General features: G+C 37.2%; 1 protein-coding gene across 1 annotated transcript; it reads left to right on the forward strand.

Annotated features, from left to right (window-relative positions):
- The first annotated feature begins 72,534 nt into the window (after nt 1-72,534).
- Nucleotides 72,535-217,255, forward strand: PDZRN4 (PDZ domain containing ring finger 4). Its single transcript, XM_089920547.1, has 8 exons — nt 72,535-72,866; nt 148,334-148,590; nt 152,307-152,409; nt 197,669-197,767; nt 200,607-200,669; nt 207,450-207,551; nt 211,600-211,716; nt 215,273-217,255. Exons 1-8 carry the CDS (start codon nt 72,798-72,800, stop codon nt 216,791-216,793), a joined length of 2,331 nt encoding a protein of 776 aa, XP_089776673.1. The 5' UTR covers nt 72,535-72,797; the 3' UTR covers nt 216,794-217,255.
- Nucleotides 217,256-288,358: the final 71,103 nt, after the last annotated feature.

Raw genomic sequence — 288,358 nt, forward strand, 5'->3', positions numbered from 1 at the left:
AGTGAGAAAACACACTTTTTAATATGGGCTACAGAAAATTAAACTATTATCCTTCTTTGTTTGTGGAAATACACAAGTACATGCATGTTAGCGATCTTTTTAGGGGAAAAACTTGACTTAGAATCTTAGTGTGTGGAGGGGATTTTTATTTTTATTTCAAGGAGCAAGGTTTTTGTTTTTGCTTTTGTTTTTTTTTTTTTGTGGTATGCGGGCCTCTCACTGTTGTGGCCTCTCCCGTTGCGGAGCACAGGCTCCAGACGTGCAGGCTCAGCGGCCATAGCTCATGGGCCTAGCCGCTCCGCGGCATGTGGTATCTTCCCGGACCGGGGCACAAACCCGTGTCCCCCTGCATCAGCTGGCGGACTCTCAACCACTGCGCCACCAGGGAAGCCCAGAACAAGGTATTTTTAATGCTGAAACTAAAGCAAATTAGAAACTCATGGTGAAAACATAGACCAATTATTAGACTTATTATCAATTACTCATTAATCAATCATTTCATAGTGCTCTGATTAATAAATATTTGTTCAGGTTTAATAAAGAAGTTAAAATATTTGTATCAAGTCATGTAAAGATAGCAAGGATTTCTGGGAGCCTTATGGTATATAGATCTAAAAATAAATTTTAAAATATTATTGTAAAATTTAATTATTCAGTCCTAAAATACACAAATATTATAAGATAGTATAGATGTCTACTCATTATTAACACAGCCATTTTGTATGTGATTGCTTCATGCTAAAGCAGCTTCCGTGAGTTGGAATCTATACCACAGATCAAGGAAGCTGATTATATTATTCTGTTATAGTAGAACAGCAGGAAGAGTTCAATGAGGCTTTTTATCTTAAATTATATTTTCAACTTGACCTCATTAAATTTTTTTCCTTCTGTTTGTCATTGTTAGGCTTACTATTTTTCATATTTCCTCTTGGTCCCTTTTTAAATTGTCCTTTAGAAATATTTCTGCAATGGAGAGTTCATTATTTCTCTAGTGACAACATATTGAATGCCCTAATGCACTGATTTCATTGTGCCTCATGAACTACATTTAGAAAAATTCAGGTAGATTTCTTATTTGCTATTTCTTAGAAAATCATTAAATGTCAAAAGCTATTTTTCTGTTTATTCATGTCTATTTTCAAATTTATTTGTAAAGTGTCCTTAGGAGAGAAGTTGCTGTAGTCTAACAAGTGAAAAAATCTCTACTTTTTTGCATAGATTTTGTTTTTTAGAGTGGAAAAATAAATAGGAGATGGGGGAATTTTTTTCTCTAACAGATGACCTAAATTTCTGTTGCAGTGAAGCTGATCTGTTTTCTGTGAATTTTTGTAGTAATTAATCTATTTTTCAACTATTGTGTATATAACATGGGAGTAAATATATATTTTAAATATTTCACATAAGTATCAATACGGGTATAATTCTGATTTGAAAATAAAGTTAACCTAAATGAAGTGCAGTTTTCAAGCATCCTTAAAAAAGGAGGGAAAAAAAAAAAGAAATGTAATCAGATGAGCCAATGTTATTAGACACAATGACTGGAAAGACTAAAGCAACTCATAATGAATTTAAAAGAAAAGGGCCATTAAACTGGAGAATCCCAACAATCAAGTGGAGACATTTAGGCTCTTCAGGCATCACTGCTGGAATAAGTACGTTATCACACTAAGATTTTATGAAAGGCTGTTACATTTTTACAAACTTTAATCTGTTTCATTTTTGTGTTTAAAGGATGGGAGTTGCATTAAAATAAAAATTCCATTTGGGTTATTATCTCCCCAGCTGTCTGTACAGACCACGGGGCTGGCCAGAGAATATTCTCATTATGTGTGTGGAGAAGTTACCCAGTGATTGATGCTGCATTAATGCACAGTGCAGACGAGGTCCTTTTGTTACTGAATATTAGACAAATTAGTTCTTACAAATTCATGACCCACTGTCCCCCCCTGCCCCCGGTCGGTGTGTCTTCCTCCTCCTTCTCTCAGTTCCCTACACATCTCCCCTGCCTTGCTGCTGGGCACCTGACTTGACTGCCATGGAGAGTTAATATTGCTAGTAACCTTCAGTGGAAATGAACCGAGGCAGCAGGAGGTGGAGTTTGACAAAGGAAGGGGAAGAAAACAGACGTTGGTCCTTCCAGTCACACAATGTACAACAAGGTTCTAGTCATTTTCCAAGACACCTCAATGTAGTCATGACAAATGAGTGTTTTGCTGTCATATTCCCAAATTAGTTTTCCTTCCCCCACTTTATGTGAGGAACCATTTATCTTCTCAATTGCTTTAAATTTACTTTTGTCAGGATAGAGAGAGAGGGGTCAAAAAAAAATTTTTAGACAGTGTTTTTAACCATGAAACACAGTATGGGAATGGGTATAACTTCCTTCCTTTTGCCCAAAATGTTTGTATTGGAATTCTTCCTGGAATTGTTTTAAAAAGCAGTCCAGATATTAAAACTGAAAAGTAGATTTCTGGGCATGATCAATAGTTTCCCATTGGATTATGTGTCATATATATGTGTTTTGTTGTGAAAAGGTATGCCATTGATTATCAAATGTTTAGAGTTCTAAAAATATATCATTACATGTGTATTACTAGAAGAAAATATTTTGTGCTAAAGCTTACTGTTTTCACATTAAATCTTGAATATGGCAAATTTCCAGTTGTTCAGATGATGAATCAAGCACAGAAAAGTTAACTTAGCCAATGTTACCTAGTTAAAATAGATCTTGAACCTGTCTCCAGAAAAAGTGGTCTATAGACTATATTTGATTTATGAATGAAAATGAATTAAAATTTATTTTATTTTCAGTTCAACTGTTTAGCTATCTCCTTTGTTTATGCAGCTTCTTAATGTTCTAAATTTTAGTTTCTAACACAGTAAATACCGATATGTAAATATTGTTATATTTATTTGATAAACATTGATTATAGTCCACTAACAACAAGCTTGATGGGTCCTGCCTGAATAATTTTTTTAAGTATACAATTCAGTGGGTTTTGGTATATTTAAAGGATTGTGCAATAATCTTTGCAATCTAATTATAGAACACTTTTGTTTTCCTAAAGGAAACCCCACACTGTTAGCAGTCATTCCCCACTTCCCTCCAACATCCTCCTACTAACCTACATTCTGTCTCTATAGATTTGCTTATTCTGCACGTTTCATATCAATGGAATTACAAAACTCATATAGTATGTGGTCGTTTGTGTGCGGTTTCCTTCACTTAGTGTAATACTTTTAAGGTTTACCCATTTTCTTGCACATATTAGTACTTTATTTTTTAAATTGCCAAATAGCATTCCGTTGTTTGGATATATCACGTGTTGTTTATTCACTTATTGGTTGATGAACATTTGGGTTGTTCCTACTTTTTGGCTATTATGAATTATGCTACAGTGAATATATATGTACAAGGTTTTATATGGACCTTTGATTTCATTTTTCTTTGGTATATACCTAGGAGTAGAGTTTCTAGATCATATGGTATCTCTATATTTAACCTTTTGAGCAAATGCTAACCTGTTTTCCGTAGTAGCTGCACTATTTGACATTCACACCAACAGTGTGTGAGTATTTCAATTTCTCTATATCCTACCAATACTTGTTTTTGTGTGTCTTTCTGATTATAGCCATCCTAGTGAGTATGAACTTGTGTCTCATTGTAGTTTTGATTTGTATTTCCCCAATGATTAATGATGTTGAGCATTTCTTATGTGCCTATTTGCAATATGCATATCTTCTTTGGAGAAATGTCTATTCAAATCCTTGGCATATTTTTAAATTAGGTTATTTTTCTTTTTATTGTTGAGATGTAAACTTCTTTATATATTTTGGATATAAGTATCTTATCAGATATATACTTTGCAAATATTTTGTTTCATTCTATGGATCGTCTTTCATTTTCTTGATGGTATTATTTGCAGCACAAAAGTTTTAAATTTTGAGTAGCCCAATTATATTATCTTTTATCTTTTGCTGTTTGTGCTTTAAATGTTATTTCCAAGAAACTATTACCTAACTCAAGGTCACAAAGATATACTCCTGTTTTATTCTAAGTAGTTTTAGCTCTTAAATATATTGCTAAATTTTATTTGAAACCCTCTTTACAGGACACCTCGTGGTGTAGGCCTAATTCTTTTTGGCTTTTGGCTATTTTTTTTCTTTTGGCCATGCAGCGCGGCTTGTGGGATTTTAGTTCCCCCACCAAGGATTGAACCCAGGCTCCCAGCTGTGAGAGCATGGAATCTTAACCACTGGACCACCAAGGAATTCCCTAATTCTTTTTGGCTTTGCCAATTATATAAGTCAATTCAAAAAACAAATATATGTGAGTGACTCTTATGTATTCAAGGCATATAGTCAGAATTATTTCCTAGAATCTCATAAGTCTGTACTGAAGGTATTCTGCCTAACAAAGAGTAACAGACCTAACACAAATAACTAAAATTTAGGGTAAAATATGACAAGGACTACATGAAAGGGATTGAGTCCATATGTTGGGAATTCAAGGAAGATCATCTGTGGTTGTGGGAAGTGATATTGTTCATGTTTGACTTAAATTTTGAAATAAAAATTAAGATAAAGTTTTGGCAGATTTTTCCTGATTTAATAAAGATCAGGGACATTACTGATTAGTCTCACTGGCATGGGGTTTCCAGAGTGGACTGTCTTGAGATCTTACCTGCTCTGTGCCATAGAGCAGTAGTTCTAAAAGCATTGGCAGAGCACTGAGGGTCCCTGAGACCCTTGTAGGTGGCCTGCTAGGTCAAGACAATTTCCCTAATAATATTCAGACATTATTTGCCTTTTTCATTGTATTGACATCGTGCTGATTATGCAGAAGCAATGGTGGTTGCAACTGCTGTGCGTTAACAGGAATCAAGGCAGTGGCACCAAACTGTGCTAATAGTCAGTGTGTTCCTACTGCTACAGACTTGCAGTGAAAGCTAAAACAGTCAGTAAATAAATAAAATGCCAGTTTCACTTAAGAACATCCTTGATGAAGCATTAAAATTATTAATTTTATTAGATCTTGACCTTTGATTGCATGTCTTTTTAGCAGTTTGTGTGATGAGAGGGAAAACCCACGGAAAGCACCCTGCTGTATGCTTAGATCACCAGGTGTGCTCCAAATCTTACTGATGTAATTACTCTTAGTCGCTAATAGTATGGGCAACTGAAGCAATTCCAGAGTTTATTTTCAACAAACCTGCAATTGCTGTGATTTTGGTGCCTAGACAAGATGGCACAGAGAGTAAAAATTGTTCATAATTTATCTTGACTGGAAAACTAGATAGATAAGAAGTCTATAAGTGCTCAAAATAGATTAAATAAAGATACTCTCAAGGGTTCAAAATAACATTATTTATATAAACTTACAAATTTGATAAATTTAATTGGAATGCTACACAATGACAAAAATAATAGGATTCTGGAACAAATACATTTTAGTTTAATTTGAGCATAACTACCTGATTTTTTTACTTAATAAGTAGCCCCCAAAAGGAGATTTAGATAAAACATGGTTTTCTGGAAAGCATATAGGAAACAGTAATAACTTTTTTAAATGTAGTGTTAATAGCTTAGAACTTTGTATACATTTTTGGAATCTATTCCCCCAGTCAGGTTAGATATGTTGTTATTATATCTACTTTATGAATGTGGGAGCAGAAGAACTGAAGCCAGCCCCACACTGGGTCTGAGTTTGTTTGACCCAGAGCAGGCTAACTTCTCATCAGGGTGGAAACAGTGGTGCCACCTTCGTCCCTTCATCTGCACCATACCTGGGAGGGATCTATATGTATCACAACCATAATTTGGGGAGTGTCAAAGCTTTATTCTGATTCTGGTCAGGATTCAATATTTGACAAAAGTCCAATCTAAAGGAGGTGAAATAGGTGCATTTCTTCTGGAGTTTCAGGTCTTGGACAAGATTCTGGTTGTCAACGGGCATTAAGTTTTTAACCAGGAATCAGCTGAATATATGATTTGGGCTCTAGAGAGAAATCTGGGCTAGAGATGTAGACCTGAGTCATTACACTATAGGTGATAGTCACTGTAAGACATGGCATTGTATCAGAAATTCCAGAGAAGGGTTGTTATCAATTTAATTTTAACAAAACAAAACAAGTGAGGAGTGATATACATTAGGTAGCAGTAAGCCTTGTAGGTAAACTAGCTGGAAATGAGTGGGGGATTGAGATATATAAATAGATGGGAAAGTACAAGGGGAAAAGGTGAAGGACAATAATTTGGGAAACAGCCAATATTTGTATTCCATTGTTCCAGCTTTACTGAGATATAATTGGCATAGAGCATTTTTAAAGTTTAAAGTCTACAGTGTGTTTATTTGATACGCTTGTAAGATGAACAATTTGGGGAGACCTCATGGACATGATGGAGAACATCCACTATTAAACAGGTGGATTGAAGTAGGGGAGGTCTCTTAAAACTTTTTCAAGGAAGAGAGATGAAGAAAGAGAGCTGGGAAAGAAACAGTATGAAAGCTAAGGAGGAGACTTTTTTCAAAACAGTGGGAGTGGCCATTGGATCTGGTTACACCTAATGGTCATGTTAAGGGAAATTCTGAAAAAGGCGCACTGAGGTTAACAAATGAAAGCTACATGGTGAAGTCAGTGTTAGATTAACTGGAGTAGTGTTGCTAACTTGCACAGTTTTGAGGATACAAAGACAATGAGCACGGGCTCCATGTCTAAGAAGCAAGGCTATGAAAGGTAAGAGGATGAGGGAGAGCGTCATCCTGCAAAAGGGCAGACAGTCAAGAAAGTGCACTTGTTGATTTATACGGGACAGACTTAAGCATGTCAGAAGCTAACGGTAAGAGCCAGTGGCAAGCGAGTGATGGGTGATTTATCTGGGTGACTGGTAGCTCCTATTCTATTCGGGCTAAGAGACCTTGAGTTCTTTTTATTTAAATAACATGGCATTTCTGCCCTGGATAAACTTATTTTTCTCAGTTCTTTCCCTTTATGTCTTACAGAACTTTTGTTACATGGTTTAAAGTAAAAAATAAATTATATGAGAACAAAATAAATTATTCTAGAGGCTTATTATGATAATGCCTCGATTAACAAAGAATCAGTTAACTTATTAACCCATATTTTTTTCTACACTTTTCCTTTTATAGAATGGAAGTATGTGGAGGTGGGTGATTAAAATTTTAATTGAAAACCTACTTCAGCCGCAGACAGGCAATCAGTAAGCATTTATTATGTGCTTCTCTCCCCAAAATATGATGATGTGTTCCAGAGTTGCTGCAAAGTATTATAACACATGGTCTTATTGTCATGAAGGTTGCAACCTGTGGATATAAAACTACACACATGAACATATAGTGAACGGTGTGACAGCATGAATGATAAACACCAAAATGAATGATACAGATTAAATGCAGTAGGAATTTAGAAAAAGCAGCTAACACTGAGTTGAGTGTTCACAGATAACTCCTTGGACAAGATGGAATTTACATAAATCCTTAGGTTGGGTAGATGTGAAGATAGAGAAAAAGGCATTTTGGCTGGAATGGAAGTAGTACTTATTCATGAATTAGGAACTACTATTTTTTGGTGATATACTAGATGTTTTAATATGCAGAATCATAATTCATTCAATGATTTGTGAAGGTGAGTAGGAACAGGACTGAGCATACCATAGATTAGTGGGTTAATGGTTTGGTTAGGACATTAGTTAGCCAAAAAGTTCTCTTGTCCTCTCTCTCTTTAATTGTTTATTTTCTGTTCTCCTTGCCATCTGAGTTCCCGGTTGGGGAATTCCCCCCACATGGGCATTGGTAGCAAGCAGACTTACTTCTCACTCTATAACTTGGAAAGTCCAGATACTTGCACCTTACCCTTACACCAAAAGATTGGGCACAGACATAGGTTTGTCCAAGCAGAAGGTTCATCTGGGACTTGGGATCCGAAACAGGACACCTTTGTAATGAGGTATCCATTCTGGTAGTAGAAGTGGCCACATCCATTTTCTGTGGCAGCAATGGCAGTGTACCCAGTGTTGACATCAGCAGTGTTGGTGACGGGAGTGGCAAGCTATGGCATCTAGTGGTCAATGGTGGAAGCAGCAGTGTCCTCACCAGAATAGTTCAGTGGCATGATTTGGAGCTGGTTTGGGCTGCCTGGCCTCTCCTCTTCATTTCCGTTTTTTGAGCCAGGTTCTTAGGTCTCCTCAACTATTACATGAGCAACCCAATGAGTCTTCTAACAAATGCCTTTCTACTTTAAGTAGAGTAGTTTTTGTGATGCTTAAAACTAAGAATTATGACAAGTGGAAGAGTTTAGGGTAAAATTATGAGAGCTCTTAATGTCAGCCTAAGGAATTTAAACTTTATAGGAAATTCCCAGTGTTAAATGGTTTTGAGCAGTAGGATGGCATTACGTACTAAATGATTATGAAGATTAATGTCAGTGTTACGTAGGTTGAATAATTTGAGAGAGAGAGACTATAGCTGGAAAGGTAATATAGGAGAGATGGGTCATATTAACAAGGGAGCTGGTTTTCATGGGAAGAAGTTAAACAGGTTGAATTTGAGTAGATGCAACAAATACGTAATTAGGCAATAACAATATAGGACTGGGCATAGATTAGAAAAGTGAGTCAAAAGTTTAATAATATAATAATGTGTGTGTTACTGTTCTAAGTAAAGAGATTATTGCTCTGATAAAGAATTATAGAGATTATTGCTCTGATAAAGAATTATAGAGCTCTATAAAGAATTATAGAGCTCTAATTATAGAGCTCTGATAAAGAATTATAGGGCTTCTGTATAAGCTACTCTGACATGCCTGAGGGCTAACACATGGACCACACACAGGGACAGTGGTTCATTCTGACAGTGGTTCTCTGTTTTTGGCTTTGCCTCACTTGCAATATGTATTTGAATCTGGCGGCAGGAGACACGTGTCCATTAAGAAAGATGAGTAAATAAGCCCCTCCCCCTGCAGTCCCGTACACTACTCCAAATGAGTTTACGTAGGAGTCTCTTTTTTAGACAGTGAAAAAAAAAAAGACAGGAACAAATACTGACTATCCTTATGTTATGGGCTGATAGAAAGAAAATGAGTTCATAAAAAAAGAACAAGAATAATCATCCAAGAAGCATCAGGATTGCCAGAACGCTTGGCAGCCGAATTCCACCTGTTTTCATATCTAGAAGCCTACTCAGAAAGTGAGACAGGGTTTTATAAAGAGTATGAAATATCAGACTTAAAATGATTCATTTATTTTGCATCTAAAATCCTTGCACTACTGAATAGGAGCTTTAACCCCTTTCAGTTAGGATATTAAAGGATGATACTGCTTATAAAGTATACTCTTCCATAGCACTCTAGTTAAAAAAAAAATTCAAAAACACAACTTTCTGCCTCTTCCAGAACAAAGGGCAAGTGACCAGCATACCATTAAAAAGACTTCAAGATGTATTCCCCCATTACTGTAATATAGTAAATTGAAAACTAGATAAATTCCTTGTTAGTAGGTGCAAAGCACAGAGAGTGGTGGGAAAAAGCACCATACTATTTAGTCAAGAGTCTTGTTTTCTACCAGTTGTTTGCTCTGAAGATTCTCTTGCCTTTTCTCTGCCTCAGTTTTCTTCTCTCATAAGTGATGAGGTCACAGAGGACCTTTCGGGAAAAGATTGAGAAATTGAAAGAAAATAAAATTGGCTACAAGAGGGAATGAACAGATGATGCTGCAAGACGAAACTGCAGCCTTCAGAGCAGAAGTTGAGAACAGTTGCTACTTTGCTTAAAGGTCATTGCTCATATTCCAATAGGAATGTGTGGCGATGGCACATTGAGAACCTGTTGTCTTTGTCTAGGGTGGGCCCTACCCTTTTCTAGCAGTTATCTGTTTACCTTTTAATACAATTAGGCAGACCAGATTGGTATTTAGTCTTGTCCTGACAACAGCAAATTAGGCTTAACTCTTTGATTACAATGAGAAGGAAATCACCTTTCTGATATCCTTCAATTAGTTCAAGCAGCTGTTAAGTTATAATTAAAATTTCACATGGATCATTTGAGTTCTTGGAATGTTTCCATTTAATAACAAAACATTTGCATATATGCATTCAGTTTTCAACAACCTTTTCAAATCTGTCAATGGTAAACCAAGAACATTGATACAGTCTTAAACAAAATCTTTGTAGTCTTGTAAGCAGACAGCTGGGTCCTACAAAATGAAGAATGGAAATGGAAGAAGGTGATCAAAAAATATTAGTGCCTCCAAGTTTTCTGGAGCTTGTACAGGGAGTTAAACTTTTGCTCAATTCATAGTTATCCAAGAGGGGAGAAAAACGCTAACCAGGAGAGTGTGGTTATTTGGTGCTTAACAAATGAATTTGCATTACATGCATTCCATTATTCAGTACAACAGTCATCCCACGATGTCTTTACAACTGGATTCTTGCCTCTATGGACTTTCAAAAATATAAATGTGAGGGAGAAAATTACATGCAAAAATTCAAATATCTCTTTTGTTTTGTTTCTATTCTGAGAATTTAGTTCACTAAAATAATTACTCTCTTTGAGTTGCTCTGGCCAATATCTCTGATACAGCTATGGATTCAACTATGTATGTAAGAAGAAGATGGAAGAATAAACATATATTAAACATGCTTAAAATTTATATTTTAGATATCTTTGAAACACTAAATGCTGGATAAATTAAACTGAATCCAGTTGAAGCATCATAGGAATATTTTTTAAATTATGTTTAGAAATTTGAATTTATGACAATTGAATGGCAGAAAACTGATTAAAACAAGAGGACATAAAACTTTTCTCTATTTTTTTAGATATAATTTGTATTTTCTATTCTCTAACATTGGTAGGAGGAAGTGATAAAAAATTCTGTAGGCTAATAACAATGTTGGGCAGTGATAGATTTTAGAATCTATGGCCAAGGCCCAAAAGCTATTTTTAGTAAGCCAGGATTCTATTCATGCTTACTTATGAATAACCTATATCGACAAGTAGAATTCTATATTGGCTAAGGACCTAATGATGTCTTCCCAACCATCAGTCTGTAATGTATATGATTGAATTTCAACCACCAAGATAACTGTGTCCCTGGGAATTAAAGAATGCATGTAGAGAAAGCAAAGAGATGAAGGAGCAATGTCTGCTATCACAATTGCACTAGTGTGCACACTTTGGGGGCTACCAGCTGTTATCTGCACATTTTCCATCTGCCTTTACTAATTTTATTATGACCTTTTAGAACTGACTTCATCTGGTAGAGAGTTGGCTCTAACACCTTAACTTAGTCAATTTTACCCTTGAACAACTAAAGGGAAGAATGAGTAACAAGTGGGAGTCTATTCAGGAAAATGTTCCAAAGTAATATCTCATTATTCTTTTGTTAGGAAATAATGTTGTTGAGTGATTTTAAGATTCAGCTCAAATACTTAGGATTACCAATTGGCAAATCCACAGGTTACCTGAGGGAATCAGGGTGAGAGCTAAACTCTCAAGCAGTTTTCTGTTCAGGATTCTTTGGAAAATGTTTGTTAAAGGGTTTTTACATTTTATGCAGATGAAAAACAGAACCCTAAAAGGTAATTTCATTTATTCTGACTCCAAATCTAGAAAGATTTACATTAACTTTTCTCTCCCCAACTTCTCCCTCTCATACATACACACACACACACAGACACACACACACTCACACCCTCTAGACTAATATCAAGGTGTTTAGAGCACTTACTGTGTGCTCTAGTAAGTGCTCACTTTATTCATTCCAGCAACGCAACAAGCTAGTTTATATTACTGTACACATCATACATAAGAGAAAACCGAAGCCATAAAAGGTTGAATCTATGAACTTAAATCTACATGTGTTTTATTCTAAAGCCCATTCTCTGTTCTCCTAACCAGAATGGTATTATATTCATTTACTCATTATTTTGACAAGTTAGCATCTACTTGATCTCAAACTTTTCTAGAATCCAGGAATACAAAGGTGAGCGAAATGTACATGGACCCTGTCCTCAAGGTTTGACAATATGTGAATAGTGTTCTCCTTGTAAACTGATCATATGTTGATGAGTAATTTCTGCACATTCATAGGCTTTAGTCCTAAGCATATGCTGCATGTGGTGTTTAAGGATGATGCTGAGGCTGGCAACAATGCTGGGAACTTTCTGAATCCTGTAAGGCAATATGTAGAGTCCACTCTTTGGTGGCCGTTTTAGCCTTGGCTGGCTGTGTGGGTAGTAGCAATAGCCATGCAACCATAGAAATGTTTCAGGACCCAGCCATTAGACACAGGATCAGTTTCTGAGTTGCTCTTAGGATTTCCCTCAGTTGTCTAACAATCTGCATTCCACCTAGCCACCCTTTAAGGGAGGAATACCCTCTCTAGTTCCTGGTAAGCTACAGGCTGCATGAAACCCAAGAGGAAAGTTTTGATGTCTTTTGCTCCCACCAGGATAAAGGATGATTACTTTTACCCTGACCCAGGCCTTGGGGGCAATCAGGAGGAAGGGAAGATGTGAAATAGCAGGGATCCAGATCTGTAAAAGTTCTGTTCTGAACAATGTGAATTTGCTGATTTGTGGTAATGCCTCAGATGGAGGCATGGTAAGCTCAGAGGAGCTCAGTCGGTAGGATTTGATAATGAAGAGTCTGGGAAATAGCACAAAGAGACAAAAAGCACAGTCTCTGAATTATAGCTGTTTGCAACCATTTTTATTCCAGCTATCTGTTACCAGCTGCCACTTCCATCCAGTTATATATGCTGAATAGAAGAATTATATTTAGGATTGCCAGAACTCATATACAATTCTGTGACATAGGAAGAGAGTCTTCTGATTAAACACTATATTCCAGTGTGTAACCAATAACTTTCCTAATTATTCTTCTTATTAAAAACATCATTATTATTATTCTTTTATTGAGGTTTTAAAATGTGCCAGGTAGTATCCCGGGCAGTCCCCGTACACTCCATCCTCACACCCACTCACTTTTCTCCATTGTGTGGATGAGGAAACTCAAGCTGGGAGAGGTTGACTGACTTGCAAATCTCCCTCTCAGGAAGGCTGTCCTGCCCCAGCTGCTGTAGGTCACCCATATGTGGAAACTGCATGTTCTTATTTATGGATTTTCTTATGTTTTTGTTAAGTTATATTTCTATGTTATACGTTTCTTATGTTTTTCTTTGACTCTAAAGCACAGATCCATGGGTTAGCGTATTTTGTGTAGGTATTTTTATCTTCTAGTTGTATGAGGGATTTTAATGCTAGTTTACAGATTGTGAGCACATATCAAAGTGAGGTTATAATTTTGTCTTTTACAAATAGCCACTCAGTAGAGATATTTTTCTTCTGGGTTTCATTACTTAATAGTTCTCAAATAACTATGCCTTTAATTATTTAATTTATTTAAATTATTTAATTTAGTAATGGAGGCTCTGGAATTGATTTTTTTAAAAAAGTTTAGAGCATTGAACTAAATGGTGGTCCTTTAATGATACTACCTAAGACCTTTCTATCCCTCTCTAGTGGTTATTTATATTTTACTGATAACTAGGTGACATCACAAATCTGTCAATATCTCTGAGCTACATTTCTTATACAGAATAATGTTCCTGCTACTTTCTTCAAAGGCATTTTCAATCACCAAATCTCTAAAGTATTTTTTTAATTCTTTGAAGGAGGGACTGGTTAACTGTATTTTGGTGGAGAAGAGTTTGGAAATGAAATTGGAAGACTAGAAATCTATTAAATATCTACTTTAGGTTAGAAATGGGACACTTCCATATTCAAATTGCTACATTTATATCTAAAATAAATACACACACACACACACACACACACACACACACACACACACACACGTTCCTAATACCTTTTTAGTTCTGTCTTCAAAAAGGCAATCTGTTATAAGCAATTCTCATTTGGGGTTAATAAACCAAACCTTTGTCAAGCTAGGACCTATTGCAACTTAAGACTAACAGTTAAAATATAGTTGATAAGGTATTTTGCTTTGTGCGATAGGTTTCTCCCAGAAGTTTTGTGTGACAATTAAAAAAAAAAATCATTTCTAAGAAGCAGCAGTGGATTTTGCTCTCTGAAGGAATATTTGATAAAGATTTCCATGGGGAATAATCAACACATGCCTGCACACTGGTACTTTCTAGGTCCACTGCCTTTTGGCATTTATTGTAAGCATCATTCAATATGACAATTACTATATTTGGTTAATACTTAATATGGTGTATGTTTCCTACTGAGATGATTAACTCAATAAACATAAAAACTATGCCATACTTCTTTATATTACCATACAATATCTAGTATAGAGCTAAACATATCACAACATTATAATAAATATTTACAGGATTGTATAAATTTGTATTAGAAATGTGATGTATTTTGCTTAAAGCAAGAAATGTCTGTAAATAATACAGTTATTCTAATGGTGCTGTATATTTCATATAGCTGCTAAATAATACATTTAAAATACCTTTCAGGCAATGTTAGATACAGGCCTCCATCTTTTATGTTCATTAGCTATCATCTGGGAAACCTTATAGCGGAATCTTATGCAGAAGTCTGGGCCCCAGTCTCAGAGATTCAGTTCCAGCATACTGGGCGTAAGTCATAGGCATCTTTGCTTTTAAAAACACCACAAGTGATACTAAGGTACAGCCAAAGTCGAAAGCCACTAGTATAAGGTGACTACAAAGAATTCTACAGAACTTGTCCTAAGACAGCATAGTGAGTTATAAGCTTATTTGGTTAAAAAATTAATGAATAACTGACTTGCTTTTTATACATTTTTCATAAACTGAATAGACTAAAGGCATAATTGTCACATTAGTAGACTACTTGAAAGAGGCTTGCTTAAAAATTACTCTTATGCATATGATAGACCATCAAAGACATGGAAGGTATGCAAAAGGCGACATCTGAAATATCTCATGTCCATTGATGATTATCTCCCTTATGTTACACAAGGTCTTCTACCTAACTTCAGGGTCAGAAAATTAAAACAAAACAAAAAAAAAATTGTCGATTTTTCCAAAGAATTGTTTATATACCTAAATATGTATGTAACATATATCTACATATATGTAGATATATAATATGTACTAACACATATATTTATATGTTAAGGACTTTCAAGCATCTTACACAGGTTTTTCTTTGACTGTAAAGTATAGGGTATTTTGTTTGGTGTGGATACTTTCCTCTTTCAGCTGCATGAGAAATTTGCATGCTACTTTACAGGTTTGCATACTAGTGTACGGTTTATTAAGTTTTTAATAATTTATTTATTTATTATTTTATTTTATTTATTTTTGGCTGCGTTGGTTCTTCATTGCTGCACGTGGGCTTTCTCGTTGCGGTGGCTTCTCTTGTTGCTGAGCACGAGCTCTAGGCACATGGGCTTCAGTAGTTGTGACATGCAGGCTTCAGTAGCTGTGGATTGCAGGCTCCAGAGCGCAGGCTCAGTAATTGTGGCTCACAGGCTTAGTTGCTCCACAGCATGTGGGATCTTCCTGGACCAGGGCATGAACCCGTGTCCCCTGCATTGGCAGGCAGATTCTTAACCACTGCGACACCAGGGAAGCCCCGGTTTACTAATTTTGTCTTTTAAGAATAATCACTCAGGGCTTCCCTGGTGGCGCAGTGGTTGAGAGTCCGCCTGCCGATGCAGGGGACACGGGTTAGTGCCCCGGTCCGGGAAGATCCCACATGCCGCAGAGTGGTTGGGCCCGTGAATCATGGCCGCTGAGCCTGTGCGTCCGGAGCCTGTGCTCCAAAACGGGAAAGGCCACAACAGTGAGAGGCCTGCAAGCCGCAAAAAAAAAAAAAAAAAAAAAAAAGAATAATCACTCAGTAGGGAAAAAGGTACATAACAAAAGTGTATAAATAATGAACAAATTATAGAATTCACTTTAAGTAACCTCATTCTGAAATTTAGGTGTTATTCCATTTAATTTTTTTATTCCATTTAATTTTAATGGAAAGCCATTGGACATGCTAATGAAATATACTGGCAAGGTTTCCTTCTAATATAATAGAGCAAAATGGCAAAATTTCTGCATAAACTTCACTTTTCATTTTTACTGAAAACAGGCAAAAGAGGGGACTTGTCTGTGAATTGGTGTTGAGCTTGCTTTTTATGAGTTATGGATGTTTTAGCAATAAAATTTGGCTCTCTGGAACGAATGGATGTTCAAACCTGATTTTATTAGTGTGGTTGAACATTATGGAACTAAAACAAGGAAATTTCTGCATATTGCCACAATTTGAGGCCACATGGATCATAAACTTTTCTATTTATATTTCACTCATGGACGTAAATGGAATTTTCTCATCAGGAAAAGAAGGGAAGCAAGGAATACACAACTTTAGTTTAGAAACTGTACATCTTGTTGCTGAATGTCAGATAAAGGTGACACTTTTAAATCGGAGGCTCCTTGATTTAGTACCTTTAATGCGCAGAGGAAGAGATGTGCAGGGTGCATCATTAATGTGACAGGGTGAAGGGGCAACACGTTTCTTCTGTTGCTCTGGGAAGAGGATGGATCTGGCTCAACTCTGATGTCAGAACCTCCATCACCTTTCTCACGGATGATGTAGATTTTAATTGTATTCAGGGCTGACTCACATCGCACCAGCTCCTGTGTGACATTGAGATAGATGAAGCCATTTGTTGGCATTATCAGAGCCAGCTGTGTGCTTGGCTGCAGCTACAGTAGGCATTTTATCTCATGCATAATCCTCTCATTGAGAGGGGATCACAAGTATCTGAACCATATGGCAAATAATTTTATTATGATCAAAAAAGGACTCTTGAAGCTAGTTAAACAGAAGAGTCCTTGAAATTCAATCAGAAGTTTTATTTTCACGTCGTACCATCTTCCTAAATTAATTGTTAGTACTGCCACAATAAATAGAACCAAGACTCCCCCCAGCCCCTGCAAAGTGAGAATAAACTTAAAAATTACTTTATTTCACCTGCAATTTTTTTAGTCTTCTCAATCTTGGAGAATTTACTTGGATTTAGAGAATAGAATCTGGATTTCTAAAAGTGAAGGCAGCTTCTGATTTAAAATAATCATAAAAGTTGTAATGATAATGATAATAATAATACTAGCTCTTCAAATACGAGAACCTCATACCAAATGAGACAAGCTTGAATTCATATCCTCAGTGCTGTTATCCTAACAGCCACATAAGATGGAGTTTATTTTTTCTTTAGGGGAAGTAAAGTTTTAAAAGAAAGAAAATGTTCTTTCTCAGCGTTGCCTAATGATCCCGTAAGTTTAGCGTACATCTTCAAAGGAAAGAAGCAAACTTGTCTTTTCCACATGGTGGGATTTCCTGCACATTGTCAAGGAGATGCATGGGTCTCCATAGCGAAGGAGTGTCATCCACTGCCCTTCTGTCCAGGGAAGTGATGGGAAGCAGCTGTTACAGGACAGGCTGGGCTCTGCTTAGGGGGAATTGTGTGAGGCTGTGGGAAGCAGCTTAGCTGTTGCATCAAGAACGAGAACTGCTTCCAGCTGTCATATTCCTACGTTAATTGTGACTTTTATTAATCACAAAGGATGTTTCAGAACTCTAGTTCAAATGTTACAAAGCCATAAAACAGCTACTTGCCTAATCTTACCTTGTGTATGGTCTGTAGGTTCTGTTCTTTTATTATGGTCTTCCTTTCCAGAGGAAAGTGTGTAAGGTTTGGGCCTTAGGGCACCTGTTAGTGATGTAAACGTGTGATCAGCAGCTGCCACACCACAGTCTGAGAACATAAAGTATCACAAGGTCCAAATGGCAACAACTGCCTTATCTGGAGACTAGTCTTTTATCTGGTATTTTATTGACAAACAATAAAGCTAGTGATTGGGCTGGGAGTGGAATAGAGCCACCTAATTTACAGGAACCTTAATTTTCTACTACTACATGCCTGAAGCAGCTTTTTGTTCTTATCACCCCTTCATGACTAAATCAGAGTATCTGTCTGAACTGTTCAAGTGGTTTAAAATATGTCTTTTCCTCTTCATTGTTTAAGAGCATGTTTCAAAAAAATACAATTATTGTGAATTATGACAGTGATTCCTTAAAAAGACAAAAAACAAAAACACAAAAAAACAGCACCATGTGATCCTGATTGTAAAGCCAGGATACATTTGTCTGGGAAGCTTTCCCAAGTCCCTGTTCCCAACTAAGGGATGTGCACCGGAGCTGGTAGAAAAAGCCGGCAGAAAAGCAAGACTACTAGTTTCCAGTAACTGCCAGAGGCAGGCTTTCCACCCCAAGAAAGTGGTCAAGATGTATATCTCCTCATTCTTCCAACTTCTTTATCAACTTAGCAATTTAAAAAAAGAGCGGAAAAGAAAAAATGATTACATTGGGCCCTTAATCCACTTGCCAGCTATTGAAGTGATGTTATAAGCTCAGGCCTACATTTTCTGAGGTCTCCCCAGTCCCTGTCATGATACGAGGAAGATCATGGAGATTTGATTGCTCTACAGCAAAGAAAAGGCATTTGGGGCCTTATGGTTTCACCCAAATGAACTTTGTTACTATGGAACATCCACTGTATTCTCTGGCTAAATGAAATGTATGATTGTGTCTGGGATAATCCTGGTGCTTTTTAAACGTTTTGTTTTTTCCCCCTCAGAAACAATTTACACAGTGTTGAGAGATCATTATCCACTACATGCTTTCCAAAAGTTTTCGCTAAGTATGTAGCGAAAATACTACATACTTCACAGAGATTTCGCTAGCAATGAAGGCTGTGGATAAATAATGGATGAAGAGGGGTGACAGGGCCTGAGCACTGGGGACTTGACAGATTATCCTGTGATGTATTACAATTAGATATGCATCTGTGTCACTTCATTTATTCAACTAGGAAGAGTGCATAACTCTTTGAAGGTAGATTTATTAAAAGCTTTAGTCATGCCTTTTCAAAATTTAGAACTGATTTCTGAGCATCTCTAACAGCTTTCTAAATCACCTACCCTTTATGGTTTTTTTTAAGTTGGAATTTTTTGAAAATTTTTACTAACTAGGTCAAATTTTTGATTGTATATTTTATTTGTGCTCAAGGCAGTTGTTGATGACAGATCACCTTGTCACCAGCTGGTCAACAGACCGAATGGGCCTTTGGGAAGAAAGAGCATAGGATTGTTGTATGGGAACCATAGGTGCTGATCGATGGCAAAAAATAGACATCATAATAAAGAGCAGTTTTTTCCATTAGAAATTTTGTATGCATGCTTTCCAAGTAGGCATTGGCTTATTCTTTTTGCAAAAGAGATGCCAGCGGGGGGGAACAAATATAAATCCTGGATGTTAAGGGGCACTTTTAAATGGAACCCTCTTTCCAAATTATACAAATGAAGTTTTTCTAGCCCCCTAGGGTGAATTATGTAAATTAACAATGACCCACGTGCTTAGGCCCTGAAATTGTGAGGGCAGTTGAAACTGATCAGGATTTTAAATGTGTTACTTCTTGTCTCTGTTTCACATATTTTTTGCTTGAAAACTTAGATCTGTGCCAGATATTTCTGTTCTCTTAGAGCTCAGTGATATGAGAAATAGCAGAAGATATTGGGAATGGCTAACAAGAGAAAAATTGCTATTTTTAAATGTGAGTGAGGCCCATGCTGATTTACGGTTATGGACCCAAAGTTTCTAGCAAACCGTTTTTCTAGTTTATCCTAGATCATGTTAAATCAGGTCATTGAGAACTTAAGTATGCATAAGCACACATCATTTCTGCTACTACAGTGTATTTTTAAATTGCCTTTAAATAGATATTTCTAAAATAATATATGATTGCAAAAACTACCAACCTCTTTGGCCAGATTGAACCTCACCTTTGAGAAACTTAACTCTCAAATTCTTAACTTGATGAGGCCTTCTTGAATAATCTATCATTAAAAAATAAATTATGTGGATGCCCTCTGAATGTTTATTTTTTGGCAAAGTGTATTGTGTGACAGACAGTAAGTGGTTAGAAAAACAGAAGGAACCCAGAATTATCAAAACTTCCCCTTCCCCCTTTTAGCCCAAATCAGTCTCTCCAGGGGTCTGAATAAGCAAACATGCTTGTCACTGTAGGACAACTTTTTCATTCTTCAGATAAGGGCAGCTCAGTTTGTGGTCAAATTATACTAGTAGCAAAACTGATCAGAGCAAACAAGGTTTCTGAGGATTCACTCACTCTTGTAAAAGCTGATTATAATTGATGAACGACCAGCTTGCTAGACCCTGACAGGCTGGTTGCCTGGCCTTTGCTCTCTGCCAGTTCAAGCCTTACAAGTGTGAAATAGCCAATTACTGGAATACCTATTGAAAGTAATAGGCCAATGAGCAAATTGCTACTGTGGGACACCGTGGCAGTGTAGATGGAAGGAGGCCAAAATAAAGTTCTGCTCTGAGCAGCTGCTCCCAACACAGATTGCTAATACTATTGGATGACCAAGAGATGAGAGCAAGGTATTTTCCCATTCAAACTGCAAGTGTCCTGCCTTGTATTGACTTAAAGTTTATGATGCATGATACCATCTTGTTACCCAGGTCCAAATTTGCTGAAATAAATCCTCCTTTTAAAAGGTAGTTAAATAGGTAATAAGGATAGTCATGGCCATAGATTTTGTGCAAAAACATTAAATACAATTTTTGCAGGGAATGAAAAGTCATATCGTGTGCAGAGTGTTAATACTTGCCAGCCATTTGCTATTGACAGAACAATTTATCTTGATAAAGGACAGTGAAAAATTCCAATCTATTCACTGACATCACATTATCAGCAGTAATATATGACTGCATCTAAATATAAGGTTGAGATCTGATACAGTTGAGAAGTTCCTGGTAATTTTCCTGTAAATATATTGTGTACTGGACAATGAACAAATGACATATTTACCATGTAATTCGATAACCTATTTTTATGTGAAATTTTAAGTTTTTCTGTGTTTAATGGAATATACGATAGTATTTCCTTTTCAAGGTAACCTGTTTCCTTAGTAAGACTTTAGCAATAAAATGGGTATTACTGGGTTTGATAGAGAAGAAAGGATAGGCAACGAAAGGTTAATTCTAACCATCTGCACAAGTCAATAAGCCCTTTCAGTATTTACTACCATAAGAAAATTACCTTAATATTTATTATAATTTTTAATTACATTGCAATTATTACTATATATATGTATATCTTTTGTGATATTAGGAAATTATGAACTGTTTTTGAAATAAGTGTTTCTTTTCAAAATGCTCTAGCATAAGTCTGAATTATTTGAAATGTGCCTGAGTGGGTCAGAATGCAGTAAGGTCAAGGTGGGGTGACGTGGAGCGTGAATGGTGCTGGGAAAGGTGATTTAGACCTATGTGGAGCTATTTGAGCTCCATTTCTCCCTAGGTTAGAGGGCATGCAAATTCAGCTCAGCAAGATGAGAAGAGGCAGAAGCGTAGACACACACAAATCACCTCTATGTTCCTACGTACAACTTTGCCCCTACATCCCTGAGTACACATGAGTCTCAAATAAGGAAGACTCAAGTCCATCATTGCTTAAGATATGAATCTTGAATTTATTGGTAAGAAATGCTACACTTGCTCGCAAGCCTCTGTAAACTTCCACAGTGTCTCATCAGTGCCTTTTCCTCTTTCTATTTGTCTTTTAGGAACACTTTCACAAAATAAATGAAAATTTGCTGTTATTGACATAAAATAGCTTGGGTGTATGTAATATGGTGAATATGTGTCTTCCTTTCCTTATCACTGTGGGAAAATCCGAAGAGTTTAATATTTTTAATATATGTCTTGCCTGTTTTCAAGAGGATTTGAGGAACCTACAAACTATTGTGTTGGCCCAAAAGTTCATTCGGGTTTTTCCATAGGATGTTACAGAAAAACCCAAATGAACTTTTTGGCCAACCCAATAAATTAAATCATAATATAAAATCTCTTATTTGGGTATTGAAAACAAATAAAAACAAGAAAAAAAAATCCCAAAGCAAGTCCATGAGGCAGAAGGGATGAGTGATACCAAGCCATTGAGAGAAATGTTTCACCATAATTGGCAGTGAGTTTGTGCTTGCTAAGACAACAGAAGAAACCTGTACACACCATAGTGCAGGGAAAAAGTAAGGTGCCTTCTTTTTCTAATATTCTAATATAATATTCTAATAGTCACTGTAAGCACTTAAACTGCCTCCTGATCTAATAAACAAGACACTCAGTTTCCGACTTTCTCTCTCTCCTCTTGAGAAAAAAAAAATCAAAAAGCCCAATCCCACTTTTAAAAAGAAGGTGAGGGAGGAAGGGAGATCTGAAGAGTCAGATCCACACTCACCGTTTGTCTGCTTTTACTTCTGTCTGCCACAAGGTGTCACTGTTGAAAACAGGACCTGCACAGTTTGTTGTCTCCCTGTCCAGAGCTGTGGTTACATTCTTGTCGGTCCATATCCCTGTGCAGGACACAATGGCTTCCCTGGAAAAGATAGTCTCACTCCATCCAGCACTTTCCACTCTTGAGTTTATGCTTCTAACTCAACCATTTCCCCCCAAGCACACCAACAGTGCCCAGAGACAGGATAAGAAAGGGCTTCAGACTCAGGCTACATGAGACAGCTAGAATATCGTACCTTCCTCAATGAGTTGTACAAGGGTAAGTATTTGGTGAGGTCTAATGAGTTATATGCATACACATACACTCACACACTTAGAACAGAGGCTACTAGCTGTTATAATTATTATCCAAAGAACTCAGTGCAAGACCACCTTGAAGTTGAGCACAGGGCCTGGTCCAGCCTTCTTTCTTTCCTTACCTGCAAGTTTTCTTTAGAGGCTTTTGGCATCTTTCTTGTCTGCAGATTTCAGTTGTATTATCTCAATCCATTCAAAAGATTTTAATAATATTAGTCCTTAAAAAGGAAGGCGAGCTGTTTACCTTTTCCATCCAGGTGCTTCTGTATTTTCTCATCTTCTCTCCGGTAGATGGTAATATAATTGAGGGCAAGGGGCTGCTCTTGTCCAGAATGTAGAGCCCCCTTTTCCTGGGTGTTTTTCTGGGACATAGAAGCCAGATGGCATATATTTATATAACTGAGAGAGGTTACTCCAGATTGAATTACCAATCTCTCAGGTAACTTTCTATTTTGACTTTAAAGAAAGCCAGCTAACCGATTTCAAGTATCAGTGTCTCTTGCTAAAAAAATACTACCCATATTGTGTTCACTTCCTGTTATGAGAAAATTTTCTGCAAAGATAATTCTTTTCTTGTAGTTAGATAATTATTAACGTGTCATATAAAAAGGATATTGAGTAATCTAATGACTCTATCTTTATTATGGCCTATGATATGAAATTTGTAGAGAATGGAAAATAATGTTTCTAGATATTATAAACAAGACTTCATTTTATCTTCACAACCCTCAAGGGAAGTTGTATTATCTTGGTATTTCAGGTTAGGAATCCATGTTCAAAGAGTTTATGTTAAATGCTCAGAAATCACATTGACCAAAGTAGCTTGTACTTGTGGAAACCAGAACTTAAACACAGGTCACTGAATAATTTTCATAAATGGATTTTATATACAATGAATTTTGCTGAAATCTTTTAATAATCTGTGAATTTATAGATTCTTTTGGATTTTTCATTCATACAATTATACTGTCTGCAAATAATGAGATTTTTGTTTCTCCCTTTCCAATTATTCTCCCTCATATATTTTTCTTTTTTACTGCACTGGCTAAGGCTTCTAGTGCAGTGTTAAATACTTTACAATTACAAAAGTAATGACAAACATCCCTTTTTTATTCTTGATTTTAAAGAAAAACCTTTCAGCTTTCAACACTTTAATTCTAAAAATATGTGCTGTTTATTTTCACAGCTAAGGAACTTATATTTTTTCTTCTTTTTAAAAGATTTTTTAATACAAATGAACATTGATTTTTATTTAAAGAATTTTATTATCCATTGAAATTAGCATGTAGTTTTACAATATTAACTTGCTAATAGTGGATATTATGTTAAAAGATCATTCTAATGTTAAATCAATTTGCATTTCAAGGGTAGACACTACTTGTTCATAATCTATAACTTTTTATGCATGTCCAGGCTTGCTTTTTTTTCTTGAATTTTATTTTATTTATTATTTTTTATACAGCAGGCTCTTATTAGTTATCTATTTTATACGTATTAGTGTATATATGTCAATCCCAATGTCCAGGCTTGCTTTTGGTATCAGGTTGTACTAGACTATTTATCTATTTTCTGCACCAGTTTGTTAGAGATGGAGATTACCATCTTTGGTAAAAAAAAAAAAAAAAATAAAGCTCATGTAAAACTGGGGCTGGTGATGTTTGAGGGTTTTTTCCTACCTACTGATTCGATTTTCTCATCTTTATAGTCTTAGTTAACATTTCTACTTGCTGCTGTTAAGCCAATCTAAGTGATTCATAGTTTCATTTCTTCAAGAATATGTCCACTATTTACAATGTCTATACTGAACTGGTGTTTGTAAAATAACTACTCTATTAATTGCAAATAGGAATGTCCCCATCTTCCTTTCTACCATTCTCTCTGTATTTTTCTTTTTTTCTAGTCCAATATCATCAACAGTTTGTCTTCTTTGCTAGTCTCTTCATATTATTTTTATTGAATACTTGTAATCTTTCTTTGTTTCCTGTTTCAATAATTTCTACTCTTTATTTTCCGCTAATTCTGTTTCTTTCAGGTTTACTTAGTGGTGTTTTCCTTAATTCATAAGTTAAATACATATTCCGTATTAATTTTTCTTTCTTTTTCCCTGCTGTCTTTATATGCCTTTTAGACTATGTATTTCCTTTTATATACTGCATTACCTGCATACCACATGCTTTAATATACAGAATTGTCATTGCTATGACAAGCAAATATTTATAATTTTTTATAATTATTTCTTCATCATGAAGTTTTAAGAAGTATGCTTTTCATGTCTCAAACTTATGAATTGTGCCCTCACCCATTCAGATTTATCACATTTTTGTCAAAAAACATGTTGCATGCTCTGTTGATTCGTCTATATTTATTGATAGCTACTTAATCACGAACGTAATGTACTTATAATCATTTGTGATTTTTTTAGTAAGTTTTAAAAGAATGTTTCTATAGTTTGGGGGTACAAAGTTATTTCTTTTTCCTTCTCATTTGTGTACATGTGAGCGTAAATATGTGTGTATGTGTATATAATATACATGCATATTCATATATATACATGTGTACATTTACACATACACACTTACACATGCACTAATATGCACACACATATGGTAGCTGAAGCTTGTTAATTATGTAATTCTGCTTTGTATTATTCACCCTACTTCTCTGTCTGTTTTCAGTTTCTTAGAATGGTATGGTAAGGTCTTACAGTATGATTGTGGATTTATTAATTCTTCCTTGCAATTCCCTTAAAATTTTCCTTTATGCCTCGTGAGGAGATGTGGTTAAGTGCACATATGATCAATATGGTTACCTTTTACTCTTGCACTGTTCATTTAATTTATAAATCAAATTGCCCTTTTTTGTTAATGACCTTTTACTTTAAAGTCTATTTTGTACACAATCAATACTGTTGTATCAGTTCCCTTTCAGTTTTTATTTCACTCATATCTCTTTATTATTTCCTTTTCAGTCAAACTTCTTATATCATTGAGTCTTTAAGTGTGTATGTTCTAAACAATATATAGCTGGATTCTTATTTATTTTAAATCTAATTTCAGAATCCTGGTCTTTACTTTTTTATACTGTTTTAAAATTAAGTAAACCAAATGTCCAAAGCACAATTCTCAATGCTTTACATGTACTGACTCATTGAATATAACTATCTATCTTTTACAAATGATAAAATTTAAGACCTAGAGAAGTTAAGCAACTTGATTATCATCACACAGCTAGTTAGTGGTAGATGCTCCCTGCTCTAATCTCTTATGCATTGAACTAAAGAATGGCACAAGCAAATGGGCAACCGAGGTAAGGAATTGCAAATTCAGGGAAGAGAACCTCATTGAGTTTTGCTGAAACAGAAGGTTCTTTCATTCATTTGTCAAATATTTATTAAAGGCCAGTCCATATTCTCACCAAAATCTTGATTCTTCTTGGAGACCTACCTTGCAAATTAGGCTTAGTCCTTATACAGAAGAGAATAGTGAGACTTTAAATTACCTGGTAAAGTTCACATAGGGAGTATCAACAGTCTCTTTACTTTTCAAAAGTGTACTTTTTCTGTTGTATTATTTGGCAGGTTTTTGGAAGCCTGGCCCAAAAGATAGGGGAATTTAGGTGTAAATATACTGTGGGTTTTTTTTGTTTTTTTTTTTTAATACAAGCAATGTTTTTCTACAACTGGCCTTTTAATTCATATCTTCATTTATAGCTTTATGTCACAAAAGCATGTTAAAAAAAGGCGAACACTAAAGAATAATAAAAAGTACACAGTTCATTTGCTAACAAATGCATTTATCCTGACATTGAATGAAACTCTTCTTGTTCTATCGGTTGTCATTTTGTAAACAAACAAAAAAAAAGTGATTCATAAGCTTTTCTTCTCATCTTTCCTCATTGGAGTTTCCCCCCAGAAAGACAGTTAATGAGCACAATATATTCACTTAGGTCCAACCTAAGTGAATTCCATTTTAACGTTGTGACTTTATAACTCATTGAGTGTAATGCATTGAGCCTCAAATATGACCCCTCAGGCACCTGATTATGCCTTCAGACCCTCAGGTGTGTGAGGCCAATCTGTGCCCTTCTGCTCTTTACAGCACCAAATGAGGACTTTTGGCACCCAGCTTGGAAATTTGTAGCACACTATTTATTCAGCTTTTGCCGTGTGGATACTCCAGAAATTTTCCTCCCTTCTGCCTAGGAAATAACTCCAGCAAAGCTGTTCTGTGGGGGCACTCTAGGGGAAAAAGGCAGAAAAGTGGGCTCTGAAAATACACTGAGCATTTTAAAGTAGTTAGCTGATAGAAATAAACACTCTATATTTTATGATTAAAGCACCAACTGAAATATTTATGACCATTCAGAATGCATTCATAAGCACCAAGTCACAATGAGTTTTCATGATTAGCAAAGATACATATTCCAGAAAACTTTGGAGCCCAAAAGGATCTGGGAAAACTCCCTCTCTTCCTTCAAGATCAGCTCAAATAATCCCTGCTCTATAAAATTGTCTCTTTTCACATGGATTAACCATTCTTTTATCAGTGTTTGCTATTACTTTGTACATGTTTGTATTATAATATCTGTTGTGTTGTATTATAGGTAAATATCTCCTCATAGACTTTAATTTTGCCTAGAATATATTGAGCTGATTACTGCTAGCTCAGTTTTAAAAACGACTGATACATTCACCAAGATGTTACTTTATTTTCTGAAGGGTATTGGAGATGCATGGAAAAGTCTTTTTATGAAACGGGGTACTCAATTTCCGGTCATCAAAGTACCTCCTGGGAGGGTCCCTTAATAAACAGAGTGTTTCAAGTTGATGGAAGAATCAGAATTTTAAGTTATTAATATCAGTTTCAGCACGGGGACAGTTTTAAGGAATAGTTTTTCCAAGCTGTGGAAAGATATGGTAAGCATTTCCTGTGCCACTCACACCAGAATAAACAATTTTATTAACCCCAGAAGTAACCTTCTACTGACAGTGTTTTTCTCCCTTTAACAAGGCTGGATTTAACACTGCCAAAAACTTTCTTTTGGAGACTTCCTAGTTTTTGATTCAATATAGGTGAAATTAATACTGTCTTCAGAGAGAATTTAATAGTTCTGGATAATTTTAAGTTGTTAAATTTATTTTTCTAACTGTGTAAAATTAGTCCTGGAGGGGCACTTATGTCCTTGCTCTTGGAGTAAGCTACTTCTGAAGACAGCTCATCCTAGCTACTGTTTATTACAACAGTTGACCCTTATTTCTTGGCTTGAGGGGCTTTTCCTTAGTACCTAAAAGAGTTTATAGTAAAGGTAAAGAGAACAGGGACTGCTAAAGTGGATTAGAATCATACATCAAACTCAATTTTCTCACCTAAAAAAGGGAAATAGTAATACTAGAAGTAATAGCAACATTCAGCTCCAAAAGTTTCAGGAAGACTAAAGGTGATGTGATATATCTAAGCACCTAAAATCCTGCCTGGTAAGTGTTCTTGTCATGCAACATACACGTGATTGCTTTAGAGCATCATTATGCATCTTACATTGATTGATTGATTGATTCATTCATTCATTCAGTCAGTCAGTCAATAGTGCCTATTTGATGCCAGACAAGATTATAACATTGATCCTACAGAATTTAAGAAATAAAAAGTACATTCTGTCAAAGAATTGTGCCCTACACTCTCTAAGAAAAATAGATATTTTTGGCTGGTAACCTGGGGATTGTTAAGAATTTCTGAGCCAAAAAAGGAAAAGCTTTTTTCATATTTCCAAACTGATCATTCATGGGGCTCAAAACCACACACATCCTTATAATTGGGCTAAGTAACATGTCATTATCCCTTTGATACTTGGGATACTCTTATCTCCCAGTAAGTTGTTTGATAAGAATAATATAACAGTGGTCTACAGTCAGTGAAAATTTACAAGCTCCTGTGGTGTAAGCAATTTCAGAAGCCAGTAAAACCAAATAACTGACACGAACAGCTTGGCAATAGTATTTATTGTCATTTATTTTAAAACAAAAGAAGAAGATACCATGGACAGTCTTATTTTTTTCTAATGCTAAACATAAGTCACAGATGCAGAGAGGAAATATGATTCCATCATGAACAATAAAACAAACTTTGCAAGTTCTACACTGTAGTTACAATTATGGTTGTTCCCCACTATCAGCCCATAACTGGATGTACAATTTCAAATGTCCTAGGACTATTGCAACTTCCATCCCTTCAAAAATTCCAAAGACTTGGTTTCTTATTAAAATTCCATACTTATATGCTTCATATTTCTTATGACTTCACCTGTTATGTCACCCTCGCTCTTGATAGAAACTTATTTGGATAATGTCTGGAAGCAAAGCATTCCCCCGCTGAAAATGGTTAGGGATGGAGGCACTCTGTCAGTACCTGACAGGTGTAAATTTTTTAATGTATGAGCAGTATATGAAAATACAAATCACCACGGAGAGCCAGCCTAAAGCAGACTGAAAAGCTGTCATAAGCAATTTTCAAAAAGCATGACTTATTTGGTTCCCTTCCAGGGGGAACAACTCCACAGGCATAAATTTGTGAATGGTACTTGACAATCTTAACAAGTCCTCCTCTCTCCCAGCTTACTGTATGGCCAGTATGTGAGGTGGACGTTTTGCTCACCTGTATTCTGAGACCAAGGGAGAAGTGACACGATAACTGAGAAGGGCTTGAGCCACCTTACGTACTTGAGACACACGTCAGGGAACAGATTAAGTAACCTCACAATCTGGGACATTTTGAAGCAATTTATTTGCCTGCAGATTATTCGTGGACCCTCCTGATAACATCAATTCACTGAGTGTCATAACACTGGGAGGAATGGTAGCATCTGGGAAATGGACCCCTCCCCCAATCACTAGTTTATAAGCCCTAACATTGTAAGATTTTTTTTTTTTTTTTTTGGCCCTGGGTTCATTGAAAAATCTTTACTAACTGAATAGCTTTCTCCTTGGTGTGAAAAGGCTGACTTTAGCAAAGGAGTGCATGATGGGTGAGTCACTTCTAATTGAATGAGTGTCAAGGTCAAAAACCAACAAGTGATGAAGATGAGGAAGCCCTGGAGTGATGTTTGTTTCAAATCATATTATATCTTTTATAGTAGCACAGGGCTTTAGGGAAAATATGTAAAAATTGAAAAAATGGGAAAGTTATAGTATAGCTTTATGTTATAGATCTTATATCCACTAAAATAAAGAAACATGTATTTTGTGATTCTTAATAAAATTAGGCCATATAAAATGTACTGATATCAGAATTCTTGAGAATTTAATGCTTAGGGATGAATTAAATCATGAATATGTCCTGAAGGATTTGCTTTGATTAAAGAGTAGAATAAAAGCTTTGGTTCCGTAATTCCAGATCCCCCAGTAGCTTCTGCTGATGTTCTCCTAGGACAGTGGTTCTCAAACTACTTTGATCATGACCCAGAGAAGGAAACGATTATTCACTGGGACTCAGTATACACAGAGATATTATCATACACCCACAACTTAAATATTATTTTAAAAAGACCTACTCCTATTTTCTGTGATGCTCTTTGATACTTTATTCTATTTCAATATTTCATTTCAAAGACTGGTTATATCACCATAACTTGATGGCACAGCTTGCCAGTGGTTCACCAAAAGCTATTTGAAATGCATTGTACCTAAAGCCTCCTTATTCCCAAAATGTTCTCTGTGTGTTCCTCTCATTGGATCTATGTTCACACCATTATTCCTTCCAGAATGCCCTCCCTTTACGTAAATCCTAATCATCATGGAAGTTACCAAGAAAGAGAACTATCTATCACCTATTGAATAGTTGTAAGATTAATGGCGTATGGTCAGAAAATCCAGGAACACTGGAGCCTTATCCTTTACCGGCCATTTCTTTCAGCAAGATTCCTAATGGAGCTACAGGAATTGCAAAAGAACAGTTTACTATTAGCTGTGGCTTTAACACCAAACCACAAGATGAGGTAGCACGGATTGTGTAAAAAAATCCCTTTATCTAACTTTAGAGTTAGCCTGTAAACAAGAATCAAGGCAATACACTTAGTCACTGAATTCTACCAGCATGTGCTATATGCATTCATTCAAAATTCATTCAGATGTATTGAGTGCCTGCAGTGCCCTGGGCATCGTGTATTTACTGTGATAATACTAGGATAATGGTCTCCTTACCACCAGTAACTGTGGAATGAAAACACTCTCTATTCTACTAAATCCTTTCAGCTCCTCTCTGATTCCTTCACTGAGTGCTTATCTTAATTGATAGGATTTACCATATAGTAAGTAGCACTTTGCCCTCTTTTTAAATCATGTTAGATTCTTGTAGTTGTATACAACACCTAGCACAAGTAATGGTTATGTAACAATTATTTTCTTTTCAACACTATAATTGGTCTGAGGCTAATAATTGTTTGTTGGGTAAATGCATGAACATATTAGATTCATTTAAAAGCCTTACTTCGTTGTCATGGCTATTTGTAACTGTGGTGTAACCCAATTAGTTGTAGTAAGTATTGCATATTTGGAAAACTGAATAGTGGGATGCCTACTCCTAATTAAAAAAGAAAAGTGGGAGCTTCCCTGGTGGTGCAGTGGTTGAGAGTCTGCCTGCCGATGCAGGGGACACGGGTTCGTGCCCCGGTCTGGGAAGATCCCACATGCCGCGGAGTGGCTGGGCCCGTGAGCCATGGCCACTGAGCCTGCGCGTCCGGAGCCTGTGCTCCGCAACGGGAGAGGCCACAGCAGTGACAGGCCCGCATACCGCAAAAAAAAGAAAAAAGAAAAGTGGGCTTCCAAGGGTCTAGGAGCTCAGCAAAGTGTTTGGAGCTCTTCTGGTATGGAAATGGTGGCTTTTCTGATTATGTGTCGCTGTGTAACCGAATGCTTATCCTAGAATAGAAATGGTAACTATACAGGTAGTTATATAATAAGTCCTCCAAACTTAGTGGCTTACCACAGCAACCATTTTATTATATGTCATGATTTTGCTGGGCTAAGAATTCAGGCAAGGCCTGAAGAGTGAATGTTCTCTTTCTATTGGGTTAACTAAGATTATGTAGTGATATCTGGCTGGAAGGTGGGCTGATCTGGAGGACCTAAGACCACTTCACTCCCATGTCTGGTGCCTTAGCCGGAGTGGTCATGTGGCTGGGCTCAGCTAGGACTGATAAACAGGGACCTACATGTGGCATCTTTACAGTGACAGTTTTAGGGCAGCCACATTTCTTATGTAGCAGATCAGGAGACTCCCAAAGTGTTCCAAGAGTGAGTCTTCTGAGAGGAATAAGTGGAAGCTGTAAGACTTTATATAATCTTGACTTAGAAATCCCTGAATATGCTGTCTCTGCCTTCTAAGAGCAGTGTATTGTTTTATTGTTATTATTATTATTAAACAACAAATTTCTCCAAAAGGTAGCAGCTTAAAACTACAAGCATTATTTTCTCACTCTTTCTGTAGGTCAGGAATCTGGCAGCATTTTAGCTGCCTGATTCTGGTTTGGGGTCTCTTGAGATTGCAGCCAAGCTCTTGGCCAAAGCTGCAGTCTCACCTGAAGACTGAACTCGGGAGGTTTTGCTTCCAATGTCACTCACATGGTTGTTGGCAGGCCTTAGCTCCTCACTGACTGATGACCAAGCACTTCACTTCCTTACCAGTGGGCTTCACTACAGGTTGCCTGAGTGACTTCATGATGTGGCAGCTGACTTCCCCCAGAGCAAGTGATCTGAAAGAGAGAGAGAGAGATTGAGATGCACCCAAACCAGAAGCTATGGTCTTTTGTGACCTAATTCAAGAGTGGCATAGCATCAGTTCTGCCATATTCTACCCATTAGAAGTGAATTAGTAAATTCGGCCCACACCCAAGGGGAGGTATAATACACTCCACCTCTCGAAGGGAGGATTATCAAGAAATGTTTGTAACCACCACAGTCCACTTTCTGGATGTAAATTTATTCACATTGCGCCCACAAGCAAAATACACTCACTTCTCCCAAGGCCCCCCAAGTGCTTCAAAGCAACAGCTCTAAATTCAGAATCTCATCATCTAAATCAAGTCTTGGTATGGATGAATCTCCTCCACTATGGATCTTAAACAAAGCTTCTTGAATACAGTTCTTCTCAATATGTAGATCTATGAAACTAAAGAGGCAAGTTATCTGCTCCCCACACATCCAAAATACAATAGTATCACAGGTATCAGGTAACTGATATAGACATTCCTGTTCAAAAAATGGGGGAAATGGGCGACATAAAGGAGTCGCTGATCCATAGCAATTCCAAAGTTCCTTGATTAGGTCTCAAGGTCTGGGAATGAGTCTTCATAGCTCTCAGCTCCACTTTCAGGCTCTGAGTCATCCTTCATTTTTCATGCAAGTTAGTAGATGGCTGCAGCTGAGTAGCTTTCTTTACCTGATTCCAGCAAGCAGAACTTTGGAGGTCAAAAAGTCATATTCCATTTTGTGCTATCTCTCTGTCCGTTTCAGTCTAAGCTGACGATGTATCCAAATATATAATTATTTCAAAACTTTGTGAATCTTACTGGTGTCTACTCTGTTAGACAAAAGCTACACTCAAAATTATCTTTGAGATAAACCCTCCTCTACTTCGTGAACACTGAGGAACAACTACACCCTTATCTTGCTAGAAGTCTTGTTTAGTTGGAAGAGTGGGCACATCCCTGCTCTTTTTAGAGGCCTTTTGCTTGACTGAATAGTACATTGAGGCAATATCTCACAGGGATAGCCTTTGCTTCACCTTTGGACCAGGCTTTCTTGGCAGTACCCTGGATTTCATCTTTTCTCAGAAGTCTTCTCTTAATTTTAGTATCATGTGCCATATGAAAATGGTAAGAATTCTCAAAACTATCAATTCCCATCTCCTTTTAACAGTCCTTCCTTTAGTTCATCTTTATACTTTTGCAATTTACTCTAAGCGGGAATAAGAAACCAGAAAGCAACTTCAGCACTTTGCTTGGACATGCCTTTAACTAGACCACCCAGTTTATTAGATAATTCATTTATTTCCACGCTACTGAAGGTAACAGGGTTGCTACACTTTACTGCCACTACATAACAAGGATCTCCTTTTCTCCAATTTCCAGTAACATTTACTTTACTTTGCTGCAAATCCTCCCCTACAGTCCTATCAAACACCACGAGACAGTTTTTTTAAGGCACTTTAGGCTCTTACTACACCCTCCTAAAAGCTCACTGCATGGTCTCAGTGCTGCCTCCACATTTGAGTTTGCTTTTCATGGCAGCACTCCACCTCCAGGCACCAAAATCTGTATTAGTTTTCTATTGTTATGTAAAAAAATACCAAATCTAGGGACTTCCCTGGTGGCGCACAGTGGTTGAGAATTTGCCTGCCAATGCAGGGGACGAGGGTTCAAGCCCTGTGTCCGGGAAGATTCCACATGCCGCGGAGCAAGTAAGCCCGTGTGCCACAACTGCTGAAGCCCACGCACCACAACTACTGAAGCCCACATGCCTAGAGCCCTTGCTCCACAACAAGAGAAGCCACCGCAATGAGAAGCACGTGCACCACAACGAAGAGTAGCCCCCGCTCGCCTCAACTAGAGAAAGCTCACACGCAGCAATGAAGACCCAACACAGCCAAAGATAAATAAAATAAATGAATTTATTTTTAAAACCCCAGATCTTATCAGTTAAAAACAACAAACAAAAAATAAATAAATAAATTCTAAAGAGACCTAAAAGAAAAAACAGCAAACATTTATTATCTTACAGTCTTTGTGGGTCAAGAATTCAGAAGCAACATAGCTGGCTGTTTTCTGGCCCAAAGTCTCTTGTGAGGTTACAGTCATGGAGTTGGCAGGGCTGCAGTGTCATCAGAAAGCTGTCCTGGGGAAGATCTACTTCCCAGCTCGCCTTTGTAAGTAAATGAAAAAGTTCTTTATGTCCATGGCATTTTCCATTGTCTATTCATATGCTATCCTAGAGAATCTAGGACATATTTTAAAACAGTTACAAAATAGAGTGCTCAGTGAGAAAGTCAGGTAATTGAGAGTAAGTTTGAGGGTCAGTCTTACTAATGTTATTTTATGAAGCATACTAATTAGAAATCATTACAGTGTAATATCAATAAAAACTGCACAAATACAGTTTTTATGATAATTAGTTTTTACGCTTTTGCTCATGTGAGGCAGTTTTAAAGTGGCATGTGTAATTTGACAGGTATATACATTCTACTAGTAAGCAATAAATGCTTGTTTTAAAGTACCTTTTTTTGGGCAAGTTCTACTTTTAAACCACTCTCATATTTAATTTTGTTAATTGAATGACTTTGTGGTAAAATAACAAACTCGAGAAACATTTGAATCACTTTATTATCTTTCTTCTTCCTTCACCTTAGATAAGGTTGTGATTTCTAAGGGTGTGTTTAGCTTTGTACTCTACTGTATCTTCATCCTATTTTCAATCCCCAAATAGGCACAACAAAGGATTCTTTCTTTGTTCCATGCTTATAAATGACTGGCAAAATGAGTATATCTTCTGAAAGCAATTTCTACTATTATAACAAGCTGGAATCAAAATGGCCAATCAATAATAAGCCAACCCTTATTAACTTGCACTAAATTATTTTCATTTGGCAGATAAAATAACCACTTTTCTGCTCTTAATTAGACTTTGGTCTAATAGGATTGACAAGTCAAGCTGCAGGAAAAATGCTGTGTTTAATTATTTTAGAATTCAGTATTTTTTAACAGATTCAGTTTTGAGAAAGTGCCAGAGAAACTTGAAGAACCCGCATTTTGTTTTCCAGGTTACTGCCGCTCTTAAAAACCAAAACAACTCTAGCTGACGGACATTTTAAAATTTTGCTATTATATATTGATCTCTATGCCCTTACAGAATTTTGATTATTCTTTTTTTATATCTTTATTGGAGTATAATTTCTTTACAATGGTGTGTTAGTTCCTGCTTTATAACAAAGTGAATCAGTTATACATATACATATGTTCCCATATCTCTTCCCTCTTGCATCTCCCTCCCCCCCACCCTCCCTATCCCACCTCTCCAGGCAGTCACAAAGCACCAAGCTGGTCTCCCTGTGCTATGCGGCTAGCTATGTACCTTACGTTTGGTAGTGTATATATGTCCATGCCTCTCTCTCGCTTTGTCACAGCTTACCCTTCCCCCTCCCCATATCCTCAAGTCCACTCTCTAGTAGGTCTGTGTCTTTATTCGATTATTATTAAAAAGTGGTAGTTTATTTTATAAGCCACTTATATTCTCTTTCTACTCCTTTATTACATGAATATAAGTTATTCTGTCCCTTTGGACTGTATCTTATGGTTAAACGGTACACAAAATGGCCACTTAGAGAAAAGACGTATATGGTAAAAAAAAAAAAAAACACAAGCTTTAGAGCCATAAATACTCAAATTCAAATCCTAACTCAGCTGCCAACTAGCTGGGTGACCTTGGGCATGTTATTAACCATGTCTGTGCCTCAGAGATGATGTAAAGAGTGGAGGTATAAATATAATTCTTCTAGCAAAGTACCTGGTACATAAGATATGATCTGTGAATTTTGGGTTTTATTATCAACACTATTGCTCCTCTGTTCTTAATATGACACTGAATTTTAAAATATACCCATGTTGGCGAAACCCCTTTGCTTCCCAAAACAGGTCGCCCCAGGTCCCAAGTCTGGCTGGCATCAAGAAAGAGTGAGTTAAGCAGTCATGAGACTAGAGATTTAAATTAGGTCAGATAGAACTTTTTATAACAGAAGGTGACTGGGAAACTACAGGATTTGCTGAAGGTGTCATAAAGGGTGGGATAGTGGGACAAAGTATATGTGAAGTCAGTGATTGGAGAAAAATAACTATTTCAAATTTGGGAAGGAAGTAAAGGGAGAGAAATAGGAAGAACCTAGATCTGTTGTTCCTTTTCTAAGAAAATCTTAGACCACCATGTGAAGAAATGAACAGATCAAATCATAACAAAAAGATGCATGATGTCTTGAGCTGTTCTAATTTGAATCAAGAATTATAATGACTTACAAATGCCATAAGCTATAACTTTTGTATAACTTCCAGTTAGTAAACTTTTTGTGCTTTTGTCAAATATCAAATGTTATATACTAGTTTAATTTATATTGAAATTGAAGCCTAGTCAATTTCCCAGGGGGTTAGAAATTCAAAGACATAGAGTTTTCTCCCCATTTATTTCATACAAGTAAATTACAATATGAAAGTATTTATTCCAGAAATTACAACAGTGTCTGACGCATAAGGTACTCAGTAAGTATTTTTTGGTTGCATGAAAGTTGACTTAACTAGTTTGAGAATCTTCTTTTACTGTCCTAATTCTAAAGTAATTTTATTAGGTTAAACTCAAAGAGACTATTTTCATCTCATCTGCACCAATGTATCCATAAAACATTCTCAGCTATAAAACAAGCAGCTGCAAAGACAAGCTCTTTCAGTATTTTTCCTTATTTGCATGATGTTTAATGTTTTGAGTCATTAGGTCTTAGGAAAAAGTAGAAAACAAGAAAGGTGCAAAAATAAAGTGTTTATTATATGTACTAGTATATATAATATATCTACTATAATAGCATTATATATAGTATATATAATGTTATATAATATACATAATATATATCAGTATATACAAGAATACTGATATTTTATTTGATCTGTTAAAACTTATGAATTGTTTTTAGTACACAAATAATGCTGTTTGATTGTCAAAAATAAAACTGACCAAGGTATGTAAAAAGAAGAAAGAAAAAACTATCATCATTAAAAAAAAAAATTACTGTTAACAGATGTTATAATGTAAAAACGTAGGCTCACATAAGAATGATAAAAGAATATCAAAATTCAAATGGTAAATTGTGTCCCTTTATCCTGTTTCTTATTTCTTCTGCCTATTTTACTAAGTTTTGACAGTCATCTTCCTGGTTTTTTTCAATGCTATACACTTAAATTTTTACGGATCTGTAGGTTTTAAAATTATTCCAACCCATGGTGATATACGATATCAATATCAACAGAAGAGGAAAAAAGGCAATAATTTCCCCCTTGCATTCCTTTCTTAATTGTTCCGTGGGCCTTTCAGTTTTAGGGTAAAATCCATTTATTCCTGTTTGGGTAGATGCTTCAGTTCCCTCAGCCTAAAAATGCAGATTCTGTGCATCCTAAAAGGATCCGGCAAAGAGGAGGAGGTGAGGCAGGGCAGAGTAATAGAAGGTCCTGGCCCCCTGTGCCAGCTTCATATGTAAAATGGCACTCTCTTTTAAACTGGAACTATTGTGCAACTTCTCTAAAGGGATATTGGAGCAGCCTTCAGTTATGAAGTATTATCAGATAACTCAGGTTCTGGTTGCAAGACTCTGAGAGCAATACACAGATACATTCTCTTTGTTTCTATATCTACTGAATCTGCTGTTTTCTGGCAGCTATTTTTCCCCCTGCTGTGCATTTAACTTAAATCTGACAGAAACCATAGATGAATTTTGTAATAGACACTGTTGGTACCTAAGTCCCAGAAAGGCATTTTGGATAGGCTAATATCAGCAAAATTTTAGTGGGTAGTCAGGGAATGATATAGAAAACATGTAATTGGCCTTCATGTGAAATAGTTGACTAACACTCTTCTGATGAGCCTTCAGATTCATCTAAATCTGAATAATTGGTCTTAAGTGATTTGCAACACATTCGAGAAACTGTCAAGGGTGTGCTCTGGGCAGAAGGCATACTTTAGAAATTAAGACCTCATGGGTTTTTTGGGTTTTTTTTTTTCCCTTTGAAAACATATTATAATATGTTCTGTTTTGTTCTGGGACTGTCACACAGCCCTAAAATGTTTACAGCTTTCAACCAGAGGTAGAGATGGGGGGGTTGAGGGAGGGGTGTAGCCAGGGAGAGATAACTTCATAAAACTTCCCTAGTGCATCATTTTATCCTTTCTTACAGTGAAATCTAAACTAAACCTCACTGAAAAATAATTTCATTAAGACCTGTTCTATAAAAGTGTCTTTAGGAACAGATGTTCCTTTACAAGTAGTATAAAACGATTTTTTAATAAAACTGTCTGAGAAACTAAAATAGTTCTGAAGAAATATAGCTTCTTGGTTGAAACTATGCCTTCTTTGATTTACTTGCATCTATATCTTTTATGTTTTTGAGGTAGATCTAAACCTGACTGTAATTAGGCTTCTTTTTTATTGAATTTTTGAGATTCTGGATTCTATAGTAGAGTTGGCTTTCACATTTATTTAGGATATAAGCATTTAAAAAAAATTCTTCCTAAGGACTTAAATGTGTACGCTTGAAAAAGGTAGCTAGCCATAATGTGCTTTGGGTGTAGCAAAAACCCACTTACTGGCAATTCAGATTTTCTATGTAAATGATAAAAGTTTGTCCTTATAATTACTTGGATCTGCTTGCTAGATAAATTTAAAATGTCGATGAAGCCATAGATTGTCATCAACTTAACACTTTGCATGCTTATAGCCAAACAAATAAATATACAATTTCCCTTATTCAGGAAACATTTCATGAATGTCTACTGAGAACTAAGGGAAGCCGTTTGAAATGGAAAGCTTCTCTCCAGTAGCTCGTGGTAATAACATCAGTTTCTCTAACATCTGTAATAAACACGTTTCAGTTGTTTCTTTAACTTGCCCTTATATTGTGCCATGTGCTAAACTGATTAGTTTTATTATGAATGTGTAACTTACAAAATGCTTTCTTTACATGCATTCACTGTCCATTAGTCATCCCATCAGAAATCTCAGACTGTCCCTCAGCTTCTTTCTCCTTTGACTCAGCTTTCTTTACTGAGACAGATTGTTGCCTTCACAGGGCTTCTTAAATCCATCCCCTCTTTGCCACTCCCACTCCCCACTGTTAGGCAGGCTCTCCTCATACCTTATCTAGCTTGTTCTAATAGCCTCTTTATGGATTATGTCCTCCAGTCTCTTCAGTATGGCAAGAATTTCTCCTTGCCTGCATAAACCCAAGCATGCTACTTTCCTTAATACCGACTGCATTATCTGCAAGATGAAGTCCGAAGTCTATAGGCTATCACAAAATGACTCTGTCTCTGATTTTCATCTTAAATCTAATCTCCTAAATTTCTTCCCAAACTATGCTTCAGCCAGAAACAGTCCACCCTCTTCACTTTTTGAAACCTTAAATTCCTCAGGGCCCTTGCACATTTTGTGCCCTTCAACTATGGGGCTATTCCTCCTTTCTCTCTCATGTAAAAAATTCTCTGCATCCCTTGAGGTCAGTATATAAGTCTTATGCCAAGTGGATGGGCCCCTCCCTTATTACTACAGTCCTAACTTCTTCCCATTCCTCTCACCCTGGGGCATCAAAAGTATTTGAATTTATTTAGCACTAATACTCTCTCAAAAATCAGAATTGTTGATGATTTTGATCACCAGGGATTAATCAGAGATGAAAAGATTATTTTCTATTTTGTATAAGAAAAACATTAACAGAAAATACTAAGCCCTTTGAGGGCAGGGTCAGTATCTTATGTATTACTTATCTTTGCCCATTACAGCTTTATTCACAATAACCAAGGTATGGAAACAACCTAAGTGTCCGTCAGTGGATGAATGGATCAAGAAAATGTGAGATAGATTAGGTAGATAGATAGATAGACAGACAGATAGATATGTAGATAGACACACACAGGGATATTATTCAGCCTTTAAAAAGAAAGAAATCCTTTCATTTGCCACAATATGGATGAACCTGGAGGGCATTATGCTAACTGAAATAAGCCAGACAGAAAAAGATAAATAATGCATGGTATCACTTACACATGGAATCTAAAGACAAAATCCAGCTCATAGAAACAGAGAGTAGAAAAACAGTTGCCAGGGGATGGGGGAGTGAGGGAGATAGAAAGAATTTGGTAAAATAGTACAAACTTTAAGCTCTAAGATGAATAAGGTCTCAGGATCTAACGTATAACATGGTGACTATGGTTTGTAATATTTAATTGAAATTTGTTGAGAGTAAAACTTAAATGTTCTCACCAAAGAAGATTTTTAAACGGTAAATATGTGAGGTGATAGATGTGTTAATTAACTTGATGCGGGAAATCCTTTCATAATGTATACATATTTAAATCATCATGTACACTTTAAATATCTTACAATTTTATTTGTCAATTATATTTCAATAAAACTGAAAAATAGAAAGTGGTATCGGATCTGACCTTCCATGTGTTCTTCTATCTACCTATTATCTGCTGAGCACTCCTCATTCTGACCTGGTTTTCAGTTGACAGTTTAGGTGAGTCATCGTTCCTAATATCCTCATTCAATGTGATGGACCATTTCAGGTGTAGCTCTCTTTCATTTACTTCTCTGCTGCTCTTCAAAGAATTCACTTAAAATGCATTGTCTAGTTTATGATTTTTTCCCCCCTGTTTACTGTCTGTCACATCCCCAAGATTAAACTTTTGAAATTTAAATGGCAAGAATGTATTCTTTAATTTTTTTTTCAACTTCTTGACCTACTACTGTATCATTCCTTCCTAGAATAAAAAAAGGGAGTTCTCCACATTAACTGAAAGGTGGGGGTAACAAAGAAGTACAAGGGGTTGAGTATGCAAAGAACTCAAGAGTATTCAAACTCTTGAGTATGCAAAGAATATTTTGATATTTTAAAATATCCTACACCACAAAGAAAACAATACATGAAAAGACTTGGAGGCAAAAGAACTCATGTACTAATCAGGAACCTAAAAAATAGTTCAATTGGCCACTCATATGTCTACTTTGGAGAAATGTCTATTCCAGTCCTTTGCCCTTTTAAGTTGAGTTGTTTTATCCTTTTGTTGTTGAGTTGTAAGTGCCCTTTATATATTCTAGATACTAGACCTTGTCAAATATATGATTTTCCACACACACAAAAAAGTTCAATCTTACCAGAGCTTAGAGGAAATACATCCTGAAGTGACCAAGAATAAGACTGAAATGTTAGTGAAATTTGGATCGTGAATGGTCTTGCATGCTGTTTAAGATGATTAAACTGTGTATGCTTTATAAAGATTAATTTGGTTGCCTTATAGAGTCTGTATTGGACAGTGAGACTGAGTCTATCATGATCTACCATGATCTAGGAAAGATCATGAAGGCCTTGGACTAGGATAGAAGAATTGAGCAATATGAGAAATTTTAATCTGATGGTATGAATAGCACTTGGTAACTGATTGAATGTAGAGAGTGAGGCAAGGAGAGGTAACACAGATGACACCCCAGTTCTAGGATGGGCAGTTGGGTGAATGGTGTTACCTTTTTTTTAGGTTTAAAAAAGATGGGTTTTATTTCTTTCAAAGTACACATTTATGGCTAAAAAATTGAAATATATGACAAGGTTTGTAGTGAAAAAGAGGAGTCCCATTGTCTATCTCATCCCCACATCCCAGACCTCTACACATTTCTTCTGATATTTACCCCCATGTTCCTAAACACTTTGCTTATATTGCTGCACATTGGTTTTTCAATCTTGGTGGAAATCTATTGATTGCATACTGTGAAAGGCCAGGATTTAACTTCTTTGACGTATTCATGTACCAGCCCAAACCCCACCAGCTCTACACATAGAAAAACTTTGTTTTCTCCATCTTCTGAGAGTTATCACAATTTTCAGATAAACCAAAGCAAATAAAATGCAACAAAATACAATAGTCATCGTATTATAAACCTACCATTTTGTAGTATAGAAGACAGCTATTGGTATGGGGAAATGGTAAGGGCAAGGAAGAGAAATTCAATTAATTCAATGAGTTCAAGATGGAACATATTAAATTTGAAGTGTCTTTTTGGTCATCCCAGTAGAAATCCCAATAGAAACACCCAGTAGACCATTGGCTATTTTGGTTTGGAGCTCTGAGTAGAAATCTGTAGAGAGAGAGATTTGTTTGTTATCAGCATGTACAAATAAAAAATTGAATTTCCTGTGATTCAGGTTAATTGAAATTTGTAATAGCAAAGAGTTTGCCTAAATTGTGGTTTATTTAGACTTCTGTTTTATTTTAAATCTCTACTGTAGATTAATAAATTTGATTAAAACTAATTAGTACGAAATGATCAGAAATATGACATACTATCATTACTTGCTTAAGTTTCCTCCATATAAGAAAAAAATGTTGAATGTGGCATTTTTTCTTAGCTTAAGATGAATTAAAATTAGTTTTGTTTTGGATCTCTCTCCTTAAGATTATAAAATGTCATAAAACCAGTGTTGGGCATCTCTGGAGAATTTGGATAGGAACTTGAAGATGAGTTGCTACTACATGTGAAGAATGTTATCTTTGGTATCCATTCCTGTGGAATTTCACCTATAAAACATTGAATGGATGTAAAATTCAATCTAACTGCTGTTCCCTTTGAGTGATGATACATTCTTCAGAAAAACTAAAATACAAGTGTTAGATAAGTCTCACAGAGTATTCCTGAGTAAGAATACTAAAGCTCTGCATTTCCAGAATGTCTTTTCAGAGCAAAGTTATATTTAGCAAGAAGAAAAGAAAATGAGGAAATGAAGCAGTTGAAAAGAAAAAAATCAAAGTTTACTTGTGGCAGCAGGGTAGCTCCCTTCATCTTGACCAAGCTATTATGATGTCCTTAATTTGTTGTTTTGATATGAAATTATGGTTTTACACTCACCCCGGGTAACTCATCTTAAAAATACCAGCATGTAAACCTCTCATGGCCAAAATGCCGAGTGTGAAGCCAAAAGTTAAGAAGAGACACGTCAACTAGAAATATTACCTTTTAAAATATTTTCTTTAAAAAGACTATTTTCATTTGAAAATGTTATTTTATTTTCTGTATGTGTGACAACAAAAAAATAAAAGAGAAAAATGCAACTCCTACTCTGTCTTCACAGTGTGAATATTGCACTGACAAGAAATGCTACAACCTTTAGATGATGCAAAACTGCCTGATTTGTGAGCCTCGTTCCTCCTAATGAGTTGTGTGTTGTGATGCAGAACTTATATTCCCCATGGACCCTGTATTCTCAGAACCATTAATTTATCTTCTGTGAATTAACACTGCCTTTGTTAATGGTACAGTGTCCAGCCCTTGGCAAAGTCCTCATCCACTTGGGAAAAAAACTGGGCTAAAATATCTCTGCTTGGTTTTAGGTTAGTACTTTGGACCAGAGTAGACTCACCCAGCAAGAAAACCCTTCTTTTCTTTATATGAAAGCTTCTAAGTTCTGTGGTATAACAGGAGCCTGTAGTAAGCGGAGAGCTATTTGATGCTGAATTCTGAGCAAAGGGTTCTTTGTGGGAAGGTCTGTCAAATAGCAGAGTTACCATGGCAACCCTGGCTAGATAACCCATTTGGGAAAATACTTGTAGGACCTAACACTCTATCATCTGTCATTCAATAATTTCATGTTCATAATAACTAGGAAATCAATGGCTGTCCTCTGAGACAGTTTGTGGAAAGGGCAGGCATGCTATTGGCAGCGCACAGCTTACATCTGCGTCTACTTTGCGTCTACTTACATTTGTGATTCTCGTGCCAGGTTAGGAGTGTGAGAAAGAACTTGTTTGTTTGGCCTGGCACAAAGATTAAAGGCAGGCTCAGTTTTGCAATCTAATTACAACTGTACTGTTTAAATATACAAAAGAGAAAGAACCAATGACATATTAACAAAGCCTTTGCTAGACTATTAGGAAGTAAGGTTCACCTAATATTAACGTTTTACATTTTAAAATTCTGCAAGAAAAGATGAGTCCAAGTTATCACGTGACTGGCATGAACAAATTCGTTAATGTAAAAGGCGTTTTTCTTATCTTAGCTTTCTAATTAAACCGCTTATCATTGTAGAAGCTGTGTTACCTGGCTGTTAGGTACAGAATACAAAGTGATATAGAAAAGTAATTAAAATTCTTAAACATGCAACCCGTTGGCTTTACATACAATTAGTTTTTAGAGTGTGAGGTTTAATAATAAGGCCAGTTAGCTGAGTAAAGAAATATACAGTTAATAATTACCTTGACAATATTTATCAACTGGATAAAATGACAGGAATAATTTTAGTAAATGGATATCATAAACAAGAAAGCATGATGAACTGAGACCATGAAGTGAATAGAAGAGAAGAATTAAGCATTTTGTATTCTATGAAGAAAGGGATATTTCACATTCATGGAAACTTTTGGAAGATACTTATTTGCACATATGAAAAACTGAGTTTTTCATATGTTTTTCATACTGAAGCCTTCTAAGTTTTAGAAGAATTTTGAAATATAAAGATAAAGCTGTTTGTAAATTGCTTTCTTTTCAGCACAACAGGTTTTTATTTTAAGCCCTTTCCAGTGAAGTACTGCTATCATATGGGGAGCTGTGACTCTGTAAGTTTACAGATTCAAGTTTTGTCAAAGTGGAAGTATGGGAGCTGATTAAAACATCATCTTTTCAACATAAGAGATGAAGTCTTTGAAAGTGAACATGGTATTTTATCCAAAGAAGGAGTACTTCTCTAAAGAGCTGTGCTGAATATGAACACATAAAACGGAAAGATTATAAGACCCTTTTAATCGAAACCTGAGGTTTACTGAAGACTTTTTAAGTCAGAATTTTATACATTGTTCCCCATAAGCAATCTGGTATCTTTTGGAATTTTCAAAGATCTATTGAGCAAATTTACTGTTTGCTTATCTCTTTCTCTTCCTTCTTTCTCACTCTCGAGCTTTCTTCCCTTATTCTATCTCTCCATATTTTCTCTCATTATTACTTTTGAGACTGAAGAATATTCATTTTTTGAAATTGAAAATGAAAACTTAATTGAAAAATGAAAACTTATGGTAGCTTTACTCGAAAAAATTCAGCAAATAAATGTTCCAAGCTACTTGAGTACATGAATGGAACCCAAGTGGTATCAAAAACAAACTATTTATATTATGCAATAAATTTTGACTTCAAATAGTTTTCCATTTAAAAGGGAACGGACATGTGGACACAGCAGGGGAAAGGGAGAGTGGGACGAACTGGGAGATTAGGATTGACATATATACAATACCGTGTGTAAAATAGATAGCTAGTGGGAAGCTGCTGTATAGCACAGGGAGCTCAGCTTGCTGCTCTGTGATGACCTAGATGGGTGGGGGTGGGGGGAGAGGTCCAAGAGGGAGGGGATATACGTATACATATAGCTGATTCACTTCACTGTACAGCAGAAACTAACACAACGTTGTAAAGCAACTATACTCCAATTAGAAAAAAAGAAAAAAAAAAGAGAGGGTTGATTATATTTCTAAATGTAAGAATAGAGATAAGAAGTAGAAATGTACAAACAATAAATGCTGGAGAGGGTGTGGAGAAAAGGGAACACTCTTGCACTTTGGTGGGAATGTAAATTGATACAGCCACTATGGAGAACAGCATGGAGGTTCCTTAAAAAACTAAAAATAGAACTACCATATGACCCAGCAATCCCACTACTGGGCATATACCCTGAGAAAATCATAATTCAAAAGGAGTCATGTACCACAATGTTCATTGCAGCTCTATTTACAATAGCCAGGACATGGAAGCAACCTAAGTGTCCTTCGACAGATGAATGGATAAAGAAGATGTAGCACATATATACAATGGAATATTACTCAGCCATAAAAAGAAACAAAACTGAGTTATTTGTAGTGAGGAGGATAGACCTAGAGTCTGTCATACAGAGGGAAGTAAGTCAGAAAGAGAAAAACAAATACAGTATGTTAACACATATATATGGAATCTTGGAAAAAAAAAAAGGTTCTGATGAACCTAGGGGCAGGACAGGAATAAAGATGCAGATGTAGATAAGGACTTGAGGACACGGGGAGGGGGAAGGGTAAGCTGGGATGAAGTGAGAGAGTGGCATGGACATATATACACTACCAAATGTAAAATAGATAGCTAGTGGAAAGCAGCTGCATCACACAGGGAGATCAGCTTGGTGCTTTGTGACCACCTAGAGGGGTGGGATAGGGAGGGTGGGAGGGAGACGCAAAAGGGAGGGGATATAGGGATATATGTATAGGTATAGCTGATTCACTTTGTTGTACAGCAGAAACTAACACAACATTGTAAAGTAATTGTACTCCAATAAAGATGTTAAAATAAAAAGTGGTACATATATACAATGGAATATTACTCAGCCATAAAAAAGAACAAAATAATGCCATTTGCAGCAACATGGGTGGACCTAGAGATTGTCATACTGAGTGAAGTAAGTCAGACAAAGAAAGACAAATATCATATGATATTGCTTAAAAGTGGAATCTAAAAAAATGGTACAAGTGAACTTATTTACAAAACAGAAATAGAGTCACAGATGTAGAAAACAAATTTATGGTTACCAAGGAGGGGGGGAATAAATTGGGAGATTGGGACTGACATATACACACTACTATATATAAAATTGATAACTAACTAAGAACCTATTGTATAGCACAGGGAAATCTACTCAATACTCTGTAATGACCTATATGGGAAAAGAATCAAAAAAGAGTGGATATATGTATAACTCATTCACTTTGCTATATAGCAGAAACTAACACAACATTGTAAATTAACTATACTCCAATAAAAATTAATTTAAAAAAGAATTATAATAAAAGTTGAAATTAGTAATATTAAAAAGAATCATCTATAGCCTTTATATAAAGGGACTTACCATGCTTTTGTTTTAGGAAATACATTTTAAATACCTCTTATTTTTTAAAAGAATGTTAAAGTCTATGCTATTTTGTTATTTCTATATTCATTTGTTTAGTACATCTGTTGAGTACTAAACTCACGTCCCCAGGCACCTGGCTGAGTGCAGAAGTTACCAATAAACAAGACTTCTATCCTCAAGTACTTCTCAGTCCATTGGGGAAAAAGAGAAGTAGACAGGGATTCATAGGGTGCTATGGAGCACTGATGAAAAGTGTTCCTTCTATTATTCTTAGACACATTTATTGCCCTTACTGTAGAATTTATTTATATGATGTCATTTCTGACAATTTTTTTTTGGCGTTTCAATTATTTACCACCTTATAAATGAGGATTCAGAAATATCAACATGTGAAAAGTTCCTTGGTATTCCCAGTAAGATTCAGATATTTAAAAGGATATTTTTCAATATTCTCAATGAAACTCAGAGACAACCAGTATTAAATATGTATTAATTTTATAGGGCTGTCTTCACAAAATACTACCAATTGGGTGGTTTAAAACAACAGAAATTCTTTGCCTCCTAGTTTTGGAGGCCAAAAGTCTGAAGTCAGGGTGTCAGCTTAGCCATGTTCTTACTGAAGCCTCCGAGGAAGGAGCCTTCCTTGCCTCTTCTAGCTTTTGGTAGAGCCTCGTAATTCCTTAGCTTGTCACAGCATAACTCCAATCTCCACCTCCGTCTTCACATGCTTTCTCCCTGTGTCTTTACATGACTGTCTTCTCCTCAGGACACCAGTCGTATTGGATTAGGGACCCACTCTACCCGATCTTAACTGATTACATCTGCAATGACCCTATCTCCAAATAAGGTCACATTCTGAGGTACTGGGGGCTAGGACTTCAATATAGTTTGGGGGGGGACACAATTCAACCCATAACAGTGTAAAAACTTCCACTTCAACTTTCTACCTTCTTGAGAAAATTAAACACTGTAAAAATGTGAACAAGGACACATGTTTTCTTTCAGAAGAATTTCTAATACTCTTTTTTCATGTTTTGTTGGGCATGATAATGTACAGCCTTCTTTAGTGTTTTTGCTTGAAAACCATAAGCATAAGACTTCCTAAAAACCCTCTATTTTCTCATATCCTGGAAAATACATACACACACATAATTAAAAAGATAAAAATGGCTATTCTGAAACTTCTGCCTAATAACTCAGCCTTTAAATACAAGCCACTACTTGGAATTCTTTATCATAGGCAGATATAGTTAACATATCTAGTGTTACACCATTTTATTATTGAGTCTTCTGATGCGTTCTTGGCCTAGCCTGAAGTGAAATGCTAAAATGGTGTCATATTCGTAATTTAATTGATACAGACTTTTCTTTAGCATTTAGGAGGTCAGGAAGTGTATTCTCTTTGGTACCCTGTCTAGGAGGAAGAATGCTGCAGTGAGATGTAAAGGAAGATTGATTTAACTTGGAATCCTGTTTTGGCTTAATGGCTCTGACTGTTGAATCTCTCTTGGCCTTAATTTCCTCATCTTTAAAGATGAGAAGGCTGTTGTCAGGATTAAATGACATAACGTGAGAAAGTGCCTCTTTCACTGTTGCCCATAGAAGCTACCTGGGAAAGGGTTGGTCATATCCGGTTGGAAATGTCATGCAAGGGGAGCCTATGCTCTCCCAACTTAATGCCTAGAAAGTGAGAACAAACAAAACCAGTGTTACCCCTGATGTAAGTACAGCTATCCTATCTGCAGCACCAGTCTTCCTTTCTAGCCCCACTTCCTTCATCTTCCCATTTAAGACAGAAACGTGAAGATGAAGTAGAAAGGTGGCAGTCCCACATGCCACATTAGAGATATACTACCTCCCCTGGTGTTTCTCTATTTTTAGTCATGGGTCAGATTAGTAAAACTCACACCTGTGAATGAGAAATAGCATTGATCAGACTGACTTCTCTCACTGGCTGACAAAAAATCAATTGATTCCTCATTTATTGGGCACTCATCAACCAAAGCACAGACATTGCATCATGGTGTTGACTTTTTAGCATGTTAAAGAATTTGGAGGGTAAGCAAATTCTGGCTTATTTTATTCTATTGGTTTATTGCTTCACTGGATACTGCTTAATTGAAGCAGGAATGCTATTTCAAGTAAAAGACATCAAAAGACATTTATTTAAACCTAGTTAATTCTTCACAAGGCCCTATAGGTAAACAAAATAGAGTAGCTATGTCCTTCTAGTTTCACTTTCTTCCCCTATTAATTCCAGTTCTTAATGCGATCAGCAGCTTTTCTCCCAGGTTATAATAGATCAGAGGAACTCTGCTGGTTAACAGGAGACAAAGAAGTTGAGGAGAAAGGTTAGAAAAGAAGGCCAAGAGCCTAAGATCTCAAGCTACTCCAATATCTGCTATTCGTTTCTGTATGATCTTTGGTAAGACAAGTTATCTCTCTGGGGGAGTTTCTTTAGCTTTAAAATAAAGAGATTGCATTAGACCAACTTTAATCAATATCTCTAGGGTTATAGTTCCCTCACTGAAAATCTAATAATTCCTACAGATATTTCCCACCATATCTGGGTATAAAAAATACAATTTTATGTGTAATGTAGCAATCACAGCAGACCCCCTTGAACCACATATATGGGCATACCTGGCTTCCATTCCCAAGGTCCTGTTATGGTCCAAATGACTGCTTCATCTCCAGTCATCATGTTCACTTTATTTCTTCTGGAAAGACGGCAGGAAGGAGAAAGGGATGATGAAGAAAAATGAACAAAGGGTATGAGCCAGCAGTGATTTTAGGAAGGTTCCTGGGAATTGCCATGTGATATGTCACTTACATAGCATTGATCAGAAACGTGGCTGCCCTTGAGAAATGTCTTTTGGGTAATCATGTACCAAGTTAGAAGTTGGAAGTTCTTTTACTTTGGAAGAAGAGGTGTGTGATAGCAAATGACAACTAGCAGTCTCTGTTGTAGAGATAACATAGATACATACTGAGTAAACAAACAAAAAAGAGGAAAAACAAGACATTGTGTAAGAAAGGAAATGTAATCAGAACATTCCACATGGCTCGGCTGTGATATATATGTGAAGTAATGACTAAATATTGACTTAAATAAAGAATGTGATATAACAATTAATATCAGAGAGTTGGAAGGGGAGTAAAGAGTTAAATATTCATTGTTCGTTGTAAAATATCAAAACATAATATCTAAAACTTAAAAATCTAGAAGTAAGAGCTTAGTTAGGAAGATAAGTATTAATTAAATTTCCACAAAAGTAATTAAAACTATGATAACTTCCATGGTGGAAAAATACAGAATGCTACAGTGATGTCTAACTGACAATAATCTCATTTTGAGCCTAAGGAAGGGTGTCCCAGAAGACATTGTGAGACGAGTAGGTATTCATGAGACAAAGAAAAGGGGTTTTCATTCAGGACTGGCATAGTCAAAGTCCTGAGCTTGCGGGGAACAGGGCAGAGCACACTTGAAGACTTGAATGAAGGCTATGACTGAAGACAACAGCAAGAACTGAGAAGGGAAAAGCATAGAGCTAATCATGCTGGGCCTTGCAAAACACTGTTATGGATTTAGGTATTTAGCCTTAAGACATCAGGAATTTACTGAAGCCTTAAGGTAAGGATGTGGTCTGATCCAGTTTGTATTTTAAAATCTACCTGTATTATAGATGAACTATGGAAGCTGCGTGAGCTGTTGGAGGAGGCAGGGTGTATGCAATGGGGCCAGTTTTGCACAGTTCAGATGATGATAATTTCACCTTGGTTGGTTGCAGTAAAAAGTGTAGACATGACGTGTACCACAATGTTCATTGCAGCTCTATCTACAATAGCCAGGACATGGAAGCAACCTAAGTGTCCTTCAACAGATGAGTGGATAAAGAAGATGTGGCACATATATGCAATGGAATACTACTCAGCCATAAAAAGAAACAAAATTAAATTATTTGTAGTGAGGTGGATGGACCTAGAGTCTGTCATACAGAGTGAAGTAATTCAGAAAGAGAAAAACAAATACCGTATGCTAACACATATCTATAGAATCTTTAAAAAAATCAGAAAGAGAAAAACAAATACCGTATGCTAACACATATCTATAGAATCTTAAAAAAAATCAAAAGTTTATGAAGAATCTAGGGGCAGGACAGGAATAAAGACGCAGATGTAGAGAATGGACTTGAGGACACGGGGAGGGGGAACAGTAAGCTGGGATGAAGTGAGAGAGTGGCATGGATGTATACACACTACCAAATGTAAAATAGATAGCTAGTGGGAAGCAGCTGCATAGCACAGGGAGATCAGCTCGGTGCTTTGTGACCACCTAGAGGGGTGGGATAGGGAGGGTGGGAGGGAGACGCAAGAGGGAGGAGATATGGGGATATATGTATATGTATAGCTGATTCACTTTGTTATAAAGCAGAAACTAGCACACCATTATAAAGAAATTATACTCCAATAAGGATGTTAAAAAAAAAAAAAGAAAGAAAAATGACATGAGAGTAGAGCTGAGAGATATTCAGAAGGAAAAGTCAATGGGACTTTCTTCATATGTACATGAAGAAAACTGTAAAATTTAGTTACTGGTTTGGAACTTTGCCTTTTCTTCCTAGAGTCCAGCAGTATACACAGCCCACATACAAATAAAAGTTCAATGAATAAATATCTTAGCCTGTATATAGGAAAATATTGACAACCATCAAATTTGTAAAAGCTAACATCCTTTGTCGTAAAGCATCCAACATTTTTGGTGAAATTTCAACTTTGGGAAAGTATTGTTAAGTATAGATATGCTTTTCTTATGTATTTAAAGGAAGAAATTGGCTACCTAGTGGTAGATAAAACACAGTTATTTGGAAATGAGGAATTGTGTCCAGAAGACATGCTTTACCATAGCAACCTTAACACTGAGTTACAGTATGTCTTTCAGTTTTACAAAGGGTCATTTATCATGGGAGGAATTTGCTGAAAATGTCACATTTTACTATCTGCTTAGATAATCAAGATCTTGATTCTCGAAATAGAATTATTCTAAGTTTTGTCTATTTTCATGCTTGCAAGTATAATATGTGTATACTTTACATTCGTTTTAAATTTTAAGTAGATTGAAAGAGACTAAGTCTGGCTGGCAGACACGGGACCTAGAAGCAAAGCCATTATTTTAGTTTTCTGCTAAGACTTTACAACTGTATGACTGATGGAGACCCAAATATTTCCTCTGAGATTGACAAATATATTTTTCCTAAGCTAAGCCATTAAAATTTGAGAGTTTAAACATAGTATAAATTGGAAAAGAAGATTTGAATTAAAAATGCAAACAAATGTACTAAATTTATTTTCGTAGTTACTCCTGCTTCTTCCACATACTTATATATTCCTATAGTTTAAAGTTTGGTAACTAAGTTTTTATTTTAGAGACGCATTTTTCTTCTGTTGAAAATGAGAGAATCTTTTTCTTCTTTCTGAAGACCAAGAATGGCAAAAGAGGGACTTTCTTTCTGATTAAAAGCATTTTTTTGTTTTTTTTTAACCCTTCTCAACATGTATTTATATATATATATATATATATATATATATATATATATATACAACTAGAAATTTGGACAGATTTAGCAACTGGAGACAGTTACAATGCCTGGAATGAATTGTTTTTCTTCCCTGGGTAAATATTCTAACTGGTCTGAAGGTGTGTGTTGGATCAGGCCTTTTATATTGTAGCAGCTCTAGGAGTTGAGTCCAAATACGTGCAAACTTTTCCCAAAACACTACCATAATACCCTTACCTAAAAGCATCCTGTGCCTTGATGTTTAAACTTACTGATAAAAGCATCCTTCTTAGTCTGTTCTGGACTGCTGTAACAGAATACCATAGACTAAGTGGCTTAAAAACAACAGAAATTTATTTCTTACAGTGCTGGAGGCTGGGAAGTCCAAGATCAAGACACGGACAGATTTGGTGTCTGGTAAAGCCCACTTCCTGGTTCATAGATGCTGTCTTCTCCCTGTGTCCTTAAATGGTGGACTAGCTCTCTGGGATCTCTTTTACAAGGCACGGATCCCTCTCATGAGAGTTCCGCCCTCATGACCTAATCACCTCCCAAAGGCCCCCATCACCAAATTCCAACACTTTGCACTTAGATTTCAACATGTGAATTTGGGGTGTTGGTAGAAACATTCAGCATCTAAAGAATGTGTTCTAAAAGAAACTGGAATTTGACTTCCTGCCCTATAAACTTGTTTTGTCGTTTAATAAAAACAAGCGAGGATGCAACTTCTTTATCGCTTTCAGAGACAGAATATCAAGATGAATGCTATAGCCCAACCAAGGACGAGTTCCAAATATTCTTACTTGGAAAAGAAACTGCCATATTTCCTTAATTCTAAAGACACACAATTTTTAAATGTTTTAACGTTTTTAAAAATGGTAAACAGGCCTGTAATTCATACATGCCTTTAACGTTGTTGTATTTCCTTTCCTCCCCACACCAAAAATAAGCTGATGTTAAATTAGTGGTTATTTTATAGGCGATGCCATCTTTGACCACAGGCAAGTGCCATTGTCAACACAAACTGAATAACGTTGGCTACTTTCATGGAAAGCAATTGGCAAAACATTGACAAGGCTAATAGTTTAAGAGATTTATGTATGATGTTCTTGCCTAATTTGGCCACTATTTTAGTTTCACACACTTCATTCAATCATGCATTAGTACATATTGTGTATCTGTTACGTGCCAGACAGTATTCAAGATGCCAGAAAGGCGGAGACGGTGTTTGTCCTCCAAGATGTTACAACCCAGCAGGCAAGTAAGGAGGTAATGTTAGAATTCCTAGAATAGCGATAATTACAACATGGTATGGAGATACAGAGATAGAGGCACTGCGTTCAGCTTCAGAAAGAAGTAAAAAGCTCACAGAAGGGATAAAATTTGAATTCTCAGATGAGTAATTGTAATCAAGGTAGAGGAAATAACATCATCAAAAGTACACAGGGATGGGCTTCCCTGGTGGCGCAGTGGTTGAGAGTCCGCCTGCCGATGCAGGGGACACAGGTTCGTGCCCCGGTCCGGAAGGATCCCATATGCCGCGGAGCGGCTGGGCCTGTGAGCCATGGCCGCTGAGCCTGTGCATCCGGAGCCTGTGCTCCGCAATGGGAGAGGCCACAACAGTGAGAGGCCCACGTACAGCAAAAAAAAAAAAAAAAAAGTACACAGGGATAAAGGTGCAGGAGAATGTTGTAGAATGGCAAGACTGTACAGTATTTGTTGAGTAGGTAGAGGGGGGTTGAAGGTTAAAGCTGGATGGCACATGATGTGGGTCTTAAGATTTAGCCACACTTTCAGATAATGTGTATGTGTGTGTGTCTATATATATGTATGCGTGTGTGTGTGTGTATGTATATAAAAATAAATATACATATATGCATATACATATGTATATGTGTGTGTATATAGAAACATATATATATATAATGACAAGCTTAGTCCAACATGTTAACTACCTTGATAGTTATGTAACACAAAACTCTATTGTTTAATTTCCTAATTATTCATCCTTGCAACAGATAATAAGCAAACTTTATCTTATATATGTGACATATAACTTGTATAATTACAGGTTTGTGTATTTTTATTTAAAAACTAAACATTAAATGACAAAGTAGAATTTATACAGTTCTAATAAGGTTGTTTTTTCCCTGCTTCTAGGAGCATCCTTCTGCAGCAGATTATCAGTTATTTGAATTTATAACTGACATTGACAAACAACAAAAGTACATTGATGTTTGCATGTATGAAATTTTTAAAAATAGAAACATGCTTTAAAATCTAAATTTGAAAAACTTGGAAACATCGCTTTCATTCTATGGAACAGTAATGAAAGCGGAATGTCATTCTAAATGAAATGTCGGTATCATTTCTGCTGGTATATTATCAGGAAAGAGTAACTGGAAGAAAGATACTGTGGTATACACCTTCAAACACTAACAATTCTAGCTCGCATCAAAACAAGGAAGTAACTGTAGTTACTACATATGGATACCAACTTGAAAACTGCCCTTAAGGAATTTTATTCCTAGTAAAAAATGCTTGACTTTTAAAAAATTGTGTGATCATGGTTCATGCAGATCCAAAAGTAAGCTCTATAAATAGTCATGACTTTGTCCTATTTAAAATGGTTAAACCGAAGATTCTGTGAGATTCACTACATTTTGCCTGTGGTTACTTTTCTACCCTGAAATTTCAGAGTTGGCTGTTAGGTAAAACAAAGCAATTTCACTGCAGTCCACCTTGGAAGACAGCTCTGATATATGAAGGGAGCATTGATCTATTGCTGCTTCCCTGAGTGGATACAGCAGCAGCCAGAGGAAAAGGGCTTGGCTGGAGAACAATAGTCGTGTGACCAGTGTAAGACGTAGGTGTCATTGGCAGGGTGACTGCTGTCTCAGATCAACATCCAGCTGACAACCCACAGTCTGAGAACCAGTCAAATGTGACAAATCTCCCCTTGCAATTTGTTGGGATACCCTGCTTGGCTTCTTGTAGCCAGAAGAAAAGCAGATTTCAGATTAAGGCTATGGAACTCCATTCAGAGATAAAGCAGGGTTTTCCATGCTAATTTGTACTCTCTTCCATAGGAAATGAGAATAAAAGAGAAATCCTTTGTTAAATGGGCTTGAGCAATGACCCTGTCATAAGAGCCTTTCTTTTCTCCTTGTCTTCTTGTCCTGAATGCTGGTTTTATATCTGGTGTTTTGGTTTTACGCTTTTTTAAAAAGTAGGATGGCTTCTGTGAGAGGCGCCATAAAGCTGTCGTTGGAAGACAAAGTGCTCACTGCCAAACTAGTAGCTCCGTGTGCTGTAATCCTGGTAAGTACCTGTACAATCGTGGAACAGCTGGTGCAGGCTGTAGTCGGTGTGTTAGTGTGCTATGTTGGGACTTGGGATCCACACAGACGATGAGCCAGGTCAGCTTAGAACAGACCTAAGCACCCCTCAGACAGCTGGCCCAGTAACTATACACTAGCCAATCCTGGGAGAGAGACTCATGGAATAACATTAATTTTCTTCTCTAGCAGACGGTGAGGTAACTGAAGCCAGGTTGATTATGCTGCCTTGGGATTTTTACCTAATGATCTGCTGGAAAGCAGGTGCATTGGCAGGTATTTTAAGCTTCTGAAAACTCAACTAGTATTACAGAGTAAACCTTTGCTGCCATGGGGGTTTTATAGGAGCGGGGTGCATTAATGTGAGATCATTACGAAGCATTTTGCTGACTACTACAGAATTAATGGCACTTTTATGACTTGCGGTTAATGACTGTCAAGAAATAAGAGTTTATATCTGTTCAAATTGTAATTTTAAATCAAACTAGCCAGCCGTCAGATGCATCCAGCATATTAGGACCTCTTCTTGGTAATATTTGGTGTTTCTCTACATCCATCACAATTTTAGATCATTGCTTGGAACCTCAGTTGTTCTGCATATGCTTGATGTAAGTTTTATCATGACAAAAGCAAAGCAAGTTGTCACTTCTAAGAGGGCAGTTTCCATGTTCCTGTGGAAACTTAGTTTTCTTCAGCATTGAAGTATGTTAAATTATTGCTATTTGTTGAGTACCTCCTGATTTTGTAAGTTAAGCTTACTATTTTTTTATGTTAAGCTCAAGAAAACTGTAACCTCACTTCCTACATCACCGAATGCAAAGGCATCTGCTGTGAGCTTGTTCAACTCTTTTCCCTTCTCACACTTCTAAGTTATCTAATCTTTACTCATCTCTGTCTTCTGCCTGAGGAAAAAAAAAATCTTCCTCCAATCAATACCTATTGCTCTTACCATGCTCTCATCCTATTTACTCTGACTTCCTCTACTTTTGTGTTCCACCTCTCTTTAGCATCTTCAATCTCTTCTTTCTTCCATTCATCCCTATTTTAAAACAAACAAATCCTTTCTTGATCCTACCGTCTCCTACAATAACATTTTAGCTTCCTCTTCTTTCCATTACAAACTTCTTGAAAGAATAGTCTTCATCCACTATCAACACTGCATCACTTGCCCCATCCCTCATTCAACTCTGTGCAGATCTCTCTTCCTTCCTCTAATCAGCCTCTCAAGGATGACTGATGCATTCCAATCCACCACTCCCCGCACTGCACCCCTACCTGGAATCCTCAGCCATACTTGACCCTATTAATGAGCCCCTCATTTTTGAAACTGTATTTCTGTGGATTCTCGACTCCCTTGACTCTTGACTTTCTTCTCTGTGCCGTCCTTTTCTGATTTCTTTAGAGGTTCAGTTCTGGACCCTTTTTTTTTTCTATATCTTTTTCTTTGATATTTTTCCAACTCACTACCTTCAGATACATATTGGTGACCTTCACATCCGTATCAGTATCATTATCTTTGTCCTCTCTAATCAAAATTTCAACTCCATAGAGGACATCTTATTCTAAGAAGTACCTCAATATCATCATACCCAACTCCAAACTGTTTCCACAGTAACTCTTCCTCCTGAACTCCTTATCTCTATTAAAGACATAGCCTTGAAATCAAACACCCAATCTTACAAATGTATTCATTGTTGATTCCTTCCTATCCCTTGCCAATCACTTGGCAAAACAGCTTGGAACCTATGTCTGTAGCATTTCTCTCATTTACTCAGTATATCCCTTCTTTCCATTCCCATTTTTCATGACCATTCACATACTATTGTAAAAGGTTTATTTTTTTATTATTAATACTGTTATTAGATTCCTCTTTGTTTCTTCCAGTTTAAGACTCTTGAGAGATTGAAATAATGGCCTATTTGTTGGCACTCCTTACACAAAATCTTCAGTAGCTCTTCATTACCCACTGCAGAAAGAACAAACAGAGACCCTCAAGATTTTTCACCCAATAGTCAAGTTCATCTCTCCTGAGGAGATTCCAAACTTTACCCTGCAGACTAAATTATATGTCATTCCTTTAATGTTTCCATGCCTTCTTAAATATTCATCTTTTCACTGTTCCTTCCACTGACAATTTTTCTACAACTCCTCCCTCTCTCCTCGCTAAATATATCCTACCTTATGTTTTTCTGAGAAATACTCAAAAATTACCAACAATGAAATACATATACATGCATCATATATTTATAAGTAAATAATACATATAAAATAGATCACTCAACCAGCTAATATCCCACTGTGTTTAGTATACTATATCTCTACTGAGAATTCTGTTTTAATGATTTATTTATTTAATTATTTAAGGTTAACAGAGGACCCATGTGTGTCAATAAATACTTGTTGAATGAATAAATGAATTTAACTGATGGTTTTTAATTAGAATCTCTTGGCTCATTACCTTGGTATTTCTTGAGCCTGACAGAGCTATCAATTTGCTTTTATTTGTAGTTTTATTCTTACTGAATTATACACCATTTTATGTGCTACACCTATGAAAATAGTTAAATAGGTTTATCATTAAACCAAAAAAAAAGAATCAACACAAATATAACTAATTTTCATTTTACTAATTAATATTAGAAGAGAATATTGGGTATCTGCCATTACATGGCAAAAATTGTGAAATAAATTCTCAAAGGAGCTATGTCTCACAGATACCTAGCAGGTTGTCTGGCATTTCAATGAACTTTTATTGGTTATCATTATTGTAATAAATTTCCAATAATAAACTCCATTAGAAATCATTACTAGTGTCCAAAATTTTATGAATATATGCATACACACAAAATATGCATATACATCTCATTCTCCATCTCTGTGCATGTGTGCACACATAGTACAAGCGTAATGGGAATTTCATTTGTCAGTATGACATTTATTCAAGTCATGATTATCTAAGCTCCTATCCTCCAGTAGCTTCCCTCTTTTTATGTATGCTTATTCTGGTTTTCCTGAACTATTCCTCATTTCATTGTTCAACAACTCCTCTTTGTTCACTAAAAATTAGCAACATAGGCTCAACCCTGGGTTTTGTTTTTTTGTTTTGTTTTGTTTTTTGCACTGCTTGGCAGTGAGTTAAGTTAGATAAATCTTTAAGCTTCATTCTACTACAAAAATTTTCCCAAAATTTTACTGAATTTGTGTAGTCCTATACCTCTGATGTTTTGCACATAACACTGTATATTCTTAAGAGACGTACTGCCATGAAAATGTTGCCTAACTTCTAATATTAGTTTCATAACATTGAGTCTTTCCCCAAATCATAAGATTTTACTTTACCTTGCCATTAGACCCTCTCCACCCTCAGCAGTTAAAAAGTCGATATTTTAACATCCTTACCTGTTAAGATTTTGAACAAGTTAGCAATTGTAACTCATCCAAATCATTCAGAAAGCAGGAAGACCCTTAGGAGTTGTGATAGGAAAAGATGGTCTTATATGAGGAACAAGTTTTTCATGTAATATTATCAACAATGCCACAAGGCAAAAGCTGTTAACTCTGCTTCGCAAAGGGAAACTGAGACTCAGAAAGTCAAGCATGCTACTGCAGCTCAAATTGTAGGGCTAGGCCTTAAGCCAAGATTTTTTTGGTTTTGAAGCCCATGTTGTTTCATTACTCTCTGTTGAGAAGTTCATCATGCTCTGGAAATTCCTATTCCATACTAAAACCATTCCATCCTGTGTCTGGTTTCCTTCAGGTCCTACTCTCCTTTATTCGAAAATAATTCATCATTTGATTAGAAATGAGCTTAACTTACTTATGCTATGTTTGTTTGGTAATACAAAGTTGCTGTCTTAATGCAATTAAGATGCAAAGCCACTCTGAACATCAGTATTTCTAAAATGGGCAAGGTTTTTCTCCAAAGGGTAATTAGTGCTGTATGATCACACTGTGCATATATTTAGTCTGCTTATATAAGACTGTCCTTATGTTGGATTTATTCTCCCTTCCTTCCAAAAAAAATATAGCTTATCTTTATGGTTAAGCAAATGAGCTGATGAAAATCTGGATGGCTTATTGAGAAACCTGACAATTTTTATACTGATATGTCTGAATATTCATTCAATTGGGCTAGGTAATGTTGCTGTATTGCTTTACACAAAATTGCTTAAGAGGTCCCCAGAAGCCATCATGACTTGTTATTGACTCATGATGAGTTGAGCTTTTTCATGCTAACTGTATTTATTTAAATACATGAACTCAGACGTGCTGTCTCTGTGTCCTAGTCATACTAAGCTATTTTAAGGTAACAAACAGTTTTCAAATCTTTAGTGGTTTAATGAAGTAAAGATGCATCTCTCCTTCATACAAAGTTGGATGCAGGTCTGTAAGATCATCCGAATGTCTTTCTCCAAGTAGTGAGTCTGGGACCTAGGCTATATTCACCATGTGACTCCACTACACTGGTGAATTTTGCTTGCAGGCGTGTGGTGGATACACATGGTCCCTTCTCACTGGATTCAATCACTAGACTTGTGGGTCTACTTCAGGCTAGCTAAGAAGGAGGCTTACATATAGCTGGATTAAAAACAAAAACAATTTTAAGAATTCCAACCTGAAACCACAATTTCCAAGGTATACCCTTCATTATCCTCTGATACCATTAGCTTTATAACCTCAATAACCTTAAGTGTTTTGTCATCACTCTTTGAAAGAGATTTCAAATATGGAGCAACTAAGCTCCAGACAAGTTGAACTTGGTATCTAGAGATACTGAAAATCAAAGAAGACTCATATCTTTCAGAAGAGTATATGGATTCATACTTTTACTTAATCAATTATGGTGCATGATGGAAAATCATCTCATTAACATAGAATCCAATAAGCAGTCACTTAATTCCCTTTGCCTGGCTCCAATATCTCTAATTTGGGTCACTCACTGTCCCTCTAGCGGTTGGTAAGTTCTTCATGTTTAACCACATACCTGATTACCAGAAGCTAAAACCCAGCCTTGCCACAGGTCTGGTAAGAATTGCTCATAGGCATAGCCCATAGTTAGGACATGTCTGGTGAACTGCAAAAAGAGGCAATGACTGCTTCAAGCCTACTTCCCACAGCTCTTTGTTCACGGCACATTCATCAAAGACACTGTGCTATATGAAGTGGGCTCTATTGCCTTACTTCCTAAGGGAAGTGAAATCTCTTATTGGAAAAGACACAGTCTTAGAGTAAAGCCCATCTGGATTTAAATCTCAGCTTTGCCACTTACCAGCTGTGTGACTTTCATCAAATCACATAATATTCTGAGCCTGAGGTTTCTATGTTAAAAAATACCATATATATCTCATAAAATTTTTGTGAGACTTAGAGCACATTTGTCATAGTAGGTGCTTTGGAAATGTTAGTTACTTTTTAAAATTAGTAACAAAGACCCAAAGATCTTCATAATCACATGAGTAATCATAATAGAAATTCTCCTGATGGAGGCATTCAAGAGAGTGTCTGGTTTAACACCTTACTTCTAGGTTTTGAGGAGGGAAAGGGATGCACATATCTGAATTTTCTGTGGATTGTTTGAAAATGTGTATTTCTAGGTCTCATCCCAGATTTGCTGACTCGAAGCCCTGGGACTAGAGCTTGTGCATGTGTCACTTGAGAAAGTCTCACAAATGAGCCTACTTAAGTATAGCACATTCTAGAGGCCTGCACAGGGCATGGTAAAGAGGAAGCGCTCAGCAAATATTCGTGGAACTCAGAGGGTCCATGTCTTGGCCCAGGCCCTACCTCCCATAACCAGGTAGTTCTTTTCTGCTCCTTTCTGGCTGCCAGACACTATGATATCAACCATTGTTTAATCTTAGAGGAATCCAACTTTTCCCCAGTGAAAATTGATGTTTCAAAATATCCTTCCAGTCATAGGCAAAAACGGTAGACAAAACAAAAATATAACTGCCTCTTTTTTGGATGTCTTCACAATAACAGAATTTAGACACTTCAGCAAGACGATATTGTAAGCTCTAATAATGTTAGCCAATATTTATTGAGCAGCTACATGAAGCAGGCTGCAGGTAAAACACATGTTCACACAATCCCTTTGTGGTAGGCACTGTGAATATCCCTATTTCATAGTGAGGGCATCGAGGCATCTAAAGGGTATGTAACTCGGTCAAGTTTGTACCAGGAAGTTTTTTAGAGTGAGGTTGGAAGACATTTCTAGATAAGTTCAAACTCTTAAAAGAACTCAAGTACTCATTCTGATGATAGGTGTTCTGAGCCAGAATTGTTATACAATCAGACATTCTATATTATCAGTTTGACAGAAATTGATGTGGTATTAACATATGGATTTGTAATGCTAATGTTTTAAACAGCCATATTAAGGACGTTTTCATGACAGAAAAAAGTGGCAATGGGATGAAGTAGGTCTGAAAATACCAGGACTACAATAGATAATTGATTTCCTAGGGTCCTGAAGGTGGAGAAAACTTCACACCCTGAAAACCCTATTAAAAGAAACTCTCTCCTTACTTGCTATTCCCTTACCTGCCTTATTTTTCTTAATTTACATTTACTTGATTATATGTATGCATGTATGTCAGCAGGCAGGGAATAAAAGAGATATTCCAGACTCTAGAGTAGCCAAGAAGGATGACCCAATTACTCACCATCACATCACTCTGTGATAACCCCTTTACTTGCCTGGATATTTTATGTAATGATTATCTATTTATTTATTTACTGCTTCCTCTCACTATAAAGTTTACTCCATGAGATCCAGAAGTAAACTTTATATACCTTGAATATTATTATAATGACTGAATAGGTGAGCAGATTCCAAGGATGAGAGAGTATATATCACAGTACTAGATAGAAAAGTAGAGTCTATACTCTGTTAAAGTCAAAAAAGAGAGATACCAAGAAGACCTAAAGAGTGATGTTGACAGAACTGTACTCTCCACCCCTTGAGCAGCAATATTCTGTTTTACACTTTCTTTTGTGTATGTGTGTGCATGTTGGAGGGGGAGAGAGAGATAGGTAGGTTAGGGTCCAGGGAACTGGGGGTAGCTCAATATCAAAAAAAGAATCAAAAAATGGGCAGTAGATCTTAATAGACATTTCTCCAAAGAAGACATACAGATGGCCAAAAAGCACATGAAAAGATGCTCAACATCACTAATTATCAGAGAAATGCAAATCAAAACTACAATGAGGTATCACCTCACACCAGTCAGACTGGCCATCATCAAAAAGTCTACAAATAATAAATGCTGGAGAGGGTGTGGAGCAAAGGGAACCCTCTTGCACTGTTGGTGAGAATGTAAATTGGTACAGTCACTATGGAGAACAGTATGGAGGTTCCTTAAAAAACTAAAAATAGAGTTACCATATGATCCTGTAATCCCACTCCTGGGCATATATCCAAAGAAAACCATAATTCTAAAAGAGACATGCACCCCAATGTTCATTACTCAGCCATAAAAATGAATAAAATAACACCATTTGCAGCAACATGGATGGACCTAGAGATTAACATACTGAGAGAAGTAAGCCAGACAGAGAAAGACAAATATATGATATTGCTTATATGTGGAATGTAAAAAAATGATACAAATGAACTTATATACAAAACAGAAACAGACCCACAGACATAGCAAACAAACTTACGGTTACCAAAGGGGAAAGAGGGGAGGAGAGATAAATTAGGAGTTTGGGATCAACATCTACACACTACTATATATAGAGGAGATAACCAACGAGGACCTACTGTATAGCACGGTGAACTATATTCAGTGTTTTGTAATAACCTATAAGGGAAAAGAATCTGAAAAAAATATGTATGTATGTATAACTGAATCACTTTGCTGTACACCTGAAACTAACACAGCATTGTAAATCAGCTATACTTCATTTTTTAAAAAAATTAACTAAAAATGAAGGGCTTATAAATGTGTGTTTGCAGGCAGAGAGAAGCAAAAACCCATCAGGTCATTCTTTATATGATTCTAAACTCCAAATGCTCTTGAGTGAATGAAGGACCCAGCTGAGAAAAGGTAGTAGCCTGAACCTGGGAGAGTGGTCTGGGAAGGAAGGAAGAGAGATGTAGCAGTTAAAGTTGACAGTGCTTGGTCATTAGGTGTAGGGAGAGAGAAAAGCCAAGGCAGATGCTCAGACCTCAGACTTGAGCCCCTGGGGATGGTCAGGCCATTCTTTGATGCAGAGCACTTGTAAAGCAGCAGTTTTGGAGGGAGAGGATTATGGCTTAAGTTTTGATAAATTGAATTTAATGTGCTATGGACAACCCATATGTTAATGTATTAGTCAATGAATAAGGGGTTCTGAAGCTTAAGAGAGAAATTAAACCTGGAGATTCAAATTTGGGAGTCATCAGCAAATCTGTATACCTTCACTTTTCTCAAAACCTCCAAATTTACTTAAGCAACTGTTGATAATTTCTTAATATAGAGATATGACTGCCCTACTATTAGTGCATTTAATATTTATTAATATTTATTACAGAAGGAAAGATATTCTAATGTTGTTGGTACATATTCAGTGCAGCAATCCTCCATCACCAGTGGAGTGGAGTAAGGTTATGAAATTGCTTAGATTTATTCAATCTGTTTTATGCAGCCATGCTTGAGGATACAACTTGGAACCTGGGAGTTAATTTTAGACTACACTTCTGGTCCTTGGGGAAATTCTTCCATCTCAGTGTGCTACAAGCATCACCAGAATGCCTTGTTCTAACCATCTAGGAATTTGTCATAATGATGATTATCTCTGAGTGACAATCAGTATAAAATACTGATTAAGTAGTGGACCCAGACTGTTTGGGTTTGACTCCTAGCTCCCCCATTTACTACTAATGTGATCCATTTTCTACCCTTGTCAAGAGGAGATATTAATAGTACTCACCTATGAGGGTTGACATGAGGATTAAACCAAATGAATAACACGTAGTGTCAGAATGATGACTGGTATGTAAAAAATGCTAAATAAGTATTAGCTCTTATTTTCAAAAATGTGTAAGAATTATCACCATTCTCTACCCATCATGGTGTTCAAAAAATTCTGGTAAATGAAAGGATTTGCTGAGCATTTACTAGGTCACTTTTGTAGAACTAAAAACGGTGATGGTAGTGTGCTGGGAAACCCTACTTACTATCCATGACGTTGCTAAACAGTGTGACATTACCAAAACATGATACCCTGGAATGTACATAGCCAATTGGCCTATAGATGATCAAATCAAGAAAGCCAATATTATACTGGGCTAGATTAGTAGTCATTAAATTTCTCAAAGAACTATCTATTTCACAGTTGTATGAATCTTGCTTCAGATGTGATCATCAGTTTCTTGTACACTTATGTTCACATTATTTACACATTATGCATTAAAAGAAGTAAATATAACATCAGGGTTATTACTCTGAATGTATTACATTACATTCTTTACACAGAAAAAATTTTTATGCATTTACAAAATGCGCCACTATTTCTATTATACAAGGGGCTGGGAAACAGCCTTTCAGAAGTTGTTGAATGACCAACATGCAAGTGTACAATAGCAAACAAGGTAGACAGAAGTATGGCTATGATGTTTCCATGAAGTAAATTTGAAATAATGTAATAGAGATTCATTATGATAGAAAAATTAGAAATAGATAACCTGGAAATTGGAAACAGAGATCATTATTATCATTACCACACTACTTGTATGATTACTAGTAGCCAGTAGGGATGGGGGTACATCCTATGCGCCAGGTATACATGACACATTATCATCACAGTAACTTTAACCCCTGCAGTAATTGTTTGGTAGATGCTATTATTATCCTTGCTTTAGAGATGAGAAACAAAGAAACAGAGAAAGTTAAAAAATAACAACTTGCCCAACATCACATAGATAGAAATTAGGGGAGCTGGGACTTGACCCAGGGCAGACTGATTCTAGAACCCATGCCGAACTATTGCCCCAGTATGGACCAAATACTTCACGGTTAATGAATCCCTTCTCATGTATTTTATCTCATTCCATCTTCACAATCAGCCTGCAAGGTAAGTATTATTTCAGAGTATGTAAGTTGCACAAAGTGACACAGGTAATAGTAACAAAGCTCAAATGGAACCCTAGTCCTATTCCTTACAATCCACACCCTTCTTTCCATTGGAGTCTAGTCTAATAACTTGACATTCTTAGGAGTCCATAAGTTGGTAAAGCCCTCTTAGTTCTGCAAGCAATAATTGTAGATACAAAATGAAGATGGTCACCTAGTGATTTCAGTGTGAAAAGGATGCTCCATTACACACTGGTCCTTGGAGCTGTAACTAAGCAAATGGATGTCACGTGTGTACTATCAACAGAAGCATTTTTGTAAATTCATGATATTAGTTGATATTCATAGTATTCTGGAGAAAACACTGGTTTAGAGCCAAAAGACAAAGGCTCTAGGTCTCCTGGCATTGGGAATTTCAACATCTAATAATTTCTTCATTAATAAATAAGGGATAATATCTGACATGTTTACTTCAGAGAAATTGTAAGCATCAAATGAGATGATGTATAATTTCAAACACCTTGCATTATTATACCACCAGACATAAGTGCCCAATAAATATTTGGGGAATAAATAAATGAATATGTGACTAATATGTGGAACAAAGTATAACTTGAAATGTAGACATAGTATATATATATATATATATATATATATATATGAAATAACTGATAAAACTCATGTGATCATACTTTACTTATTTGTGTACCTGGTACAAAAAATTCTGTTTCATGGATTCTCGAATTTATGTATATAGAATTGAACCAGATTAAATCTATCTTAATGCTTATGATTCTTCAGTACTTTGACTTAATGTTCTTGAACCAGCCCTAATGGGGGAAAAATGCCACCTGGAAATTAGGTATAGAGTAGAAACACAAATATATGTCACTTTGCCAGAATCAGGTCTGTTCTCATATCCCAATAACAGTCATTCATTCACTATACCTCTATTGCAGACCTGCAGTGTGAAAGACACCAGGCTAGTATTTTGAGGAAGTCAAAGATCAATTGACCAACTCATCTCAGGTTGCCCAGGACTTATGTTACTGCTGTCCTCACATGTCTCATAGTCCAATAAGAGGGGTAAGGCATGTATGTAAAAATGATGTAAAGTAGAAGTGTTATGTGTCTTGAGATGGATACAGATAAAATGCACTGAGAATTCACAAGTTGAAGAGATCACTACTTCAACTCCAAGAGTCCAGAAAGGAGAGAGCATTTAAACTCAACCACAAGGGGCTTCCCTGGTGCTGCAGTGGTTGAGAGTCCGCCTGCCGATGCAGGGGACGCAGGTTCATGCCCCGGTCCGGGAAGATCCCACATGCCACGGAGCGGCTGGGCCCGTGAGCCATGGCCGCTGAGCCTGCGCGTCCGGAGCCAGTGCTCCGCAATGGGAGAGGCCACAACAGTGAGAGGCCCGTGTACCACAAAAAAGAAAAAAAAAAAAAAATTAAACTGAACCACAATAGCTTGATTTGTGTTTCTGAAGAATAAGCAGGATGAAGTAAAATCTGGGCCAACAGTAGGAAGAGATGGGGACTCTTATACAGCCGTTTGGCTTTGCTGGAGCCTAAAAAAAGAGGTGTGCATTCCAGGGACCAGTTTGCCGAGACTGTAGGCCTTCCAGGATAGGGAACTTTGAGCTAAAAGCCAGGGAAATCCCAGGCAAACCGGGATGAGTTGTCCTTTCTTCTACTTTCTACTGCGTACTTGGGGACCACATGCAATGAAGGCTGTGGAGGGGTTTTAGCCAACTGAAGTGATTTAGCTGTGACATATTAAAATTTTTTCAGTAGTTTGATAAAGTTTACATTTTTAACTACAAATCACTTTCATTATTTCAGGCTATATATATCTTTTTAAAGGTTTGTTCATTCTCTCTCTCTCTCTCTCTCTCTCTCTCTCACACTTCATTTCAGCACTTTGAAGGGATAGCCTTCATTTCCTGTCATCAGGATCATGTAAAGGCATATTGATGTAGCTCTAGCTTCCTGTACAAGAGAGATAGCTCAGCAAACTAGCTATCGAATTCAACCACAGAATTTGTAATTGGAGAACTGAGTTCAGATCTCTTTACTCAGTTTAACCTTGAGCAAGATCCTGTCTCTCTGAGCCTCAGTTCTTTGTGATTGAATATAAGATATTAACTTTAGAAAATGTTAGGCAGCTAAGTGGCTACTCAAAAGTGCCCAGATATATCCCTAAAATGAATGCAAGTTTGAGACTAGGGTGGAAATTTGTATACTAAGTGTCAAGATAGGTAGTCATAGCCTAGTTAGAAGATCCACACATGACTGTGGCAAGGATAGAGAGAGGGTCAGAGAGTGGAGTTACTTACCGAACGTCCACACCCACATAGGAGAAACAGCCCCAGTCATTGCAAAGGCAATAGAGAAAGAATCATATGCAACTGATGGCAGCTGTCACAGACTCAAGGGGATCGGTGGCTCAAAATAGGCACATTTGGACTGTCCATCTCTCTCTGGTAGGGCTTGCAACTGTGTACTGTATTGACCACCAGGGATGGAACACAGGTACACCCTCTTTGTTAATTAGTTTTTAAAATCTTTTCTTGTAAATGTAGGAAAAATATAGAAAACACATAAAACAAAGCTCAATTAAATGAATTATCACATGACCACCTAGTAAAACCACTACCCAGATCAGGAGTTAGAACTTTGTTAGCCACGCTGAAACTTTCTGGTGTCCCCTCCTAAACACAGCCCCCTCTCTACCCCTAAGGAGTAACCATCCTCTTGACTTTTTTGGTAATCATTTTCTTAGGTTTATTTATCATTTTATCACCCAAATGATTTGCATACCCAAACATATAGCTTAGTAATGTCTGTTTATAAAATGTCATTAAAGTCTCTTTCAATCTGTAGACTTCCTAGCCATCCTATCTCCCTCTCTCTAGCTCCCTTTCCCTCTTCCCTCACTCTTCCTCTCTCTCACTCGCTCCTTCTCTCTCAGAAACTGGAATGTGTATCTATCGATGTTGAGTTGCCCACAGTCTGAATTTGGCTGACTGCGTCTCCATGGCATAATTTAACATGTTCCTTGGTCCTCCACATTCCATGTAATTTGCTCAACTTTGGGAAAGACTCGTTTTTGGAAAGGTGTCATTTTCTTCTGTCAGGTGGTACACAATGTCCAGTTATCTCCTGTGTGTGTGTATGTGTGAGTGTGTCATGTCAGCAGCCATTAATTCTCGCTACTAGGTCCATTAAATAATTAAGGGATGCTGGCATGGGCATGCTCTATCATTCCTGTTTTTGGTTTGTTAGCTGGCATAATTCTACAAAGAGACACTTCCTCTCATCTACTATTTGTTTAGTCTAGTAGTACTGTTTATATAGGAAAAGCAAGGTAAATGCTGGATTCCTTTCTTTCATTTACTTCTCACTGAGCCCTCTTATATAGCACTCCAGATCTTGATGAACATCTCCTATTTTGAATGCCACTGAGTTTGAGGGGAGTAAACTAACATAAATTAAAAGCAATTAAAATAAACAACTATATCTTGAAATATGTACCCAACCCAACATATGTTTTTACACTTTGATGAATTTGTTCCTAAGGATATTTGGGAAGATAAACATCTATTCTCTGTTTATTTTTAACCCATACTCTTCCATATTGTTACTGTCCAAGACAGATAATATCTAATCTATTTGCATTGTTAAAACATTGTTCAGGTTAACTCATTTGTCTCTATTTGCTTCAAACTTTATATTCTAATACAAGATTTCACAGTTTAGTCATTGGAAAAATCCAAGCCTCATTCTCTATTGAAATTTAGAGAAATTTGGAATTATAGTTCTTTTTTTCAAATCACCTTTCAATTCTCCAGGATGAACCCATTAGGAGCAAAAGATGGAATCTTTCCAAGGTGCATGGGCCAAGGGCAGCATTTGATAAATGATTGGAGAAGCTGCCTTTGCTTCCTGAGATAGAAATTAGAGAATAGCAGAAATAGTAATGAGTAAAGAAAACAGTCAAAAAGCTATTGCTGAAAGAATAACTTTAATTTGAAATTTCTTACTTCACTGTTCGTTCTTTACATTTTTATGACTAAGAAAATATTTTAAAGCTGTGATTATTTAATTTTTCTTTACAAACCAACTGCAAAATATTATAAGAAAGCCCCAATAAGCAACCATAGCTTCAATAATTGTTTCCTACTTAGCTTTCAAAACCTGTTGCATAAAGACTTTTATCAGTGAGGGAAGCAAACACTTTCATTGATAGATGAGTGAACCATCCTTGCCTTACTGCATTCTAATTCCTTGATCTGACTTTTTAAAGCACAGAATTTAAACATCTGAGAGTCATTAATTCTATCACAGCTCAGCAATGTAGAATCCTTCAAAAAACAGTCAATGCTTGCTTTGAGGATGTGATCTCTAGCATAAGAACACTTCATGGGAAGTGGTGTAGAGACTCAAAGAAAATTAAAATTTTAAAAAGCATCAAACATATATATTTTACAACTGCACCTAAGGAGGTTGCATCCGTTTGTGGCCACAACTGACTTTCACAAAGGTCCCCTCAAATACTTCCTTGAAATATCCTTTTCATAAAGGAATCAAAATAATTAATATTTACTACAAGTGGTTTCTAATTTGCAGGAAGTCCTGGTAAACTTTGTTCACATCAGGTCCTCAATTATGATGCCGCTTTCATCTAGTTCTCTTAGCTTGGCTTTCATCCAGGCTGTTAGGTGAAATTAGGCCCAGAAAATCGGATTATTACATCCCAAGGGAAATGGCTGATAAGCAGCAGTTGATTGCTTATCTCCTGGCTCCTTGCTGGTGTTGAGGTGTTGCTAGTTGCAAAGCCAATTTGTTAACAATTAGTACTCATTAGAATCATTTCCTGTTATCGGTTCTAAACATTTGACAAAGCACTTTTAGGAAATTGGACCCCCAAAAGTAGCTATCCATAAGTGTTGAGCAATTAAAAATCTTCAGGATCCAACGTAATTCCTAAGCAGAGTCATCAGTTTCCAAGTAATTATTTTTGCTTTGGAACCCACCTGCTATCCTGTCCAGTTTAAAGATGTGCTGGTACAAGGACATACTTCTTAATTAGCAGAGGTTGTGGATAAGTCAGTACAGGAACAAAAGGAATTTTCTTTTATTATCTGCTTTAGCTGTTTGCAGCATATCTTTAAGGGACAAAAAATGCCAGCTTGCAATACAATATATATATTGCGAGAGTATGAAATTAAATTCATTACTTCTATTATCAAAACATTTAAGTTCAGTTTTTAAGTCTGTGTTCACCTTTGTATATTATGAACTCTAAGTATAGAATCATAAATGGAGTCAATGTGCATTACATTAGAATTTAAATATTACCAGTGTCAGCTTTCTGAAATATTATATATGACTTTAATAAAATTAGCATAAATACTATATGCATTTGAAATTTTTCTCAGAAAAGCCATTGTGTTTATCTAATTTTTAAATATAGGCCTGCATGTATTACAAGGCTGCAAATCTACATTCAATTGATATGCCCCATTATCTAATTAAAATATTTATTATCTGTACAAGTATATCTACTGATACTTGCTTAAATGTTCTTTATTTAGATTAAGAAAATATGCCTTATTTCCTCCCTAGTAAGTAATGATCTTTACCTATAAACTATTCAGTTATTTTTGTAGGATCAGGATTAAAACTCTGAATGACACCCCCCATCTTCTGTTCCTTTCCCACATCACTCCCCAAATTTTCCTTTGCCTCTGTGTTTATTTTATAAATTTAAATAATTGCTCCTATCCATCTTCCCCTAGACTTAATAATACTGAAAATATTTCTTCTAATTGTGACAAAACATGGAGATGTGAACTAAGTATAAATTTGTTTCTGAATTTCTTACTCCCATATTAAAAGCTTACATTAATGGAGAAATTAAGTGTATGTTCTTCTTTGAAATGCCCTATGCTCAACCTCTCTATCCTTAATAAACAGAGATGGTATTGACACAAGTGAATTTTGTTTAACCACACTACATTTGCTTCTTAATTAGTGAATATTCATCTGTCACCAGCAGCAGCTATGACACCCCTCCCTGCTAACATGTTCTGTCATAAATAATCAATGAGGTACTATTAATATTCATGAGCTGGAATCTGTGTAGTCATGTGCACTGATGCAGAGACAGGGGGAGTGTTGCCATGAACTGACTGGAAACTCTGTGTGTGTATCCGTGAGTGCAAGATACTTAGGGAAAGCGAAGAAGAGCATGCTGCTACACAGCACCCTGGCTTGTGCTTCCAGCTAACAGCGGTTTGTCTGTGTTTCTGGACTGAAGTGACTGATGAAAAACAGTAGTCAAGTCTGGAGGGTGATTCCCTTTCAGTTCACTTGCCTTTCAGTTCTGGGGAAATTAGAAGATTTGCTCTCTCTCTCTGCTTGTTAGAATGGGCTGCAATTTGTGCACTTTTCAGAAAAGAGAGGAACACTACAAACTGCTGTATGAAGTTTCCCAGGTGAGTGCAGGGTCTGTTACCAGCAACTAAATAGCCAGGCTTTGTGTTTGTCTGAAAAATGGTAAATGAACTGTGGCTAGCTTTATTTTTTCTTTCTGTAGATTTCAGAATGAAGGGCAGACTTGCTGGCTGGGGGCTTTTTATTTTGGTTTGGGGTGGCAGTTTTCAGCTTCCTTGCCACTCCCCCTTCAGATGACTTCCTGTGGGATTCTTTTTAACATTTTTTTGTATCTACTGCCAAGATGTCAGTTAAGTAAAAGGAGTAACACTGAGATCCATGTCTGTAATATTTTGAAGCCCCTCTTTCATTTTGGAATAGTGTTGACATTTGAAAATCAAATGTATCATTGTCTGCATAAATATTGGGATTTAATAGGTCTGTGAGCTCAGTTATTTGGAATAGACAGGAAAAGTTTCTTGCCAAATCTTGTTAGTCAGAGGAATTATTTGACTAATTAGGAATTTGTGCTTTGGTTTTAAGAGGAAGGCCTGGTATATTTGTATTTTATGAGAAAAAATACATGCTATGTCTCGGCTTGGATTAAAAAAGTAGATAAAGGAATTTTCTTATCATTTGTTCTTGGATCCTTTTTATAATTTCTTTGTTTAGCACTAGAAATTAATTTCAAGAGCTTATTACAATATTTGTATTGTAATGAAAAGGAAAAATGTGTGTAAATTTGGATGTCCCTTTAATGTATATCTGAGGGCTTTTCAGAATAAAAATAAGAAAGAAAATGATATTCCCAGCCTTCAGAGTTTTCATAGAATTCTATTAATTCACCATTTTATTTAGGCAGGTTTCCCTGGGGGTGTATGAAGTCCAAATTTCTTGTTTGGCAAAATAAAGTTTATTCCTCCCTTCTTCCGGTTTGTCCCAGATGTGACACACTACTACTTTTGATTTTAGATGATATTGCTGATGAAAGACAATGTTTGGGATGTTGGTGGTCTGTGGGCACAGCAGTCGCCAAGTGCCCACTGCCTACTGGTTCCCTCAGATTTCCCCCTGACGTGATTCATTTCACAGTGGGCTAATTACAAAGTGGATTTGCTACACATGAAACAGCCTCCTTAGTTGCAATGTTAATGCACATTTTCATGGTAATGTGATCAGAGGCTCATTAGCCACTTTCCAAAATGATCCTCTGCATTAATTAAATATAAAAATGACTCCTTTATCACCATAGAGAGGAAAAGGAAGATTAACATTGTTAATTACACCAGGGGCAATACCTTTTGCTTCTCTTTTTACTATAAACTTGCGAGCCTAGGTTAACATCATCTTCATTCCTAGATAAGCTCTCATCTGCTTGGACTCATGAAAACAGTCTCTAGGTGGAACACTTCCCTTTAGTTTGGTTTATAAGAGTTTGAGTTATACTATTGTTTTTCTTTGGGTGGTGGAGGAGCAGGGGAGTGGATTAATCAATCTAATTTTTCTCTGAATTACTAAATTGACATAAAAGTATAATATGGAGGAAGTAGTAGGTGGCATCTTCCCTGATTATGCCTCGGTTAAGCTGTTTATCTTCTGCTAAGAAATCAAGCCAGATTTCTGCATCCAGAAAGGACCACTGTGTTTGTTAAGGAGCCTTTGTTGTAGAATTTTAAAGTGCTTGTCTGTAGTTTTGCCTTTAAGTGCTTCCTAAATCTTGAGAAAATAGATAAGCCATACTCTTTATTGCTTCCACCTGTACTCCTTCATCTATTTACTTTATTTTCTCTACTCCTGAATTGTGGTGCTTACGATCTTTAATAAAGGGGGTGAAAATGAAGTATTAGCTTCCATTTAACTGGCTTTTATTCGATAAGTTAAAACCCAGCTTAAAGGTCTTGTGTGTGTTTTCCAAGGGGAGCCCTCCTACAGTTTGTCCTTAACTTTGCGCTCTATTTTATTGAGTTAATGGAATAGATAAGATATCAAAGGAAACCAGTGATAGGCTCATATCATACACTGGAGCCCCGTGTGGTGTTGCAGACTAGTTTCTATTTTTATTTGGAGGAGCAGCAGCTCAGAGCACACATGAAAGTGAGCATGTTCTTAGCCAGGTGTTCACGAGGGGCACATGGCTGCCCCCAGAAGAGAGGATACTATATACAAAAGTGACTTGGGATTGGAAGCCTGCGTATTTCTAGCTGGTAATATTAAAGCAAATTAGCTCACACAAACATCAACACCTGATGATCCAAATCATATGTATTTACTTATAGATGTAATTCTCAGGTCACCTGCCTTTTTGTTTCTTTTGTTATTATTTCTTACAAGCTAAGGCAAATTAAAGTTTATCAGGGGATGTGAAAATTTAAGACTAGCAGTGAATGCTACCTACATGACCAAGAGCAAAAAGATAATTTCTCTATAACAGAATCATTATGACATTGAACTTTTTAATATTTTCTTTCTATGTTTCTAGATTTTGCTCTCTGATAACATGGGCCAAGTAGAATACAGTTTCAGATTTGTAACAAAAGCGTATGTGCTCACTGAGGAGCCCAGTGAAACAATCAGAATAACGTACCTAGGTGTGAAATGAGGCCAAGTTTAAATTTGGTTGATATTTTTTGTTCCCTCAGAGGAGTTAAGGCTTTCAGTTGGCAGAAGAAAAAGAATGTTGTTTCAAGAAAATTATTTTCAGCTGGAGTTGGGCCAATCCGGCTCCAGTATGAACACAGTTGCAAGAATCTAGGGTTTGTGTAGATCCAGTAACCTTCATACCAAGCAATTTTCATGCATCTATTAACTCTTATATGTGCCAGGAACACAACTGTTATCTGCAGTGATTTATTTTATTCAAAGTAGGTTATTTATTAACCTCTTAAGAATTAATAAATGGGTAATTTGAACAAGGCCCTTCTATTGACACGAACTAAATTGCCTGTTTTGTACTAATCTGATTAAATAACCAGCTGGACCAAGAGAGCTGCAGTAGCTTGTTAGGCACTTCGGACTTAAAAACAGATTTATTTATGAGGGAGATTGTATGGTAATATCTAAATCTGTTGACTTCTAAGTTTGATTTTTCATACATAAATCGAATGTAACTTTTTGATTGATTACATGATGGAAATTTATCAATGGGGTGTTCATTGGTGTTGAACAACATGTTCCAAATGGGGGCAGATATTGACTGGTTTGGTGCAACTGGAAGGTCTCCCCACAACCTGCACCCATGAATTAGTATCAAAACTGAAATGGAACCTTCATGGACAGTGACAACAATTACAGTATTGACGGCAGCTACCGTGGAACTGCTCCCACCTTGGAATTCTCATAGCATTTTGCTTGCGCTTTTTGAGTTTCTTGTTTTTTACATTCATCTGTCTGGTATTACCGTCAAGTGTGTGTGACAGAATTGTGCACTCCTTGAAGGCAGGTCAGGTGCTTGACTGTCCTTTAACCCACACCCTGCCAGCAGACACTCACTGAGTCTCACCATGGTTCCTTGAAAGACCATAGCCTCTGCCTCATCCATAGCTTCTAGTGAAAGACCATGTCGCTCTGCCTGCCTCTCTGCCCCATACCTAAGAGCTGAGTAAACCAGGAGCAGTCACCTAGTACATGAAGTTGAGGGTGCAATTAGATGTTTTTCAGTCTCAGAAATATTTATTGGGAAACAGGCCATTACTAAGGGGATTAGAATGCAGAGGGAGAAAGAGAGAGATCGAGAGAGGGAGAAGGCTTTAAGTAGATTGGGAAGCTTGAGGGTCTGTGGTCCACCAGATCTACGAGGATAAAATATATTGAGAATCAGAGACACTTGAGAAAGTGTCTCTATGAGCACATGGGTCATGAGAAAGAGAAGCGTAAATAATAAATAGCAGGTCTTCAGAGAGGTCTCATTTCCCCAGTTCCAGTACGTTTCTATAATAAATTCTCCATTCATTTTAACTTTCTTGAATGAGGTTATCTATCCTTTATAATCAGAGGAAAAAATGAGGACACATCACAATAATGTCTTGCTTTTGTCAACCAATTAGCAGCTGCCTTAAACTCTAGCCATGCTGTTCAGTTCAATAAACTACTTTCAGTAAGCTTCGATTGTCCAATATGTGCCAAGTCCTCATTTTTTCCATGAGGGATGCAAAGACAGATGTGACAGTCCTTGCTTTTGAGAAGCACACTATGGCAGTAGAAGAAAGACACATAAGCAGAGAATTTTCATATAATGTGATAAGTGAAAATGTTGAATTAACAGAGATGTTGACAGACTTCAGGAAGAGTGCAAAGGGACTCGATGCGGGGGGGGGGCATTAGGGGGGATGAGAAGGGAGAGAGAATCAAAAAGATAGAAGGGTAAAGAAGTCCATGGAGGTGGCAAACAGGTGCTAGGTGTGAATGGACCTGGAGTAGGGGAACTACAAGCGACAAGTGTTACTAAAACCTCAAGTAGCAGGCAGGCTCTAGAACATGGCCTGAGAGGTGGTGGGCAACACCAGGCTTTGGAGAGTATCCCATGTCCCAGGATTGTGTCTGTTTGTTGGTTTGTTTGTTTTTAAAGAGGGAGAAATCACTCTGTTAGGAGTTAAGAGTGTAGACTTGGCTGTGGTGTGTGTCTGGGGACATTGGGCTTGGGTTGGGGATGGGGTAGGTACCACAGCAAAACTACAAGGGAGGCTAATTTGGAGGCTGTTGCAGAGTTAGTTAGTGATAGAAATCATGTAAAAGCGAGGACAGAATTGAGACCCTGAGGAGGTAAATTCATTAGGCTTCTGGCTTGTGAGACCAGGGAGGTATAGTGAAATTTACAGAGGAGAAATAAGAGAAGGGAAGTGAGTTCTGGAAAGAGGAGAGAAGGCCACTGAGTTCATCATGGGCTATCTGAGCAATGCTGGCAGACAGTGAATATTCAAAATGAAGACCTGGCATATATGTGTTTGGTGGATGAGATCACCCAGAAGGATGTAAAAAGTGAGGAGAAAAACTGAACAGTGAGGAGAGTTGTGAACCAAGGACACAATATTAAGAAACACAAAAAGGAGAAGAAAGAAAAGGAGAAAAAGTGAAACTGTTATAGAGTGAGAAGGAAGAGAAGAATAGTGGGAGAAGCCAAGCAGAGAAGGTGTTTAAAAAGGAGTGGCCAATGTGGTCAGACAGGATAAGAACTGCAGTGTCTTTGGATATGAAAATTTGTGGTATGCTGCCCCGGTGCCTCTTCAGGAAGGACTTGTTGCCCCAGCTGCTGAAAGCACTGTCAGCCCCTCAGGGACTGTCTTATCTGCAGAGAGCCCCTCACCCAAGGTTATTCCCCTCCCAGGAGGCTCAATCTCTCCAATGGCAGATGGATGCAAGTCTACATGGGCCTGGGCATCTCAGCCTGAATTGGGACCCTCTGAAAGGCAGCTCGAGCTCCAGAGCTCCCTGCAACTGTTGTTGGGCCTGCATCATAGTTCAGTTCTCCTTCTGCCCAGTACTGCTTCTTTTTCCTCCCTTCCACAGAGGGAATGCTTCTCAGCTCTTTACCACTAAATTCTGTCGCAGAATTGGCTTCCTGGAGAACCTAACCTGGAGCGAGATCAGTGGTGACAATTACAGAGCATCTAAATAGAGAAAGGTGGACAAAATCCAGAAAGTGGTGGATTCAAAGATGAGGTCGACTGCATTTTCAAGAAGTTTCTCTGGGATAAGGCAGATTATAAAAAATGGAGTTACTACTAACATTGGAGTACGAATTTTTTTAGCCTGGATTTTTTTAGAATGCAAAATTGCTTAAAATTGTGAATGTTAAAAATGAAAGTCATCTTTACTTCTGCTTTGAAAAGTAAGATAAATTGATTTCACATTTGAACTATGATGTGCGTAGGGTGGTGATAATATAGTGATTAAAAAATAAAACATGTACATTTAGTTAGACTTTACTTTATCCAAGCCTTTTGAAGAAAACCTTAAATGTTAGAGCAGTTTTTTTGTTTTTTAGTGTTTTTTTTTTTTTGCGGTACAGGGTCCTCTCACTGTTGTGGCCTCTCCCGTTGTGGAGCACAGGCTCCGGACACGCAGGCCCAGCGTCCGTGGCTCACGGGCCCAGCCGCTCCGTGGCATGTGGGATCTTCCCGGACCGGGGCACAAACCCGCGCCCCCTGCATCGGCAGGCGGACTCCCAACCACTGCGCCACCAGGGAAGCCCTGTTAGAGCATTTTTGATATGAATAAAAATAAATATCTTAATGATTTAGGTAGGTTTAATAAATGAAGTGCCTTTCTCTACTATAAGGATCAGAATATCACATTTTTTTTAATGTATACCTTTAATTTCTTCAAATTTTCACTACTTATTGAATTGTTCTAGACCCAGGAGATCAGCTACCTCTAGCTGCATATCTTTCTATTTAGAGGAAATACTGGAGGAAAACATTTTCACTGGTTCCATGTTACACACAAAGGAGACATGTTGCTGAAAACTTAGCTAATAGATATGCTGAGATATTTGACTCTTCAACTCACCTGAATTTGCTACTTAAGTGGGATAATCTGATTAGAAAGTTCTTTAATTTCAATATTTGTTGAAAATAGTTCTAAAATACATTATTTTATTTACATCATTACATAACATATGCACGTATTTATTCACTTCCAATCCTGTTAGATAGTAGCAAATGGGCTGCTTATCTTTAGCAAATTGTGATTTCAGAACTTTACAAGAGGAACTATTTATGAAGATTAACTGATAGTGAAAAATCTTTACACAACAGCCAATCACTGTTCAATAAATTCATTTTATGTGGGTATATTTTCATATATTGAATTTTTACAGGTCATTTACTAGGTATTCAATCAATCCTATTAAATAGTTAAGAAAGATACAAAAATTAAATCACTAGGTACTCAAGTAGAGGCCCTAGACTGTAGTTCTATGAAGGATTCTGCCCTTGAAAAGTTTACAATTTGTGAAATAAAGTTGAGCAGGTTGCCCAGAACAAGCTCTGCCTCAATCACTGTTTTCTCTCATAACCCTTTCTGTGGCATACACCATAAGAATTTTAGGTGTCATTCTTAATAAATGTCTTCTTCTTGTGACTAATAAGGATTTAGGTACCACTGGGTGGTAATGTTGTCTTCAGATTTAGAATTCTAGGTAATTCAAATACAACTGTGATTTTCATATCTTAATGCAACATTTCCAAAGTCATCCATATAACCTGCGCCGTCCATCTCCATCTCCCTTCCAGCTGTATTCATTCCTTCTCTCTTAATTCGTTCACTCCCAATGTGGAGTAACAGCTTTAAAGTTTATTATGAAGTGTTCTTTGTTTCTTTCAACAAAAAGCTTAAAAGGTAACAGCCCCATATTCTGTGTTCCAACATATAACATCTAATTGCTAATTTGTGCCATTTTGTAACAAGCTATAAATCTTGCTTAATGGTAGTTTGGGTCCTGGTGAAGAATATCCCCTCACTGCTGCTTTATGTAGCTTTTTAGAAATACTATAGGAAATTTTTAGAAACTTGCTCTCATCTCAGTGGAAATTAGATTTTTCCTGAGCTAACCTTTTACTTCTAAGGCTCTTAAGGGTCTGTCTCAGGTACCTTTACTTAAATAATAAAAAGTTAAAAAATTCTTTTCAAGAGTATATGAACAAAGAGAATTACTAAGTATGGTTTAAAAAATAATAAGCCCATAGATTAAAGACCACTATTGTAATCAGTGATAGTAATATTTTCCTATAATTGAATTAAGGTAGAATTCAGATATTAATGTTTTTTGATGTAAAGGAAAGTTTGGGAAACTTTGAATAACCACAAATAATTACTCTGTACCCGCTTTGTGCTCAGTACTGTGCTAGATAGCAACAGAGGTTGCAAAAGAAGCATAAGCTAAGAAGCCAGTCTTCAAAGTGTTTAATCACAAAGCAATTAGAATATAAATGTGGAAATGTACAACCCTAACATAGCAGACATTACAGAGAAAGGGCAGTTCTATATGGGTAAGGATAATCTAAGGGTCTTCATGGTTGTAGTCCTTATTTAGAGTGGCTTAGATTAGGAGCCAAGGTTTATTTTGAAATTCAGCATAATTATTGTATATCCAGCCAGCCATGTAGTATGTTTGGTGTCCAGGATTTATTGTAAAAGCAAGGTCATAGGATATGACTAATTGGACATATTTAGGGAAAATGGGACAAACGGCCTGACCAAAGCAGGATATGGGATGAGGATAGTTGAGTATCTTGATCTTCCTGCAAAAATGAATGGACTTGGTGCCAGGCATCACTGCAGGGCTCTATAAACCATAAGGATGCAATCAAATAGCGTCTCTGAAGTCAATTTAAATGATAGAATATGTGTAAATATTGTTTTCTTGGCACTTTATTTAAAAGAGCACAGCCATGCTAAGTTGATTTGCAATGGATAGATTTTGCCATTCACTCCTTAAGTGTGCTCTATATTTCCTTAGCGGCTCATATTTTTGTTTGTTTGTTTGTTTGAAGTTGGTTCTGCCTATGCAGCTGTGAACCTCACTTTTAAGACAACATGGAAAATAGAGCCCAAACACAATGTGATACATAGGAGAGGCACTGAGCACAGAAGAAAGAACAGAGCCTTTGTAATCAAGCAATAGCACCACTTATTTCCTCTCTGGCTGTGAATTAGTTACTTAACTTCATTGAACCTTTGTTTAATTGATTAATATCAACCTTGAAGGGTTTTATTGAGGATTAAATGAGATATATTTAAAGGGCATAACACATTATGGGGATGCCATAAATGGTAACTTTTGAGGTTATGATCTCATTTCAGTGACCCTGTGAGTTAGCTAATATTGTCCCCATTCTACAAATGAGAAGACCGAGGCACAAAGTAATCAAATGACAAATTCATATTGTCAGCAAGTAGAACACCTGAAATTCAAACTGGGATTTGCCGAATGCCAAAGTCCATGTTCATTTTATTATAAATATCAAATATTCTTCTCCCTTTGAGCTTTCCATACTTATTCACTAAACTGATCCACAAATACTGAGCTCCTGGCACATCATAGGTCCTCAATAAACATCTGATAAAGGAAGAAGGAAAAAGAAATGGGAGGGAGGGAGGAAAGGATGAAGAAAGGCGGTGAGATAATAGATGCTATTTATATTTCTCCTCAGAGGGTTCTACAGAGATGGCCTTTTCAGTATAACAAAGAGAAGCAGGTCCTCTCTACTACCACTTTCCCCATCTGTTTTAACAGCTTAAATCAAATTGTCTCACCTATGAGAGCCCGTCAGTATGGGAAAGTGACTTGACACTCCCACTTTTGAGAGCTTGAAAGCCTTTCCCCACTTTCCCATAAATCTATGCCTGGCATGAATGATCCTTCACAACCTGCTGTGTTTCCTCATACATTCCTAACAGCCCAAATTTTCACCAAACCAAACTATAATTTCTTATTTGAAAACAATGTGATTTTCCCCATCTCTTTGCTTTTCATTGAAATATCCTTTCTCCTAGTGTGTTTTTCATACCCCTATACATATATTGATAAAAACCCTAATCCTTTGTAACTCAATTCAAAGCTCACCCTCTGGGAAGTTCTCTCTGAACCCAAGACAGAGTAGGTTGTTCTTCCCAAAGCTCCTCCAGAATTTGAAATATAGTCAGATCCTTCTGTATTTATGTTTAGTTTTTCTGCATCTCTGCATTTCTACCATATCATACAGTGCCTGGTATTTAATACAAATCGGATCAAGGAATAGGAGTGGGGATATAGCTACAACTGCATTCACAAAAGAAAGCTTTTGTCCCCAGTATTCACTGAGTCCTCTTTGAAAACAAGATGATTTGAGAAACTACAAAATTATGTATTTTCTTGATTTTGAAGGTGTCATCTGTTTTACGGTATTGTTACTTGCAAGGCTCATCATCAAGTGTAAGGACAGCTGGGGGCATGCAGAGTTGACAAGCTACCACCTTTAATATCCGTATTGATTGCAAGCTGCATCCCCATTTCAGAAACAAGAAGATATTGGGGAGAACTCACATCTTAAAACTAAGGAAAAATTGTCATTGCTTTTCTAAACGAAACAAACAAACTAAAAACAAACAAGCTCTATCGGCCCTTCTTTCACCCCTACCGCACTCCTATTCCCTGACCTTTTCTACCAAACTGAGTATTTTATTACCCAGGTGGATTCAGCATATCAGGTCCTTTTCTCAAAATTGCCAGTCATGATGGATAATGATACAATTTTTATTCCTCAATTGTCAAACTGGTCAATATACCTTGCTGTTCTTTCTTCCTAGAATTTCCCATTGCCCTTTAGCTCACTAAGTTGTAGCCCTCCTCAAAGCTTGGGTCAGGTACCACCTTTTCCAGGAAATCTTCCTGGAGTCCCTGAACTTAAGAATACCCCCTCCTTTTTCCTTCCAAGGTAACCAGTGCTTACCTCTGTCATAACATATACCAAATGGTATCCTTTCTCAATTTACTTGTTTGTGATTTTCACTGGTCTCTGAATCTCTGGAGGGCAAAAACCCTGTTTTCAATCTAACTCAGTACCCACATAGATGTTTCTTGAGTAAACGATGAATGGCTAAATTCCAAGTGAATTCTGTGTACAGGGCAATTTGTTGAAGGTGATATAAAAGCAGAATAAGGTGAGATCCCTGCCCTCAAGGTGTTTACTGTTGCACAGTCTCCAGTAATACACACTTGTTCACAAATAACTATAATGCAAGGTATAATATTAGTTCTATGAAAGAGAGAGAGGAACAAGGTATCGTGAGATGTCATAGTGATAATGATTTACTATATTATAGATAAAAATAAAGTGTGTAAAATATAATATGTATATATCATATAAAGCAAAACAGTGTTTTGTGTGTGATGAGATGAATTGATTATTGATTTAGTAACTGTCATGTTTCTTCATTTGCTGCTTTCCATGCTGTAAAATTGAATTAGCATTGGGATTGACATATATACACTAATATGTATAAAACAGATAACTAATAAGAACCTGCTATATAAAAAAATAAATAAATAAAATAAATTCAAAAAACAAGAAAAAAATTGAATTAGCTATTTTGTGTAAAAATGGCTTAATACATACTTCTTTTTATTTATATCCATCACTGAAATAATAATAATAATAAAATATGGCTAAATTATTACAATATTCATTTTATCTCTGTCCCTCCTTACTATAAAAAGAATTCAAAGTGATCGTTATAAAATACACTGCAAACTGTCTGAATTCTTCCTGATGATGTTGCCTTTGGTTTCATAATTACTCTAGCACCAATCTGAGAATTTGTCCAAGTGCAACTATCCCAATAAAGGTCATATAAAGCAAAGAGTAGCCTAAGAAGACCATGAAAATCATTTTTAAAACTTTAAGCTTTAAGTAAAACCTAGTCCAATTCAATAATATACTAAAAATAGATTTTTTCAATAACTCAAAACCATATTTATTTTACTTATTAGACATTATTACTTGTAAAAGTAAGGATATTCTTTGAGCCATGAGGAATATAATGATAGTAAAGATAATGCCCCCCATATACCCAATATCAATGAAGCTTTTCAGGAAACTAACTCAGTGACCCCCAGATAACTTGAGATAGAAAACTCAGATAGGGTAGAAGTTAAGATTTTGAATTTGAAAAACTCAGGATTTTAATCAGGATTAATTTCCTATTGCCACAAAATTAGTTCTAAACTGTAACAGAAATGCCCGACCAGAGTCTTATCCAGATTCTAGGGTAATCTAAAGAGGGAGGCAAAGAAGAATTTACTGTCTTGTTTGTGGTGATCATTTTAAGAACTAAATATAAGGGTGGTGTCTCTACTTGAGGGTAAATTACTCTCAATTAACCTTCAAGAGTTTGTAAAAATAAAATAAAAATTAAAAATATTTTCAGAATTGCACTACATAATATTTAATGCAGTTGGTAGAACCTAGAGAAAGTAAGTCAATGACTGTACTCCATGCAATAGTCATATTTCACTGGATGTGAAATGTAGACTAAAAAGTGTTGGGAAGTATTTCCTCCTGAACTGGCATAGATTAGGTGGCTTAATTTAGTCTTTTCCATTCCACCTTCTGAAATAAAACATCACCAATAAAAACCAGTTATCTTAGCAGATGCATAAAAATCACAGATTCATTTCTATGATGCTCATCTGCACAGCAGATTATTCACAGATATATTTGAGAGGAGCCTGTGACTGTTAATTCTTTTTCAGATGTGTGGGATCCATTTAGATACTAAGTATTCTAAAAAGCTGTTAAAACGAAGTTAAACATTAATTTAGAAAGAAGTGGCCTTACGAATCTTTCATACTGTCATTTCAGTCTCTTGAAAGCAAGGTAGCTAGGTCCTAAATCTCAGGAAAATGAAACTGGTTTCATAACTGATTAAAAACAACAGTGATAAAAACATTTAAAGCAAATGCTATACATAAATAGGCTCCTCAGCAATTTCTATGTAAGGTCACATTCATCAGGTGACCTTCTTGATGGATTATCATTTTCTGGCTAATTGACACCTCGTCTGTGACTGATGAACTGACCATTGGCATCACTGAACTACCCAGTAACACTGTTATCAATGTGCTGATGACTGCTCCCCAGAGCTTCCCCATAAATACCCAGTTCCCCATAAATACCTTTATTTATTTATTTATTTATGCCCCATAAGTACCTGGTTCTCACTTTCCACAACAACCAGAAAATAATTTTAAAACTGGGCCCTTGCTTTGAAGTTTGCTTTGATGGCTTTGAAGTATTCACAGCTTTCCAGCTAGTATTATCTGTGTTTCATAGATCACAGAAAATCCTGAGAGAGGTAAAAAAAAAAAAAACACTATTAATTTGAGATGTAGAATCTTCCACTGATATTTTTCAAATAGATTTAGTTTGAATTTTAGATATCTTGTTATAAAGTGTTACTTTTAGACAGTGCATATGAGACAAATGTCTAACAGGACCTTAAAGAAATAGCTACATAAATTTTACTAAAAACATCATAGTATCCATAAGTGGGAACCAATGGGTGGTCATATATACGTTGCCTAGTGTTGTCTTGAATCCCTCAAAAAGGAAACTGTCAGGACCAGTAAATGGTACCTCAGCCCCTGAGTGTGTTTTAATACAATTTGATTAGTTCCTGGATTACATAAAGATACAGAGGCCCACAAGAATCAAATTGCATTTAAATTATTAAATATCATATGGTTCACATTTTTTATGTTATATAAAAAAACATCTTTTTGTCTGTGTAAATCCTAGCAAAGTAACAGTACATTATTTACCAATTGTGAATATGAACATCTGTGGTTATTTCACTCAGCCCAGTATTTAAATTACCTTAATTCTCCACAAAGAAAAAATGGCTCTTTGATTATATATACTGTCAGGTTACATGGCGTGGGAAACAGCCTCTGAGACAAAGATTTGTACATGAGATGCTTGAGAGCTTTCTCAGGAGCAACACCTGTGTGGGAGTGAAAGCAGTAGCATCAGGCAGAAGGAAAAGTAGACTGGAATGCAATCCCAACAGAGACCTCAGATAACGGCAAGGGTTGCTGTGAAGCTGGGATGACCCTTCAGAATTGTTCCCATAGCCTGGCTTTGCACTCTTGCATCATTTAATCTTTGGAGGTGGTGGCTCCTGGCGAGCGGGCATAGCTTTGCACAAGGCCGTTGATTCCCTTTGGCTGAGCGCAGCACCCAGAGCAGGACAAAACTCTGAGGCAGCAGCACCCAGCGCCCCCAGGGGCTGGGTAAGTGAGTGCCTCGGTCCTGAAGGTGGGATCTCAGCGCTCACAAGCATCCACCGCATATACCAATTCATCCTGTAATATAGGGGCATAATTTCTAGGCTATAATAAACCCCCCCTTCCAAAGGAATTCTAATCACTTATAAGACAAGGTCAGGTTCCTTAAGGTTAGATTGTGTTTCTTCTCTTTATCCACTTTTTTGCCAGATTAAATCATTTTCTGGAGTTAAGAGTGTCATTGGAGCATATTTTGAGAATGTGACTTTGAAAGTCTGACCTGTAGAAATGTGATAAATTGTGTTTGGAGATTGATTTTGTTGACTGCTAATACCAAATCATGGAGCACCGTAGTTTCACTTACTAAATATTGCCCAGGCTATATTGTTGCACTCTGGGCTGCCACGGTCACCTCATCAGGATATTTTCTGTCCTGTGACTAGTGGCTTCAAATATACTCATCCATCTTCTTGTCCTATTACATTTTGTGTGACTGATGTTCTGTACCCATTAAAATTGATGGGAAAGAACAAAGAGAAGAAAAATGTGCCCTTCAACTAATTACTTCTCTGAAGGAGCAAATGAGAATTCTCTAGTACCAACAAGAGATTTAGACTGGTGGGTTTTCCCCCATTTATTAAGTGCTTTAATTAGCTAGGTTTACTAAACAGAGTCCCCTATTTATAAGAGCACATTACTCAGTATGCTTTAAAATTCAACTTCCCTCTGAAATGTTTGATCTTTATAAGGCGAATTAATAGCTGTTACATTGTTTATAGTCAGGAGTCATTTTGGTGACTTCTCAGTACTAGAATCAATTAGATCAGATGCCTTCAATGTCAGATTTTTTCCCCTCTGATAAGCTATTGTAATGACTCCTTTTATATTCTGTGCTAGCTGATAATTAAATTTACTATTATTGTAAACTGAAGCCAAAACCACAGTGATTTTGGAAGGCCCAATCATCCTAGGTCTTTCTTGGATCTGTTGAATGTTATCTTTGTTCTCAACAAATTGCGGAATAGCAAGGTATTTCTGCAGTGCTCGCAAAACATTTGTTTAATTACAACATCTAATGTGTTAAGGGGAGGGAAACCTGCCCACTTGCAGTTACCAGGCTTTGGCCTCTACACCTCATTTCTCCTCGTGTTCCTGTGTTTGAGTTAAAGGAAACAGTGTGAACTTATTTCTTAAGTGACAGGAGAAATTCACACTTTTTAAAATAATTTGACCAAAGAAATTATTTTGGAATTACCTTAAGAGAATCCCACTGCCCAGGGATCAAAGGGGTTATTTGAATACTATAGATAATATTGTCCAAGGAAAGTCAGGAAAGTAAAAAACATTCTTCCATATTGACCTTGGTCACAAGGATGGCAGGAGCTATTCTGAGACTTTGACCATAGGAACATGTCTGTGAACAGCTGTCAAATTGGATGTGGCCTAGCTCGTTTACATTTTTAGCAATGTTAATGCTCATGTGCTATACAAATACTTGGACCAACTTTGGGGCAAATGGAACTAATCAGACTACAGTCAGCTCCTTTCACTTATGTAAAAAAATGGTCTCAATTAACACCATCCAAGAGAAATTTCTGTGTTGATGGGAGTATTCTACATCTGTGTTGTTGAGTAGTATGGTAGCCACTAACCCACTAACCATAGGTGCGTATCGATTGGTTAAAATGCGGCTAATGTAACTGAGGAACTGAATTTCTGATTTTATTCATTTTAGTTAGTTTAAATTTCAGTAGCCACATGTGGCTAACGACTACTGCATTGGATAATGCAGTGAGGCTGTTGCACTGGATATGATTAAGGAATTTTATACATTTTATAGCCTTAAGATTTTAAGCCTTAAGATTTTATAGCCTTAAAGTTTACAGTTCAATTTTTATTCTATCCTAGCATTTTACAGCAGTTTACAGCCTTAAAGTTCAATTTTTATTCTATCCTAGCATTTTTAAAAATCTGTTGATTTCGTTTGTGAGGTGGGTATTTTGTTAAAACATATACTGCTTCTTTAAAAACTGAAATAAAATATAAGCTCAGAAAACAAGCATTAAAAATAGGAATCTGGGCTTCCCTGGTGGTGAAGTGGTTGAGAGTCCACCTGCCGATGCAGGGGACACGGGTTCGTGCCCTGGTCCGGGAAGATCCCACATGCCGCGGAGCGGCTGGGCCCGTGAGCCATGGCCACTGAGCCTGCGCGTCTGGATCCTGTGCTCCACAACGGGAGAGGCCACAACAGTGAGAAGCCCGCATACCGCAAAAAAAAAAAAAAAAAAAAAAAAAATAGCAATCTTATGGAGTAGCCTACAAAGAGTTGTCTTAGAAACTAGAACACTGAAAGAACCTCCTCACAGAAAAGTGTTTAGTAAATATTTTGGTAGTAAAATTTCACACACACACACAAAAAGACCAGTCTTGCCATTTTATAACTTACAGATCTTGAAAGCCTGAAATCTGGGTCATTGTACATTAGTGGTGGGAATAAAGAATGAATTCATTTTAATCCAAATACAAAAGAGTTGTGTTTCTAGGCCTCAAAAAATTATCATCAGTTGGGGCATTCTGAAAAAAACAGTTCCCTTTCAACTGTAACAATAAAAATAAAATAATAAAATGACAAAATAAATAGCAGTATAATTAGAGAAGCAGTTTGTACTGAACCTCCTTTCACACTCTTCCCCAGTTGTAGGATTCCACCCATCAATCATATACATTGATCTGATAAATACTTGTGAAGTGCTGTTTCTTCCAAGGCCTCATTAGTTCATTTTGACTCTAATATTTTCTATCATGTGAGTATTATTTTACATATATTCAATATTTACTACAAGGTATGTGCAATTCAGACTCATCATTCAGTAGTAAACCAATCTCCTTTGAATATAAATGTACTCTTTTAACCTGGTAAGGGTATCACAAGCCATTCATTCACTTCAAACCCTAAGTTGTGAGTCATTGTCTACTCACCTGTGTCCCACATTCTCTTCTCCCTACCAACATATTCAAATTGTCAAGTTCTGTGATTCTTCCTCTATAATATTTTTCACCTCCACTTCTCCTTTCCTTTACTGCCAATCTTCTCGATTTATTGAATCCACACTTTTCTCCTCTCCTAACGTATATTGATCCTGGTCTCTGCTCTTCAAGTCATCTTCCACCAGCTGCCAGTACATTGTTCTTCAGGCTCCTTTGCTCAAAAGTCTTTCCTGACAGCTTTCCACTATCTGCAGGACACAGTCCTGTTATACCAGTTACACCTGGCTCGGAGAACCCTGAATCCTGAAAGCCTTCCACAATCACCTCAACTGGAACCAGTTTCTCTCTTCCCTATGTTAGTTGACTGTATTTCTTTTCAGAATAACTCCGAAATTCATAAGTTAATGGGATTAGTGGGGAATTATTATTTTAGACATTGCAAAGCATTTTCAATGCCCTACCTTATGTTTAAGTTTCCCTAGTAATTCTGAGATCTAAGTAGGACAGGCAGGATTATTTCCCCATTTCGTAACGAAGGAAACCAGCTGAGGTTAGGAAAGTGAGAGAATAATTCAAGATTACACAGCCGGTAAGAGATCCAATTTCTGGATTCTTTCCATATTAATAAAATAAATGTTTCAATAAAAAGAATACCTCCAGTGCCTAGAATAGTGCCTCGCATATAATAACTGTTAAAAAAATATGTGTTGATTGATTGAATGAATGAAGGCCATTGCTAAGGGCCTTTTGAACATCATGACTGGTATTTGAACTGGCTTATCTAGGCAATGAGCAGGTGATCCAGTGATCATTGAGCAGGAGAGGTGCAGGTAAATTTGAGAAAACAATTAGGAAGTGAGATAAAAACTTCATACAGTGAGACAGTGGGAACTGAGATAAACAGGGGAGAGTGAGAGACATTTTAAAGAATGAGTTAAGAATTATTGCTTCTTGACACTAATTGAACGTGAGGTCAAAGGGGAAGGCAGAGACAAACATTCAGCCATTGTGTTGCAAGAGTGGTACCCATTCCAGAGAGAGATAGGCCTGAAGGAGGAACTGTTTCCCTTGAATATAGATGAGCCTTTATCTGCTAAGCCCTTTGGCATCTGATTATACTATATATTGTCTCATAATCTTTATGGATCCACGTCTAATTATTCACATGTGAAAATGTTGTTTTCCTCTATCTTTTAGTACTTTATTGTTCCCGTGGCACCTAGGCCCCTGCTAGGCAAAAGGTAGACCCACCCTCCAAGAAGAATGGAGATTGATTAATTTGAATATGATATAAACACTACGTAATTGAATTATGCTGCATCCTTTATTACAATGTAACTTAGGCTCAAGTTGTACAATTGAAAGTATTGTTTTTCAGAAAATTAGCTCATCTGTAAAATTCCGGCTGCATTTTTCTCAAATGTGTTTTGCTACTGATGCCTTTTGAAGTGGAATAGAAGTACAATGAAACACACAAACTAACTTGTCCATACAGGAAAAGGTGCTTGGATTTTAAAGATTATTTTTTTTCAAGTTTTCTCCATGGAAAACTAAAATAAACATTTAAACTTCCTCAAGCTTTATAAGAAAGAAACGTTCAAGTCATGAAGCAATGAATAATCTCTTCCCATCCCCCTCTTTTTAGCTGTAGTAGAATAAAATGGCTGGATTATTGTAGCCCTTTGAGTCATGTGGTTATAACTACAGTTTCTAGGGAACCAAGACTTTTTCCATCAGTGCTTATATTTGTTGTACCAATGTCAGAAACATGGCATTTGTTTTAAATTAAATTAAAATAATTAAATTTATGCTTTTAAAATCTATCTCTTATAAATAAGTGCATTAGTGACTTTTTGGTGTTATGACTAGTAAATTAACCCAGTGGTTAATAGTGACTATCCAATTAAATGCAATATAGATTTTAAGTGCATTCTTGGTGCAAGGCTGCTAGCACAGTGGGGCCTCCACAGGTGAATAAGACAGGAAATGGACCCTCCAGCGGCTTCACAGCCTTAGGATAAGTCATTGTAGTGAGACAAAATGCAGCTGATGACAAGGAAAAGGAGGGGAATTGTAACTAAGGCAGCCACACACAGAAACCTCATGAAGAACATGTAATTCAAGCTGTTTCTGGAACATCAAACAGATGGGGGTCAGCATTCTGGCCATAAGGACAGTGAAAGTTAAGGATCAGAATTCGGGGAATCTAGACTGTGCTGGTGTGCTGTGGGGGGAACACAGGGGACTTTGGGAAAGGCAAGAAGAGGAAGTGACCAAAAAACAAGACAGGGGCAGGTGGTGGGAGATTCTGAGGGTCAAGCTGAGGAGGGTGAGTTTTCTTTTAGATGTAGTTAGAAACCTTCAAAAGATGTTGTTTCTTGAGAAAGCAGTGGCAAAATCAGACCTATGCTTGGCTAAAATTAGTGGAAGTTACTATTAGCAAGACAGGTGTAATTTTCGTACCAGTTTTTAGGAATCGAATCTTTTTGTTTGTTTGTTTTCCAAATGAAATAAGGAGCTTCAATATATAAAACGGAGTTGCCTGGCTGAGTCTGGGAAGTTCAGATGGATGGACTGAGGGCCGTGAGCCCCAGGGAACCCCCTGAGGCTCCTACAAGTGGGAATGGTGAGGAAAGCAAACAAAGGAGACGAGAGATTACAGAAAAATCAAGAGAACCGAGAGGAGGGACTGGGGCAGGCTTGGAAAGGGTGGCTGCGAGAGGGAGCCAGGCCAGAGCATCATGATTCGGTGACTGACTCCAGTGGAGGAGGTTAGGGAGAAAAAGGCAGCAGAGGAGTTTCTGATGTTTCACAATGGAGGAACTGGGAAGAGGGCAGTGGCACCAAGAGGAAATACAGGTCTTTAGGAATAAGTGAGGACGGGCACGGGACCTGCATTCAAAGAGTCTATAGGATAGTGTGTGTCAAAAATTCAGACAAATATTGGCAGCTTCACTCACTGATTTGAACATGTTTGAACATGAACATCCGACTGCCCAAAATCATGTCAGCACAGTCCAGGTTTAAACGAGGTGATTTGTTTGTATTTATTACTTTTTTTTTCTTTAGTGTATCCTAGAGCTTTGTTGTCCTGATCTTTCACGTTAACATTTCAAAACAACTTGAGAAATTACTAGAGGGAAGTCTTGACACCTGGCATATGATCCAGGCTGATGTAACAAATTTTAAAATGTCTTTTCATTGGTAAGTTAAAAATGTGCAGCTTAGACAGTCGTTGAAACTCCATATGCCTCTTTTGGCCAACACAGTAATGCAGCTTGTGGAAATAGAAATGAACATTCAGAAATTGGAAGCATGCCTTTGTCTAAAATCTGGGCAATGTTTAAGCCTTCTTACACACTGCAACCTTTCAATTAGCCATTACCAGACTTAAGTAAAGAAGCAAATAGCTGGTGCTGGATCCCTCATCCTGTCGGTAGCTGAATCAGATTCCCTGGCTAAAGAGATGCAATGTGTTTAATAGCCTTTATGAACAGATTTATGCACCCAAAGATTCTGTTATTTCAGGAAGCTGTTATGAACAACAAGGCTCTAAATCGTGAATGCTTATTAGGCACTATAAATCATCTTCCCTTGCAATAAACATCAATTAAATGCACTTCACGAGCAACAGTGCATGGAAAAGATTGATCCTGGAGACAGCACAGCCCTGCGTTACCTACAGTCAGGGATGTAGAAAAAGAATACCCATTAAATTAACATTAGCTTAAGAAAAATGAAAACTTCTGGAACAATTACAGTTTTACTGTTTCGACTGAGGGTGAAAAAATGACCTTGTTCCAAGAGATGTGACTTGAACAATGCTATTCTGCATGAAATTGAGAAATTGCCAACGTTCCCAACCTGACTGATCATGTGTGTGAGATCTTAGTTCCGCTTCATTAGGCTCTCGTGAATGAGTGGTAAATTTTCCCTATTTATACATTTTCTGTCAGGATATCATAAACATAGCCTGCCTAGCACATGTTTTTACTGCTACCTTTTTATTTATATATTAGTTGCAGCTTTGACAAAGAGTTAATTCCTGAATTGAATAAATATCCTCCTTTTCAAATATTTAGATAGGTATTAGGAATAGGTTAAAGTATATACACTTGCTACTTTTTATAACGTTACACATTAACTATGCAGTATTTCAAGATTTTAATTTTTCAATGAATGAAAATAAACATATTTAACTGGTTTCAAACTTTCTAATGCATAAATTTTAACACACTGGAAATGAAGCTTAATGGAGAGGCATTTCCTAAATGAAATTTTTTTCGTGTTCAATTTGAACAAGGCAAGTCTGGAGAAAGTGAATTGTTCACAGATGAATTCACTTGGATTTTATTTTGAGAGAAAAATTAAAGCAAGCTGTCTGTATGAATCTTCTTAGAGCCTATTTGAATACATTTTTGAAATATCCAAATATATCTTAGAAATTGTGCAGTGTTTTCCAAGTAACATGTTACTAATAATTGTATAAAAGTACTTAATGTTCACAAACCATATTTGTGTGCACGTGTATGTGTGTGTGTGTGTTTGTGTGTGGAGAAAGAGGGAGGGAGGGCGGGAGATAAGTGTTATCCTATAACTGCATTGTTACTCACTTTCATTCTGCTATGCTTTCTTGAGTGGGAAAGAAAAGAGTAGAGTTCCATCTTGCTGTAAAATGCACACATAACCCTAGATGAATGGGGTCGTGGAGATGTGTCTGTCTGTCATGAGCAGATACCACCTTCTTGTTGATGGACTGAGGAACAGCAAAGTGGATCTTTAGGGTTCATTGCAGTTTCAAATTGTTAGGTTGGATTCCTTCACCTACAGGGGGTCTCCTCAGGACAGCTGTATAGTGTCTCTTTACTCTGGAGGATGTTCTGCAGAGTTTCTTGTGTAATAAAGTGGGAACTTTCCTGGGCCTTGGCTTTGAAGAGACGCCAGTCATTTGACTAGGGCCGCAGGGAGACAGCCCATGTCAACCAAACAAATGCCGAGCACAAAAGCAACAGCAAAAGCGACCACTGAGCTCCATGGGCACAACTTCCCTAAAGAGATAAGAGAGGAGGCTCCCGACAAACCGCATCTCCAAGTCTTACTCCCAACTGATATCTACCTCTAAGAACATTTAACGTAGATATATATGAGCCAGATTTTACCTGTATAAAGGAATTGGGGGACAAGGCTGAAATGGTCCTTCCTTTACTTCCTTACCTTTAAAAATCCTATCTCACGTTCAAGACCCAATTTAAATGCCACCTGCTTCTTGATGTCTTCTCAGAGCTCTAAACAGAATCAATGGATTCTCCTCCCAAAATCCATAATATTGTCTGGGCCTTTCTTATGGAACTTTCACCAGGTGCTTTGTATTTTAATTGAGTGCATGCCTGTCTTTGTTCTCCAGGGCACCACCTATCTTTTTCATATTTGTTTCATTCCTGCACCCCACCCCAAACCCCACAGAAGACTGCTTTGCACACAGTAGGTGTTCATTAAAATGTCATTCATGTTCACGTTCAATGTTAACCTCACACTGTGCTCCCAAGGGTTAGATCTGGATAATGGCACTGATTATATTCAGTTCTATATGACTATACAATGTCTGTCTTTTCTGTCAACCAGTAGGCAGCCTTCTAAACTTGATTTTCCAATCTGTTTAGGATTAAAAACAAATAAATTAACTTCCATACTGAAAGGTCCTTGAGGGAACTTTCCACTTCATATATCATTTTTGTATCCCACCGAGTTGCTTAATACAGGACTTTTAACAAAATAGATACTCAGTCAGTGTTTGTGGAACTAAATTGTTAAGTCAGGAATACCTATAAAACTCACATGAGTCTCTTAACTGCTGAGCATGCATTTCTTATGTATATTTCTCATAGAAAGTTAATGTACCAGGAAGACTTCATTAAGTTTTCATTATGCTTAACTCTAAAAAGGTATTGACATGGTTTAGAAGTCATTGATCATTAGTCACAAGATGCTGCTAATCTCTCTACCTGAGTAAAACAGATGAAGCTATCCAGGTTTAAAAAAAAAAAGTGGTCATGGGGCTTCCCTGGTGGTGTAGTGGTTGAGAGTTCGCCTGACGATGCAGGGAGCACGGGTTCGTGCCCCGGTCCGGGGAGATGCCACATGCCGCGGAGCGTCTGGGCCCGTGAGCCATGGCCACTGAGCCTGCGCGTCCGGAGCCTGTGCTCCGCAACGTGAGAGGCCACAACAGTGAGAGGCCCGCGTACCGCAAAAAAAAAAAAAAAAAAAAAAAAATTGGTCATCACTTAAGTTATTCTTTCAGAAGATTTCTGGACTATATTTAAGGATATGTATACCTCTGCCTGAATTCCTAGCCAACCTGTGAGAAAAAGACACAGCTATTGATTGTCAAACTTTGCCAAATCAAGTAAAAAATAAGCGAATTTTTGAGGGGTTTCTTTGCAATAGAGAGAATAAATCACACACACAAAATGATGAACACAATTATGTGTCAGTAATTCTGTCATTTTTTTTTAGGAAACGGTCTTACAAAATAAGAAAATACAGGAATTACAGTAATTCAGCAGTGATATTAGCAAGAGCAATTGGCTGAGTTTGAAAGTACTTGAGTGTCTGTCCACTTCCAGATCCTGGGCTGGGCACCTCCCAGTTTCCTTGCAGCCAAGTTGGGGTCATGTACCCTGAGCTCACTTCTAACATTAGTTAAGTGCAGCCGGTGAGTCCTTGTCACCCCATTGCCAAATACATACTCTTAAAAAATATCTTACTGTATCATTCCCTTGCTCAAGAAAAGTTTAGTAGCTCTCACTTGCCTATAAAATTACAAAACCAGGTATGATTAACAAGTGTTTTAAGATTTCAGTGCTATGATCAAAACCACTTTTCTCTTAAGCCATATTTTCCAATTCTCCCTAATATACAGTGGCAAACTAGGCAGGTGGCTGACTTCTGACTTTATTTTGCACTTTGCCCATTCCTTGTTCTCTGCTGGACACATTTTTCCACCTCAGGAATGCCTCCCCAGCTCTGAAGTCTTTCTTGAGCTCCTCAACTATACTTTCCTAGTTAATAATGAAGTTCATCACACTCTGACCTGTATTAGAGTTATTCAGATTTGGGGGACACATCCTTATATTTCCTTGAAAGAGGGGCCCTATCATGGATTCTTCACTCCTTCCACAATACCTAGTACAACGCCTTATTCATTGTGGATATAATCTTTAAGTAAACAAATGAGAACCCACAGTACCTTGGAGGGCACAGTACACACAACAGGTGTATAGAACCATAGAATTATATAGAATATTATATGGTCAAGACCACATTTATATCCAACATATGACTCCCTTGATAAATCAGTGTAGGGTACACTGTCATATATTTAAATTTAAACAGAAATTGTAGGTTACTCGCACCCATTTGGCATTAAAGTAAATGTTTGTTTCCTATTCCTATAGAATTGACCATCAGAAAGCACCTGGACTTAGACACAGCCTCTGATAAGATGGAGGACCGTATACTTTCCCTCCAGTACTTAAAGATCTTGTGTCAGTAAGATACAGATTAGCCATTTCCATCTAACACAAGGCTCCAATCTTGCCAAACATAAGGGGGATTCTGGGAGCTCAGCTAACCTGGAAGAAGGCACCACGGCCCTGGGGCATGGAGACAACCCGGGCTTTCATGGCTTCCACAGTGAATCTATGGTGAAGGTTGCATTGGCATCTCCAGGGACATTATGGGAATAGAATTCAGTTACTTCCAGAAGTGGCTCCTTCGTCCTCCACACTCCATAACACCAGCCACATTCAACTAGCAGAGTTAAGCTAGCGCCGTCTTGAATGAACACAGGAGCAAAACTTGTTCAATGGATGATGCCCAGCTGAAAGCCAAGAGAATCAACCCAGTTCTGGGCTTCCACTGCACTAGCTTCCAGAAAAAATAGCACGTGGTTTTCATATGTTGGTCAATTCTATAAAACAGAAGAGCACAAGTGAAGTGAACAGAATGGCCACCTGTGCCTACTCACCATTCCCTTTATGATGCCATTCAGTGGAGCCACTTGCTCAGTCAACAGTGTCTGGGGAGGTGCCAGTCCAGACCTGGGATTAAAATACTTAGAAAATCATAAACACAATTAAGATGCATTCTGAAATATTTGTCATGGGCTTTTTCCTTAAGATTTTTTTGGGTATATATCGTTACTTTTTCTCTTCTGAATTAAAGACATATTTTGCTGTAGAATTTTGCTGTAGATAACTTGTAAATAAGAACAACAAAGTACTAACTTCCATATTTTTCTCTTTAACTAACTCACCTGGTGAATTCATTCATCCCTCTTAGAAAAAGGAAAGGCAGCATGTGATAATGAAGATATTACGTGGTAACTGTAGCCTGTGTAGAACCACTTGGGTTGAATTTCACTGTTAAATGAGTGAATGAATGTTATGGTGTCTCTGTTACTTCTTGTCTACTAAGATAGTGAGTGTGAATGGACAACTGTCATGCCCCCAAATTATACTTCTTTTTCTTTAAGGGCATGAGAGCGACCTATAAAAATCTCCCTACATGGTTTTCCTCTGTGTTGTGGGGTGAAGAGGGACCATGTACTGGATCAATGTAGCAGAGACAGATATGGTTAAATTAGGACACCCAAGCACATCAATGAACAACCACAGAGACTCCACTTATAACTCACTACACCTGATGACTACAGTTACTTTATTTTCTAAATTTTTTTCTAAACCAAGAAACTTAAGTAAATGTGCATGTTTCCAAAAGATTGGCCAGAGAAAAGCTATGAATAACTATTACGTTAACAAACTTAGAAATGGAAAGCTTCTGTGTTGAAAAAGATCACAAATATGCTTGTTTGCTTACTGTTAGATTAGTACGATAATAGCATCATTTAGAGACTCTTTCTGTGTTTTAGCACCTGATCCTCCTTAAATGGTCCCCGTCCTTCCCCTTTCTTTAGCCCACTGCCATAGTCAGGCTTTACATCTGGACAATTGTAGCGCTAACTGCTCTCTCCCTGCCTCTAGCTCATTGCGGCATTGGGGAGGAAGTAGAGGAGGACGTGAAAAGTATTAAGACGATCTCAATTTCCTGCCAACTGTTAATTTATAGAATCTCACCCAGTGACACTTAAATATAGCTGAAGTTATAATGCCACTGTGTTTTCACAAAGCATATGCACGGCCATTTTTGGTGTTCTTTTAAAAATAGCCTTGGTTTCAATGCCCTTATCAGTTCATTATCAGTGGATTGTTTGTTTCATTGTCCAGCACAACTGTCTGATAAAATCCTTAATTATTAAGTATCAGATACTACTATCCAAACTGCTTTAATTACAGCACACTTTGTGTCTTGTTTTATTACGTTTCATGCCAGAATGCCCTGGCCAGGATCTTTAATAAGGCCATATTAAATCTAGGCTAGAGGTGAAAACTCATGAGGCAGCCTTGATTCTCTGCCTATTGTGTAGAGAATCTCATCAGAAAAGCCCCAAACTTCATTAAAGACCGCTGGATGCGGGCCCTCCTATATTGCCATTTACTTTAAGGGCTATCACTCAGGGGCAATTATTGGTGTGCTCCTCATGAGCCCTGTTATATTAAGGCAATTTCTACACCTAGGTTAGGCATTAATACCGCCATTATCTCCAACACAAATCCCCTGACAGTTAGAAAAGCAGGAGAAATTACAGAAGGATTAATCTCTAGTGCCTGTCCAAAAAGAAAACCTTCCCCCCGAGGATAGAGACCGCCGTGTTGAACTCAGTTAAGCTGTGTTAGATGTAATGAGAAAGAGCCCCCCGTGCCTGTCTCTGTCGGAGACGTTAGATGACCCTTTCTCCACTTGTCAATATCCCTTTTGGGCTTTCCTTCTCTCCACTCCTCCTAGGCTTCTCTGAGTCTTAGGGAATCTTTAAATAATTATGTTTGTGCTTAAAAAATAAAAGAGAGAGAGAGAAAACAACTAAGCTTATCCATGTGGGAAGGCTGGACAAAGTAATCCATTTCATCCAAAAAGAAGTAAAAGATAAAAAAAGAGCCTGGTGTTTTCACAAATCCTTTCAATTTCCAGTGTGTTTTTCCAGATGTGTTTGTGGGGATTGCACCATGAACCATGCTGAGAAAAGCAGATCATAGAATAAGGACAAAGAATCCCACTATGCACAAAGGAGTCAGAAGACAGGAGGCTGCCGTGACTTGGCAGGTCATTCCCCAAGCACCCTGCCTCGCCTGATAAGAATACCTTTGACAGGGGCTGATGCTGTTCTTGGTGCACCTCTGTGCTTGCCACAGAATCGCTGGGGTTTGGGAAAGGAATGATAAGGAACACAATGAATAACTAACAAAGCTCCTTTGACGAATGCAGTCATTTGCATTACAGCACAAAATAGCTTTGCTCCTGATGGGAGAGTGGCATACCTAACCACAAATATTATTTGTGTCCTTCGCTGACATATAAGGGCAGTAGTAGACAGAGTGAGTGTTTGGTGGGTGGGAAGTTTTCATTCTTTACACCATAACTGTGCCAAAAATGTTGACCCAGCAAAGAATTTTTTAGATGTTATTGACCTCAAAAACGAATGAGGTGTTTTGGTTTAAGGGAAAATATTTTTAATAATAATATACTTTCAAAAACCATTATAGTTGAAATTAATATCTCATATGTCCTTTATATAACAGTGTTAAAGGATGAATCACAGTTGAACTGTCTGCCTCAGTGCTACAAAAATGCTATTTTAACTCATTTTTTTCCCCTATCCTATTCAATAGGACAAAACAGATGGAGGTTTTGAGTGTATGAGGTTGAACGTAAGGGAATTTCTGGGTTGTAAACTATTTCAGAGGAAGCAATTGGATATATTTGTCACTTTCAGGTGGTGTAGCCATTTGCCCAGAACACAGCAGAGATTATTGAATTTATCCACTCTTGGGTTACCACAAAATAGAAAATAGAAGATTGTGACCCAGAGCAGTTACCAGCCATATCTTCATCCCTTGTCTGGATCCGCTGCGTGGTGATGACTGGTGACTCCCAATTCATAATGCAGAATGCCCCAGGGACTCAGCACTTGCTGGCCAAGTAAAAGCTAATATAAAGTGAGAAATCACTTATTCCACAAATCACTCCTAATTCATCATATGCTCCCCTTTTTTGTTGGTAAATTAGTTGCTATTCTCACTGAAAGTTTCTTTGCTCCTTTAAATTGCTTAAGTAACATATACCTTCTGTAACCTTTGATATTCTAAGATTCACTCAACAAACATATAGTGAACATCTACTAAGTGCCAAGCATTACACTTCATCAACGGAAAAATACAAATTTCTCCTTTAATAGAGGAGGAAACAGTATATATATATATATATATATATATATATATATATATATATTTGCAATGGACCATACTTTGATACTCCATGTGCACCATGAGAGCACAGAGAAGAAAGGGACAATTTCAGAGAAATTGCAGCTCATCTCCAGAAATGTGAAAACCAAAAATGAGTCAGTGAATATTTAGAAAGACTTCCTAACTTAATCATCTATCCCTTGGACAGAGTGATTGAATCATATAAACTATTCAGAAAAATCATTCATGGAGACATGTGGACATTAGAAGGAAACTTTCTCACCCATAGGAAATGAGGGAACTTTTCTTTTTAAAATACTCCGGAGTATTGCTGCCCTGTGTGCACTAAGCCCCAAAACAGTTGCATATGAACTAATTCAACATCAAGGACAGACATTCTTGACTGAACTTTAACTAAAAGGGAAACTACCAGAAAAACTAAAATATCAATTTCCTCTGCTAAAAATATATCTTCTTTGCTCACTGCCATTTATCCACTGCAGATATATATTCTTAAATAATAGACACACTTTCCCAAGTAAATTCTTTTTCTGCTGCTTCCTTTTGAGTTGTAAGAACTATGATTAAATTTTAAACTTTCTGGGTCTTCCCCTCCACATACATAAATGTAACATATACTTAACAGAATGTAACCTTTGCATAAATGTATAGCATACAAACTGAATGTATAGCAGACAAACTAAATGTATTCCATAATCTCTTTCCCTCATCTACAGTGACTAATTAGAAGCAATCAGAATCAATTCTATCACAAACCATCTAGTAAACCTCTTTTTGCTCCCTTTTGGTTTTTGCCTTCAAGTTTTGTTACTTAAATCATTCAACCTTTCCCCTAGTCATAGCCATCCTTTTCTCAGTTACTTTGTGGTACTAGTTTCCCTGAACGTTACAGCAAAGGAATACTAGGTGAAGAAGTACTTCTCTTTAGAATTAGGGGCAGTGTTTAGAAAACTGACTTTTCTTCTAAGTATTTAACTAACATCGTTTTGCCTGAATAGCCAGATAAAGATTAATGTCTTTGAAATGTGAACTAAAAATGCCACCTGCCAAATCAGTAAACAAAGGATGCTGCAGCCATCAAGCCATCGCATTACAGCCAACCCGATGGTGAAGTCTGAGGGAACTCAGGATGGAGGCAGGATTTGCCCCCAGCTAGCAGCCAGCCACTGCAGTCACCCCCGGCAGTGCACCCTGAGGAGACTCAGGGTAAGAAGCACAGGATACTGGCCCCAGAGGGCTGAAGTGCAGATCAAAGAAATGATTTCAATGAGCCCAGACTTTGCATCTTCCCATACATAGAAAAGCGCTAAATTCCTCAACCTGAGATGGTTTTCTTTAACTGACAATAATCTTTTGATGTTCTGACTACCTGGTCTTTTGTGGCAGAAATTCCTGTATATACTGGTTCCCCCCAACCCTTGCTCTTTGGAGCAGTCTCTCAGAGTTATCTGAGATGCTGTGTACCAGGCTTAAGTCCTCAGTTTTGTCCACTAAATAAAATATAACTCTCAACTAACTTTTAGGTCATGCATTTTTTTCAGTCGACGGAAGAAAAGTATGCCTAGAATAGTTGAGAAATTACAAAAGGAATACTATAATTAGTGGAAAATCTATTAACCAAATGTATAAAATCAAAGAATATCAACTTACTTTGTTGATAGTTGGCTTAATTGATGTGCATCTTACTCTATATGTGCATAATTATTTTCTAAATTCCAACTTGGCTGTAAGTGAAAAATAAACAGAATTAAGTGATTTGTATCATTGTGTTCCCTTTACTAAGTAGACTCTGCAATTGTTTTTGAAAAATTGCTGCCTAAATTGAATTTTTTTCTTTTTCCTACACATTAATCAAATCAGATCCATTTTTTGCTGCTCTTAGAGTATCTGCCAATTCTTGTGTGCCACAGACTGAAAAATCAGATAAAAAGCCAAGCTATTTTCTAAAATAAGAGTAGACTCAGAATTAGATCTTAAAAATTCCCTTTTGCATTATTGCATCACTTGGTACTAGGAGGTTTTGACATTTGACTACTTGAAGGTCTTTATAGATTTATTTCTGGGTCTCTAGTGAGCTTTGTTTAGATGAATTTGCCAGAAAATTTCCAAATTCCTTTTAGATTTTTGGCCACAATTGAGATCTCTACCTACAACATTTCACCAAGGGACATAAATAAATCATCCTCACTCTTAATAAATTTGTGATAGTGGTGATAAGAAAGGTCAAAACTCTCCTTATAAAGAACCTCTGCAGGAGAGAAAGAAAATTAACTTGGCACTGGTCACTCTCTTGTATTTGCGGGACCTTTGTCTGTGGGATTCAGGGGCTCAGGCTCCTTCCATTCTGTGTCTCTGTCATCCCCTGTGGCTTCAGAATCCTCTACTTCCGGCCAGCAGAAAGGGAAAAGGCAGAGAGTAGAAAACCCCATCCACTTCTTAAAAAAAGTCCTGATGAGAAATGATATAGATCTCTTCTGCTCTTACCCTTTTGGCAAGAGCAAGCCATATGGCCACACCTGGACACCAGGGGAGAGTCAGGAAATACAGACTCTGGCTCAGCAGCAGCTGCAACCACAACCCCCCGCTGGGACAGCATGACTTTATGGTAGACAACCAGCCACCTCAGCTAGCAGCTGGGAAGAGGAGGGGAGATGCACAAATAGATAAGAATATGCATATACACAGATAAAATCATCTAGCTCCGCCAATGTGCAAATTACCTTCCTAACGACACTCCCGATTGAGTTAATCGTGTGCTCTGAATATTGTTTTCAGTGACAGCGGTGGTTTGAAATGCTCCCTCTCCTCCCCCAAAAGTTGCACATGCAGAACTACAGTGACAAAGAAACTGTCTTAGTGACAAAGTGTACCCCATGGCAGCCTGTATTAAACAACTCTAATGTTGTTAAAATATAAAAAATTGCCAAAGAATAAGAGTAATTTTTTATGCCATGTTCTTTTTCTTCTCACTTTTGCTGAAGTTATTTAAATATGTTTCATTGGTTTATTTGGTTCAGCTATTTACTGTCACATCTAACAAGTGATGTCAAGGAGAAATGTGAAACTCAGTTTCTACAGTATATTATTTCTGATGCTATATCTGTAGGGTAGCTTAATTTAGCTTTAAAAAAAAAGGATTTATTCTTTACTTTGGCAGAAAGGAGGATTTATCTTTTGGTTTGTCCTTTGAATCATTCCCCTTTAGATAATAGGTATTTAATAAATATTTGATGAATTTAAGTAGGCTCTAGAGGATGTTGATCATGATGATTATGATGACTTTTATATAGAAACTCAGAGATAGTTGTATGTACTAATGAATGCAGGTTGAAATTGTTTTAGCTCTTATGATGTTCTGTATCATAGTCATAATCTTTGTTATTATGATTGTTATAGAGTGATGATTATAAACATGTTATTGATAAGATATGCCAAGAGTATACTTCATTTATTAAAGAATGTTCTGCTTTTATAAAAATTTCTTTATAGAGGTCAATTTGCTTTTTTGAGAATATATTTTAATACTTAAGATTCCCCTTGAGCATAATTAATTGTATTTCTAATAAATGTTAATATAATTGATAAGTGACAAATGATATCATCAATATTTCAGTTCAAGTAATAAAATGTACATACATTTAACAACTATTATTCTGTAAAACTTATTAAAAATACCCAATTTTCTTTAAGATATCTCATATCACACAGCACTATTTGTTGAGCACCTGTGACAAAAGATGTTAGATACACTTTCCTGGATAGATATCTTTGCTAGGGCACATCTTACCTCCTCAGGAATATTAAAAAGTAATTCACTTTCTTCGAAATATTTTGAAAAGTATTCTAGGCTCATTGCCTCCCTTTTAAAAAAAAAATTTATTGAAATATAGTTGAATTACAATGTTGTGTTAGCTTCAAGTGTATAGCAAAGTGATTCAGTTATACATATATATATATACATATATTCTCTTTTGACATTCTCTTCCATTACAGGTTATTACAAGATATTGAGTATAGCTCCCTGTGCAATACAGTAGGTCCTTGCTGGTTATCTCTTTTATATATATTAGTGTGTATATTTTAATCCCAAACTCCTAATTTACCCCTCCTCCACTTCCCCTTTGGTAACCATAAGTTTCTTTTCTATGTCTGTGAGTCTATTTCTGTTTTGTAAATGAGTCCATTTGTATCATTTTTTTAGATTCCACATATAAGTGACATCATATGATGTTTGTCTTTGTCTGGTTTGCTTCACTTGGTATGATAATCTCTAGGTCTCCTTTTTACCATGATTTATGTTAAGATAACATTAGCTAAGATTTACTGAGTTTTTACTAAGTACCAAGTGTCATTCTAAGAGTTTGAAGCGTATCAGCTCACTTGGTCTTCCTGGTAGATGTATGAGATTGGTAGTAATATTATTTCCATTTTAACAGTGAGGAAGTTGAAGCATAGAATAGTTAAATAACTTGCCCATAGTCATAATACCACTAACTAGAGGAGTAGGATTTGAACTCACGAAGCTGAACAACAGAGAACTTGCTCTGAGCCACACTAAAGCTGCTTCTCTACTAACAACAACCAAAATATTGATTTTGCGGTACTTTTTACAGAATAGTTTTTGTAATGTATCTAAGTAAGCCTGATATCACTGAGCAGCCAATAATCGAATGGAATGCATATGTGGTTCATTACTACATTTAAAAGACAAATTATAGTAACCATTATTTCTCTTGATTTGAAAAATATTTTGATTTTAGAACATTCTCATAACAAGTAATAGTTGAGGAAAGGGAAAAAAGTTGAGTGTTATTTTAGTCTGCCTTATAAGTTAACTAAAATTACAGAGTTTTGGGTTTTTTTCAGTAAAGTAACCTGGAAAACACTAAAAATGTATTCAATTGAACCATATGAAATTGCCATTTTGAGGGTAAAGAAGGGTCACATATTGGCAATTCTATAAGATTCAAGCTATTGCCAACTGAATACCACAAGTATTTGTTAAAGAGTAGGTCAGAAATTATGATGGGGGGCTTCCCTAGTTGTGCAGTGGTTGAGAGTCCGCCTGCCGATGCAGGGGACATGGGTTCGTGCCCCGGTCCGGGAAGATCCCACATGCCGCGGGGCGGCTGGGCCCGTGAGCCATGGCCGCTGAGCCTGCGCGTCCGGAGCCTGTGCTCCGCAACGGGAGAGACCACAACAGTGAGGGCCCGCGTACCGCAAAAAAAAAAAAAAAAAAAAAAAAAAGAAATTATGATAGGGAGGTGAAAGGATTCAAAAGGAGTAAGACATGGTCCTCACGAGGGCTTATGATGCGAGTATAGGAAAAAGACACACACACCTGTAAATGTATGATGCCCCTCGGGGGATCTTACAGAGTGAAGTCGTGTCCAGATGCTAACTCAGAGAGTTTTCTCCGTAAAACCAATAGGTGCACAAGGGCAGGATTGAGCACCCAGGCTTTCAAAAAGGGCCCAGCGGCTTCACTGTACCTCCGACGGACACGTTGAATGCGCTTGCCTAACTTCAGTAACTTCTGCCTGTGGGCCCTGCAGGAACTGTACACACTCTGCTCTTTCATCCAGATTTAGGCTTTTGCACTCCAGCTAAAGCCTGTAGTTATATACTTACCTTCTCCAGGCCAGGTACCTGCACCCACCCCAATCCCCAGGCACTATGCCCGCCTCCAGCACCTGACTTTTGTCTCTATCATTTAGGGGAGTGAGCTTCCATGTCCATGCTGATACCCTGATAGGGCTCAACCTGCTCCGTGGCCAAGTTATTAATGTTACATAATAAAGTCCTTCAAAGTGACCAAAACAGGATTGTAATTTGAAGGAGAGACAGTCTTTGAGAATCAGGGTATCTAGAGAAAACTTCACTGACATGGGTAAGCCTTGAATGGAAATTTGAACAACAGAATTTGGATGAATGCAAAAGTAAAAGGCTATTCAGGCTGTGGAAACAGTGGAGTGAAAAGAACAACACAGAGGGCCCAAGGCTTGTGGAGGAGATAAGGGATCATCCAGTGAGGGTGAAGATTTCATGTAGTTAGAGATAAGAAAGATGAATTAAAACAGTTTGTGTCAAGTCCTCAGTGTTGGACTGAAGGCCTGGAGTCACAACCAGTAATAGCCACCATGTACTGAGCACCTACTATGTGCCAGGTACTGATACCTGCTATTTTAGCAAATTAGAGAAATCAAAGATCAACTAAACAGATTAGAAGCTGAGATCCAGAGAGGCAGTGTTATCAAAGGCTAAATTTTTAAATGACTTTTAATCACTCTTAAAGCAATTACTATTTAACAGTAATTAATTAACAAAAATTAATTCATTTAAACTGCACAGCAACCCAGTGAAGCTAGTACTATTATCATTATTCTCATCTTGTAACAGCATTAAATGAGGTGCCCAGGGGTTACCTAACTCGCTCAAGGTCTTACAGTTTATAAATGGTGGAGCCAGGGCTCAAACACAGGAAGCCTTGCTGATTCAGGATCTGTGCTCTTACATGCTCTTTTTTTAGGAAAAAAAAAGGAAGCGGGGAAGCAGCAGGGCACTAAAAGGTTTTAAGCAGGATAATTACATAGCAAGTAGCATGTAAGTATTCTTAGATACATAACTGGGAGGTCAGGTGGAAGATTATATCTACATTTTAAAAAATATATTTATTTATTGTTTATTTATTTTGGCTGCTCCGGGTCTTAGTTACGGTGCATGGGTTCTTCGTTGCAGCATGCGAGCTCTTAATTGCATGTGGGATCTAGTTCCCTGACCAGGGATCAAACCCAGGCCCCCTGCAATGGGAGCATGGAGTCTTAGCCACTGGACCACCAGGGAAGTCCCTATATCTATAATTTTAAACTGAGATAATTGAGGCCTGGATTAGGGCAGGGTTGTGTGGGCAGAAAGAGAAAAAATATGAGATATTATGCAGGCAGAATCAAGCAGATGTGGGAACTAATTAGATATGAAAGGTAAGTGTGAAGGAGTGAATTATGAGGATGTACACCTGACTAGCAAGAATTATGATACAATGATCTGAAAAAGGAAAAAGTTGCAAGAAATATTTTGAGACAGATTTTGTGTCTGGGCTGGAAAATACAAGAGGAAATATCCAGTAAATGTTTGCAGATAGATACCTGGAGTTCCCATTTTATATGGGATATACTCATGTCATATTCAATACCATGTTTCTGTATCTTTTTCTCCTGCCTAAAAGGAATTTCCAGGCCTCATGCCTTTGAATCCTCAATGCCAAGCACGGGACCTGGAAACATAGTAGATGCTCAAAAAAATATGATTGAATGAATAACAATTGCCCAGATAATAATAATAGCTGCAGTCTTGTGTCTCTAAAAAATTGTAACGAAATGAGAACCAGATGTCAATTTTATTTCTTCTGGAGATTATGGTTGCAGCTCTCTTTTCTTAATAGAATAAAAACTTGCAATCTGTGATAATGTAGAGTAAAATTTATTACCAGATGTTTAACAAAATATTACCTTAGAATTCTCTTAATGGTTTACTAGTTGGAATCAATACATGTTTATTACTTTTGTGTCTTTAATTATGTTTATCTAGAGTACTTGATTGCCAGACTGTAAGTGGTGTGGAGAAGCAAATTCTTTGCAGCTCTAAATGATATTGTAGTAAATTTTCATAAGAACATTCAGGTACTGAGAGTGACTTTTATTTTTTGATTATAAATAATAATGCATTTGACACTATGACCTTCTGAATCTAAAACCATCCTGAAAAGCAGACTGATGGCACAGTATTCGCAGTTCAGATTTTAGGGGGTTTTCTTCATACATAATATCATGAAAGGTATGATTCTTCTCCTATGCTTATAATGTTTGAGATGCATCAGGAACCTGGAGTTCTTGCCTGATGTCTTGAACTGAATACTTACAGAGTGCTTTCTCCTTATTCCCGTCTCTCTCTTCTCCCTCTGTTTTCTTCGTTTGGCCTCTAGGAATATATGTTGTCTATACCATTCATTTGCTGCATGCTACTTGGTATTTTAAGCTATACTTTCATGCATAGAGAATTTCAGTTCCTTGAGGATGTTGTGTTTCAAGCTTCCAAGGATTCCCCTTAGCACCTGCAACCCCCCATACACACCACAAGCCTGTGTGTGCAGAGCATGGCCAAATGCCGATTATGGCTGACAGCCTTTTGTGATCCCATATCTCAGAAATAGTCTTTTAGTATCTCCTATAAATCCAATATTTTTCTATAATTATTATGATCGTGAAAACATTATACGTGAAGAAGGAAATAAGATAGTGAAATAAAAATTACCTGTAGAAATGTGGTTGTAAAATGAAGCCAGTCTTTTTAGGGGTTGGTCCAACACAATTTCTATGCCTGATTTGTTTCTCTTTCCTAGGTTGACTTCAAATTTGTAATAGCTGTTGTTCTTTACAAAATTGATGGAAACCATTCATTTTCATAGTATATATGCATTGCTAAAGAACCATCATAGCAAACCAGGAATAGAATTACAATTAGAAATTAAAATTAGGAGGTTCGAATCTCATTTTTATTCCAAGTTTTTAGATGAGACCCCAAATGAACTAGTGGTTAAGTGTCATTCATTATAAAAACTTAATTAGGGGACCACTCAAATCTGAAACAGATGACCCTTTTACTTAATTATTGCCTCACCCACTTGGTCCTCTTCTATTGTTTGTTTTCCCCAGGCAGAAAGACCTATACTGCCTGCCCTTCAGACTACTGCTTCCCCAAGGACACCCAGAAACCTTTGGTGTACTCAAAGAGTTCTGTTTGTTTTATTTATAAAAAGCTCCTCTTATTCGGGTGTTTCACTCTTACAGGAAGGTGGCACCTTGTTGACCTCTCTGATAGCAAAGGGAAATTGACAAGCCTGAGCACCTAGTATCCTCAACTACCTGCTAATGGTTGTGGTACCCAGGCCTGCCTGGCAGCCTCCATCTCCAATTAAGCCTCTGTGGAAGCTAGGAAGCAGGCCTCTTAATTGGGAAGCTGAAGATACAAGGCAGGTTACAATTTCTGCCAAGACAGGTTTCAGACAGGCCAAGCTTCCTTCTTTCATCCTCATTCTTGCATTTGTATTTTGTTACCCTGCAGGCCCCCTGCCCAGCCCACACTGCAAGACATGGAGGTTATTTGGTGAACAATCTGAATACACAAAAGTCATTTTGCATGAGGAACTTTGAGCTCCATAAATAACCGCCCAGTGAACCAGGATCTGTGACGAATTTAGTCCTAATTGCACATTTTTCTCACCCTACCCCCCACCTCCCATTAAGATATATTGTCTAGGACACATGCAAGAGATCTGTTTGCAGCTATCTTTTACATAGAACTGATTGTTTAATTGCAGATTAAAGATTAATGCAAGTATAATGATTCCAGGAGGACACTTCAGACAAAAGCATCCTGCATCAGGCTGCTTGCCTCCATTTTTCAATTTGACCATAAATTTGGCGGGGAATTAAATAGTAAGTAGCCGTGATTGCAACTCTGGTCTCTGAAGGCACTCACGGGAATGAAAATAAATGAACAGGCTCTCACACAAAGCATGTTTCATTATGGTCATTAGTGGGCAGATTCTCAGCAGTACTGAAGGTGAAATTGTCTAGCAGAGATGTTGGCACATGTCTGTTAAGAATAGCTGAGTCTTTATCTTTATTCCTAGACGCAGACGTAGAGAATGGACTTGAAGACACGGGGAAGGGGAAGGGGAAGCTGAGACGAAGTGAGAGAGTGGCATGGACATATATACACTACCAAATGTAAAATAGGTAGCTAGTGGGAAGCAGCCGCATAGCACAGGGAGATCAGCTCAGTGCTTTGTGACCACCTAGAGGGGTGGGATAGGGAGGGTGGGAGGGAGATGCAAGAGGGAGGGGGTATGGTGGTATATGTATACATATAGCTGATTCATTTTGTTATATAGCAGAAACTAACATACCATTGTAAAGCAACTATACTGCAATAAAGATATTTTAAAAAAAAAGAATAGCTGAAAAGTATGGTAAAATGTATGGAAGTGGGCTTGGTTGGAGAGGCATTGCAGCATACGTTTTGAATTTTAATCCCTTTTTTTTATTATTATTGTTTAAAAAATTTTAGGCATCAGATATTTATGCTACAGTATCACATAAATGTAAACATATTTCATACAGGTTCAGAATTGGCATGGTGTAGAATATGAATATAAGTATAAATGAGGGTTAGTTGCTAAATATACCAACTCTGCATAAAACAGCCAAATAAAAAATATTAGTGATAAATGGGACGTCATGAAAAGCCCCCAGGGACTTTTACCATATTCGTGATAATGATTTTGATTGAGAAATGCTTATCTTTGAATTGCTCTTGTGTTTTTCAAGTAAGAGAGGGTTTTTCCTTAAACCTTTGGCTTTGTGACATGTTGGCCCTCCATTGTGAGAATGAGATTAAATTTATTTCATCATTTTATTCTCTTGCTTATCAGTGAGCAAATTAACCTACATGATTATAAATAAGAGGACAAATCAGGCTGCTCTGGTCTTTTTTTCTTTACCACTGGTTTTATGCCCCCAAATAAGATATTTCATCCACAGGTACCTTGAATGTTATTACACTAATAAATATGTTGATTTAAAGAGCCCTACACATACTCTAGCTTATTTAAGTTATGTTGTTATTTGGGAATCTGGTTTTTACTCTTTACAAAAAATAAAAGTCCAGAGGCTATTCCTATTATGATATATTAATGCATTTTCAAACATTCTCACCTGTTGATAATTTATATGAAAGACATAAACTAGTCTGACAAGACACACACTTTCCTTCATGTTCTCCACAGACTTATGGAAAACCTATGATTGAACAAATACAACTGTATTAACAATAATGACCCAATAATAATTGGGTCAAAAAATCTAAAATGTTGTATAACCAAAATGAGTTTGTTCTCTTATATAATAAACACACACACACACACACACACACACACACACACAGACACACACACACACAGAGTTTCTTACCATTGATGATATCTAGGGAGCTCTCCTGGGAAAAATTGATGGAGCTATGCTAAAGCTTGATAAACTTTTTGTTAAAACCATACAGCCTCAGAAACACAGTTCAGTGCCAAGGCTTAGTTATTAGTAGTGATGTTCCAAGTCAGAATCCTAAGGGAAGATACTAGTGTTTTTAGTTTCTAATGAGTTAAGAAATAAGGACCAAAGTAATACCTACCTCCCTTCCCAAAATAAAACCAAGCAGTTATAAAAAAAAGTTTTGTTTCTGTTATGAAATCCATTCAAATATTTAACATCACAATTGACATAAAGATTTCAGGATAAGAAATAATGACTTTTACCAATGGCATATTAATGAGATACAATGAGGACACTGGCAGATGAAAAGAATGTGATTACATCCTGACTTGAACATGGGTATATATTTTCAACTGATACACAGAAGGAAAATCTGACTTCCTCTTGAGACTGGGGCAGTATTGATTTCTCAGGAAACTAAAGTAGATGACAAAATATTTTTTCTTTTTTTTTTACAGTCTAATAGTTCAGTGAATATAGTTATGATAGTATTATGATAATATATAACTATCCACTTTGACTTGGTTCCATTATCATTTCAAAATTCTTATATGGCTGAGAGAATGATTGAGTAACTCCTCATGTGCATGAGATTATTTTATGAAAGAGGTTAACTAGCTGCTCACCATTTTCACTGAACAGTGAGCAGGAAGAAATAGTTTCAACTGAAGTAGCAGGTCCCTAAGTTGCGTGGGAATCATGATCATTGACATTATCCTATCATCTGTCCAGAGCCTCCCTACACATGAGTTCTTGCTGGACACAGAGAAGAATGCCTCCTCTCTGGAAAGGTGGTTAGATGCAACAAAGGCATGACAAAAGAAATTCTGGAACAGCCATTTGTATAGATCTCTTTAAAGAAACATAGATATAGATATGTCCCTTTGTTCAAGATATCAATAACAATTTTACATTTAAAAAAATGAGGGCTTCCCTGGTAGCGCAGTGGTTGAGAGTCCACCTACTGATGCAGGGGACACGGGTTTGTGCCCCGGGCCGGGAAGATCCCACATGCCGCAGAGCGGCTGGGCCCGTGAGCCATGGCTGCTGAGCCTGCGCGTCTGGAGCCTGTGCTCCGCAACGGGAGAGACCACAACAGTGAGAGGCCCGCGTACCGCAAAAAATAATAATAATAATAATTAAAAATATAAAATAAAATAAATGAGAAATTGTGAGAAACGTGGAAATCAACATATGCACATATTAAAATACTTTTTCTATCCTTAAAACCATTCATTTGATCCACCTGTTTATCTACTCTGAATAACTCTTCTATTATATGTGAGTGAACAACACTGGTCCATTACTTTGTAAAACTAGATCAAATGAATAATTTCCATGAACCAAAATGGTTTGTCTCTTGGGACCATGAAGTTCTTTGCATGTTTCAAGTCTGTATGTTTCATGCTTATGATATATTGGTACAGGAACTTTTCTTCTCTAAATTACCTATTGTGATTAGAAAGACAAGGGCATGGTTTTGAATATGTCAGCAGTTTCTTCTCTACTCACAACAGCCGTCTCCTTCACCAGCCACCTGTTGAGAGAGCAGCTGGCCTATTTATTGCCTCAGTGGCCTTGGTGTTCTTTCGAGGTGAGGCCAGTTTATCAACCCCATCCAAGTTTTGATACTGTTCACAAGACATGTGTGGCTGACATTAGCTCACTGCTAAGTCACCAGATGGCTGGGATATTTTCCACAGTCAAGTTAAGTTGGAACTGAGATTTGGAATTCTTGGTAAAGAATTCCTACCCCTTTGTTTTATGTATGCGTATTATACTAAGAATATAGATTTTCAATGGCTTAAGAGATCTTGCTGAGATTTTGATCTTTTTGAGACTTATTCTAGATTGAATATCAAAACATAACATGCTATGAAGATATAAAGTTGTTAGTAGTAGGTTTTACTTCTCATTCCAGAAATAACCAGAAACCTTCTGTGGGAAGGTTTCTACTGTGTTTGTACCTCTGCACAATGTAGCTTTAATGAAGGTAATAAACAAAAACAAACTTACAAAAACATCATTGCTATCTAAGTGTTTCCCAGTGTCAGGCTCAATTACCAAATAGAAGCTCTTATATAAATATTTTATAATTTCTTAACTCTTCCCCTAGAAGATATTCTTTTCAGATAGTCAGCACAGAGCAAGATAAAGGAGAAGAAATAGAAAGGGACAATCTGATCAACTCCAGTGAGAGCTCTATGTGGGCACTACTGATATTGTGTAGAATGGGGGACAGATAAAATTTCAACAGGGGGTAAAATGGAGAAGATAAGAGATTTCAAAACATGACTAAATAGTTATTGTATTTGATAGACTGAGAAGCCTCATGATGTCAGGCAAATAAAATATAAAAACAAGAACGAAATCTTAAATTACAGATAGTATTTTTCTAATAAGCCATATTTCAGAATTATCTCCATTTTGTTCCTCATTGTGTAAATGAAGGTGAGCTGCACATAAAGAAGTATGTGGTGGTGAAAGAATGCAGCCAAGCACATGTACCCCCAAAATATCTATTCCCACCACTTCCCATAATGCCTCATATTTCCACCATGGCAGTTGTTCTCCTGTGAGCTAAGTCATGATCTGTTAGTTCCTACCAATGTCACCCATCAAAGCACCTCTAGTCATCTGTTCATTTCTCCTCCACTCTAACCACCCATATTTAGACATTCAGCTCAACAGCTAGGTTCTCTAACCCTCAGATTCTCTTCCTGCCAAGGTAGCCTATAGAGTACTGCCAAGTTAAACTTCCTCAAGCGTGAAGAAAGTTACTCATTTTACTCAAAACCATATTACCTACACAACCAAGTCCAACTCATTAACTTGGTGTTTAAACCATCGCGATCTGCTGCTTGTGACCTCTCCCTATTCATCTACATGAAAACTTGAGTCTGGTAAATTGGCCTTATCATATCAAAAATCTTCCATCTTGTGTGCCATTGATCCAGCATCTTCCCTTAGCTTTTCCTTTATTTTCCATTTGAAAGCATTCTCCTTAAAGCCTCCTTTAAAACAAGCTCAAACCCAAGGCTTCCACAAACTTTTCCCTGGTCATCAGTAATCCTGAGACTTAAGTTCCATAGCACTGATCGTTTGCATCACTAATGTAGCACTTTTTTTATTTATCATTTTTATGTACACACCCTATCTCTCCAAGTAAATTAAGAGCCTCTCCAGGGCAGAAACCATTTTTATTCATTTTTTATTTTTTTAACATATTTCTTGAGTATAATTACTTTACAATGGTGTGTCAGTTTCTGCTTTATAACAAAGTGAATCAGCTATACATATACATATATCCCCATATCTTCTCCCTCTTGCATCTCCCTCCCACTCTCCCTATCCCACCCCTCTGGGTGGTCACAGAGCACCCAGCTGATCTCCCTGTGCTATGCAGCTGCTTACTACTAGCTACCTATTTTAATATGGTAGTATATATAGGTCCATGCCACTCTCTTACTTGGTCCCAGCTTACCCTTCCCCGTCCCTGTGTCCTCAAATCCATTCTCTACATCTGCATCTTTATTCCTGTCCTGCCCTTAGGTTTCTCAGAACCTTTTTTTTTTTTTTGATTCCATATAAATGTGTTAGCATATGGTATTTGTTTTTGTCTTTCTGACTTACTTCACTCAGTATGACACACTCTAGGTCCATCCACCTCACTACAAATAACTCAATTTCGTTTCTTTTAATGGCTGAATAATATTCCATTGTATATATGTGCCACATCTTCTTTATCCATTCATCTGTCGATGGACACTTAGGTTGCTTCCATGTCCTGGCTATTGTAAATAGTGCTGCAATGAACATTGTGGTACATGACTCTTTTTGAATTATGGTTTTCTCAGGGAATATGCCCAGTAGTGAGATTTCTGGATCGTACGGTAGTTCTACATTTAGGTTTTTTAAGGAACCTCCATACTGTTCTCCATAGTGGCTGTATCAATTTACATTCCCACCACCAGTGCAAGAGTGTTTCCTTTGCTCCACACCCTCTCCAGCATTTATTGTTTGTAGATTTTTTGATGATGGCCATTCTGACTGGTGTGAGGTGATACCTCATTGTAGTTTTGATTTGCATTTCTCTAATGATTGATGACGTTGAGCATCCTTTCATGTGTTTGTTGGCAATCTGTATATCTTCTTTGGAGAAATGTCTATTTAGGTCTTCTGCCCATTTTTGAATTGGGTTGTTTGTTTTTTTGATATTGAGCTGCCTGAGCTGCTTGTAAATTTTGGAGATTAATCCTTTGTAAGTTGCTTCATTTGCAAATATTTTCTCCCATTCTGAGGGTTGCCTTTTCATCTGGTTTATGGTATCCTTTGCTGTGCAAAAGCTTTTAAATTTCATTAGGTCCCATTTGTTTATTTTTGTTTTTATTTCCATTTCTCTATGGAGGCGGGTCAAAAAGGATCTTGCTGTGATTTATGTCATAAAATGTTCTGCCTATGTTTTCCTCTAAGAGTTTTATAGTATCTGGATTTACATTTCAGTCTTTAATCCATTTTGAGGTTTTTTTGTGTGTATAGTGTTAAGGAGTGTTCTAATTTCATTCTTTTACATGTGGCTGTCCAGCTTTCCCAGCACCACTTACTGACGAGTCTGTCTTTTCTCCATTGTATATTCTTGCCCCCTTTATCAAAAATAAGGTGACCACTTGTGCGTGGGCTTATCTCTGAGCTTTCTATCCTGTTTCATTGATCTATATTTCTGTTTTTGTGCCAGTACCATATTGTCTTGATTACTGTAGCTTTGTAGTGTAGTCTGAAGTCAGGGAGCCTGATTCCTCCAGCTCCGTTTTTCTTTCTCAAGATTGCTTTGCCTATTTGGGGTCTTTTGTGTTTCCACACAAATTGTGAAACTTTTTGTTCTAGTTCTGTGAAAAAGCCATTGGTAGTTTGATCAGGATTGCATTGAATCTGTAGATTGCTTTGGGTGGTATAGTCATTTTCACAATGTTGATTTTTCCAAGCCAAGAACATGGCATATCTCTGCATCTGTTTGTATCATCTCTGATTTCTTTCATCATTGTCTTATAGTTTTCTGCATACAGGTCTTTTGTCTCCTTAGGTAGGTTTATTCCTAGGTATTTTATTTTTGTTGCAGTGGTAAATGGGAGTGCTTCCTTAGTTTCTCTTTCAGATTTTTCATCATTATTGTATAGGAATGCAAGCGATTTCTGAGCATTAAGTTTTTTATCCTGCTACTTTACCAAATTCATTGATTAGCTCTAGTAGTTTTCTGGTAGCATCTTTAGCATTCTCTATGTATAGTATCATGTCATCTGCAAAGAGATGACATGATAATTCTTCGTTTTTTCCGGTTAGGAATCCTTTTATTTCTTTTTCTTCTCTGATTGCTGTGGCTAAAACTTCCAAAACTATATTGAATAATAGTGGTGAGAGTGGACAACCTTGTCTTTTTCCTGGTTCTAGAGGAAATGGTTTCAGTTTTTCACCATTGAGAACGATGTTGGCTGTGGATATGTCATATATGGCCTTTTTTATGTTGAGGCAAGTTCCCTCTATGCCTACTTTCTGGAGGGTTTTAATCATAAATGTGGGTTGAATTTTGTCAAAAGCTTTTTCTGCACCTATTGTGATGATCATATGGTTTTTCTCCTTCTGTTTGTTAATATGGTTTATCACATTGTTTGATTTTGCATGTATTGAAGAATCGTTGCATTCCTGTGTTAAACCCCACTTGATCATTGTGTATCATCCTTTTAATGTGCTTTTGGATTCTTTTTGTTAGTATTTTGTTGAGGATTCTTGCATCTATGTTCATCAGTGATATTGGCCTGTAGTTTTATTTCTTTGTGACTTCTTTGGTTTTGGTATCAGGGTGATGGTGGCCTCATAGAATGAGTTTGGGAGTGTTTCTCCCTCTAGTATATTTGGGAAGAGTTAGAGAAGGATAGGTGTTAGCTCTCCAAATGTTTGATAGAATTCACCTGTGAAGCCATCTGGTCCTGGGCTTTTGTTTGTTGGAAGAGTTTTTTTTTTTTTTTTTTTTTGCAGTACACAGGTCTCTCACTGTTGTGGCCTCTCCTGTTGCAGAGCACCATCTCCTGACGCACAGGCTGAGTGGCCATGGCTCACGGGCCCAGCCACTCCGCGGCATGTGGGATCTTCCCGGACCGGGGCACAAACCTGTGGCCCCTGCATCAGCAGGCGGACTCTCAACAACTGCGCTACCAGGGAAGCCCAGTTGGAAGATTTTTAATCACAGTTTCAATTTCAGTGCTTGTGATTGGTCTCTTTATATTTTCTATTTCTCCCTTGTTCAGTCTCAGAAGGTTGTGCTTTTCTAAGAATGTGTCCATTTCTTCCAGGTTGTCCATTTTATTGGCATAGAGTTGCTTGTAGTAATCTCTCATGATCCTTTGTATTTCTGCAGTGTCAGTTGTTACTTCTCCTTTTTTATTTCTAATTCTATTGATTTGAGTCTTCTCCCTTTTTTTCTTGATGAGTCTGGCTAAGGGTTTTTCAATTTTGTTTATCTTCTCAAAGAAGCAGCTTTTAGTTTTATTGATCTTTGCTATTGTTTCCTTCTTTTCTTTTTCATTTATCTCTGATCTGATCTTTATGATTTCTTTCTCTCTGCTAAATTTGGGGGTTTTTTGTTCTCCTTTCTCTAATTGCTTTAGGTGTAAGTTTAGGTTGTGTATTTGAGACATTGCTTGTTTCTTGAGGTAGGATTGTATTGCTATAAACTTCCCTCTTAGAACTGCTTTTGCTGCAACCCATAGGTTTTGGGTCATCATGTATTCATTGTCATTTGTTTCTAGGTATTTTTTGATTTCTTCAGTGATCTCTTGGTAATTAAGTAATGTATTGTTTAGCCTCCATGTGTTTGTATTTTTTACAGATCTTTTCCTGTAACTGATATCTAGTCTCATAGCATTGTGGTCAGAAAAGATACTTGATACAATTTCAATTTTCTTAAATTTACCAAGGCGTGCTTTGTGACCTAAGATATGATCTATCCTGGAGAATGCTCTATGAGCACTTGAGAAGAACGTATATTCTGTTGTTTTTGGATGGAATATCCTATAAATATCAATAAAGTCCAACTTGTTTAATGTATCATTTAAAACTTGTGTTTCCTTATTTATTTTCATTTTGGTTGATCTGTCCATTGGTGAAAGTTGTGTGTTGAAGTCCCCTACTATGATTGTGTTACTGTTGATTTTCCCTTTTATGGCTGTTAACATTTGCCTTATGTATTGATTTGCTCCTATGTTGGGTGCATAAATATTTACAATTTTTATGTCTTCTTCTTAGATTGACCCCTTGATCATTATGTAGTGTCCTTCTTTGTGTCTTATAATAGTCTTTATTTTAAAGTCTATTTTGTCTGATATGAGAATTGCTGATCCATCTTTCTTTTGATTTCCATTTGCATCGAATATCTTTATCCATAACCTCACTTTCAGTCAGTATGTATCCCTAGGTCTGAAATGGGTCTCTTGTAGACAGCATATATACAGGTCCTTTTTTTGTGTCCATTCAGCCAGTCTATGCCTTTTGGTTGCAGCATTTAATGCATTTACGTTTAAGGTAATTAGCGATATGTATGTTCCTATTACCATTTTCTTAATTGTTTGGGGTTTGTTATTGTAGGTCTTTTCCTTCTCTTGTGTTTCCTGCCTAGAGGAGTTCCTTTAGCATTTGTCATACAGCTGGTTTGGTGGTGCTGAATTCTCTTAACTTTTGCTTGTCTGTAAAGGTTTTAATTTCTCTGTCGAATCTGAATGAGATCCTTGCTGGGTAGAGCAATCTTAGTTATAGGTTTTTCCCTTTCATCACTTTAAATATGTCTTGCCACTCCCTTCTGGCTTGCAGAGTTTCTGCTGAAAGATCAGTTGTTAACCTTATGGGGATTTCCTTGTATATTATTTGTTGCTTTCTCCTTGCTGCTCTTAATATTTTTTCTTTGTATTTAATTTTTGATAGTTTGATTAATATGTGCCTTTTGTGTTTCTCCTTGAATTTATCCTGTATGGGACTCTCTACACTACCTGGACTTGATTGACTATTTCCTTTCCCATTTTAAGGAATTTTTCAACTATAATCTCTTCAAATATTTTCTCAGTCCTTTCTTTTTCTGTTATTCTTCTGGGATCCGTATAATTCGAATGTTGGTTTATTTAATGTTGCCCCAGAGGTCTCTAAGACTGTCCTCAATTCTTTTCATTCTCTTTTCTTTATTCTGCTCTGCAGTAGTTATTTCTACTCTTTTATCTTACAGGTCACTTTTCCGTTCTTCTGCCTCAGTTATTCTGCTATTGATTCCTTCTAGAGAATTTTTAATTTCATCTATTGTGTTGTTCATCATTGTTTCTTTGCTCTTTATTTCTTCTAGGTCCTTGTTAAACGTTCCTTGTATTTTCTCCATTCTATTTCCAAGATTTTGGATTTTCTTTACTGTCATTACTCTGAAATCTTTTTCAGATAGACTGCCTATTTCCTCTTTATTTTTTTGGTCTGGTGGGTTTTTACCTTGCTCCTTCATCTGCTGTGTGTTTCAATTTCTCATTTTGCTTAACTTACTGTGTTTGGGGTCTCCTTTTCACAGGCTGCAGGTTCATATTTCCCATTGTTTTTGGTGTCTGCCCCCAGTGGCTAAGTTTGGTTCAGTGGGTTGTGTAGGCTTCCTGGTGGAGGGGACTGTTGCCTGTGTTCTGGTGGATGAGGCTGGATTTTCTTGTGGGCAGGACTGCATCCAGTGGTGTGTTTGGGGTGTCTGTGAGCTTATTATGATTTTAGGCAGCCTCTCTGCTAATGGATGGGGTTATGTTCCTGTCTTGCTTGTTGTTTGGCATAGGGTGTCCAGCACTGTAGCTTGCTGGTCATTGAGTGGAGCTGGGTCTTAGCATTGAGATGGAGATCTCTGAGAGAGCTATCACTGTTTGATATTATGTGGAGCTGGGAGGTCTCTGGTGGACCAATATCCTAAACTCGACTCTCCCACCTCAGGGGCACAAGCCTGACATCTGGCTGGAGCACCAAGTCCCTGTCAGCCATGTGGCTCAAAAGAAAATGGAGAAAGAAAGAAAGAGAGAAAGAGAGAAAGGAAGAAAGGAAGGCAATAAAATAGTTATTAAAATAAAAAAAATTTTTAATTATTAAAAATTTAAAAAAATTTAAGTAATTAAAAAAGAATAAAAAAAAAGAAGAGAGCAACTGAACCAAAAAACAAATCCACCAATGATAACAAGCACTAAAAACTATACTTTAAAAAAAAAAGAATATACAGTACCCTAAGACAAATGCTAAAAGCAAAGCTATACAGACAAAATCACACAAAGAAGCATGCACATACACACTCCCAAAAAGAGAAAAAGGAAAAAAATATATTTTTTTTAAAAAAAAAGGAAGAAGAGAGTAAGCAAACCAATAAACAAATCTATCAATGATAATAAACTCTTAATACTGAACTAAGATAAACATAAAACCAGAAACAAATTAGATGCAGAAAGCAATCCCCAAGTCTACAGTTGCTCCCAAAGTCCACTGTTCAATTTTGGGATGATTTGTTGTCTATTCAGGTATTCCAGAGATGCAGGGTACATCAAGTTGATTGTGGAGATTTAATCCAATTCTCCTGAGGCTGCTGGGAGAAATTTCCCTTTCTCTTCTTTGTTCACACAGCTCCTGGGGTTCAGCTTTGGATTTGGCCCCACCTCTGCGTGTAGGTCGCCTGAGGGCATTTGTTCTTCATTCAGACAGGATGGGGTTAAAGTAGTAGCTGGTTAGGGGGCTCTGGCTGACTCAGGCCGGGGGGAGGGAGGGGTATGGAATGCAGGGTGAGCCTGTGGTGGCAGAGGACAGCATGATGTTGCAACAAACTGAGTTCTCCTGGGGAAGTTGTCCCTGGATCACAAGACCCTGGCCATGGTGGGCTGCACAGGCTTCCACGAGGGGAGGTGTGGATAGTGATGTGTGCTTGCACACAGGCTTCTTGGTGGCTGCAGCAGCAGCCTTAGCAGCTCATGCCCATCTCTGGTGTCCGCACTGATAGCCACAGCTCACACCCATCTCTGGAGCTTGTTTAGGCAGTGCTCTGAATCCCCTCTCCTGCACACCCGGAAACAATGGTCTCTTGCCTCTTAGGTAGTTCCGGACATTTTCCCAGACTCCCTCCTGGCTAGCTGTGGCACACTAGCCCCCTTCAGGCTGTGTTCACGCAGCCAACCCCTGTCCTCTCCCTGGGATCTGACCTCCGAAGCCCGAGCCTCAGCTCCCAGCTCCCACCTGCCCCAGCGGGTGAGCAGACAAGCCTCTTAGGCTGGTAAGTTCTGATCGGCACTGATCCTCTGTGCCGGAATCTCTCCGCTTTGCCCTCTGCACCCCTACTGCTGTGCTCTCCTCTGTGGCTCTGAAGCTTCCTTCCCTGCCACCTGTCGTCTCTACCAGTGAAGGGGCTTCCTAGAGTGTGGAATCTTTCCCTCCTGCACAGCTCCCTTCCAGAGGTGCAGATCCTGTCCCTATTCTTTTGTCTCTGTTTTTTCTTTTTGTTTTGCCCTACCCAGGTATGTGGGGAGTTTCTTGCCTTTTGCAAAGCCTGAGGTCTTCTGCTAGCGTTCAGTAGGTGTTCTGTAGGAGTTGTTCCATGTGTAGATGTATTTCTAATGTATTTGTGGGGAGGAAGGTGATATCCACGTCTTACTCCTCTGCCATCTTGAAGGTCTCCAGAAACCATATTTTAGACCTATGGTCTCACTAGTATCTATCACATTGCCCTACTCAGATTAGCCACTTACTTGGTGTTCATGGATGCTAAGGATCAATTTACCAGGTTAAGAAGAATGAATTGATTTTCATAATACTTTATATCTGTAGATATAAAACTAAAAAGTTTTATTAGTTTTTATGCTTTTTGGCTGCAAGTAACACAATACCTCACTAAAAGTGGGTTAAATATAGGAGTTCAACTTCATTTTGATCACATGAAAACATTTCAGGAATAATTTTTCCCAGCCTAGATCAGTGGGTCAATGAGGCCTAGGCCTTGAGTTGGCTTCCTGTCTTTATCTTAGCCTTCTCTTCATTGTCACAAATGTCTACTGTAGCTCCAAGCATCACATCCTCCCATGGCTAAACTTCAGCTGGGAAGGCTGATAAGGTGTTTTTCCTTGCCATCTTTCTCTTTTCTCAGGAAGAAAAATCCCAGAAATACTTCAGTAGACTTCCCCAGAAATAGTTTAGGCCAGTGAGTGATTATATGCCTGTCTCTTAGCTATTAAGAAAGCTGGAAAAGAAGTATCTGAAATATTTAGCTTCCATTATGGGAGCTGGGGTTCTACAAAAATGAAGAAGGGAATGACTTTTGGGCAGGCAATCAATCATATCTATAACCAGTAGTATTCAGAGTCAAGAAACAGTGGTTAAGTACCTACCATACTAGCTACTTTCACATATGTTGAGTTATTTATTTCTCAAAGCAGTTCTGTGAGACTGGTAGTATTTTCCATTTTACAGACGAAGAAACTGAAGCTCAGAGAGGTTACAGAATTATCGAAATTAACTAAGTAGGAGAGATGAATTTTTAAGTCCTTCTTATAAGGCCAAGGCCAGGGTGTTTTCTACTGTGTCTCTGAGTCTCAAAGCAAAAAATTTTGATGATAGATGGAGAAGAAAATATCTAACCAGAATAGGAAAGGGAGTGTACCTAGCATATAGTAAGAGGGGAACTAGAGACAGAACAAATAAATTGGCCTTCTAACAGTGAGGCTGCCTATAGGGGATGGGGGAAGTTTAGCCAAGGATCAACTCTATTTAAGAGTTTTAAGAACTTTTCAAAATTATACAATTATTTCTATAAATGGAAAAATATTTAACCTTTTGAGAAAATTCATCCTGACATTATGTATTATGTATGTAGTTGACCCTTGAACAATGCAGGTTTGACTGCAAGGGTCTGCTTATACACAGATATTTTTCAATAATAAGTACTGCAGTACTACACAACCCATGGTTGGTGAAATCCACGGATGCAGAGAAACCACAAATATGGAGGACCGACTATAAGTTATATGCAGATTAACCCCCATGGTTGTTCAAGGTTCAACTGAATAGCATTTGAGGAGCTGTCACAAAGTGGAATTTTTCAGAAGATACAATGTATGGAGAATCTAAAGGATAGCCTGTGTTTCAGCTGAGCTTTTAAATATTCTCAACATTTTGTATTTTATCCTCTTTGTCCAAGAGTAGATAGTAGGAGTCCTCCATAACCAAGGATTATGGTTTTTCTTTATTTTTAAATTTCATTGTTAAGGTTTTCCAAAAAGTGACAATTTATTTTCATTTTCTCAATAAGTTTACACAAGATTTCAAAGGGAAGAATCTCAAAAAGACTAAAAAACAATATATGTCTCTTTTGAGATTTCTTTAGATTTTTATGGTGTCTTAGGACTTCTGGAAAACAGCATCCTAAACACCTTTTTTCTGTTGTTGTTGAAGCAGTTGGGGAGGAGAAAGGAGAGGGTGGCTGGAGTTACCCCAGCCCCCATCTAGAGCTTCAGAGCAGTGTGTACAATTGATGTATGGTATGCTGTTCCTTTGTAAAAGCACCAAGAGTATTAAAATACTCCTATTATCTGTGCTTAGCCTCAAGCTTCTTCTAATGATCCTTCCAGATCCTGCAAGAACTCAGACTAAATCGACTCTACGAGTTCAACTGGGAGCATCACATTGACAATTAATGGTTTTCATCAGGATCCCTAAATTATGACATCTAGCTGCAAATCATTTATTTTTTCAAAGGCTCTTGGGCAGCTTATTGAAATAGCTAACCTTTGCTCTGACCTTCCCTCTCAAAGGAAAAAAATAAACAACCAATCAAGTAGAAATTCTTTGTGACTTATTCAGGATCCAGTAGTATGCACGTTACATTTATGCAAATGAAACCCTTTTCGTTTGTCATTTGAACTTGTATTATTTTCATCTAAATTTGTTGTGCTTATTTTTTTTCTTTTAAGTTTTATTCTGCATCCCACTCTGAAAAAAAATGCATTTTTTAAAGTAGCTAAATAGCTGAAAATATGTTAAGAGTTTATGGGTAAGATCCTGCTCTTCCTGTTAGGCCCATCAAAAAAGTTCAACAAGTTATTTGTAAAAGAAAGAGAAGAATGATCTGCATTATATAGATGACTTTTGAGTGTCCTATAGCAAAACTGAAGGAGTGCTATTCCTCACAACTGAGTTTTCTTGCTCTATCATAATGTGAAATTGAGAAGATATATTTGGAAATACATAATCCTAAAAGATCAAAGCAAATCCATGTGAACTCTTGAACCTGAACCTACCTTAATCAAAATTTCAGGACTGAAGAGGTCATTTATGTGCTGGCTTCTTCCCACTACAACCAATTGACTAACTTGATATTGTAAATGTCAGTGCCTTTTCTCATTTCAGTACAGTAATTAAGAATTTTTGTTCAAAACCTGACTCTTCATGAACTAGCTGTGTGACTTGAGATCAGCCACTTAAAATCACTCCATTTGTTTCTCACCCATTCAAATAGTATAATAGAGGGGTCATTCTACCACAATGAGTTTTTTTTTAATTTTTATTTTATGTGGGAATATAGTTGATTTACAATGTTGTGTTAGTTTCAGGTGTGCAGCAAAGTGATTCAGTTGAACATATGCATATATCTATTCTTTTTCAAATTCTTTCCCCATTTAAGTTATTACAGAATACTGAGCAGAATTCCCTGTGCTATACAGTAGGTCCTTGTTGGTCACCTAATTTAAATATAGTAATGTGTATATGTCAATCCCAAACTCCCAATTTATCCCTCCCTCCCCCCACCTTTCCCCTTTGGTAACCATAAGTTCATTCTCTAAGTCTGTGAGTCTGTTTCTGTTTTGTAAATAAGTTCATTTCTATCAAAATAAGTTCATTTGTATCATTTTTTAAAGATTCTGCATATGAGTGATATCATATGATATTTGTTTTTCTCTGTCTGACTTGCCTCACTTAGTATGATAATCTCCAGGTCCATCCAGGTTGCTGCAAATGGCATTATTTAATTCTTTTTAATGGCTGAGTAATATTCCACTATATAAATATATATATATATTTATATATATATATATATATGTATATATATACCACATCTTCTTTATCCATTCATCTGTTGATAGACATTTAGGTTGCTTCTATGTCCTGGCTATTGTAAATAGTACTGCAATGAACATTGGGGTGCATGTATCCTTTTGAACCATGGTTTTCTCTGGATATATGTCCAGGAATGGGATTGCAGGATCACATGGTAGGTCTATTTTTAGTTTTTTTAAGACCCTCCATACTGTTCTCCATAGTGGCTGTACCAATTTATATTTTTACCAACAGTGTAGGAGGGTTCCCTTTTCTCCACAACCTCTCCAGCATTTATTGTTTGTAGACTTTTTGATGATAGCCATTCTCACCTGTGTGAGGTGATATCTCATTGTAGTTTTGCTAGATTACATGCTGAATACATATGAGGAGAATATTTAACACTTGGTGACTAGTAAGTGCTAAATGAATGTGAGCTATTAAAATTATTATTTTCCCTATTTTCATCTCACCTAATATAACCCTGACCAAGCCACGGAGTCCAAAGACCAGAGAGATTTCAGTTCCCCAAATTTGCTACAAACTGTGACGTTGCACTACTCACTTAGCCCTTATGATTCTATTTCCTAACTCTTAAGGTGAAGTTTCGGGTCCAAATATTCTTTGAGAACACATTAGTATTTTACTCGCATGCAGTAGGTCAGGTGTGCCTACGCACCAGTCCACCCACTGACTTTTTGTGTTCATTCAAACCTCAACCTCCCTCTGGCCTCTATGACTGGTCCCTACCATGCTCCCCAGTCTGACTCCCTAATCATCCATATCAAGCTTCAAAAATTGCCCCCCTCTCCAACCCCAACCTCTTCCTAGAAAAATATACTTGCTCTGGACCCAGTTTTCTTAAAATCGTAACGTTGACACAAGTTGGCCTGATTAACTCATCTACAGTAAAGTGCAGTGAATGTTAATCTGTTACTATTCCCAGACAAAACATGTGTTGTTTTTATTTTTTAATTGGAGTTGGCGGCGGGGAGGATAAGGAGAAAGAGGAATGTCAGGCACCATGGCAGAAGAGGCTACAGGAGGAGCCGGAAGAAGCCTATCTCTGGTCAGGCAGCGCTTGTATTATCCTGTCCTTGGCACAAGCCAAATCAGACAGCCTGAACCCCTTACTTATCGTGAGATGACTAGATCCTTGAGATGGACTATTCCTGTGTGTTCATTCCAGTACGGAAATGACATGCCAGGAAATTCCCAGAATGCCAGGACTCACTGGAAGTGTTACTATTTTTACTGCCACCTGTTTCCTACATTACTATTTGTGTTTATTTTGAAATATAATTAGAGGCAAGGCAGCTTAACCATCTCTATGTCTGCCTTGGCTACAACTTAACCTCAAAAACAAAATTTAACCAGAATATGCCTAAAATATTTTTCAAATTTAACACTTAATGAGATAAACTAAGACGAAATACCATTTAGAAGAAAGAAGAGAAAACTAAAAGACAACGGGAACTTTTCAATATTAATATGTGAAAAATCACAGCCAATAGTTTCCAGTTTTATGTAAGGCAAAACAATGGAATAGCATGGACCTATGTTATAACATAGTGCTATTTTTAAAACATTTTGGTACTTTATTGCCAAAAGTTTTCCTATAGAGCCTAGATGACCACTTGGTATAGATGCTATAAAAGAGATTCAGATACTGAGGGGAGGTTAGACAGTATGACTTCCAAGGCCTCTTCTAACACTGAAAAATAAATATGATAAGACTCCTATTCTGTTAAATCCACTGTTTGAAATACTTATTGAATTGAGTTGGGGATAGAAAAGCCAGAAAAAACAGGATAAACATCTTAGAGTTGGAATCAACCCAACTGAGGTTCAAATCCTATTGCTTATGAATCTTTTTATGCAACATAAGCAGAAATATGTAACATTTAGTTGCAGTAATCTAAAAGAGTAATTGTAAAAATTGAATTAAACAAGATTGTGTCTAATGCATCATGCTGGACACAGAGTAAGAGATGAATGAATGAGGCCTCATTATTTGTGTGTACAGTCCACCGGGAGATGGCAAGAGAAATGGCAATAGGAGGAAAAGACAACAGCTGGGAGAATATGCATGATGACAGAGAATGAAGGCGGTAGACTGACTAAGATGGGAAAGTGGAGAATGAAAATAGGGTAAAGAAACCAAAGTAAGAAAAGTGGAGAAAGGTTTCCCGGATAGACAATCAAATAGTCAAAGCCACATCCATACAGTGGACTAGTATGTGTCCAGTTACTGTGAGTTCAGCCATCACTCCTCTCCCCACTCACTCTTCTCCAGCCTCCTTTCCTCTCTGCTGCCCACAGATGCACAGAACGCTTCCTCCTCTGGGCCTTTGGAATGGCTGTTTTTCTCCTCAAGTTCCTCCAGATAGACATATGAGCATTCCTTTTTCTTTTAATTAGGTCTCTGTTCAAACGTCAGCACCTTCTCAATGAGACCTACATGGACCACAAAAAGAAAAATTACAACTCCCCTCTCCCACTCTCAATTCTCCTCATGCTGCTCTATTTTCTGCTTAGCAAGTAACAGATAATTGTCTTTTCATAGCACTTAACAAATAGATGAAGTATTTATTATATTTATTGTATGCTTGTTTCATTAAAATGTCAACTCCATGAGGTCAGGGATTTTGTCTGACTTGTTCATTTATATTACCTCAGTGCCTAAAACTGTCTAGCACGTGGCAGGTGGTCAGTAATTTTTTTAATGTGAATTCATGAATGAAAATTGAAGGGAAAAAAAAGGAAGAGGAAACTAATCACAGACTCAGGAAAATTATTTTCTAATTTTTCATTTTAATTAGTATTCCCAGTGCTGTGACAGGAGCATAACGTTACACACTAGAAAGGTCTCAACATCTAATTATATTTTAAATTATAATTGTTAGCTTTGAGTTTTAATAACATCATTTGCCTTCTATTCTACTGTAACTGACTCTAAATAGGCCTAGAACTTGAAAGACTATAAGCAGGGAACGTCAACTATACGTATTAAAATGTTTAATATTGTAAACTCTAAAAATATGCTGGTCTCCAAAAATTAGCTAATTATGCAAAATATCTACTTACATGTTTGGTTATATACCAACAATATTCTTTAATTTATAAGGCTTGTCTCTTGATATCTAGTAGAAATATTTGAAGCTCTGATATCTAACAATTAAAATTATAGTGAAAGCAACTAGTGTAGACAGAGCACAGGTTTTGTCACACTTGATCACCCTTTTCTATATCATGCTCAACCACCCTAATGAGGTAAGATGGAAAATGTCTCCTAGCTGAGAGGTGAGAGTTTTCTCAAATTGGAGTTCTAAAGTTGAAAAAGTAGTTCCTTGTTGGGTAAACATAATAATTGACTTTTGTAGCCTTTTAGAAAATACATATGTATGCAGCCTTTTTAAATCTAAAAAGAAATGCATTATATATGAATGAATGAATAAGAAATGAGTCAGCTATGTTTCTTTTCATTAGCATCCAAAAAAACAGCACATAGTCATGTCAAGGGCTCCAAATAGTTAACTACTATTTCCATAGTAAATGTTACCAGGTATTATTGTTAATCTGGTGATGCTTCACAGCCTTTTAGTCCTGCAAAAGTACATTCTGTTATCCCTTTCACGTTTCTTTATCTAGCATCCTAAATCCTGTCCCAAGTCAGCAATGCCATGAAGTGTTCAGATAATCAATGTGGAGCAGAGCATTTCTAAAAAGAGTACATGGAATCTCAAACAATTGTTCAATTCATATTAACAATGCTTAAGCTATTATCTATTAGGGTGTGTATTACAAGCATATGTGGGCCTCACTACTTGGGGAGGATGTGGAAAACTTAAGTTTAGAGGAAATTATACATTGAATAAAATATATAAAATAAAATCTATAATGAAAAATTATTGAAACACAATATTTGTTGGAATAAATATTGCAGGTCACCTGGAATGCAGGGATCCTTGTCATCTTAATCCTTGTCATATGGCCATCATCAACAAAGAGTGGTCTTACCACTTTAATGATAACTCAAAGAATCCAACATATAGTAGCTGATGGACAAGTGACAACTTCTGGGTCTCTATACCAGGACAACACCATAATGAAAGAACCCTGACAATCACATTTAACTTTTCTTGACTGGTAGAAAAAAAAACAAACATAATGAGACCCTCCCTTTTTTGGGGGCTCCATGGCATGGCACGTGAAATATCCCTGACCAGAGATCATCAAACCCATGCCCCCTGCAGTGGAAAAACAGAGTCTAAACCACTGGAACACCAGGGAAGTCCCAGAGACCTTTTTATAAGTACTGTTGCTTGCTATTTTACTCAAGTATTTTCCAGGTCAATTTTTCCCCTTAAAATATGACTATATATAATTATAAAATTTTTAAAATCCATGAAATAGAGGATAATTTCTGCCCTTCAACTTCTATGTTAAGCAGTGTTTCAACATTCTTATAATAAACCCAGGTGTCTATTAGAGCCAGCATTCTTCAACCTTAATGGAATAAAGTGTCATTAAAACGAAGCTTACAACTGGGCATGATCTCAGCCTCTAGGAGACATTTTTGGTTGTCACAATTGATGGTGTGCATGTGGTGGTGGTGGGAGGGGTGAGGCTACTAGCATCTAGTAGGTAGAAGATGGGGATTCTGCTCATCATCTTTAAGGCACAAGAAAGCTTCCACAAGGAAGAATTCCCCAGTCTGAAATGCCAGCAGCACCACTGTTGAGAAAGCCCAGTCTAAAGGCGATTGTGCTATTCAGCAATCCAGTCACCTGGGAAATCATTTCCACCAGCTGCTCCTCTCATGCTTCCTGTATTAAAGTAATTGCAGGGGTAATGGAGCAGTAGATGTGAATGGAACTTACCTCCATGTAAATCTCATCAATTTACTCACTGTTTAAGCAACAAGAGGAAGTCAACTCGCCATTCTTTAAACTAAATTTGTTATTTTACTTTATTTTGAAAGACTTAGACTTCACAAACTTTGGATATTTTACAGAGATTTTTCTTCTAAACAGAACTCTTAACTTTCTGAAGCTGTCATTTGATAAGTTTAGGAAATTAGTAAAAATGTCATGGTGACATCAGTTGACCGTGATCCTTGGCTTTCTAAAAGTTATCAAATTGTACATTTCACAAGGGCCCAGTTCAGCCAATAGTTCTGTGCTCTGGTTTCTAGCTAACCCAGAAATACTTATCAGAACTAGGAAATCAATAATAGAATCTCTCTTCTTGTTTTCATTGCCTTATTTGATAAGCAGTTTTGCTAGGAATGTAATATTTGGATTTAAATTAACAACCATTTCCTATATGCTGTATAGGGATTAATTAACTAATCCAGGCAACAGGTTGAGAATGAAGGAGAGATGCCTCGTGGTGGCATAACAAGAATGCTGAGAGCCAGCCCAGGCTTTAATCCCAGCTTTACCACTTGTATGACCTTGGCAAAAATCAATTAAACCAATATTTACCTCCGATTTAAGATGCAGATCATCTTTAAATCTCCTGTGAGTAGGGAGATGAATATTGGTGAGGCAATTAACTTATAAATTGCTAAATAGATTGCAAATATCAGGCACTAACTTATCTGTACTGACTTCACATGTATTTGAAACTTATAATGAACTGAGGTTTTGAGGGTTTAAGTGACTTTCCAAGTGTACATTGGTAACAAATAGTCCAGAATAAGGATTCAGGTCTTCTGACCACTAATCCAATGCTCTCTCTCTGTATAACATTTTACTTCTTTAAATTTTTACCATCCAAAAATCTCTGGAGCATGCTTTCTCAACATATCTAAATGTGCCATAATTATCACTCTCTGATAAACATTGGATAGAGAACCCATTTGAATGCCATGCAGATAAGAAAATAATATAAATAATTTCCATATTTTGTTGAATTCCTACTCTTATCTCACATACTGGTTGTTTCATTTATTTTCTTATTACTTTGTCATAACTTTTAGAGATCAGCATTATTCTCCCCAGTTATATAGATGGGTAAACCAAAGTTTGCAAAAGTCATATGATCAACCTGAAGTGACACAGCTGCCAAGGGGCAAAGCTTGGAATCAAACTTAGGGCTGAACAGTCATACATTTTCCCTTTACTTTACTTTGCCTTTGTGCATTATAATGGCACATTGATGAATATCTTGTCATGTACTGTTTAAGCAACCTAAACCCTCAAAATAGTACTTTCTCTGGGTTACAGTTAGGGTTAGGGTTAGGGCTAGGGTTAGGGAAATAGTATTTTCCCTTCTTTACAAGGATGTCATGTGCAGCATTGGACGTAAAGAAAAGCTAAGTATGTAAGTATGGCTCAGGCCTCTCCCTCTCTCTCTCTTTCTCATTCTCTCTTGCTTTCACTCTTTCCTCCCTTTCTCTTCCCTTTCTCTCTTCTTATGACAAGAAGGTTTAAAGAAAAGTAAATAACTTATGACGAATACACATAAAATGAAGACTACTTTTAAATATGGCATCTTTATATAGTCTTAAAAAAAAAAGATGTTAAAGTCCTGCAGGAGCATCCTCTCATGAGTTCACCTGAGGACCCTGTCTTTAGGATTGTCTGTCCTCTAAGATCCTCTACTTTGAACTTCTGTTTTGCGAATTTCCCCACACATTTCAAGAAATTCCTACCATCTACCTCTTGGTGGAATTGCTTTTCTTCAGTTTCATCTTCTCAACCCTAATAGTACATAATCTCAGGTCTGAGTTATTAGAATAATCTTCTGAGGGTTCCAACAGGACAGAGCAGAGTAGACTTTTGTACTGTGAGGGGCACCGAGTATTCCAGGGTGAGTGTGGGCGTTGCCGGAATCTTTGAGGTTGCTCTCCAGATGGCGCAGCACATCTGCCACTTTACTTTTCTGAGTGTCCAGTGGATAACTCGTAACTCATACACACACACGCTCACTCACACACACATACGCACCACATGCCTAAGTTATCCCAGGGCCATATGAATCCCCAGAGAAAGCTGGTTCAATCAGTAAGGGAAAATTGAGGCAAATAAAGTAATAGTGAATAATGCTGCCTTTCACTGTCCAAGTGAACTATTTTCCCCTGTTGCTTCATGGATAATTTTAGTGGGACATTGGGAGAGCCTGTGTCATGAGTCGCCAGCTAGTCCTAATTCTAAAAGGAAAAGGCTACCTGTGCAGTTCTTTAAAATTGTCGTTAACACTTTTGTTCTCTTTAGAAATTGCATGTTATATTATGAACTGATTAGGCCCTGAAGACATCTTCATGTATTTAATAAGAGCTACTTTTGATCATATGATATTAATGGTGGCCTTCGGGCGACCGGCAAATTTTTACCTCTGCGCTTTATTCTCTTGGTCTGGTTCCTAGATGTTTATTAATGTCCACTATAGACTGAATAAAGATATTTTCACTTGATATAATTTTAATTATCTAATTCATATCTGTTTCATTCATACATATTTATATGAAAACCACATAACCCCCAGAAAAATGGAATGTATGCTATGAATTGATTAGTGTATCAAGCAATTGTATCAGTATTTGTGTGTTCTTCATGATGTTAAAAGATGCTTTTTAAGTTAAAGATTTATTTATTCAACCACCCATAACTCCTACATGCTACCATTAAAATCTTAAAAATATGAAACAATAATAGTTAATTTTCACATATTAAAGCATCTTAAAAGATAGGAAAAACCCATCATCTAAGATTAATTTTTTTTTTTTTTTTTTTTGCGGTATGCGGGCCTCTCACTGTTGTGGCCTCTCCTGTTGCAAAGCACAGGCTCCGGACGCGCAGGTCCAGCGGCCATGGCTCACAGGCCCAGCCGCTCCGCGGCATGTGGGATCCTCCCAGACCGGGGCACGAACCCATGTCCCCTGCATCGGCAGGCGGACTCCCAACCACTGCACCACCAGGGAAGCCCTAAGATTAATTTTTATGTTATCTCCTTACTTATGCAAAACTCTTGGAATTTATATCTCGCTTGCAAGATGAAAAGAAGAAAGAAATCTTAGATCATATGAAAAGCATGTGACTATTAGAGAGTTTCTCTCCCCCAAATTAATGAAAGGGTCATAAGAACAAAAATATACTATGCTTAGCAGGGAATCTTGAAGAGCAGAGAGGAGTGTGTGTGTTTGTGTGTGTGTCTGTGTGTGTGTGTGTGGCACTCAGAGTAAAATCTATCATAAGGAAAGGGTGTTTCAACTTGGCCCTGTGATTTGAGCATTTTACCGGGATGCAGGTGGTAGAAATCTCTGAGTCCCGCTCTGCCATTTAAAAGGAAACGAAGGGAAGGAACTGTTTAATGCTGTTTCACCATCCTAGCAGTCATATTAAAATGGAACTACTTCAAGTTCTCTCAAATATGAGATCTTTGTGGTGCAAGAAAAATCAGACTTCATTTAACATTCTACTAGTCACTCCTTTTGGATTATTCTTTACACCTTTGAAATGTCCAAGTCACTCTGGGATAGCTATTTGTAAGCTGCTACTGCAAGATGACATTTAAAACGAATGAAAGAGATAAAGACAGCATCCTCTCTAAATAAACAAAATCAAGCTCAGCTCGAAAGCTGGTGTGGAAATGCTTGTTTCTGTCCCACTCTTCTGTGCATATGGCATTCTGGAAATTATAAACTCTGTTTTTACAGAACTACAATATTTATTACCAGAGGAAAATAGATTATTAATTACAGCCAAAGGCTGCTTTGATTAAATATACAATTAGCTATGCTAAGCTCATCCATCCCAGAGCTCCTAATATTTTCAGCCCGATGATTCTTCTAGTACTTTTAATTAAAATTGTTTAAAAAATCCACAAGTTAGCTGCATGTGCACTTAGACTGAAGTTATCTCTTCAGTGTTTCACTGGTTTCCGTATGCCATGTAATTAATCTTTAGTGATTAAATGTACATAAAATCATTGGAGATGAAGTGTAATTTGTGCAGACATGGAACAATGGAGAGCTTTTTACCAGGCCTTGGCAGGATTGTTTTATCTGCTGAAAGTTATTTGAAAATCGTACATATGTTAATTGTTTGAAGGAACTAAAATTACAAAAATATGCCCGTCTCCCCCACTCTTCCAAACAGAGCAAAATAAAAATCAACACTGTTAGTACAGAAAAATGTTTGTGGCAGTTTAAATTTAAGAATATAATGACTCTATCTGCAATTACATTCGCTCTGGTCCTCAGTCTTATTCACTTCCTGAAGGAGAGATAAGGCCGTGTAAAACACAGTTTTCAAAAAATGCCCCCAAATACTGTTGTCTAATTTTACATGCATGCCGTTAGAGAGACCCAAAGCCTTGAGTTGGTTACAGTTTTTCATACAGTCCAGCTGCTGTTTTGGAGAAGTTCTTTCTGTTTGAACCACTTCTTGTGATATGTCCACTGAGGTAAAAACACAAGAGAACCCAGGTGGTCTTTTCTCTGGCAACTTTCTCATCACACCTCAGTGGGCCACTGAACTGCTGTGAGGGAGTAACAAAACTGTGTCACACCTGTGCGAGGCTGGGCCTTGAACTGGGCCTCTCAAGGTAAAAGTTCAATGGCAGATTGATGGGTCCTTGAGTCACCTTCATGTCTGAGCTTTACTTGATTCACTTATAGAAAACAAATGGCTGGGGGGTTCTTTTGAACAAAGTTTTAAATGACTTCAGTGTTGCATAAGAATAGTGCATATTCATGCTTATGTATACTTTTATAGATTTTCTTAGGACTGTGAAGGTCTTTGAATAGCATCTCGTCTAAACTATTTATTTTACAGAAACATTTTTTCACTGTTCAACTGGAGTTTTCTTGTCCTAGGGACAGATGTTGAGACAATTATCTACGCCCGTGACTGCCTACAGTTGATTACTTAATTGTAGTCTTATGAATTATTTACTAAAAGAAAATAGAAGAATAAACCCACCAATCCTCTTGTCCAGTTTTTAGAGCCTCTGTACTTCTATTGATGTGTAAAAAGAATTAATAGGAATTTTAAGAAAAATCTTGGGATTTTTTTCTCACTCAGGAACTATGTGATCTTGTGGAAATTGCTTAAGCTGTTAAAGTTTAGTTTCTTTATCTAGAGGATGAGTTTAATAATAATTCCTTCACCTCTAGGAGCAGGGAGTACTGAGTGGAGTATGTGGCACACAGTAAGCACTCAACAAATTTTTATTATTGTTATTATCTTTATTATCCATTTCAAGGTACACATAGAGACAATGAAGTTAATGAAATTACTGGGGCAAATTCCAGCTATTTTATATAAAATAGTATCCATTGGTATAAATGCATTTACTTCGTCTTTTGCCTCAGGCAGCTATCTATTTTTTTATAAATATAGAACAAAATATTACTTTTCAAAGTTCTTGAATTTGAGGAATTTGGAAGCATGGTGTTAGGAAGGTTATGGGCACAAATTCAGGTGGCTTTACTTGTGGATATAAAAGCTTGTGAATTTCCCTGGGGAAATTCCCTTTTTACCGTAGTTTCATGTCATCATTTGAGCTCAACAAGTGTCAGAATGAATTCAAATGGCAGAATTGATTGCTGAAAATGATTTAAACCTCCCGCTTCTAATAGGGTGATGGCTGTTTGTTCAGATTTTTGTCCTATCCTTTCAAACTGGTATGAAAAACCTTTCATCTTCCAAGCACTAGGTTAGAGATACTGGTAGTGAAGAGGCAGTTATATATCATGCAAGTTCTACTTTCTTGTGTTAATCCCCATGTTCTAAAACTCCTATATATCCACTTGAGTAAAATATCTTTCTAAGTTTATATCCCACACAAAGCTATAAATGATTCGGGTGGAGGACCGTAGAAAGTATAAAAGTGTTTGTATGTGTGTGAGTTTGTGAGTTTATATGAGTGTGTGTGTGAGAGAGAGAGAGAGAAAGAGAGTGCACGTGGTGTTCATAGTGAGAAAGTTACCCACTTTGCTAGGTGGGTACTAAGCAGAAAGGCAGTTTCAGAACATTGGAGGAGCCATTTTTGATTTCTACAATAATCACTGAAACTATAAGTCCATAGGAGATGAACAACATCTACTTAGAATGCCTTTATACCTTTAATACTTAAAAAATCAACTTCTACAGCTTGTATTTCTTTACAGGGTAGATTTAGTCAATTAGAGTAGAAAATCTGCCACTCTGATAGGTCCCATTGGAATATGCATGAATGAGAGTATCAGAGTACCATTTTACAGCCCTATCCATCCTCCTTCATTTGGACCATCCACACTGTCCTCATTTTGATTCAGGCACTGATCATTCTCTCCAAGTAACTTCCTAAACAGTTTTCTTGCTTTCATTTAGTTACTTCTCACCATAGACTTCAGAGTTACCATCCCCAAACCCAAATGAGACCATGCTACCTTTCAGATGAAAGGTGTTGTTTAAAACAAATACCTCGCCATGGCCCATTGAAGACACTGGGATCTTGTCAAAGCCTCCTTTCCAGCCTCTTTGTCCTGCACTTAGCCAAATGCCTCTGTACTCAGTCACACCAGATCTCTTACCGGTTCCCAGAGCACTTTCTCGTTTACACTTTTGCCCCGGGATTCCCTTCCTTACTCTCATCTTTGCAACTTATGAAACTCTGCATCTTTTAAGACCACCCCAAATGTCAAGTCCTGGAGTCAAATCACAATACTCCCAAGTATAGTTGGCCCTTGGAGCTTCCATAGCACTCTATTAGTACCTTTATGGCAGCTCTTTACAAGTTTGCTTACAATTACAGATGTGTATGTTGTTTTGTCCTAGCAGATTGTGAGAGCAGGTGCCTTTCCTTATACCTTCTGTTCTTCAGCTTCCACAGCTTTCAGCTGGGGATAAAGTTCTTACCTCACACAATTGTTCTTGGGTGTGAACAAGATAGTAAAGGCCAAGGACTTTGCTCAGCTCCTGGCATTTTGTGAGGAATGCTCAGTGCTAACCGGTAGTATTGTTATTATCGCTGCCAGGCCTTTAAGCACAGGTATTATCTTCTATCCCCAGAGAATCACCTGGTCTCTGTCACTCAAGAGTTACTCAGGAAGGAAGGGAGGGAAGGAAGGAAGCATGAATCAACATCATAGCATGTCAGCTGCCTTAGCTGTATTATTTATGTGATCCCATCCACCACTCTCTGAGTGGGTATTATCATCTCCTGTTCCAGATGAATTAACTGAGGCTCAGAGAGTTTACATAACTTACTCAAAGCCACACAACTGATATTGAGAACTATGTTCAGACCCCAGTCCTGAATGATTCCCACGTCCTTGTTCTTTTGTACTATAACACTGAATGGTGGGTGGGTCTCTTGAGCAGAGCAGTTGATGCCTTTCTTTGTCACTCAAATCCATTTTTACGGTAGATTTAAGTAAAAGGAATAATATGGATAACTGGGCTACAAAGTAGAACTGGGCAGTGAAAGGCATGTAGTTTGCACATAAACACAAGTAACTTTAATGACAAATCCAATCACATTTCTTTTAACATGAATCTTGATAGAGAAATATATGAAAATTTATTTAACACATATTTTGAGTGTCAAGTACGTGCCAAGCATGTTTGGGGCCCTTAAACTACAGTACTAGACAAAACGGTCAGCTTCTTGTCATTTAATGTTTGTTTCACAGAAGCATTTAAATAGCTAAGCAGTAGACCACTCTCACAGATAGGGGACAGCAAACCTCCAGTGAAGATGTCCTCAGCATCTTTGATGTTGTCATGACTGATGCCCTGTTACAAATAATTCACTATTTCATCCCTCATTAGTAACTATGTAGAGCACTAATATTCCTTTCATTTCACTGATAGTTATTTTTAGAACTTCTTTGGCACTGTGCTAGTGTGGCTGAGACCCAAAGTTATGTTCTTGATATCCGTATATGCTCTCATCACAAAAATGGGACCAAGAGATCTTGTCCAAGCACTAAGAGCGCATTTTCTCTTGTTCAGGGAACATGAAAGATGAAGAGCTCTGTTCAAATCCTCAGTTGCTGATGCTGTTTATAGTAATTTTTAAAGAAAATCTGGGTCATTTAATTACAATGAAGTTTCTACCCAATGAAACAATTTGAGTTCATTTTAACAGCCTTTGCCCTATATATGCCTTATGTCTTTACACCCTTAGGCCTGCTGCAGGAAATTTTATGTCTCCATCAGAATTTCTCATTAAGTTTAACATACTTGGATCTGATGTGTCAAAGCTCAATGGATAGGTTTATTAATAATCAACTACATCAGCTTAGTATTATCTTAGGAAGTAAAAGGTCAGTAAGTAGTTGTTATCCTACCATTTCATCAGTGGACTCTTCTCCAAAGACTTCAAGTCATTATTCACTGCTTATAGAGTCACTTGAGATATAAAGTCTTTTTATAGTAATGAAAGAACTCCTACAATTAGCCAGAAGGCAGTCATCTATCTTTTTAAATAGCTCAGCTTGGAGAAGAACAGGATTTCAGGTGATACTCAGTAGATGAATTGTTATGACAATGATAAAGTTGGTGATAGCAATCTGTGTTTTTCGCTGTAGGGGTGTGTGTGTGTCTGTGTGTGTGTGCCCAAGAAAAAAGACATTCAGTTCAGAGCAAGAATTTATTCCTCTTAAAGATATGCAAATACAGAAACAAACTGTAGGAAGCTAGGTATCCATCAGTTACTTATTTACTAACTCTGAATGATTATAGCATAAATCCATTTGTAGCTAATAACAATATTTTGAGACATTTTATTTTCACGTAACTTCAGTCTCATCAAAAAGTTATGAGTAGTACAAAGAATTCTCAAATACCATTCACCTAGAATTTTAACATTTTAAAATTTAACATTAACCTCTTACGTGTACTTTTTCTCTCTCCCTCCTCTCCTCCCCACCCCATCTCTTGCTCCCTCTCTCTGTCTCATCAAGTCATAAAGGTTAATATCCCCAATAATGTGGAATCTAAAAAAAGGGTACTAATGAACTTATCTACAAAACAGAAATAGAGTTACAGATGTAGAAAACAAACATGTTTACCAGGGGGTAAGGTTGAGGAGGAATAAACTGGAAGATTAGGATAGACATATATACACTAATATATAAATAATATATAACTAATAAGGACCTACTGTATAGCACAGGGAACTCCATACTTTGTAATGGCCTATATGAGAAAAGAATCTAAGAGTGGATACATGTATATGTATAACTGATTCACTTTGCTGTACACCTGAAACTAATACAACATTGTAAATCAACTGTACTCCAATAACAATGTTTTAAAAAAGGGAAAATCCATTGCTTCCCGATAGAATAGACAGAGAAAGACACTTCTGGGCCTTGCTGACAAAATATACAACATGCATCTAATCAAGAAGCAACACTAGACAAAGCCAAACTGAGGGATTGTCTACAAAATAACTGTATACATATAATATACGAATACTTTACATCTGCTATATGATCTCAATAAAAGTTACATTTTTAGTTCTCCCTTAAAAATGTGTGACTTTTTCTGAATCTGAGAAACTAGAAATTGTATTTTTCAATGCAACTCATTTTGATAGTAAAGTTAATTTGCAAAGGTGGTAAATTTTGCTTTTACCATATTTTTGTTGTTGTTATTGTTTAAATCAGAGGAGTTTCATGTCTAGTTAGTCAGAAGGAGAAAGAAGACACACTCAAAGGGTTTCATTGAAGAAGGCTGTATGAAGGAACACTTACAGAGATATGAGCAGAGCTAAGAGAACAAACACAGAGAGTAGCAATAGAAAGAGAACCCCTTACTACCTGCAGACATGAAGGTGGAATGTAAGCCAGGGTGCGAACCAAACCTGGCAAGAGCTGCCATCCTGAAAGCCAGGTGGGGAGAGGCTGGATAAAGACAGAACATTACCTCTCCTACTATTGGTCAAACCAAACAAAAGATGTAAAGTAAGGGAGCCTGGTGACGTGGAGTACGGTTATCAGCATCCCAGGGTATACAGAGCTGGGTAGAAAAGAGTAGACTGTGGATCTCAGGGACAAACCAAGAAACACCAGCTCATGTGCCAAAGAGGAGAAGCTTCCATTTCTTTCATTGAGGGGAGGGAAAATAAATTCATTTATAATGAGGTAAATAAAACTATGTTGTATATATTTTAATTTATTTCCCCCAGAATAATCAAAACTATCATAACCTGTTCCTTAAAAACAGGAATAATTTTTATAGAAAGACACTCTTCAGATTTGATTTGTTAAATCCCAAACGGGAAAGCTTGGAAGAGAAGTGTGGCAATGAGAATAAAGACAGAAACAAAATACAGAAGAAGGGATACAAAATTAAGACAGAGAAAAGATTATAGGGGGAAAAGCAATTATGAAAGAATGCATCCCCAAGATTTCCTATAACCAAATTATAAATTGGTTCAAGAACAGCTCTGACAAATTCACAAATAATGGTCTATAACATCTTAATAAGAAAAATTGAAGATGAGTCTTGCTTGCATTTGGGAACACCTCGCCATCAAAATGTACTATGAAGGGGACCAGGAAACAGCATACTGTCCTACCGTAGTGACCTCACAGTGTCACAATCAATTAACTAAACCTAATATTAGGCTTTTTAAATAGCTCATTGAAGTCTGCAATTCATTAATGTTACATATGGAAGCATTTTGAATAAATTCAATTCTTTAGGTTGTAAATGTGTATTATGTCACACAGGGTCCATAAGGGCAAATCCTACAATGTCACGAGTTATAGGTTAGGTTACAGTCTCTATTGGGGGAACATGCAAATCAGGAGTCAGCAGCACAGAGGGGACCTGAAACTGTTGGACATGCATTGGGTCTGTATTACAGTGGAGGGACGCCACCCCACTGTTGTTCTCTTATAGGCACACTGTCAGTAAGGAAACACAGAAGGTTCAGGCTGTCTGAGTTAGAAGTCAGTTACTTCCAGTTTTCTGGGAAAGCCAGCTACACAGCACTGAGGGCCTTTGGAGCTCAAGGGAAGCTGCAACACCCCACACACCAGGAAAATGAAGCTACCAACCCTGTAGTCCAGACAAGCCAGAAGGAGCCCCAGGATCACTTCTGAATAAGTCTGCTCACTAGATCCTGTGTGAGAATTACCATATTCTCTTCCCAAAATCTAGTAACAGCACTGTCAAAAGAACACTGAACTACACAGACTTTTTGGTTTAATAAAATCTAACATTTCTTATGTTCTCAACTTCTAAAATTATGTGATCATCACAAACCTACCAGTGATTGTTTTGTTCATTGATAATGTTTTTAAAATGGTCAAAATTAATTTTAGTCAATCTCTCACCAGGTTGTCTTCACAACATTTTGCACAATTCCTATTCTGTGAGTTCTTTTCACTATAAATATTTTTTATGCTGTGCTGTCCTCAATTTGCATAACAGATGTCCACCTAGAATCAAGCATACCAAGTTTAGAAAAAAGCAATATGCTTTAATTCCTTAAAATTGTTTTATAGTTTGTATATGACAAGTGTTTTCATGAATATAGAGTTCAGAGTATTTTAAATTCCTTTCATACCAAACATTTTAGTAGCAATTTAAATATTGCTTCTTCCTTATATAAACTGTTATTAGGCCATGTTTTTACAACACCTTTGTAATTTTCAAGTAGAGAATTTGATCAGCATTCACATAGGGACTCTAATCAAAATTAATTTCACAGTTATTCATGAGGGTGGGAGTTCTTGTAAACTGTCATGCCCAATCAAAATTACAATACTCAGGTCTGAGGATCTAATGTAAAACATGGGACTGTAGTTGATAACGCTGTATTATAGAATGGAAATTTGCTAAATGAGTAGAACATAAATGTTCTCACTTAAATAAAACTTAAGTAATTAATTGAAGTGATAGATGTGTTAATAACTAGTTGTTGGAATCCTTTCACAATATATACATATATCAAATCACCACCATGTACATGTTAAATATTGTAGAATTTTGTCATCTATACCTCCATAAAGCTGAAAATAAATGAATGAATGAAACAATAACATTTTATAAACATTAAAAAAACAATATTCAAGTGTTTTATGCTTGCTTATTCTCAACTTGAAATTGTACATAATCCTTGGTATTCTATACTTCTTCTATTGAGTATTCCCATATGTATTCTCCCATGAAAGGCAGAGATGCTTAAACACCCTTATTTTTTACAAGAGGCACAGAGGTTTGGAAACCCTAATCATCCCAAACAGCTGACTCTGGAAATGGACCCTCACCAGGGTGACTTGGTCATTTATGCACTTGTTTGCACTACAAAAGGAAAAGCGAAAAGCCTGTTTTCTTTCTGATACTCAAGAAAATTTTGCATGTGTGTGGATTTGGAGGACTAGTCCAAGTAGAGGAGTTCATATCCAAGCTGAGGCCACCAGTCACACTGGGGAGGTTGTTGACAAGTAGCCCAGATTTTGCAATTTATCCCAAAGGGTAAATTGATTGTTCATTAAACAGAAGCTTCAACAAATGATGCTATGATTTGGTTTACATATGAAAAGCTATATTCTTTACTTAACATTCACAAGTTGCTTATGGATTAATTAGCCCATCTGCCACAACAAATGTATTCATACTTTTTTTGCATTAATTGCTGAAAAGTTACTAGTTTTCTCCTATTCACTTCTCTCTATCAATAAAATGGAAAATAATTTTTTAGAAACAAGACACTTTTTTCATAGCAGTAAAAATGTGTATATTTTTCAACTTATCAACTAAGTTGATAAAGTAAGTGCAGGGGTGAGAGGAGGACCTTCTCTGGAAATGGCTTCCCATGATTAGTTCTTCTTTTAGTCACTTATCATCCGATTATTTGTTAGCTTATCTGAATATCTTAGAAGTGCTTCAAGTTTGGCATGATTAAGGCTACTCTTTCTACTTGCTTCCAATCCCAAATCCAGTTTTTATGAGGATAACCACGTCTCTATTTCTCCTCAACTTCTATCACTGGCATCTTCCTTTCCTCTTTTATGCTGTTACCAATTCTGATAACCTCTTTATCAATAATGTGCCTGATTTCTCAGTTACCTCAAATCGGGTAACTTAATCACCATTTCGGAGTCCAGTCACCCCACTCTGGGGCCACAAGCCTCTTATCAAACAGCAATCCCATGAGTCTTTTCGGTTATACTCTAGTTGCTAGGTGGCTTTAGAACCAAATCAGTTTTGGCCACAGTTCTCAAAAAGCCAGATGTTAGAGTAATAGAGGGAATTATCTCATATACTTCTCTTGTTTATTATGATGCTCTAACCTCTCACTCATTCCGTTTAACAACCACTTTAGAAAAAGGTCTTGTTCTCTACACTCTGCTTAAACCAAATCACCAGGCTTCTTGAAACCCTTCCACATGTACACTTCAAAGCACACCCCATAATACATTGGTATATCTTTTTTAATTTTCAAATTACCTTTCATTTCCTCCCATGGATTTTGCTCCCAACACTCTTCATCCAGTTTTTTTCTCCTGAAAATCAACTTCCAGCACTTCTGCTTCCTTCTGTTTACTAGGCACCTAGAACAGTTTGGATCGACACTCTTAACTACCTGTATTAACTGGAACACATTTAATAGACGGCTTCTCCTTCTCCAGTTTCATTTCACATGTGTTGTCCATACAAAACCAAGATTGAGACAGAGAGGAAGGAAGAGGGAAGGAGGAGTAAAGGGAGGGATGGAGAGAATATGATGGAAAATAAATAGAATGATAAGGATATGGCACCATGAAATACCAAATACCTTGTTGGTTTAGGATCTAACCATTTGGAAAAAAACACAAAGTTTTGCTATTCATTTATTTGTTAGTTTACTACAGAATTTTTCTATAGCTTTAAAACCTCAGGTATTCTTCCAACATTATTCTTCTCCCTAGCTGAAAACTGAGCAAAGCAACTGCCAGAAAATCCCAATTAAAGCTAATATTTTTTCTGTTGTGAAAGGCATAATTTATAAAAGGGTGACCTTTTGGTAGGCTAACAGTATGTTGATGAACTTCAAGTGAAGTGAAAAAAAAAGTGTTTTGTATCATCAGTGCTTACATTTTCTAAGGGATCACATGGGGCAGCAGAGCCTTTAAAGGTCATAGACTTCTTTACTTCGAGAGATATTAAATAGCTTATGAAAATAGAGGTCAGCTGCATGATAACTGGAAGAAAAGAGCGTTCCCAATGGGGACGTAAGATACTTCAGATTATATTGACTGTCCTTTTTTAAGACTGTATTTGATTATCTTAAAGGAAAAAAAAATAAATTTGCATATAAATGCCATGATTGTAAATGAATGAATGTACAGTTCTTAGAATCGATAGCTATTGATCTTGCTGTATGAAAGCTAACATCTGCATATACTAAGCATTGCAATAAGAACTAATAATTTCACAACCTAAAATACTCTCCAGCAATTTTTATGTTTCTGCAGAAATTTTTACACTTTTCTGAACTTTGCAAAAATAATCTTATTTACCTTATTGGAACATAAAATAAATAATCATTATCAGTAAGGAACTCACTTTTTAAAAATTATTCTTGCTTTGAAGATCACTAAAACAAATAAGAAACAAAGGAATATCAAGACTAGATTGTAGACAAGGTACTGAGCCACCTTGGGGAAGAAATAGAATAATGGCATTTGTCTGTTCGTTATTTAATGACACACAATTTATGCATTAGTAGGATTTAAATGTATGACTGGAAGAAACCATGGCCACAAATTATTTTCCCTTTACCCTCAGATATTGCTTGAAGATCCTTCAAAAAGGTCTCTGTCGGGCTCCCCTGGTGGCGCAGTGGTTGAGGGTCCGCCTGCCGATGCAGGGGACGTGGGTTCGTGCCCCGGTCCGGGAAGATCCCACATGCCGCGGAGCGTCTGGGCCCGTGAGCCACGGCCGCTGAGCCTGCGCGTCCGGAGCCTGTGCTCCACGACGGGAGAGGCCACAACAGTGAGAGGCCCGTGTAGCGCAAAAAAAAAAAAAAAAATAGGGCTCTGTCTTCTTTCATTCTGCCATTGTGAAAAGAGTTACTCCAGATGCAAGGTTTATAGGAAAAGGTAACATTATTGACATAATTCCAGTAGATTTTAAATAGTTGATAACAGATTGTGACCAGGAGTTCTTTTCAGAGAAGGAAGGGTATGAAATCTTGTACGAGTAAATATTCACTAAGTTGAAGGGACACCATGAAGCAGGAAACGTGTGGACAAAAGGGCAATTCTTCCCTAACACATAGATACTGACAGAGCAGTATTATCTACCACTGGATCATCTTCCATAACCCTGGAATTTATAAATACTGACCACAATATTGGACACAGAGGATGACGCTATTCATCATGAGAGGCCAGATTTTAGGTTGTGCTTTTCCATCCTGGAACTTCTCTTATCATTTGCTGACTGCAGGTCCTCAGGAGTGGTGGCCTCAGCCCAGAGTGCCTGTCATCCAACAGCAGCTCAAGGAGTGAATGCTGGTCAGTAGGTGTCCCGCGTTCACATCCTCCTGTATGCCCAAAGTCATCAAGCCATTCCAAGGTTGTGCCAGAGAAAACTCAGTGGGAATGTTTAAGTTTAGTTCATGGAAAAAAGAATGAGAGAGTAAATGCACAGATTAGTGAGTGTGCACATTGGTAGGTACACACCCAAATCTCAAACTGATGTTTCTTACTAGTTATTCGAGAACTGTACTGGGTCATATGGTGCTGGTGAGGAAACTTAATTGCTCAATTTCTGAAGGCACATTAACTCTTTCAGGGTCGATTGAGCAAATTAGCTCCTCCAGGTCATTAAGCCCATCTCTACATGACATGATGATTTCTACCTGGCATTGTATCATTTACCCCCAAATGCCGCACATTTGCTTTGAGCACGCACATATTCTTTGTCTACTCAGGGAGAGAAAATGTGCTCATTTGAATGTCAGCCAATCACTCTCTGGCTGCAACTCAGTGATTCCCTTTGATTCTTTTGAAGGCACCCAGGGATCTCTAAGGATTTACTGGAGCATAGCAGTTATCAGAGCCTCGTCAACAGGCGGGTAGTTTAGTTGTCTAGAAATGGTATAATTTCAGGGGTTTTGAGCACAGTACTGTACTCCCAAGTATGTCTTCCTATTTGCAAAAGCCAATATTATTGATTCATTGCAGGTGGGAGTTGTGAAGTTCTTTCAGGATTCTGTAGTCCTTTATGAAAACACAACTTCCACTAAGAGGCTGTGCTATCAGGACCCATTTTAGGGGAATAAATTGATGACAATTTGAGAGCAGTCTCTGTACTGTCTCTCAAGAGGGTGATCAGAAAAGAGTGTGGCTGTTTTGGGTGCCACAAATGTGGGGGAACATCAATGGCCCTACATAAGCAGGTGTGGGAGAGTATCATCACTAAAAGAATAATTTTTATCTCCCAAATGCCAATGGTTGGCCCAACTGAGAAGCAGTGATGGAGGGCAAAGACAAACATCACCTCTTCCTCTGTTATGTCCAGGGCTACACTGGAGAGTCATAAACTGGTATAAATGGAAACAGGCAAGGAGGCAAGGGACATGGTATGCTCACTCAGAGGTATTTTAGAGCAGTGCTACTTTCTCGTGCATATAAATCAGCTGGAATCTTGTTGAAATGCCAGTTCTCATTTAGTAGGTCTGGGATAGGGCCAGGGATTCCGCATTTCTAATCTCTTATGCTGCTGGCCTATGGACCACACCTTGAATAGCAAGGATTTAGGATAATATGCACATGAGCAATAATCTGGTCTTGGATTAAAATGATGAATATGAAAGAAATTTGACAATATCCCCCCAAATTAGATTTCAAGTCAGTAAGACTGATTAAATATTGAAAATACCACCAAGAGATTGATAGATCATTTTTTAAAAAGGATATACTTAACATTTCTACCTAGCTGAAGATTTTGAACATTTGCTGAAGTTTGTGTGCTGTTTAAGTTTTGAAATCTTTACTAATAATTCTGACGATGTGCTTGCTAAAGGTATAAGAAATAACTGTTTTCCTAGTCTCCTTCACTTTCTCCTGCTGATGAAAAGTTCAATAAATGTCAATGTCTGATTAAATATTCCTTTACAAAATTCTTAGCAGAGCTGGTTTAAGCCTCCCCTGCCCACCTTTTTTTAATCTATCGTGACAGCCTCTCTGTTCTTTCCTCTGAGATGAACAATGTCCTTTTATCTTGCAGGTCAATGGGAAGGATCTCTCAAAGGCCACCCATGAAGAGGCAGTGGAAGCTTTTCGAAATGCCAAGGAGCCCATTGTGGTCCAGGTGCTAAGGCGAACACCTCTCAGTAAACCAGCCTATGGGACGGCCCCAGAAGTGCGGCTCGTGAATGCCAGCACCCAGACGGACATCACCTTTGAACATATCATGGCCCTGGCCAAACTTAGGCCACCCACCCCTCCAGTGCCCGACATCTGTCCATTTCTGCTCTCAGACAGGTATTCTTCTGTCATTTCTCCCAAAGCCCTATTTGTTGTCATTCGTCATTGAAAGTAGGTGTTGGGAAGAAACAGTCACTGTAGCAAGTTGACAATTATGGAGACAAGCTCTCAGTTCTGTTTGGAAAGTGTCTGTAACTGTGTCTCCATCCAATTAGTTCTCAGCTGTCCTGCTTACTTTTCCTGATCTGCACGGTTGTTTCAGCTCAGGAATCATACTTGCTGAGATGCTGAGTGAAAAAGTCTGGCTCTGATTAGTTCATCTTCATATTTCCAGTCAACACAAGCCTCACACAGCTCATGAGAACTGATCAGGGAAATAGCTTTTCTCACCGAAGCTGCCAAGAACCTTGTTAAGACAGACCCAGAAGTGGCATGTTGGCACTATATTCTTCTCTGTGTGTCGCCTCTGTCTCTTTTTCTCTTTTGCTTTTCTCTTCTTTAAAGGAGAAGCTAAGAAATTTATTAAAGTGTAATTCTCCAAAGGAAGCAATTACCTGATATATTGAGACGTGAACCAAAGATCCTGGCTGTCCAAGAAGAAGTATAGAGCTACAAAATAAGGAATTATTAAAGGAATATTTCTTTTCAATTTTTACCTGAGTTAAAGGCAGTTAGAGATAGTTTATTCAAATAATGCTACCCTTGCAGCTTTGGAAGTTTGTTTTGCTCCACACACTTTGTTCTGTGAACTTTTAAGCAAATATTCAAACATTATTGAGAGCTTGATTTATAAGAGCAGTAGTCTCTTTAGCCTGCATTTTCATTGCCTACTGCAATCCATGCTCCATTTAGTAAAATGTACACTTGGTCCTGACACCCGCCTGCCCTTTAGTGGCTTCTGTTAAGTCCAACTCAGTGGTTCACACGTGTACATTAGAATCATCTGGGAACTTTGAAAAGCAGTATCAATGCAATGCCCAGATCAATCCCACCTCAGGCCAAAACCCAGGCATTAGGATTTTTCAGAAATTTCCCTAGGCAATTTTAATGTGCAGCCATGCTTTGGAAACCACTCTTTGAAACTTTAAGTTCCAGGAGGGCAGGGGCTCTGTTTGTCTGACCTACGATTCTAGTCATCTATCCCTTACTTATTAAATAGCCCCTTGTGTCAGGTACTGGAACTAGGTACTGGGCATAAAACTGGGAACAAAAGATAAAGCCACTGCCTCCTGGAGCTTATATTCTACAGGCGAGATGAAAAATATACAAGCAAACAAATATACAATATTCACTAGTAGAGTGTGACACAGAGTAGCCATCCAATACATACTTTCTTGAATGAATAACAGCTAACATTTATTAGCTAACTTAACATGTTTTAGGGAGTATTCCAAGTGTTTTACAATTATTAATTCATTTACTCCTCATAAAAACATTCTGAGGGAGTACATTATATTATTACCATCCCCATGTCACGGATGAGGAAGCAAATGTTAAGTAATCGGCAAGGTCATACAGCAAGGAAGCGATAGGGCCAGGCTCCTGAGCCCAGGAGGTCTGACTCCACTGCCCACTCCCTTAACCAGTACGCTGTGTCCTCTTCCCAAGTCCTGCAGATCATAGCTGAAAGGTAACCTCTTCTAGCAGACTTCTTAGGACTGTAGTAGGTACTCTCATAGTGTCTCTATTTTCTCCTTAATTATCTCACTCTATTAAAATTCCCACTTTGCTGCTCTACCCAATTAAAAAGACACCAACCGATTTCCAGCCATTGGCATAGGGCCTGGCATCTGGTAGATACTTGGTAAATGTTTACTGAATTAATAAGGTGTTCTTCACAGCAGGGCTTCCTACTTACTAAGTCAAAGACCAGAGAAACACATCAGATGCCCCAAACAGCAGGCTCTGATGTTTTACCAGCCCAAATGGGCTTCTCAACGGGGAACTCTGCTTATACTATGTAACAACCTAAATGGGAAAAGAATTTGAAAAAGAATAGATACATGTATATGTATAATTGAATCACTTTGCTGTACACCTGAAACTAACACAACATTGTTAATCAACTATACTCCAATATAAAATAAAAAGTTAAAAAAAAAAGCCAGTCCAGCTTTAAGCTAGGAGGGTTCACCTGTTAGACCGGCAAGCAAGATACTAACTGTACTGCTTTTGCTATTCGCGTGAAAATCAGAGAATATTAGAGTATAGTGAGAAGAGGCTGGTAGAATATTTGCACTGACTGTGTGAGGGCACCAGGATGAATCTCTGGCATTTCAGCTAGTAATGAGGGGACTAATTTATGCTACTAACTCCAGTTTGTTCATAATGTCCAAAATGGCTGGGCTTAGAGGTCTCACCTGAAACCAACTTGGTTAATTGCACTCAGGCCTTTTCACTGACTTGGAAATACTTATAGAGGACCTCATGCCCTTTGCTGTTCAACTGTGCTTAGCTTTCATATTGTATAATGTACAGTGTCTCTATCACTGCATATAACAATTTGAAAGGACTTCTATAAATTGTGAAAAACATTTCCCCAAAGTTAAATGATACATAGAAGTAATATACAATGCCTTGGGTCCTCTTCATTCCCTTCACTCCATCAGTTCTCTTTGTCCTGAGAAATTTTCTAAAGGGATTATGCAGATCTGTGGCTTATAGGAGTTTCCAGTGAGTTATCACCATGAACATTCTTTAATATTTGTGGACATGCCTTTTATCAAAGAGGGAAAGATGTGGGTTATGAGGGAGAAAGAGGAAGGAAATCTTAAGAAATGGGGGCAATGTGAGTACGATTTACAATCTGAAAAACACAGTGCCCACCCTACCTGCACATCCACGGGTTCCGCATCCAAGTATTCAACCAACCTCAGATTTGATTTTTTTTGGGGGGAGGGGGGTACAGATAACAACTTTATTTGTCCATGCCAGGATTAAGTTGCTTAACAGAGAGACAGAGGGTGGTGGGAGGTTGGCATACACAGCACCATTTACGTCGAGGAGGCAGAGCATCACTCCTACCACAGTACCACGGCCTTCATCCTCCTTCCTCCTGAAGTGCCCCTCGCAGTCAGCAGGCCCCTGCCCCACACTCACCAGCATCACGTGCTACCGCACTTCTTCCCCCCACTGTCCCAGTACAGAGCCCACCACAACTGGAAATGTCTGTCTTTACATTCATCTATCCACTGGGTCCTCTCATGGCTCCTGCAAGGTAGCTGGGATAGCCTCAAGGTTGGAAATAAAACTAAAGATTCGATTTTTTGATCCACGGTTGGTTGAATACTCGGATGCAGAACCCAAGGACACAGAGGGCCGACTGCGTGTTTAAAATCAGTCTTCAGAACCGGTTTGAGGCTGTAATTAGGAAATTGGAAGTACTTTGTTATAAAATACCCACCTTTGGGTAGACTTCAGTCTCAAATACCACACACGGATGCATGGATCAAGTCCATTTGCTGGAATGGAAGGAGGCCAGAGTATCGATATAGCACCACGGCGGGGGGAGGTCGCACATCTGCCCCTTCACAGAATGAAGCTTGACCCTGAGCCACTATCTTAGTATTCTCTTAGAAAATCAAATTGATGGACTTCATATAGGGGGAGAAAGAAAAGCAGTTGCTCTTTCTGCGGTGTAATTCGTTTAAAGGCTAGATCACTAAAGGTCTTATTGGCGAGCGGTGAAAACTAAAGTGAAATTCTAAAATTAGTTTTAATCTTGGGAACAACCCTTTTGATCAATTCCTATCATATTGCTACATTACCCATAGCTGCCATTCTCTTCATCCGATGGAGCATGAATTTTATGAGGACGATGAGTATCTTTCCAGCTTGCCTGCTGATGCAGACAGAACTGAGGACTTTGAATATGAGGTAAGATCATTTTCACAACACTTCACATTTCTTCATGAAGCTATGGTTGAGGCGTTTTGCATAACAAAGAAAAAATTAATTTATTACTGTGAGAACTATTTTGTCTATTATATATCTAAGGTAAGAGCTTTTAAATATTTGTTTCAGCTATTTGGCACTAGTATTTTAATTATATTGGAAAACATTTTTATAATACAAGCCTGAAAATAATTTGCTCACATTTTTGTTGCTTTATATAAATAATATTATGGTAGCTACATTTTTTTCTTCGTTTTGTAATATAAGAGAATTTCCAAGTAGAGTTTGGAAAAGAAATTATATTTAAAACCGAGACTGTATTTACTATTTTCATTCATTGTGTAGTACTTTTATTTTAACTGATAAACTAAATCTTATATTATTTTTATTCCCCTTCACAAATTCAATTTTTTTTTTTAATGACTCAAGTACTCTAAAGAGCAGTTTCCGTGACTTTCTAGATTGAGAGATGACCATGTTTAGCCTTCACACGGTACATGTCAGAGTATCTGTACTGTGTTATGAAACAACTCCAAAAGCCCATCTATTAATTACTTAAAAGCTTTCACAAAAGTTAAAGAATTTATCCTAATATTTCCTCTGCTTCTGCAGTCTATAAATCTTTGAAAGGTTTCAGACTACTCTGACATTTGGAAATAAAGTAGATTGAGGAGGTAAAGAAGCTCTGGTAAACAGCCAGAGAACCTGTGATTATCTGCCCTTTTAATGCTTTCGATGATGTCATACAAGTTCAGCAAAATGTTCTTTTCCATTTTACAACCAGGAAATCCTGAAATCTCTTCCCTTAGGGGGATCTGAAATCAAATAAGGCCGATTCAGTGAAGCTCACCTAAAGCAAATAGATGTTTATTTGAAATCTTGCCCCTGCAAAAGTCATTGCTGGGGATTACAGAAATCATTATTTCTTTTCAGCCAGAATTTGGAAGGGTGTGCGATGATACCTAGTATCTGAGTTGATGGTTTTGTTGCTGTTGTTCATGTTAATTTCTTATCCCCTCCTCTCCATTAATTTGATTGAAAATTTTATTTTATAAATCTGCTTAAGTACTGGTATACACTGAAATAGCCATTAAGTTTTGCCCATTCATGCAAAATAAATTACAAAGTTGAGTCACTTATCCAAATAATTCAAGATTAAATGATGTTTTTCTTTCAGTTAATTAATTGCTTTGGGTTTGGGGAATGGATTTATCTAGATCACTTCAGCTTTTTGTTTCGTTTGTGCCTTAAAGCTTTATTAAAATACATCTGTGTGCTAGGGGAGGACATGGGAGAAAGACTTGCTTAGGCTAAGCAGGTTCACAGTAAAAATTATTTTAATTAATTAGCATATCTTTGACTATTACAATACAGACAGATTCTATAGTGATTACTATTGCTGAACTGCATCCTCTTTTCTGACCAATGTCCGTCCCTAGGAGAGACCAGCATCAGTGTGATGACAGTGGTAAATGCTCAGACAGGCCTTCTGTAGCCTGCAGCCTCTACTAATCACACCACCATGGTCATTGCTTTGCTGTCAGCTGTGATTCTCTTGCCAAAGTCACCTTTCTGAGTTACTGAAATAAAGAATATTCCCATGAAATTTAAATAAGGAAGACGTTACTGTGACAGGCTTCGGTCTTGAGAAGGGATACATTTGAGAATATCTGCGTGGCTAAAAGTAGGGGTGGAAGCACTGGGGAATACCCCAAGGATAACTGACCAAGCTTAGGAGAGAATGGCTCTACCCAGTACACCTCAGTCTGTTATGCTAACGTGGCACAGTGCCACACGCCATCCCTCTTGTTTGCATCAGATGAGACTGTGAGCTCTAGTCAGTCCTCTGCTATCACCAGAACTGACTGTGGACAGGGAGATTTAGAAATGCTGCCTTTACACAGTATTACACTTAGAAGCAGGCTGGTCAAGTGTTTCTGTGACAGGCTCAGATGACCCCAGCTCCTCCAGGAACTCTGTTATAACCCAGTAGCTGTGGGGATGCAGTGGATGCAGTGGTCCTTCAGGAAGGACCTGTTTTGTGCCACTTAGAGAGCATTATGGAGAACAGAGGTCTAATGGCCAAACAGAGGACTTCATCTCAGAAAGAGGTACTCATTCCTCTTCAACCTAAACATGAAAACACATCAATAGGCAATCGGAAAAGTAGAGACAGGACTCCTTTCCATCTGCTTTCATTCAGTTGTACCATAAATATTTAATGAGCCGTTAAAAAAATATGCCAGGTTCTTATCCAAGTTTGGGATTGATGAAGCCTCTGCCCCAGTGGAGTTTAACCTTTAGGAGAAAGAGATGGACAAGAAACAAGTAAGTAAAGACATATTATATCAGATGGTGCTTAACTGCTAGTGGACAACAAACGGTGTGAGTAACAGAGGAAGGAAGTTCATGGTGTTGGGATGAGGTGTTGCTCTCTTATACAGGGTGGTCAGGGAGGGCCTCTCTCATAAGAGACCTAAAGAGAGTAAAAGAGCTAGCCGTGTGGATTCTGAGAGAGGAGCTTTCCAGACAGAGGGAAGGGCAAGTACAAAGGACCGGAAGCAGGACCACAGCTGGTGGGCTCCAGGAACAGCAGAGGCCGGTGTGCTCTGGGGGCAGAGGCAAGGGCGTCGGGCAGCGGTAGGAGGTGAACTCAGAATGAGTAGCTGGTGGAGAGCAGGGCCGGGTTCTGCAGCCTTCGTAAGATCCCTCTGCTGCTGAAATGAGCTTTAAGATGGGCAAGCAGAGCCTCCAGCAGAGCAGTCGGAGGAGGGTGGGAGGCTGGAAGCTGACCGGTGACAGAGGCAGGGGTAAGACATAGTCTGAAAGCACAGCATTCATCCTGGCCCGGAGGGCTTTGCCTGTGTGTCTGCACTTCCATTCCTCGCCTCGTAGTTTTAATATAGTTTGTGCTCGGGCGGGTTTTTTCTTCTGACTTTTCGAGGGCAAAATATCGTAGGCCAGAGTGAAACTCAGCTTCTGGCATCCACTGGAACTAGCATAATAAATCTACTCTTAAAAGACAAAAAGAGTACAGAACTGAATTTCTGAACTTGCTGAAAAACAAACTATGCAACTATATAGGCACCTTTTTAAAGGTCTATTGACTCAGTGAACCAAAGGTGATCTGTCTATCTTGTGAATATATATTTAGGGACTTTTAGTGTGTGGATTATTGACCCAATAGACCAAAACAGATCTGACTATCTTGTAAAGACATATTTAGGGACTCTTTAACGTGCAGATTATTGCATTGATAGATGGTAACAGCTCCCTTCAGAACCATGATAGACAGCAAATGCTTCTTTGGAGATATTATAGTCAATGTGTCAATGCTATGGTGACTCTGGTGTGTTAGGGACCACTGTGAAATTTTTATGACACCCATATCCCACCATGGCCTATCACCACTTTGCCTCAGAAAATTATTTGCCTGGGTTTTAAATTTCCCCCCAGTGCTTCAGAAAAGTCTCAGCAGACCAACCTGTATTAAAAGACTCACAGCTTGAAATTTGATCGTTTTAAAAAATGATGGCACTGTTTTCTAATTAAAAATGTAAAGGATTTTAATTTCATTTTTGAGGGAAAAAATAAAAATATCAAAATTTACACAATGCGGCCATCATAAGAGTCAGGGTGCCGACTCTTATTTCCACTGAAATACCGAGGATTAAGCACTCCTTTTTCTGTATTTTCAGCTTTGTTCTTTTTTTTTTTTTTTTTTTTCCTAGAGCCAGCTAAAGGTTGAAATAAATCATAAATAGCCTTTAGCAAGTCAGAGGCGGATCCCAAATCCGGCCTTTACCAGAAATAATTTAAAGGGAAAGCCTTTGAGAAAACAGAGCTCTTTTGTCCAACTCCTAATAAAGGTATGTTTACTACTGCCGGAATGCAAGGAAGACGTTGAATTTTCTGCACCATTTGCCGTCAACTCTCAAAACTCAGTGTTGATAGAGGACAGTCAGAAAATTAATAAGTACAACATTTGGATAGTATAAAACATCATGTTAGCCAAGACAAACAAGTAATTTAAGCCACATTTCTGAGCTTGGTGATTTTTATCATTTAGAAATGCTGCTTGAAGTTGTTTTTATTCCTTCCCCTAAGATTAAGTTGAAGAAACATATCCAATAGCCTGAGTTAAGTGCACATAGAGTTGCCCTTGTGTGTACATTGTCATCACTATGAATGAGGATTTAGAAGTTTGCTTGGAGAGGTATTAAAAGTAGAAAAGAGAGAAAGACAAGTATGTGTCAGAGTTCTATATAATGTTAACTGAAACCCAAACTTGGGCTAGTATCTACAAACAAGAAAGAGCATTTAGCATATTAATTAGCTTCCTCTTGGCAATTCTTATGCAAAGCGTAAGTAAACCCTTGTGCTATGCTGAGAAGTGTCATTTTGCAAAATTTATTTCCCAGAGCTGGATTCCTGTGAATACGTGCAGAATATTTGTGAGAATTTAAGTCTATAATCCCTCTTGTACATAGTTAAAGAAAAGAGAATTATGAATCAGGAAGATGTTCATTCAAAAAAGTAGTTAACAAGAGGATAAGCATTAGTGAGATTTTAATCATATCTTTTTGAGCAACTTCATGATTTGTGAGCCAACTTTCAGAAAAGTTTCCTTAGTGTGCACATATAGAGCTGTGTGGCTCCTTTCTAGGTTGTGAGGGCAGAGGCCTTACCTGTGTGTTCATCATTGCCTGATATCACCTGTCTCATAGTGGATGCTCAATATTTGATGCAGGAATATATGAGGATTCCCATTATTGTCTGTATGGACCAACCTTTGAGCAGCACAATCCCTTTCCACCTTTTGCACAAGGGAATTGGAAAGGAGCTTGAGACCACCATGCAGTTATAACAGATATCCTCTCCGTTTCTAGTAGCTATTTGTTCTTCTTTTCTTTTAAAGTTTGTACTGTTTTACTGACCTCTCCCTATTTACCTCACCCCCCTAGCCCCTGAAAACCATTTTTCTACTCACTGTTTCTAAGAGTTTGACTTTATTTTGTTTTCTTTATGTTCCACATGAGTGATACCATGCATATTTTTTTTCTCTATCTAGCTTATTTAACTTAGCATAATGCCCTCAAGGTCCATCCCTGTTGTCACAAATGACAGAATTTCCTTCTTTCTCATGGCTGAATAATATTCCACTGTATGTATATACATACACATACAATGGACTATTATATATTATATATATGTGTGTGTGTATATATATATATAATATATATATATAAATATAAAATATTCTATAAATATTTTTGTCGTGATTTCCTGGGTTATAGTTATTTATGTACTTATCTTTTTCTTCTAAATAGTTTTTATTTTTTAACAGAAGTGACCACTTCTAATTATCTTTGTATCACCTGGAAAGCCTAGCACATGCCCTAGTTCATGGGGGGCACTCAGCAGCATTTGCTTGATAAGTGAACAAAGTATTGACCATTGCTGCTACTGTTCTTATTTTATGAGTCCTGAAAACAAATACAAAGGGTTACATAAAGGGAAGGAAGAAGAGAACTGATGGAGAAGAGAAATTTGAAATAAAGTGTGAAAGTCTTTGGGTTTTTTCCCGATAATAATTCAGCTAACAGCCCTGTTGTTAAACAGTTAACATACACTTGTGCCAGATCATAAAAGAAGAAAATCTGGATGTTTTCGGTTGCCTTTCTAACAAAGAAGATGCACATGTTTTACCCCAAACTTATAAGCTGGAGGACCCTAGTAAATAAACATGCTAATTTACGTAGGTAAAAATGACTGGGGTTCAGTTTGTGTTAGGATAATCATATGCCCTGGTTTGCCCTAAACTGTCTCCATATACGAATACTGTTCAAATTTAACTATGAATAGCATCCTCTTCCATTTTCAAAAATGTCCTTTTGCACAATACCTTGTATGGTTGTCCTAGTTTTTATATCTGTTGAGCCTTAATGGAATCTGAGATTTTGTAATCCCATTTTATATAATCCTAATAGTACAAGCAGAGATGACTCAGAAGTTCCTAATTTGAATACCCATGTTTACTAAATTGAACAATTTTCCTAAGTCATGACTTTCTATTTTTAAAAAAAGGCCTTCTTAAGGAGTGGCTAGAGAGAAAATGCCACAAAGTTGGAAACAGTCATCAAAGTTATTGTAATTCTTTTAGATTCCTTACTGAAAGAAATGAGTTTAGTATGGCTGTTAATTTGGTCATGTAATTTCATAAAACAAATATGAGGCAAATCTGTCTTTTGCCTCACTGATTATGACAACACTAAACTTTATTTCCTAAGAAAACAATGGAAAGCAAATTGAACCTTCCAAGTTGGTGATTAAACAATGTAACCAAGGGCACATTTCTTTGACTAGGAATCTAGATATAAAATGAAGATTCCTTATGCTACGTATACGAATTTTATCAAAATGCTGACATTCAGTTTTTGTTTGAAGATACTCAGTGATACACATTCAGATGATTTCCTTGCATTACTGAAAGGTGTTCGGGAAAGGTTGGGTTTAAGGTGAACATTTGCATATGAAATCATATTTTCCCAATGACTTCTATTCTGCTTTCAAAGAACAGTTTTCATAGGTACAAAGAAAGAAGAGCTATCTGTTCCAATATAAAGCAAATCACAGATAAGCATTCCAATGTTCCTTTCAGAGGCAATGTAATCAAGTGAAAGGAATCCAAACTAGGAGTCTGGTCCCAGTTCTAGCTCTGTTTCTTGAAGGGACCACTTACCTCTTCAATCACAGCATCCTCACATGTGAGCTCTGTGAGGCCACTAGTGTTGGTTATGGAATGATTTGTCAGCATCTAGTTCTTCCATGTAATACAAAAGCAAAGTGACACAAATGCATAGTCAAATCCTTAAAAATTTTACAAATATTTTAACATTTCAAACATATCAACTGACACTTTATGGGTTTTTATAAAGAGAGCACACACACATGTAAGACTCCACATTGTGAGTAGTTGTTCTGGTCTGTACAGACTGTACAATAGTCTGGTCTGTTGTACCAATTGTAGCAAGCAACACGCCCTCTCGCCCTGGCTTTAGCTTTAGTGTTTAGAACAAGTTAACTCATATACATTTGCCAATTCAGAATGTCAGACACAGTCTGTAGGCACTAGAAACAGATGGTTTTATTTAAATACAGTGTTTAATTTTTAATTAGAAAAATACAGAAAATAATTCTAGTTTGGATTTTTTTCCATCAATTTATTATCTCTGAAAAAAATGTTGGAATCTTTAAAGAGCATGTGTTTTGTATTGGCATATCGTTCTACCTTTTCTCCCTTAAGACATAAGCTATTGATGATGCCCTAGTTCTCAGTTATGTGGTGAGCCCACCGGTATTCACTATGTATTAAATAATCTAATTTAATATAGGTAAAGGGGAAACTTGCATGTACAACACAGATGGGCCAAGAATTATGGTAAATCTGATCTATGTGTTTGAAGTCCAAAATAAAAAATTTAAATATCATTATCTGCAATTGTATTACCTGAGTTAACCACAGTCAACATTTAATGTGTTTCCCTCTTTATGTACATTGTTCTTTTTGTATAACTGAACATTTACCTTTTTGTTGGGTATTTATTTTTCCAGATTTTCTTGGCTATCATAAAAAGCTACAGTGAAGTGCTTTATACATAAATCTATCTGTATTTTTTCCAGCTTTATTGAAATATTGAGTTGGCCAAAAAGTTTGTTTGGATTTTTCTGTAAGAGATGGAAAATCCCAAATGAACTTTTTGGCCAGCCCAATATAACTGCTGTATAACATTGTATAAATTAAAGATATACCACATAATGATTGATACATGCATATGTTGCAAAATGATTACCACAATAAGGCTAGTTCATACATCCATCCCCTCACATGATCACCATTTTTATGTGTGTAATGAGAACATTTAAGATCTACTCTCTTAGCAACTTTCAAGTATATAACATAGTACTGTTAACGATAATCAAAACGCTGTGCATTAGATCCCCAGAACTTACTCACCTTATTGCTGGCCGTTTGTACCTTTGACCCACATCTCCTCAAACCCCCCAACCCCAGCCCCTGGCAACCACTATTCTACTCTCTGGTTTTGAGTTTGGCTTTTTTAGATTCCACATATAAGTGAGAACACAGTATAGCCTTTCTCTGTCTGGCTTATTTCACTTAACATAATGCCCTCAGGGTCCATCTATGTTGTGGCAAATGGCAGGATTTCCTTCTTTTTATGGCTGAATAATATTTCATTGTGTGTGTGCGTATCATGTGTATGTATGAGATATATATATATATATATATATACACACATATATATCACATTTTATGTATCCATTCGTGGATTGATGGACACTTAGGTAGTTTCCATATCTTAGCTATTGTGAATAATGGTGTAATGAACATGGGGGTGCTGATATCTCTTTGATATCTTGTTTTTGTTTCCTTCGGGATTGCTGGATCATTTGGTCAGCAATCTATCAGCAAATAGATCTATCAGCAAATAGATCATTGCTGATCTATTTTTAATTTTTGAGGAAACTCCATACTGGTTTTCATAGTGGCTGCACCAATTTACATTCCCACTATCAGTGCACTAGGTTCCCTTTTCTCGCCATTCTCACCAACACGTTATCTGTCATTTTGACGATAGCCATTCTAACAGGTATGAAGTGATTGATATTTCATTGTGGCTTTGATTTGCATTTCCCTGATGATTAGTGAAGTTGAGCACTTTTTCATGTACCTGTTGGCCACTGTATGTCTTCTTTATGAAAGTGTCTATTCAAGTCCTCTACCCCCATTTTTAATCAGATTATTTGTGGTTTTGTTGTTGTCTTTGCTGTTGAACTGTATGAGTTTCTTATGTATTTTGGATACTAACCCTTTATGTGATGTGTGATTTGCAAATATTTTCTCCCATTCTGTGCAATGCCTCTTTATTCTGTCGATTGTTTCTTATTTTGTGCAGAAAGTTTTTAGTTTGATGTAGTCCCACTTAATTATTTTTGCTTTTGTTGCTCGTGCTTTCAGTGTCATACCCAAAAAATAGTTGCCAAGACCAATGTCAAGGGGCTTTGTCCTCATATTTTCTTCTAAGAGTTTTATAGTTTCAGGTCTTATATTTAAGTATTTAATCTGTTTGAAGTTAATTTTGTGAGTGGTATAAGACAGGGACCCAATTTCATTCTTGTGCATGTGATACCCAGTTTTCCCAGTAGCACTTATCAAAGAGACTGTCTTTTCCCTATTGATTATTCTTGGCTCCCTTGTCAAATAATAGTTGACCATAAATGCTTGGGTTTATTTCTAGGCTCTTCACTCTGTTCCACTGGTCTATGTGTCTGTTTTTTATAGCAGCATCATACTATTTTGATCACTATAACTTTGTAATATGGTTTGAAATCAGGAAGTGTGATGCCTCCAGCTTTGTTCTTCTTTCTCAAGATTGATTTGGCTATTTGGGACCTTTCTGGATCCATACAGATTTTAAGTTCTTTTTCTATTTCTGTGAAAAATACCATTGGAATTTTGATAGTGATTGCATTAAATTTGTATATAGCTTTGGATAATATGGACATAACAATATTAGTTCTTCTGATCCATGAACATGAGATATTTTTCCACCTATTTGTGTCTTTTTCAATTTCTTTCACGGAAGTCTTACAGTTTTCAGTGTACAGATCTTTCATCCCCTTGGTTAAATTTACTCCTAAGAATTTTACTGTTTTTGATGTTATTGTGAATAGGATATTTTTTTTATTTCTTTTTCAGCTATTTCATTGTTAGTGTAGAGAAACAGAACTGATTACTCTATGTTGATTTTTTATCCAGCAATTTTACTGCATTCACTGATTAATTCTAATAGTTTTCAGTGGGATCTTTAGGATTTTCTCTATATAAGATCATATCTTCCACAAACAGAGACAACTTTACTTTTTCCTTACTGCTTTTTGTTTCTTTTTTTTGCCTAATTACTTGCGCTAGGATTTCCAGTGCTGTGTTGAGTAGGAGTGATGAGAGAGGGCACCCTTGTCATGTTCTTGATCTTAGAGGAAAAGCTTTCAACCCTTCACCATTGAATATGTTAGCTGTAGGCTAGTGATATTTGGTCTGTATTATGGTGAAGTACATTCCTTCTATACCCAATTTGTTGAGAGCTTTTAATCATGAAAGGATGTTGAATTTTGTCTAATGCTTTTTCTGCATCTATTGAGATGATCATATGATTTTTATCTTTAATTCTATTAATATGGTGTATACAGTTATTGATTTGAGTATGCTGAACCACTCTTGCATCTGAGGGATAAATCCCACTTGATCATGGTGTATGATTCTTTTAATGTACTGTTGAATTTGGTTTGCTAGTATTTTGTTGAGAATTCTTGTGCCTACATTCATCAGGGATATTGGCTTGTAGTTTTCTTATTTTGTAGTGACTTTATCTGATTTTGGTTTTAGGGTAATGCTGGCCTTATAAAATGAGTTTGGAAGTGTTCTTTCCTCTTCAATTTTTTGGAAGATTCTGAGAAGTACTGATATTAATTCTTCTTCAACTGTTTGGTAGAATTCACCAGAAGAACCATCTGGTCCTGGGCTTTTCTTTGTTGGGAAGTTTCTGATTACTGATTCAATCTCCTACTTATTATTGGTTTATTCAGATTTTCTATATTTTCGTGATTAAGTCTTGGTAGATTGCATGTTTCCAGGAGCTTATCCGTATTTTCAAGGTTATCCAATTTGTTGAGTGTAATTGTTCATAGTAGTCTCTTATGATCCTTTGTATTCCTGTGATTTCAATTATAATGTGTTCTCTTTCATTTCTGATTTTATTTATTTGATTTTTCCTTCTTTTTATTCTTAGTCTAGCTAAAAGTTTGTCCATTTTTTATCTTCTAAAAAAATCACCTCCTACTTTCACCAATAATTTCTTGTTTTCCTGGGCTCAATTTTATTTATTTCTGTTCTGATCTTTGTTATGTTCTTCCTTCTGCTAACTTCAGGCTTAGTTTGCTCTTCTTTTTCTAGTTTCTTGAAGTGTAAAATTAGGTGGGTTTTTTCTTTTTAGTTTTTTTTTCCCCTTAGTGTCAGCATTTATCACTAACTTTCCTCTTAGGACTGCTTTTGCTGCATCCTGTAAGTTTGGGCATGTTGTATTTCCATTTTCATTTGTTTCAAGAAATTTTTTGATTTCCTCTTTTATTTATTTTTTCATTATTGGTTGTTCGGCAGTATGTTCTTTAATTTCCATATATCTGTATATTTTCCAGCTTTCCTCCTATTTTTTCCTCCTATTATTGATTTCTACATTTATACAATTGTGGTCAGAAAAGATACTTGGTATGGTATCAGTCTTCTGAATTTGCCAAACTTGGTTTGTGATCTGACATATGATCTACTCTGGACAATGTTCTGTATGTGCTTGAGATGAAAGTGTGTTCTGCTGCAGCTGCCGGATTGAATGTTCTGTATATGTGCATTAGGTTCATTTGGTCTAAAGTATACAGTTCCCCCTTCAACATTGGGAGGGGGGGTAGGTACACCAACTGCCCCATGCAGTCAAATATATATAAAAGTGTGTAACTGTACAATCAGCCCTCCATATCCATGGTTCCACACCCACAGATTCAACCAACCATAGATTGTGTAGTATTGTAATACACATTAATTTTTTAAAAATACACATGTAAGTGGGCCCCTGTAGTTCAAAATTGTGTTGTTCAAAGGTCAATTGTATTTCAAGTTCAATGTTGCTTTATTGATTTTCAACATATCCTTACTGATTTTCAATGTTTCCTTATTGATTTCTTGTTGATGATCTGTCCATTGTTGAAAGTGGGGTATTGACCCCTCTATTATTATTGTATTGTTCTCTATTTTTCCTTTCAGGTCTTTTAGTATTTGCTTAATAAATGTAGTTGCTCTGCTGCTACATATGTATATTTTTACAATTGTTATATCCTCTTGACAAATCGACCCCATTATCGTTATATAATGAGCTGCTTTGTCTATTGTAATGGCTTTTGACTTACAGTCTATTGTCCCTTTTGGTTTCCACTTATAAGGAGCATCTTTGACATGGTGGAATTTGAACCATAGGAAGGCTGTAGAAGCACATCTGATTTACTTAACAGAGAAAACTAAAGCCCATGAAGGTTAAAGATTCACCTAGCACATTTACTTATTAGCAGAAGCTGGACAAAAATTTCCTCTTTTTCTTAAAAAAAAAAAGCAAAACATTTATTATAACAAAAATAATAGATATTCATTATTTTGTTTCCTTAATCATATTCCCCTTTGGCATATATTATACTCTTGAAAATTATACTCTCTAGAAAAGAACACATACTCAATAATTCACTTTTCTTTTATAAACAAACCCAAACCAACACATCCTGAAAAGTGATCACTTTTAATTTATCTTCTGAGAGAGGTCTAAAAGTCCTAAATAACCATTGAAAGGATAGTGTGTTTTGAGGGGATGTTTATGAGTAACTAGAGAATCCACAAACAGCTGTTGAACCTTTTTGCAGCCAGGGAGTTCATAATCCTTAAAGAATTTTTTCTTCCATTCACTTATATGCAAGTACCTGCCAAATAAAGGCAGTTGTGAATTCCCTTAAGCAAAAGTTTTAAATTCTTTTAATGTTTTAAAGTTCTTTAAGTTGTTTAAAAAAAAAAAAGAAAAAAAGAACATGAGAGAATTTAGTTGGGAAATTCATAAGAAAACTGTGATTTCCCTAAGTGAAGACACTACTGTTTGTAGTTAAGAATGATTTAATCACTTCCTGTCTGATAGGCACAGAAATTAATATAATCTCTTCCTCCAAAATGAAAGTGAAAGGGACTCAAACCTTTTTTCTCTCCTTCAGATATCCCAGATGATCATCAGAGTTCCCATTACTGACTTACTTCTGTGTTAACTTAAAGGTCCAAAAATTTCCAATGATATGCATTTATTCACCTTAAACAGTTTTTAGTAATGCAATAAAACCTGATGTAGGATAGGTAAACTATAGGACTCATAGTAATTCACAGAGGTGGCAGCACATGTGAATATTCAGTTAGTTTTACTCTCTGATTCTCAGAGGAGGAAATGCATTAACATTATCCCAACTCAAAACCAGACTCGCCATTCCATATGCAAGTTGTATTCTTTATGTCTGTCAAAAGAAGAGAAAGCCAGATATTCTCTCAGGGACTTCTCTCAGGTGTGGGGAAGTTATTTTTAGTGTCATTTCTTGTCACTTTTCTTATAGGTCTTGAACACGTGCATAACTATAGTAGCCATATAACAAAGTATAGACTTCTGTAATATAGTAATGAAGGTGATCAATGTCTTATAGATATCAGATCAATCACCTGAAAAAGATTCTAGAAGATTTTCTGACACCCAAATTATTTTGCTTATATTCCAACTGTATAAAATAAATTACCTTCATTAGGTCCTCATTTTTGTCCCTTATAATTAACTTATCCATTAATTTGGAAGAAAACCCTTAAAAATTGTATTACTCACAAACGAAGGCCTAATTATATCACTCTGATTGGAGGAAAAATTATATTTAGATATATTAGGAATCAGCCTGAAGTGGGCTCGAGTTAAACTCCACTGCTTAGTACTTGTGTGACCTCTTGCTGCCTAAGGTTCCTCATCTGCGTGAAGAAAATAATATTAACAATAAGTATTTCTTAAGATTAAATGACATAATATATGAGAACCTGTAGTACAGTGACTGGGATATATATTTATATTTTGAGTGTGCGTATTTATATGTATTTTCCATCATTTAACCATTGTAAGGCTCAATTTCATCACCTTGAGTGAAGAATATTTAAGAAGGAAGGAGAGAGAGTTGATGTCTCCTCACAACTAGGGCACCTACCAGATGCTGGTGAGGGACCTCGACACCCAAGGGTATGGGCGGAACCCCCGAGTGACTGGGTAGGACGTGGGGGGAGCGAGTGGGGAGGAGAAGTGGAGGCGGGATGGGACCAGCACCCCTGAGGGGTGGCTGGGGGAGGGGAGGGGTTCCCATGGCTGGAGAGTCCCACTCACCACAGGGGATCAACAGGGACAGGGAAAGACCCTCGGGGGTTCAGAGGATTGGAGGGGAATGGGGCTAGTGTTTTGCATACCCATTCAGGCCCCAGGGAGCGTGCTAGTGTCCCAGGCCTGGTCCTCTGCACTCCTGGGCCCTCTCTGGCAGTGTGGGTCCTGGGGGCAAGGGAGGGAGGAGGGGAAGAAGAGTAGAGGCGAATGGGGAGGAATCCTAGGGGATCAGAGGATGGGCGAGGAACATGGCTAGCATTTCCCCCACCCAGCTGGGCCCCAGTGAGCCTGCTGAGGTCCCAGGCCTGATCCTCCACACTCCGATGCCAAAGGCACTTCGGGGCCCCCTCCTGCCTCCCTGAGCTTAAGCCCCGCCCCCCACACCCCAGTGCCTTTTCCTGCCACATAAGTCCTGAGTCTAGACCCCACCCCTGCCTAAACCCCGCCCCCAACTAAGCCCCCCAGCCTAAGATCCACCCCCCACAGCCAAAGCTTTTTCCGGCCTTTATTTTTTTTTTTTTTGCTACTGCAGTTCTGTTTTACCTTCCAGTAGTTGTTTCACTTTTCTAGTATATATGCTAGTTTTCTAATCTTATTTTATTTTTTATTCTTTATTATTGTTCTGCTCCTTTTTTTTTTTTTTTGGCCACACTGTGTGGCTTGTGGGATCTTGGTTCACAGGCCAGGGGTCAGGCCTGAGCTCCTGTGGTGGGAGAACCGAAACTGAACCACTGGACTGACAGAGAACCTCAGCTCCCAGGGAGTATAAATTGGAGTGAGGTCTCCCAGAGGTCCTCATCTTGGCACCAAGACTCAGCTCTACCCAACTGCCTGCTAACTCCAGTGCTGGAAGCCTAAGGCCAAACAACCAGTAAGACAGGGACACAGTCCCACCCAACCAAATAAATGAGACAACAAAAAAATACAGATGAAGGAGCAAGGTAAAAACCTACAAAACCAAATAAGTGAAGAGGAAATAGGCAACCTACCTGAAAAAGAATTCAGAATAATGATACTAAAGATGATCCAAAATCTCAGAAATAGAATGGAGGCACAGACTGAGAAAATGCAAGAAATGTTTGACAAAGACCCAGACAGACAAAAAGTGTCTTAGGATGCTTTGTATTTCTGCAATGTCTGTTGTAACTTCCCCTTTTTCATTTCTAATTTTATTGATTTGAGTCCTCTCCGTCTTTTTCTTGATGAGTCTGGCTAACGGTTTATCAATTTTGTTTATCTTCTCAAAGAACCAGCTTTTAGTTTTATTGATCTTTGCTATTGTTTTCTTTGTTTCTATTTCAGCTCTGATCTTTATGATTTCTTTCCTTCTGCTAACTTTGGGTTTTGTTTGTTCTTTCTCTAGTTCCTTTAGGTGTAAGGTTAGATTGTTTGAGATTTTTCTTGTTTCTTGAGGTAGCCTTGTATAGCTATAAACTTCCCTCTTAGACCTGCTTTTGCCACATCTCATAGGTTTTGGATTGTCGTGTTTTCATAGTCATTTGTCTCTAGGTATTTTTTGATTTCCTCTTTGATTTCTTCAGTGATCTCTTGGTTATTTAGTAATGTATTGTTTAGCCTCCATGAGTTTGTGTTTTTTACGTTTTTTTCCCTGTAATTGATTTGTAATCTCAGAGTTGTGGTCAGAAAAGATGCTTGATATGATTTCAATTTTCTTAAATTTACTGAGGCTTGATTTGTGACCTAAGATATGATCTTTCCTGGGGAATGTTCTGTGTGCACTTGAGAAGAAAGTGTAATCTGCTGTTTTTGCATGGAATGTCCTATAAATATCAATGAAATCTATCTGGTCTATTGTGTCATATAAAGCTTCTGTTTCCTTACTAATTTTCTGTTTGGATGATCTGTCCATTGGTGTAAGTGAGGTGTTAAAGTCCCCCACTATTGTTGTGTTACTGTCGATTTCCTCTTTTATAGCTGATAGCAGTTGCTTTATGTATTGAGGTGATCCTGTGTTGGGTGCATATACATTTATAATCCTTTTTTTTTTTTTTTTTTTTTACGGTGTGCAGGCCTCTCACTGTTGTGGCCTCTCCCGTTGCAGAGCACAGGCTCCAGACGCACAGGCCCGGCTGCCATGCTGCACGGGCCAAGCCGCTCTGCGGCATGTGGGGTATTCCCGGATCGGGGCATGAACCCTTGTCCCCTGCATCGGCAGGCGGACTCTCAACCACTGCGCCACCAGGGAAGCCCCCATTTATAATTCTTATATCTTCTTCTTGGATTGATCCCTTGATCCTTATGTAGTGTTCTTTCCTGTCTCTTCTAACATTCTTTAAAGTCTATTTTATCTGTTATGAATATTGCTACTCCAGCTTTCTTTTGATTTCCATTTGCATGGAATATCTTTTCCATCCCTTCACTTTCAGTCTGTATGTGTCCCTAGGTCAGAAGTGGGTCTGTTGTAGACAGCATATATATGGGTCTTGTTTTTGTATCCATTTAGCAAGCCTGTGTCTTTTAGTTGGAGCATTCACGTTTAAGGTAATTATCGATATGTGTGTTCCTATTATCATCTTCTTAATTGTTTTGGGTTTGTTTTTGTAGGTCCTTTTCTTCTCTTGTGTTTCCCACTTACAGAAGTTCCTTTACCATTTGTTGTACAGCTTGTTTGGTGGTGCTGAATTCTCTTACCTTTTGCTTGTCTGTACAGCTTTTGATTTCTCCATCGAATCTGAACGATATCCTTGCTGGATAGAGTAATCTTGGTTGTAGGTTCTTCCCTTTCATCACTTTAAGTATATCATGTCACTCCCTTCTGGCTTGTAGAATTTCTGCTGAGAAATCAGCTATTAACCTTATGGGAGTTCCCTTGTATATTATTTGTCGTTTTTCCCTTGCTGCTTTCAATAATTTTTCTTTGTCTTTAATTTTTGCCAATACGATTACTATGTGTCTTGGCTTGTTTCTCCTTGGGTTTATCCTGTATGGGACTCTCAGCACTTCCTGGACTTGGGTTGCTATTTCCTTTCCCACGTTAGGGAAGTTTTTGACTATAATCTCTTCAAATATTTTCTCGGGTCCTTTCTCTCTCTCTTCTCCTTCTGGGACCCCTATCATGCAAATGTTGTTGCGTTTAATGTTGTCCCAGAGGTCTCTTAGGCTGTCTTCATTTCTTTTCATTCTGTTTTCTTTATTCTGTTCCGCAGCAGTGAATTCCACCATTCTGTCTTCCAGGTCACTTATCCGTTCTTCTGCCTCAGTTATACTGCTATTGATTCCTTCTAGTGTAATTTTCATTTCAGTTATTGTATTGTTCATCTCTGTTTGTTTGTTCTTTAATTCTTCTAGATATTTGTTGAACATTTCTTGCATGTTCTCGATCTTTGCCTCCATTCTTTTTCTGTGAACATTTCTTGCATCTTTTTTTTTTTTTTTTTTTGTGGTACACAGGCCTCTCACTGTTGTGGCCTCTCCCACTATGGAGCACAGGCTCTGGACGCTCAGGCTCAATGGCCATGGCTCACGGGCCCAGCTGCTCTGCGGCATGTGGGATCTTCCCGGACCGGGGCACGATCCCATGTCCCCTGCATCAGCAGGCAGACTCTCAACCACTGCACTACCAGGGAAGCCCTCTTGCGTCTTCTTGATCTTTGCCTCCATTCTTTTTCCTTGCTCTTGGATCACCTTCACTATCATTATTCTGAATTCTTTTTCTGCAAGTTTGCCCATCTCCACTTCATTTAGTTGTTCTTCTGGGGTTTTATCTTGTTCCTTCATCTGGTACATAGCCCTCTGCCTTTTCATCTTTTCTGTCTTTCTGTGAATGTGGTTTTTGTTCCACAGGCTGCAGGACTGTACTTCTTTCTTCTGCTGTCTGTCTTCTGGTGGATGAGGCTACCTAAGAGGCTTGTGGAAGTTGCAGGATACAAACTTAATGCACAGAAATCTCTTGCATTCCTATACACTAACAACAAAAGATCAGAATGAGAAATTAAGGAAGCAATCCCATTTACCACTGCAATAAAAGGAGTAGAATACCTAGGAATAAACCTACCTAAAGAGGCAAAAGACCTATACTCAGAAAACTATAAAACACTGATGAAAGAAATCAAAGATGACACAAACAGATGGAAAAATATACCATGTTCTTGGATTGGAAGAATCAATATTGTAAAAATGACTATACTACCCAAAGCAATCTACAGATTCAATGCAATCCCGATCAAATTACCAATGGCATTCTTCACAGAATTAGAACAAAAAATTTTACAGTTCACATGGAAACACAAAAGACCCTTAATAGCCAAAGTAATCTTGATAAAGAAAAACAGAGCTGGAGGAATCAGGGTCCCTGCCTGACTATAATACAAACTATAGTACAAAGTACAATACAAACTATAATACAAAGCTACAGTAATCAAGACAATATGGTACTGGCACAAAAACAGAAATATAGATCAATGGTACAGGATAGAAAGCCCAGAGATAAATCCATGCATCTATGGTCACCTATTCTATGACAAAGGTGGCAAGAATATACAATGGAGAAAAGACAGCCTCTTCAATAAGTGGTGCCGGGAAAACTGGACAGCTACATCTAAAAGAATGAAATTAGAACACTACCTAACATCATACACAAAAATAAACTAAAAATGGGTTAAAGACCTAAAAGTAAGACTGGACACTATAAAACTCTTAGATGAAAACAGGAAAAACACTCTTTGACATAAACCACAGCAAGATCTTTTTTGACCCACCTCCTAGAGTAATGAAAATAAAAACAAAAATAAACAAATGGAACCAAATGAAACTTAAAGGCTTTTGCACAGCAAAGGAAACCATAAACAAGCCAAAAAGACAACCCTCAGAATGGGAGGAAATATTTGCAAATGAAGCAACGGACAAAGGATTAATCTCCAATATGTACAAACAGCTCATACAGTTCAATATCAATAAAACAAACAACCCAATCAATAAATGGGCATCTTTCCAAAACAGAAATACAGATGGCCAAGAGGCACATGAAAAGATACTCAACATCACTAATTATTAGAGAAATGCAAATTAAAACTACAATGAGGTATCACCTCACACTGGTCAGAATGGCCATCATCAAAAAGTCTACAAACAATTAATGCTGGAGAGGGTGTGGAGAAAAGGGAACCCTCTTGCACTGTTGGTGGGAATGTAAATGGATACAGCCACTGTGGAGAACAGTATGGAGGTTCCTTAAAAAACTAAAAATTGAACTACCATATGACCTAGCAATCCCACTACTGGGCATATACCCTGGGAAAACCATCACTCAAAAGGACACATGTACCCCAATGTTCATTATAGCACTATTTACAGTAGCCAGGACATGGAAACAACATAAATGTCCAAGGACAGATGAATGGATAAAGAAAATGTGGTACATATATACAATGGAATTACTCAGCCATAAAAAAGAACGAAATTGGGTCATCTGTAGAGATGTGGATGGACCTAGAGTCCGTCATGCGGAATGAGGTAAGCCAGAAAGAGAAAAACAAATATTGTTTATTAACACATATATGTGGAATCTAGAAAATGTTACCAATGAGCCTATTTTTAGGGCACAAGTAAAGACAGGCATAGAGAACCAACATGTGGACATGGGGTAGGGAAGGGAGAGTGGGATGAATTGGGAGATTCAGACTGACATATATACACTACCATGTGTAAAATAGATAGCTAGCAGGAACCTGCTTTAAAGCACAGAGAGCTCAGCTCAGTGCTCTGTGATGACCTAGATGGGTGGAATAGGGGTGGTGGGAGGGAGGTCCAAAAGGGAGGGGTTATATGTATACATATAGCTGATTCACTTCATTGTACAGCAGAAACTAACACAACATTGTAAAGCTATTATACTCCAATAAAAAAATAAAAATAAAAAGAGAAGGAAGGAGAAAATGAACCTTCAGAAAAGAAACCCCACATCTTATGGATGATAGGGTCTGCAAGCCCTTGAAACATGAGTTATGAACTGCACACAAAGAGAGATACTCTGAGTGTCACAATGGACCCAAACACATTCAAAAGTCCTTTATGTAAAAGCAAAAAAAAACCAAAAAGACCTTTAATGAAGCCTGTTTGGATCTCTGACTTTCATCTTCTCTATTCTTTTTCTTCAACATGTTAAAAGAGGAGTTTGACTCTCTGCCACTTTTTAAAAATCTCATTTATTTCTCAGTCCATTAAAATGTGATATGAGTATGACAAGTAATAACAGAATGACCAAATCCAGTTATACCATCTACTTCCCTAACCTTTCAGCTGCATTTGGTGCTATTGCCCATGTGTATCATCTTGAAATGCTCTTCTTCCTTTGTCTCCATAATACCACACTGCCTTTCCTCCTAATCCCAGAACAGCTCTACCTGGGCTTAATTCAGTTTCCTATCTCTAAGTTTGGAGCTACTACAGGCTTACTTCTTAGAACTTTGGGGAGAGTTAAGCAAACTGCCCAGTGGCTCTTGGTGTTCCAAGCTGGCAGGGAGAATGGAGCTGGAGGAATCCTTAGTGTGCAGTGCACCACCACCCTCCTGTGTGTCTGGAGGCTCCCAGCCCAGAGGCTTGCTAGTTCACTGTTACTTTAGAATCGAACCCTTGGTGTTCATTCTCCCTTGTTGGAGCTTCAGGCTTTTATGTGATCCCTTCTGCTTTTCATCCTTCAGAGACTTCTCACAGTTTCTAATCCATCAAGTGTTTCCCTTCTTATTTTAAAGCATGATTATGATTCTTTTCAATATATACTTTTTTTTTATACATTCTGGGGTTTTGCAACAGGAAAGGAGATGCTAGTCTATGCCAGCATCAATGTATGGTAGTTTCTCCCATTCAACTTTTGGCCCTTTACTTCCAACTTTGCATGTCTCTCATAATTATTTATGTGTTGAATGTTTTTTTTGTGTGTGTATTTTAAAAGTAAGATGAAAAGTATAAGTTTTCTTTTCAGAATAGGGTAAGGACTACACTAGTAGTAGTAGTAGCAGTGGAAAATGAAAGTCAGGGATGGAAGCACATATATCAGAAGCAAATTTGAAGACTTGGTAATTATTAGAATGTAGCAGATTAAGGAAAGGCCTGGCACAATATTAGATGTTCTTATTAAACTTAAATTACAGCAAATTAAAGAAAAATTTGCCAGCATTTACTAAATTACTTAAGTGTTTCATTGCTTTTTAAGTTTCACAAAAACCCGACATCAGAAAATTATCCCAGTCCTTAGTTTTACAATTTCACGCACATGGTAGTCAGTGATTTTAAATCGCACCCTAATAACTGCCACATGATCGAGCAATTCCACTTTTGGGTATATATCCAAAGGAAATGAAATCATTATCTCAAAGGGATATCTACACCCCCATGTTCATTGCACCATTATTTACAATAGCCAAGACATGAAAATAACCTAAGTGTACATCAAGGGATAAATGGATAAAGGAAATGTGATGTATATATACAATGAAATATTTTTCAGCCATAAAAAGAAGAAAATTCTGCCATTTTCAAAACATGAATGGGCCTTGAGGATATTATGCTAAGTGAAATAAGTCAGACAGAGAAAGGCAAACACTGTGTTCTCACTTATATGTGTAATCTAAAAATGCCAAACTCAAATAAATAGAGTAGAATGGCAGCTGCCAGTGGCTGGGAGGTGGGGGAAATAGGGAGATGTTGGTCAAGGGGTGCAAACTTCCAGCTACAAGATGAATAAGTTCTGGGGGTCTAATGGTGATGATAATTAACAGCACCATATTATACAATTGAAAAGTGTTAAGAGAATAGATATTATATGTGCTCCCCACAAAAAAGGTAATTATGTGACAGAATGAAAGTGTTAAGGAACCTTATTGTGGTAATCATTTCACTATATATATATATATATATATATATATATATCAAATCATCACATTGTACACATTAAATTTATGCATATTATATGCCAATAATATCTCAACAAAGCTGGAAAAAAGTCAGAAAATAAAATAAAATTGCACTCTAAGGTCTCAGTCCTTCTGCATACAACACAGATCATGGTATTCCCATAATACATAATTAAGCATGCAGGTTTTTTATATTTTATTTTTCATATGCCATTAAATTTTGCTTTTAAACCCAAAGATGTTTTAATGACTCCCGCTTCTGTGATATAAAGATGTTTTCCTTTCAGCTTCTGGTAACCATGGTGACCCAGTTAAGTTCAGAAATAAATATTTTTGAGCAATGTGTGCAATCTCAGATTCTATGCTGAGTATTGATAAGCCAATAATAAATGAGATACTGTGTTCCATCAAGGAGCTCACAGTCTAGATGTAGAAATGTTACCGAATCAGGTCTGGCCGCTTGCTGCTCGAAAATCAATACACGAGGGCGAAACAAATGTTGGTAGAAAGGAAAGTTGCCCGTAATCAGAATGTTGGCAATCTGGGGAAATAATGGACTCCGGTGTCCCCCAAAAACCACCTCCGAAGATTCTGATTGGCCATGAAAGCTTTTAAAAGGAAAAAAGGAAGTAAGCTCAGTTAATCATTGAGATGGAGGTCAGAGTTGTTGCCATCTCCCACTGTGTGCAGGCTTGTCAACCTCTTGTGATCTTTCTTTAGATGCTATGTTGTCCACACAGTTTGTTCACACAGTTTGTTCACAGTTTGAGACTACTGAAGGGGAAGCTAGGGAGGAGATCTGGCCATCTGCTAATTACTTATTCTTCATTTCTACTTCTTTGATCTCCAGGAAGAACCAACAAGTTAGGCAAAGTACTGTGTGATCAAAAGATTTGAAAGGTGTGCTCCGGCTGGAGATAAGTAGAGCTTGGGGGTGCCTTGTTAAAGTTAGTGACAAGACAAAGGGGCCTCCTGCAGAGAGCTCTTTCCTGAAAAAGCTGCTTACAGAAATAGGAAGATATATATATAATTACACTACTCTGAGACATACACAATAATAAAATACAGAAGTGGTACAGAGAAACCAGTGACTAACTCTTTGGGAAATGGTCAGAGAGGAAATGGTACCTGAGGAGAATTTGGAGCAAGCCAATGTTTAAGGCAAGAGTAAGTCAAATGTGTGATGGCATCAACAAACACAGCAGGTTCATAGTAGTTCAGTCTAACTGGAGAGTGTTTTGGGAAGTGAAGAAAGACACAGGATAAGGCTGGACAGGGATGCAGGGGCCGGATAAGGAAACAACTTTTATGTAACAACTGGGAACTTGGACTTTATACTACAGGCAACTTTATACTACAAGCAATGGGAAGACACCTCCATGTTACAAGAGGCCTGAGGGAGTCAGATTGTTTCCCAGATCGACCCATTTTTGTAGGAGCGTGGAGGACAAATTTGAAGGAACAAAACCCAAATAAGAGACCCAAATTTTTATAGTCTATGTGTGAAATGAAAAGGCCTTGAAGTAAGATGGTGGGAATGGTAGAGTATAGATTCAAATAAATAAATAGTTGGCTTTTTAAAAATAAACAAAAATTATTTAGGTAGAGTATTCTCCTTCCCCTGCATGATAGATAGGTGGTCATGAGCCCTATTTTCTTTACAGTCAACTATTAACCAAAGTCATTCTGGCAAACTTGACATTCAGCACGATTTGTCCTCTTTGATAAATGTTCTGGGGAGTCAAGACAGTCACCTGTCAAAATTGATAAGTGAGACCACATTGGGGAATGCAGTTTTCTCCGTAACGGCACAGCTGCCAGCACTGGCAGCCTGTTTACCTCTAGACTGGTGTGTCTCGCTTCAAGACTTTTCTATTTCCACCCAGATAGCCCCCAAACACATCGAGGCTATGCCTACCTATGTGATATATTCATTCCAGAGTAGTCTGCGAGTGCAGGAGGAGGATAAAGAGGCCACTTTCATTAGGCTGTTTTCACAACTGAAGAGTTTCAACAGCTTTAAAAGGAAAAGGATGAACTTGACCAATTCTCTGTAGGCATGTAGCAAAATAAATAGTAAATTCTGTGAAATAGAAAAACCCAAGGGATTACTGTGAAGCATCCTTCTAAGATCCTAAAATGCTCCTTACCTCATGCATGGAAGGTATCTGAGGAATAAGAAGCCATTTTTTGATTAAAAGGACTTAGTTCTGAACAATAGAGTGGCTGGTATTTTTAAATTAAATACACAGGAAGACACTTAAACTTCATCTTCTGCTTTTGTGAAGGAAAGAAATGAAAGTCTCAGAGGAGCACCCCAGTGCTGATGAGAAGTCCGTTCTGTACCATAAATGTTTTCTTTCGCTCCTCTTTACAAATGGGATTGTGATTATCTATGTACATGAACACATTGCTCAAAAATCTAAGAAGGAAAAAGCCAAAATCTGAATAGAGTAACAGCGGACTGTGGTCTACCCATAGTATGGTATTAATAAAACTTGCATTCACAGTGGAAACAAAAAAAATTCTTAAAGTGAACTTTCTCTTTAAATGAGATGCTAGCAACAGTTAGTAAAACTCTAATTATGGTAGGTGTCCACTGCTTCTCTTTTACCAGACCATCCTGTCTCATACTGTTTACTTCAGGAAACCATATTTTGAAGATTAAACTGATTTTTTCCCTAGAAAGCAAGTAATGATTTTTTGAAACTACAATGCCTTTGTCTTCCCTGTACACAGCAACGAATTGCAAGGTTTTCTCTGTCACACATAAGTTTTCAACAATAGTTGTAACCCTGGTAATATTCTAAAGGTACTGCCTTTCCTCTGCTGCAGAAGTTTGCCCAATTGAAACAGTTGAAATCAAATTTTTCCTTGATATTTTTAAGTCCTTCCTATGCTACAGCCTTCATATCTCCTGCTGAGATTACCCCAAAGCCTAACAGACTCCATTATTAGAAAACATTTTATAGTACTTAAATTGGCTTTTCCTTTGTTGAGTTTCATCCAGTTTTTCCCCTCCATTGCCCATTATAGAAGTAATTTGCAGGATTTCTGCATTTTAGCCAGGAGCATTCAGAAGGCGCGACTACCTCGGGTGCTGGATGCCACTGGCATAGCCAAGCTGGAAAGGACAGAGCCTTTTAGGGCTGGTATATATTCCAGAGGGATGTGTTTGTGTGTGTGTGTATATCTGGATTTCCATCTGTACATAAATTACTATCTCTTTCTATTACACATTTCTTGTTCCCTTTATAGATTCATGGACATGCTTGCACAGGCCCCATCCCAAACCCACATACTTGTCCTAAATTAGCTATTGAGTTAAATTTGGATACACCTAATGGTATTAGGAGACTAATAGAATGGCACTTTTTTCTGCAAAAAAATCATGTGCCTTCTTTTGTTTTTAAAAATGATATCCCTAATATCTAGTATCAGATATACTTAAAAGTTGCTTTGGGCTTCCCTGGTGGCGCAGTGGTTGACAGTCCGCCTGCTGATGCAGGGGACACGGGTTCGTGCCCCAGTCTGGGAGGATCCCGCATGCTGCGGAGTGGCTGGGCCCGTGAGCCATGGCCCCTGGGCCTGCGCGTCCGGAGCCTGTGCTCCGCAGAGAGGCCCGCGTACAGCAAAAAAAAAAAAAGTTGCTTTATTAGGAGTTCTGATGGATTTTTGCATTCATTCATGATTTTTTTATATCATGTAAAATATTATTATGATAAAAATATATACAATCTCTGCCCTCAGCAAATCAATATCTATTATTCATTTTAAGTGCATAGATAAGAGTTACCCACTTTCCTCAGAAAATGCCTGTGTTTAGAAAAAAGCACAGGCAATAATAAAACAGTATTTTTCTGGCTATACCCTCTCCTCTAGTTTTTTGGGTTCTTCAAATCACCTGTCAAAATCCTTCCAGAAGCTTCTGGGAATCCTCATGGTATGGCACATATGTACTCTCAAACTGCCAAGTTGCTACCCCATAAAATCTGGCATTTTCCTTCTTTCTGACTTCAACTATGATGATCGTATCCCCTGCTGGACCTGACATTCTGGGGCCTGGTCTCTCTCCCTCTCTCCATTTCTTACTGGCCCAGGCAGACTGTTGGATCACTGTGTACCTGCCATGCCGTTTTCCAAGAGTTACCTCCAGGAGAAAAAGTAACCAGTGCCTATCTTTATGCTTTTGGTGTTACAAAGAGCTAAAATCTACCTTTCATTTTCACTTGTTCTCATTGCACTTTTAGGACAATGGCATAAAATTGTAATGTCAGTTCTAAAAATAGTCTGAGTATTACTATGCTACAGTGTCAACTTTCCTTCAAACGGAGATGCAATAAATAACTGTCTGCTCAGTACTCAGTTCTAGAAAAAGAACATTACCATGATATTGCATGCCCCCTCCCAATCCTGTCTCTGTACTTTCTCCCTCAGAAGTACCCACTGTCCTGAACGAAGGAGAGCTCAGAATTGAGACAATTCTAACTCCTGCCAACAGCCTGGCAGTGCTCCTGGGTGCATGGCAGATAAGAGGACAGACTCTAATCCCAGCTCTTCCATTTTCTAGTTGTTACCTTGAGAAAATCACTTAACATCTTTGTGTCTCAGTTTTCTCATATATAAAATGGGGATATTTCTATACCAAACCCTTAGGACTGTGAGGATTAAATGTATTCTAGGGCTTGCTGGTGGTGTGGTGGTTGAGAGTCTGCCTGCCGATGCGGGGGACACGGGTTCGGGCCCTGGTCTGGGAGGATCCCACGTGCCGCGGAGCAACTGGGCCCGCGAGCCACAATTGCTGAGCCTGCGCGTCTGGAGCCTGTGCTCCGCAACGGGAGAGGCCACGATGGTGAGAGGCCCGCGCACCATGGTGAAGGGTGGCCCCCGCTTGCCACAACTGGAGAGGGCCCTCGCGCAGAAACGGGGACCCAACACAGCCAAAAATAAATAAATAAATAAATAAAATAAAATGTATTCTAACGTGGTTAAAACACTGCTTAGCACAAATTGAATTTAATGTGTTTATTATTATTATGCTAAAGTGAACCTTTTCATAAAAGGTCAATTCATGCCTGAAAATAATATATATTCTGCATTTATTGGGAATTATATTCTATAGCTATACATTAGATCAAGCTTGTTAATCATACTGTTCGAATCTTCTTTATCCTTAAAATTACATTGGCTGATTTATCTATCAATTGCCATTACAGTGATAGATCTGTCAAATTCTATCTCTAATTCTATCATTTTTGTTTTCTACAATTTTAGATCATTTTAAAAAAATGTAGTGACATTTTTTGCGATTATCTTTGTTCTACAATACATTCTACTATACTAATAACATAGCTACACCAGCTTAGTCTTAGTATTTTGTGGCATAACTTTTGCCAACTTTTACTTTCACCTTTTCTGAATTGTTATGTTTTGCATGCCTTTTTGACAATGTCTTGTTGTGAGCCTTTCTTGTACACTTTTTATAGAGCTGGAATGTTGTTCTTTTATGCTAGCAGCAGTGGTGGTCTGTTTGCATTTATATTTTGTCATTTTTTTGTCTTTTAACTACATGATTTTGTCTGTTTACACTCATAATTATTTATAAATTTGGGCATAATTATATTTTCTTATACTGTGCTGTGTTTTCACTTTTCTGTTTCTTTTTCTATCCTTTCTTGTCTTTAATGTAAATTGATTGTCTTTCTCATTCCAATTTTTCCCCTCTGCTGGATTACAATATGGTAATATGAACTATTTCTGTTGCTTTAGTGCTTATCTTATAAAACTTAGTGTATTGATTTTTTTTTTTTTTGTAATTAACAATATCTTTACCCTCATCCTTAACAGGAATACTGTATAGAGACTCAAGAACACTTAAGCAAACCACACCCTTCCTGACTTATATGATACCTTTAGAAGCATTTTAATTTTTCCTGGCCTTCTTTTAACCCCTTAAGCCATTATATAGTATGAGTTGTTATATATACTTCATATTTCTTTAGATTTTCTTTATTCTTCATTTCTATTTGCACTTAAGTCCTTCCATCTGAGTTTTCCTTCTGAACTTAGCATACATCTTTTAGCTTTCTTTAGTGAGAGTCTGCTACTGGCAAAATAGTTTGGTTTTTCTGTTTATCTGAAAATATCTTTATTTTACTCTCGTAAAAAACATTTTCCCAAGTATAGAACTCTAGGTCAGCAGATGTTTTATCTCAGCACAACAAAAGTACCATTCCACTGTATCTTTACTGATACACAATACAGATACAGGTATGGTACACAATAAAGGCACTGATTCCTGATTTCAGTGGATTAGTGGTTTTCATCAGTTCTGGAGTATTTTCAGCCTTTATCTCCATATTTCTTAACTCCTGTTTCCTACTTTTCATTTCCTTGTCTCTTTGTGTGCATTCTAGATAATTTTGTCAAATCTATCTTCTAGTTCACTAATTTCTAGTTGAGCGATCCCTCAGGTCTGTCTAATCTGCTCTTAAATGCATCCTTTAAATTTTAACTCCAATTATTATAATTTTCATTTCTATAAGTTCTTATTCTTTTTTTGTTTGTTTGTTTTTGTTTTTGTTTTTGTGTTTTGTGGTATGCGGGCCTCTCACTGTTGTGGCCTCTCCCGTTGCGGAGAACAGGCTCCGGACGCGCAGGCTCAGCGGCCATGGCTCACGGGCCTGGCCGCTCCGCGGCATGTGGGATCTTCCCGGACCGGGGCACTAACCTGTGTCCCCTGCATTGGCAGGCGGACTCTCAACCACTGCGCCACCAGGGAAGCCCCGTTCTTATTCTTTTTTATTGGTTATTTTTATACTCATTACTCATATTTACCATCCTTGCTCCTATTTCTTTCATTATGTTAAATCTCTCTGTATATGTTTGCAATGTCTTTCCAGTTATGATTCCTATTTAATTTTTTTTTTCTCCTGCTGGATTTCACTCATGGTGCACTGTTTCTTTGTGTACTTTGTGAAATTTGACTCTAAGCACATTTTAATTCCAACTTTGTCCCTGGCACACTTTGAGGCCTGGGTTTCTCCAGCCAGAAAGCATGAGTTTGTTTCTGCTGGGCTCCTGGGGATATCACCCTCCCAGGACTACTTTAAACTTAATTATCAGCTTGAACTGTTGTAGATACCATCGTTACCCCTCCAGGCAGTCTGAATTGGAGGTGCAAACATCCATGAAGTTTGCGTAGGGGCCAGCTTGTTATTGCTTATTCTCAGGTGAGACTTTTCTCCCTTTCATTCAAGACCAAAATTCACGATAGACAGTTCTCTTTGCAATGCCCTGGGAGAGAGGTGTTGTATTTCTTTTTCACCATAACACTAAGTCAATAGCTCTTGGGCCTCCCAGCTTCCTTCCTGTGGTCTCCTGTTAGACTCTTTATCTTGAATAGGCTCTGGGCATTGTCTCCTATTCTTTGTGCTCTGTGAAACTGTGGACATTGAGGCCTAGCTTCACTTAAATCAGTAAATACTCTCAAGGATAAAATCTGATTCCTGATTATTCTTTTCCAAATTCTCACCTTCACTCATTTGTTTTGTCCTCTGAGTATTTACTGTTATTTTGTCATCCTAGTAATACTTTAAAAATAAATAAAAGAAGTAGGTCAGCCTCATTAGCTGTTTTCAGCAGGAAGGCTCTTCAAAGTACCTAGCACAACATAACTGTCAAACACAGAAGTCTTACTTTTTGAGTCCTATTCTTTGAGTCTTTGTATCCTTTTTCACAGGGAGATTCATAAGCTTTCTTACAAATAGTTCCTAGCGGTTCATCTCTACTAGTCTTCTAGACATGGCCAGATGCAGGGAAATCCTAACGCCTATAAACTGGGAATGTCCCTGTCTTCCATAATGACATGTAAGGCCGAGTATGATTTGTATTGAATTAGAGATGCAGAGACCACTGTGTACCCAGAGGGATGAAGAGTACTTCTGGGTGATAAAGAGACTGCGACACAGGTGTGGTTTGAAATGGATTCATTTATTTAGCAAACAGGCACAAGCATTTACTACTTGCAAGTTCCTACTATCAACACTGAGATACAAAGTTGAATACATTTCCTCCACCTTTCGGAAGTTCATAATTTATTAGATGTTAAATATAGGCAGAATTTTAATAGGGATAGCAAATGAAGCGCCATACATTTTGATAAGGAGGAAGAAAGTCTGACAGATCTGGGAAATGATTTCTACTCCAGTTTGGCCAGGTCATCAGATCTTTAAGCAGAAGAATAAGAGATGTTGTACAGATGTCGTTTGGGATCAGATTACAGAGAGTCTGGAGAGTCAGTCTGAGAACTTTTGACTTAATTCAGTAATCAGTGGGAACCATTAATGCTTTTGAGCATGAAATAATGTGTTAAAGACATATTAATAAGATTAATCAAGCAGTAATCTTCCAGATGATTCAAGGGGATTGAAAAGGTGGAGAAGAAAAATTACAAGACTGAACCAGAGCAACAGCAAAGGGAGTAGGAAGAAAAGGAGAAAGGAGAATCATTTTATAGGCAATGTTCATTATCTGTAAAGGCCACAGTTGGAGAATACAAGATAACAGTGAAGACCTAAATGGGGCTGACTGACACAATGGTAATGTCATTAAGCAAGTTGGGAAAGAAGATCAGAATTGTGGAGGGTCGATAAGTCTGACGTGTTCATGTAGATTTGGCCCTACTACGAGCACAAAGAACTTCAGGCCCTAGAGCTCCATAAATGAAAAGCTTGGCTAAATTTGGGGCATTAAAAAACAACCAAGGGGCTTCCCTGGTGGCGCAGTGGTTGGGAGTCTGCCTGCTGATGCAGGGGACACGGGTTCGTGCCCCGGTCCGGGAAGATCCTGTGCTCCGCAGCAGGAGAGGCCACAACAGTGAGAGGCCCACGTACCGCAAAAAAAAAATAAATAAAAATAAAAAAAATAAAAACAACCAAGGTTTAGTGTCTGTGTCTCCTTTAGATGAAGATAATGCCCATAGTACTGCCATTGAGCTTCTAACCCTCACACAGTGTTTCTTTGATGTTTATGTTTAGTTTCTTCTCACTTCACTGAATTGATCAACTTACTTTTTTTCCTTGCTTTTTAATTAGTATTTTCTAGTAAATAAGATGATTGTGTAGAAAGGAAGGAATAGAGATCTGCCAGCTACCATGATGTACAGAGCACCCATTTGTTTTCAATGATTAATATCTGTTTTTTTAAAATAATGCTTATTTTTCTGATTCTAGGTAAGTATATACTCACAGAAAATATGCTTGGAAATACAAGGGTATATTAAAAAGAAAGGACTCATGATCATAATAACAGCAACTAGAGCTAACTACTCATATTTTCTTCCAGGAATTTTTATTTGAATATAAAACTAAAAAAACACACAAAAGGGAGATGGTTATGGTATATAAATTTGTGTCCTGCTTTAGTATTTATAATGATCATTTCCCATGTTATGAAAGTCCTCCAGAGTGTTAATAATCGATCGTTCAGATATTCCCTTATTTATTTAAGAAGTCCCATATTGTGGACATTGAGGACATTTATGATACTTTGCTATTATAAATTATGTGGTAGTGAACAGATGCTGATATACTTCAGGTTAATTTTGATGATCCATGTTTTTGTATGTAGTTATCAAATCAAGCTGTAGAATACATAATGCAATGATGGAAATTTTCAAGTGGTCAAAATATTCAGACTGATCTCATTAACAACAAATAGAGAAACATGTCTACTCTTCAAAGACCCAAGGAAAAAGCAGTTCATAAAGCAGTTGGGCAAATAACCATAAAATAATTTAAATAAATAAATATGTAAAATAAATAAATAATTTAACCTGATCATTATTTATTTAATTGTTTATCCAATATAATAAATTACTACTACTTTAAATGCCACAAAATGGCATCATGGTTATACAAACATACAATTACACACCTATACACTAGTCACTGGGGAAATTATACCATCTAGAATAAAAATTGATACATATATGTGAGAATATGTGCATTCTTATGAAACTTTACAAGCTCTGAAAAATCCATATCATTACTTATTTTCCATTTTTAAAAAATAGATCATACGATAATATGTGATAAACATTACAGGTCATTGTTAATTATGAATCGTATAGGTACAGACAAGGAGCTATGACCAAACTTAGAAAATAGGTATACATGAAATTATACCTGTAAATAATTTTATGTACATTTTGTGAAAGCTGCTCCAATGTTTAAAATGCACATACCTCTCCCAAATGAACTTTCTCCCTTCTAAGAATGGTTGTATTTCAAATGCATACATTGCTTCTTTTTTGAAGAAACTACAATTATTTTTAGTTAAAAATGTGAAAGTGAAATATTATATTTATTGCATTTTTTTAACATCTTTATTGCAGTATAATTGCTTTACAATGTTGTGTTAGTTTCTGCTGTATAACAAAGTGAATCAGCTATACCTACACATATATCACCATATCCCCTCCCTCTTGCATCTCCCTCCCACACTCCCTATCCCACCCCTCTAGATGGACACAAAGCACCGAGCTGATCTCCCTGTGCTATGCAGCTGCTTCCCACTAGCTATCTATTTTACGTTTGGTAGTGTATATATGTCCATGCCACTCTCTCACTTTGTCCCAGCTTACATTTCCCCCTCCTCGTGTCCTCAAGTCCATGCTCTATGTCTGCGTCTTTATTCCTGTCCTGCCCCTAGGTTCATTAGAACCTTTTTTTTTTTTTTTGGATTCCATATATATGTGTTAGCATATGGTATTTGTTTTTCTCTTTCTGACTTAGTTCACTCTGTATAACAGACTCTAGGCCCATCCACCTCACAAGAAATAGTTCAATTTCGTTTCTTTTTATGGATTAGTAATATTCCATTGTGTATATATGTCACATCTTCTTTATCCATTCATCCGTCGATGGACACTTAGGTTGCTTCCATCTCCTGGCTATTGTAAATAAAGCTGCAATGAACATTGTAGTACATGACTCTTTTTGAATTATGGTTTTCTCAGGGTAGATGTCCAGTAGTGGGATTGCTGGGTCATATGGTAGTTCTATTTTTAGGTTGTCTTTTTTAATTTTTATTTATTTATTTATGGCTGTGTTGGGTCTTAGTTTCTGTGCGAGGGCTTTCTCTAGTTGCGGCAAGCGGGGGCCACTCTTCATCGCAGTGCACAGGCCTCTCACTATCGCTGCCTCTCTTGTTGCAGAGAACAGGCTCCAGATGCACAGGCTCAGTAATTGTGGCTCATGGGCCTAGTTGCTCCACGACATGTGGGATCTTCCCAGACCAGGGCTCAAACCCGTGTCCCCTGCATGGGCAGGCAGATTCTCAACCACTGTGCCACCAGGGAAGCCCCCTATTTTTAGTTTTTTAAGGAACCTCCATACTGTTCTCCACAGTGACTGTATCAATTTACATTCCCACCAACAGTGCAAGAGGGTTCCCTTTTCTCCGCACCCTCTCCAGCATTTATTGTTTGTAGATTTTTTGATGATGGCCATTCTGACTGGTGTGAGGTGATACCTCATTGTGGTTTTGATTTGCATTTCTCTAATGATTAGTGATGTTGAGTGTCCTTTCATGTGTTTGTTGGCAATCTGTATATCTTCTTTGGAGAAATGTCTATTTAGGTCTTCTGCCCATTTTTGATTGGGTTGTTTGTTTTTTTGATATTGAGCTGCATGAGCTGCTTGTATATTTTGGAGATTAATCCTTTGTTCGTTGCTTTATTCGCATTGCTTCTTGATTTAAGAAAAATAAATAACTCACCAACTATCTTGAGCTTTTGGAGAAAATGTAAAAATGTTGAATAAAATGCAAAGCTTTAACTTCCACACTTTTAACCTTTTGTTGTCTTTTGTAAGAGAAATGTTTTTAGGATTTGTTTTCCTTGGTTAGATCAGAAATATCTATGGCGGTAATGTGAACACATTTGATTATATGAAACTGCTACTTTACCAAACAAGAAAAAGAACAGGGAAAAATTAATTTGGGAATAATTATTATAACTTTTATGTGATCTTGACAGGTTTAAAAGTCTTGTACCTTTTCCTGTTATGATGACCACAGGAAAAGCTCCCTGGCCCCGACTCTAAAATGGCTTAGAAGAAAACTCGCCATCATGGCCCAGTGCCTCATTAGAAAAGCCTGTATTTCCTGCTCCAATAACCAGTTGATGGAAATAAAGTTCATTTTGTCAACAGATTTATTTATTTCCCCTCTTCTTCTGCTTTGTTAATCTTCCTTTTATGTTTCCTTAATAACATAATGCTGGAAAAGTTCCTAAATGCTTTTCAAATAAAGAGAAGTTCTGAAAAGGATTGACAAATTCTGTTGTGTCAACAGAGACACGGGCGTCTCCCAGTCTAGAATTCAATGTATAATATCTGAAATAGATAAATGTAGGCCCTCCTTTTCTCATTCATTAGATCAGGAGATATTCAGGTCTACTAATTGGTTTTAATGCATGTTATTAGAATTTTATTGCCAGTACAATAAAGATGCAGTGCATTTCATGTATCATAACAGACTGGCCTTAAAAAATAACTAGGAGAGCTGGCTCCATAAAGAAGGGATAGAAAAGGAAAAATCTAGAATCTGTGCTTTCAGATGAGTTCTTTGAACACTTTGGATAATGGCCAGTGGCAAAACATAGAACCAACCAAATATGAAATAATGAATGAATTCAGGATCAGCCTGTTACCTACAATTAATCACTATATATTTACAAAGAAATTTATTATTATTATTATACACTGTGGTACTAATCTGGAGTTGTGGGACACCAAACATCTTTTCATAGCGAATCTTGTGGAACAAGTTACTTACTGACCATGATAAGCTTGAATAAAATACCGTATTTTTGAATGATCATGGTAAGGCAGATGATATTTTGGATTTTTGTAGTTAGAAAAATAATTAATTCATTATTTGATCATATTTTCAACCAAGGTCTTAAATATTAGGTATAAAAATATAATAACACACACACAAAAAAATATAATAACATAAAAGACTTCTTCCTCTGATCCACTTCCAGGAACACAAATTTATTCTACGTAATGTTTTACAATGTAAAATCTTTGTAGTTTCTGTGTAAGTTTTACACCTAATTTCCCTACCTATGAAGAACACAGTGGCTTTGCACTATTTTTAGCAAAAAAATTTCCATTGCATATCAACGTATTGACCCAACATGGAGCATGATAAATGGAATATTATCTGATAAATTTAGATTACTATCTCCATTTAAGTTCAAAAAAGTAGTTTTTGCTATCATGCCCCAGATTCTTTCCTTTCTTTAACTTTGGTTCACAGTAAATCTACCATCTCTACTAAACTCTGGGCCCTTTGGAGCAGTCTTTTAGTCCTAGCCACCAAACATAAATATATTCCTTCTTGGGTTTATCTTAGACCACAGCCCTGTAGCTCTTCATTCTGCCTTCTTTGCCACTTTGTTCTTATCTATATATCCTACCTGTCAAGGGATAGGCAGTATATCAACTTCTGTGCCAAATATCTAACAGGGCTTCCAATATTCCAAAAGGTTAGCTTCCAAATGGCATTGTTTTCTCTTAGATAAAGCAGTGATAACTCTGTCACCCAGTGTTAATATTTATAACCTATTTCAGTCCTAGTTTACTCAATCCCCTTGTAGGTGCTCCTGAGGATCATTTTGCGAATGTGTAGATTTTACTTTTATTCCTCTACTATGCTCACTCTGCCACCCAGAGTAGCTATAGGTTGCCTTATATTTAAGTAAAAGATATTTTTCTTTCTCAAGTAAATGTCTGCTCTTCAAAATGATTTTTTTTTTTACTTTAAAACAGCACCCCAAATAATAAATGGTATCTCTTTAGCTGATCTCCTTTATGGAAAACATGGCCAAGCTCAAAAGCACTGAATCAAGGACTACCATGGCACAAAGGGTCGCCCTATCATTTTCGACTATTTACTCTTCAGAATGCACATGACCAATATCAAAGAAATGCTGTTAACATTTTCTTTTGAAAAAGCTAGTTTCCGTAATTCAAAGAGAAGAGAGCTTACAAATGGCAGGAGTAGAGATACAATAAAGACAGCAGGACCAGGTGAAATGCAGTACTATGAGAATGACAATAGGTGTTTGAGCCTCTCAGAGAATGGACAATACTTTTATATAAAAGTTTAGTGTGTTATTTCTTCTTTTTAAGTCTGCTATAGACACAAAGGGTTGAAAGAATAGTTAAAATAAGATGTCAACTCAAGCCCTTTTCTCCTTGAGTCCTGTGTCATCACCCTGATTCAGTTTGCCTTACAGCTAACATCACTTGCCAACCTTGTTCCTGCTTCCACACATTTCACCTAGGTAACCCACTTCCATCAGCTTCTCTCATTTCCTGCAGTGATTTTCCCATTCCCATCACACTCTCCTCCCTGCACACCCCAACTGATCATCCCAGGTGAGAATTACGTAAAGAATAATATAAGAACCAACGAGATAACAGTAAAAAAGAGCAATTGAATGAAAGTCAGGAGACTTGGCTTCTATCTTAGCTCTGCCACTAAATTACCAGGTAAATGTGGGAAAGTCATTTCTATTGATAAAAGTTGGAGGACAAGTTAAATTGTGTCTAAAATTTCCTTACAAGTAATCCTATGAAGTAACTTATGATTATATTAATTTTCTTAAAATTTAATCAATATTAAAAATAAAATAGAAGAAATTTATGCTTCTGCCTCAGTTGAATACCAGAAAATCAAGTCCTTGCTTTCTCTCAGAAGTCCTAGTTTCATAACTCTTTGTAGTTTATAGAAGCTGGAATGCCCCAAATTTTGCATATTGATCTCCCTCTCCCTTTTCTGCCAGGACTCTGGTTATGAGATCTTTTAGACTTTGGTCCTAACTCACCTCTCTAGCATCATCTCTTAATACTCCCCTCAGCAACCCTTTGCTATAGCTGCAATGAACTTCTCACCCACTGCGTGAAAGTAGCTTCTCTCTGGAGCTTTCCCTCTTTTGGTTCATCCCTTGACTCATCTATTTTCTACCATGTAGCCCATTGAACTTTTCTGAGTTCTTTAAGTGTTTAAGCCTCAGTCTAATAATGAGCTCTTAAATCATCGTTGGACTAGAAGAGCGTATAGAGTGAAAAAACAAGCTTTGGAGTAAAAGGAAAAAAAAAAACAAACCTATATTCAATTTCTGACTCAGACAAATAGTTGCTAAGTAACTTTAGGTAAATTACTTAATGCTGGTCCTGAATTGTTTTATCTATAAAATGAAATTTATACTATCTACCAAAATTTGGGACTCTGATCCAAAAAACAGAAGACACAAAACAAATACTTATGGAGAAAAGGAAGATGTATTGACTCTCTGAATTGAAAATTCCAGAAGTTTACTATTTCAGGTATAACTTGATGCAGGGGCTCAAACGATGCCACTAAATTTTAGTCTTTCTCCATCTTTTGGCTTTTATCTCCTCTTTGTTGCATTTACCCCCAGGCTCTATATAGTGTGAGAAGATGAAGATTTGAGCTGCTCCTATAGTCTTGCAGGTTCAAGTACAACAGGGAAGGCAAGTGTTCTTTTCCCAATAGTTTCAACAAAACTCTCAGGCCTGATATTTATGGGCTTGAACCATATCAAATATCCATCCTTGAAATGATCACTACAGCTAAGGAAATAAAATACACTCATTGGCTGATATCTAGGTCACATGACTGCCCCTAAAGCTGAAATCAGTGTTGAACAGACATATAGACAAGGAAAGAAGAAGGTGTGATTCTGCGCAAGAAATTTAGGGTCATGCTTTCAAAAAGAGAGAGAATGAACGCTGGTTAGACCGTAAATAACCGTGATACACTATATTAGTCTGTCATATTTTTATAAAACTAAATGTGACAGTATTCCCAAAACATTTATCACAACGGTTGGTACCTAAAAGTTTCCAGTGCTAAATGAGGGCCTTGGCACATAGCAGGTGCTAAGAAAGTGTCAGGTGAATAAAGTGAATAAAAACTAAACGTGCTAGAAGAATTCTTAGAATGAGTATTTTATAGTTAATTTTGCTTGATTTTTCTAGTTCACTGTGATTAATTATCTTGTTGGCAGAAATTATAAGAGAGTCAGTCACATTTATTGTTTGAACAGCTTTCTGAATCTATTCTACTTAATCTAATACGATTATACTGAGGTACAAACATAGCCAAAGCAATTATAGCCTAAATCCAACTTCACTATAGTAGTTAACTCATCCCGCAGATGCCTGGGGGGCTTCTCATAAATCCCCAGACTCTGCTGGTATTAGGAATGTAAAGAAGATGGCATGGCACTGTCCTCAAGAGCTGAGTTTCCTTCTTTCATATCTAAGGCTTGCGGGATATAATAAACATAACAGAAAATATCCACTTAAAGAATAGTAAAGGAAACCAACAATAAAAATAAGCAACTTAATAAAATACAAATTTGCTAATAAAAAAGAATAAATAATCATAGTTGTCAAGAAGTTACTAAGCATTGGTGAAATTTCTGTAGAAAATTTTGGAGACCCTGCTTCAGAAAGAGTGATGGAGAGGGATACTATCCAGGATATTATTTAAGCTGAAAACTGAAAAATCAGAAAGAGCTGTAACTGGAACCAGAGCAAGGAGCTGTTGAGAATTCAGGATGAGTCCTTTAGTTAGGCCTTGAATTGCAGCTCTGCTTCTGACTTGCTGTGTGACTCTGGGCAAGTTACTTATCTCTATGCCTCATTTTCTTCATCAATAAAGTAGAAATAATAGTAACGTTGTTTAAGGACTTATATGACACGGTTTACATTCAAGCTCCTACCTTCTCTTGCATGAACTGGTAACATTCCCAACTTGTCTCTCCATCTCTTAACCCCTCCAACTCATCCACCATGCTACTGCTGAAGCCATTTTCCAAACTGCAAATCAGACTATGTTATTTCCCTTTCGGTGAGTCTTCTTTACTTTTTTACAGAGTCCAAATTATTCAGTATAGTGCAGTCATTCTTCTATGATCTTGCCACTTCTCCAGTTTTATTCTTCATCATGCTCACTCACCCACTCCAATCTTCAACGCTTAGCTTCACACACATTAACTACTTAAGGCTCCTCTAACATGATATGTTGTTCCCTATATCCGTGCCTTTGCACGGCCAGTGCTCTCTGCTCAGAAGTCTGGCCTTGGTAAGCACCAAGTCAATTCCATTATGTCTTCCAAGGCATTTTTATTTGATTCTTCCAGTAGCCCTCAACCTAGAGCTGACCATCATCTTTGTGGGGTTTCCTCCCTCCCCATCCCATATGGATGATATTTTTCCTTTGTGTGTGTGTGTGTGTCTGGCAATGGGAATGATCTCATAGGGAAAGAGAAACTGATAATGCAGGAGAAAGAGAAGGAATAATTCCAGGAGGAAAAAAAATTGAAAAGAAAAAAAAGGAATGGTTTACCAAGTGGAAGCATTGGCCTTTGATAGAATTGGTGATCTTTCTTCCACTGTAACAGAATTATTGCCTACAGGGTGGATACAGATAAACTTAGATTAATATGCTGAGTGGAGGGAAGATACAGTGGTTTCCATTTCATGGCTTCTTTTTTCTCCAAGTGTGGAATAGAATGATTGGCCACAAGTGAAGAGAGAGAAGGCACCCTAGCAGAGTTGCAGAGAAAAAGGGTGTGAAATACTCATCTGGGAGAGCGGAAAGTTGAGGTAATAAGAATGTCTTAGCATCCAGTGAGTTCTGAGGGGAGGTCATCAACTGAGAGTGGGCAGGTTGTGTTGGAAAATTGAGGAAAGTGGAGCAGCTTGACGAGGGAAGCATGTGCAATTGTCAGGCAGTGTTGATGGCCCATCTGAAGTTTGTGGGAATGAGTTTACAGTGAAAGCAGTCCATGTAGTTAGGATGGCTGTGCCTTTTCCTCCAGGACCATACAGCTGCTTAGGTGGGAACACAAGGAAGTGAATAGTTGGGCTTAGCAGTGATTGACCTTTGCTGGGTGATACGGTGAAGGCAGAGAACAACAAGGACGTGGATTTTTATGAGTATCGTGACTAACTGCAGCTCCAAGCTGGGCAAGGAGAGAGGGGAGGGTGTGAGGGAATTATTGATAGTGAAAAGTGGAAGGGTCAACATGTTCAGGGTCCAGTGAGAGAGCACAAATGGTGGAGTGGGAATGGAAGCTGATCAGAGCATGGACTGCTTAAAGTAGATGTTTTAGAAGTAAAGCAACTATGGAAATGACATTTTGTGAGTAGCCTTTTCTGTACATTGCTATGATATGTTGAATTATATTGATGTAGACCCGCCCACAACTAACATATAAAGCACAAAATCTGGACACAGATGACTGTGGATGTTTAGCAGTGCCATTCGTAAGCTACTAAATGATCATTTTATGTTTTGTTCAAATCTCAAGAGTCAACTGTGAAAAACCCTGAATTTCTGTATTCCTACAAAGATAAACCACATGATCCTAATACTTAAAAACAAGTGCAGCTTTCTCAAAAGATACAATATCAAAACAGGAAGGAAGAAAAAAACATGTCTGATGCAAACAGCACGTTTTTCTGGTTTCCTGCCCTGCCTTTGCTCTTTGGTATAGACAGAGCAGGACTGAGTGAAAGCCCATTAAAGGGCAGGTGCCCATGCCGCTGGCCTGATTCTCTAGTTGACACAGCAGAAGTAACGATACAAAATACAAACCACTTGTCACACTCACCTTGATTTTAAGTTTCCCATTTCTATTCCTGACATGGACTCTTAATTACTGGCCTCGTGAATCCATTCCCTTCCCCAGTTAAAAGTATAAACAAAATTAACATCTTTTTCTTTGTTAGGCTGTAAAATTGATTACATTCCCACAAGCCTCAAATGGGTAATTTAAGACTTCCTAAGGCAATTCAGAGTCCACAGTGAGAAGCAGACAACCTGGATCTAGAAAAATGTGGCAGTTTTATTTCTCAAAGGATTCAGAAAGAGAAAGTCGCTAAGAATAGGATAGGATTAAACACTGCCTGTATTTCACAACAATATCATTGAAAAGGGAAAGTGGTTGAGTGAGGAGGTGAGGTTAGGGGTGTTAGCGTAAAGACAGGACCACGTGCTTTCGCTTTTACCCTAATGTCTCCATAAAATGTAATTTATTTACTAGTTGCAGCAACTTGTTTTGAATGTTTGGAGTTGGGGTGTCCGAGCCTGAAATGTTGTAGTCATAGCAATTTGGGTATTCCAGGAGTTTTGTCGTTTATTTTTTACTGAGTTTTATACCTGATTTCCACTATCCAGAAGAGAGTGAATTGAAGCAATATTTTCACAGTAGATCATCTAGGCTTCTCTTAGCTGTGAGGGTTAAAGTTTTCATATTTCCTACTTAATTCATTTTTAATAAAGGTTTTGTTGGAACAACTAAGCATGGTATTTCACTAGTTACTAATGAACATTACAAAATTTAAGACAATGATATATGATCAATACTAAGCCTGTGTAGTAATGGCTATGTTGTCTGATGAATAAAAACCAAAAAACAAATAAAATTAAAAGAAAGATATGGACACAATAGACCCCTCTCTCGGGATTGTCAGTTGATATCAGTGACCATCTTGTTTAGCCCTGGTTTTCATTCTGACTTGCGTAGACTGATTACCTCTGAATTTTCTCACTCATGCCATGGGCCTCAAGAGCTCTTTAGGGCGTGGAAACAATTTGCTTAAAAAACCATTGCAGGCAGCTTCAAGCCTCAGTTCTTCTTCCAGCAAGAGAATTCCATCTAAAAAGCAGAGGTGTGGTTTTTTTTCTTTTTAGGTTCCTTGTTCCACCTTAGACCCAATCATAAAAAATATATAAAATATTCACAGCACTGTAGTGCAACCAGTTTATGTAAAATCCCATTCTTTCTATAATTTGAAGGATATTTCACAGCAAACTTTACTAACTTTAATCTCCTACTCTACCCTCAATCTCAATAATCAGTTTCTCACAGGATTAGATACTGTGATTTGATTTTTCTAAGGGACTGTACATATTCCCAGAACATAGCATCTTAAAGCACATTAAGCCAAAATGAATGTGGTTTCATTGGGTATATGAAGTGATTCTTCCACTGCAGTCACAAATGACATATGGATGGTTAGCAGTGCCATCCATGCGGGCTTGCCTTTGATTTGTAGATACCCAAGAATTGTCTCCACAGAGAAAATGTACAGAGGTAGCATTTCACTTTTATGTTTTTCATCAAACAGCTTCCTCGTGACAGAGGGAAAGGTATGAAAGTTGTTAGGGAAAACATTCTCTATTACCAGAAGGTTATTTCTTCAGAAGTCAGAGGCTTGTGTGCACTTGTGTGAAGGGAATACTAAGTTAAACCTGGGCTAGAGGATTCTTTTCAGATAAGTAGCCTTTACAAAGCCTCCTTTACCTCATACAAACAAAATTGTCAACAGGTAGCTGCTTATAAGTTATTTTGTCATAGAATTAAAGAAACTTTGATTCTAAAATGTATGCTTTTGTGTACCAATATGAAATCTGTAGTATCTGAAACATTCTCAACCAAAGAAAGAATTGCAAGTCCGCACTTGGGGCTGGTGCTCGGTGGTTTGTGGGATCCGAGAAATCTCACTTGCGCCTCCTCTGGAGCCTGGATCTTACTTCCATAAATTCAGTCCTTTGAATTAAGGCTTGTAATAAAAATTGTATTTTCAATCTTTATTGGTGTGCACCAAACCCTGGATGGGGTCACATTTTAAATAATTACTAATGATGATCCCTTTAAGAAACATTTATTTATCAATTATCTTTATATCTCAAGAGCTACTTGTGAGAGAATGGAAGACTACACCAAATACCAGGTTTTTCTAGGAGATAATTAGGATGGCAAGCCTGAAATCCCAATGGCTTCCTAGGTAGGCAGCCTTAGGAACTCCAGGAAGCAAAAGAAATAGTAGGAGGATGCCCAATATCTTAAAAGGGGGAGGGGGTGATGTTGAAAACAAAGATGCTGTGGGTAACTTTGAGACCTGTTTCACAGTTTTGTTTAGGTTCAATAAGATGACAAGATTGAAGAGTTATTTTGACCTCAGGATCTCAGATTTCTGTTTCCCCGTGATTCTTGGTGATATTGGTGTTGTATGGGTGGTTCTACCCTTTTTATTTTAATAGATTGGTTCCATTTTACCACAAAATATTTAGATATGCATCTTCTAAACAAACACCAAACCATAGTACAGCATGGAGAGTGTAGAGAAAACACTCACGAAAGGAATGCTTCCCTCTGGAAACAACTTCCCACAGGATGGGGTGTTTTCTCCGGTGCTATTGGAAGGACATGGAAAGTCAATGGATTTCAGCTCCGAATACAGCTCATTTGCTTTAATTTAAAGGTCTCACTTTCAATTTTGTATGGGATGTTTAGGTTTCCTTGTAGACCTCTTAGGAATCACAAGCTTCTTTACTCCTTAACTGTATACTTCATTGCTGTAATCGAAGCTCTTTTGTTGCTATAATTCCTTCCTAATGCTACAGTTTTAGTCAAGTATTCTTTCCCTCTAGAGGCATTAATTGTTGCCAATTTTGAAAATGCCCTTGATGGGTGTATACTTTTTGCTTCTGGTGCCAAAACATGTCACTGTTTGCTATTCTTCCTCTAGGTGAAAAGACTTTTTTTCTTCTTGTTCAACATACACTATGCCCTTTTTAAGCTCTGTAGTGTAATTTAGAGTATCTTTGTCTACCAGGTGGAAAGTCAGCATTCTTCATGGTTTCATGTACTTCACCAATTTGCAGTACATGTCTCAGGATAGAAGATTTAAATTTTCTTTTATTTGCTATTAGCTGTGAAATTATTGGTCACTGGAGCTTATGACAGTCTATCCTTGTTAAGGATTTACCTTTGGTTTATAGTACGTCGCCAAAATAAATGGTTATTTTCCAATGACAAGACCTTCACTGAAATACAAAGTTAAAAGGGAAGATACTTCTTCAAATGTAGCATAGTGTACGGGAAAATATCCTCTAGTTTGAAATTAAGTGAGTTTCTCTTTAGTTAGTCCTGGTAACTATTTCAGATCATATACAGTTAAACGGATACTTTATTAACAAACTTTATTCCCTTCATTCATACACACGTGCGCGTGTGGGCACACACACACACACACAATCTACCTCCAGTTAAAGAGGAAATATTATTTAATTATTGTTTTACAAAAAGTTATAAACACTAGGATATATTTTGAAATAAAAGCCATCACCCTTCAACCAGCATCAACTGAGTCCCCACACTGAACAGTCCCCTGTTCCAGGCACTAGAGAGAGAGCATTAAGCAAGACAGACAAATAACTCCCACAAAGCCTGAGTTTTAGAAAGATGGTCTAGATTTCATTTCCAATTTAAATTTATTCTGTTCTTCCTCATCTGATTCTTTACTAAAGGACCTTATAAGCTCCATCCAATAGGAACACGTTCTCCATGATGAGAGCACCAATTTGTGTTTCAGTGCTTGGAATTATGCAATTTATTCTAAAAGTCATCTGCTTCTGAGAGTAGTACAAGTCTATTTTATTATATAAAAATGAAATACACTGAAATTTACTATCATTTTACTGAATATAAATCAAGAAATAGATTCAATATACATTACCTAAGGACTGACATTTCAAGCCCCTTAGCCATGTGTTGCAGTAAATGTGTTTCCTTGTTCATTTACTGCTACATTTTTGAATCACTGCCTCTGCCCATATGACTGTTGATGTCTCTCCCTACAGCCTGGATGAACCCATTTCTTTCCAAGGGTGAGAGCTGCTACAAGATAACAGAAAACCTTGGCCTGAGCTACACAGAACTCTTGCTTATTATAATGTTGTATAGAACTCAAAAGAAGAATTGATGTACAGCTTAGCCTTTTTTTATTTGAACTTAATTTTGTTTTATTAAAATACAAATAAAAACACAGTACTCTCAGTAGTTTCATAAACATTTTGCTACCTACTTTAACATTCTCAAATATTTTCTTGATTTCACATTTTTGATTTATACATATTTTATTTAAACTTCATTTGTGGTTTTGTAAAGTTTTATGATTTAATACAAAAAAACTGCACATCTCCAAATTTACAATGAAAAGTTAAAACACTTTTTTACATGTTGAGAGTAAATTGTGAGGATTCTGGTAACATGGGTTAATTTCAGGTGTTGGGCAATAATTATGAAGACGTCCCAGGATGGCCTAGAGAATATCAGTGAGTTCTCCATCCTGCTGCGGGATTTGATTTCTCTCTGAGATAAATGTCGTTCTGTGTGTGTTTTTCTCTCAGGAGGTCGAGTTGTGTCGTGTTAACAGTCAAGAAAAGCTGGGCCTGACAGTCTGTTACCGAACGGATGATGAAGAAGACACCGGCATTTATGTCAGCGAGGTGAGAAATGCCATGGAGGAGAGGTTAAGGGAGGCAGACAGCGAGCAGTGAAATGACTCACGATGAGAAAATCCTTGGGAGGCTGGAATGGGAAGAATTGGCAATGTGCCAGTAGTTGTCACTTTCAATTAGGAAAGTAAATTAAGTTGCCCAAGTAGTGGAATTATTATCAGCCTATTTAATGTGGATGCTTTCACCACAGAATCCCAGTAAGGAGAAGTGCAAAAATTGTAACATTGTCTAAACCTGAGTAAAGTCCCTTAAGTACACAGGAAGCCGAGCAAAGTTTCTGATCAGCAAACGTTTGTCCTTCTGTTCCCGCTGTGTCTTTTAACTGTCCTGTTAACAATAGCATTGACTTTTAAATCTAATATTCACAATAATCAGATATTTTACTCTGCTGACAGAATTGATAAATTTAAATATCATATCCAAGAAGTGCATCCATTGGTTTGTTTTATTCAGCCCCATAATCACTTTCAAGAAGTGAGGTACTTACCCAGGGAACTGTATTCAATATCCTGTAATAAGCCACAATGGAAAAGAATATGTACATACATGTATAACTGAATCACTTTGTTGTACACCAGAAGCTAACACAACATTGTAAATCAACTATACTTCAATTAAAAAAAGTGAGGTACGTAAATGTGAAATACCCTCAGTGTTAATAATTTTGAAAAAATGTGAAGCAAAATTTATTATTATAGGTGATTTTTTGAAACTCCCAAAAGAATCATTTTATGAGAAGTAGTAAGGTATTATGTGTGTGAGATATATATACATATACACATACAAACATATTTATAATTACACATATACATGCAAACACATATATGCATATACAAGTATATATAGGTATGTTATCTAACTCCTGCATATATGTATGTATACACACACGTGTGTGTGAAACCGTGTATGTATATATGTATGTGTATGAACCCAAACTATATACTAATTGCTGTTCTGTGCTGTTCCAAAGTTCTTGGCCGTGACTTTGAAAACATTACGTAACTTACTGAGCTCCAGCTTCCTCACCTAGAAACTTAGTACGACAATGCTTATCACATTACTTGTATAGAGGTGTTTAGACTCTGGCAGAGATAATATAATTAATGAACTTGAAAACTACTCAGCTCTATAAATGCATCAGTTTACCAAAGAATCTACTGACTGGCTCTCACTATGGAAAAATCTCCAGAGAATACTTCACCTATATACTTCTTTTAAATAAACAACTATGATAACCCCTCTGCTTATGGTGAGGAAGTATAAGGAAACACCTGCAGCATTATCTTTTGTAGTATGTACGGAGGTACAAATGCAGAATTTTAATATTAGTTTGATTACTCTTCTGAAGACAAAGTTTTAGTTGTGAATGTCTTGTAAATAGGATACAATTGATTAATCATCCCTTATTTCCTTCAAGTAAGTCTCGGTTTACTATTGAAACATGTCAGCTTTGGAACTTTACTTTTCAGGGATAATAAAAAAGCCACAGGAACAGAACAAAATTACTTGGGAAAAATGTTTCCCTATACACCTTACGTGTAATTATAGTGTCTTTTGTTCTTGATTGATCACTTAAAACTCATTTATTGGCTGGCACCACCTAATTAAAAAGTAATATCTAACATCTGGATAAGATGGATCAACCTTACCCTACACTTGAAATACTTTGCTTTAAAAAGGAAAAAAAAAAAAAGGCTTTGCTAGAATAAGCTCCAATAAACTGTTTGAAGCCTTCATGTGAAATGTGATAGATGGAATTACCCCCAGTGAACAGTAAGTCATCACTCAAGTTTGGCCCATTAAAATGTTGATAAACTCTTAATAGAGCTTTAAATATCTATTTATTCTAAAATAAGTGACAGTTAATATACTTCACCCTATATGTAAAGTAGTGTCTAGTAATAATCTACATGGATAGGATTTTTTTCATTTCTTGAGCTACATAGATTATAAATCTCTTTATAAATTAATGTGCTCATAACACAGAAATCCCTTTAATAAGTTTGGACTTAGGGTATAGCTATCAGGTTTTCTCAGACAGCTAAGACAGGATTTAAAAATCACCCTAGCAGAAAGTAAATTTCCTGGGTCCTAGTATTAACATCAGCTGAGGATCATGTCAGCTGAAGACCATGTCTGACAGTTGGGATACAGAAATGAGTGAACAGATATAAAAAAAATAAATAAAATTAAATTAAAAGGGGGGGAAAGGATAAAAGGAAGGAAGAAACAAAGAGAGGCAGGGAGAGAAAAGTGTCCACAAATCAAGATGTGCTCTAGTACTCTTTTTTTTTTTTAAACATCTTTATTGGAGTATAATTGCTTTACAATGGTATGTTCGTTTCTGCTTTATAACAAAGTGAATCAGCTATACATATACATATATCCCCATATCTCCTATAATAACTCTTTTAATGTCATTGACTGCTAATCTGACAGCTGTGTAAGTTCTAGTTTAGTTTTGTTTTATTGATTCAATCCTCATCAAGGGTCATATTTTCCTGCTTCTTTGTATGTCTAGTAATCCTTGACTGGATGCCAAGCATTGTGAATTTTGCCTTGTTGGGAGGTGGCTATTTTTATTCCTGTGAATATTCTTTTTTTTTTTTAACATGCTCTAGCACTCTTTAATTTTATTGTAATTAATTCTAAAATAGTTCATTTACATTTTTAGAATCAGTTGACAGAAGAAAACTTTGGCATGCACTCTATAAATCAATAGAAAAACTTGAAATACATTTTTAAAAATATTTTTTAAAACCACACTTTTAAGTTCCTGGGAGGATATTGCATATCCAGTTGAAGCTGTGTGTCCTCTCCCTTACAGGTAGATCCAAACAGCATTGCTGCCAAAGATGGCCGGATTCGAGAAGGGGATCGTATTTTGCAAGTATGTGGGATGGTTATTTCCTTTAATTTCCTACTATCTGTCCAATAGTTTTCATTTTATTTTGTTCCTTGAAAAATGTTAGAGAAAATAATTTGTGTTTGTTTCTGGATAGTAACATCTACAAAACTAAAAGTGACCATTTAAACCTTTAAAAAAATAAGGATAGTGCCATTTAATAAGGAATATTAGCTAATAGTTAGTGAGTAAGACATAATCTCTGGACTCAGATACCTCAACTTCAGCTTCCAGCTCCATCACGTACTTGGGCACTTTACTTAACCTCTCATTGTAAGCCTGTTTCCTCATCTTAAAGAATGGTAATAGTAAACTATATTGCTGCAAAGGTTAGATATGATTAAGCATGTGATGTGCTTAGCACACAGTGCATGGTGAGTAATAAGCATTAACTGCTGTTGTTACTAGCATCAGCAGCAGTTATTGCTGCCTTTTCCACAATAAATTAGGTAAACAGGGATCCCAGTGTTCCACTACTATGAAAGTTTAGAGGTCTGAAGAAGTCTTAATTATTTATAAATGAGTTGCTGGGGACATGTGGAGGACAGAATGTGAAAACATAGAGGCTGACTGAATTTCAGTTTAAAAATAGAGATGGTAAGCACCTTAGAGGGGGTGTGTAGACTGGAAAGAGTTCCCGGCCCAACCAGGAAAAACTGCAAAAGCCAAGTTTCTGTCCTAAATCTCCCTTGACCTGCGCTATCCGTTCTGAGTCCTTTCTCATAAAGGGTGGCTGGAGGAAGACACACAGCACCCCAGCTCTTATGTCCAGTTTAACCCAAAATAAGAACAGAGGTCCTTGGGGGTTGAGTTTCACTGCAGATAACAACTGCAAGACAGGAAGGAGGACTCAAATGACAAATTGAAGAAGTTACAAACTGTTAAAACATTCTGCAAAAGTTTTAATTGTTATGACAGATCTGTTGTTCCCATTTCTCCTTCCTAGATATGAGCCCCTAACGAATGTTTCTTTCAATTTAATACATTTGGATTCAACGCTCTACCTGGAAGCAGGGCTTTAAAAATAGACAAGATGCCAGGGCAGCCTTTGAGGCATCCCTGTGTATTTAGGAAGACAGCTGTTTACACAGATGGTTACAGTACAATGCGACGTTGTCGTGAGAAAGTTGTGCCACACGAGGGCTATTCTGCCCAGACTTCTGCTGGCCTTCCTTCCTTTCTTTGTGGGGGGTACTCACTGAATCACACCACTTCTCCATACCCCTTCCCTTCTCTAGCGAGAGGCCACAGAACTCCTTTTTCATCAAGGACCCTCTACTAAGGCTCCAATGAGGAAAGAATAAAAGTATGAATTAAAGGTTATGGTCCCACTAGTCTTCAGAAAACTTGAAGAATACATAATTCCTACTTTAATGAGCTCCCTAAGTGATGACCTGTAGTTAAACAAAATGGGATGTGTCTATCACTGGATAACTCAGGGGCAGGAAAAGTGAATCAAGAAACCAAGACTTGCTACCATACTTTCAATGTTTTTCTCACACTCGTGTGAGTAAACGAGTGAATGAAACACGGGTATTCAGTAGAGAGAGTGATAGGATAGATGGAAGAATAAAATCTGCAGTAGAGCTTTACTTATACATCCTCGTTAATAAAAAGGGGTACCATCTTCGTGTGTCATCCAGATAATGAAAGCTTCAAAAATATTTCATTGAGTTTTTGATTTAGAAATCATTTTAAATGTGTTGTTTACTTTGTTAACATCTCCAATTAAATATACTGAAAAGAATGTAACCTTCCTTTGATGCTGAGGGTCACGTCACACCCAGCAATCATCATGCAATGCTATATATAATAGAGCAAAATGCTCAATGGCTGAAAGCTGTAAGATTGTGTGCCTTGATATTAAATGACCCTAGCTGGCTACTTTTTCTGATGCATTGGGTCTATGTTTTGTCATTTTCCCCTTGCTGTTTCCAGCTGTCACTTCTTCCTCTCACCATCTACTCACCACGCCCCATACCCACTACTGTGCACTCACTGGCTCCCTTCCTAGTTTCCAGGTCACCACCTCCCATAGGCTAGATACACAAATACAGTTAGTAAAATGGTGTCTATTAGTTCTGTGGGTAGAGTTTGATAGAAATAAAGTACATGTGTTTCCACAGATTCATACTATGTATTTTGACACTTCCTTATTCTTGGCTCTATCATGGGCAGGTAAAGTTTTCAGATAAGATATTTTCTGGATAATAAGGCATTCTTTAATGGACTTGATTCACTGAAAAAACAACAGCAGGGTTGATAAAGTGCTGTGGTTTGCCTGATTAGTTTATGTTTAGTGACAAATATGTCACATCTAATGAATAAATACCTGTCACATTAAAAAGCCTAGAATTCAATTCTATCTGCACACACAGGAAACAAAGAATCTTGAGGGTGATAGTAAAATTATATAAAAGAAAACTGTGACAAAATTGTACCGATAGACAAATAGCTCACGTGTGGCTGGTAAGGAGATTATGGGATACCCTGTAATGAACAATTAACGACTCCTTTCCCAGGGAGATGAGAGTGGGAGAAAGAGAGGATTTCTTCTCATCCTTTAAGTTTCCTGGCTGGCTTTGATTTAAATGAATCTCATGAGAGCAATTGTGATTTTAATTTCCTGTTCACAATGACCTACGTAGAGTATTTCTATGGTCCTGCCTTCATTGTGTAGCTAAAATTTTCTAACTGTGGTGCTCCACGGTCCTGTCAGAGAACCTCACCTAAAGGCACCACACACACAGGTAATCACACGATATTGTTAGAAGGTAGGGGTCATGCAGAAGAGAAACCATGACCCACCTTCGTGAGAACACATTCTAACTCTCATGTGTTTTTTCTCTGCAAGTGCTTGACAGTTCTATTTGCTGTGCTTTTGCCACAAACTGCTGGTATCAGATGTGTTCCCAGGAATTAATATGGGGAAGTCCTTTTACAAAATTGCCGTGCTGAGTCAGGAGAAAAATTAAAGACATACATGATCAGCCGTCTAAAGTAAAGAGTGCTCTAGTCTCACGTTCTCTTTGGCATATACTATTCCATGTAAGCAATCTAATCTCATGTTGGCCAGAAAAGTCAGTCATGTTTCTAAGGATTATTCCTGACAAAGCCCTGCAAAAGCTCCAACAGTGGAACAATAAGACTTCTAATCAGCTCTCTTTCTTTCTCTGCCTTAAACTGGTCCTTACCGTTTCTTCCTACTCTTACTTTCTTCCCTTTGGATAACTGTTTTCCCCTTATTTCCCCTTATTTCTTGTTCTTTTCACCTCTGTATTTCTATTCTTCACTCACCTTCTTTCTCTCCACACTAAAATATAAGCACATTTGAAATAAATTTTTTTTCTCTTGCCTAAGATTCCTGGGTTTTCAAATAAGAAATTATATAGGTGGTTGAATGCCAAGAAGTGTAGTTGCCTACCTGCCTATGGTACACTGATACAGGAAACCTAAAAATTGGCATATTCAAGCAAAAAAGGCTATATAAATGTATTTCTAGACTTTTAGGGTTTTACACACACACACACACACACACACACACACACACACTCATATGCCCCTACAGGAGATTAGGCCTAAAGTGGAATTTTGGCTGATTTCTCTTTGTAATTGCCACAAATCTCTCCTAAGCCAAGATAATATCCATTTTGAAACTAATATTTGCATATACCATGCACAGAAAATGAGACAGATATATTATCTAGCAGTTTTTCCTCATTGATAACAAAGGTTAAATATTGCGTTCCTCCTTGCTCTCTTTCCCTCTCTTTTCTTGAAATGGAAGTCTTCCATTAAATTGTGCTGACTCCAGTTCTCATCTATGCTCTCCCCCTTGTTTCTGGGTCCTTCACCTTTCTGTCTGCATGATGTTTCCAGGCTCAGCAAGCTGCTTTCCCACAAGCAATCCTGTAGCTATGAGCCATCATTCAGCAACAAGAGCAAATGAAGGTGGAAAGGTCTCTCTGATTCCATTCCTCAAGTCTTGTCATTCCTTGAAAGGCATCTTTGATGAAACCTATGGCTGCATTTTTTGCCTCAGTATCAATCTGGGTATCAAGCTAATGTCCCGAGTACAATGGGATCTACCAACCAAGTGGCTAAGGTGGCCTTTATTTTGAAAAATAAACAAAGATTACATTTTAATGCCAGTTTTCTGTGACAGATTTCTTTCATTCCACATATGATTCTGGATGTAAAGCTGTTTCTACAATGTATGATCTGTCCTCCCAAAATAAGAACATAATGCCAGGACTGAAGACCATGGCTTTCGTCAGTATGAGTTCACAGAGGAGAGAGAAGAACACCAACTATAAAGGAAATCAAATGCAGCCATATTGTTTCTTGATGGCCCTCTAAAAATATATATGAGATAGATATCTTTTAAACTAGAACCATGTTTCCTGCTATGGATTTCAATGTTATGCATGAATTTTATTCTATTTTTTTTAATTTAATTTTATTTTTTATACAGCAGGTTCTTATTAGTTATCCATTTTATACATATTAGTGTCCATATGTCAATCCCAATCTCCCAATTCATCCCACCACCACCACTACCCACATGAATTTTAATATATGTGTTTTGTTTAGAAGAAAAGAGTCTTTCTGAGGGATTAAAATATAAATAATCATAGTAATAATAATAACAACAATAGCATTAACAGTAATATGTGCAAGCTTGAGCACTTTCTGTATAACAGGCACTTATTTAAACTGTTCACATATATTAACTCTTTTAATCCTATAACAGTCCTCCGAGAAAGGCACTATAATCTGCATTTTAATAGAGGAAATGAACAATAACATTAACATGTCTGAAGAGTGTTTAGACTAATGGTAAGTAAAGTTTAGATGAAGAATTTGGAAGTATGCATATACTCAAGTGAAAAAGTAGTAGTGAGAATTGTATTTCAAACAGAAAAGTTTAAGTTATGTGAGATCATCCAACTCAGTCTCCTTAGGATCAATGCCTACAATGGAGGGAAGATGAATGATTAGGTCCATAATTGATAGACAAATAGATGCATCACAGATATACTACTAAGAATTACTATGAAATGGATAAAAGCCCTCAAAACTGAAAGAAATCATTATTTTTAAACTACACGCAATTGAGGTGGGGGAGGTGTAGTGGAATCCATCACTGCCAATTTATGTTTATTTGAAGAATAAAAGGGCTTGGACTCAGTACAAAATTTTCAGATACATATTTACCAAAAAAAAAAAAACCCACAACACATCCTTCTTGGTCATTAGTCCCCAGTTTGGAATCAAAGTTTTCATTTTCTAATTTGATGAATTTTATTTGAGAATTGCCAAAAAAAAAAAAGGGAGGGGAATGTACTTTATAAAAGCTGAATTTCCTGTCCACACATACAAGTGAAAAACTAAGGAGCTATTCATTTGACCACAGTAAGAAAATACAGCATGAAGTTGTATGATTTTCCCCCCCCTTTGACTATCACTGTCTGCTTTCTTTGTGCTAAATATGAGTCTAGGAATAATAATCATTTATTGTGGTCCACAGTTGAGATTCCTGAGCTTGTCTTCAGATAATTATGTCTGTCTTCATGAATCAGCCAGAATCCCAGAGACCCACAAGGAGAAAATGTCAGGAGTCTACTTCATGCTTTTAAGCAGAAATTCTCAGTGAAAGATGTTAAATTAATTATTAGAAAAAAAATGGTCAATGCAGCCACACTTTCTGAAATAAATACTTATTTTAGATAGAATTACTTGACCTCTTCAATTGAAATTTCTTCCCACATTTTTGATTATGTGTTATGGATCAAAAATCTCATCTCTATGGAATTGAGCAATCAATAAAATAAAAGAAATTTAAAATATCCAAAGAAAAAAGTGTATCAATAAGAGCTAAATACATTTGAACATGAAATGTAGTTTAAAATACAAACTTTAGGAACCTTATTTGCCCTGTAGAACTTAGAAAAAAGAAAAAGGTACATTTCAAACACCGCTAGAATCTTTTGTTTTAATCGAAAGTTTACTCAAGCTTGGCTTCTTTCAGTAAGCATTCTTATTTAAATTTTTTTTCTTATTTTATGTTAATTTTTAAAAATTTTATTTAAGTATACTTAAGAGATGAGCCTTAGGATATTTCATTAGTTTTGTTGTTTTAGGGAAGCGGATAGATCCGAGAAAGGAGCTGGAGTAGATGACAATGATACTGGTTCTTCGTTTGATTAGTTAAGCACTGAAAGATATCCCGAGAGTGATTTGGGGCAACTGAGTCAGACCCACACGCAAATACGAAATGATTAAATGAAAATGCAAGCAACAGCAGCCCGGGAGCATCGCCCGGTGAGAGATAACGCGGCAGCTCGCTAATTGGCTCACAGCAAGCGTGCAGGATGACGGATTTCAGTTGTGGTATTGCTGGTCCTACTTCCCCCAGCACCATTATCTCAGAGTGACACTTCCATTACTCTGAGCGGAGAAAGATGAACGTCACCTGTCAGGGGCTGGTTAATTGTGTTGCTAGATGTATGTTGCCAGGGCGCAGGTTGGACATTTATGAACATAACTGCTTCCTCTGATGTCCGCCATCCTTCAGGGATCGATACGGCTCTTACAGTAAGCACGTAATTGAGTGAAGGCACTTACCACTGAGGGGCTGAAGACGAGCCCATTGTGTGAGCTTCATTGTCCATACATTTACCATAAATGAGCTGATATTTGCCATTTATTGTGTGCAGCATTGTGGAAATGGAAACTAATGCGCCACTTTCATCTGTTTTCTAGATAAATGGGGAAGACGCCCAGGATCGAGAGGCGGCGGTGGCCCTGCTATCTAGTGATGAGTGCCGGAGAATCGTGCTGCTGGTCGCAAGGCCAGAGAGTCAGGTCAGAACAGAGAGAGCAAAAGTCTTGAGACTGCACTTTAGGTTCATTGTCTGCTATTCTATAACAGATCAGTGTCACGGATGTTTGTAAAACCAGGCATACAAAATATAATTGAGTCATCTTTCCCAACTGGCCAACCTTATCAAAACAATTATAAGTAAAGACTCCTTAATATGGCTTCACAGAAAGGCAGCTAAACATCTTATTTTTTTGAAAACACAAAATTGAATCATTACTCTCTCCTTCCACTTGCCAGTTATTTAAATTAATTCATAAATGAAAAATGATTGACTTTATGTGATATTTAATTCTGTGTGGATCCTTGCTTTAGTTTTTCATCTAAAAATACTTAATTGGCATATTAAGGTATCTTGAAAGAATCTCTAATGAGAGAAACATTAGCATATCTAGCTATCAACTTAAATTTTTTAGAGTAACTTTTTCCAATAAAATACCTTAAGTAGTACAGTGTAGTTCCATGTATAGTAAATGAATTTTTTCCAACTTTAGTGTGACAAAAACAAATTGATAGCTTTTAAAGAATCTTTTTATATCTTTACAGAGGGAGATGTCATGAAAGTAAAGGAGAGGTAATGGTGGAAGAAAAGTACTATTGGTACTTCTTTTTATATCCTTTTTATCCCCCACCGCAATGCAGAAAGGACATTACATTGTCACCATTCTATCCATCTGTCAGTGCTGGATAACCAACTTCAGTGAGTGAAGTTGGTTATATCACCATTTGTCTTTCAGGTTATTGATCTGATATATTTCAGACTCAATAACTACATACTATCTATAAATTACATTGAGTAAGTGTATTTCAGTGTCAGACCGAATCCTGTCTTGAATATAGTGGTTTTAAAAGATCACCCTTTCCACATATATTTCCATTATGCCCTTGACCATTCTGAATGGTTCCCATAAAGCTTGCTATAGCCTAGGGCAGACTAAAGTTACACACCTGAGGTCCTAGGAGTGGGAAAGGAAACCCCACAACTGGCTGTGCTATGTGGGAGTGAATTATTAAAATACATATGAAATTGCACTAATTACCTGGAAATTTTGCAAACTGGTTAATCTCAATGATCCCATTTTCTTGAAAAATAACAGAATAAAGGGGCTAAATACATATTAGTGAAATTAACGGTAAATTGACGAGTACTCAATAGTCATCCTTGCTGTAGAAAAGATATTTCAACTTTATAATGTGGTTTCCCTGCCCTTTCCATGTAACTGCTAGAGAACCTCATTTATTTATAATTAAAGCATTTTCTTTATTATGCCACATAACAGCTATAACATACTGTGGAAAAAATAGAAATTAATAACATAAAACCAGATCCTGTTAATCTTTAATGGCGTACATGTGCTTGGTAGAACCACTGGTGTTTTTGAATATCTGGTTACACTCCTGACCCAAGAGTCAATGTTGGAGGATGAATTTTCAAACAAGACTTTCTTTCCACAGTTGATAAAAGATGGTTGTCTGACTCTGTAGCATATCATCCTATCTGTCAAAATCAAGATCTGCCCTAGCCCCTTGATCCTAAAGAAGCTGTCATGACACTGGAAGGCAGCTAATTGTCTTTAGAAAATCAGATTTCTAGAAAAATAAGGAAAGGAAATGCATTTTAATATCATAATTTAAAAATGTAATTTAAGCAATACATGCTATAAGGTGGCAAAAACAACACAAAACTTGTATTTATATCACCATATTTTCCCATCAGTTTCAGTATATCTCATTATTGCATTTTTTGCATGTGTATTTTATTTAGGGAGAGTATAGAAGTTTTAGTGTGCTTTTTCTAGTCTTTTTTTTTTTTTTTTTAATGTTTCAAATTCTCTCTACATTCTCGGAAATGATCAGAGTTGCTGGGGGCAGTATTGTGCAACTGTGCAATATTTTTAAATAACTCATTTCTTTCATTCCCTGTCAACTTACTTTCATTTTCTGCCCATTTTCTTCCTCAGACCATTAAAGATATTGCTATTCTGTCCTATTCCCCTTGGGACACTGGGGCAGAGAGGACTCTTGTAAGAACTGTAGAGAACTTTTGAGAGAAGTGCAGGTTGTTTCTTTCTTGGAAATGCCACGTGTGAGCCTCTACTGTGCAGACAGATCCCCCTGTATAATTATGACAGTCCCCCTTTCCCATGGCTCAACTCAAGGGAAAAGTCTGTCTCTGCCACAGCACTGAACTCAGACTGCCATGAATGTCTGTGTAGGGGGAAGGGAAATGCTACAGGGAAGGGAGGTGAGCCAGAAGAATCTCTCCTGACTTAGTGTGCTGTGTATTCCTCCAGCCTAGAGGGAAGTCTTAATCAAAGTAGACATACACTAACTACACATGGCAACTCAGGGATCTGTGGGGTTAGTTAATAAGAAAAGAGTTATAGGAAAGCATTAATTTCCAGCATGTGTTCTCTTTGTCTTCCCCATCCCTTCATTTCAATTTCAAAAGACTCTGTTCCATCATTCACTGTATCAGCGTTGGCAGATATTTTGTTTTGACCTGATTAAAGAAAAAGTCCTTGCTGTGCTTATAAAAAATAAACATTTCTAGCTTTAAGTAATTTCTTTTGGAGCCTGGCATTTGCAGCTTCATGAAACTTAAAAGGGATTAAAAAATGTAAAACTTGGACAATTATGAATTGGACTGAATTTAAATTTTTAGTCAGCTTAATCTTCATAGCTCCTCTGTATATCAAAGTCACCAGAGTGGAACTTGGTCAAGTTATTCAGGCCACAGTGAGATAAATGAGGATGCATAAATGCATTGATGCTTTTGGCCCAGTCAAGTTCGAAATAATTTAAGGTCTAGGTAGCCTTTAGTAAATAAAAAGAAACCTATGATTGCCTTCATTTAATGAATGTGATACATATACACTAATGCCTCTTCTGGTGCAATTTAATGTCTTCTCAGGTTCGTTTGTTTTTAAGTTTTAGAAGTTCAGTTCTCTTAAAGACAAGCTTATTTTTTGTGTTTGTTTGGTGCTTACCCATTTGTCCGGTGGTGAAGACATCTCCCACTGTTGTCAATTTTGACTCACTAGAAAGCTGCTGTTTCTTTGTAACACAGAGTAAAGGGGAGCTTTAACAATAATTCAGTTAATTCAATCAGCATAGACAGTTAATTTATGTAATCCAGCTCCAAAAACCCACTTTGAGGCAAATTATCTGAATTGATTGTCAACACTTATCATATTAACAAGGTAACCACCACTTTTCCACTTCCTTTTGTATTGAGAAGCCAAAAGGATTTGTTTGGTTTAGTTTGTGTAAGACTGCCACAAGAACACCTACCTTCAGCACCCACAAAGAAAACCCTGCACACTTCACACGGCTCCCTCACCCTTACGTGCACATTTAAGGTCTTTTTCCTTGGAATTGGGTCTGAGAAATGAATCACAGTAGTCATGGCACAGCATCACTCTTTATTGAGAGTAACTTAGAATTTTCCTTTTTTTTTTTTCAGATGAAATAAATGTTGTCCGTATTTGTGGCAAGCAGCCATCTTGTTAACTTGAAAGTCAGCCAACTAAAAATAAAAAAGCAAAATGAGGGTAGCATCAGTGTGTGTGTGTGTGTGTGTGTGTGTGTGTGTGTGTGTGTTGGTGGGGGGTGCTTTGTGTGGAGTTGCTTTGGGGGTTTTTGTTAAGGAAAAAGGCCCGATTGTCTCATAACCCTATTAGGACCATTGCTGTTCTTTAACACGGGGACTGTTGGGGGTAATGAGCATGACAGCTGTGGATTATGCAGTATGCTTTTCATACACTTTGAAAGACGGTGATGTTCTGTGCTGAGGTCTACTCAGTTATGAGAGAAAATCTGTAGCTCTGTTTCAGGGAAGGATAAAAGGCATGAGTCCAATTTTTTTTTATCACCTTTTCTTCCTTCTGAGAGGTGAACTATAGGAGGCTGGTATTTTGAAGAGAATCATTATGATAAAAGGAACTGGTCAGGCGTCACCATTTAAGTTTACCCTATTTTAGCTTGAGTTCTCATTAACTGAATGTAATGTACTAATGTATTCTTTTGCAGCTGGAGGAAGGCTGGCTAGAAGATGAAAGGAATGAATATTTAGAGGAGTTAAACTTGTCGATGTTGGAGGAACAGCATAATGAAGCAATGCAGCGCACTGCCAGTCAGGTGGAGCAGGTAGGGCCACGATCTGAACTCCAGCATTTGAAATGATGCTAGTTCTTTTTAAAATGTGTAACCATAAATGGAATAAAAAAAACAAAAATCAAAGAGTTTGACCAAACATCTCTGTGATGGTAATTTTTGAAAGCAAATGATCATCTCAAATGAAGCAGAGGGAATAAATACAATTTTTTTCTATTAAGAATACTTCTACTTTGGGAAGCTTAGGGGCCATTGTGGAGAGTACAGTAGTATTCAAATGCTGACCCAGGCACTGTTCAACCTAATTCGGAAATTTAATAGTAAAAAATGCATGTTGCTTCTCAATATACCAGCTAGAGATCAACTATATCTCATGAGGTAACCCCTCCCCCCCAAAAAAGTAATTTCGTATTTTAAAATATTAATGTATGTATTTGAATATTTAGGCAACTTTAGGAAGATGATGACATGATGTAAGCCATCAACCTTATTTGGGTATTTAGTATCGTGATTACACCTTTATACTCCTGAATTAAGAGTAGTTCAACTTGAGATTATTGACATCATTTTGTCTTAAGGTCATATATTCATTCAACAAAAAATTCTCAGCCCCTAATATGTTTCAAGTACCATGTTTGATCCTGAGAATACAAAGAAAATGAGCAAAGTTCCTGCCTTTAAGTAATTCATAACTAGTGAAAGATCACAGTGTGGTTTGTGGCAAACCGAGTCTTAGTATTCTTTTCATTTTTGTTGTTTTTCTACTAGATAAAATCAAGATCGATATAGCCTAGATTTTTTTATGTCAGATTCATGTCATTCATTTGCCTAATATAATTTTATTAACACTTCCGCTGTCAATCTGCTTGTTTAATTATCATCCTATTCTCAACATTAATCTTTAACTCACCCTAAAAGGTAATTAAAAAAAAAATCCTGGCAGTTAGGCTTAGGAATATAAAACACAAACATCCTATCACTTTGCCAAACTGAATGATGAGATGCACTGACGTGCTGGCATCCCATAACAGAGGTGTGTGTATGTGCATGTGTGTGTCTGTGCATGCGTGCTCATGTGTATATGCTAATAAATTATTAGGTTGCAAACTACAGTTGACAGAGCCATGTGTGCTACACTCTGTGCTCAACATGGATGCTCAGTGGCCACTTCACAAACAAGAGTTCATGCTCAAAAGCAATGCTGCTACTGTAGCAATTGCTTTTCAATATAAAGAGGACAGGTTGAAATTTTAATGTATGACTTCAACACTGGCCACAAATAAAGATATTTTTTGGTGGCAGCTGCTGGTTACAGCAAGAAAGTCCTTGCTCCAGGCTTTTTCTCTCTTAGATAAAAAATGTGACCTGATACAAAATTGACAGGAGGATGTTGGAATAAAGAAAGAAGGGAGAAATCCTGTCCAGGTGAAGTGATGTGGTGTCAGATGCTGCCTACTCATCAGATGTAATACAAATGCGAGGTCTTTTGAGGTAACACAAGATGTCCCTGAGGTGAGATTTTCATTGTGTAGAAATTTCTCTTCACCATGAGACTGAAAAATGATGAGAAGTACAGAAACCTTTAAAAGTCCTTTGCCCTTATAAACAATAATACTACATTAGAAGTGCCTTGGTAGAAACATTGCCTGTCACTATAATAATTCCATAGGGAAATGATAAATTATAGAGTAGCATTATATCAGAAACCAGGAATTCTAGGTTTGAGAATAGAAAACTGTTTTCACATGTGCTCATAAACCAGTGACAAAAGAAAGGGCAATTCAATTAAAAATTGCATATCCATATTTAAAAACTAAAATACATATCCATCTGAAGGTTTACTTCACATGCTGTCCTTGGTCCTGTAACTGTTGTTAACACACATTTTGCTAATTAATTTGTCTGTATCATTTATTGCATGAAAAATAAGAAAAAATACTGCCTTCCTGTATTTTTTCAGCTTACCATTAGATAGGAGAAAAAATATAAATGTAAGTTATATGGTATATAAACTCAAATGTCCAATATCAATAATATCATAATATCATCTGGGAGTTTTATTGCACAGTGTGCAGATGTCACCACATTTGATGCTGTTGTCACCTTATAGCAAGGGACATAAGGATGTATCAAGCTTTCCATTGTTAGTTACAGTTACTTAGGTATAATATTATTTTTTATCAATAAGACATTTTAAATCAATCTCAGTATGTTCTTAAGAAATGAGGAAAAATATTTTAGGGAAAGATGGAGAATCCTAGAATAACCTGATACGTGCTCATGTTCTCCCTCCCGTTCATTACACTTTGTTCTGCCGTTACTTAGGTGGAAGAAAACAATTATCTTAACCTTCAAGACCTGTTTTACCTTTTATCACCCATTCTGTCCTTCTTTGACACCAACAAGCTTGATTATATTTAATTATATAATGTCCTGCTAAAGGAAAAAATATATATATATATGTATAAAATAGTGAGCAAACTTAGACATAAGGAGAATACAATCTAGAAACTGCCATGTAGACTTTTATAAGAGAAGTGGTGGAAGAAAGAGTAACTTTACCGTATTCACAGAGAAACAATTAGATGTGCACTTCCCTAGGGCAGTGACAGTTAATTGTTCTGCATGAAAAGCCAAAAATTACCAGGGAGTGAAGTTCACGTATATTTACATACCTATCTCAAAATATGTTTTTTGACATTATGCCCATGTCTGGCAATCAGTGCTGCCCAGATTTTCAGGGGAACCGTCATTTTACTCTCAGTAGAATAAAACTCTCCTCTGAAGGAAATTACTGGCTAAGAGAAGAAAAATCTTTTAAAGTAACCCAAGTGAGTCCAAAGACATTGCTGTTGCTTTTGAGCAATGTGATTTGGAGATGCACTGAGGTCAAAGTACATGTATGCAAGAATACAGCATCTTGGACATGTAAGAAATACTGGCCCTGGGGGATGGCATTGGCCCCCTAGACCTCTAGCCTAAGAAGCTACATCCATCTGGGATTAAGTTTCCTCATCTATAGATGGAAGGTCCTGGGCTCCAGTAACGAACCTATTCCTGAAATTTTGTGATGTTTGGCTTATCATTATCAGTGTATTACTAGATCCAAAGAAGTCTCCTCTGAACTTGAGAAAAGTTCAGAAAAAAGAAAATAGTAACAAGATGATGTGGCTTCTGAACTCTAGGCCTTCCTATTTCTAAAGACTATTTCGGCACTCTGTCTTACTCATCCTTTTACTCACCACAGAAACTCATAAAGTCACCTCATTTACACACCTTCCCTCCAGTTTCCCAACTAAGAGAAAACCTTAAGACAAGAATCACTTATTTAAATGTGTCCTATTTTATTTATCCTCAAGTGAGTAGCATAGCCATATTCAAGCAGCTTTTGTTTTCTTTATATTCAAGCATAAAAAGCTGCCACGAGCTAATTGCCTTTATTTCTAAAATTGTTATGGACTAAAATGAGGGCAGCTTTCTAGGAACTGCACTTTTGCCAAGAAGCACTGTTTTTTCAAGCAAGTTTTCCAACACTTGGTGTTTTTCAAAATAATTAGCTTTCTTTCTTCTCTCAACTTTATTTTCTTAGCCAAAAAAACAAGAAGAAGAAGAAGGCACAACAGACACGGCAACATCCTCATCCAACAACCATGAGAAGGACAGTGGAGTGGGGCGCACAGATGAAAGCTTGCGGAATGACGAGAGCTCAGAGCAGGAGAATGCAGCCGAGGATCCCAATGGCACATCTCTGAAGAGCAAGAGAGAGCTGGGGCAGAGCAAAGACACTCTGGGAAGCACTGAACTTCAGTGTAATGAGAGCTTCGTGTCTGGTGAATACATTGACTCAGACTGTACTGGCAACCAAGATGAGGAGTGCGAAAGGTTTCGGCAGCTCTTGGAGCTCAAATGCAAGATTCGGAAGCATGGAGAGTATGACCTGTATTACTCAAGCAGCACAATAGAATGCAATCAAGGGGGACGAGAGGGAGTGGAGCACGAACTACAGTTGCTTAATGAAGAACTAAGAAACATTGAACTTGAGTGCCAAAATATCATGCAGGCTCACAGGCTCCGGAAAGTGACAGACCAGTATGGAGACATCTGGGCACTGCATGAGGGAGGATTCCGAAATTATAACACCAGCATAGATACGCAGAGGGGAAAACTAGATGACATCCTTGAACACCCAGAAAAGTCAGACAAAGACAGTTCTAGTGCTTACAACACAGCTGAAAGCTGCAGAAGCACTCCACTCACTGTGGACCGTTCCCCTGACAGTTCCCTCCCAAGAGTGATCAACCTCACCAATAAGAAAAACCTGAGAAGCACAATGGCAGCCAATCAGTCCTCTTCTGGACAGAGTAGTAAAGAGTCAACCAAAGCCAAAACCACTGAACAAGGTTGCGGCATTGAAGGCAAAGAGAAGACTTCAGAAAGCAGCAAGCTTTCTGATCCAGAGAAGACCAGCGGTGAACACATCCCTTACCTCTCTCCTTACCACAGCTCCTCCTATAGATATGCAAACATCCCAGCACATGCCCGGCATTATCAAAGTTACATGCAGTTAATTCAACAGAAGTCTGCAGTTGAGTACGCTCAGAGCCAGCTCAGCTTGTTAAGCGTGTGCAAGGAGTCTCAGAAGTGCTCAGAACCCAAGATGGAATGGAAGGTGAAAATCAGGAGTGACGGGACACGGTACATCACCAAGAGACCCGTGAGGGACCGCATTCTGAAGGAGCGTGCCTTAAAGATCAAGGAGGAGCGGAGTGGCATGACTACGGATGATGACACCATGAGTGAGATGAAAATGGGGCGCTACTGGAGCAAAGAGGAGAGGAAGCAACACCTGGTGCGGGCCAAAGAGCAGCGGCGCCGCCGAGAGTTCATGATGCGGAGCCGGTTGGAGTGTCTCAAGGAGAGTCCCCAGAGCGGCAGCGAGAGCAAGAAGGAGGTCAACATCATTGAACTGAGTCACAAAAAGATGATGAAGAAGAGAAACAAGAAAATTTTGGACAACTGGATGACAATCCAAGAACTGATGACCCATGGGGCCAAGTCCCCTGATGGCACACAAGTTCCTAATGCCTTTTTGTCAGTCACCGCGGTATGACCGAATGGATGGAAGGCAGCTGACTTTCAGAGGGTGCTACCAGTTTGGGTAGAGGATGCTTGCCTCGTTCAATGTGGCGTTTTTATATATATTTTGTGACTCTTTATAGTTTAAATTTTTTGTAAGCAAAAATACCTGCTAATTTTTCATTTGTTTTTCATATACTGGCACCTTCTTTTTGGCTGAGATTTTTCTTTAACTTGTGATATATTCGTATTACTCATTTATATATAAAAACAAACAAAAGGAAAGAAAACAAAAAATAATGAACAAAAATACTGAGGAGCTAATTAATTTCCTATTTTAATGTATCTATTGTAGATCTGGATTTATTTCTCTAGTTTACTTATTTTCTACTTTAATAACAACTCAATGTCAAAACATTTCTCTGCTTGCTTCTTGGCATAATACATATGAAATCAAACCTGTTGATAAATCATGTGCCACATCTTGTCTTATACATAAAAGCCACCTCTTTTTAACATGCCGTTGTACATTTAACACATAAATGGCCGTTGTCTTTGTCTCAGTAAAGTGTAGGTGGGCAATCTTTCTGTGGTATGTAGTGACATTGGTCATGTAGCTAGATAGTTGTGGTAATTGTGACAATAAAAGCGAAATAAATTATTGATTATCCCTGAGAAAAGCTATCAAGGAGTGTTTTATTTCCATTGTTCACTGTGGTTACCAGATATAAATTAATTATATATATATACTACTTAGAAGACTCCTAATTGTGGATTATAAAATGCATACATTTTCTATCCTTTTTTTTCAAGAAATTGTCCTGAAATACTTCCCACAGATAATTGTGTCCTATATTCTTACCAGGAGTAAGTTAGATAACGTGTGTAGAGCATCTAACAGATGCTGACTAAGCATTCAATAAACATGAGTTCATGCTCTCCATGACTGCCACCCATGTAAGGAAAAGCCAAGAACAATTTAGGGGATGACATGGACAGAGAAGATCAGTAAAATATCTTAGATTTTTTTGTAAGGACACTGTATAAGTCGGCTCAAATTACCATAACAACATACCATAGACTGTGTGGCTTAAACAACAGGAATTTCTCACAGCTCTCAAGTCTGGAAGTCCAAAATCAAGGCACCAACCAATTCAGCTCCCTGATGAGGGCTCTGTTCCTGTTTTGCTCATGGCCTCCTTGCTGTGTCCTCACATGGTAGAGAGAAAAAGAGAAAAAAGTTCTCTGGTGTCACTTCTTTTAAGACACTAATCCCATCATGAAGGCCTCACTCTCATGACCTTATCTAAACCTGATTACCACCCAGAGGCCCCATTTCCAACTACCATCACATTAGGGGTTAGAGCTTCATCATATGAATTTGTTGGTGACGCAGTTCAGTCCACAGCTCTATGTGCATTTATTTAGTTCATCCTTTGGAAATAAATTTTTATAAACTATCTTTTGAATCATTTTCAGCATAGTTAACTATAAACGCCTTATTAAAAAGTGAGCTTGTTAAATTATCAGATAGGTTTTTTAATCTGGCTTTTTATCATATAAACATCAACTATATTATATATCAATCATAATGCCTCCAGAGTGAAAGGCCAGATCAATGCATGCATGAGCTTAATCAAATTTTCATTCAATGCAAGAGATTGTTTTAACATAATGGAGACACAGCATCCAAACATTTTTGAAGCTACTTTCCTGTTTAAAAACATACAGTGGCTCCTTACTAGCTCTTGAATCAGACTCTGATGCCTCAGCCTTATATCCCTGGTCCTCCATTAACTTGCCCACCTTGCCTATTGCCCCACTTCTTTAGATTTTCTGAGTTATTCTGGCTCCTGAGCGGCTTGCCCCTTTTCACTGAGGTTATCTACTGCTACTCTCTCATCTGGGGTTTATACGCCAAATCCTACACCCCTCTTAGAAGGTAATCACATATACATTTTCTCTTTGGAGCCTGTTTTGATGACACCGGGTTTTCTCAGCATTTTGGCATACACCATGATGCACCTGCAGTTTATTTTACCTTGGAAATTTTATTCTTCTGTTATTTGAATCACATAGACAGAACTTATTGTCTCCCTGCATGGATATTATGTTCGTGGAGTTTGGCCCTTGCGTCACCCCTGTCTTTATAAACCTCTGGTAGAATGCCATTTAAACAATTATGAATGCTATTTAAGATGTTTTATTCACTTATCTCACAGATTGGTCCTTTTGTTACTGTTTTCCATACTCATCTACCCTTCTAGGTTCTTACCTTTTAAAGGGCTATTACATAGATGGAAAGAAATGAATCTTATTTATATATAACAAAAAGCTGGACCCCAAAATTTTAAGATAGTGATAGTACTAGCAACTTAAGGCAATTGAAAATTTCACCACTTCTAACTTTAGCTATTTCTAATCCAATCGATAAAACTACTCTGAGTGCACCTAGAGTTAATTTTTGACCAGATAGTTTTAAATAAGAATGCCTGTCTATCTTAAAAGCTCAGTTCCTTCCTGACCTAATACCTATAGTTATTGTTTATCCTCTTGGTACAACTGGGTTTAAATATTCATTGAATTCAAATTACTCCTATAGATAAATGGGATTTGGAACCGACATGTAGATTTTTTCCAGAAGAAACATGTACACGTCTCACAGAATGCAGTGTTTCCAAAGTCAGCAGTTTAATTTTATTTTTATTAAGGCCAAGTGTGCTTGCCAATTTTTAAAAATGTGCTGTTGGTGTTTTTCATGTCTGTGTTTATACAATTCTATGAGTTGAGAAATGTCTTTTTCAAAAATCAGTGAAAATCTGAGAAGTGTTATGTTTTACCTTTCTATATAACATATCTTTGTGCTAAACATGTTTTTTTTTAGTAAGTGAATAATAAATCTGCTGCTCAGCAAAGAAAAGTAATTGGCTGTATGTGAGATATTTCATTTTAGTTCAGAAGACATACGTGAATGTGAAGAGGAAAAATATTTTACTTAGGCTTAAGTAATTAGAAATTCCATCTTTTTTTTAATTTTTGAATTTTATTTTATTTATTTTTTATACAGCATGTTCTTATTAGTTATCCATTTTATACATATTAGTGTATACATGTCAATCTCAATCTCTCAGATCATCCCACCACCACCACCACCCCCCGCCACTTTCCCCCCTTGGTGTCCATATCTTTGTTCTCTACATCTGTGTCTCTATATCTGCCCTGAAATTCCATATTTTTTATTGACAGAAATTGGTGTTAGGCTCCATATGTGAATGACCTAAGGAGGGGAAAAACAATGTATATTCTACAGGCTTTTCTTCACTGTGTGCCATGAAGAAGACTATTGTTGCCATCTTGTTTTGTGCAGACTGTCCCTTTAGGAGCACATAATATGGGCTCCTCTAATGTAACCTTTCCGTAGCTACATACTGATTTAATCCATGTCTTGTTGGTGTGTCTAAATCTTCCATCTAAACACATTTTTATGCTTCCAGTGAGCAGCTGCTCTCTACTTCAAATTCTTTATTTTGCGTTGCTGCCACCATTGGCCTGCTCTGTCATGCTTATCACCTGAGTCTTCTCGAATTTCTCTTTTATCTGGTAAGGCAAAAAAGCTGTGTGAATTTTTCTTCAGAGTATTTCAGGTTGTCTTCGATACCCTTACCCAGTCACCTTTCGGGCTAGGCTGTCTCCGTCTCATACCTAATTACCACCGCAGATCTAGACCTACTCTCCCTGGGCACTCTTTCCAGTCTCTCCTATGTGTGGCAGCAACACTGGGCCTCCTAAATATTACTTTCCTCACTGTGCTCGGATACCTTCAGGAGTCTTGTCCTGAGCATGGGATAAAATCTGGGTGCCTGAGACATTTATCAAGGACTTCATAATTTAACCTCAACCTTTTTTTCCACCTGATTTCACACCTCTCCAGGAAGAATTTCTAACTCAGACCTCAAGAAACCTGTGTCTTAGGTAGATGAATAATTTGATGCACCTTCAAACTAATATTCTTCCAATTTTAATTAAAATTTAATTAAACTTTATTTTCTATTGATTTGTACTCTATTAATTAGTTAATTTCCATTATTTTTCTATTTCCATGAATAATCATTAATAGAATTGGTATGATATCATAAAACAATAATTATTATTAAATAATTTCTATTAATTTTTGATTAATAAAGTTGAACACTGCAATAGGTTCACCAACTAATTCACTTCTTAAAAAATAAAGTAAAAAAAAATTTTTCCAGCAAATTATTTTCCACTTACCTGAAGTCTGTTCTCTCTACAGTTTCTCATCATTATTTTCCAAACATATATCTTTGGAGGTATATTAAAAGGACTTAAAATCTAGATAAAACACACCATTTGCTCCTGTAAATATGCATGAAATGGCTTCAGAGCAGAATTTCAGTGAATAGTAGATACAGCAAACTACTGACAAAAATAATTGACCAAAATAGTCCTCAATAAAGTAGTATTTTGAGATTTTTTTGTCCTGTTTTTTGCTGTTTCTGCTCAAGTATGCTCCCCTTTTCAGCAGGACCAGTTTACACTGTAGCAGGTTTGTAAGAATTCTCCTTGTAGAACTGCGTAAATGGGCCCATAAAGCTGATTATTTGGGGTATGTTTTGCGCTACTTCTAGCATCCCACTCAGATTCTGCTTTAGTCATACAGGACTCCCTACAGTTTTTCAAACATGGTCATTCTCATTTCCATTGCCACACTGCTTGTGGTGCTTTCCATGTCAAATAAACCCTTCTCCTTTCTCTTTGTCCACGTCTTCCCATCTTTCCAGGAGACTTTCGTTGACTCTTGCTAACAGCCACTTATTTCTGCACACACATAAGTGGTATTGTCTTATCACTCCCTTGGCTTTCTACCCAATAGTGTCTAATATTTTTTTCCATAATGTGTCTCTCATGAGTGCAGTGTGTTGCACTGTTAATAACCAATGCCACATATACCCTTCTGGCATTTCTTCTGTTTTACCAACAAACGGCTGCTCAGGAGTTTTAGTGCCATGCATTTTTTACATGTCCCAGTCAACAGTGTTGTGTTGCAACAAGCACTGCCCCTGGGTTCACCGGCCAACTATAAACTAGGGTCCCGTTTATTATTCAGTACCCTACCACAAGTTTTTAACCTATTAGTAACCACTACTTACTTACTGCCTTCCAGCTCTGCCACTTACAAGGTGTGTATTCTTAGGAAAGTTGCTTAAGCTTGCTGCTGCTGGGTACAGGGGAGATAATTGTAGACTTTTTCATTGGTTGGGAATTAATTGAGTTAATACATATAAAGAAGCTAGATGAGTGTGGGCACAGAGTGGGCACTCAGTAGATATTAGAGATTATTTTTATTTACACATGAGCAAGCTGTGTCTAATATAATTTTAGTTATCTGCCACAAATTCCAAGACGAATAGGCCATAGATTAGGGATTCAAATCTGTGATGGTCTGCCCCCAAAATTTCTCTTCTTTCTACTACTTACAGCATCTAAGTTAATTAAGAATGGACATGAGAGTTAACAGCAACTTGTTCACTAAACTCCATCTGCTTCTGCTTCAAACAGAAGTCCAGACACTGCCACCATTTTTTCTGTCATCAGAAGTGCTGATGAAACAGGAGGGAAGGGGGCAGGGCACAACCTTTAAAAGAATGACATAGCCATTGAGGATATGACAAAAACTGGTTAGAACCAACTAGGTCCAAGATGGTGGAAGATTCAGCTTCAAGTAGACCTTGATCCTCATTATATGTTCATTGTAATACATCAGCATGCTAAATGACACACCCACCAGCATCATGACTGTTCCAATGCTGACAATAAAAGGCCAAAAAGTGGGCAGTGATCCAATTCCTGGAAATCTCACCCTTTCCCCCAAAATAGTTGGGATAATCCTCCCACTCATTAGCCTATGAAATTACACAGCACATAAAAACTAACCACCCCATATTTCGGAGCCTCTAGTCTTTTGAGATGGCCCACACTCAGTCTGTGTATTGTGTTTCTCCCAAGGCCATTCTCGCCTTTTAAGATGGACCATATTCTATCTATGGAATGTGTACCTCTCTAAATAAATCCACTTCTTACCTGTCACTCTGTCTCTCACTGAATTCTTTCTGCAATGAGACATTGCAGAAGAATAAAGGACCTGAGCTTCATCAAGTCCTGGGACCAGGTGTGTGATCTCAATTAAAAGACCATGGGTTGAAGTCCCAATCTGTGTTTAGGGTGGGTTCGAGTCCCAGCCCACGTGTTCGAGTCCCAATCTAAGTTGCACGGTTTCACTGACTTTCTTCATTTTGCTCTGTTTTACCAGTCAGCCTATTTCTTGAAGTGTGTGTTGTCTATGATGAGGATTATGGTGGTAGATTTTGATTTTGATCAATAAGCCTATGATTCTTTCTCTAGAGCTAACCAATATATAACTACATTCTGCCTCAAGTTTATTATCACCTCGTTCCATTATGCTGCCTGCCATGTCCATGATCAGAAAAGTGACACTTATAAAGAACCTATTGGATATCCATTTATAGAACTGTCACAAATTCTTAAAGCCTAGTATTTTAATATGAAACACTGTCAATGCTAGATATTCAATCCTAAAATGTGTTTGAATAAGCAATTTAATAAACCAAGACATTTATTCAACTTTACCTCGTTGATGGTGATAAGAATAGATTAGATGGGATGCAACTTGCCAACACATCTTGGAAAATTTGTGAGGTATTCTGTGAAGCAAAATGTACTCAAATATTTCCAGAAACTAGCTCTACCCTGATGTTCTCATTATGGTAGTGTCAGTGGGTAGAGCATAGATTTCTATTTGTGTCCATTTAATTTAGTCTGACTTCATTTTTGAAATAGAATGCTAATTAGAAAATCAATCAGATGGAGGACACAAAAAAATAGAAATGGTACAAAACAGTCAAGAGAAGGAAACATATTTGAGAGCCTACAATGTTCACTGTGTAGATACTTTACATGGGGCATTAATAAACTTCTTGTCTTGGGAAGATGAAATGTGAGCATGTGAAAAGAAATCTAACTGTATAAAGCTATTAGTGTAGGGTGACAGAGTGAGGAACACAGGAGGGTTAAGGGGAGTGGGAATTTATGGGTTATCACTATCTTTGGAAAGCCTTCCCTGGTCTCACAGCCTTGAGTAATGATTCACGCATAGAACAATTCTCATCAATTCTGTGATCTTGAGCCAGTATGTCCCTTCTATGAGCCTCCATTTTCTCATCTGTAAAATGAGAATATTGGAATAAGTGCTTTCCAACACCCATTTTATTTCTAACATTCTAAAAATTGGCAATAAATAATGAAACATTTTGTTCCAAATTTCCTTTTGTTGCAGCCATACCACAATTTCTTATGGAGCTATCTTAAGTAAATTCATCATCTACCAGTGAAGAAAATAAAGATTTTTCAAAAGGAAAAATAAGAAAGCAATCCATCCACCTCATTACAAATAACTCAATTTCGTTTCTTTTTATGGCTGAGTAATATTCCATTGTATATATGTGCCACATCTTCTTTATCCATTCATCTGTCGATGGACACTTAGCTTGCTTCCATGTCCTGGCTATTGTAAATAGTGCTGCAATGAACATTGTGGTACTTGACTCTTTTTGAATTATGGTTTTCTCCAGGTATAATAAACTCAAAATTGATTAAAGACCTAAATGTAAGGCCAGATACTATAAAACTCTTAGAGGAAAACATAAGCAGAACACTCTATGACATAAATCACAGCAAGATCCTTTTTGACCCACCTCCTAGAGAAAGGGAAATAAAAGCAAAAAGAAACAAATGGGACCTAATGAAACTTAAAAGCTTTTGCACAGCAAAGGAAACCATAAACAAGACGAAAAGACAACCCTCAGAATGGGAGAAAAAATTTGCAAACAAAGCTACTGACAAAGGATTAATCTCCAAAATATACAAGCAGCTCATGCAGCTCAATATCAAAAAAACAAACAGCCCAATCCAAAAATGGGTAGAAGACCTAAATAGACATTTCTCCAAGGGAGATATACAGATTGCCAACAAATACATGAAAGGATGCTCAACATCACTAATCATTAGAGAAATGCAAATCAAAACTACAATGAGGTATCACCTAACATTAGTCAGAATGGCCATCATCAAAAAATCTACAAAAAATAAATGCTGGAGAGGGTGCGGAGAAAAGGGAACCTTCTTGCACTGTTGGTGGGAATGTAAATTGATACAGCCACTATGGAGAACAGCATGGAGGTTCCTTAGAAACTAAAAATAGAACTACCATACGACCCAGCAATCCCACTACTGGGCATACACCCAGACACTTGCATATTTATAGGGAAGATGAAAAGGGAAAGGAATCATCCTCCAACTGGATAACTCTTAGCTTTGCAGTCAGGGTTACAGCCCTCCTAGTATGAGAAAGCTTGTTGCTGGGCTCCTTGAGGGACAACCTCTGTGGTCATCTAGCAGACATATTGGCTAGTTTCTCCACATAACGTGTAGAATTAAATTAGAAGAAGGATAAGACAGTTAGGCGGGAGCCAAGTCATGAAGGGTTTCATGTGCAAAGAAGTGGGAGAGTTAAAGTGATCAAATGAATGTTTTAGAAAGATCAGTCTGTTCGCAATATATCTTGGGTGGGGAAACATTTGGAAGAAGGACAACCAGTTAGGAGGTTGTTCCAATGATACAGAAGAGAAGAGACAAGAGCTTGAACAAAGAAAGAGTCAGTGAGTACAGAGAGAGGATTTGACAGATGTTAGGGACTAGGGTTACAGATTTAGAAAATAAAATACAGGATGCCCAGTTAAATTTGAATTTCAGAAAGAAAAATGTCAATAATTTTTTCTATGTAAGTATACATTGGGGACATACTTATATTAAAGTTACTTGTTTTTCTGAAACTTTCGTTTAATTAGGCATCTTAAATTTTATCCAGCAATCCTGCTAGGGAAGTAGAATAGCTGAGTCTTGGGAACTGATAGGAAAATAGAATGGAAGATAAGGAGATGGAGGAAGAGTTTGAGGATGTTGTCCAGCTTTCTGGTTGGGGACTAAGTGAATGCTGGTACCACTCAGTAGGACATGCCTAACATGAGAAAGATATTCTGGCAGAAAAGGTGAATAATTCAGTCTCAGGTATGTGGATTTTAGGGTGCCAATAGGACAATACAGGGAAAAGTGTCTAATGGGCAATTTAAAAAGCAGATATGGAATTCAGAATAGGAGACGGGAACTAGAGGAATACATGTTGGGAGTGCACATAGTACCATCCACTGGTTCTCTGTCTTTTACCAAGGCCCTTCCATGGCCACAGAGGTCTGGTTACCAGGAGAGGAACAGTGAACAGGAAACTGTTGGTGTCAAGGAGGTGACAGGTATGTCAAATTGCCATTGCCCTTCCTCCTCCTGTGCCCTGTCCTGCTTATATGGGGGACATGGTTTGCAAATATCACATCTCTGCCTCATTGAGAATGGAAGGTTAGATCATCCCGTTCACATGCCCTCCCAGCTCCGCAGATTCTTTAGAGCCACCTTCAAGTCTAGAGAACAGGTTTTAGAAACATTCTCAGTAGCATCAGATAAAGCACCCCAAAACCAAATACATTAATAGTTTTTATTGAAACATATGACTATTTAAGTTATAAATATCCCCTTGCAAGTTCGGTTCAAGTTTTGCAACCCAATTATTTATGAAAAATGTTCTGTTTTCAGAAACATAAACTTTAGAATTTCAGTTGAAGGATTATGAACCTTATTTACATCAATGACAGCATAGCTGAACAACCACTTTTTACTTAGTGTCATTCCGTATTAGTCCATAAAGAGTCTCCTCATTCCTTTTGATTGTCCTCCTTTTTCTTTTTTTTTTTTTTTTTTTTTTGCGGTATGCGGGCCTCTCACTGTTGTGGCCTCTCCCGTTGCGGAGCACAGGCTCCGGACACGCAGGCTCAGCGGCCATAGCTCACGGGCCCAGCCACTCCGCAGCATGTGGGATCTTCCCAGACCGGGGCACAAACCTGTGTCCCCTGCATCGGCAGGTGGACTCTTAACCACTTCGCCACCAGGGAAGCCCCTGTCCTCCTTTTTAAAGAGAATAATATTCCATTGTATTGATGTACCATAAATATATTAATCTATCACCCATTTATGTATATTTTGTCTCTAATTTTAACTATTGCATGTCTTAATTAATAAACTTATAAATATATCATTTCATGATAAGTTTCTAGAAGTGGAATTAGTATGGCTGTGATCATAAATACTACCCCTCCACAGAGGTGGCACAATTTTTATTTCAACTGCTATCAGCAGAGTATGAAAGGACCCTTTTCACCCACTTCCTTGCTGTGACATTTTGGCCCTATTTCTCTTCACCTACTCCTCAAATTCTCATGGACTGTATGTCCTAAAGCTGTCAGGTCAGCTGGTATTAGTCAATGGAGGCAATGACAGAAGAATAGAGGACAAAAGGAAGGAAAAGTCACGGCATTTTCCTTCTTTCAGGAGAATATTTCAGGTTTTGTGGGACCTGTGGCTTAAACACTCAAAAGTTCTAATTAGAAAGATAAATTTTAAAATTCTGAATTCAAAATTAGGCACGAAACAAAATATGTATTTAGAATGTGGAAAGAAAATGCAAACAACTACAAATTTTGAAAAGTTTATAAATGGCACATCACAAAATTTTTAATTAATTTTTATTAATTATCTGTCAGACAGGTTTAATATCCATTCCACCTATGTTTTTGGATGCCTACTTTAAAATTTTCTCTTTGTATGACAATTATTTTGTGATTACCTGTATGGTTAGAATAAAAAGATAATATTTCCTTTATCATAGTTGATCAACATTATTTGATTCCTGATAGTTTAAAATATTTCATTTTCTCAACTCATTATTGGTAATGTCATCTAAATTTTTAGGATTGTTGTGAATTTAAGGAAAGCCTCTTTTAAGTTTCTTTCTTACATAAGCTGAAAACTATTTTTAAAATTTGACCCTAGATTCTCTTCTAACTGTATATTTTAAAGCTTGTTTCTCACCCACGACTCATATATTTTCACTGCTAGGAAGTGAAGAACAAATTCACAGCCCAATAGGAGTTCTGGCCCTCCTCTTTTGTATAATGTCACACAGTGAGTTAGGACAGAGGATATTTCTATAAATTATTCCTATGCCAAGACAGCTAGAAATAACCTAATTATACATATATATAAGTAATTGCGAAACATGAAAACCTATCCCAACAAACCGAAAATAAATATATTGTCAACTCACCTTCTCTTTAGTCTGAGCCCCAAAATGTCCATGGCTATTCTATCACCACCTGACAGGAAGGGAAATGTGACAGGGAGAAAGCTGAGTAAAAAAAAAGCAGCAGTCTTAACTGATTACAGTTATAATCTTAATTTCACTAATTTTACATAAACATAAGACCATGTGAACACATTGACCGAGCCCCTCCCAGGAACTTATAGAGCAAATGAGGCTGAAACTCAACCCTCCCTGGGCTCTACCCTCCACCTCCTCTGGATCTTCCTTCTCTCCTGGGACAACATCTCTGGCAGAAGCTGCACCTCCTCCATGGCCACATCTCCCACCAGACAAGGCCAACCAAGCTTCCAGATTCCAAGGGACCCTAGCCCCTGAATGCCTGTAAAACCTGCCTGGGAATGATAGTGGCCTCCCACTGTTTCTAATTTATGGATTGTCTCATTCACACTTTTTCATCTCCCTTGATGAATTCCTTTTATTAAACTCTCTTATTTTAAGCAATTTCTATTCTCCTGCTTTAACTAACTAATACGGTTCTTGGTACTAGATATGGTTCCAGTAAACAAACCCCCAAATAAGATTCTAGAATAGAGTTACTCTCTTGTTTGTGTGTGAACATATTCATAACCTCCTTGAAGATGGAAAATGAGACCTTAGTAATGTAGGAATGCAATATATCACCTATAGTTGCTTAACATTAAGTACCTGTAGAAATCATTATTTTAGGAAACCAAATAGTTGCTAGGTTGTTATACTTGCCCAGTAAGGGAGTATTGATGATTACAAAGAATGTGGGATGAGGTAACTATTTTTGACAGCACTAGGGAACTTATAAGGGGAAAAACACTAGGGAAAAGGCCTGTTTTTAATAGAGACTCATCGATGGGCCATCAGAAATAACCACTGTCAGTCTTACAGTGCATCTCTCCTGGACAAACTAAGTTTCAGAATGCCTAAAGCATCCATAGTTCCCTTCTAAGTAGGTTTTTAAAAATTACTTACTACTGATTTACATTTTAAACTTCTGTGTCAAAATAAAACACACATAGAAAAGTCTATAGAAAATTATCACAAAATGGACACACCTGTATAACCAGTATCCAGGTCATGAAATAACACTTGGCTGGCATTCCAGAATCCACCTCCTAAATATTACCCCTCCATCCCTTCCAGCTGTAAACACTATTCAGGCTTCTAACACAACAGATTAATTTTGCCTATTTTCAAGTTTGTATAAATGGGATCCTACAGTGTGTATTCTTTGGATCTGGCTTCTTTTATTTAACATTTTTTTTGTGAGGTTGATCGATGGTGTTACATGTATTTGTAGTTTGTTTATTTTCATCACTATCAGTATTCTGTTGTGAGATGACCACAATTCCTATATCTATTCTATAGCTGATGAACATTTGGGTTGTTTTCAATTATTGATTATTATACTTAATATTTTGAACATTTTTCTATACATGGTACACACTTGTTCATTGGGCATATACCTAGAAGTTGAATTACTGGGTCTTAGATTATGCATATGTTCAACTTTAGAGATATGAAACAGTGATTATAACAATTTATATTACCACTAGCAGTGTGTGAGTTCTCAGTATTCCACATAATTACTAAGACTTGATATTTTTTAAAATGGGGGGGCAGAATTTATTTTCTTACAGTATTAATTATGCATGCCAACTCAGAACATCTAAAGGCTATAAGAAATACTTATTTTTAGTATGTAAACGATCCAGTTTATTGAAACAACTGACCCAGTTTAGTAGAACATCCCTTATTGTTCTTTCCTTATTTAAATTTTTACCAGTTCTATTGATCTATAACTGGCATATAACACTAAGTTTAAAGTGTACAACATTTTAATTTGATACATGTATACATAGCAAAATGACTACCACGATAAGGCTGATTAACACCTCACATAATCACCAATTTTTGTGTGTGGTGAAAACATTAAGATCTACTCCCTTAGCAACTTTCAAGAATACAACACAGTACTGTTAACTAGAGTCACCATGCTATACCTTAGATTCCCAGAAAATATTCACCTTATAGCTGGCAGTTTATACACTTTGAACAATATCTTCCCATTTTCTCCACCCCTCAGGCCCTGGGAGCCACTAGTCTACTTGCTGTTTCTATGAGTTCAACTTTTTTAGATTCTACATATAAATGAGATCATACAGTATTTGTGTTTCTCTGGCTGGCTTATTTCACTTAGCATAATACCCTTCAAGTCCATTCATGTTGTCACAAATGACAGGACTTTCTTCTTTATTGCTGAAAAAGATTCCATTGTGTACATACATATATACGTTTTCTTTATCCATTCATCTGTCAATGGATATTTAGGTTGTTTCCATGTTTTGATTACTGTGAATAATACTGCAGTAAACATGGGGGTGAAGACATCTCCTTGAGATAGCGATTTTTTTTCCTTCAGATATATACCAGGTATGATTCAGGTTGCTAGAACATGTGGTAGTCATATCGTTAATTTTTTTAGGAGCTTCCATCCTGCTCTCCATAATGGCTTCACCAGTTTACATTCTCCCCCAACAGTGTAGGAGGGCTTCCTTTTGTCCACATTCTTGCCAGGACTTGTTATCTCTTGTTTTTTAAATAGCCATTCTAACACATTTGAGACGATAACACATTGTGATTTTGCTTTGCATTTCTCTCATGATTAGTTATGTTGAGCACTTTTTCATGTACTTTTTGGTCATTCATATAACTTCTTTGAAAAACTGCCTGTGCAAGTTCTTTGCCCATTTTTAATTGGATTATTCATTGTTTTACTATTGAGTTATAGTAGTCCATCTTTTTTTTTTAACATCTTTATTGTAGTATAATTGCTTTACAATGTTGTGTTAGTTTCTGCTGTATAACAAAGTGAATCAACTATACCTATACATATATCCTTATATCCCCTCCCTCTTGCATCTCCCTCCCACCCTCCCTATCCCACCCCTCTAGGTGGTCCCAAAGCACAGAGCTGATCTCCCTGTGCAATGCAGCTGCTTTCCACTAGCTATCTATTTTATATTTGGTAGCGTATATATGTCAATGCTACTGTCTCACTTTGTCCCAGCTTACCCTTCCCGCTCCCCATGTCCTCAAGTCCATTCTCTACATCTGTGTCTTTATTCCTGTCCTGCCCCTAGGTTCTTCAGAACCTTTTTTTTTTAGATTCCATATATATGTGTTAACCTATGGTATTTGTTTATCTCTTTCTGACTTACTTCACTCTGTATGACAGACTCTACATCCACCCACCTCACTACAGATGACTCAGTTTCATTTCTTGTTATGGCTGAGTAATATTCCAATTGTATATATGTGCCTCATTTTTATCCATTCATCTGTCGATGGACACTTAGTTTGCTTACATGCCCTGGCTATTGTAAGTAGAGCTGCAATGAACATTGTGGTACATGACTCTTTTTGAATTATGGTTTTCTCAGGGTATATGCCCAGTAGTGGGATTGCTGGAGTCATATGGTAGCTCTATTTTTAGTTTTTTAAGGAACCTCCATACTGTTCTCCATAGTGGCTGTATCAATTTACATTCCCACCAACAGTGGAAAGAGTTCCCTTTTCTCCACACCCTCTCCAGCATTTATTGTTTGTAGATTTTTTGATGATGGCCATTCTGACCGGTGTGGGGTGATACCTCATTGTAGCTTTGATTTGCATTTCTCTAATGATTAGTGATGTTGGGCATCCTTTATAAAGCAGTCCATCTTTATAGGTCACCTCTAACCATACTGATTGGACCAGAGGGTGGGCATCTAACCCCAAAGTATCCAAACTTGAGGCCAGCCATCTGTCTAAGAAGTAACCTAGAATATAAACATTGTCCAAACAAGAATAGTGATCAAGTGGATCAATCAAATTTCAACTGGAGCTTTGAGGAGGTCATCAGTTAATTACTAGCTGATGTTCAAGCCAATAGACACTCAGAGAAAAAAAAGGAGTCTCCATAATGGTGAAGAACTATAGTAGGGATGCATGTGTTCTCAAAGAAGGACAATCCTGTGAGTGGTTATCTAGTTTCTGTCTCCATAAAGCTTGACCATTGCAGTTTATGCTTTTTTAGTAATAACTGGTATAAAGTTTCTTCTGTTTTAACATGAGGTCTGAATGTGTGATTGAGATTCCTATATTCCCTGTGTTTATGTGTATGTTCGTGATGGGTCACCATTATATTAACCTGAAGAAGTTTCCATTAACTGCAACCAGAAGAACCCACCTAAAACAATGTCCTTCTAAACCTTTCTATGCATATGTATAGCTTTTTTTTTTTACAAAATCAGATCATATGATACAAATGTTCACGTCCTAATATATTTTAAATATCCACCTATAACAATAAATGTTTATATGCAGTACGTTCAGTGTTTATAGAGTATCCATTATATGGCTGAACCATAACTTATTTAACAATCGCCCTTTTCCCTTTCTCTTACCATTTGCTGCTGGTATAATAAATAACGATTCAATAATCATACTTGTTCACACATCTATGTATGTATTCTATATATGTCTATATTCTGAGTGTGTATTCTATGTATACTTTGTATGTATGTATTCTATGTGTGTATTGGATTATTTCTTTTGGATAAATAACCAGGAGTAAGCCTGCTGGACTAAAGAATATGATCATTTAAAAGACTTTTCAATCACATTCTTAAAATGACCTCCCAAAAGTTATTAACAATTGTATTCTAAAAAAGCAATGCATGAGAATATCTATTTGCATGAAAAAATAAATATTTACCTTAGGATCTCACTATCTCTGAGGAATATCCCCAGTTGCAGTGACTACACATGCCAAGGGAGGCCTATTACTGAGGGAGGGATTTGGCGGTGAATAGGTCTATTGAACATAAACATGCTAAGTGGCTAGTCAAATTTTCAATAATTTGGTGGATGAAAAGTTGCTGGAGACACAGCTTTCTAAACACTTTTTAGGAAAAGTAGTATATACTTCATGGAGGGTTAACCAGAATTTCTTTCATATATGAGTTTTTCTTTCCTTACATAGGAAAGTTTGAAAGTTCTAGTAACTATTTACTTTCCTCTTGAGGTATATTTCTAAGTAATGAAAGACAAAATGAGGCATTTTAATATATGGATATTTAAATTGTGTAAATAAATATATTTGGAAAAATACATATTTGTATAAATAGCATGTGTGTATGAAAAAGTGTTTATTTGATATAAGAGGTAATGTGATATGGTGGAAAGAGTACTGAACTAGCAATCAAAATACTAGACACAGCTCTCTACAAACTGTGAACTTGAGCAAATTACTTGAACTTTTAGAGGCAATAAAATAAAAGAATTAAGCAATAGGATACTTTCTACCTTTTAAGTTATAAGAGATGAATCAGACAATGCATATTATCAATAGAAGGTGATTAGACCTATGAATTTCTTGAGAGGACTCAAAAAAGCTTCAGTGATTTAATTTGTGACCTGTGTAAGTTGTCAATCAAGGGAACCTGACAAGAGCCCTATGTGGTGACTGACAATGAGCTAGAAGACTGAGGCTTCACTCTGTGGTCCCCAGTGGCACTGGCATCACACAGGCATTGCTAAAAACCCATGGCTTCTCAGTGAGAATCCTGCCAAGAAGGCTGCATGAATCCTTGAGTCCACTGTTTGAATTTAGTCCTGAAAGTGTTGAGAAGCATGTAAATAGAAGATCCATTCATCTTCTTCCTAAATGAGAAGTCATACACTGTGAATTAAATTTTTATGCTAGAAGACAAAAAGGTTGACACCATATTTATGATGGCTGGACCTTCTTTGGCGGTAACTGTAGAAAAAATTCAAGTAGGAAGTTGAGCAGTCAGCAAGCTCGTGAAATTCACTAGAGATCAAAACAGTCCCTTTGGCACTTTAAAGGTTTTCCTCTTATTTTCTGAGGTTATTTAACCTTGCTGCCAATCTCAACTGTGCATAAATATTTTTGTTGCTTTGAAATCACCATCTTAATGGCATATAGGTGCTATACAATGAACAATATGAGGTGTATAAATATTCATATCAGTCAAGATGCTGTCACACCTTAGACAGGATGGGATCTCCAAAATTAAAATATAAAAAGGATAATTCCATTTCCCTCCCTTTTTGACTTCATACTTAAGTGAACAGTGAGAATAAAGAAATGGACCCTGAAATTCATATCAAGGTGTAAAAAATTAAAACTAAAGACCAGTTCAACCCGACAGTTTAATTTACTTCTCTTAAGATCTTTAATACCAAACTTATCAGTTCTCTCTGTTAGGCATTAACTTGTTAAATGAGTCTTAATTATACATAAGCAGATGGAGATTTGAATTAAAATTACCTTACACTCGAGTGGCTTTAGTTCATTATAACATATCTTCCTCTTAATCATTTAGGCAGTCTCATCATCTTTCATATAGAAAGTTATTAAAATATTCCAATTTCCATATTTCTTCAGATACAGCCACTATTAAATGGCAAGTAATGCACATTAGTAGGTGACTTATACCATCTAAGAATTGGTGAATTATTCATGTCAGGACAATTTTTGTGCTTTTCTCTCATCTGTAGCATTTTCTTTTAAATACTTTTTATTTACTTGATACGTGGAACCTCACCTCATTTAATTTTAAGTACCAATTTTAATTCCATTCCATTTTCAAAGGGATGATTAAAAAGGACTCCATCAACTTTATTTTGTAGTTTGGATCAGCAGACGCCAGAAAGTCGAGGTATAGGAGCATGTTCCTTGAAATCTCATAAAATGATCAAAAGTAGGTACCTCTTAACCACATTAGCCTTCAAAAAGACTGCTGCATTCCAACGCAGCACACGCATGAAAAAAACACAATGCTGAAAATTAGCTCACGTACTGCAAAATATTGAGAAGTAACTCAGTAGTAATTTTACCACTGGAAATTAATATTTCTTGACTAAACAACCAAACCTAAGATTTGTTCTTCTTCAAAGTTGCTGAGAATGCTGAGACCAGGCTCCACCCAGATCCTGTTCTAAGGTCAAAAACTCCAGCGTGCAATGAAGCTAACTTAGGCCAAGTACTAGCATTTTAGTATTCCTGAAAGTGAGGAATTTACAGCTATTCCCACAGGAACCCTCTTGAGAAAATTTCAAAGCCCAACACTGCCCTGCCTTCCTTCAGAAGTCGAATTCCCCGTAGGCTGTTATTTTATCCAAGTAATCAATCCACATCCAGTAATGTTCTGTTCCTGAGGCGTCACTGGATTTACAGGCAGCAATGACAGTGGCAAAAGAATCAAACTAGACAGCTGACAATAGTAGAAGATCCTGAGTCTTGGCTGAGTCATCAAAAGTTGTCAGTCTTGTCAAGCATCATCATATTTTATTTATAAAATGAAGCACAATAGCATCCTTGACATTTGACAAAACTCAATATTCAGCACAGTGCTTTCTGCACTGCTTAGACTGTGTGAGTGAAGATAAATGATGTATCTCAAACCCGTGAGTAACTTAAAAAGCAGAGTAAACTGGGTCTGAGTTACGATGAGCTGTAATAACGTCAAGTGGGATCTAAGTAATACTGTTCAGAACATCGATTCTGAGAGATTACTCCTTGATTGAAAGGAGACTTTAACCAGCAAGCAAGAGTTATATTAATTTTTAAATGCCGCACATTAGCAGTTTGACATCACAGCTTGCAAATGCAGGTTTCCATAGGAATGTAAAGTAAAAAGTATAAACATATTTACACCTTGAAAGCAAATACTGAGAATGTAAGATGTGATAGAGAGGAGACCTTCAAGATGGTGGAGGAGTAAAACATGGAGATCACCTTCCTCCCCACAAATACATCAGAAATACATCTACATGTGGAACAACTGCTACAGAACACCTACTGAAGGCTGGCAGAAGACCTCAGACCTCCCAAAAGGTAAGAAACTCCCCACGTACCTGGGTAGGACAAAAGAAAAAACAGAGACAAAAGAATAGGGACAGGACCTGCACCAGTGGGAGGGAGCTGTGAAGGAGGAAAGGTTTCCACACACTAGGAAGCCGCTTCATGGGCGGAGACTGTGGGTGGTGGAGGGGGAAGCTTCAGAGGCGCTGAGCAGAGCTCAGCAACAGGGGTGCAGAGGGCAAAGTGCAGAGATTCCTGCACAGAGGATCGGTACCGACCAGCACTCACCAGCCTGAGAGGCTTATCTGCTCACCCGCCGGGGCGGGTAGGGGCTGGGAGCTGAGGCTCAGGCTTCGGAGGTCGGATCCCAGGGAGAGGACTGGGGTTGGCTGCATGAACACAGCCTGAAGGGGGCTACTGCACCACAACTAGCTGGGAGGGAGTCTGGGAAAAAGTCTGGAACTGCCTAAGAGGCAAAAGACCATTGTTTTGGGGTGCATGAGGAGAGGGGATTCAGAGCACCGCCTAAACGAGCTCCAGAGACAGGCACAAGCTGTGACTATCAGCGCGGACACCAAAGATGGGCATGAGACACTAAGGCTAATGCTGCAGCCACCAAGAAGCCTGTGTGCAAGCACAGGTCACTCTCCACACCTCCCCTCCCAGGAGCCTGTGCAGCCCACCACTGCCAGGGTCCCATGATCCAGGGACAACTTTCCCGGGAGAACTCAGCCTATTGCAATGTCATGTTGGCCTCTGCCACCACAGGCTCACCCTGCAGTCCATACCCCTCCCTCCCCCTGGCCTGAGTGAGCCAGAGCCCCCTAATCAGCTGCTACCTTAACCCCGTCCTCTCTGAGGGAAAAACAAATGCCCTCAGGTGACGTAGAGGCAGAGGTGGGACCAAATCCAAAGCTGAAGCCCAGGAGCTGTGCAAACAAAGAAGAGAAAGGGAAATCTCTCCCAGAAGATTCAGAAGCAGTGGATTAAATTTCCACAAATAATTTGATATACCTTGCATCTCTGGAATGCCTGAATAGACAGCAAATCATCGCAAAATTGAGGCACTGGACTTTGGGAGCAACTGTAGACTTGGGGCTTGCTTTCTGCATCTGACTTGTTTCTGGATTTATGTTTATCTTAGTTAAGTATTTAAAGTTTATTATCATTGGTAGATTTGTTTATTGATTTGGTTGCTCTCTTCCTTTTATATATATGTTTTTTCCCTTTTTATCTTTATGTGAGTGTGTATGTGTATGCTTCTTTGTGTGATTTTGTCTGTATAGCTTTGCTTTTACCATTTGTCCAAGGGTTCTGTCCGTCAGTTATATATTTATTTATTTATTTATTTATTTATTTAGTATAGTTTTTAGCACTTGTTATCACTGGTGGATTTCTTCTTAGTTTGGTGGCTCTCTTCTTTCTTTCCTTTTTTGTATTACTTTTTAATTTTTTATTTTTAATAACTTTTCTATTTTTATTTTAATAACTTTATTTATTTTTCTTTCTTTCTTTCTTTCTTTCTCCCTTTTCCTCTCAGTCATGTGGCTGACAGGGTCTAGGTGCTCCTGTCAGGTGTCAAGCTCGTGCCTCTGAGGTGTGAGAACCAACTTCAGAACATTGGACCACCAGAGACCTCCCAGCTCCACATAATATCAAATGGTGAAAGCTCTCCCAGAGATCTCCGTCTCATCACTAAAGCCCAGCTCCACTCAACAACCAGCAAGGTCAAGTGATGGACACCCTTTGCCAAACAACTAGCAAAACAGGAACGCAACCCCACCCATTACAAGAGAGGCTGCCTGAAATCATAATAAGGTCACAGACACCCCAAAACACACCACAAGATGTGGTCGGCTCACCACAAAGACAAGATCCAGCCTCATCCACCAGAACAAAGGCACTAGTCCCCTCCACCAGGAAGCATACACAGTCCACTGAACCAACCTTAGCCCATGAGAGCAGACACCAAAAGCAACGGGAAATACGAACCTGGAGCCTGCAAAAAGGAGAACCCAAAAACAGTAAGTTAAGTGAAATGAAAAGACAGAGAAACACACAGCAGATGAAGGAGCAAGGTAAAAACCCACCAGACTGAACAAATCAAGAGGAAATAGGCAGTCTACCTGAAAAAGAATTCAGAGTAATGATAATAAAGATAATCCAAAATCTTGAAAATAGAATGGAGAAAATAAAAGAAACATTTAACAAGGACCTAGAAGAACTAAAGAGCAAAAAAACAATGAGGAACAACACAATAAATGAAATTAAATATTCTCTAGAAGGAATCAATAGCAGAATAACTGAGGCAAAAGAACAGATCAGTGACCTGGAAGATAAAATAGTGGAAATAACTACTGCAGAGCAGAATAAAGAAAAAAGAATGAAAAGAATTGAGGACAGTCTCAGAGATCTCTGGGACAACATTAAACACACCAATATTTGAATTATAGGGGTCCCAGAAAAAGAAGAGAAAAAGAAAGGGACTGAGAAAATATTTGAAGAGATTATAGTTGAAAACTTCCTTAATGTGGGAAAGGAAAGAGTTAATCAAGTCCAGGAAGTGCAGAGACTCCCATACAGGAAAACCCAAGGAGAAACACACCAAGACACATACTAATCAAACCATCAAAAATTAAATACAAAGAGCAAATATTAAAAACAACAAGGTAAAAACAACAAATAACATAGAAGGGAATCCCCATAAGGTTAACAGCTGATCATTCAGCAGAAACTGTGCAAGTCAGAACAGAGTGGCAGGACATATTTAAAGGGATGAAAGGGAAAAACCTACAAGCAAGATTACTCTACCCAGTAAGGATCTCATTCAGATTCGATGAAGAAATCAAAACCTTTACAGACAAGCAAAAGCCAAGAGAATTCAGCACCACCAAACGAGCTATATGACAAATGCTAAAGGAACTTCTCTAGGCAGGAAACACAAGAGAAGGAAAAGACCTACAAAAACAAACCCAAAACAATTAAGGAAATGGTAGTAGGAACATACATACTGAAAACTACCTTAAATGTAAATGGATTAAATGCTCCAACCAAAAGACTTAAAATGGCTGAATGGATGCAGAACAAGACCCGTATATATGCTGTCAAGATCAGTAAAATTAAAAGCTGGTTCTTTGAGGAGATAAACAAAATTGATAAACCATTAGCCAGACTCATCAAGAAATGGGAGAAGACTCAAATCAGTAGAATTAGAAATAAAAATGGAGAAGTAACAACTGACACTCCAGAATACAAAAGATCATGAGAGATTACTACAATCAACTATATGCCAATAAAATGGACAACCTGGAAGAAATGAACAAATTTTTAGACAAACACAACTTCCAAGACTGAACCAGGAAGAAAATGAAAATATAAACTGACCAATAACAAGCACTGAAATTGAGACTGTGATTAAAATTTTCCAACAAACAAAAGTCCAGGAGCAGATGGCTTCACAGGCAAATTCTATCAAATATTTAGAGAAGAGCTAACACCTACCCTTCTCAAACTCTTCCCAAATATACTAGAGGGAGAAACATTCCCAAACACATTCTATGAGGCCACCATCACCCTGATACCAAAACCAGAAAAAGATGTCACAAAGAAAGAAATCTACAGGCCAATATCACTGATGAACATAGATACAAGAATCCTCAACAAAATACTAGCAAACAGAATCCAACAGCACATTAAAAGGATCATGCACCGTGATCAAGTGGAGTTTATCTCAGGAATGCACAGATTCTTCAATATACATAAATCAATCAATGTGATAAACCATATAAACAAATTGAGGGAGAAAAACCATATGATCATCTCAATAGATGCAGAAAAAGCTTTGGACAAAATTCAACACCATTTTGATAAAAACTCTCCAGAAAATAGGCATAGAGGGAACTTACTTAAAATAATAAAGGTCATATATGACAGACCCACAGCCAACATTGCTCTCAATGGTGAAAAACTGAAACCTTTCCCTCTAAGGTCAGGAACAAGACAAGGTTTTCCTCAAAACTATTATTCAACATAGTTTTGGAAGTTTTAGCTGCAATAGTCAGAGAAGAAAAACAAATAAAAGGAATGCAAATCAGAAAAGAAGAAGTAAATGTGTCACTGTTTGCAGATGACATGATAATATACATGGAGAATCCTAAAGATGCTACCAGAAAACTACTAGAGCTAATCAAGGAATTTGGTAAAGTAGCAGGATACAAAATTAATGCACAGAAATCTCTTGCATTCCTATACACTAATGATGAAAAATCTGAAAGAGAAATTAAGGAAGCACTCCCATTTACCATTGCAACAAAAAGAATAAAATACCTAGGAATAAACATACCTAAGGAGACAAAAGACCTGTATGCAGAAAACTATAAGACACTAATGAAAGAAATTAAAGATGATACAAACAGATGGAGAAAACAATCTACAGATTCAATGCAATCCCTTTCAAACTACCAATGGCATTTTTCACAGAACAAAAAATTGTACAATTTGTATGGAAACACAAAAGACCCTGAAGAGCAAAAACAATCTTGAAAAAGAAAAACAGAGCTAGAGGAATCAGGCTCCTGGACATCAGAGTATGCTGTAAAGCTATAGTAATCAAGACAGTATGGTACTGGCATGAAAACAGAAATACAGAGCAGTGGAACAGGATAGAAAGCCCAGAGATAAACTCATGTACATACGGTCACCTTATTTTTGATAAAGGAGGCAAGAATATACAATGGAGAAAAGACAGCCTCTTCAATAGCGGTGCTAGGAAAACTGGATAGCTACATGTAAAAAATGAAATTAGAACACTCCCTAACACCATACACAAAAATAAACTCAAAATGGATTAAAGACATAAGTGTAAGGCCACACACTATAAAACTCTTAGAGGAAAACATAGGGAGAATACTCTTTGTCATAAATCACAGAAAGATCCTTTTTGACCCACCTCCTAGAGAAAAGGAAATAAAAATGAAAATAAACAAATGGGACCTGATGAAACTTAAAAGCTTTGGCATAACAAAGGAAACCATAAACAAGAGGAAAAGACAACCCTCAGAATGGGAGGAAATATTTGCAAATGAAGCAACTGACAAAGGATTAATCTCCAAAATATACAAGCAGCTCATGCAGCTCAATATCAAAAAACAAACAACCCAATCCAAAAATGGGCAGAAGACCTAAATAGACATTTCTCCAAAGAAGATATACAGATTGCCAACAAACACATGAAAAGATGCTCAACATCACTAATCATCAGAGAAATGCAAATCAAAGATACAATGAGGTATCACCTCATACCAGTCAGATGGCCAACATCAAAAAATCTATAAACAATAAATGCTGGAGAGGTGTGGAGTAAAGGGAACCCTCTTGCACTGTTGGTGGGAATGTAAATTGATACAGCCACTATGGAGAACAATATGGAAGTTCCTGAAAAAACTAAAAGTAGAACTCCCATACAACACAGCAAACCAATTACTGGGCATATACCCTCAGAAAACCATAATTCAAAAAGAGCCATGTACCACAATGTTCATTGCAGCACTATTTACAATAGCCAGGTCAGGGAGCAACCTAAGTGTCAATTGACAGATGAATGGATAAAGAAGATGTGGTACATATATACAGTGGAATATTACTCAGCCATAAAAAGAAATGAAATTGAGTTATTTGTAGTGAGGTGGATGGACATAGAGTCTGTCAAACAGAGTGAAGTCAGAAAGAGGATAATAAATACCGTATGCTAACACTATATATGGAATCTAAAAAAAAAAGAAAAATGGTTCTGAAGAACCTAGGGGCAGGACAGGAATAAAGACGTAGGGAATGGACCTGAGGCCATGTGGAGGGGGAAGGGTAAGCTGGGACAAAGTGAGAGAGTAGCATGGACATATATACACTACCAAATGTAAAATAGCTAGCTAGTGGAAAGCAGCTGCATCACACAGGGAGATCAGCTCGGTGCTTTGTGACCACCTAGAGGGGTGAAATGTGGAGGGTGGGAGGGAGACCCAAAAGGGAGGAGATATGGGGATATATGTATATGTATAGCTGATTCAGTTTGTTATAAAGCAGAAACTAACACAGCATTATAAAGCAATAATACTCCAATAAAGATGTTTTAAAAATGTGACAGAGGCATTAATTCCAACTTGCTTTGTTGTTTTCTTGAACAGAGCATCCACCTACATATATATGTATGTATACACATATATATATATGTATACATACATATATATGTATACACACACACACACACACACACACACACACATATATATATATATATACATATATATATATATTCCTTTTGCCAGACCTCATGGAAATAAAGATTTTCTAAACAGGCCTTTTTCCTTTTCCTTTTTGTATTTGTTTATTTCACCTACTGTCATATACTACTGAGGAAAAAGAAATATATAAATGTAATAAATATAATGTGCTCTCCAAAGCAATTTAAATTCATCAATAATCTTTAGAGGCTTTGAAAACTGTCCAGCCAGAACAGCTTCCTGCCAAGGGTGGTGGATTTCAGCATGGTCACTTCTCCACTGAAAGCCCATACATTGTTTGGGAATCCTCCAGCCAGCTCAGGCTCTAACTCCAACTAATTAAGTTTTCTGCTTGCTGCCATTGGAAGCTTCAGTCAGGTATAATTAAAACTGAGCCAATGACAGCAGTGGCATTTGTCAGAATCATCCAGTGAATCAGCAGTGGTTCAAATACCAGTTCTGACAGAAATGTCAAACTGATAGCACTCCCATCTTCCCAGTGCATGCAAGGGAAGAGCAGCAGGGCTTTTATTATAAATTCTTGGCTGATAACCTTTTTGAATCCCAGAACACCAAGTGCCTCACATGAAATTTCATTATCCGGGAAGAAAATTCAGCTCATAAATGCTCCCTTCCCATGAAGTAAAGTTCAATCTAACTCGATGGTCTTTACTTCTATCAGCTCTTTTAGAGAATTTTGAAATTAAAAAACAAAAAATGTCAAATAGTTATGTGGAAAGGAATGCTCTAGTTGTAGGTACATCAATCTCTAAGTGAAAATTTTCTCAGACTTAAAACTGTGGTTATCAATCAAATTTCTAGGTACATTATTAGATTTGAGCTTTGTCTTTTGTTTCAGTAATAAAAGATCACCCAAAATTAGTGAAGGCACCATCCTGAGAGGGGAAAAGCCACAGTCCCCTGGCACACACCATCACTGACTGATTTTATGATCTATTGCCTCACATAGTTCCTGGTGGTGCTCAAGGTATGCTTTGTGAGTTAAACAGTGAATGAATGAACCAATGAATGAATCTCACATACATTCTCAGGAAGATAATTTCTAAATCACAAAATGAAAGTGGTCATAGTGAAAAGACAACTTTGTGATTATTTGTTTTTAGAGGTGAGAAAGATGGGTGATGGAAAGAAGTGATTTGTCTTCCTTCCCTTTCTGTGTGAGTGCATGGTATTGAAGATTGGATAAAGTAATAAATATAAAACCCTTTTGTCAGTCTTATGGCCAAGAAAAAAATTACTATGTCCAGAAGCCAAACAATAACACATAAGAAATGGTTGAATTAAACACTTGAGCTATTGTATCTTAAAGAAAGATTTAACATTATACACAGGGAATGTCATGACTGCATATTTCTCTCCATATTTTGTCCATATGTTTCTTAGTTATATCCCAAGAAAAAGTGTTGTGTTCTATGAAAAAGATTTATAAATACCTACCTGTGTGTGTGCATGTAAAACTATAGAGTTAGGAAACAGAAATCAGAGAAAGCTGCAATGACACAGAGCTACAGCTCAAATAAAAAGTCAAAAAATACCAATATGCCTGGTACATGGGAGATACTCAAAAAATACTTGTTGACTGATGAGAAAGAAAAAATAAAAACAGAAAAGAGGAATTTGTTTAGAACAGAGCTCAGAAAGCCCTTCAAGAGTAAAAGATGAGATCCTAGGTCATAGATAGAAAAAGACAGGTGATGACTACACCACTCTCCATAGTTTAAAAACAGGAAACGTGAATTGGAGAGAGAAAAGCTCTGGACAGACGGGAGGGAGGGAGGTAACGGCCAGAGCCACATGGTAGGAAGTGGGAGCCTTTTGCAAGAGGTGGCTAGCTAGAAAATTTTTAGTGAACAAGGGGATGAAAGACTTTTGAGACCAAGGATCTCAAGAGGTTTTAAGATGTTTGCTATTCTATGCCTTAAACTCCTCAGTCAGTGCAGCCAAACATCAGGAAGGTCTATTATACACACTGACTAGGAATTGGATTTCTTAAAACCAGGGAGGATTGTTGAGTCAACTGTGTATAAACAAGAGCTGGATTATTTCGACTAATGCCTGGGTTTTGCACTCAGTAGCTTAATTAATTGAGTCATCTCTCAATTATGCATTTTTATAAAGTCTTTCATTTAATTACCTCACACCCAGAATTGCTATACATCAATGTTTTTCCAAAATGTTTCACAAGAAAGACCAGTCCACTGGGATATCAGATATCTTTCAAAAACAACAAACAAACAAATAAACAAATAAAAACAGTCAGAGGAAGGGGATTTCAATTCCTTTGTCAAACTAGTTTGTGGATACTAAAATGACAAAATAATACATGATTCTTCACAGCAGGATTTCTATGAAAGCCTTAAGTATGCTAATGTCCAAAAGAGTGGTTGCATTTAGCAGTGTTACCTAAACATTTTTGATCATGGGCTCCTATTTCCATTGAACATCTTAAAACACTCATCAATATTCTTTGAGAAACACTAGCCCGTGCTCATTGGATCAACCCATGAAATGGATATTAGCCTATTTTGGGCCACAGATATTTTTGAGAATACCTTAAAAGCCTTACACTCTCTCCCCTCCCATTTATACACATATGACTTTGAAATATTCATATGACTTTGAAACAGGAATAGGGAGTCCTGAAATTCAGAGGGTTTTTAGATACTCAAAGGATATTTATTATATAAGTATGCCACAATTTATTTATCCATTCTATTTTGATGAACATTTGGGATGTTTCCAGTTTTTGTTTATTAAGAATAATGTTTCAATATCCTGTGACAAACCATAATGGAAAAGAATAGGTAAAAGAATATATATATATGTATAACTGAGTCATTTTGCTGTACAGCAGGAATTAAACACAACATTGTAAATCAGCTATACTTCAATAAAATTTAAAGATATTAAAAAAAGAATAATGTTGCTATGAATATAGTTTAGGTCACAAACGTACATATTTCTGTTATAAAAATGAAGCGTAGAATTATTGGGTTATAGAGTGTGCATATGTTCAACTATAGAAGATATTGCCAAATAGTTTTTCAAAGTAATTTAACCAGTTTACATTTATACCATCAGTGATAAGAATATCATATACAGTTGTCCCTTGGTATCCACAGGGGATTGGTTCCAGGAGCCCCACGTGGATACCAAAATCCACGAATGTTTACATAAAATGGCAAAGTACAGTCAGCCCTTCTTGCCTGTGGATGTGGAACCCACTCTTATGAAGGCTTGACTGTATCCTCCTTGCCAATTATTTTTAAGGTCAACCATATCCCACTTGCTAATGACAGGTATTTTGATTTTAGCCATTCTGGTGGCGATATAGAAATGTATCACTGTGGATTTAATTTTTATTTTCTCAATGAATAATAAAGTTCGGCACTTGTCATGTGTTTATCAGCCAGTTGTATATCCTCTTTAGTGATGGTCCTGCTCAGTAATTTTGTTTCTCTTGGGTTGTCTGTAGTTCTCTTATTAAGATATGAACCTTTTGTTGATATGTGTATTACAAATATCTTCTAGTTATGGCTTAGCTTTTTTTCCCTTTCGGTAGTGTAAATTTGCAGATCTGATCAATGATCTCCTCAAGTGCTTGGAACTGAAAACCTTCGATGGCTCCCAATGCACTTTTAAAAATCTTCTTGGCTGAAGTGTAGGGAAGAGGTCAGAGGTGCTGCAGTGAGTTGAGGGAGACAAATGAGAAGTCCAGTGGATGGTGCCCAAGTGACAGAGAGATGGACAAGGACCAATATTTGAACTGAAAACCACAGTGGTCAGGGTCATGGCCAGAGGAAGACAGTCTTGAATGGAAAAGGCACTCAAGGGGCATCCCCTGTGTGGGCTGCATGCACCTGCCAGGTTTAGTGAGGCAGCGGGAGAGCACAAGACTGAGGCATGCCCTCCGGCTTTAGCACAACTGGGAGACATTTTGGGTGCTGATCTCTCTGATGCAGGTTCCAAGTGTTGGGGTGCCTAATGTGAGGCACAAATCCCTTATTCCTCAGGGAGAAGCTCCATATTGTGAAATCTTTCCCAACTGTGGGTCATGGTTCCAGGGGTGGGGTTTTTGGCAAGGCCATGACTGATTCTCCTACTCATCTCAATGTAGCCCTCTTATCCTTTGTTGCAGAGGAGATGTTAGGTAGTTTTCAGGTCTTTTTCAGAGGAATTGTTCTAAATGTAGCTATAGATTTGGTGTGTTTGTGGGAAAAGGTGAGTTCAAGATCTTCCTACACTATCATCTTGAACCTCCTCTCTACCAGCAATTTTTAGTTATAAATAGATGTTCAATTTTATCAAGTGCATTTTCTGCATATATTGAAATAATTGTATGATTTTTCTCATTTATTCTATTAATGTGTTATATTGAGTAACTTTCATATGTCAAAGGAAACTTGCATGGCTGAAATAATCTCAGCTTGGTCTTAAATATTATCATTTCTAGACTTGGTCTTGTAATACTTTATGAGGATTTCTTACATCTATATTTAGAAAGATTGTTCTGTAATTGTCCCTTCTTATAATGTTATTTACAGGATTTGGTATGAAAGTTATGCAGCCTTCATAAAATGAGTTGTATTGCCACTTTTTTATTCTCTGGAATATTTTTGTCTAAAACTGAAAGCATTTCTTTCTCAAATATTTGATAGAATTCAACAATTAATATATTTGGACTTGGAGTTCTCATTGTGAGAGAGAGGGCTTTTATTTATAGATTCAATTTATTTAATAAATATGGGATTATTTCTTCTTGAATATGTGCAAACTTTTTCTAGGAATTTGTCTACATCTAAATTTTCAAATATATTTGTTTAAAGGGCTTTAGAACATCTTAATATCTTTTTTAATGTCTGTAGGATCTATAGCAATGTTCCCCTTCATGTTTCTGTTTTTGATAACTTTAACTTTCTTTAGTTTTTTTTTTTCCTCATCAGTCTTGCCAGAGATTTATCAGTTTTATTATTCTTTTCAAGAAACCAAGTTTGTCATTTTTAATAATCTCTATTATACATTGATTTCCTTTACCCTCTTATTTTGTGTTAGTTTTCACACCTACATGTGGCCTCTCCAGGTGGCTAGTTTGGGCTTTCTTGCCACATGGCAGTGGGTTCCAAAAGCAAGTGTCCTATGAAAACCAGGTGGAACCATTGCCTTTTTACAAAAAGAAAAGCTTTATTGAGATAAAATTCACATAATATACAATGGAGCCCCTTAAAGGTGAAATTCAATGGTTTTTAGTATATTTACAGTTGTGCAACCATTACCATAATTATTTTTAGAACATTTTTATCTCTGCAGAAAAAAGTTTATATTTCCCCAATCTTCCCATCCATAGGCAACAGCTAATTTATTTTTTGTCTCTATAGATTTGCCTATTCCAGACATCATATAAATTGAATCATACAATATGCAGTCTTTTGGGTCTGGCTTCTTTCACTTAACATAATTTTCTTTGATTCATCCATGCTGTAGCATGTACTAGAACTCGATTCCTTTTTTATGACCAAATAACACCTCATTGTGTGATATACCACATTTTACGTACCAGTTCATCTTTTGATGGACATTTGAGTTGTTTCCAATTTGAGGCCATTATGAATACTACTGCTATGAACAATCATATGCAAGTTTTTCTGTGGGTTATATTTTTATTTCTCTTGATTATATACCTAGGAATAAAATTTCTGGGACATATGGTATTCTATGTGTAAACTTTTGATGAACTTTGGACTGTTTTTTAAAGTGTTTTCACAATTTTACATTCCTATTAGCTGTGTATAAAGGTTACAATTTCTCTACATTCTTGCTATCTCTTGTTTTTATTAATCATTTTGCTGCTTGTTCTATCACTTACGAAGAGAAAGAGAAGTATGTTAAATTTCTCTCCATGATTGTGTTTATAACTTTTTCTGCTTTTAGTTCTTTCAATTTTTGTTTCACATATCTTGAGGCTATATTATTAGATCCATACAAATTTAGAATTGTGATAATTTTGGGTAGAATGGCACTTTTGGTCTCTCTTTATCGTTAGTATTCCTTCCTACCTTAACATTTACTTTGTTTTTTATTATTAAAATGATACCAGCCTGCTTTGGTTAGTGTATGTAAAGTTATCTTTTTCCATTCCTTTACTTTAATCTTTACATAATCTACACCAAACAGCCTATAGTTAAGTTTTGTTGTTTTATCCAGACTATAATAGACCAATATTACCTTCGATTTTTAATAGAAATATTTAGTCCTATTAATTAAATATAATTACTGACATATGTGGCATTAAATCTACCATCTTGTTACTTGTTTTCTACTTGTTCTGGTTGTGCTATGTCCCATTTTTTCTCTTTTCTTGCCTTCATTAGAATAATTTATTATTGTTGTGATTATTTCCTTCTATATAAGTTTTATTATTATATTTACTATTTTATTCCATATGCATCACTGACTTACTAAAGTCTAATATAATTTACAACTTCCCAAACAATGGAGGGAACTTAGAACATTTTAACTCCATTTACCCATCTCCCATCTTTATGTTACAGTTTATATGTATTACTACATACATTTTTAATGGCAATTGACATTGTTTTTGTTATTTTAATCAATCATTATTCATCTAGACTTACCCACATATTTTACATACACATTTTATCATTCTTTATTCCTTTTTACATCTGTCTGTTCCATCTGGGATAATTTTCCTTTCACCTGAATAAATCCCTTTTGTGGTTTCTTTAGTTCAATTATATTCATGAAGAATTATCTCATTATTGTATTTTAATATATTTCCATTTTCCTTTATTTTTAATGTCTTAATTGAAGTATAATTGACAAAAAAAACTGAATATATTCAGTTTATAGTATGCAGTTTCATAAGTTTTGACATACATAGTCACCCATGAAACTATACCACAATCAAGAGAGTGAACATATCCATAAATCCCAAAAGTTTTCATACGGCCCTTGTATTATTCCCCTCCTGCCCCTAACTGCTCTCCCATTCCAAACAATCACTAATCTGCTCTTTGTCACATTTGCTTGCATTTTCTAGATTTTTATATACATAGAATCATGCAAGTATGTATTATTTTCTGTCTGGCCTTTTTCACTCAGCATAATTATTTTAAGATCATCTATTTTGTTATGTGTTTCAATAGTTCATTATTTTGAATTGCTGAGTAGTATTTCATTATATGGATATATCACAAAGTATCTATCCATTTATCTTTTAATGGACACTTGGGCTGTTTCCAGTTTAAGGCTAATAAAAATAAAAGTGCTTTGAAAATGTGTGTACAAATATTTGTATGGGCACATGCTTTCATTTTTCTTAGGTAAATATGTAGGAATGGCATGTTTGATTCATATGGTAGGCATGTGTCAACTTTTTGAGAAACTGCCAAACTTTTCCAAAGTGGTTATGACATTTTACAGTCTACCAGAAGTGTATGAGAGCTCCAGTCTCTACACATCCTTGTCAACACTTGGTATGATCTGCTGGTTTAATTTCAGCCTCTCTAATAGCTTTGTAGTCAGATAAAAATTGTGGTTTTAATAGTCTCTCCTCAAATGATTAGTGATGGTAAGCTCTTTTGTGTTCTTATTTGCAGTCTCTATACATTCTTTAGTGAAAAGTCTATTCAAATATTTTGCTCATTCCTTATTGGATTATTTGGGTTTTTTTATCATTAACTTTTGAGGGTTTCTCCTCCCTGTGCTCTCAGCTGGAAAATCTTTCAAGTCATTAAGCTGGGGTAACTATAGTGTTTACTTCATTTGTTTTACATCTCTCAGGGATCACTCTTTCACTGCCTTTATGTCCAGTGTCTGCAAAACTTTTGTTTTATTTATCTTTTCCAATTTGGGGGATTTTTTTGTTTGTTTGTTTGTTTCAGACAGGAGGGTAAATATGGTCCCTGAAACTTCATATTGACTGGAAGAAGAGGCCCATATCTGTTTTGCCCTATTTTAATCCTACTTTTGCTGCACATAAAAATCTTCAGCACTTTGAAAATAACATCCTGTGTTCTGACTTGCATCATTTCTGTTGATGAGTGATCTCTCAACCCTATTTTTGCTCCTTAAAATGTACTATAACATTTTTCTCTGGCTTATTTTAACATTTTTTTCTTAGTCTTTTGTATTCGGCAGTATTATTATATGTCTCTATGTAGATCTCTTTGTATTTATTCTGCTTTGAGATTATAGCCCCTCTTGAATCTATTGCTTGATGTCTTTTTACATTTGTACAATTTTCTGACATTGAGCCTTCAAATATTTCTTTTCTCCCATTCATTTATTCTCTCTCTGCCTCCCTCTCCTTTCCTTCTTCCCTCACTTTTTCTTCCTTCTATAATCCCAATTACTTATATGTTAGACTTTTGGGGGGCATTCCATACCTCCAATGCTTTTTCCTGAACTTTCCAATCTATTGTCCCTTTTTGATTTAGTCAAGATATTTTCTCCTAACCTGTACTTTACTTAAATGAATAATTCTCTCTCCAGCTGAATCTAATCTGCCATTAAACACATCAGCTGACCTCTTATTTGGAAGTATATATTTGTTAGTTCTAGATTTTCCATTCTAGTAAGGGAAGATGTATTACTGCTCTCTTCCAAAATTCTTCAATTGTCATATAATTTTTGGAACTTGTATTAATCATACTCACTTTAAGTCTACTCCAATATCCATATTTCTTGTGGACCTGTTTCAATGGTTTTATTTGTTTGTTTGTTTTTGTCTCTTGATTTCTGGCTAGTTTTTACCTTTTTTATCTTATTATTTTTAAAGTCTGTCATACCTTTTGTGTGTGTGAAAAACTACAAAAGAAGTTGAGGCTCTAGATGATGTTATATCCTCCAGAGTATGTTTATTTTCTTGAAGAAAGTTATTTGGGAGGATTACCTTAATATAATCATAGATTGAACTTATTCAAAGCTGAGTTTTTACCCTGTATTCCCATTCTATGCAGGAATTTTAATTAATTTCATGTATTCTCAAAATCTAAGAAGGGGGTTCAGATTCTGGGAAACTAAAAAGAATGACAAATGCTCACCTAGTATATTATCTAAAAAGTTTAAAATCTAGGAAAGTATGGATTCTACCAAGTTTTAAATACGTGTCTAGTTGAGTGTATAAAAAACTAATTTGATCTGTTCAGAAATAACTTACTAATAATTGTCCTGGTGACCTGACACATTCATCAAATGTGGGACTCTAGATTTTATGCTAAGCGAGTGATAGAAGAGCTCCTTGTCATTTTAATTTTTCTGTGAACTTCAAGTGACACAGATGAAACAGAGAAAATGTACTTTTTTTCTGGAGCATAAATAGTTGAAGATTTTCAATAGGATCTAGAGTAGCAGATACTAATCTTTTTTGGGGTAGATATGAACTCCTTTTGGGAGCCAGTGAAAGCTATGGATTCTCCCTCCAAAAATGGAAGTGCACAATCCACATTTACATTCAACATTATGTGTACCATATCAGAGAGCTTAGAGCCCAGCTGAAGCTCATGAGTGAGCCCAGTATTAAGAATTCCTGCTCTACAACAAAGAAAATTTGCTCTTTAAGAATGAACAAAAGATACAATATTGGAGTTTCAACATTGCTTTTTCATTCAGCACTTCAGTTTTGTATGTCACAGAACCCATATCCCACATTTTGCCTTTTATTTTACCTGAGAATTGACAATTGAGAGTCACTAATCATAGAGGGAAAAATTCATTTAACCTTTAGATTTAAAAATATAATAATATATAATAATGAACAGCAATTCCACAAGCACATACACTGAAGGATAGACATCTATCTTCCAGCAAATAGATTTCAAAGAATGAGAGGGTCGGGGGCAAACCCCTTGTACCACAGTGGCAAACTGTGAGCCTAAAGCTGTGTCTTACTCACAGACAGTCTTTGTTAGTTCCACACAGTAATTTCAATTTAAATTAGTCGTACACACTTAGAAATTGGGAAATTACATGTAAAATTTTCTTTTTCTGTCTCCTCTTGAAAAGTCAGAAGATACAGGCACAGTTGGCCCATACTTCTGTGTAGCAACAAACCATAGGGGCCAAGTAGCCACTACCTGTTTCCCCAGCTCACTGTAATCCCCAGGAGCACCTACTTCACTCTTACTCATTTCTAGTAGGTAGAGTTGGCATTGGAGCTTGTGACCCATTGTAGTTAGCCCCTGGACATATGGGCAGCCTTTGAAAAAGTGGCTTTTGACGCAGTGTCACAGAACACTCTCAGCCTGCTTTTCCCATTTCCTTCCAGCCTCTAATATTACACCTCATTCCTTGACAGGAGATTCCAAATTCATCCCATTCTCTCTGAATTCATCTCTACTCAATTTTTTCCAGATAATTTCCAGCTGACCTCCCACCATGCTCATCCAAAGAACAAAGCTTCCTTCCTGCAAGATGAAGGAGGAAGGACTAGGCCTGGAATGCTAACCTCCCAGTTAACAATCTCCATGGTGTTCACATTTCTCTACACCACTTTTTCTTTCCTCGTTTTGCTTTTTGTTAATTTTGACATTCATTGGAAAGGTTAGTACACTTCATGAGGATACTTAGTGCTTAAAGCTATGTCTGAAAGGACTATATTTTTTAGTAAAAATGTCTAAGAGATCATGGTTAGTATTTGTAGCAGAGCTGGGTCAAAATTAACATATTACAACTGCTTATGTCAGCCTGGGTTGCAAACTTTCCTGAAGAAAGGGCACGCTGAAAGGTCACACTCGTCAGCTTGTACCACAGAGCACTGCAGAATTCTAAAAGATGATTTCTTCTCCTTATAAATAAAAGTCACTGATTTCCTGTTGCTCCAGCCACCACCCTCTCCTGCCTATACACTGGACTTACACACACACCACGCTCCCCACTGTCCAGCTACAGGAACAGCTACTTTCTCTCCTACCTGTTTCTGTGAATTTAAGTCTTTGAGCCAGTTCCTAGCTTTATTAAATAGGTGTTCCATTGTTCTACCTTTTCTGTTTGTTTGTTTGCTCTGATGGAAATGCTCTTTAAATCATTAATGAGCCACTAGCCCAGATGTGGACAATGCCTAGTTAACAACGCAGAGTTCTCACGCTCACTACACGGAGCATGTGGTCTGTGTCTGTGCCTGGTCTCCTAGCCCTGAAACTTCTTTAATACCTCGTCCCATTCTGCCAATACCACAGATGCCCTATTTCAGCTGCTGGTGTGCAGGTTGTGGGCCGGGTTGCACAGCCCAGCCCACAGCCCGTCAGTGGGACTGGCAGAGTGTGCTGGGCCGCAGGTTGCTGCAGAGATGGATGCTCAGTGGATTCTGCCCTCAACTAGGAGGCTGAGCCTGACTTGGCTGCTCAGTCAGCATGATGGCAAAATGACAGGTTATTTTTCTGTTATTTGTCCTCCACTATTGGCTTTATTAACCCTTGGCTTTATTAAGGTTGGTGAACCTTAATAAAAGATGAAAAAAAAAGTGAAAGATGCCTTTACTTTACCACTAATGCTATTGCACTAATCTGTCCAGGTGAGAGCTGAGTCTCTGAGAGCCAAGCTGTGTCCTCCGAGAGCAAAAGGTGAGGAGAACTTAAAGCACCTGCTGGGATTTTCCTTTTCTCCACTGGCTTCGGCATCACCACCAGAGAGTAAGCCAGTGTCTTCAGTTAGAAGACAGCAGCTAAAAGGTGCAGTAATTGGAAAACATTTCAATTTCCAGGGATCTCAGAAAGTCTCAAAGTTTCATGTCACCAGACATAATATTTGCTTAGGCTACCCAAAGAGAGACCTTTGATTTTGCAAAAGCCTATCTTTTTCACTGAGTTTCCATCCTTTCTATGCCCTTCATCCCATACCACCACCTACTCATATTACATCCTGTGCCACTAAAATAATCTCTCTCTTTCTCTCTTCTTCTCTTTCTCCTTCTCTTTCTCCCTCCCCTTTATAAAGCGTGCTGTCTTTCAATTAACATAGTGATGACCTATTGTCACCCATTACCATGCTAATCCTGAGCTGGTGTGAAATTACTTTATAATAAACACTATGGAGTTCTGACTTTCAATTAATTTTTCACATGCTGCACTAAATCAGATTAACTCTCCCCCCACCACCACTACTTTTGACCACAGATGTAATTCTTTTCTTATAATGAAATGGAAGATTAATTTATATGAAGCATATCTGTACACATTGGCAAATAAATGTAAAGATAGACTTTGTGCCATATTTGCATTATGCAGCGTTGGGTCTAATGCAGAATCTCTGAGATGATTAATTTTTTGTGTTCACTGGGGTGGGGAAAGACATTTCTAGTTGTTGTTGTTGTTTCTCTATTAAATTCAAACTAAATGTTTCCACGAAGAAGAGGCAAAGAAATGCTCACATATGCTGAAAGAGTGGTGACTTCTCCCATAAATCATACAATACCACACTAGGAGAAGCTGGAGGAAAATGTAAACACTCTGAAATGGAAACAATAATCATTAACTACTAAATTGATCCGTGCTCTCCCTGGATAGGTACCTTCACATTCATCCCGAATAAAGGGGGGGGATGGCTTTTTAAATGACCATTAAAAGGAAGGATTTTGATGACAATTGAAAGCAGATGATGGCTCATGCCTCTTGAAAACTAATACAGCCCCTGCACTAAAGTATATTTTTGGTGAAGTAATTATTTTCATCTTTGAAACTCATTATTAGAATGGAGTGATGGAAGATGAATGTAGGCACATACTAAATGAACAAGTTTGTGTTAAAAAAATTAATCATGCTACCCAGATGCTGGGCTATATATTTTCCTCTGTCAGTCTCCAGTGTATTTCATTCAGCTTCTTTTATTACTACAAAATATTGATAGAAAAAATTGCGCAATACATATATATTTTTTGACACCAAATGAGAAAAACTGCCAGAAGAACTAAAGGTATGGCACATATAAGAGATAAATGTGTACTTATCAAATCCTTTTAAACCAATCTTTTATTAACCATAGAAGAAATAAAATCTTGCTCAGTGTTGCAATAATGAAAATACTTACCACTGAGTTATTTTAAGACAGACTAAGCAAATCATGTCTGGCAAATACTAGAAATTTATTCATTCATTCAACAGGTATTTATTCTATGCCTGCTATGTGCTAACCACTACTTTAAGTATAACTGATAAATCAGTGAACAAGACAAATTCCCGTGCCCTCATGGAGATTCCCATCGAGGGGGATGCAAACTTGAAATTATAAATAGAGTCTGTCACCATCTTCCTAATCATTTATTGAACTCTTACTGTGTGCTCACCACAGTGCTAAATGCTTTCCATTTACATACTTCAATCCTCATGCTTAACACTTTCCTTCTAGGTTATTATCATACACATTTTATAGATAAATTTGTTACTGACCCTTCCCCATTTGGTCCCCAAGAAAGGTCCTTCTTCTGTTCCGTAGCAAAGGAAAGCTTTATTCTTTGATCAGAGAATGACAGAGTTGCGAGCTCAGGCTATGAGGCCCGTATTCTCCCAGGCAGGCCGTGGGTGGGGCTGCTTTATAGGGATCTCATCAGGTGGGGAGGGAGTGGAGTTCTCTCTGGGCATGTGCAGCTGTGCGGCTCCTCTCAACGCTGGCGAGACCTCTGCACATGTTCCTCTATAAGTAAGTAAAACTAGGCTAAGCACAAAGGGAAGAAAGCTTAGATATCATTTTATTACCCAGATTCTGTTTTTATTCGCCAGGAATTGTTAATGGGCTTTGCCGCTGACAGAATAGCTAAAGCTTAGAAGTTAATTTGTCCTAAACCCACAGATACAAAGTGGCAGAGGTAGAATTCAAAACTAAGTTTTTTGGACTAAAGCTCCTGTGTTATACTGCTTCTGCTGTTCATTGTCTCAAAAGCACATATCATCATCTTGTATTTGTTCAAATTTTAGTTTTTACACTATGGTGGGTGTAAAATAGGTGTAAGGTGTAAAATAGGGTGTAAAAATAGGAACAGAAGGCACATCCCTCACTTAAGATTTCCAGTCTATTGGGAGAAAATTACACACTTATGAAATAACTAGTTTTAAATTTTCTTTGGACAGCTAAGTTTAGAGTCCATGGACATGACGTGTGCATGTTGAGGGGGAAAGGGACAGGATTATTTGCAGACATTTATCTCTGTTTGAATAGCATATTCAACTTTTATGAATTTACCCATTGTAGAGTACATTATTAATTTAATAGAAGCTTTTAAATAAAAATTGAAATAAGACAACATTAAATGTAGCCACTATATGCTATACAATGTGTCCTGATTTCAATTCTATGGAATTGTGAGAAGCTTGATTCTTAGAGTGGAGGATGTACAGCAGCATAAGAACAATCTGTACCTTGAAGGTTGAAAAGACTTCACTTTGAAACTGTATGGACCCAGAACATTTTAAAAAAAGATCTTCTGGCTCACTCTGGCAATCTATTTCATGATATTATTAAATTTTGCTATTTTCCTAGATATTTTTACCAAGTTTTCAAAATATATTATCATAAATGCAATCAAAATATATCTTTATAACCAAATTAATCTTGACATCTGCAATTATTTCTAACTTTTAATGCTTATTTTTTTATTTGCTTTTTCTTTTTTCACTTGATCAGATTCATTAGTATCTTATCTCCCTTATTGTTTTTTGGTTATCTTCTTTATGGTTCTTCAAAGAACCATTTTATTCAAACTGTCAATTCTTACATTTGTTTTTCAATGTTTTTATTTATTAATTCATTCATTACTGCTTTTATGCTCATTAATTGTTCTCCTTGCTCTACATAGGTATATTTTTCTTCTTTTTATAATTTCTTGAGTTAAATAGTAATTTTTAATTGTAATTTTTCCTCTTTAAATCCTGTGAATTTTCTTCCTTGGCTGTATCTCATGATTATTTTCCTAGATATTCTGTATTTTAAGCAGTTTTGAGATCCTTCTTTACCTAAGAATTTTTTAGAGTAATGTTTCCCAAATGATTCAGGTTTTTCTCTGTTCATACTTTCAATATTCATTCCAGTTTCAATAGAATGCAGTTCAGAATGTTGTCTAATATTTCATCACATAGGTACTTGAAATAAAATGCTTTTGCTGTTCATATAGTATAAAGTTTGATGAGTATCAATTTAAACAAGTTTAGTTATCATTCAGATTATCCATGCCCTAGTTATTCCTTGAGCATTTTATTTGAAAATAACTGAGAACATTGTGTAAGATCTTCTAATGCTATCATATTTCTGTTCATTCCTTTTTTATAGTTGCAGTAGTTCTACTTTTAAATTTTAATACTGTGATATTCAGGATGTAAATATTCATAATCATTGTGTCTTCAGCAGCAAAACTGATCCTCTGGTTTCATGTAATAAACCAATATACTGGGATACTTAATGAGATGTTGTTTGTGACAGAAAAGATTTGAGGCAGACTAAAGGTCCATCAGTAAGGGCTTAGTTAAATAATTTATATACATCCATACAATCAAACATGTATACTCATTGAAAATAATGAGAAAATCCTATATGTACTAATTAGCGACAATCTCAAAGATCTAGTTCTAAGTGAACAAAGCAAGGTTCAGAATAATGAATAGAGTATATGTTATCTGGTCCATGGAAAGCAGAGTACCAGTGGTAAGAACTCAAGTTCTCATGTTAGTCTGTTTGAATGAATCCTGGCTAAAACTCCTACTAGTTTCTTGACCTGAAGGTAAGTTACTTAACATCTCTTCATCTTCACTTGTAAAATGCGAACAAGAATTAAGTACCTATTTCTTAGAGTTTTTGGAAGGATTAAATGAATGAATACAAGAAAAGTGCCTAAAATACTGCCTGGCACCATGTGCTCATAAATGTTTATTTGTTAACATTTAAAGCAAAAAAAAAAAAAGAAAGACAAAATTAAAAAACCCTCACATACATAAATATGTATGTGTATATAGATATATATCTATATCTCATAACATATAGTTTGAAGGTACAGTGGAGTGATAGCAAAAGCATCTCTGATCCTTTACCCCTCCCTGTATCTGTGCTTTTACAAGGTGATTTACAGCTCCTCCCATCAAGACATGGAATCTATTTCCTCAGCCCTTGAATCTGGGCTGGCCCTAAATATTAGAATGCAGCAGGAGTGGCAGTTTGCCAGTTCAGAACCTAGGCCTCATGAGGCCTTTTGTGCTTCTGCTCTCTTTCTCTCAGACCCCTGCCATTGCCACCATAGGAACAAGCCTGGGTTAGCCCGCTGAGTAAGGAGAGACTACATTGGGGTACTCATCATCCTACCTGTCCCAGCCATGGTCATCACAGGCCAGCCACAAACTGACCAACCCCCCCCCCACAAACCAAAGATTCATGAATGAGCCCAGCTGAGACCAGAAAACTACCCAGCTGGCTCATAAAACTATAAATGCTTACTATTTTAAGTGACTGGGTTTGGGATGGTTTGTTATATATCAATAGCTAGCTGATAAAGAAGAATATATGACAACTGACAGCAAGGATTATCTTGGGGTATGAATTTTGGTTCATATGAATTGGGATGGACTGAGAAATAGATTTCACTGTAGACCTTCTAGTTTTTTTATGATATACAGGTATCGCCAATTTTTAAATATCATTATTTTTAAGAGAATGAACCATGCACTCACTAATTCTCAATATAGGAGACCGACTAGATCTAAACTAGATATTTGGTGTGATTCTAAACCAAAAAAAGATATAGAATTTTAAGATGATTCTGCAGTGATAAAGGTGTGTGTCATGAAGGTTTACATTCCTGCCACAGCCATACAGATGATTCATGAAAGATACCTTGAAGAGGCATAAAGAGTTTGTTTGACTCCTTGAATGTCAAGGAATGAAATTAGAATGTTCTCTAACACCATGTACAAAACTAAACTCAAAATGGGTTAAAAACCTAAATGTGATACCAGATATGATACAACTCCTAGAGGAAAACATAGGCGGAACACTCTTTGACATAAATCACAGCAATGTTTTTTTTGGATCCTTCTCCTAAAGTAAAGGAAGTAGAGGCAAAAATGAACAAATAGGATCTAATTAAACTTAGATGCTTTTGCATAGCAAAAGAAAACAACACAAAAACAAAAAGGCAACTTAGTGAATGGGAGAAAATATTTGCAAATAATATGACTGATAAAGGATTAATATCCAACATATATAAATAGCTTATACAATTCAACATCAAAAAAACAAACAACTCAAAAAGAGGGTAGAAGAACTGAATAGACATTTTCCCCCAACTATTGCAGACGGCCAACAGAAACATGAAAAGATGGTCAATATTGCTAATCATCTGGGAAATGCAGATCAAAATCACAATGAGATATCACCTCACACCTGTCAGAATGGGTATTATCAAAAACTCTACAGGGAGACCTTCAAGATGGCAGAGGACTAAGACATGGAGATCGCCTTCCCCCCACAAATACATCAGAAATACATCTACATGTGGAACAACTCCTACAGAACACCTACTGAATGCTGGCAGAAGACTTCAGACTGCCCAAAAGCAAGAAACTCCCCACGTACCAGGGTAGGGCAAAAGAAAAAAGAAAAATCATAGACAAAAGAATAGGGATGGGACCTGCACTTCTGGAAGGGAGCTGTGAAGGAGGAAAAGTTTCCGAACATTAGGAAGCCCCTTCACTGGCGAAGACAGGGGCGGGGGGGTGGGGTGGCAGTGGGGGAAACTTCAGAGCCACCGAGGAGAGCTCAGGAACAGGCGTGCAGAGGGCAAAGCAGAGAGATTCCTGCACAGAGGACTGGTGCCGACCAGCACTCACCAGCCCGAGAGGCTTGTCTACTCACCTGTCGGGGAAGGTGGGGGCTGGGAGCTGAAGCTTGGGCTTCGGAGGTCAGACCCCAAGGAGAGGACTGGGGTTGGCTGTGTGAACACAGCCTGAAGGGGGCTAGTGTGCCACAGCTAGCCGGGAGGGAGTCTGGGAAAAAGTCTGGACCTGCCGAAGAAGCAAGAGACCATTGTTTCAGGGTGCGCGAGGAGAGGGAATTCAGAGCACCACCTAAACAAGCTCCAGAGACGGGCGCGAGCCGTGGCTATCAGCACAGACACCAGAAACGGGCATGAGACGCTAAGGCTGCTGCTGCAGCCACCAAGAAGCCTGTGTGTGAGCACTGGTCACTATCCCCACCTCCCCTCCTGGAGGCTGTGCAGCCCGCCACAGCCAGGGTCCCGTGGTCCAGGGAAAACTTCCCCAGGAGAACGCATGGCGAGCCTCAGACTGGTGCAACGTCATGCTGGCCTCTGCAGCCGCAGGCTCGCCCCGCATCCGTACCCCTCCCTCCCCCCGGCCTGAGTGAGCCGGAGCCCCCGAATCAGCTGCTACATTAACCCCATCCTGTCTGAGCAGGGAACAGATGTCAAAGGGCAACCTACATTCAGAGGCAGGGTCAAATCCAAAGCTGAACCCCACGAGCTGTGAGAACAAAGAAAAGAAAGGGAAATTTCTCCCAGCAACCTCAGGAGCAGCAGATTAAATCTTCAAAATCAACTTGATGCACCCTGCATCTCTGCAATACCTGAATAGACAATGAATCATCCCAAAATTGAGGTGGTGGACTTTGTATGATTTTGTTTGTATAGCTTTGCTTTTACCATTTGTCCTAGGGTTCTGTCTGTCCGTTTTTTGGACAGACAGAGTAGAGTCTGAGTTTTTAGCGCTTGTTATCATTAGTGAATTTGTTTTTTGGTTTGGTTGCTCTCTTCTTTCCTCTTTTTTTTATTACTTTCTAATTTTTTTAATTTTTAATAATGTTTATTTTTTAATAACTTCTTTTCTTTCTTTCCTTCTTTCTTTCTCTTCCTTCCTTCCTTCCTTCCTTCCTTCCTTCCTTCCTTTCTTTCTTTCTTTCTTTCTTTCTTTCTTTCTTTTGTTCTCCCTTTTCTTCTGAGCCATGTGGCTAACAACATCTTGGTGCTCTGGCCGGGTGTCAGGCCTGTGCCTCTGACGTGGGAGAGCAGAGTTAAGGACATTCATCCACCAGAGACCTCCTGGCTCCACATAATATCAAACAGCAAAAGTTCTCCCAGAGATCTCCATCTCAACGCTAAGACCGAGCCCCAATCAATGACCAACAAGCTACAGTGCTGGACACCCTATGCCAACAACTACCAAGACAGGAACAGAACCCCACCCATTAGCAGAGAGGCTGCCTAAAATCATAATAAGGTCACAGACACCTCAAAACACACCACAGGACGCAGTCCTGCCCACCAGAAAGACAAGGTCCAGCCTCATCCACCAGAACACAGGTGTCAGTCTCGTCTACCAGGAAGCCTACACAACCTACTGAACCAAACATAACCACTGGGGGCAGGCACCAAAAACAAGGGGAACTACCAACCTGCAGCCTGTGAAAAGGAGACCTCAAACACAGTAAGATAAGCAAAATGAGAAGACAGAGAAACACACAGCAGATGAAGGAGCAAGGCAAAAACCCACCAGACCTAACAAATGAAAAGGAAATAGGCATTCTACCTGAAAAAGAATTCAGATTAATGATAGTAAAGATGATCCAAAACCTTGGAAATAGAATGGAGAAAATGAAAGAAACGTTTAACAAGGACCTAGAAGAACTAAAGAGCAAACAAACAGTGATGAAAAACACAATACATGAAATTAAAAATTCTCTAGAAGGAGTCAATAGCAGAATAACTGAGAGAGAAGAACGGAAAAGTGACCTGGAAGGTAAAATAGTGGAAATAACTACTGCAGACCAGAATAAAGAAAAAGAAAAGACAAAAATTGAGGACAGTCTCAGAGACCTCTGACACAACATTAGATGTACCAACATTCGAATTATAGGGGTCCCAGAAGAAGAAGAGAAAAAAAAGGGACAGAGAAAATATTTGAAGAGACTATAGTTGAAAACTTCCCTAATGTGGGAAAGAAAACAGTCAAGTCCAGGAAGTGCAGAGAGTCCCATATAGGATAAATCCAAGGAGAAACACACCAAGACATATATTAATCAAACTATCAAAAATTAAAAACAAAGAAAAAATATTAAAAGCAGCAAGGGAAAAACAATAAATAACATACATCGGAATCCCCATAAAGTTAACAGCTGATCTTTCAACAGAAACTCTGCAAGACAGAAGGGAGTGGCAGGACATATTTAAATTGATGAAAGGGAAAAATGTGCAACCAAGATTACTCTACCCAGCAAGGATCTCATTCAGATTCAATGGAGAAATTAAAAGCTTAACAGACAAGCAAAAGCTAAGAGAATTCAGCACCACCAAACCAGCTTTATAACCAATGCTAAAGGAACTTCTCTAGGCAGGAAGCACAAGAGAAGGAAAAGATCTACAATAACAAACCCAAAACAATTAAGAAAATGGTAATAGGAACATACATATTGCTAACTACCTTAAATGTAAATGGATTAAATGCTCCAACCAAAAGACATAGTCTGGCTGAATGGATACAAAAACAAGAGCAATATATATGCTGTCTACAAGAGACCCACTTCAGACATAGGGACACATACAGACTGAAAGTGAGGGGTTAGAAAAAGTTAGTCCATGCAAACGGAAATCAAAAGAAAGCTAGAGTAGCAATTCTCATATCAGACAAAATAGACTTTAAAATAAAGACAATTACAAGAGACAATTACAATTACAAAAGAAGGACACTACATAATGACCAAGGGATCAATCCAAGAAGAAAATAGAACAATTGTAAATATTTATGCCCCCAACATAGGAGCACCTCAGCACATAAGGCCAATGCTAACAGCCAAAAAAGGGAAAATCAACAGTAACACAATCATAGTAGCAGACTTTAACACCCCACTTTCACCAATGGATGGATGACCCCAAGTGAAAGTAAATAAGGAAACACAAGCTTTAAATGACACACTAAACAAGATGGACTTAATTGACATTTATAAGGCATTCCATCCAAAAACAACAGAATACACTTTCGTCTCAAGTGTGGACGGAACATTCTCCAGGATAGATCACATCTTGGGTCACAAATCAAGCCTTGGTAAATTTAAGAAAATTGAAATTGGATCAAGTATCTTTTCCGACCACAATGCTATGAGACTAGATATGAATTACAGAAAAGATCTGTAAGAAATAGAAACACATGGAGGCTAAACAATACACTACTAAATAACCAGGAGATCACTGAAGAAATCAAAGAGGAAATCAAAAAATACCTAGAAACATATGACAATGAAAACACGATGACCCAAAACCTATGGTATGCAACAAAAGATGTTCTAAGAGGGAAGTTGATAGCAATACAATCCTACCTCAAGAAACAAGAAACATCTCAAATAAACAACCTAATCTTACACGTAAAGCAATTAGAGAAAGGAGAACAACAACAACAAAAAAAACCAAAGTTAGCAGAAGGAAAGAAATCATAAAGCACAGATAGAAAAAAATGAAAAAGAAGTGAAGGAAAAATACAAAGAACAATAAGACTAAAAGCTGATTCTTTGAGAAGATAAACAAATTTGATAAACCATTAGCCAGACTTATCAAGAAAAAAAGGGAGAAGACTCAAATCAATAGAAATAGAAATGAAAAAGAAGTAACAACTGTCACTGCAGAAATACAGATGATAATGAGAGATTACTACAATCAACTATATGCCAATAGAGTGGACAACCTGAAAGAAATGGACAAATTCTTAGCAAAGCACAACCTTCCGAGGCTGAACCAGGAAGAAATAGAAAATATAAACAGACCAATCAAAAGCACTGAAATTGAGACTGTGATTAAAAATCTTCCAACAAACAAAAACCCAGGACCAGAAGGCTTCGCAGGCAAATTCTATCAAACATTTAGAGAAGAGCTAGCACCTATCCTTCTCAAGCTCTTCCAAAATATAGCAGAGGGAGGAACACTCCCAAACTCATTCTACAAGGCCACCGTCACCCTGATACAAAAACCAGATAAAGATGTCAGAAATAAAGAAAACTACAGGCCAATATCACTGATGAACATAGATGCAAAAATCCTCAACAAAATACTAGCAAACAGAATCCAACAGCATATTAAAAGGATCATACACCATGATCAAAAGGGGTTTATTCCAGGAATGCAAGGATTCTTCAATACACACAAATCAATGTGATAAACCGTATTAACGGTTTTTTCTCCTTCAATTAAATTGAAGGAGAAAAATCATATGATCATCTCAATAGATGCAGAAAAATCTTTGGACAAAATTCAACACCCATTATGATAAAAACTCTCCAGAAAGTAGGCATAGAGGGAACTTACTTCAACATAATAAAGGCCATATATGACAAACCCACAGCAAACATCGTTCTCAATGGTGAAAAACTGAAATCATTTCCTGTAGCATGAGGAACATGACAAGGTTCTCCACTCTCACCACTATTATTCAGCATAGTTTTGGAAGTTTTAGCCACAGCGATCAGAGAAGAAAAAGAAATAAAAGGAATCCAAATCAGAAAAGAAGAAGTAAATGTGTCACTGTTTGCAGATGACATGTTACTATACATGGAGAATCCTAAAGATGCTACCAGAAAACTACTAGAGCTAATCAATGAATTTGGTAAAGTAGCAGGATACAAAATTAATGCACAGAAATCTCTTGCATTCCTATACACTAATGATGAAAAATCTGAAAGAGAAATTAAGGAAACACTCCCATTTACCATTGCAATAAAAAGAATAAAATACCTAGGAATAAACCTACTAAGGAGACAAAGGACCTGTATGCAGAAAACTATAAGACACTGATGAAAGAAATTAAGGATGATACCAACAGATGGAAAGATATACTATGTTCTTGATTGGAAGAATCAACATTGTGAAAATGACTCTACTACCTAAAGCAATCTAAAGATTCAGTGCCATCCCTATCAAACTACCAATGGCATTTTTCACAGAACTAGAACAAAAAATTGCACAATTTTTATGGAATCACAAAAGACCCCAAATAGCCAAAGCAATCTTGAGAAAAAACAGAGTTGGAGGAATCAGGGTCCCAGAATTCAGACTATACTACAAATCTACAGTAATCATGACAGTATGGTACTGGCACAAAAACAGAAAGATAGATCAATGGAACAGGATAGAAAGCCCAGAGATAAACCCACACACACACGGTCACCTTATTTTTGATAAAGGAGGCAAGAATATACAATGGAAAAAGGACAGCCTCTTCAATAAGTGTTGCTGGGAAAACTGGACAGCTACATGTAAAAGAATGAAATTAGAACACTCCCTAACACCATACACAAAAATAAACTCAAAATGTATTAAAGACCTAAATGTAAGGCCAAACACTGTAAAACTCTTAGAGGAAAACATAGGGAGAATACTCTATGACATAAGTCACAGCGAGATCCTTCTTGACCCACCTCCTAGAGAAATGGAAATAAAAACAAAAATAAACAAATGGGACCTAATGAAACGTAAAAGCTTTTGCACAGCAAAGGAAACCATAAACAAGACAAAAAGACAACCCTCAGAATGGGAGAAAATATTTGCAAACAAAGCAACTGACAAAGGATTAATCTCCAAAATTTACAAGCAGCTCATGCAACTCAATTTGAAAAAATCAAAGCAACTGAATCCAAACATGGGCAGAAGATATAAATAGACATTTCTCCAAAGAAGATATACAGATTGCCAACAAACACATGAAAGGATGCTCAACATCACTAATCATTAGAGAAATGTAAATCAAAACTAGAATGAAGTATCACCTCACAGCAGTCAGAATGGTCATCATCAAAAAATCTAGAAACAATAAATGCTCGACAGGGTGTGGAGAAAAGGGAACCCTCTTGCACTGTTGGTGGAAATGTAAATTGATACAGCCACTATGAAGAACAGTATGGAGATTCCTTAAAAAACTAAAAATAGAACTACCATATGACCCAGTAATCCCACTACTGGGCATATACCCTGAGAAAACCGTAATTCAAAAAGAGTCATGTACCACAGTGTTCATTTCTTCTCTATTTACAATAGCCAGGACATGGAAACAACCTAAGTGTCCATCTAACAGATGAATGGATAAAGATGTGAAACATATACACAATGGAATATTACTCAGCCATAAAACGAAACAAAATTGAGTTATTTGTAGAGGTGGATGGACCTAGAGTCTATCATACAGAGTGAAGTAAGTCAGAAAGAAAAAGACAAATACCGTATGCTAACACATATATATGGTATCTACAACAACAAAAAAATGGTTCTGAAGAACTTAGGGGCAGGACAGGAATAAAGACGTAGATGTACAGAATGGATTTGAGGACACGGGGAGGGGGAAGGGTAAGCTGGGAAAAAGTGAGAGACTGGCATGGACATATATACACTACCAAAGGACGTAAGGTAGATAGCTAGTGGGAAGCAGCCGCATAGCACAGGGAGATCAGCTGGGTGCTCTGTGACCACCCAGAGGGGTGGGATAGGGAGGGTGGGGGGGAGACGCAAGAGAGAGGAGATATGGGGATATATGTATATGTATAGCTGATTCACTTTGTTATAAAACAGAAACTAAAACACCACTGTAAAGCTATTATACTCCAATAAAGAAAAAAATATTGAAAAAAATATGTTAAAAAAATAGCTACAGATAACAAATATTGGTGAGGATGTAGAGAAAACGGAATCCTTGTATGCTATTGGTGGGAATGTAAATTGGTGCAACCACTCTAGGAAACAGTGTGGAGGTTTCTTAAGAAACTAAAATAGAATTACTGTATGACCCAGCAATTCCACTCCTGAGTATATATCTGAAAAATTCAAAAACACTAATTCAAAAAGATACATGAACCCCAATGTTCATAGCAACATTATTTACAATTGCCAAGATATGGAAGCAACCTAAGTGTCCATCAACAGAAGAATGGATGAAGAAGATGTGATGTATATACACAGACACACACACACACACACACACACAGACACACACACACAATGGAATGCTACGCAGCCAAAAAACAAAAGAATGATATTTTGCCATTTGTAGGAACATGGATGGACTTGGAAGGCATTATGCTAGGTGAAATACGTCTGACAGAGAAAGACAAATAACATATGCTGCCACTTATATGTGGAATCTAAGAAATACAACAGACTAGTGAATATTACCAGTGGAAGTGGGGAGGGGCAATATAGGGGTGGGGGAGTGTGAGGTACAAACTGTTGGGTGTAAGATAGGCTCAAGGATGTATTGTACACCATGGGGTATAGCCAGTATTTTGTAATAACTGTAAGTGGAAAGCAACCTTTAAAAATTGTATAAAGAAAGAAAATTTTCAAAAAATAAAGCAAACATTTAAAATTTTCTAATTAATTTTTTTTTAAGTAGTAAAGGAACAGGACATAAAATATAAGGCTCTGGGCTTCCCTGGTGGCGCAGTGGTTGAGAGTCCGCCCGCCGATGCAGGGGACGTGGTTTCGTGCCCCGGTCTGGGAGGATCCCACGTGCCGCGGAGCAGCTGGGCCCGTGAGCCATGGCCGCTGAGCCTGCGCGTCCGGAGCCTGTGTTCCGCAATGGGAGAGGCCGCAACAGTGAGAGGCCCCAATACCGCAAAAAAAAAAAAAAAAAAATATATATATATATATATAAGGCTCATTTTAAAATGACATAATGCAAGGAAGATCTTCCTGTTACCTTTTTCTTTTTCTGTTTTGTCTCTTTCTTGTACTTGTGTCTGATGAATGGTGCACAAAATAAGCAGGAACAAAAGAAGAAAGAACATTTGCTCAATTTGGAGGGAAAGGAAAAGGCTTGGTGCAGAAAAGTGGGGTAGAATTAGGCAAGGAAAGAGATGAGGGTAGGATATTGCAGTCTGAAGGGACAATGTGAACCAAAGGCCTCAAGTAGGAAAGTGTGTGTGTGCATACACATATGTGTGTGTGTGTGTTATGAAACATGTATCTGTGTATCCATGCTACTTAAATGTATGCATACATATAAATATATTGATATGTGCATCCGTTTAAGGTAAGTCATTTAGTTCACCCAACAATCCACTAGACTCAACTCCTTGATACCTGAAACCTCATATTTGTCAGCAACTGTCATAGTGTCTGATATATATTAGGGGTTCAATAAATATTTGTTGAATGAATTAAAAAATGAATGAATGAATGGACACAGTAGGATAGGTATGAAAAACCTGAGAGTCAAGGTGTGGCTTTCCCAAATTAAGGAATTAGTAGAATGTATTTCTGACAGTGTTTTTTGTTTTTTTTGTTTTTGCGGTACGCAGGCCCCTAACTGCTGTGGCCTCTCCCGTTGCAGAGCACAGGCTCTGGACGCGCAGGCTCAGCGGCCATGGCTCACGGGCCTAGCCGCTCCGTGGCATGTGAGATCCTCCCAGACCGGGGCACGAACCTGTGTCCCCTGCATCGGCAGGCGGACTCTCAACCACTGCGCCACCAGGGAAGCCCTCTGACAGTGTTTTCACCTCTATTTCCTTTTTACTCAAAGTCATCCATGGACCAGCAGCAGCAATATCACCTGGGAGTTTATTAGAGATTCGGAATCTCAGGCCCCACCCCAGACCTACTGATTCAGAATCTGCGCCGTAACCAGATCCCCAAGTGATTTGTATACACTTTAAAGTTGGAGAAGCACAACACTATCTTCACTGTATCCTGGAAGAAGAAGATAAATTAGAGAATTCTGGAGATTTGTGAAAGAGAAAAATGAAGAATAAATGTGGAGATGTGAGTGGGATGCACTTTGAGGAATACTATGAATTCAAAGCTAAGGAACTTCTCTTATAAACCAGGGTTTCCAGAGTGTCTTGACCCCCAGCGGTGCACTAGGTAATCAATCCACTAGGATGTGGGAAGTAAACTTTAGAACTCATTAATATTTAATTTTTATCTAAAAACAAGAAAGGAATTTGACTTTACTGATATTTAATATTCAGACAGACCACCATACCATCACCAGGTCTGTTACTCAGGTTTCAATTCAGGTATGTCACAGGGAAAACCACAATTTTATTGTCCGTGTTCATACACTGGGTATTGAAATATAGGCATGCTTTACCTAAGAAAACACTTGTATTAATTATATCATTTTAATTAAAATAACATTCACAAAGTGGACAAGTGGTTCTAAGTGATTCCTGAGTAAGAACTGTGCAGGTACACATGTGCACATACCAGTACACACACATACACTCACATCGGATAGAGGATTAAAAATGCAGCAAAAATGAAAAAGAAAATAGTAGAGCTAATCCTCCCCTTAGCATCTGATGAAAGCTCTTAGCCACATCACAAGGGGAAAATTATGACAATCTTACCAACTCTGACAAGAAGGCAGCCAACAAATGAAAAATATAACTGTTCTTCAAAGAGACTTATGTCATGAAGTTCGCATGTCAAAAATGGATGTCAGGAAATATGGATTGTGTTTTTGTTGACAATAATAATGTGAGTGTGTCTTCTATAAAAATTTGCATATATGCATATTTGAAACTCTTGCAAACAAATTTCTAACTTTAAAAAAGTCTTCTAAATAGAATGAATTACACTGAGTTTAAACCAATGTAAAAATTCAGCATCTTCTATTTAGTTTGCAAAAACAACTGATTGACATAAGGAAAGATGAAAATTTATGAGCTGGCTTTAAGCAAAAATGTTGGCTTTACTGTTGGTTGGGATTAAATAATGAATATTGTGATTTAGTAAGTGTAGCTCATCTTTACTAAACTTCTTTAGTTTAGATGTACATATCTTTGTGAACTATCTTTCTCAATTATGACATAATACCAAGTACTTAAATAAACTGAATTTAGTACTTAAATAAACAAAAATTTTTTAAATAATGAAGCATATTCAACCACATTGTTCTAAATATATTATGAGAGCTAAGAAGTTTTATGCCACTAATAAATTTTTAATTAACATATTTAAATATTTACTTTCTTTACATAAAAATTTATTTTTATCTTTGTGTATATTTTACAATGTTTGGTATTATGTTACAATATGTCACTTTATTTCATCAAATATAAATGCCATCAATTAAAATAGGTTATATAATTATATGTTCCACTAAGAAAGGCAAGAACACTGTAATTATTATAAGATGTCATTAGTTGTAAGAAGCATTCAGATTTTAGAGATGTTAAAAAATCTGGTGGGGTGGGGGAGAAGGGCATTTAGAGTAATTATGATTAAGTTTGGCAGCTAATAACAACAACAAAACAAAAACAGCAGTGGTCTTAACAATAAAGGAGTCTTTCTCTTTCTCGTATAAAAGTCTGGCTATGTGCAGTCCAGGCACATAGTGCCGTTTCTTCTTGAATGCACGAATCACTTTACTGCTTTGGGGCCTGCACCCCTACATCCCTATTCCTTTTGTCTATAGAACATGCCTCTCACCTACTCTGGATTAATTTCTTCTCAACCATCAGGTACCAATTTAAGTATTATTCTTCAAGGACATCTTGCTTGACTCATAATCCAAGTTAGGTTGTCCTCCCTATTACCTCTCATGTTCTTTCCTTTCCTGGCACTCATCACAATTTGTCATTAGACATGTGTGTGTGTGTTTGCTGTCTGTGCCCCTCGCTCCCCCTGGAAGGCAAGGACTGTGTATGCTTGTTTGTTTCACTTTCACGTATTCACTGTCCAACATGGTGCCTGGCAGGAAGTACATGCATGATGAACAGTTGCTGAAGAGCTACAGAGCTAACAGTTATTGAGCCCTTACTCTGTGCCAGACACTCTTCTAAGCTTTCCATCCTCAACTAAGGCTCAAACTCTATTAGGGAGAAACTTCTTCTACAGATGAAGACACCGAGGAAGAGGGGTGAAGCTACAACCCAAATTCAGTTCTTTCTTCAAATACCCTTTGCACATTTATCGAACACCTACTGTTTCAGTCACTTAGGCTACATCAGTGAGTGAAACAGAGAAAATCACTCCCCTCAGAAATCATACCATCTCTCAGATAGTAAATGACAAGCTAGGGTACAGACACTGCAGTGACTCGGGGGTCTGAGGATTTGGTCCCTACTCCACACTCCTCCCCCACGCTTCCGGAAGGAATGTTGAGGGGAGACTATAACAGACATTCATTTTGAAAACCACACTTACCTAACTTAACTTCAGGTTATTCATTCATTCCACTTTCAATTTGTTTGTTCTTAAGTTTCTCCTGATTTCTCAAAGAAAAATGATATGTAAAACTCATTTAATCTCCCGTAGAACCTTATTCTTCTTTATATCCCCAGTACCTTCATCTGTTAAGCACAGAGTGATACTAAAACACACATTTATTGAATGAATGAATGAATGAGGAGCAATAAATTGTCCTCTCCTATGTGCATCAACCACCCATCTGTAACTGTGAAGAGCTTCTCTTATTTTTTGTTTTGATTTTTTAGGCAATAGACTCCGTACTCAGCTCACTAAGACCATGTCTTATCAAATACATGAATATTTAGAGTGATAACTGGTGTAGTTTTCACCCCTGCAGGGAAGACAAGAGCATCAGCAGAAAGTCTCAGGAGAGGACAGAGGCATTAATCTGCAACTGTATTTGACAACAGGAAGCAGGCCAGGCAATGGGGCTTGTGAGTAAGGGGAAAACCAGAAAAGAGAAAGTGAGGAAAGAGGGAAGGACAGAGAATAAAGGCACCAGTGAGAGTGAATACATGTAACAATACATAGTGGTAGTTTTATAAACGAAAATATTATTTACAGAATATATTCCTTGCCCCCCTCCTTTTCCTGAGCCTTTTTCATTAACAACGTAAGTATTTACATTTAATTTCTTGTCGGTTCAATGTTTAATTTTTTTATGCCTAATGAAGTATTTCCACTTGAATAAATAATATTTAATATTTATTAACAAGGATTCAAAAATCCTTGATACAATAGGATTGTATTCACTTGCTTGATACAATATCCATGTTTTTTCATAAGATGAAGAAAAACATTTCCTAAAAGAAGCTTCACACTGTGACCATATGCCCATCATACTCAATGTATCTGACTATCACTGTATTCTAAAAAAATGTCCCGGCAAATTTGTCAGATAGTCTGAAAGGTAGAGAAGGGGGCGGTGATGAAAAGTGATTTTGCATCTCAGGAATTCCTTCAAGACACATCATTTCATCACTCTCACACCCAGGAGCTTAATCTGCATGGTTGAGTTATATAACATATAACACAGTAATTCTAAGTCAATTTGTTTCACTCTGGACTCTCTCCTGACATTCCCATGGTGGTGTTAACTGTGAAACGGGCTAATCTGCTATCACATCCTAGAAAAATGGAATAGTTTTGTGCACTGATGAAATATAATTCCTTTGATTATTGATTGTCTTCTCCGATTTTGAACATTAATTAGTATATAACATGCATGTCATAATGACATATTGGTGACTATTGATTAAAAGCAAGGTTCTAGAATACTGTATGCATTTGCATAATTCTAAAGCAGTGTTTTGTAACACTATTCTGGTGAATCTCTCCACCCATGGTTACACTTTCAGGTTCTACCCACTTTTACCGTTAGACACTAGAAAGAATTGTAGCACCAAATTCCAAGCTGGATTGTAAATGTCAAAACCAAAACGACAAGGCTGACTCTTTCATGTGGCATATGATTCCCCATTCTTAAGGAAACAGAAATCAGGGAGAGGATTGAAGATAGGAGAATCTTGTATCATAACAATATCACTTAGCAGCCATCAGAAACCACAAAGGTCATTCTTAGCCAGATTCTCTTGAATAAAGAAAATTGACCAAACAAAAACAGCCAGGGTAATACTGGCTTTTCCACGTTCCCATAGTTCCTAAGGTGCCACAATGGAATATACATAGCTTTGATAAAATAGAAAGTAAATGCATGTAACAATCTTCCTCAAAGGGAGGTCAAGTCATTTTTCCTGAACAAGAGGTCTTCAAAAAATAAGAAGAAACTGGAGCTTTAAATATTTCAGAATAAAGCCTGTAACCTTCACAGAGATATTTATTCCAGCTGTGTTCACATTCATTATAATGACTCTGGAGAACAGCACTGACTCATTTTAGATGATGACTACATAACAATTCATTTATAATTAATGAGTTTATTCCACCAGGTATATGATGAACTCTAAACAAATAGTGTCATTGAATCACACATGTCAATAAATTTGAGTACTAATCTGATTCCACCTAACAAAGGTAATGATAAACTAGAAGGAAAGAGAGCTGTGTCTAATTAAAGAAAATGCCCTTTGTATTTTCTAATGGTTGAAACATTAACTTGAAAATGGCCTTCCCTGCAATAATTTACAGACAGGCATTCTTTAATGGGAAAACAATTCAAATTTATGTGCAATTGAACTACAATTATTTGATTAACTTTATTAAATTCTTGTTGATTCTAGAGTCTAGGTGAAGTGTATCATTTTTTATGAGTTTCATACGTTGCACTTTTAAGTTTTTCAACCTGAAGATTCAGTTGATCCTGAGAATGTCCTTAAGTACCTGCTTCCGTGACTAGCGGACAGAACCGAGGTGGCTAGGATTCATTTCACTTGTCTCTTTCCATAATGGTCATTTTATTTTTGTATTCAAGAAGCACTTGAATAAATTTAGTAGCAGCATTTACATGACTCTTTGCTGCTTTGTGTGAATTTGAAACCCAGGGAAGCATTGTTTCCCATTGACTGAAAGAAACTCCATTCAAATTAAATGAAATCCATATCCAAATGCTTAGTTTTAACTAGATACTACTGAAAACTCAGATATTCTCTGCTGTATTTACATGTAGCATGAAAGGCTTATATTGAAAAAAGAGAGAGAAAGGTCCCAAATCAATAACCTAAACTTACATATTAATAAACTAGAAAAAGAAGAGCAAATCCAACCCAAAGTCAGCAGGAGAAAGGAAATAAGAAAGGTAAAAGGGGGGAAAAAACCCTAAAAACAGAAAAACAATAAAGAAATAAATTAAACCAAAAAAAGTGTTTCTTTGAAAAGAGCAATAAAATTTATTAATCCCTACCTGAAGTGGCCAAGAAAAAGAGAATACATAAATTACCAATAACAGGAATTAAAGAGGATATGTTTTTATAAGTATAACAGTAGAAAAGGATAATCGGGGAATATTATGAATAACTTTATGTCCATAAATTCAACAACTTAAAGTGGATGAACCACTTGAATGATGCAAACTATCAAAACTCACTCAAGAAGAAATAGGTAACTTGAATAGTCCTAAATCTATTAAAGCAATTGATTTTGTAGTTAAAAGCTGTACAACAAAGAAAACTCCATGCCCAGATGAATTTACTGGAAAATTTTACTGAACATTTAAACAAGAATTAATATAAATTTTACACAATCTTTCACAGAAAATAGAAGGGAATACTTACTAATCTTGTGAGACCAGCATTACCTTGATAAAAAAAAAAAAAGACAAAAACATTACAAGAAAAGAATATTACCGATCAATATTCCTCATGAAAATAAGCAAAAATCTTTAACAAAATGCTATCAAAATTCAATCCACCAATATGTAAAAAGGATAACATGTGACACCAAAGTAGGGTTTATGCTGGGAACGCAAGCTTGCTTCCACATTCGAAAATCAATGAAATTCAGGACATTAACAGTTTAAAGAAGAAAAGCCACATGATCATCTCAATATAGACAATAAAAACATTTGACAAAAATGCAAAGAGTTTTTAGATATGACTCTAAAATCATGATCCACAAAAGAAAAAAATTGATAAACTGGCCATCATCAAAATTTAAAACTCTGGGTCTGAGAAAGGCACTGTTGAGAGAATGAAAAGACAAGCCACATACTGGCTTAGCAATTCACATATCTGACAAATGATTTATTAGCAGATTATATAAAGAACTCTCAAAACTCAACATTAAGAAAACAACCTCATAAAAAATTGGAAATGATTTAAACAGACACTTTACCAAAGAAGATATAAGGATGATAATTAAGCTCATGAAAAGATGTTCAACATAGATCATCACTAGAAAAATACAAATTAAAACCACGGTTAAATAGATACTACCACATATCTATTTGAATGACTAATGAAAACAGACAATTCCAAATGCTGCCAAGGTTGCAAAGCAATTGGAACTCTCATACATTGCTGGAGGAAATGCAAAATGAGGTAACCATTTTGCGGTTTGATGGTTTCTTATAAAGTTAAACATTCACTTACCGTATGACCCAGAAATTCCACTCCTAGATATTTACCCAGGAGAAAATATATGGTCATATAGTAAAACCTGTATGCAAATGTTTAAAATAGCCTCATTTACAATAATTTAAAGCTGGAAACAATCTCAAAATCCTTCAACTCATGAATAGATAAGCAAATTATTCAGTAATATTAAGGAATGAACTGATGTTACAACAAGATGGATGAATTTCAAATGCCTCATGCATGATGGAAAAAGACAAGCTCAAAACGTGACCTACTGTATGTTGCCATTTTGAAAAGTCACAATTGTATGGGCAAAGAACCAATCAGTAGTTTCCAAAGATTAGGACTGGGTAGAGGTGTCAACCGCATAGAGGCAGGATGAGGGAATTTGTGGGGCATGAGACTGAGGTGGTGATATTTACATGATCTGTGCACTTGTCAAAACTTATAACACTGTATACCAAGAAGTGTGAATTGTGTGGTGTGCAAATTAAAAAGAAAATAAATCCATAGAGATCTAGAGTAACTGAATTTCACCTTATCTGATATTTCCACTTGTCTTATTTTGCTCTTAAATAAAAACTCTTTACTAATTAATCCATCATAATCGGTGGAATTACCTTTCTTCTGATCCTTGATTATCATTATCTCCCTATCCTTGACTTAACTTCTTACATTCTGCAGCATTGCATTTCTAATCAATTACCAAGTTCTGCCAAATTTTCCTATGTAATATCTTTCATATTCACTTTCTCTTTCTCATTTTTTTAGCTACCATGCTTTCCCCTTTTCACCAATCAATCACTATGTCCTACTAGCTAGTTTGCCTGCCTATAGCAAGTAGTTTGTCTTTTTGTAATATCATCTTTAAATATCATTTTCTTTCCTCTGATAAGAAATCTTCAGTGGTTTCCCATTTTTTATCATATCTGTTTCCAATGCCTCAAAATTATTGATTATCCTACATACCGTTTTCATCTTCATGACTTAGAAATCTCCATTCATTCCAAACTAATACTAATAAACCTAGTATTTACTCTTTATTTTTTTTACATTTTATACCCCATGCTAAATTATCTCTTATTATTTCTATTTAATCCTGACAGCAATTCTATGATGTAGATTTATCCCCATTTTACAAATGAGAAAACTGAGACCCAAAGGAGTAATTAAGTTTCCTAAATCAGACACCAATCAAGGCTAAAATGGGATTTAAACCTTGTCTCCAAGCCCTGTTCTTTTAGCTTCTAAACTCTTTATAAAATCCTTCAAATTTTACTTCACTTGATCCTCAACTATCTTCTCAAATTATTTCTTCGCCTGAAAGATTCTTTTCTTCCCGGCTGATCTTTGCCAAATTCTTTAAGAAGAGTTCCTGACTACCCCACACTACCATTTAATTGCCCTCAGCAAAAGTTTTAAAGATATATATTCTTGCCACAAATCACACATTGTTCCACAATTACTGTCTAAGATATTTCACATGTATATGTTTTATTTTCTCCCACCTCACAATCTTATTCATTCATTCACAAGAGAAAGTAACACAGATTTAATGAGCACCTATTATATGCCTAGCAACGAGCAGGATAGGTCACTGATTCAAGGAGCTCACAGCAAATTCTTGAGAGCTTGAATCATGTCTTTTCCCTTTTATATTTCTGCCTTCCTTCAACCTCCCCAAGAACCTATTATGCTGCATTCCACATGCTTTCAGGGCAGATGAGTGAATGCACTGGTTTGCCTTGCTCACAAATACACGACATCGGAAAGCCAGGAAGGGCTATCACAGCCCTGTGAAATTTTATGTTGAAAAACTGTTAATGATGCCATCAGGCCCAGTGTCCTTCAGGGGAGAAAATGAGCTCTTGAGGCAAACATGTAGAAGCTGCAAACCATTTGTAATCAGAAAGTGAAGTATGCAACAGGGGAAGCTTGCCAAGCTCAAGGACTCAGTGGCTTTAATGATGGGATGGTATTACCAGTGGAAATCAAAGTTGCCTACCAGCTGAATTAGCTCATCTTCACAATGAGCTTTGCTGTCTGATAACCACAGGGTCCTGAGAAATTAAGCAGACCCACAAATTACCTGCATAACATTCTGGCTAGATGTCAGAAAGTTGAATTAATTGCCTGAAAATAAATGAATGCGGTAGGGCCAAGAATCTCCTCATTAGTATTCAGCAGCACTGCTGTTTTAGGAAGAAAAGAAGAGGAGGTGGGGGAGGAGAGCAAAACAATGGGAAGTAGAGAGGGAAGGGGAACTGGGAAGGATAATGAGAAAAATCATTATTTTACAAGTGCATTATGGGCACCCTGATTTTTCAGAGTAGTTACAGAATTTCCTAAGCTAGCCCAATTCACAATTTCTAGGAGGACTCTACTCACACTTTCCGATAGAACAGACGCTCTTGGCAGCCCAGCAATCGATACATGTGCAAAATACAAATCAGGCACTTGGACCCTTTCCCTTTATCTTCTGAATGAGAGTTAGCAACATTCAGGTGTTTTTCTTTGGCAAGAAAGTGGGGAAATGGAGAGAAACAGTGCCCAACATGTACACCACTGAAACATTTTCATCAGTGGCTTACTTCCAGCAAACGCTAGAGCTAAAGCCTGGATCCTTCAAGCATGAGTACGCTTTCTCTTACAGCATGTTTAATTTCTTCAATTAATAATTCTGCTCACTCTTATAAACCACAGTTGCAAAGCCATGTCTTGTGATGCTCATGTGCACAGCAAGTTTTTCCAAAACTTCCTGTTAACGCATCATTAGAGGACGCTGCTCCTGTGCAGCTCCTTGGAAAAAAAGCCGTGCAAAGGTCATAATATGAAGGGGATGGTGAGGCCACCTTGGTGGCCAGACCCTGACATTGGCAAGCAGCTTCCTCCCTAAAAATGGCAGTTTACCAGTAACTTACCAACTATTTCTTCCTGAAAACCTATGGAACCTTCTGTTTGATCTTTGCAGTACAATCATTTCCTAAAGTCAGTTTTTTTCAGGATCACTGACATCCTTATGAAATCAAAGCCCTTCTGCACTGATTTTATGAAGCTTAAAGGAAAAACTGCTACAATTCGGCTTCATTCATTTGTGAGCCGCTTTCCTTTGTTGTCAGGAGTGATATCTCTTTGTATGATGTGTGTGCTTTGAGTAATTTATAACTAAATGCTTTTCTTCATTTTGAGTGCTGAGAATATGCCTGTCCAGGAGACTTAAACCTGCACTTCTCTTTACACCTCAAGGAAGATTTCATCTAATTGTCCTCACCACACCTTTTAGACGGTATAGCACCATAAGAGTATGCAAAATAAAATCATTATTATTATTTTTTTTTTTTGCGGTACACAGGCCTCTCACTGTTGTGGCCTCTCCCATTGCAGAGCACAGGCTCCGACACAGGCTCCGGACGCGCAGGCTCAGCGGCCATGGCTCATGGGCCCAGCCACTCGGCGGCATGTGGGATCTTCCCAGACCGGGGCACGAACCTGCGTCCCCTGCATTGGCAGGCGGACTCTCAACCACTGCGCCACCAGGGAAGCCCAAAATCATTATTTTTTATGTTCCCTGTAAGTTCCTTTGTCTTTCAAACATCAAATTGGCTATTTTGCTTATATTTTTCTTTTATACCCCTAAAATTCTGCTATATGCTGGCAATAATCTTAAAAAGCAAAAATATTCTCTCTGACCTATGATTTATCTTGGCGAGGATGTTTGCTTTACTTTCTTTATATCCAGTAATAGAAAAGTGAATCTCTTTTTTTATCATACATAGATAGCAAAAATATTTTAACCTCATTTCAAAAAAACAAAGGAGATTTCGAAGTGAGAAATCAATCATCACCAAATATATGTTGAGAATCTATTTGGGGCCCTGGCCTATGCACACTGAGGTATGTATTTATGTAGAAGAACTGGGAATCCAACTTGTTTTATGGATGTTTTCTTCTTCTGCTTATTTCAAGAAGCTGGGTGCAAATGATTACACAAGTGATTCATAAATTGCCACGTATTTTTTTTTCCAGAGTAAGAATCTCTTGTGACTCTATGCATATTTCACTTATCTCAGGCTCAGCCTAAACATTCTAATTTTAGGAAGAGTCTGTCAGCCCAGGAGACAAGTTTATGCTTTCATGTTTGCCCTTAAGTTTTGGTATTATTTTGGACTTGATGAATTCCTTTATCAGTTAGTGTCCTTTGGCTTGTAAACATAAGAAAATCCATCCCAAACCAACTTGAATAATAAAGAGCACTTACTGATTAAAGTAACTGAAAAAGTCTAAAGTTAGAGTTATAACTAGGCATGGTTTGAGTGGAGCCACAGCCTATTTTCTGTTTTCTTCATCCCTGTCCACTGAGTGTCAGCTTCATCCTCAGAATGGAAGAAAGAACATCTTCTCACATCTTATGCCAGGGGTTGACAAACTATGCCCCATGAGCTAAATCCAGCCTGTCACATGTTTGTATAAAGGAATGTACTCTCATCCATTTACAAAGTGTCTATGGCTGCCTTCTCACTGTGAGGGCAGAGTTGAATAGTTGCAACAGATACTGCATGGCCCACAAAGCCTGAAGTAGGCACTGTCTGCCCCTTTACAAACAAAGCTGGCCTTTCAACTCTTGTGGCTCTTTCTTTAGAGCTAAGAAACTTCTTTCCTACAATGTCGGTAAATCTCTTGACATCTCATTAGGCCACATAGCCGTAAATAAAGCAATCTGTGGCCATATAATGCCGAACTGGTAGGCTTAAACCCACTGTGGCCCAGAGCATGGGACTGTCTGTAGATTAATCAGATTAGTGGTCTGCATGGGAGAGATTCATAGGAGTAGATATGATTGCTCTATCGTTAGGACAGAGTAAAGAGAAAATGTACACAGTGTTATGGGTTGCATCCCCACCAAATTCATACGTTGAAGTTCTAGTTCCCAGTACCTCAGAATGTGAGTGTATTTGAAGATGTGGTCTTTACAGAGGTAACTAAGTTAAAAATGAGGTTATTAAGGTGGACCCTAATCCAATATGACTGGTGTTCTTATTAAAAGGGAAAAGTTGGAGAAAGACTCACACATAGGGAGAATACCATACGAAGATGAAGGCAAAGATTGGGATGATGCTTCTAGAAGCCAAGGAAAGCCAAAGATTGCCAGCAAACCACCAGAAACATGAGGAGAAGCATGGAACAGATTTACTGTCACAGCCCTCGGAAGGAACCAACCCTGCCAAACACCTTGATCTCCTACTTCTATCAGATGAGTTAATAAATCACTGTTGTTTAAGCCACTCAGTTTGTGGTGCTTTGTTACAACAGCCTTAGAAAACAAATACACATGGCAAGACAATTAATAATGTCCACGACCTTACCATAAATTTCCCTATCTGGAAAGTGATCTGAAAGACCGCAAGAAACAAAATATCTCTTGAATCTTTCTGTGAATGACTTTCATGGTTACAACAGCCTAGTAGTACCATGATAGCAAAGAGTACATGTCAGGAGGAAAAGGATGCAGCATCGGACAGACACAACCTCTAGACAAAGAATAAATATAACTTTGGGATAAAATTAAATAGTCTGAGAAGACTCCCCACCCAATGGATCACTCAACTGCCTTCTCCTTAACCTTTGGACATTGTCTGATTCTTTTTAAACTATCCTTTGTTGCACTGTCTAAATCCATCAATCAGAGATTTGTCTAAGTTTAAAAGCACTCTGTTTTTAAAACATAAATATCCTGAAAGGGCTTCTATCCATTCCTATTCATACTGTTGGCATTTAGAGAGATTTGGGAGTGAGAAGGAGTTAAAGTGAACAAGAAAACCAAGCATTATTTCTGTATTGCAGGCTCAAGTAAGAAGAGTTAAAAACACCAGCCATTGATATTGTAGCCCTGAGATTTATTCAGTCACTCAACAAGTATTTATGGTGTTCCTATTTCCATATTAAATGTTAAGAATACAAGAATGAACAAAACAAACATGGTGTCTGTCCTCATAGGGCTTAGAGGTTAGTGGGGCAGAAAGGTACAGAAAGTAAGAAGAATATTACAATATGGTGTGACAAGTGCTAACTTATAAAAACTAGGGGAAGTTTATGATTCATGGATACACATTAGGACATGTAATCTGATTTAGAGCGGGTCTGGGGCAGTTTTCTAGAGGAAGCATTGTATAAGCTGAGACTTGACAAATAATTAGGATATATTCAAGCCAAAAGGAAGGGTATGAGGGAGAATAGAGGAGGTCATGGGTAGTGATAAAAGCCGTCTTAAAAGTTATAGTCTTTATCCAGAAGAAAATGTGGAGCCATGAGAAGAAATATAATCAGACAGTCAATTTAAAATGATGGTGTCAGCTCAGAGCAGTAAGGATGTTGTGCTAGGTTTGCCCTTGCTCTCACAAGGAATTATTTCTGAGTCAAGTAAAGATACATAACCCTACCTATAGAGATTTAACCCTTAGTTAACTCAAGCTAAAACTATCAATTAAAAATTAGCCAAAGCTTTACCCACCCAAAATAGTCAACTTACCAGTCATTATATGGAAGCCAAAGTAACCAGAGTAATGTAAGAAATTATTAAACAGGAGTTTTCTTCAGGAATGGGAACATCATGATACAACCTTTAGGCAAAATGATTTAACTTGTTAGTGATTATCATTAAAAAAGATCACAGCTATTTAAAACATGATATTAGAAATAGCACTACAGAGGGCAGATAGAAGAAGCAAAAAGAATTACAATCCTGCAGCCTGTGGAACAAAAACCACATTCACAGAAAGATAGACAAGATGAAAAGGCAGAGAGGGCTATGTACCAGATGAAGGAACACGATAAAACCCCAGAAAAACAATTAAATGAAGTGGAGATAGGCAACCTTCCAGAAAAATAATTCAGAATAATGATAGTGAAGATGATCCAGGACCTCGGAAAAAGAATGGAGGCAAAGATCGAGAAGATGCAAGAAATGTTTAACAAAGACCTAGAAGAATTAAAGAACAAACAAACAGAGATGAACAATGCAATAACTGAAATGAAAATTACACTAGAAAGAATCAATAGCAGAATAACTGAGGCAGAAGAATGGATAAATGACGTGTAAGACAGAATGGTGGAATTCACTGCTGCAGAACAGACTAAAGAAAAAAGAATGAAAAGAAATGAAGACAGCCTAAGAGACCTCTGGGACAACATTAAACACAACAATATTGCATTATAGGGGTCCCAGAAGGAGAAGAGAGAGAGAAAGGACCCAAGAAATTATTTGAAGAGATTATAGTCAAAAACTTCCCTAACATGGGAAAGGAAATAGCCACCCAGGTCCAGGAAGCACAGCAAGTCCCACACAGGATGCACCAAACCAGCTCTACAACAAATGCTAAAGAAACTTCTCTAAGTGGGAAACACAAGAGAAGAAAAGAATCTACAAAACCAAACCCAGAACTATTAAGAAAATGGTAATAGGAACATACATATCGATAATTACCTTAAACATGAATGGATTAAATGCTCCAACCAAAGGACACAGGCTTGCTGAATGGATACAAAAACAAGACCCATATATATGCTGTCTACAAGAGACCCACTTCAGACCTAGGGACACATACAGACGGAAAGTGAAGGGATGGAAAAAGATAGTCCATGCAAATGGAAATCAAAAGAAAGCTGGAGTAGCAAATCTCATATCAGATAAAATAGACTTTAAAATAAAGAATGTTACAAGAGACAAGGAAGGGCACTACATAATGATCAAGGGATCAATCCAAGAAGAAGATATAACAATTATAAATATATATGCACCCAACATAGGAGCACCTCAATACACAAGGCAACTGCTAACAGCTATAAAAGAGGAAATCGAAAGTACCACAATAATAGTGGGGGACATTAACACCTCACTTACACCAATGGACAGATCATCCAAAATGAAAATAAATAAGGAAACAGAAGATTTAAATGACACAATAGACCAGATAGATTTAATTGATATTTATAGGACATTCCATCCAAAAACAGCAGATTACACTTTCTTCTCAACTGCACACAGAACATTCTCCAGGATAGATCACATCTTGGGTAACAAATGAAGCTTCAGTAAATTTAAGAAAACTGAAATCATATCAAGCATCTTTTCTGGCCACAACTCTATGAGATTACAAATCAATTACAGGGAAAAAAAACGTAAAAAACACAAACACATGGAGGCCAAACAGTACGTTACTAAATAAGCAAGAGATCACTGAAGAAATCAAAGAGGAAATCAAAAAATAGCTAGACACATGAAAATGAAAACATGACTATCCAAAATCTATGGGATGCAGCAAAAGTGTTCTAAGAGGGAAGTTTATAGCTATACAAGCCTGCCTCCAGAAACAAGAAAAATCTCAAATAAACAATCTAACATTACACCTAAAGGAACTAGAGAAATAAGAACAAGCAAAACCCAAAGATAGCAGAAGGAAAGAAAGCGTAAAGATCGGAGCAGAAATAAATGAAATAGAAACAAAGAAAACAATAGCAAAGATCAATAAAACTAAAAGCTTGTTCTTTGAGAAAATAAACAAAATTGATAAACCATTAGCCAGACTCATCAAGAAAAAGAGGGAGAGGACTCAAATCAATAAAATTAGAAATGAAAAAGGAGAAGTTACAACAGACATTGCAGAAATACAAAGCATCCTAAGACACTACTACAAGCAACTCTATGCCAATAAAATGGACAACCTGGAAGAAATGGACAAATTCTTATAAACGTATAACCTTCCAAGACTGAACCAGGAAGAAATAGAAAATATGAATAGACAAATCATAAGCAATGAAATTGAAACTGTGATTAAAAATCTTCCAACAAGCAAAAGTCCAGGACCAGATGGCTTCACAGGTGAATTTGATCAAACATTTAAAGAGCTAACACCCATCCTTCCCAAACTCTTCCAAAAAACTGCAGAGGAAGGAACACTCCCAAACTCATTCTATGAGGCCATCATCACCCTGATACCAATACCAGTCAAAAATACTAGAAAAAAGAAAATTACAGGCCAATATCACTGATGAATATAGATGCAAAAATCCTCAACAAAATACTAGCAAACAGAATCCAACAACACATTAAAAGGATCATACACCATGATCAAATGGGATTTATCCCAGTGATGCAAGGATTCTTCAATATATGCAAATCAATCAATGTGACACACCATATTAAAAAATTGAAGAATAAAAACCATGCGATCATCTCAATAGATGCAGAAAAAGCTTTGGACACAATTCAACACCCATTTATGATAAAAACTCTCCAATAAATGGGCATAGAGGGAACCTACCTCAACATAATAAAGGCCTTATATGACAAACCCACAGCAAACATCATTCTCAATGTTGAAAAATTGAAAGCATTTCCTCTAAGATCAGGAACAAGACAAGAATGTCCACTCTCACCACTATTATTCAACATAGATTTGGAAGTCCTAGCCATGGCAATCAGAGAAGAAAAAGAAATAAAAGGAATACAAACTGGAAAAGAAGAAGTAAACCTGTCACTGTTTGCAGATGATGTGATACTGTACATAGAGAATCCTAAAAATGCCACCAGAAAACTACTAGAGCTCATCAATGAATTTTGTAAAGTTGCAGGATGCAAAATTAATGCACAGAAATCTCTTGCATTCCTATACATTAATGATGAAAAATCTGAAAGAGAAATTAAGGAAACACTCCCATTTACCATTGCAACAAAAAGAATAAAATACTAGGAATAAACCTACCTAGGGAGACAAAAGACCTGTATGCAGTAAACTATAAGACACTGATGAAAGAAATTAAAGATGATACCAACAGATGGAGAGATATACCATGTTCTTGGGTTGGAAGAATCAACATTGTGAAAATGACTATACTACCCAAAGCAATCTACAGATTCAATGCAATCCCTATCAATTCACCAATGGCATTTTTAAAGGAACTAGAACAAAAATTCTTATAATTTGTATGGAGATAAAAAGGACCCTGAATAGCCAAAGCAGTCTTGAGAGAAAAAAACGGAGCTGGAGGAATCATACTCCCTGAGTTCAGACTATACTACAAAGCTACAGTAATCAAGACAATATGGTACTGGCACAAATGGAGCCAGATAGAAAGCCCAGAGATAAACCCATGCACCTATGGTCAACTAATCTATGACAAAGGGGGCAAGGATATACAATGGAGAAAAGACAGTCTCTTCAATAAGTGGTGCTGGGAAAACTGGACAGCTACTTGTAAAATAATGAAATTAGAACACTCCCTAATACCATACAGAAAAATAAACTCAAAATGGATTTGAGACCTCAATGTTAGACCAGACACTATAAAACTCTTAGAGGAAAGCATAGGAAGAACACTCATTGACATAAATCACAGCAAGATCTTTTTTGATCCACCTCCTAGAGTAATTGAAATAAAAACAAAAATAAACAAATGGGACCTAATGAAATTTCAAAGATTTTGCACAGCAAAGGAAACCATAAACACGATGAAAAGACAACCCTCAGAATGGGAGAATATATTTACAAACGAATCAATGGACAAAGGATTAATCTCCAAAGTATATAAACAGCTCATGCAGCTCAATAGTAAGGAAACAAACAACCCAATCCAAAAATGGGCAGAAGACGTAAATAGACATTTCTCCAAAGGACACATACAGATGGCCAAAAGCACATGAAAAGCTGCTCAACATCACTAATTATTAGAGAAATGAAAATCAAAACTACAATGAGGTATCACTTCACACCAGTTAGAATGGGTATCATCAGAAAATCTACAAACAACAAATGCTGGAGAGGGTGTGGAGGAAAGGGAACCCTCTTGCACTGTTGGTGGGAATGTAAATTGATACAGCCGCTATGGAGAACAGTATGGAGGCTCCATAAAAAACTAAAAATAGAATTACCATATGGTCCAGCAATCCCACTACTGAGTATATACCCTGAGAAAACCATAATTCAAAAAGACACATGCTCCGCAATGTTCATTGCAGCACTATTTACAATAGTTAGGTCATGGAAGCAACCTAAATGCCCATTGACAGACAAATGGATAAAGAAGTTTTGGTACATATATACAATGGAATATTACTCAACCATAAAAAGGAACGAAATTGAGTCATTTGTTGAGTCGTGGATGGACCTAGAGACTGTCATACAGAGTGAAGTAAGTCAGAAAGAGAAAAACAAATATCATATATTAACACATGTATGTGGAACCTAGAAAAATGGTACAGGTGAACCGGTTTGCAGGGCAGAAGTTGAGACACAAATGTAGAGGACAAATGTATGGACACCATGGGGGGAAAACCTCAGGGGTTGTGGGGATGGTGGTGTGATGAATTGGGCAATTGGGATTGACATGTATACACTGATGTATATAAAATTGATGACTAATAAGAACCTGTTGTATAACAAAATAAATAAAATTAAATTAAAAAATTTTAAAAAATATAAAGAAAGAAAGAAAGATATAGCACTACATGTAGAAGGTATAGGTACTAAACCAGCAGGACATTGTCTAAGCTTACCGAGGTAGTCAGTTACATTGGGAGCCCCCAGTGAATCACATCATTCATGTTTACACCCTTGTAGCATCTCCTCACTTGAATTTGAAAGAAAACTATGGTTTGGCTTTAGCCAAGAGAATTTGGCAAATATGTTACTGTACATATTCTGAGCCTTTGTGTCTATGGTCCTGGAAACCTTGAGCCACCTCGTAAGATGTCCAGCTACTCTGATTAAGAGACCATGGTGAACAGACCATGCAGGGAGGCCATCTGGAGAGGAGTCCTGCGATTACAGGAAGAGAGAGTCCCAGCTGCTCCAACGTCTTAGCCAAGCCTAACCCCAGGTGGCCCACACTGAGTGCAGCTGCCTGAGAGGCCGCTGGAGTGAGCTCAGTAAAGATTGCAGGATCGTCACAAATAAAATGCTTGTTTGAAGCCACAAAGTTTTGTTATACAGCAATATATAACTGAAGCACTCCCCATCATCCTTTTAGAGGCAGAAATAATAAAGATTATAACTACTATAAGAGGAAAATGGAAAAGATACAGAATAAGTGAGGCGATCGTGAGTCTAACAAACCAAGGACACTGGACACCAAGTCTGGCATCTGACCTTGGGGTGAAAAGAGCACTCTCTGCTCTCTTACTGTATTGCGTTGTGTATCATGTATGTACTCATAAGACCAAGAGGTTTGGGAAATCTTTACTACAGTACTACTTTACTACTAACGACTGAAAATCCTTTCTACTGATTGCGTGTCACTCACAGTGTGAAATGAGTGTGTTTCACGCTGTGTGTTTCTGAGAAAATATTTCTCAAGTCTTACAGGAGCTGATCAGCTTACAGAGTCAATTGACATCAACAGGCACCCAGTTGACTCCCGACAAGGTAGCACAAAAGATAACAGTACTTCAAGATTCTCGAGTGGATTAGTTTTCCCACGTGAGGCTTCCCTCGAGGTGCCTAATAATAAGGCCTCTTGGGTTCTTTCACATTGGCCCAGGACTCATGTCTTTGGAGGCATTTTATAAATAAGTTACCCTATTCTCAAAAGACTCTAGATGGAAACACTTTAATAGAGCAGACCAAGCTTTTCAATCTCACCTTTTGTAACTGAGTATGAATGAGCTATTCTTCATGTTCTTGTAGCTTGACAGGAACAAGAAAGTGTACCAAATCATTAATTCTCTAATTTGCCCACATAACATAAAACCAGCTGCCTTTTAATAGTTAATTAAATTAGTGTGCTCCCCGACTGAGTTCTAATATTCCAATTTCAATTTTCAGCACAAAGCTAATATAAAACCAAAGAAGCACTGAGTGATGTGGAAAGGGAAAATGTGAGCTTGGTAGGATAATGTGAAGG

The sequence above is a fragment of the Delphinapterus leucas genome, chromosome 11 (genome assembly GCF_059928025.1).
Source record: "Delphinapterus leucas isolate spDelLeu-1000000601 "Yukka" chromosome 11, BTC_Dleu_Yukka2, whole genome shotgun sequence".
In the NCBI taxonomy this organism is placed as follows: Eukaryota; Metazoa; Chordata; class Mammalia; order Artiodactyla; family Monodontidae; genus Delphinapterus; species Delphinapterus leucas.

What these genes read in the sequence shown, in the direction of transcription:
- PDZRN4 (XM_089920547.1), top strand. Translation starts at nt 72,798, where the DNA reads ATGGGCTGCAATTTGTGCACTTTTCAGAAAAGAGAGGAACACTACAAA. An exon ending in CTGAGGACTTTGAATATGAG is followed by an intron (nt 152,410 to 197,668) that starts GTAAGATCATTT and finishes TTTTTCTCTCAG; the next exon opens with GAGGTCGAGTTGTGTCGTGT. An exon ending in CTGCCAGTCAGGTGGAGCAG is followed by an intron (nt 211,717 to 215,272) that starts GTAGGGCCACGA and finishes TTATTTTCTTAG; the next exon opens with CCAAAAAAACAAGAAGAAGA.